The 288,358-nt window shown below is 39.9% G+C and overlaps 2 protein-coding genes across 3 annotated transcripts; one reads left to right on the plus strand and one right to left on the minus strand.

Annotated features, from left to right (window-relative positions):
* Positions 1 to 8,119: 8,119 nt before the first annotated feature.
* Positions 8,120 to 229,859, plus strand: TMEM131 (transmembrane protein 131). Of its 2 annotated transcripts, none has more exons than XM_058534507.1 (41): positions 8,120 to 8,765; positions 61,389 to 61,450; positions 82,039 to 82,079; positions 108,078 to 108,146; positions 130,066 to 130,189; positions 147,066 to 147,182; positions 148,585 to 148,707; positions 154,625 to 154,705; positions 156,949 to 157,099; positions 157,201 to 157,257; positions 158,190 to 158,251; positions 166,030 to 166,138; positions 170,045 to 170,153; positions 170,991 to 171,144; positions 171,237 to 171,407; positions 172,464 to 172,574; positions 172,665 to 172,799; positions 175,338 to 175,442; positions 178,336 to 178,422; positions 181,338 to 181,490; positions 181,591 to 181,666; positions 181,849 to 181,966; positions 183,898 to 184,036; positions 184,147 to 184,256; positions 184,723 to 184,789; positions 189,702 to 189,853; positions 190,252 to 190,394; positions 190,836 to 191,022; positions 192,044 to 192,229; positions 193,048 to 193,206; positions 193,610 to 194,193; positions 208,221 to 208,396; positions 211,298 to 211,425; positions 219,049 to 219,173; positions 219,644 to 219,793; positions 223,754 to 223,919; positions 225,191 to 225,312; positions 225,417 to 225,513; positions 226,621 to 226,718; positions 227,497 to 227,657; positions 228,772 to 229,859. In XM_058534507.1, exons 1-41 carry the CDS (start codon positions 8,585 to 8,587, stop codon positions 229,054 to 229,056), a joined length of 5,631 nt encoding a protein of 1,876 aa, XP_058390490.1. In that variant the 5' UTR covers positions 8,120 to 8,584; the 3' UTR covers positions 229,057 to 229,859. The 2 variants fall into 2 exon arrangements, with proteins under 2 accessions (XP_058390490.1, XP_058390491.1); XM_058534508.1 differs by having other exon boundaries at positions 227,500 to 227,657.
* A 34,777-nt stretch (positions 229,860 to 264,636) lies between these two features.
* Positions 264,637 to 284,440, minus strand: LOC131399891 (tyrosine-protein kinase ZAP-70). Its single transcript, XM_058534509.1, has 15 exons — positions 284,171 to 284,440; positions 283,616 to 283,712; positions 283,298 to 283,377; positions 276,096 to 276,546; positions 275,251 to 275,411; positions 271,594 to 271,732; positions 271,407 to 271,494; positions 271,279 to 271,325; positions 271,037 to 271,088; positions 269,810 to 270,002; positions 269,029 to 269,235; positions 266,885 to 267,077; positions 266,653 to 266,793; positions 266,450 to 266,562; positions 264,637 to 265,156 (listed from the first exon to the last, which is right to left on the minus strand). The coding sequence occupies exons 1-15, from the start codon at positions 284,182 to 284,184 to the stop codon at positions 265,033 to 265,035; spliced, it is 2,100 nt and encodes a 699-aa protein (XP_058390492.1). The 5' UTR covers positions 284,185 to 284,440; the 3' UTR covers positions 264,637 to 265,032.
* Between the last annotated feature and the right edge of the window lie 3,918 nt (positions 284,441 to 288,358).

Below are 288,358 nucleotides of genomic sequence, written 5' to 3' on the forward strand. Positions count from 1 at the left end.
GGGGCTTGATGATTTGATCTCTCAGACCAGCCCCCACTGGCATCAGTGATGGTCCAGGAACCCTTGTTAGCCATATCTATAGAAGCTAGATCTGGGGCTGAAGCAGTTAAAGGCTGTTATTGCTTTTTTTTTTTTAATTTTTATTATGGAAAATTCCAAGCATACCTAAAAGTAGAGACTGGCGTAATGAACCCCCATGCATTGATCACTCAGCTTCAACAATGGTCAATTCATGGCTCATCTTCTTTCATCTATAATCCTACCCACTGCCCCCACTTACCCTGTAGATTATTTTGAAGCAAATCCCACCATATCATTTCATAAATATTTCAGTAGGTATTTCTAAAAGAAAGTCTCTTTTAAAAAATCCATAATAACCATTATCACACCTAAGATAATTAACAATTCCTCATCAAAAATCCAGCCAGTATTCAAATATTCTCTGTTACTGCTTTTTTAATGTACAAATTTTAAAAGTTAAAAGTTGAATTCCCCACAACCACTTTTAAAACCTTTCATATTTCATTGGTGACTATATTCATAGTCAAAATATATTAAACCAACCAATAAAAAAAGTATAAATGACAAAAACTTAGAGTTCTCTACAACTTGAGAATTCATGAGAAACTGAAACTAGTTTTCATGATCTTTTCTCAGGCTGCTGTTTCTTATTTTCCCAGAAGAAAAGAAAGTGAATTAAAGCCTGTAGTAGTCAAGGTTATTCAATAGTCTCGCCCTCTCCTTCCAGCCACAGAAGGATTCCACTTCCCCAGACCCTTGAAGCGAGGAGTGGCCACATGACTTGTTCTGACCAGAGTTGTGAACGGAAGTGATGAAATATCAGTTCCCATCAGATAATTTGTCATTATGGGGCCCTCCAAAGCATTCTTTTCCCTCTGCTACAGTGACCTGGGTTACTCCATCAGCCAGGGGCCTGGATGAACACGTAGTGGAAAAGGTAAACAAATCTGTTATTTTAAGCCATTAAGATTTTGAAGCTGTTTGTCATCACAGCCCAACCTGGCCTACCTCGACTCGTATCAAGTGCTTAGCCTTGAGCAGGTGATTTCAGGGAAGTTCAAGCTTTGGCTAATAACTTTTTAGTGACAGCCTTCTTGAGGAATCATTCGATTCACCTCTTATGATATTACTGAATTGATCTGTGCTATCATTTAAGTGGAGCAGTAGAATTTTAATTCTTTAGCCTTGACATTATTATAAGATTGATACAATAATTATAAGAGCACTCTGCCAAATAAAATACTGTAGACATATAAAATATTAAATTAAATGGACCTACAGATGAAACAAAAGATGAAACCCTGGCCTGGAGAGTTGTGTCTCTGCCCTGCCATTATCTTGGACAGGTCCCTTCATTTCTGGGCCTCTGTTTCCTTTTCTGTAATGATAATCATTATTACGACAGTGACATTGTTGAGCATCTGACATGTGCTAGATAGTTCCATGGAACTTAGTTTATTCAATCCTTACAACAAGCCTTCAGTAGTTATTTTTACCTTTTATTTTGTGTGTGTGTGAGGAAGACCAGCCCTGAGCTAACATCTGATGCCAATCCTCCTCTTTTTTGCTGAGGAAGACTGGCCCTGGGCTAACATTCATGTCCATCTTCCTCCACTTTATATGGGACGCCGCCACAGCATGGCTTAACAAGCAGTGCGTCAGTGCGCGCCCGGAATCTGAAATGGTGAACCCCGGGCCGCCGCAGCAGAGCGAGCGCGCTTAACCGCTTGTGCCACCGGGCTGGCCCCCATTTTTCAAAACATGAAATTGTGAAACTGAGATTTAGAGAGGCTGAGTGATTTGCCCAACAATAGCTGGAAGTGGAGGGGATACTTCCAGAGACAGCCTCCACTAAATATTTAAGGGTCATTTCTTGTTCTAAAATCCTACGGATTTTTTGGAGGTTACTACAATGAGTAAAAATACACTGTCAAAAAGAAAATAATATTTTCTCCAACAAAAGAATAGTTTTTATTTGCAATAATGTTTTCCATTGTGTGACAGAACACATATTTTATGAAGATCAAGGACTCTACTATTAATATTCCCTGGCCTGTGTACTATCAAAGGGATTCAAAGCATCACACCTTCATGATAGAATACAGGTGCTAACCATAATGCAGACTAACTCTGAAACACAAATATTCCCCCTGAGAACTTGCACAGACTATTTCTTTGCAGACATTTTTCTTTTCAGAATAATTCAAAGACTTGTTAATTCGTGGTCATAAAGACATTTTACCAGCCATGTTATGTGGTTTTAAAACATCAAATTTAAAATACCAAATTTAACTTGCGGTTAAAATACCAGAAATTAAAGTAGTGATGTTAGAGAAAGTAGAATTCCCTTTATGGAAAACTCTGCCCAGGCGTGCGTGTGTTACAGCCATGATACGTGCTCTCAGACTGCCATTAGAGGCTCCACACAAAAGGGCCAATTCTTGATTCCTCATTTAGGGAACTCACACCAGACTTGGCGGAGAGAACTGTGTCTCGCCTACCGCATCTTCATCTCTGCAGATGTCCTTATTTTACTATCGTACATTATTAATGTTTTAATTCTGCTTTTCATTGTTTCTGGTCTCCATCTGAGCATCTGAATATGTTGGTCCTCGCCCTTTACTGAAATTTCCTGGAATCCTTACGGTTACAACCAGTTAAATAATAGGGAGAGGTAGGAACACAAAGGTCCCTCAACACATTGTTTAATGTCTTTTTTCCCCTTGAACAGCTTTCTAAGGCTGCTAATTACCAACAAACCATGACATTTTAAGTACAATTGAATGATGGTTGAAGTAGGTTCCTTTAATAATGGTGTTTAGGAAAGTTCAGAAACTCAGGGCAGCCTAACATTCAATTTCAAAGTACTTAGTGAGTACTAGAGAGAACAATGGTAGGGGAGGTGGGAGGAACAAGAAAAATCCTAGAAGTATCCTCTGTCCTCAAGAATATTATTTCCCTCCTTTTAATGGAAACCACATGAAACATCTCAAAGAATCATAAGTTAATAATAAGTCTTCCAGAAAAGAAAAAGTTAGACAGGTACTAAAGCCTGTTGTGGAGAATTTGAAATGGCAGGCTGAAATTTTGGTTTATTCAAACTAGGATGTTTGCCATGAATATATTTCTTAAGAATGCTAGAAAGATTAATATAGGCTTATAAAATGTGTCAGTCATCTTGGAAAGGAAAATATTGAACAAAACCATAGTTAATTCTAGCATCTAAATGCCTCATGCTTATTAGTAGAGGTGTATTTGTGATAGCAGTTATGGTCATTGATGAGGCCTTGGTTCATGTGAATTTGGAAACTTCAAAGGAATCTAGTTTTCTTGAGGATTATATGGGTAAAGAGCTTCAAATAGGATGGAATCCACATAGATGGTGAGCTCAGCCCACCACCTCACAAGCTACTATCCTCATCCTACAGCATGAACCTGTCTGAGGTTTATTTGCCCTGTCCTAACTACAGCAGTTTACCTAGTAAGTTGAACAGACTTGAACCTTGGGCTTTGTGAGTTCATTTTTCTTCTTTTTAAGAATAACACCAAAGAAAACCTACCAAGGAATAAGGCCCACAGCAGACAAAATGAGCAGATTGCTCTGTATCTTGAAGACTGTCAATAGCCTACATTTCTTCTTATTCACTTGATTGCTGTGGGCTTTATTCATACTCTGAACTAGATGAAAGAGACCTAGAACTTAAAACAAAAATTAGTTGAAGAAGTTGAAAAGGCTGGCTAGATAAAGAAATTGGTAGATCACAGAGTTGTCTTCCTTTAATACTCCCTCTCCTCTTTTCTCCTTTGGTTCACTCCCTCCTATTATACTTTGTACATGTGTTCTCATCCACTGGATTTCATGTTCCCTGGAGGAGGACAGCTATGTCTTACTGATTTTTATCTTTTGGTTCTATTCATCCATCCATCCATCCATACTTTCATTCTGTAGGTGTTAGTGAGTACCTAATATATTCTAGAAGCTTGGGATACACCAGTGAACAAAACAGATGGGGTGACAATATATTTGTCACCCCATGACAGATGTCATGACAGATGATGACAATATATTTAATGACCAAGTAAATTATTAGTATTATAGAAAAAGGTAAATTTTATGGAAAAATGAGCACAGGGTAAGGAGGATTGGGATTTGGGGGTGAGTATATTAAACCACAGTATTAAGAGTGGTGATCAGAGTATGCTTCACGGAGAAAGTGATAACTGAGCCAAGACTGAAAGGAGGTGAGAAAGTGAGCCAAGCAGAGAACTTGGGGAGGAGAAAGCACTTCAGAAGAGGAAAGAGCTGAGCATAGGCCCTGGAGCAGAGGCATCCTTGGTACGTTTGAGGAACAAAATGGTGGTGAGTTCAGCTGAAACTGACTGAGCCTGGAGGAGGGCAGTAGAAATGGAAGTCAGAGATCATGGGAAGCCACATCTGCAGAGCCATGTGGGCCATCATAAGAGCTTCGGCTTTTACCCTGAGCTGGGAGCCACTGCAGGAGGGATGTGAGATGTCTTATATTTTAAATGGGTCATTCTGGCTGCTGTGTTGACAGGAAACTATAAACGTGCAAATTTATGTCAAAATGTAAAGCAAAGACCACCAGAACTAAAAAAAAAAAAAAAAAATCAAAGCTGAGTTTATATCATTGCCAGGCAAGTGAAAAAATTCACTGAGTAATTCATGAGTTGGGAGAAGTTAGGGTTTTTTAAATGCTAGAAAGAGGGAAGAGGGTTCGTGGTGGCTATGCCAATCAAGGATTGAAAACCAGCACTCTGGGTAGGAAAGAACAGTGTTGGATATAAAACCAATCCTTTGTTCACTGGACAGGAATGAGTCTTCAGGGTCTAATAAGGGTCTGGCCTAGAGGTCACTCAGAGTTCACAGTTCTTTATCAGCTTTGGTTAGTTTGAACCAGTTGAGGTATAACATAGCATTCCATTGTGATAACTCCTAGTTAAGTGCTGTAAGTGGAAAATTTTCCTTTTATAGTTGGAAACAGGGAAATCTGTTAGGAAGCTCTTGTAGAAATCCAGGCAGAAGATGATGGGGCTCATACCAGCATGGACCACGGAGGTGGTGAGAAGTGGTTAGATTCTGGATATATCTGGAGATGAGTAAAGACTGAATCCTAGGTTTTTGGCCTGTGCAACTGTATGGTTGGAGTTGCCCTGGAGATAGGAAAAACTGTGGGTGGAGCAGGTTTGGGGAGAAAATTAGGAGTTCATGTGAGTTTAAGATGTCTATTAGATGCCTGAGTGGGAACAGCAATAGAGACAGTGAGGTCTGGCTGGTGATATAAAGTTGGGACTTGGAAGAGTATAGATAGTTGAATACCAGGAGACCACGTGCATTCATCTAGGGAGCCAGTGAGATACAGCCCTGGGGAATCCAACAGGATTTTCCCCTCCTGGTCCCAAATTTTAATTCATATATATTTTTATTATAATGAAAGTATTCTTGTAAGCCTCCTCAAATATTTTGTGGAATGAAGTGGGAGTATAAATCAATCAATGATCTTTGAAATTCTCACTGTGCCTAATATGGTGTTTTGAAAAAAGTAGGTACTCAATAACAGATACCTTTTACAATCTCCTACTATGTGCCAGACACTATTCTGTATGTTTACAAACATACATTGCTTAATCTCCCCAAATTTATTAGATATTTTACAGGTAAGGAAACAGGCCAGAAAAGTTGAGTAATTTGCCTAGCATCATACAGCTAATAAAGGCAGGGCTAGGATTTAAGCCCAAATTCACCTGAGTCCCTTTTAACTCTGCTTCCAATGGTAGTTTACTAATCTGAGTAGAGAGCAAGTGAGTAGACGATGAGGAGGGTGTCCCAACAGCTTGTAGTTCCTGGCATATATCAATGTAGTACAACAGTATTCAAACTTGAGCGCGTGTCAGAAACACCCAAGGAGCTTGTTAACACACAGATTGTTGGACCTCAACCCAGGGTTTCTGATTCCACAGGTCTAGGATGTGGCCTGCTAATTTGCATTTCTAACAAGTTCTCAGGTGATGCTGATGGTGCTGGTCTGAGGATGGCACTTTGAGAACTGCTGGTTTTAGTGGGTTTTCCCTGATTCTGCCAGCTAAATAGCCTGCCTCCACCCAGGTCTCTCTAATTCTCAGAAAGGGAGCTAATCAGAACATCAGCAGGGTGCTTGGTGATAGTTCCTTCAGTTTTAACTCATAGCTGTCTTTTTCCCAAGGCCCATGGGTGTTGCAGGGGAAGAGGTGATGGGATGATGATGGCTCAGCTCCAGGTGTTCTCCAACACACAGTTCACCAAGCTGTCTAGTAAGAGCCCTTCTTCTGTTATCATTATTCTCCCAGCAGTCTTACTGTTCTTTCCTGGGAATGAACTTCCATCACCACCCCTCCAGCTTCCAATGTCCATCAGGCACAGGGGAGGTTCAGGTATGGTGGGGCCCTAAAAGCTTACACAACTATTGGGGGGACCCCTTTCAGAACAAGAATACAAGCTTATAAATACACATTTAGGTGCAGGGCCTTGGAAGGAATTTATGCAAGAGACAGGCCCTAAAGCTTAAGCTTCATTAGCTTCATAGGAAATCTGCCTCCAATCAAACATGTCTATATACATCTAAGCTCCAATTATAGGCATAGGCAAGTTATTTCCCATGGGGCTCTTGAGCCTCAGGCTAATCAGAGGAAGTGGTTGATTGCTGTGTAAGAGAACCTGAGCATTTCATGGTTGGAGACGCTTGTCTGCTCTGAAACCTGGTAATGGGGGAAGGGTTACCGACTCCTTGTGCTGCACATTGGAAGGTAAGCTTTGACCCAGCTAAGGCACTCAGGTTACTTATCCTTGGGCTTGAATTCTTCAGCGAGTTAAAAGCCTTCCAGAAATCCCTTGCCTTAAGCATATACAAATACGGAAAAGCTCACTTAGAGATAATAACAATTCCTATTTCATTATATCAAGAACAAAATTTGATTACTCAATTTTAACACTAATATTCAGAAAAATAAAACTGCTTTTCAAAATCCTTAGGGTAAGGTCATTTAAAAACATAATTTACAAATAAACTTCAGTACTTGCTTGACAGAGAAGACTACTGCATACGGTAGCACTTTGAATTCCTTTTGTAAGTCTTTCTGAAATCTTATTTTCCTATGCAGTTTCCTCTTAGACATATTAGGGGTGGACTCGGCCTTAAAAATACATTGATTCACTCAACAAATACTTCTAAGCATAAGTAAATGGCTCTGGAGTCAAGGGAAGTTACTAAGATAGTTATTAAATTAGGAGTTAGGGGAAGTTACTAAGATGAGTAAAGAGGGACTCTCTCAAGGAGCTTAAATTAAGTTTTGTAGAGAACAGCCACGCACACCAACAACCTCAACGTAAGATGGAAAGAGCATCTAAGAGGCATGAGATGGCTTCATGAAGGAGACTAAAGGAGACGGCATTTGATTTGGGTCTTGAAGGAAATATGTGAATAAAACGTCTTAAGAATCATTCCAAGACGGAGAAAGCCAGCACGGTCCCTGGACACTTTTCTAAAGAACAGTATGCCCTCTCCCTCCAGGGTCACTGCTGCTTAATACACACACAGCAGAGGGTTTTCCCGCAGCAAAGTGGACACAATCCACAGGCAAGAGGATTCCATTAAGCGCTGCAGGGTACTGTGTCTTCAAGGATACAAAGATGAATAGAGCAGGTCACCGTCCTCAAGGAAGCGGCACTAGGAACTGAATCAGGCCCGCGGTATTCTCGAAACAGCTGAGAGGCGGAGGTGCCACCAGGAGTCACTGGAATGGATTTTCAGCGCGGGGCCTCGAGGTCCGGATGCACACTCAGCCCTCCAGAAGGCTCAATCAGTGCAGCGCCCCAGATGCGGAGCTTCTCTCCGCACCGGTGCAGCGGCCGAGCCTCCCCAACGCCCCGCAGCGGCCCCCCCAGCCCCGCCCACCCACCAGAGCGGCTGCGCAGCGAGGCCGCCTCGTTTCCACGTGATCGCCGTCACTGCCTCCGCGAAGCGTGAGCCGCCATCATAAGTCCTGGCGGCCGGGCCCGAGCCCGCCTCCTTCCTCCTCCCCCGCGGGGCAGCGGTGACGGGTTGGTGTTGTGTTGCCCCTGTCGCGCCTGGCCAGTGAAGCCGTGGGGCTCCAAGAGCGGGGCGAGGAGCTCGGTCCCACGGACTCCGGCGCGGACAGACTGACCTGCGGGCCGCCCAGGTGACGGCACGGCGGGGGCGGTGCCCAGGGCTGCGCCCCGCCCCTCGCAGGCCAGCGCCCAGAGCCCACGGCTCGTGCCCGTTTCCAGTATGGCCGCCCGCCGTGCTTGACCCGCGGCCTTTCCGCTTCGACTCCTCGTAGGCGATGCCGAGGCCGAGGCCGTGACTGACACTCTCGCTCACACGCACGCAGGGACCCGGACCCACGCCCGGAGCCCGAGCCCTGGGCCTGGAACCGCTCTCGCCCCCGGCGCCGCAGCCAGAGCCCGGACCACGGCTCCCGCGCCGCCGCCGCCTAGCCCAGAAGGGCCGCGCCGGACGTCGAGCGCGGCGGCCCCCGGCCGGCAGAGATGGGGAAGCGGGCGGGAGGAGGAGCGGCAGGCGCCGCTGCCGCCTCCACGTCCGCCGGGGCCGGTCTGGAGCCCGCGGCCGGCCGCGGCGGGGGCCCGCGGAGCGCGGCCGCCGGCCTCCTGGGAGCGCTGCACCTGGTGCTGACCCTCGTCGTGGCCGCGGCGCGGGCCGAGAAGGAAGGTGGGTGCCAGCCGGCCGGCTTCTTCCAGGCCCGGCCCCGCGGCTGTCACCGCGCCCCCGCGGAGGCCGCTGCCGGGCTGCGACCGGGGACGAGGGCCGCGGCGCGGGGCTCCGGCCGGCGCCAAGTTGCTCGGTCGAGTCCCGTCCCGCGCCGGGAACTTGCAGTTCGGTTGCCAACTCGCGGCGCTGGTCGCACGGAGTTGCTCTTGTTCCCCGTGATTCCTTCCCCTTGTCTGCCCTCTTGTCTCCTGTCACTGCCATTTCAAAACTTCCTGAGTTCTCGTATATTCTTGCCACTTGGCCCACTCTGCAGGGGGGGCCATATTTTTAGACTCGATTGCTGTTAATAGGCAAATTTTAGGACTTTTTCTTTGCTTGGTTGCGGTTTTAATAACGGCATGCAAATAGAGCTCACTTTAAAACGTCGTAGTAAGAATAGCGAGACTGGTGGAAAGGCTTTAAAACACAGCTTACAAAATTTTACTTTGAATTTGTGCAAACATTTCTTGGAGAGGAATCGTCTTTCTTCAGCTTCTCTCTCCAGTATCGCTTTGCAATACTGATGATTTTTTAGCTACCAATTTTTTCTGTCTATGTATGTATAGAGAGAGAGAGAGAGAAAATACAATTCTGTTTGGCTCTATAGGAAGCTTTTGAAAGTCTGTTTACATTTTTTTACTTAAGACAGGTAATTGAGTGTCATTATCATTAAAGTGAAAGACTTTAAAAACAAATGTCAAGTTTCTGGTTTGCAAACCTTGATCTATAACTTAGAGCTAAGGGCTGGCCTCTATTTAACAATGCCCGTTAGTATTGTATGAGTGTAAAACCGGTACTTTTACAGGGTTAAAAATTATTTTGTAACTTAGAAGACCAAATCTGTAATTTTGTTGGCACTACCTGTTTTTGAGCTTCGGGAAATGAGTGGTCACAGAACCTTCATGAAGAAATCACTAAAAGTGAATGGTTTTTAAAAAGCTAAGCAAAACTTGTTGGTTTAGCTTCTGTTTCACACTAAGCTGCCACCACGAGAAAATCATTTCTTGCCACAGTAACTGTAGGGTTGATGTTCTGTTTGACGGCTAAAGTCACTTGCTTTTTATTGTTATTGAATGCAACAGCAAATGCAAACCAAATTAATGTTAAAGTGCAAATGTACTTTAGTTTACTGTTTCTTTATTTTTGTCCAAGACATTACATTCCCTCATTTAGCTTTCTAAGCAACCTTAGTCTGGGTTAGCATAGGTGGAAATTGTTCAAAGAACTGCCATCTGTAGAAAGGATTAATTGACAGAGGCAAGATTATTTCCAGAATATAATATTGCTGCCTTAGGACCAGTCAGGCCTGGGGTTGTCTTGGTTCATCATAGGTTACAGATCTGCAGTTAGTTGATTGTTCTTGTGTGTGTCCATGGTGCCCAGCACAGTCTGGCATGTAGTTGGTGTCCAGTAAACCTAAAATAGTACAATAATTTAATGTGCATGTCTCCTCGAGTTAAAATAGTTCTTGGCAGGTATTGTGTCCTTCTTTTCTGTTCCTTTGCTTACCTTGCACAGTACCAGGCATACAGTAAGTGTTTAACATTTGTTTGAGTCAATGAGTATCTTCATGGGCCATCAGCACAGGGAAATAAAATAATAGTTGAGTCTGATAAAACATTGTTTGTATTATCCTTGTACTTATTTTTCCAACAGCCATCTTATATGCTAATTCTGTCTATAGTTAAGTAAACAAATCTCTTGTTTGAGGAATGTCAGCTTAAATTATGTTTGCTACATTCCCATTTATATAGTTAATAAGTTTTAGTGCACCTCTCTAATACCAGTAAATGTAAGGGTCAGGTGAGGAGTATACATGCCAGAGTGTAAAGTATGAAAAGATGTGGCTGAATCAGCCAGTGGTCCTGGCAGAATCAGACATCTTTTGTGGCCCATGTCGTGTCTGTATGAACAATTTGAATGTACAAACTAGCTATTCAAGATATCGATGGTAGTTATACTAATACAGAACATAGGCCTGTGCCTATCATAAATGGATCTGGTTCTAATCAAATATAGCCTGTGCTTTCAGCCTTTTTGCTGATCAAATTCTAGTATTGTTTTTGTTTGACTGAGTAGGAGAAATGAGATTGATTTTCTTACGCGATTGTGATACCATGAGTTTGGCATCTGATGGGCACAAATACAACATTTGCCCCAAAAGGGTGCTGTTGAGTTTTTTCAGTCTGGGCAGATTTCTGAAGGTAGCTGAATTCATTTTGTCCATTTACACCCTGAGGATTTTTTTTGTTTATTTTATAGTATAAACTAGTTTAATTTTTCAGAGTTAAGATTTACCTGCAATTGTGGTAATGTATGATGGTTCTCTGAGTATTCTGTGTATTTTTCCTCCATTGCAGCAGAATTTCACTAGAAAATCTTCAAAACAAAATAAAACTCATTGTCTCCTGAAGAAAAGTAGCGGAAATAGCAAGATTACCTAATTCAGTTTTTCATGCTTGGACTAGATGTTGTTAATTTTCTTAAGTCAGAAGCATGAGCTATGCCTTGTCTTAACCTTCCTGTATCTTAACATCCATCTTGACTGATCTTTGGGTGTGTGTTCTCACTAGTTCAGAGAAAAGGGACCTGTGAGAATGTTTTGGCTGAGCTCTACGGTTTGTAAGGACTTGGAAAGAGTTGCCAAAGGTAGAAGGTACTAGAATTACTATCAATAACTCACTTATTTTGGACTAGTGTCAAGATTTTTCCTGAAGCTAAGACCCAGATATTGAGAATAGTGAAAATAGGTGTGTGTGTAGTGAAAATATATTAAAATACATATTGAAAATATATATGTGTATATATTAAACATATACTTCTTAGTAGTATTTTGATGTATAAATCAGCCCAGTATGACCAGCAAATAAGAGCTTTTTAAAAAAGCATCATATATCATGTAATATAGTTTTATTGTGAAATGGTTTTTTGGAATGCCTGGTTGTCTTTTAATTTATTATAAATAAAAAGCTGCATTTTGTGTATCTAGTAAATATAAACTTAGATAAATTTTCAGGAATATGATTTAGTCCATGACAATTTAAATTTGTGTCACATGTATTATCATTAATTGGCTATTAACAGCAGGGCGAAGTTTGACAGTCTTTATTAGGACTTTTAAATTTGTTTGCCAGATACTTTAGTTTCATGCACAAATTTTTGTTTTAAGCTGTATTTGTGACAGAAGTGCAGCACGAGTGTACATAAGTGTTTTATCCACAAAGCATATGAACAAAGTGCTTAGGAATAAAGGCCAGAAAAAAAGAGATAAAAACCTAATTTGGTCAGGTGATTTGTCTTAGGATGGTAGAATGGATTTTTTCTATTTTACATTATAAAGATGTATGTAAAATATTTTAAAAAGTGATTTTCTTAAGAGTGAGATGTTTTAATCCTTCGTATGGGGGTAGAGTGTGGCTACTCTTTAGGGCCTACTAAGTAGAATATTACTTAGTTAATATTGCTTCACTAATGAACTCTTGTTGCCTGCTTTTAAGCTGTTCGATACTGCCAGGAGCATTGGAATCCTGTAGCTGCAAAAAGTGTGTCCTCTCTTTCTCTTGCTAATGACTATTTTCCTCCTCTTTATAATCCTTGCAGCAGATCCTCATTAGACACCTGCCAAAAAGATCAGCTTTTGGGAGTAGATGTAAAATCATCTAATTTGTTATCATCCGGAGTAGTAATAAGCCAAACGACTCTTGGGGAAAAATTAAATCATTGCTGGGTGCTTGACAGTATTTTAGAAATTCCCCTTCATCTGCATGTGGCTTGAGCTGTCTGATTGGCCTTGCGTGACTGAGAGGCCTCTTTTCTGTGGCTGAATTTTTCCTCACTATCTGTGGTAAGCAGCATCAGGCACTGTTGATAACCGCTTCTTGGAACTTTTCTCCCTGCGTTTCTGTGACTTTGTACTTCTTGGTTATCATCCTGCCTTCGTTGTCAGTTGTCAGTCACTGCTGTCTAGCTGCCCATTGGATATCTTCCTTTGTATGCATGTCTAGCCACCAGCACACACTGCACATGTCCAGGGCAGAATTCTCTCTTATGCCACATCCAGTTTCTCAGTTTTTGTTAATGCCATGATTATTCTCTCTGCCACATTGGTCTCATTTTTGACCCTTTACCAAGTAGTGTCAGTGCCTGTTAACTCTCTTGGTCAGCTTTCCCACAGCCTCCAGCCTGAGGAATGCAGTAGCCTCTCACCTCCCAACTTTCTCCATTTCTGTTCAGTCTTCTGATCCCAATCTCCTCTCTGAATTTGCATTGTCTTTGTTACTTATCTGTCATTCATTTTGACACGTAATTGTGTACTGCCTTGTTTAACTACTTAAGTTATTTTATGGGTGTCATTCTTCACCCGAGATTGGAATTTTTGCAGGGCAGAACCTCTGTCAACATCTGCAGTGTGTACTTAGGAGGCATTCAGTTTTAAATGAAGGTTTGCATAAAATGACCTTATCTTCCCCTTCTCATACCCAAGACCTGGGTTGAGAGTCAAAAGTACAGGTAAAATTCTAAACTCAGATGTTGGTGTCATTAGGAATTCTGCTATAATAGGATATAGGGTGACACCACTTTTTTCTTCCCTACATGTTGCTTCCCTTGTAACTAAAATGAGTAATATACACTTATTGAAGCCATCATTTTTGTAACTTTTGGATTTTAAGATTTCACATCCTCAAAACCCCCCAATTTATAGATCATGAAACAGGTAGAGAGAAGTTAAGTAATATTCCCAAGGTAACAGAGCTGGTAGATAGTTGAGCCAGGATTCTATCCCAAGCCATCTGTCCCTAGAGCCAAGCTATGTAATCCTGAATGAGTAGTTAAGGTAGTAGATTTTGTTGTATTGGATACCACCTGGAGAAGGAGTAGACCTGCCTGCCAGTTCATGGAAAACCAGTGTATTAAGTATTCAAGCGAAGTGCAGTTGTTTTTTTTTAACAGCCACAAACAGCCCTGTCATTTTCTATCAACTTGTTAACCATTAAAATGATCACAGGCTGTTCTGGATCATGCACAGTCTTAAAAAAAAAACGCATGAATGGATAATCCAGGAAACAGGTATTTGGTATTGGAAGCTACTGACTCTTTGCTGTTGATGATTGAGGTACCTGGTGGTATGTTGCTTAGGTTAAGATTAAGTTATGTTGCATTCTGTGAATACTCTTTAGTTCTAGATTGGTGTGACGAGTTAGTCTGACATGTGGAATATTCTCGGAAACTGGCCCTGGATTAAAAGGAACTGGAGATAATCCAGAGGCTGGTGGTGGCATCAGCTTTTGACAGTGGGGAAATCTCTTTCAGACTTCTGTTAGAGCTTCAAGAGCTCCAGAAGAAGTTCATTTCTGCTGTTTTGTTCTTTCTTACATGGGTGTTTTGGGATTAGGTGGTCATTAGTTTTGTCTGTGGTCCTAGATTAGTTTTTCTTTCATTCCTGTGTGATTGCTTTAGAAGGATTTTTAGAAAGCCCTAACTCTTTGCTTGATTCATTTTGTTGCGTACAGCACTTAGGGCAAAGGTCTGAAACACGCCTAAGGTCTAAGAGGATCCTTGACATGGTCTGTCATGATAGAATGTCAAACGTGCTTTATTTGTTCATTTATTTCTATATAATTGTGGTAAAAAACACATAACATAAAATTTAGTTTTAACCATTTTTAAGTGTACAGTTCAGTAGTGTTAAGTATATTCACGCCATTGTGCAACAGATCTCCAGAACTTTTTCATCTGTGTAACTGAAACTCTGTACCCATTAAACAGCAACTCTTCATGTCTCTCTCCCCCCCAGCCCCTGGCAACCACCATTCTACTTTGTTTTTATGAATTTGACTGCTTGATTTACCTCACATAAGTGGAATCATGTAGGATTTGTCTTTTTGTGACTGGCTTATTTCACTTAGCATAATGTCCTTAAGGTTTATGTCCTTAAGGTGTTCTAGCATGTGACAAGATTTCTTTCCTTTTTAAGGCTGAGTAATATTCTCTTGTATGTGTATATACCATTCTTCCATTTTGTTTATCCATCAGTGGACATTTAGATTGCTTCCACTTCTTGGCTATTGTGAATAATACTGCTGTGAACATGAGTATGCAAATGGCTCTTCAAGATCCTACTTTTAATTCTTTTGGGTATATACCCAGAAGTGGGATTGCTGGATCATATGGTAGTTCTATTTTTAATTTTTTGAGCAGCTGCCACACTGTTTTCCATAGCAGCTGCACCATTTTACAGTTCTACCAACAGTGCACAAAGGTTCAGTTTCTCCACATTCTCGCCAGCACTTGTTATTTTCTTTCTTTTTTTTTTAGTGGCCTTCCTAATGGATGTGCGGTGATATCTCATTGTGGTTTTGATTTGCATTTGTGTAGTAATTAGTGATATTGAGCATCTTTTCATATACTTGTTGGCTATTTGTATATCTTTTTTAGAGAACTATCTGTTTATTGCCTGGTTTTTCATTGGTTATTTTTGTTGTTGATTTGTAGGAGTTCTTTATATATTCAGGATATTAACCCCTCATCAGATACATGATTTGCAAATATTTTCTCCCTTTCCATAGGTTGCCTTTTTACTCTGTTGCTTGTGTCCTGTGATGCACAGAAGTTTTTAAGTCTGATGTAGTCCCATTTGTCTATTTTTGCTTTTGTTGCCTGTGCTTTTGATTTCATATTCAGGAAAACATTGCCAAATCCAGTGTCATGGAGCTTTTCCCCTATGTTTTCTTCTAGGAGTTTTACAGTTTGGGGTCTTACATTTTGTTCTTCAATCCATTTTGAGTTAATTTTTGTATATGATGTAAGATAAGGGTCCAGATTCGTTCTTTTGCTTGTGAATATCCAGTTTTCCCAGCACCATTTGTTGAAGAGACGGTGCTTTCCCCATTGAATGGTCTTGGAACCCTTGTATGAAGATCATGTAACCATATATATGAGAGTTTATTTCTGGGTTCTGTATTCCATTCTATTGGTCCATTTGTCTCTCTTTATGCCAGTACCACACTGTTTGGATTACTATAGCTTTGTTATATGTTTTGAAATCAGAACATGTGAGACCTCAAACTTTGTTCTTCTCTTTCAAAATTCATGTGGCTATTTGGGGTCCCTTGAGATTCTGTATGGCTTTTAGGATGGATTTTTCTATTTATGCAAAAAATGCTGTTGTGGTTTTGATAGGGATTGCATTGAACCTGTAGATTTCTTTGGTAGTATTGACATCTTAACAGTGTTAAATCTTCCAGTCCTGAACATGGAATGTCTTTCCATTTACGTAGTATGTCTTCTTTAATTTCTTTTAACAACATTTTGTAGTTTTCAGTGTATGGGTCTTTAACCTCCTTGCTTATTAGATTTATTCCTGGATATTTTATTCTTTTTGGTGGTGTTGTAAACCAAACCTGCATTTTTGAACAAATGATTTCAATCATTGTATGACTGAGAGTTGTGAACATGTAGTTTTTGATAAAAGAAACATATTCTATTTGAAACAAAAAATTCTACATGCTTAAAGTATTTCCTTAGGTTATTTGCCTGTAAAATGAAATGTATTTTAAGCCCTCTTAAGTTCTAACAATTTGTGACTATTTTCTAAATCAGTTATGACTGCAAACTGATATGACAGTTCAACTTTGGTTCTTAAAACTAATTTTTTTCTATATAGTTATAGTATTACATTTGGATCAAAGCATGTGCTAGTGAAAAACTGTCTCAACAGTAAAGGTTGAGAAATAGCCTAAGCCACTTGTACTGATACAAATTAATTAGCAGTTTGTATTCATGGTATGGCAAGGGCCCTACTTGGATTTTCTTTTTTGGGAATGATTAAATCGGAAGCAGAAGATTTTCTAGGGAATTATCTGTGATACAAAGGTGCTCTCTAAAACTTAACTGTGTTTATAAAGAGCTTTGAGATATGGTTTAAGTTTGTCGTCTCAAAAATTATTTGGTAGAACAGTATATAAGAGAGGGCAGTGGGCTCTTCAAACTGGACCACTTTAAAAAATGCTTCTGTGAGTTGGTGACATTGGCTCATCTGAAGTATTGCTTCTTGATTTGCAAATGGGGAATGAAGTAGTGGTTAGAAATTACCAGGATGTAATTTCTCTTTTCAGAGCCAGTGCAGCAGTAGTTATGTTTCACATGTAGGGGAGTTACTTCATATTTGGAGGTTTACCTCACTGCACTGGGGGATTCTCCTGGGTTATGGCTGGGTGTGAAAATAGGTTACTGAGAATCGTGTTGAAGGAAGATGTAAGAAAGAAGAAGATGTTTAGATCTTATTTTATTGGAATCCTAGAGACTTTTGTAAATAGAAAATAATTTCTGAATATTGTCTGTTCCTTCCTGACTGCATCTGGGTTTATTTATACTTATATAGGATCATGCTTCTGGAGGTTAAGGGCCAGGTCATGCTCTTTCTGGACCTAGCATTTTAGGGAGTTCAATACATTGAGTTCTCTTTTGGTAGGAGAAACAGTAAACCATAACCAATTAAAGATGAACCAGAATGAAGAAAAAGTATATGAAATGATAATATTTATACAAGTTTTATTTTTTACCATTTCAGGAATATATTATGTAAGCAGTTATTGCCTATAATTGGTAATGCCTATAATTACTTGATGATGGCTAATGTTTATCAAATACTTTTATCTCAAGCACTGCGCTAATTGTTGCATGGCTTATCTCAATTCCTCCATGGCTGTCAGTACCCCTGGGGGGTGCTTGTTTGTGATAGTGTAATACATGACTTTAATCTCCAGTAAAATGGGACAGTATAATATATAATAATTCTGCATACAATTTAGAGGTTGGTTTGGGAAAAATTTTTTAATTTCAGAAGAAATTCTTGTTGATTGTAAAAATGAAACAAATTATAAAATACAGATGAGTAAATGGAGAAAAATTTCTGTCATCTATCAAGTAGAAAGAACCAACATCAGCCATCAGTGTTCTAGTTTCTATTTCCTTCTCCTCTCTCTTCCTTTTCCCCCTGCTCCCCACTTAAAAGATAGATATTGCCAAATTGCCTTTGAAGAAAACTATCTATTCACATTTCAACAATACCGTGTGAAGGTGCCCACTTTCCCACACTGGCCATTACCCTTCTTTTAAATCCTTGCCAGGGGCCGGCCCCATGGCGTAGCGGTTAAGTGCGCGCACTCGGCTGCTTGCGGCACGGGTTCAGATCCCGGGCACGCACCGATGCTCTGCTTGTCAGGCCATGCTGTGGCGGCGTCCCACATAAAGTGGAGGAAGATGGGCACGGATGTTAGCTCAGGGCCAGTCTTCCTCAGCAAAAAAATAAAAAGAGGAGGATTGGCATGGATGTTAGCTCAGGGCTGATCTCCCTCACCAAAAAAAAAAAAAAAAAAAAAAAAATCCTTGCCCATCTGGCAAGAAAAGTTATCACATTGTTTTAATTGATTTTAAAAAATTACTAGTGTTTCTTAACCTTGGTTTCATACCATGTTTGAGTAATGGAGTTAGGTGTGAAATGTCTCAAGTTCAGAGAGAGAAGGAGGGGTAGAGCTCCAGCTGGTGCACTGAGATTCACATAACCTCGAGAAACTCTGGGTGACCCTAGGCAGTATTGTACATATCGACCTGAGTCAAAATGTGTGTCCATGAGGAAAGGATTCTGGGAGTCATCATTCTGCTGTGCATGGTAAGGAGTTGGTGTAGGAAGAACATACCAAAACTGAGTTATCTAAGTTAATGAGAGAGAATTCATGGCCTTGCCTGGGACTCCAAGAGCTAATAAGTTGGGAATTAGAAAAGTGATTCAGAGTGTGGCTCTGGGCTCTGGCTATCCTCTGCTTTCTGACTGGGTGACATTAGGTTAAGTGTGATTGACCACTTCCTGTCTCAGTTTCACTATCCATACAGTTGGGATAAAAATAGCACCTCTCTCATTGAGTTATTGCAAAGATTTACTGAGGTAGTGAGTGTAAAACTCTTAGTACAATGCCAGACGCCAAAAACAAATTGCTAGTAAGACTGAACACTTTTATACATTTGCTGGCCATTGGTATTTCTTTCGTATTGTTTGATCATATCTTTTTTCAATTTTTCCATTGGTGTTTGAATTTTTCTTTTTGACTTGAATGCTTAATTAAGGATTTCATATTTTTCTGCTTCCTTTTGCATTTACATTTTTTATGTTTTAATTTTCTATTTATTATTATTATTTTAAAACTTATTAGCCAAATCTGTCATTCTTTTTCCTTATGGTTTTTGCCTTTTTTGTTATGCCTGAAAAGCCCTGTGTGTTAAGTTTATATATTCACCAATATTATCTTCCTGCTTCTGTTTTTAAATGCAAATCTCTAGTTCTTAAGAGTCTCTTGGTATCAGGTAGGGAATCTGTTTTTCTCAAATGGTTAGTTACCTTAACACCACTTACTGAATTATGTACAATGTTTCCTTTTCATGCAAATTCTGTTATATACTTGGGTCTGTTTCTTGATTTTTTTCCCTCGCAAATGTATATTTCTGTTTTAAATTTATTTTAAGTACTACATCTTTGTCCATTTTATTAGCTGGCTTGGCAAGTCATCCCCTCCCCCTAAGTTATTATTCTTTCAAAAGCATTTTTTGTCTATCTTGTTTTTATTTCCTATGAACCCTAAAATCATTTTTGAGGAAAACTTAAAATTTCTACTTTTTTTTTTTTGTGAGGAAGATCAGCCCTGAGCTAACATCTGATGCCAGTCCTCCTCTTTTTGCTGAGGAAGACTGGCGCTGAGCTAACATCCGTGCCCATCTTCCTCTACTTTATATGGGACGCCGCCACAGCATGGCTTGACAAGCGGTGTGTCGGTGCGCGCCCGGGATCCGAACCGGCGAACCCCGGGCCGGCGCAGCGGAGCGCGCGCACCTAACAGCTTGCGCCACCAGGCCGGCCCCTTTCCTGTTGACTTTTTGATGAGAATTGTATTAAAATGTTAGACAAATTTGGAACTTGTCGACATCTTTATAATGTTTCTATTTGTTTTCCTTTCGTATATGTGTACATACACACAAACACATGTATTAAGCTGAACTGTATGAAATTGCCATTTTTGTGGGTCCAAAGTGATTGAATAACAACTTAGTTATTCAACATAATAGTAATATGTATGTTTGTATGTATTATGGCATTGGCTAGAGCTGTAGAACAATGTTAAAGCAGAGTGGAGAAAAAGCAGATGTCCTTATCTTTTTCTGGTCTTTTTAAGGAAATACCTTAAGTGTTTCATTATGAAGTATGATTGTGGTAGTTGGTTGAACTCAGATGTTCTCAATAATAGGAAATTTCTTGTATTTTTAAGAATTTTAATTTTAAGAGTTATTAGGGATAGATGTTACGCTTTATCAGATGAAATTGTCTTATGCTTTTTTGCTTTAAGCTATTGATTTTGGCTATTTGCATTACAGCAGCAATTATCTTAACTCAGCTGCACTGAACTCGCTTGGTGAATGTAGTCCATGTCTCTGTTTCCCTAGGAAACTTATCCATTGATGCCCACTGGACTTGGGCTGCTTGCAACAAACAGGCCACTCGCACACAATTTCACACACTTGCTTCCTCTAGTTGTGTGTATTTTTATATATTGTGTGTGTGTGTTTTTAATGAAAACACTTGTAAAGTTCTTTGAAGTAAGTTCAGACATTGCAAAAAGCTATCAATAATAATAACAACAACAACAAATAGTTTTAAGAATAAACTTAAGAAACGTGCAGAGTCTGAGGAAAACTTGAAACATTCTTGAAGGCAGAGAAGTAGATTTGAAATAGTAGAAAGACATTCCTTGTGCTTGAATAGGAGGGCACAACATCATGAAGATGTCAGTTCTTGTCAAGTTAACATTAGTTTAACACAAATGCAATTTAAAAATACCAATAAAACTTTTATAGAGTTAAAAAAGTTGATGTTAAAGTTCATATGGAAAAATAAACATGTAGGAATGCTAGGAAAATGCTGAAAAAGAAAAGTTATGAGGTGTGACTAGCACAAGCATTAATAAAACATACTCTTAAGCCATTATATAATTGGAAAAAGTAAGGTATTGGTATATAAATAGACAAGTGGAATAGAATAGAAATTCCATATATAGACTTAAGTACATGTGATTTATGCTAAACTCCTGCTTTCCTTCTGGAATGTGCTAGGCAGAGGATGCCCATGTGACGAGCCCCCAATTAAAACCTCGGATCCTGTATTAGTATCCTATTGCTGCTGTAGCACATTACCACTTGACCAACTTTAGTGGCTTAAAACAACAAAAATTTATTCTCCCGTAGTTCTGAAGGGCAGAATTCTAAAATCAAGGTGATGGCAGGTCTGTGTTCCTTCTAGAGGCTTCAGGGGAGAATCTGTTTCCTTGCCTTTGTGGGCTTCTAGAGGCTTCCTGTGTTCCTTGGCTCACGGCCCCTTCCTCACATTACTCCACTGACTTGCTTCTTTCCGACTTCCTTCTTTCGTGGTCAGATTGCCTTCTGCCCTTCGAATCTCCTACTTCCCTCTTATAAAGACCACTGTGATTACATTGGACCCTTCCAGATAATCCAGGATAATCCTATATCTCAAAATCTTTAATTTAATCACATCTGTAAAATCCCTTTCGCCATATAAGGTAGCATTCAGAGATTCTGGGGATTAAGACGTGGACATCTTGGGGAGCCATTATTCAGCCTACCATAGACATTGAGTTTGTACTTGAGCTTCCCTGGTAGATAAGACACCAGAAGCACAAGCAACAAAAGAGAAAATAGATACATTGGACGTCATCAAAATGAAAAAGTTTTGTACTTCAAAGGACACTATCAAAAAAGTGAAAAGACAGCTCACAGAATGGGAGAAAATGTTTGCAAATCACATATCTGATAAGGGACTTGTATCTAGAATATATAAGGAACTCTTACAACTCAATAGAAAAAGACAATCCAATTAAAAAATGAACAAGGGATCTGAATTTTTCTGAAGAAGGTATACAGTAAGCATATGAAAAGATGTTCAGTATCATTAGTTATCAGAGAAATACAGGTCAAAACCAAAATGAGATACCACTTCACACTCACTAGTATGGTTCTAATAAAAAAGGTAATGACACGTGTTGGCGAGGATGTGGAGAAATTGGAATGTTGTATGTTGCTATTGGGAATATAAGATGGTGCAACTGCTTTGGAAAACAGTCTGGCAGTTTCTCAAAATGCTGAATATAAAGTTACTTTATGATCCAGCAATATGGGTATATGATCTCCTGGGTATATACGCAAAAGAAATGAAAACATACGTGCACACAAAAGCTTGTGCGGGAATGTTCATGGAAGTATTTTTCAAAACAGCTGCAAAGTAGAAACAACTCAAATGTCCCGTCAACTGGTGAATGGCTAAATAAAATGGAATCTTGTTTAGCCATAAAAGGGAATAAAGTACTGATGCATGCTACAAACATAGATGAACCTTGAAAACATTCTAAGCAGATGAAGCCAGTCACAAAAAACCATGTATGACCACAAAAATCATTTAAATGAAATGTCCAGAATAGGCAAATCCATAGAGGTGGAAAGTAGATTAGTGGTTACCTAGGGCTGGGGGAGGGAGCAATGGGGAGTGACTGCTAATAAGTATGGGGTTTCTTTTTGGGGTGATGAAAATGTTCTGGAATTAGATAGTGGTGATGATTGAACAACTCTGTGAATATACTAAAAACTGCATTATGTCTTTTAAATGGGCAGATTATATGGTATGTGAATTATATCTCAATAAAGCTGTTATTTAAAAAGTTTATTTAAAAATTGACATATCCTTTTTGTCTAAGAAAAAAAATAAGATACCATTTCTCACTTACCAATTGGCACAAGTTTAAAAGCTTGATAACACCTCTGGTGAGGCTGTGGGAAAGTACACATTCTCACACCTTGCTGGTGGGAATGCAAAAAACCTTAAGGGAAAGAAATTTGGCACAATATCTGATACAACTACATACACGTTTACAGTTTTCACCTAGGAATCCCAGTCCTAGGAATTGACCCTGAAGATACACTTTTGACATGTGAATACAAGGTTATTCATAGCATGATTATTGCTATGAATTGAAAAATTCCAATAATTGAAAAATATTGGAAACTGCCTAAAAGTCCATATGTAGTTGAATAAATTATTTACATCCACGTAATGGATTATTATTATGCATTTGTAAAAAGGAATGGGAAAGATCTCTAGGATCTGATATTCAGTGATTACCTGATGACCTTGCAAAATGAAAGCAGCGGGGTACAACGGAGAGAGGGAGGGAGGGATTGTGTGTGTGTGTAGAGTATGCTATCTTAAATTTTTTTTATGGCTTTTTGTGATGTGTACTTTTAATACATGTATAGATTTGTGTAACCACCACCACCACAATCAGGATACAGAACAGTCGCATTACCCCCTAAAACTCCCTTATGCTTTGCCATTATAGTCACACCCTCTGTCCACACTTCTAACTCCTGGCAACCAATGATCTGTTCTCGATCACTATAGTTTTCTCTTTTTGAGAATGTCATATAAACGAAATCATACAGTGTATATAGTTTTGGAACTGTATGATTTTGATACTAGTTTCTTTTACTCACCACAATGCCTTTGAGATTCATCTAATATCTTGTGTGTATTAATCGTTTATTCCTTTTCATTGCTGAGTAGTATTCCTGTGTATAAATATACCATGATTTGTTTCCCCATTCATATGTTGTTGAAAATGTGGGCTGTTTCCAGTTTTTGGCTATAAATAAAGCTTCTATGAACATTCATGTACACAATTCTATGAACATTCGTATACATTTATAGTATACATCTTTATCACAATCAACCTTTAAGTGATATACTTTGTATGCAAATATATTTCATTTTCTTTTGGGTAAATACCTAGGAGTGGAGTGCCTGGATCATATGGTAGGTGTATGTTTAACTTGAAGAAACTGCTAACCTGTTTTCCAAAGTGGTTGTTCCATTTTATATCCCACCAGCAGTGCATGAGAGTCCCAGTCCCACTTCCTTGTTGCACTTGGTATGATCAGTCTTTTTGATTTTAGCCATTTTAACAAGTGTGTGGTGATATCTCATAATCTTAATTCGTATTTCCCCAGTGAATAATGATGTTGAGCATCTTTTCATGTGCTTATTTGCCATCCATATATCTTCTTTGGTGAAGTGGCTCTTCAAAATCTTTTGCCCATGTTTATATTGCATTTTTTTCCCTTACTGAGATTTGAATTCCTTATATATTCTGGCTATAAGTTCTCTGGAGATATGTGTTTGCAAAGATTTCCTCCAAGTCTGTGGCTTGTATTTTCATTCTCTTAACAATATCTTTTGAAGAGCAGACATTTTTAATTGATTAAGTCCAATTTATCAGGTTGTTCTTTTATAGATCATGTTTTTGGTATTATATCTAAACCTTTGCCTTACTCAAGATATCAGAGATTTTCTCCTTTGCTTTCTTCTAAGAGTTTTATAGTTTTGGGTCTTCCATTTAGTTCTGTGATCCATTTTGAGTTAATTTTTACATATAGCACAAGGTATGGATCCAAGTTCATTTTTTTGCGTATGGATATCCAGTTGTTTTAGTGCTGTTTATTAAAAAGGCTATTCTTTTCCTACTGCATTGTCATTGCACTTGTTGAAAATCAGTTGCCTGTACATGGGTGGTTTTATGTCTGGTGTCTCCTGTTAACTTATTTGTCTATCTGGATGCCAGTACCACACTCTTTTGACTACTGTAGCTTTATAATAATTATTGAAACAGATAGTGTTAGTCCTGTAACTTTGTTCTTTTCCAGACTTGATTTGCCTGTTCTAGGCCCTTCACATTTCCTTATGAATTTTAGAGTCAGGTTGTCACTTTCTGCAACAAAGACTGCTGGAATATTGATTGGGATTGTGTTAAATGCGTAAATCAATTGGGAGAGAATTGACACCTTAATATTTAGGCTTCTGAACATGGATTTTTCTTCATTTATTTAGGTCTTCTTTAAGTTCTCTTAGCTATATTTTGTAGTTTTCAGTGTAATGGTCTTTTATATCTTTTGTCAGATTTATCTCCAAGTATTTCGTATTTCTGATACTATTCTAAATGGAATTGTTCTTTTAAATTTCAAGTTTCTGATTGTTCATTGTTAGTACATAGAAATAAATCAGTTTTTGAGTATTAATCTTATAATTGCTAATCTTAAACTGACTTATTAATTCTAATAGCTTTTCTGTAGATTGAATTGTATTTTCTACATAGATGATTATCTGCAAATAAAGACAGTTTTCCTTCCTCTTTTCTAATCTGAATACCTTTTTTTTTTCCTACCTGGTTGGACTGGTTAGAACCTCCAGTACAGTGTTTAATGGAAATAGTAAGAGTGGACATCCATGTATTGTTCATAATCTTAGAGGGAAAGCATTTAGTCTTTCACCATTAAGTATAATGTTAGCTGTAGATTTTTCATAGATACCTTTTTTCAGGTTGAGGAAGTTTTCTTTTATGCCTGGTTTGATTAGGGTTTTTAACAGGACTGGATATTGAGTTTATCAAATGCTTTTCATCTGGTTATTGAGATTCTTTTTTTAGGTTGTTAATATGGTGAATTATCTACCTGAGTTTCTTACTTGATCATGATGTATTTTTCTAATATATTACTGGATTTTTTTTGGCTAAAATTTTGTTTCGAATTTTTATGTCTGTGGTCATGAGGGATAATGTTCTGTTTTCTGGTAATGTCTTTGCTTTTGGTATTAGGGTAAAGCTGGCCTCAGAGAATTAGTTGAGAGGTGTTTTTTTCCTTTTTAATTTTTTGAAAGAGTGTGTATAGAATTGGTGTTATTTTTCCCATATTGCATGATAAGAATTATCACTGAAGCCACCGGAGCCTGGAATTTCTTTGTGGAGAGGTTTTTAACTACAATTTCAATTTTTAAGATACAGGGCTATTCAGGTTATCTCTTTCTGAGTGAGCTTTGGTAATTAAAATCTTTCCAAGTGTTTGTCCATTTCCTGTAAGTTGACAGATTTATCAACAAAGCTGTTCATAATGTTTTCCTGTTATCTTTTGAATATTTCTAGACTCTGTGGTAGTGACACCGCTCCCATTTTTGATATCTATAATTTGTGTTGTCTTTCTTTCTTGATCAGTCTGGCTAGAAGCTTATCAATTTTAATATTCTTCTCAAAAAATTTCCTTTCTTCTACTTACTTAGATCTTAATTTGCTCTTCTTTTTCTAGTTTCCCAAGGGGAAACGAGATCTTTGATTTTGAGGCCTTTGGGGATTTACCAAGGATCTTTTTGTTACTGAGTTCTAATGTAATTCCATCCTGGTCAGAGACTATACTTGGTATGATTTGAATCCTTTTGAATTTAAGACTTGGTTTATGGCTTAGACCGTGGGCTTATCTTGGTAATATCTGTGTGCATTGGAGAAGAATGTAGGTTCTGCTGTTGTGGGACTGTTCCATAAATGTCACTCAGGTCAGGTTGGTCATTGGTCATGTTCAGGTTTATCGTTTCTTTGCTGATTTTCTGCCTACTTGTTCTATCAATTATTGAGAGAGGAGTAGTAAAATCTCTGACCATAACTGTGTATTTGTCTATTTCTCCTTGCAGTTTTATCAGTTTTTGCTTCATGTATTTTGAGGCTCTGTTTTTAGGTGTATGATGTTTACAATTGTTTTGTCCTCTTGATGAATTAACCCGTTTATCATTATGAAATGACCTTCTTTATCCCTGATAATATTCTTTGCTCTGAAATGACATTAATTTAGCCACTCTAACTTTCTTTTGACTAGTGTTAGTATAGTATCTATTGTTTCATCTGTTTACTTTTAACCTATTTGTGTCTTTATATTTAAAAAGCGTTTCTTGTAGAGTTGAGTTCTGCTATTACCCAGTATGATAATCTCTGCTTTCTAATTGCGGTGAGTAGACTAGTTACATTTAATGTGATTTTTGATATGATTAGGGTTGAGTCTGTTGTCTTGCTCTTTATCTATTTGTTGCATCTGTTCTCTGTTCCCTTTTCCTTTTTTCCTGTCTTCTTTTAGATTATTTTTTATTACATTTTATCTCATTTTGGCTTATTAGCTATAACTCTCTGTTTCATTATTTAATGGTTGCTTTAGGATTTATAATATACATCTTTATTAGAATCAACCTTTAAGTGATATTATACCACTTATAATAGTTTACTTACATTTCTTCTCTTTGAGCCTTCATGCTATTGTCTTATCTTTTATTTTATATGTTTTATGCCTCACAATACATTGTTATTATTTTTCTTTAAACTATCACTGCTTTTTAAAAAGATTTTAAAGAGATTTACCTATATATGTGTGTATATATGTTTACACTTAGTTTATATAATTAACATGTAGTTACCATTTCCAGTGATTTTCATTCTTTTGTATATCCATATTTCCACCTGGTATCATTTCCTTCTGCTTGAAGGATTTCCTTTAACATTTCTTATAGTGTGTATCTTCCAATAATGAATTTTTTCAGCTTTTATATGCCTGAAAATGTCTTTATTTTGCCTTTGTTTTTAGAAGATATTTTTACTGGTTATAGAATTCTAGGTTGACATGTTTTTTATTTCTTTTAGTACTTAGAGATGTTATCTTCACTGTCTTCTCTCTTGCATTGTGTCCCATGAGAAATTTGATGTCATCTTTATCTTTGTTCTACTGTATGTAACGTTTCTCTTGGTGCTTTTAAGCTTTTCTCTGTCACTTGTTTTGAGCAATTGGATTTGATGTCCCTTGGTATAGTTTTTCCATGTTTCTTGTGCTTAGGGTTTGTTGAATTTCTTGGATCTATGGATTTATAGTTTTCATTAAGTTTGGGAAATTTTCAGCTATTATTTCTTTAAATATTTTTCCTGTTCTCCTCTCCCCAGCCACAATTTGGTGACTCCAATTAGCCATGTATTAGGCAGCTTGAAGTTGATCCCATGTGTTTCATTTCAGATGGGTTCTATTGCTATGCCTTCAAGTTCATTAATCTTTTCTTTTGCAATGTCTAATCTATGATTAATCCCATTCAGTGTATTTTTCATCTCACACATTATGGTTTTCATCCCTAGAAGTATGATTTCAGTCTTTTTTGTTTCTCTACTTAACTTTTGACCATATGGAACACATTTATAATACCTTGTTTATTGTCTTGTCAGCTGATTTTAACGTCTGTGCTAGTTTTAGGCTAGTTTCAATTGATTATTCTTCTCATATTGGTTCATGTTTTCTTACCTCTTCGTATGCTCAGTAATCTTTAATTGGATGTCAGATGTTGTGAATTTTACTTTCTTGGGTGCTATATTTTTGTATTCCTAGAAATATCCTTGAGCTTCCTTCTGAGATGCATGTAAGTTACTTGGAAACAGGTTGATCTTTTTTGGGTCTTTTAAGATTTGTTACGTGGGTCTGGAGCAGTGCTCAGTCTAGGACTGAGGCAGGACGTTCCTGAGTGCTCTATCTAATATCCCATGAATTATGGGTTTTTCCAGTTTGACTGGTGGCAGCAGGCACTATAACTGGCTCTGGGTGAGTGCCAGGCACTGTACCCTCCAATCCTTCTAGATGGTTCTCTCCTAGCCTTAGGTAGTTACCTCACACACGTGTGCTAGTCAGTACTCTACTGAGTACTTCATGGAGACTCTCTGTAGTTTTCCAGGGTTCTCTCTGCAGCTCTCTCCTTCCTGCTATTTTGTCCTATGAGCTCTCACTGCCGTGGTTTCCTTGAACTCTCAGCTCTGTCTCGTCAACTCAGAGATCTGCCAGGCTCTATCACAGTTTTCCCTCCCTGCACTGTGGCCTAGTAACTCTCTCAAGGCATTAAGTTGGGGCAATCATAGGACTCACCTTGTTTGTTTCCCATCTCTTAGGGATTGTTGTCCTTTGTTGACTGATATTTAGGGTCTGAAAACTATCACTTCATTTGTTTTGTCTGAGTGTTTGGTTGTTTCAGGGCACATATGGTCCCTTTTATTCCATCATGCCCAAAAGCAGAAGTCTGGACGTCTATATCAGTTACTGTTCTCCAGGATAGCCAACATTATCTTCATGTGTTATTCCTGAACCTCTTGCTACGGAAAAAATTTGGTAATTAATTTCAGATGGGATGGTGTATGAGTTTCTTTTTGCTGCTGTAACAGATAACCACAAGCTTAGTGGCTTAAAACAAAAATAAGTTATCTTACAGTTTTGGAGATCAGAAGTCTGAAATGGATATCACAGGCTAAAATCAAGATGTTGGTAGTGCTTTCTGGAGGCTCTGGGGGAGAATCTGTTTGCTTGACTTTTCAAGCTTCTAGAGGCCACCCACATTCCTTGGCTTGTGGCCCCTTCCTCCATCTGCAGAGCCAGCAACATCTGGCCAAGTCCTTCTTATGCTGCCATCTTCCACTTTTAAGGATATTGGGCCCACCCAGATAATCCAGAATAATCATGTTATTTTAAAGTCAGCGGATTACAACCTTCATTCCATCTGCAACCTTAATTCCCTTTTGCCTTGTGACCTAACATATTCACAGGATCCTGAGATTAGTACATGGACATCTAGGGGGTAGGGGAACATTATTCTCTCTGCTGTAGATAGATGGCTTTCAGCATCCTTTTCATCTGCCTCAGATGTTTTCTTTGTTTTTGCAGTGAAGAAAAATGATCTATTGGGATTTCCTTCTTAACCTACACACATTAAAAAATATTGTTAGAAACAATGAAACTCTGTAAACCTACACTTTTTTTAAATGTATTGTGTATAGCTTGTCTATCATATATAATATTTAGAGGTAATATTTAGTTTATTTTAATTTTAGATACTATTCAGATATTAATTTTTATGGATTACTTCACAAAGTTATCTGAGAATTTTTGAGCCCATTGTATCTGGCAGTCTATAGAAACTTCTCCAGCTTGTGAGGTTGGTGTATTGCCACAAATGTAATTTTAGGCAGGTGTCAACCTACCTTATATTTCAAATTTTTTTTTCTTTTAAAATCATACAATAGTATCTCCCCCTCCTCCCCATCAAAGTTAACTTCTTGTGTTGTTTATTGCTTTTTATCAGGTGGAGCAGCTGGTCACTCCTGTGGTGTGTTCTTTTGCTATGAGGCCTTTAGCAGTGTCATCTCCCATATGTCAACAATTTCAGTGCTCTTTGACAAATATCAGGGTTGTAGACCCATGATTTTCTCCCTGACCTTTACCCGTGACTCTTTGGGCAAGGTTATGTGTACTTAATATTGACAGAATAATTTAAGTACAGCAGCTCTGAGTCATTGTTTCACTTTTGCTTCCACAGCTGTCTTTGTATTGTGACTCCCATCTTCTTCGTTATATCTAAATAATTGTTGATGGAATTCTAAAGTAGTTGTTTAATACAATATTTCTTATTACTATTTAAGCCCAAAGTCAGTACACAACATGAATAATAATAATACAGAATGATAATGCAGATTTTAAGCATTCTTTGTTACTCCTCCCTCTTGTTTTGCAAAAACAAAACAAACCAGGCTTTTATATGTCCAAGCACAGTTGAAGGTGGATAGGGCCAGTTTTTAGACAGCACAGTCAAGCCAGTGACTTTTGTTTATGAAGTCTTCTGCTCTTTCTTTCTTCTGCTTTGCTGCCACTGGCACACTGCTAGGTGAAAGTGATTTAGATGTGCCCACCATGGCAGACCAGTAGGAAATTGGCCAAAGCACAGCACTTTGTCCTGGTTGCAGGAAAAGGCCTGAGTTGTCATCTTCCTCTGGCCACAGTTCTGGGACCTGGACCCCAGTTGGCTAAGCATCTTTTTTTCCACCTGGCTGGTTTTTGTCGGGGGTCTGGTGCCTGGTAAATAGACAAGGTCAAGGCTTTGCAGACGGATAACTTTTCTGCGTATATTAGTTTATCATTTACTAGCTGCGTGTGTCCTTGGGACAAATTATTTAAATTGTGGACTTTTCTCAGCTATAAAATAGGCATACATGTACTTAATAGAGTTGTTGGGCACTTTATATAGGTACTCAAATATTAGTTTTTGATATCTGTATAGAGAAGATTTCCTACCTTTTAAAAAATTTTTTCTTCTTTTTCTATACTATTTCCTTTGGCCTGTGTCTCTGTTTACATCTTCTGACCCCTTTCACCCAAGGACAGAAACAGCATGGAACTTTTGTCTCTTGGATCAGCCCTTAATACCTCATTCTCCCTACTAAGCTATTTCTTGGAGGGCAAGGGAAGCCTAAGGACATAGCCCAAAGAGGTAGCCATTTCTTTAAGGTATTGTGTTTTGTTTTAATAATGTATGCACATTTTGCATTTCATTCCATGCTGATTTCAACAGAAAAACAATCTTTCCCCAGTTGATACTCCTAGAAGGTGTCTCTTGTTTCCTACTTCTAGTTCACAGCAGCACATCCTGAAAGTATTTGTATACTGGCTATAGCAGCACTATTATAGTAATTCTCAGTCAACAGAGAGGTTGGAATGGAATGTTGCCAGGGTTTTGGTTTGCACGGGTAGACTAACCCGGACCTTCCCAGGTCCCTGCACAACTCAGCCTCAGAGTGTTGTGAAAGACATTGAGTAAAAGTTAGAGAAGTGGACGATTTTGCATCACTTACGGTAACACCAGGTAGTCCAGTGTTATATGACACACTACTTTGGATGTGAAAGTACGTTGTGGCTACCAGCTACTTGTAGGAGAAAGTGTTTGGCTTTCAGCTTCATGGTTCGATTTTTGTAGATTCTTACTGCATCCGCTTTTTTTATTTGAGCAGGTTGTATAGTGATGTATGGATAATCTTCACCAGAAGGATGTGTGAATATGTTTATGAATCATTGCAGAATGAGTGCTCCAAGACTTTGGAATAACAGCCCGGGTAGAGGAATATCAGTACAGAGATATGTATTCGAAGATATCAGAGAAGGCCTGAAAGTGTCATTAATTAGATTCTGAAAAAGAAATGCTTTAGAAAACACACGATAGGCATTTGGGTGTCTGTAGACAAGAGTTAGGGGAGGAAAGAGGTAACAGCCTAGCAGAGGCAAGTCTGCAGGGAAAGACCTAAGCAAGGTGAGCACACTGCTGCGCTCTGGGAATATGTTTATGAGTAAGACAGTCATTAATTTCCAAGAATTTCTTTTTAGAGAGAAAGGCATAAACAAATAATAACAACGCGGAGTTAAAGATACCAAGGCTGTGTGTGCCGCAGGAGGGACTTCGGTTGATTGTATAAATAAACCTTTGTATTGGTCAGCTTATATAATGGAGAGAGCAATGCTAGTGAGGCTGTTAGGTCTGGATCCACATAACCCAGTTTTACAGTGAGTTAGAACACTGCTCTATAGTTCATTCGACACATTCGACTCACCCCTGCCACCCACCTAATAAGTGTGCGCTTTTTTTGTTGTCTCAAATAGTGGGCAGGTGTGGCTGAATTCAGACCTGTGAACACTCCTGGAAAAACTTTGGTCAGAACAAGCTCCCGTCTTCCTGATAAGTGATCAGTCTTGTCATCTTGTATGAGGAGCCTGGCTGCCTATCTCTGGGTAGGGACTAGACGTATAGCTGACTTTGAATACTGCCTTGACTATGACCTTGAGCAGGGTGTCTGGCCCTCATGCCTCAGGTTCCTGATACGTTTTAGTGGGGATAGTAGGAGTACCTACCTTCTGGGCTTGGTGTGAGGACTGAATTAGATCATCTGCAGTGCTTGGCATGTAGTAAGTGCTAGTTTAATGCTAGCTCTTGTTGTGTTTACACCTTCATATTATGTTTCAGTCCTGACTACTCGTGTAATACCAGGCTAGCCAGCTTGCAGTTATGTTCAGTTGGACCAGACTGACTCCTTGGTCTGAAGGTATTCCATGTATTCAGCTCAGCAAACACTTATTGAGGGCCAAGGGGTGTGTCAGACACTGGGTTGGTCATTGAGGCCTCAGAGATGAATAAAGGGTGATTCCTGTCCTCAAGTAGTTTATGCTTTTTAATTGTTTTGTACTCTTTGCTTTGCCAAAGTATCCTTTAAGATGAGGACACTCAAAGAATTAGATTTGAAAAGTGGAAGAAATAAGAAAATTAGAAAAGTATTTTCTCTTTCAAAGTAAAATATCAGGTAGTTTAAGTAAAATTGCCCCCTCCAGACCTTATTTACCAACCACCCCAGAAAGACTTCATCTGAGTTTGATTGTGGACACTGGGCGGGTTTAACACCTGCTGCATTAGGTTGCAGTGAGCAGAGAACAAGTCCACTTACTCTGCAAGGTTTACATGTTCAGTGTGTGCATCCTGTCAGCCCTAGTAATCAGACAGTTTAACATGTCAGATATCGGCGATAGAAACTTGTTTCAGGACAAGGGGAAAAAATATAGATTCCCTTGTCAAATTAATGATGACAATTTAAATTAAAAATTAAATTTGATAATCTCACATGTAAAATTTTTCTTTAATTTCTAATCATGTTTTTGATTAATTTTTTTCTTGAGATTCTGCTCCCTCTTTCTTTTACTGAATTGTCCTTCTGTTACTGTTCTTTCTCTACTCATTTAAATTTTTAGATACAGTTGAAAGAGCCACACTAGGAAACTCGGCTAATGCCATCATTTCTACCTTTATGTGAATTTCAGAATTTTATTTAGATGGTTTCTCATGGGCAGACTAAAGAAAGGTAGAAGCTAGCTTTCGAAGTTAGCCTGTTTAGGGGAAGGCCAGCTTACACAATCTAAATTCGCGGGAGAATTTCTTCAGATTTCTACATGCAGTAATTTTCATTACACTAGGGAATCATTAAACAGCCTGCTGTTTGTGAGTTCAGATGAGTTGGTGCCCAGTCATAATGCTTGTCACACCACACAGATTCATCATTCTTGGTTTCCACTAGGTGCTTAACTGAGTAGCCCCATAAATGGCCCTAATAGTAGGTGCTTAGTAAGTGGTGGTGGTGATGTGCCGATACTCCACGGTAGTGCCTGTTTCAACAAGAAATGTGTGCATATTTTATAGATGAGGGGACTGCGGTTTAAAGACCACAAGTCAGTGTTTTCCCAAGTTTTCTTGGTAGTAGTTAATAGTTTATATTTAATCATTTTACCATTTGATAATGTCTCTCTATTTTAGAGATTAATATCTTCCTTCCCATGGTTTGTTGGGATTAAATAAGAATAGTGCATGCAAATTGCCTAACTCAGTGCTCGGTATGTAGAAGGCATTCAATAGATGTTAGACATTTTACTCTGGTTATTTTTATTTTGAAGTATTTTTCTGTCTGGAAGTGAAGGTGTAGTATAAGGAGAAACAGTCTTGATTGTAGTAGGATTGATTAGTCAGGGATGTTATATCTTAAGTGTATTTAACAAGCTCCATTCTTAGTTATATGTGATTTTTACTTTCCTCAGCAACATTTATTTGATTCTTTTAAGGAAATTATGGAAAGTATTGACTTCTTCCCTAACTGTATTCCCCTGTGATTTGTTTGCAGTGGGACTGAATTTACTCTAAAAGGGAGGTGTGTGACTTGCATACCAGTTTCACTAATAGGAAGTGACATGAGCAAAGTTGCAAGGAAATAGAGGTCCAAGATCAGCCTTGAATAAACCCAGTATAAAAGTAGAGTACCATAACAATTCTCCCAGTTCTGTTAATTTAAGAGCAGTATTTTTCAACTTGTAGATTATGGTCTCCTTTATTTTCTTTTGTCTGAGGCCGTAGTTCTTATTGAGAAAGAAAAAGAGACCTTTCACTGCAGCTGTGTGTGGGAATGGGCATGTAGGGATTGCTACCATCCTATGCGTAGGGCATTCAGGAATGCGGACGCTTGGTTTGCCAGTTTTCTTGAAAGTAGGTTGAAGTATTGTAGAACATTACTGTACCTGTGCCACTTTTATGTAAGCCTGTAGGTCATAAAACTGGTTTGAGGAAAATGTTTATATTTGATAAGATAACATATCATTCTTTCAAAAATTAGTTAATTCCATATCCAATTATTTGGAACTTTTAATAGAAATTTACCGCAATACATTTGCATAGAAGAATTCTTTTCAGTATGTGATGTAGTACAAACATTGTCTGGTTTTTAAAGTGAAAATCAAATTGTTGTAGTAATCTTAAAATTTTTTTAAACTGACTACTTCCTGGGACCTTAAAAAAAACACCCATTGAGAAGCAATGTAACTTCTTTTCTCTCTCTTAACACGTAGGAGATTAATAAAAGACAAAAACTGTGTGACAGCTGTATGCCTTAGGTGTATTTAAAACATATATGGCTGTAGTAACATGCACCTAAAACAGCCCTGTAAAGTAAGTGAAATTTATTCAACTTGTGCCAGCTTTCTTTTTTTCATGTTTTAACCAGCTTTACTGAAGTGTAATTTGCATACAATAAAATTCACCAGTTTTAAGTGTACACTTTGGTTAGTTTCACAAAGATACTCCCTTATGAAACCACCACTGTCATAATATAAGACATTTTCATCATCTCAAAAAGTTCCCTTGTGCCTCTTTGCAGGCAATGCCCTCCCCTCATACTGGCCGCAGGCAACGACCGATCTGCTTTCTTTATAGTTTTGCCTTTTCTAGAATTTAAAATAGATGGAATCATACTGGGTGCAGTATTTTGTGCTTGACTTGTTTCTTTGCCTAATGCTTTTGAGATTGATTCATGTTGCGTGTATAGAAGTTTGTTTCTTTTTATTACTGAATAGTGATCCATTATATGGATATGCTACAGTTTTTTTATTCCCCTGTTGATGGACATTTGGGTTGTTTCAAGTTTTGGTCTATTATGATTAAAGCTTTTATGAACATTCACGTAAAAGTCTTTTTGTGAACAAACATTTTCGTTTCTTATAAGTAAATACCTAGGAGTGGGATTGATGAGTGTTTGGTAAGATGTTTACCTTTGTAAGAAACTGCCAAACCATCATCAGCAGTGTATGCGAGTTCCACCTGTTCTTGCTGCATATCCTTGCCTGCTTGGTGTTGTCAGTCATTTTAGTGGGTGTGTGGTGGTATTTCGTTAGGATTTTAATTTGCTTTTGCCTAATGGCTAATGATAATAGGCATTTTTTCATGTGGTTCTAGGCTATCTATAGATCTCCTTTTGTAACATTTCTAGTTAAATCTTTTGACTAATTTTTATTGAGTGGTTAGTTAAGTTAGTTAAGTTAGTTAAGACTAACTTTTGTAAGTTCTTTAATACTCTGCATGTGATTCTTATCAGATATATATATATAGAGAGAGAGAGAGAGAGAGAGCTAATGTTTTTTTCCAAGTGTATGGTTTGCCTTTTCATTTTTTTAACAGTGTTTTTTGATAGCAAATATTTTAAATTTTAATGAAGTCTAATTTTTCAACTTTTTCCTTTATGGTTCTGTGCTTTTTGAGTCCTTTAAGAATTTTTACCTACCACAAAGTCACAAAGATTTACTCCTGTGTGTTTCTCTAGACTGTTCTAGCTTTAGCTGTTATATTTAGGTCTATAATCCATTCTGAGGTAATTTTTGTGTATGGTATGAGATAGGAGTAAATATTCATTACTTGCATATGGATATTCAGCTGTTCCAGCACCATTTATGAAAAGACTTCTTTTTCTCCAGTTTAATTACTCTGCATCTTACTGAAAATCAGTTAACCATATGATATATATCTGTTTTTGGATTCCCAATTCTATTCCATTGATTTATATATCTTATCATTTTGTCAGTACCACAGTCTTGATTACTGCAACTTTTTAGTAAGTCTTTAAAAGAAGTAAAGTTCTCCAACTTTGTTCTTTTTAAAAATTGCTTAGCTGTTTTAATTTATTTGCATTTCTGTATAAATTTCACCCTTAAGTTATCAATTCATTCCTGCCCCCCCAAAAAAAAGACTCTTGAAATTTTGAATCTTTGAATCTGTAGATCAGTTTGGAGAGAACTGACATCATAACAACAATAAGTCTTCAGTCCTTGAATATGGTGGTGCCTCTCTGTTTATTTAGGTCTTTAATTTCTGTAAGTGGTATTTTGTATTTTTGAGTATACAAGTGTTGATCATATTGTGTTAAACTTATCCCTCTTTTTTGTTTTTGAATGCTCTTGTAAATGGAATTGTATTTCTATTTCATTTTTCATTTGTTCATTGCTAGTACATAGAAACAATTGATTTTTGTATGTTGACTTTGTATCCTGCAGCCTTAATTAATTTACTTGTTAATTCTATTAATGCTTTTTTTTGGGTAGATTTGTTAGGATTTTCTACATATATGATCATGTCTGTGAATAAAAACAGTTTTACACCTTCCTTTCCAATTTGTGTGCCTTTTGCTTCTTTTTCTTGCCTCAGTGCAATGGCTGTCTTCCAGAACAATGTGAAATAGAAGTGGCAAGAATGGACATCCTTGCCTTGTTCTCAATTTTAGAGGGAAAGCATTCAATCTTTCACCATTAAGTGTGATATTAGTTGTAGATTTTTCATAGATGCTCATAGTCAGGTTGAAGAAATTCCTTTCTATTCTTAGTTCACTGATAGTTTTTATCACAAATTGGTGAATTTGTCAAATGCTTTTTCCTTATCTGTTGAGATAGTTATATATAGTCTTTCTTTTTTTAGTAGGTTAGTGTAGTGTGATACATTTTTTCTTAAATGTTAAACCAACCTTGCATTCTTGGTATTATCCTCATTTGGTCATTATGTTATTTGTTTTTTATATGTTGCTGGACTCAATTTGGTAAAAGATTGTTAAGCATTTTTGTATCTGTGTTAATGAGGCGTATTAGGCTTTGGTTTTCTTAAATATTTTTTGTTTCCTGTGCCAGGATAGTGTTGGCCTCATAAAATGAACTGGGAGGTATGTTCTTCTATAATGTTGAAATGTTTACATAGAATTGGTCTTATTTCTTTTAAGTTGTGTTAGGAAACCACCTAGAGCTCAGACAGGAAAACTACAAGGTGATCCAGGAACATTTTATTGTGCCAGAAAGAAAAGTTCTCTACATGTCAGAAGGACACAAGAGCTGGCTTGAAGGGACTCCAGTTGGCCAAATTTGGGACATTTTGAGCACCAAAAAAGAATAATAACAGTAATCAATTATATGGGGAGAAAAATCCATGAGTCCATAGCGATACTCAAAAATGAAAAGAGTGGAAGGAAATGAAAGTGGCATTACCAAAAAATGTCAAGTAGTAAATGTACAAGGAATGATTGAATTAGAAAATCATTTTATAACCACCAGTGTAATAATTGATTCAAGCAGAAATCATCCATGAATGCTAAAATTATTGGTAAAAGGTTGTTGGATAGACGCACACTATCTCAGTGTTCTCCCTACAGATTACATATTAATTACAAAGGGAAAAAGACATCTTTAGGATGGAAAGATCTAGGGTACACTGTGTTAACCAGGTGATCCAACGTGGCATCACCAGTAATGTCAGACAAATTGACGTATCTGCTGCCCAATGTCATCTATCTATTATTCTTTCCAAAAATGTTTAATCTGAGTCTAATCATGAGTAAAGAGTAAAGCAAATCGGTATTGTGGGACGTTCTATAGAACCCTAGGTCTTGATTCTTCAAAAATATGTCATGAAAGATAAAAACATCTGAAGAGACTATTCTAATTTAAAGAAGACTAAAGAAACATTACAACCAATTGTAATGCATGATTCTTGATTGGATTTTGGACTGCAAAAAAACTGGACGCTTTTGGGTGGACAATTGAGGAAACTTAATTAGGGACTACATGTTTTTTAATATTATTGTATCAACATGAAACTACTTGTATGTCATAATGTCTTGTGTCACAATGTCTTGTGACACAAGACATTGATATGTCACACAAGACATGTCACAATGACTTGTGATTATGTCGAAGAATGTCCTTATTCTTAGAGGATACATGCTGAAGTATTTACTGGGAAATATTGTGATATCTGTAGCCTACTTTCAAACGCTTTGGCAAAAAAAAAAAAGTGAATATATGTAGAGAGAGAGAAAAAGAGGGTGGGAGAATGTGCTAAAACCAATCTGACAATATATGATTCTTTCAATTTTTCTGTAGGTTAAAGTTTTCTACAGTAAAAGATTTGGCAGAAAATGTTTCCTCGTTTGAGAGTCAAGGCCACAGCCTTTACCATGTTGCTGAAGCAGTTGGTTCTACAAGCTTGCCCCTCTGTCCCCTACCCCTTTTCAAAGCTCAGACACAGATGACCTTGAGCCTTAGCTTATTGAAGATAGACCCTCCAGCATCGGCTCCTTCTGTTACCTCTGCCTTCTCTTAACCTCAGTTTGTGTTTCTTCACTCACGTTTCTTTACTTCACTCTTTAGAAAAAGCATTTCCCAGGCTAACCCTTCCCCTTTCTTGTAACCTTTTGAGGTCACTGTATAGTCTGACTTCTGCTCTGCCACTCAGAAACCTGTCTCAGTACTTACCAGTGGCGTCCACTTGGCCAAATCTGGTGGCTTATTTAAAGTCTTTGCCTCCCCTTCTCGCCTTCTTCTCTGTATGATAGCCTTTGACACTGTTGAACCCTCATCTTGGCTTTCATGACACATGCTCTGCTTTTCTGTTCCTCCTACTCGGATACCATTACTGTCACTAGCTCCACTGCTGCCTCAGGGAGGTTATACCCTGTGTTAAACTGTAGACCTGAGCTTTCTATCATTTCTTCCTCGGGGACTTTTTAAAGCCTAGAGCTTCAGTTTTCATCTATCTATGGGTATCTTCAATTGTGACCTCTTTGCCCAAGTTCAAATACTGTCCTGGGACCGCCTACATCAGCATTTTTACTTGCATATTCCATTGTTATCTCAAATCCTGTATGTCTGAAGTTGAATTAAGCCTTTTCCTTTCTTCATACTTCCCTCCAAATCTGGTCATCCATACCTGGCTTCAGTTGAAAAGCCATTTAAATCACCAATCTCCAGAGCTTGTGTATATCGCTATAAAATGCAAAACCCTGGGCTCAATCCCAGAGAATTTGATTCAGTAGGTTTAGAAGTAGGCCCAGAATCTCCCTTTACTAAGTACCGAGGTGATTTGATGCAGGGATCCAAGGACCCCACTTTGAGAACTGCTGTTTTAATGATCAGTTTCAGGGTTAGTTATTGTACTAGTTCACCATGGGATTCCTCTACCTTCAGGAAGCCCATCTTGTTGAGAGACCCCCCTGTGTGGTATAGAAGATTGCTGAGAGGCAACCCTGAGCTTGAACTTTGTAGAAAAACAGACCTGAGCTCTCATCTTGACCCTGCCGTTTGCCTGCTTTTTGACCTTGGACAAGTTACTAAAAAAATGGGGAAAATAGCACATAACTTCCAGGGCTTAGCTTGAGGTATGCCTCATCCTCTGCTTTCCTCTCCAGCCTCTTCTCTAATTCCTGCCAGTGCTCCTTAAATTTCAGACCTACTAAATGACTGTTATTTTCTGAGAGAACCATAATTTCTCATACCTCTAATTCCTTTGCCCTGTTGTGCTTTCTGGTAGGAATGCACATCTATCTGACTCGCACTTGTCTTTTACATTCACCACTAACTACTTGGAGGCATCTGCAGACTCCTGTGGTTGAATTTGGTGGTGCCTATGCACTTGGAGCCCCTAGTGCCTGATTTACTCCTCTGTGCCCATCTTGGTCTATGAGCTCCTTGAGGGCAGGCAGTGTCCAGCCCTAGCCTCCAGCACAGTGCCTATGTACAGTAGCTTCCTGTTAAAAGTTTTCTTGTTTGTTGTTTAAAAATAAATTACCAGAGTACCTACTATGACATCAGCTAATTGTATTTTGGAGGCCTAGTTTTGAAATTTTCTTCCTGACCTGTTTGTCAACATACTTGGCAGCCATACCAACAGGCGGGAAACTTGCCAGCACATTTTCAAAACAGGAAATGTATGTCCTTTTGGAATAGCAGTTTTAGCACTTCAACACATGTTTTTCTAATGTCTGAAGAGGTAACTTGTTTCTTTTTTTAAGTTGAGTTTTGTAATTGACTCACTCCACAATGAGATCATAAAGTAAACTTGCCCTTCCCTATCCTATGCTTCTGTTTATAGCCAGTGGTTAGCACCAAAAATGGTATCCCTATGAGGTTTCCCCAGAAGCAAGCCAGGACAGACTATAGGTAAATTAAGATTTGTGTCTAGTTGCTGGAGAGGAAAAATATGTATAATAACATTTTTATATTCATGTAATCAAATAACATGAAAAATATAAATAAATTTAAAAGTAAGTAATAAATCAAAATTCATAGTAATGCTAAAATTTATGTGTAAATAAAACATTAAGTACTTGGGCACAGTAGGATTTTTGGTTTTTGTTGATTTGGAACCTGCCAAATTGGTGTCTTTTAATTTTTTTTTTCTTTGTAAAAAGTCTCACATTGGTTCAAACATCTAATTTCATTTTTAAATTAATGCTGTTAGACAGTTTTTTTAACTTAAAATTTATATCAGAGGTGGGAAATAAACTATTAAAGACTGTGAGTGAATAAAATTATTGAACCATGCGTTTATAAAAGTCTTGTTTAATAGTAAAAATAAAAATTCTAGTTTACACTACTTACTGAAGAAAGGTGATAGTCTTTAATTCTTTACTTCTAATTATAACACATTTTCAATTAGACATCATTTATCTGTTTTCACCCCAAATACTACGATGCCCAAGAAAATTTCCTAACTTTTCCAAAAGTCTTATTTTCTTTTACTACTTATGGAATATGACTTAACTGTTATTTGTAAGAGTTCCTTGAAAGAAACTTGAAATTTTAATTTGCACCTGGAGATCAGTAGGAGATCAATACCACGTGAGTTAAAAGCATAGAATGGAATTTTAAAAAAGTGTTATCCATGTAATCAACAAATTATCTGATGGGACGTTGTAATTATTTCACATTTGTACTTACAACAAGCAAAATAAATTGGTTCTAAGATATTAAAATATTTGGCATTATGTTGCTTATCAGTGTCCAGTTACTCGAGCACCTTGGTTGAAAAGGCTAGCCTTCTTCCCATGAATTGCTTCTGCACCTTTGTCAGATCAGGCATTTGTGTGAGTCTGTTTCTGGGTTCTGGGTTCTATCCCGTTGATCTATGTGTATATCCTTCCGCCAGTACCACACTGCCTTGAGTACTCTAGCTATATAGTAAGCCTTACTATTGGATAGAGTAATTCCTTCCATTTTATTCTTATTTCTCAAGATTCTTTTAGCTATTTTAGGGAGTGTGTCTTGCTGTGTAAATTTTAGAATAAGCTTATATCTATAAAATACCTTGCTGAAATATTGATAGGAATTACATTAAATCTGTATATTAATTTGGGGGAGAATTGACATTTATATACTATGTTGAGTGCTCCAGTCCACAAATATGTGTGTTCATTTATTTAGGTTTTTTTTTAAATCAGCATTTTGTAATTTCTAGCATATAGATCCTGTACATATTTTGTTAAGTATATACATAAATATTTTACTTTTTTAGATTGATTATAAATGGTGTTTTGTTTTTAATTTTGGTTTCCACATGTTCTTTCTAAGTATATAGAAATTTTGTTGATTCTTGTGTGTTGGTCTTACATCCTGCTGCCTTGCTGAACTCACTTTTCTAGGAGTTTTGGTGTTTTTCATAGATTCATTTGGGTTTTCTACATAATGTCATCTGCAAATAGGCAGTTTTGTTCTTCTTTCCTGGTTTGAATACATTTTATTTTTCTTACTGCGATGGCTAGAATTTCTAATACTATGCTGAATAAGAGTTGTGAAAGCAATATCCTCACATTTTTCCCAGTCTTAGAGGGAAACCATTCATTCTTTCACTATTGTATGTTAGCAATAGGTTTTTGCAGATGCTCTTCATCCAGTGGAGGAAGTTCCCTTCCGTTCTTAGTTGCTGAGAACTTATATCATGGATGGATGTTGGATTTTGTCAAAAGCTTTTTCTGCATCAATTATTTTGATCGTATGATTTTCTTATTTAACTGTTGGTATGGTGGATTCTGTTGATTGATTTTCAAATGTTGGGTCAGTCTTGCATGTGAGGAGTAAATTCCCATCAGTCATGGTATATAGTCCTTTTTACACATTGCTAGATTTCAGTTGTTTTCTTTTTTTTTTTTTAAGAAAGATTGGCCCTGAGCTGACATCTGTTGCCAGTCTTCCTTATTTTTTCTTTTTTTCTCCCCAAAGTCCCAGCACATAGTTGTATATCCCAGTTGTAGGTCCTTCTAGTTGTTCTATGTGGGACGCCACCTCAGCATGGCTTGATGAGCGGTGAGTAGGTCTGTGCCTGGGGTTCGAACCCGTGAACCCTGGGCTTCCAAAGCAGAATGTGCCAACTTAACCGCTATGCCACTGGGCTGGCCCATAGATTCAGTTTAATAGTTATTTGTTGAGGGTTTTTGTATTGAAGTTAATGAAGGATATTGGCCTGTAGTTTTTTAAAAAATTTTTTGTCATGTTTTTGTCGGGCTTTGATCTCAAGGTAATACTAGCCTTATAAAGTGAGTTGGGAAGTAGTCCATCTTCTATTTTCTGGAATAGATTATGTAAAATTGGTGCTAATTATTCTTTAAGTATTTGATAAAATTCTCTAGTAAAGTCATTTGTGCCTGAGGATTTCTTTTTTGGGGGATCTTTCTGTTGACAAATTCAGTGTTTTTAATGGCTCTAGGTGTATGCTGGCCATCTATTTCATCTTGGTTGAGCTTTGGTATTTTGTGGTTTTTGATAAATTGGTCCATTTTTTAATAAGTTGTCAAATTTATGAGCATGAAGTTCATAATATTCTCTTATTAGTCTTTTAATGGCTGCAGCAATTATAGTGCTAACCCCTGCTTCATTCCTGGTATTGGTGATTTGCGTCTTCTCTCTTTTTTGTGTATCAGTCTTGCTAGAGCCTGGTCACTTATGTGGATTGTTTTTGAAAGAACCAGCTTTTGGTTTCATTTTCCTGTTATTTTCTCGTTTTTAATTTCATTAATTTCTGCTCTTATTTTTGTTATAGCCTTCCTTCTACTTGCTCTGGGTTTATTTTGCTCTTCTTTTTTAAAGGATCTTGTTTTATTTATATTGTTTTTGAGTATATTGCTTTTGTATATTTTTCTTAGTGGTTGTGCTACACATAATATATGTATGTAACTTATTGCAGCATACTGATATCAGCGTTTTACCACTTTGCAGTATTAAAACCTTGCTTTCATTAAGATTCCATTGCCCTCCCCACTTTTTAAAATCTAATTTTCTGAGGTATTTCCTCTCCATACATTGAACACAACAGATGCCATTATAATTTTGTTTCAACCATCAAGTATGATTTTAAGAAACTCATGAGAGACCCCAAGTCTTCTTTTATCATTTCCTTTCTTTTGGGGGAGCTTCCTTTAGCCATTCTTTACAGGTGAGCATGGTAGTGACAAAGTTTTTAGTTTCCTTTTGTCTGATAATGTCTTTATTTCTCTTCCTTTCCTGAAGGATGGTTTTGCTGGATATAGAATTCACAATTGACAGTTGTTGTATTTCAGCACTTAAAAAATGTTGTGCCTCTTCCTTCAGGCCTTCGTGATTCCAGATATGAAATCCACTGCCGTTGGAATTGGTGTTCTGCTAGAGGCAATGGGTCATTTCTCTTAGGTTGCTTTTAAGACGTTTTGTCTTTAGTTTTTGGAAATTTAATTGTGATGTGTCTTGGCATAGACTTCTTTGGTTTATCCTCTCCAGGATTTGCTCTGTAGGTTTATATCTTTCACCAAATTTGGGAAATTTTTGTTCATATAGAATTTCATGTTCATTTCTATAATCTTCAATTCTATCATTTCCATTTGGTTTTTGTTATTTGTTATACCTTCTGTTTCTTTGCTCAGGTTTTGTATTTTTTCATTTTTCTCAAGGGAATTTGTAACTGCTTATTGAAACAGTGTTATGGTGGCAGCTTTAAAACCTCTTTAGTTCCATCATTGGATTCATCTTGTTTTTGACTTCAGTTGATTGTCTTTTCTCATTCAAGTTGTGTGTTCTTGGTATAATGAGTGATTTTCTATTGTATTCGGACATGTTGGCTTTTATGTTAGGAGACTTGGGGTCAATTTAGATCTTTTATTTTAGCAAGCATTTACGTTTTTAGGTTTAGTGGGTTAAGATGGCTTATTTTCCCTGCTCCTCCCCTCTAAGTACAACTGAATACCTTGGAAACAATTTAACAGACAATCATTAAAAGATTCTGAAGGGTGGAAAGAAGGTGGACTGGTGAGGGATTTCAGAATGATACCATGATGGATTCCCCGTGTTTTCTTTTTATGTCTCATGTATCCCAGACTGGAGGGGCCTGCAACTTGGAATCACCAACAGACATAGATAAAAAAACAAACAGGAAAAACCCTGCCCTTTCTGGCCAAAAGACCAGGAAAGGGGAAGCCCAGCAGAGACTTAGCCATGAGGCATTTACCCAGTAGCATTGACAGGCCAGGTCTGCCCGTAGCAGTAGCCCCAGCAGAGGGAGAGTGGGAAGCTTTCCATTGGGGTGGCCAGAGAGCAGGCCAGGGTAAATGCTGTCCACCCAACGGTCTGGCATTTCCTCCACCCGGTCACCTAATCATACCATGTGGCCTAAGCAGGTGCCTTCCACCCCTTCATGCTGCACCAGAAGGTATCCAGTGGGAGCTCAGGCAGAGCCAGAAGAACGAAGCAAACAAGTATAGCATCACAAAGGCTTGTTACAAAACTAAGTTGTCTTTGAAACTACAGACCACCAAAGTAGACCAGAACCTACACGCTAAACTCGAATGAGGCCATGTTTTTCTAACCGCTTTAGGTCGCTAATTTCACCTCATGAGAGGGATTTTTGCTGTTTGAAATATGTGTGGTTGTGCTTAATGTGAGTCTTCACCATCAGTTGAGTTGGTTGATTCCAGTCTCTGGTTTCGTTCTTCTTGGTCAGTCATTTTAACTAACATTTGTGACTGGTAAATCCTAAAACTACAGTGCGTGTGTTCTCTAGGAAATGAGTTTATCTTGGTTTGTTGGCTGTATCCATCTTCACTGTACTCCCTGTACTGCAAATTTGGGCTGTTATGAGGACATTTCTGCCTCAAAAAAAGAAAAACAAAAACAAAGCCTAATTCCCCTCTTTGAATCTATTGGCTAAAATTTTAGTCATCTTAGATTACAAGTTGACAACTGAGCAGTTTTTAATTTGATGGTGTAAAAAACTAGATTGGAATCTTGAGCTAATAAATCAGGATGTAGTAAATACTGGGCTCTAGGAATCAACAAACTCATGTCCTAGTTCTGGCTCTGAGCTCATTCAACTTCTGCGTGATTTCTGAGGTACCCTTAACCTTTCAAAAAGAGTAGTCAAAACAGTATTTCTCCTAGGTCACTGAGGTTAACCACATCCCCAGTTTGTTTCCACCTGGTGGAGAATATCCTATAAAGAGACCTTTCCCTGATGCTCTTTGCTGGAATGTGGAGGGGATGTTGGGAGAGAAGGAAGTTTAGAGGCATGAGGATCACAGCATACAGGAGAGAGGGCAGGGGTTACAAAGCCACAGAGACATGTCTGGGAGAAGTCAGAGGGAGGAGGGTAGGAATGTCCCTGAAATAGATAGTACTGGTACCCTTAAACTTTGAGTAATTTTTTTTTATTGAAGCATAACTTATATTCAGTCAAGTGCACACATCTTAAGTACATGGCTTTTTAAATTTTTACGTATGTATATACTTGTCTAACTATCATCCAGATGAAAATGTAGAATATAAAGCTTTGCCAGTGTTCTTCATTGAGAAATCCTTTTTCCCGTTCACTGCTTTAATGCAGTGGTTAAATATTGGCTTGATAGCCATTTATTTGTCCGTCTGTCTTGTGCTGAAATTGTGGATAGTTTACAAGAAAGACACTGTTTAGCTAAGTGAGATTGATAGCCATCATCATCACATAACATAGTTATGTATTTCTGAGGAGGAATATTTCAATATAGTAAGCCTGTTGGGTATGTAGGTGCAAGGAATAAGACATGGTTGTAGTTTTGGAGAAAAGCCTTCATGTAGTTAATGCGAGGTAGTGATTTGGAATCCTTCAAAAGCTATTGTATAAAAATAACCAAAGAAACAAGCCATGTGTAGAGTATAGAAAGGAATATTGACTTTTTAAAATAAGATTTATTGAGGTAAAATTGACAGATAATAAACTGTACACATTTAAAGCATATAATTTGAATTTTGACCCATGTATACACTTGTGAAACTATCACCACAGTGAAGATAATGAACATATGCACCCTCCTAAAGTTTCTTTATGACCCTTTGTCATCTACTCCCGCTCAACTCCAGGCAACCACTCTTCTGCTTTCTGTCACTACATCATTTGCATATTCTGAACTTTTATATGAACAGAATCATGTAGTATGTACTCTTTTATTATCTGCCTTCTTTCATTCAGCATAATTATTTGAGATTCATCCATGATGTTGCATGTTTTGGTAGTTTCTTTTTAATGCTGAGTAGTATTCCATTGTATGAATATACCATAAGTTGTTTATCCATTCACTGATTGAAGGGAATTTTGGTTGTTTCCTCTTTTGAGCTATTACAAATGAAGCTGCTTATAATACACGTGTACAAATCTTTGCTCATATGTTTCATTTTTCTCTTGGGTGAATACCTAGGAATGGAATTCTGGATCATGTGGTAGGTATATGTTTAACTTTTTCAGTAACCGCTAACCTGTTTTCCAAAGTGGTTGCGCCATTTTATATTCCCGTCAGCCTTGTGTTAGAGTTCCAGTCTCTTGATGTCCTTGCCAACACTTGGTGTGGTAAGAATTTTTTATTTCAGTGAGTATGTATTGATGTCTCACTGTGTTTTTAATTTTCATTTCCTTAATGACTAGGGATCTTGAGCATCTTTTCATGTGCTTTTTGTCATGTGCCATTCATATTGTCTTTGCTTAAATGTTTGTACAAATCTTTTGTACCTTTAAAAAATTACATTGTTTCTTCTTCTTAGTTGCAAGAGTTCCTTACATATTCTGAATACAAATCCTTTGTCAGATAAATATTTTGCAATTATTTGTTTCTAGTCTATGGCTTGTATTTTTACTTCTGTTAACAGTGTCTTCTGAAGGGTAAAAGTTTTTAAAAATTTTAATCAAGTCCAATTTATCTTCTTTTTTTTATAATTCATAATTTTTTGTATCCTGCTTAAGAAATCTTTGCCAGACCTAAGGTCGCTAAAAATCTCCTATATTGATGTCTAGGAGTTTTAGAGCTTAGCTCTTGCATTAAGTTGTATCATTCATTTCAAGTTGATTTTTGTAAGTGTTGAGATTCTTTTTTTTTTCTTTCCCAGATGACTGTCCAATTGTACCAACATATTTTATTGAGAAGATTCTTTTTCCCCTGATTGAATTGCCTTGGTACGTTTATCAGAAATCAAGGGGGGTCTGTTTCTGGAGTCTCTGTTCTGTTCCATTTATCTGCTGTCTTTGTCAATATTACACTGACTTGATTGGCTTTAAGTCTTAAAATCAGGCAGTGTTAAGTCTTCTAATATTTACCTTATTTTCCAAAATTACTTTTAATATTTTGGATCCTTTGCTTTTTCAGATGTTTTAGAATCATCTTGTAAATTTCTACAAAAAAATCTGAGATTTTGATTAGGATTGCATTGAATATCTAGATCAATGTGGGGAGAATTGGTGTCTTAACAATATTGAGTCTTTTGATTTAAGAACTTGCTATATCTTTCCATTTATTTAGTTATTCTTGAATTTCTCCCAGCCATGTTTTGTCAAATATATCCCTTACTATTTAATATATTTTGATGCTATTCTAAGTGGTTTTTAATTTTAGTTTCCAGTTGTTCCTTGCTAGTATTAGAACTATAATTAATTTTTGTATGTTGTCCTTGTGTCTTGCCACTTGGCTAAGTCTTGCTTATTCTGGTAGAATTTTTGTAGATTTCTTAGGATTTTCTACATTGAAGATGATAATGTCTGTGCATAAAAGACAATTTTATTTTCTCTTTTCTAAAATACATGCTTTTATTTCTTTTTTTTTGCCTTCTTGCATTAACTAAGACTTTCAGTATGATGTTGAATAGGAGTGGTTAGAGGGAACATCCTTACCTTTGTTCTGATCTTCAGAGGGAAAATATTTTGTCTTTCACCTTTTAGTATGATGTTAGCCGTGTCTTTTGTCCATGGCTTTTATCAACTTAAGGCGGTTCCTTTTGTTCCTACTTTGCCAAGATCTGTTTATTATGGAAGGATGATGAATTTTGTCAAATGCTTTTCCTGTATCTTTTGAGATGATTATTTGTTTTTTTAGTCTTACAGGTTGGATTACATTATTTTTGGGGGGACTCTTAAACCCATATTGCATTCCTGGGATAAACCCTTCTTGGTTATGATGTATTTATCCTTTTTATACATAATGGATTATACTTGGTGAAATTTTAATGAGAATTTTTACATCTATAATAATGAAGGATATTGGTCTGTGGTTTTTCTTTTCTTTTAATGTCTTTGTTTTTGGTCTGAGAATAACGCTGGCTTCATAAAATGAGTTGGAAAGTTTCTCCTCTTCTGTATTCTGGGGGAGTTTGTGTTGAATTGGTGTTTTTTTTCTTCCTTAAATACTTGGGAAAATTCATCAGTTTATCCATCTGGGCCTAGAGTTTTCTTCATGAGAAGATTTTTAACTATAAAATAATTTCATTTCAATGAAAGTAGACCATTATCTTTCACCATACACAAAAATTAACTCAAAATAGATTAAAGACTTGAAGGTAAGATGTGAAACCATAAAACTCCTGGTTATATTTTCTTAACCAGGAGTTAAGAAGAAATATAGGCGTTACACTCTTTGACATCAGTCTTAGAAGGATCTTTTCAAATACCATGTCTACTCTGGCAAGGGAAACAAAAGAAAAAATAAACAAATGGGATTTCATCAGATTAAAGAGCTTCTGTAAGGCAAAGGAAACCAGGAACAAAATGAAAAGAAAACCCACCAACTGGGAGAAAATATTTGCAAATCATATATCCGACAAGGGGTTGATCTCCAAAATATGTAAAGAACTCATACAACTCAACAACAAAAAAACAAACAACCCAGTCAAAAAATGGGCAGAGGATATGAACAGACATTTTTCCAAAGAAGATATATAGATGGCCGACAGGCACATGAAAAGATGTTTGACATCACTAATCCTTAGGAAAATGGAAATCAAAACTACAATGAGATATTACCTTACACCTGTTAGAATGGCTATAATTAACAAGGTAAAAAACAACAAATGTTGGAGAGGATGTGGAGAAAAGGGAACCCTGTGGAGTGCAAACTGGTGCAGCCACTATAGAAAACAGTATGGAGATTTCTCAAAAAATTAAAAATAGAAATACCATACAACCCAGCTATCCCACTATTCGGTATTTATCCAAAGAACTTGAAGTCAGCAATTCAAAGAGACTTATGCACCCCTAAGTTCATTGCAGCATTATTCAGTATAGCCAAGATGTGAAAGCAAGCCAAGTGCCCATCGACTGATGAATGGGTAAAGAAGATGTGGTATACATATACAATGGAATACTACTCAGCCATAAAAAAAGACAAAATCGTGCCATTTGCAACAACATAGATGGAGCTTGAGGGTATTATGTTAGGCAAAACAAGCCAGACAGAGAAAGACAAACACCATGTGATTTCACTCATATGTAGAAGATAAGCAAACACATGGACAAAGAGAACAAATTAGTGGTTACCAGAAGGGAAGAGGGTTGGGGAGTGAACATATGGGGTAAAGGGACACGTTTATATGGTGACTAACAAATAATAATGTACAACTGAAATTTCACAATGTTATAAACTATTATGACCTCAATAAAATAAAAAAGTAATAATAATTTCTTTTATACATATAGGGCTATTCAGGTTAACTTGTTTCTTGAGTGATCTTTGGCATTTTGAGTCCCTGAAGGAATTTGTCCATATCATAATCTGAATTGTTGACTATGTTGGCAAAGTTGTTAATAATATTCCCTTATGAACCCTCTTATATCTATAGCAAGTGTAGTCATGTTCAGTCTCTCATTTCTTTTATTTTTTATTTTATTTATTTTTGTGTGTGTGTGAGGCAGATCAGCCCTGAGCTAACATCCATGCTAATCCTCCTCTTTTTGCTGAGGAAGACCGGCCCTAAGCTAACATCTATTGCCAATCCTCCTTTTTTTTTTTCCTTTTTCTCCCCAAAGCCCCATTAGATAGTTGTATGTCATAGTTGCACATCCTTCTAGTTGCTGTATGTGGGACGCCGGCTCAGCATGGCTGGACAAGCGGGGCGTCGGTGCGCACCTGGGATCCAAACCCGGGCCGCCAGTGGTGGAGCGTGCGCACTTAACCGCTAAGCCACGGGGCCGGCCCAGTCTCTCATTTCTTATGCCTCTAACATATGACTTTTCTTTACTGAAATTTCTTTACTGACAGTCTGTCTAGAGGTTTTAGCCATCTTCTCAAACAAAAAGCTTTTGATTTCTTTGATTTTTCTCTGTTTTCTGCTGTCTATTTTATTGGTTTATATTCTTCATTATTTTTCTTCTATTTTAGATTTAATTTGCTCTTCATTTCTAGTTTCTTATATTAGTCACTTCTTTGGGCATGTGAGATAAAAACTATATTGATAAGATATGGATGATTACTTACCTAATATTTAGAATGTGAGGTGTTTTATATGTATCCAATATAGATATTACATATATACACTATATATCATAATGTATAATTGCATATTAGAAACATGCACATGATAAGATCCCTGCACAATAGCTGACTTGGCGTATTATTTTTTTTCGGTGAGGCAATTGGCCCTAAGCTAACATCCGTTGCCCATCTTCCTCTATTTTGTGTACGGGTTGCCACCACAGCATGCTTTGATGAGCGGTGCATAGGTCCGTCCCCGGGATCCGAACCTGCAAACCCCGGGCTGCCGAAGTGGAGCGTGCAAACTTAACCACTATGCCACCAGGCCAGCCCCGAATTGGTGTATCGTTTTCACTGACAGTTTTAAAATGGCTATAATACCACTGTAGTCACAGACACTTCCATTTATTATTCTTGTCACAGTTAATCTGTGGCAGCAATAAGAATACCAGACATCTCTGTAACTAATTTCCAACTTAGCATAATTACCTAAGGAGATTTACTGTAGCTTGATATAAGGCTTTTTAAAAGAATGAGTGTTTTTAAACATTCAAATTTTTATAAATCTTGCATAAATGATTTTCTTTTCTGTAAACTTTTTATTTTTTACTTTTTTGGAATATATGTATTTTTTATTTTTGGAATATATATGTATTTTTTTATTTGGAATATATTCAAACTTTCAGAAAATTTCGAAGAATCATAATAAAAACAGTCACATATCTTTACCCAGATTCACGTATTGTTTATAATCTGCCCCATTTGCTTCATCATTTGCTGTTTGTTCTCCCCTTTCATACACACATGTGCACACTAAAAAATGAATTTCTATACATGAAAGAACTATAAAGCTTAAAACTCTTCTGGAGTATAGATTACATTTTGTCCTATAGTTATACAGTATTTAAAATGCCATTCAGGCAGCCTTTTAAGAAAAGATTTAGGGAATAGAACACAAAACTATGCCCTTTTCTTTTTTGTTGATTTTTAAAATACTGAGATATAATTCCCATATCATAAATTTGCTTTTTTAAAGTGTACAGTTGAGTGGGTTTTTTCTTTTTTAGTATATTCACAGAACTGTACAACCATCACCACTTTCTAATTTCAAGCCCCTAGAAGAATCCTTTGTATTTATTAGCAGTCACACCCCATTTCCTCCCAGCCCCTAGCAACTGTTAATTTACCTTTGTTTCTATGGACTTTTTGCTATTCTAGACATTTCATATAAATGGAATCATAAAATATGTGGCCTTTTGTGTCTGATGTCTTTCACTTAGTGTTGTTTTCAAGGTTCATCTGTGTTGTAGCATGTATCAGTACTTCATGCTTTTTTGTGGCTGAGAAATATTCCATCATATGGATTCACCACATTCACCACATTTTGTTTATCATTCATCAGCCAGTGAACATTTGCGTTGTTTCTACTTTTTGGCTGTTATGCATAATTCTGCTGTGAACATTTGTGTGTAAGTTTTTGTATGCACGTTTTCAGTTATGTATATATGTAAGGGTGGAATTGCTGTGTCTGTGGTAACTCTATACAATAGTCCCCCCTTATCCACGGGTGATTCATTCCAAGACCCGCAGTGGATGCCTGAAACCGCAGATAGTACCGAACCCTATATATACTATGTTTTTTTAATACATATATACATACTTATGATAAAGTTTAATTTATAAATTAAGCACAAGGGATTAATAAGAATAATTAATAATAAAATAGAACAATCATAACAATATACTGTAATAAAAGCTATGTGAATGTGGTCTCTCTCTCTCTCAAAATATCTTATCGTATTAAATGGAATTTTCCATTTAATAGTCTCAGACTGTGGGTAACTGAAACTGTGGAAAGTGAAACCATGGATGGGGGGGGGGAGCCTACTGTATTTACCTTTTTGCATAACTGCCAAACTCTCTTTCAAAGTGACTGCTCCATTTTTTACTCCCACTAGTAACTTATGGGTTACCAGTTTGTCCACATCCTCACTAGTATTTGTTATTCTCTTTTTGATTATAGCCATCCTGGTATGGGTGAAGTGGTATCTTGTTTTGGATTTGATTTGCATTTCTCTGAGGACTGATCTTGAGCATTTTTTTGTGTGTTTATTGGCTGTTTGGAGAAATGTTTATTCAGATCCCTTGTCCATTTTTTTATTGGGCTATTTGTCTTTTTTTATTGAGTTGTAAGAGTTCTCTATATTCTATGTACGTATCCCTTAGCAGATGTATCATTTACAAAAATCTTCTCTCATTCTGTGGGTTGTCTTTTCACTTTCTTGATAGTGCCTTTTAAAGCACAAAGGTTTTAATTCTGATGAACTCCAATTTATCTATGTTTTTCTTTGATTGCTTAGCTATCCTAGCTAAGAAACATTGCCTAATCCAACATTACAAAGATTTACCTATGTTATGTTTTATAGCTTTAGCTCTTACACCAAGGTCTTCGATCCGTTTTGAGTTAGTTTTTGCATATGGTGTGAGGTAGGGCCCAGCTTCATTCATTTGTATGCATATATCCAGTCGTCCCAACACTGTTTGTTAAAAAAAGACTATCCTTTCCTCCTTGAGTTATCTTAGCATTCCTGCGAAAAATCAGTTGACCATAAATGTGCAAGTTTCTTTCTGGACTCTCAATACTATTCTGTTGATCTATACATCTACCTTTATTCCAGTACCACACTGTCTTGATTAGTGTAGCTTCGTGTAGTAAGTTTTGAAATCTGGAAGTGTGAGTCCTCCACTATGTTCTTCTCTTTCAAGATTGTTTTGGTTGTTATAGGTCCTTTGCATTTTCTTAAGAATTTTAGGATCGGGGCTGGCACAGTGGCATAGTGGTTAAGTTCACACGCTCCACTTCGGCGGCCTGGGGTTTGCAGGTTCAACTCCCAGGTGCAGACATACGCACCACTCATCAAGCCATGCGTGGCGGCTTCCCAAATATAAAAAATAGAGGAAGATGGGCACAGATGTTAGCTCAGGGCTAATCTTCCTCAAAAAAAAAAAAAAAGAATTTTAGGATCAATTTGTCAATTTGGAAGAAAAGCAAAGTGGGATTTTGATAAGGATTGCATTAAATCTGAAAGCAGTTTGAGAAGTATTGCAATCTTAACATTATTAAATATTCCAGCCTATGAACATCAGATGTCTTTCCATTTATTTAGGTCTTCTTTAATTTCAGCGATGCTTTGTAGTTTAAAATGTACTGGTTTTACACTTGGTCATGGTGTATCATCCTCTACAAACGTTGCTGGATGTGGTTTGCTTGTATTTTGTTTGGGACTTAATATCCATAGTCATAAGGGATATTGGTCTGTAGTTTCCTTTTCTTTTCTTTTCTTTTTTTGCTGGGGAAGATTAGCACTGGGCTAACATCTGTTGCCAGTCTTCCTCGTTTTTTTTCTTGAGGAAGATTAGCCCTGAGATAACATGTGTGCCAGTCTTCTACTTTCTATGTGAGTCGCGGCCACAGCATGGCTGATGGGTGGTATAGGTCCACGCCTGGGATCCGAACCCGCGAACTGGGGCTACCGAAGCAGAACACGCCAAACTTAACCTCTAGGCCACAGGGCCAGCCCCTGTAGTTGCCTTTTCTTGTGATAACTTTATCTGATTTGGTATCAGAGTATTAAGGCCTCATAGAATATGTTGGGAAGTGTTTCCTCCTCTGTTATTTTTTGGAAGAATTTGTGAAGCGCTAATGTTAATTCTTCTTTAACCATTTGGTAGAATTTACCAATGAAGCCATCTGTCCCTAGGCTTTTCTCTGTGGGAAGATCTTTGATTACTAATTCAATCTCTTTTCATATTCAATCTCTTTTCATAGGTCTGTTCAGATTTTCTGTTTATCTTGAGTTGATTTCAGCAGTTTGTATCTTTCTGGTTATTTGTCCATTTCATCTAGGCTATGTAATTTGTTTGTGTACAGTTGCTCCTAGTGATTCTCTTATAATCCCTTTTACGTCTGTAAGGTTGGTAGGTCCCTTGTATTTCTGTAAGTTCAGTAGTAATGTTCCCTGTTTCATTCATGAATTTTTTCTTAGCCTGACTAAAGATTTGTCAATTTTGTTGATCTGTTCAAAGAACCAAATTTTTGTTTCATTAATTTTCTCTGTTGTTTTTCTGTTCTCAGTTTTATTTATTTTCACTCTAACTTGTATTATTTCCTTCTTTCTACTTGCTTTAGGTTTAGTTTGCTCTTCTTTCTCTAGTTTCTTAAAATGATAGGTTAGGTTATTAATTTGAGATGTTTGTTTTTTTTAAATACAGGCATGTACAGCTATAAATTTTTTTCTAAGCACTGCTTTCACTGCATCTCATAAGTATATGGTCTTTTATGGTTTTGTTCTTAGTTATTTCAAAATATTTTTTAATTTTTCTTCTGATTTTTTATTTGACACATTGGTTATTTAGGATTGTGTTTTTTAATTCCACGTATTTTTTGAGTTTCCCAAATTTCCCTCAGTTATTGATTTCTAGTTTTATTCCATTGTGGTTGGAGAACACACTTGGTATGACTTCAGTCCCTTTAAAGTTACTGGAAATTGTTTTATGGCCTAACATATGGTTTCTTTTGGAGAATGTTCCATGTGCACTTGAGAAAAATGTGTATTCTGTTGTTGGAGTGTTCTAATGATGTCTGTTAGGTCTAATTGGTTTCTAGTGTTGTTCAGGTTTCATTGTTATTTCCTTGTTATCTTTTGTCTAGTTTTTCTACTCATTTTTTAAAGTGGGGTGTTGAATTCTGCAAGTATTTTTGTTGAATTTCTTATTTCTCCTTTCATTTCTGTTCCTTTTTGCCTCATGTATTTTGGAGCTCACTTGTTAGGTGCATGTATATTTATAATTGTTTATCTTGATAGATTGATCCCTTTATCATTATAAAATGTCTTTTTTTCTCTAGTAACAATTTTGTTTGTCTTTTTTTTAAATGATTGCCCTGAGAGTTACAGTTAATGACTGAATTTATAACAGTCTGGTTCAGATCATTATATTATTATAATGTTAATATTAATACCACCTGTTCTTCGGATGTTCTCCCGGCTGCTTTTGCTCTCTCTTCTCCTGGGACAACAGTTGTGCGTATGTTGGGACTCTTGATGCTGTCTCATGGGTCACTGAGGCTTTGTTCATGTTTCTTCCTTCTTCTTTCTTTCTGTTCTTCTGACCAGATAATCTCAACCTACTTTCAAGTTCACTGATTCTTTCTTCCACTTGTTGATATATGCTATTGAGTCCCTCTGATGAATTTTTTATTTCATTTATTGTACTTTTTATGTCCAGATGTCTGTTTGTTTTTCTAATTTCTTTCTCTTTATTGATATTTTCTATTTGGTGAGACATCATTCTCATACTTTAGTTTATCGCACATGGTTTCCTTTACTTCTAATATACTTAAAGTAGCTTATTTAATGTTTTTCCTAGTAAGTCTTATGTCTGGACTTCCTCAGGGACAGTTTCTATTCATTACATTTTTTTCCTGTGTATAGGCCATATTTTATTTCTTTACATTTCTTATAATACTTCATTAAAAACTGGAGAATTGCAATTATTGTACTTTATTTGGTTCTTTTTATAAATTCCTTTGCACTTTTAATGTGGGAAGAAAATAAGTTAGGTGTATATTATATCTTTCAGATAAGAAAATTAGTGAGGGAAGAAACGACGTTTCAGTCATAAAACATCTTTACAGGTAGAAGGGATCCATACAAACCTAATCCAGAACGTTTGAAAATTTTTGTTACTGAGCCTTTTGCTGAAACAATCTTGAGCAAGTATAACTATAAAAGAGATATTAATATCATTAACAATGATTAATTCTAAAATAATACTATTATTTTAACCAATATTTATCTTTCAGTTTTCAGACTTTGTGCTAGGCATAGATGACAAACAAGCAAACCAGAAACTAGTTACAGATTGTGATAAGAGTTAAAGTCGGGGCTATGATAGAGGATACAGAGAGCTGCTTGGAGCAGTCATAGAAGGCCACTCTGAGGGTGGCGTTTAGGCTATTAGACTAATTTAGGCATTAGACTATTTTTCTAGGCATATAATTTAAAGTTATTGTAATTGATCATTTAAAGCAAAATATCCTGATTTGTTGCATGCCAGAGTTGAATCCTATTCATTTCTGTGTCTTTTTAGGAAAGGTAATGATGTGTGTGTAACGTAATATTTTCCTTTTAGGACTTTATAAATCAGCTGCTGCTATCAATTTTTTTCACCTAACGTAATTCATGTTTTTTAAAAAGCTCTTAATTAAAAATATAATACACCCAAATTATATTACTGCCTGTAGTAAGTTCTCATCAGTTAGATAAAGGTCTGATCCAGCTTGATGATGAGAACTTATGTGTTGGTCGTTATGTCATATCTCTAATAGCAGCCACCAGATTTAGCATGTTTCCACTATTTTCTTATTGGTTTCTTGTGCTAACTAGATGGAAAGCTTCTAAGTAGGAGCTCCTTTTTGTCGCTCACGTTGTGAGCATCTGCTATTCAATTACTTCTTGTTAGTTCATCGTGTCCTTACATCAATAAATCTGTCTTTAACAGGAGTATAACAAAAAGAGATTTTCTGGATCATCTGAAATTTCAGTTTATGCCAGAAGCTGGGGGAAGGGATGAGAAGTGGGAAGGGGTAGCTGGGCAGAGCCTTTTACATTCACATTCCTTTCTTCTGAATGGTTTATTTTCTTTAGAGGCATTCTTGTGCACTCCACATGTACTCTATGTCAGTAATGCTGTTGGAGCCATTAGCTCTGATCTCAGTTTTGAAATTCAACTACAAGCTAGGACTAGAAATAACAACCAGAAAGAGGTTTTTTGCATCAATGAGTGCAAATACCAGTACTTACACCTCAGCAAAAAGATGGGATTTCATTCATGCACTCAATATTTATTAAATATTCTGTATATACTAAGAACTGGTGGGGAATGAGCAGGAGTAGAACAGAATGGCACTGTGGTTGAAGAGAAACACAAGAAACAGAGGACAGGGGTTCCCCAAAATAAAATCAAGATGTGATTACTAGAATAAGGGGAAGGCGATGCTCGACAGGCAGGAAAACAGCATCTAATTAGGTGGTCTTATTATCCAGTATCTCACTCTGCTGCTTGGCGTGGCTTTAGCCATACTAGAAAAGCCAGGTACATGGAATTAGACAGTCAGCTTCTTCCCTGAATACCCAAAGACCAACAAAGAGGAGTCAGTGAATGCCATATTAAGCCAAATGAAATACCATTGTTCCATGGTTTTAGAAAATAAACTTTTATTTTAGAATAATTTTAGATTTATATAAAAAATTCCAAAGGTAGTACAGAGTTCTCATATACTCTCCGCAGTTTCTTGTATTATTAACATCTTACATTAATATGGTACTTTTTTTTTTTTTTTTACAATTAATGAACCAGTATTAATAGATTATTGTTAACTTACGTCCATATTTTATTCAGATTTCCTTAGCTTTTACCTAATTTCCTTTTCTTTTTCTCAGATCCCATCCAGGACACCACATTACATTTAGTGGTCATGTCTCCTTAGGATTCTCTGGTCTATGACAGTCTCAGACTTGCCTTGTTTTTTATGGCCTTGTCAGTTTTCAGGGGTATTGGTCAGGTATTTTGTAGAATGTCCCTCAATTGAGATTTGTCTGATGTTGCTCTCGTGATGAGACTGAGATTAAGTGATTTGGGGAAGAAGACCACAGAGATAAAGTGCCATTTTTAGTATATCATATCAAAGGTATATACTATCAACATGACTTTTCACTGTGGACATTGACCTTGATCATCTGACTGAGGTAATGTTTGTCACGTTTCTCCATTGTAAAGTTACTCTTTTTTTTCTCCTTCTCATACTGATTTCTTTGGAAGGAAGTCACTATGTGCATCTCATGTTTAAGGAATGGGGAGTTACACTCCACCTTCTAGATAGAAGAGTTTTTACATAAATTATTTAAAATTTTCTGCCGGGGAGTTTTGTCTCTTCTCCCCCACTTATTTGTTTATTCAGTCATTTGTTTATGTTAGAGTGGGCTCATGGATATTTATTTTATACTTGCAGTTGTAATCCGGTGCTACTGTATTTATTTTATTGCTCAAGTTGTTCCAGCTTTGGTGAATTGGAAACTCTTTCTGTTAACTCTTACAGCCCTTTGACATGGTCCCATCAATTTAGGTTTTTTTGGGTTTTGTTTTTTAGCACTTTCTTACTTTGTGGCGTGACAGGATTCCCCTGTTACATCTTGTGTATTTCCCGCCCCAGTCCTAGATTCAGCCATTTCTCCAAAAAGCCCTGATTCCTTTTATTGGAGGGTGGTATTAGAACCAAGATCTGGGTACTAGGGTGTGCTCTTTGCTACTGGAGTGTAATTACTTCTAGTCCCTCTCAACTTGAAGAGCAAGGAAATATATGTGAGTGTACTAACCTGTGTTTATACACATCTGTGAATATTTCTATATGTAATCATCTGTATCTATATTAAGCCAAACTTGAGTTCATACTGATGTTGCCAACTCTAATCCTTTACTACATGGATCATTCTAGCCTCCTTCCCTTGTTTTTGTGTCAACTCTTATTTCAACAGTGAGAAATCTGACTCCCACAATCCACCATCCATGTACTGTGTTGTTCACTTCTGATGACTGTGTAGCATCATCAGAATTATTAACCCAGACCCTGTGGGAAATAACTTTATCAGCTAGAGTACAGTGCTCATGTACAGTTTCTTTTGCCTTTAGTCTTACAGATTCCACCCATTTCCAAATTAAAGTCAGCACTTTTCCCCACCCCGCTCCCCCATCAGTGAGTTGTTTTCCTACATTTGTAACCTAGTTAAATTGTTTTGTCACATTCTGCATTCCATCCGGGGATCCCCTGATCTCCTAAATGATTTTTTTAATTGCATACATTAGATTCACTTTTTGTACTGTAAAGGTCTGTTTTGAGAAATGCTCAGTGTCGTGTATCTACTATTATAGTGTCATACAGAATAGTTTCACTCCTCTGAAAAATTCCTTGTGCTTCACTTATTCAACCCTTCGTTTCTCTCCCCAAACCCCTAGAAACTGCTGATTTTTTTACCATCTTTGTAGTATTGCCTTTTCCAGAATGTCATATATTTGGAATCATATAGTATGTAGCCTTTTACTTTGTATCACTGAATAATATTCCATTGTATGGGTGTATAACAGTTTGTCTCTCTAGTCACCTATTGAAGGACATCATAATTGTGTCCAGTCTTTGGTGATTATGAATAAAGCTGCTATAAAGAATTGCATGCAGATTTTTATGTGGACATAAGTTTTCAAATCACTTGGGTAAATACCTAGGAGCTTAATTGCTGGATTGTCCAGTAATAGAATGTTCGCTTTTTAAATATCTTGTCTTTGCATTATACTCAGTTTCTTGAAGCAGAATAATTTCTTTGTGCTGTTTTCCTACCAGTCCCCCTCCAAATCTCTTTTTACTATTGATCTCATGTTATATTATCACTACAAAAAAGCAGATGATATAAGATTTCAGCTTACAATTTTTGGGGGGAAATATAATCCTCTAGTGATCTTTTCTATGTGTTTATGATATTTTTCAATTAATCTATCAGTGAAAATAATCAGCTGCATCTAGTTGAATTTGACTATTTTGTGCTTTCTGTCAGTATAGCAGGAGTGGATATTTTGCATGTGGTTTACACACCTGTAGGTTGTTAAAACTACTTTCTAATCGGGTTGTGTTGTTTTATTTTAAAGCATTTCATTGTGGCTAAAATCCTGAAGTATTAGTCATGTTTTTCTCCTTAACCATCACCATCAAGCGGTATGTTTTTAAATAGAAAATTATATTAATTAACTTTAAGGTAAAAGATTTTATTTAAATCAAATTTATGTTCCTATTAAGTGATACTATGTTTTGTTTCCTTCACAGCTTTTATTCAGTCGGAGAGCATAATAGAAGTACTGCGTTTTGATGATGGAGGGCTACTACAGGTAATTTTATTTTAGGTGAATCATCTCAGTGTCAAGCCTTGAATAATATCTGATTATTACTTTTCTTTAAAAAAATGTAAATGGTGTCTATGAAATATATTTTCTGAGCTTTATGTGCAGATAAGTCAGTAGAGTTATTGGTAATAATAAAAAAACCTCCTTAGCTATATGAATTATCTTTTAAATTAAATACTTCTGGGGAGTCTTAGAAGGTTAGGTGGAGAGAGTCAGATCGGGGCAGTGAAATCAGTGGTGAGCTCTAGGGATATGGAGCCAGTGAGTGAAACACTGAATTCAGATGCTGGACCTCAAAATATTTATCTGGAAAAGAAATTCTCTAGAGAGTATAGATTTACATGTACTACATCTGTAGATTTAAATCTATATCGTCCTTCCACTTACCATCCTAAGCCACATCTTTAAATATATTATACATAAAATTAGAAAGTGTAATCTGATAAAAAAAACTCTGTCCTTCCTTTCAGACCTAGCTCAGATATCACCATGAAGCCTATTTTAGTTTTCCCGGTTAAAAATCAGTTCTAGAATTTCAGAGCTGAAAGAGAGACAGTAAAAGCCATCTTAATCAACTGTCTGGTTTTTATGGCTGAGGTGTTTTATCCTTTCTTCCAGATTTTGTCATGTTCTGTGCTTGTCTTATAGTACTTGCCACTTTTCTAATGATAACATCTGTTTGTCAGATACCATGCTATTTGGTAGCATGGCTGATAACTTTTTATTTATTTTACATTCAAGGGAAACCAAGTTTTAGGTTAAGAAAGTTGCCCAAGATCCCATGATTTTGTGGTAATGGGACTGGTGTTGGAATTCTGGTCTTCTCACTCCAGGAGTGATTGTTAGTCTCTCTGTTACATAATGCTGACTATGATGTATTTATTTATTTATGACTAAATACAGGACTTGAATAGTTTTGAAAAAATATTTCCTATAGCTTATAATAAAGGCGAGAAAGTAAAAATGAAAGTTACATCAAAGCAATAGAGAAATAATTTTGCTAGGAACCTGGAATAAGATTTCTATTTGCATTTTAGCTTAAATTTAGATTTCAGGCACTAAGCCAAACAAAGAGAACAAAAAAACAAGTGATGGGTTTTAAGGTTCTTTTTCTCTGACAATGAAGCAAATAAGTGTTCTGGACAACAACTTTTTTCCTGCTTCTAAATTTTTGAATAAACTTGTCATTCATATTTTTACATGAAAGATATTGAGAACATAGCAGGCAGAGACTAATGGTACCTGCAGAAAGTCTTTGTATGGCTTTTTATATTTTAAAACTGAATAAAAACTGAAGATAGTATAATCTCTAATTTTGTAAAGGACCGTACTGGAAAATGGTCTTAGTCTCTTTTTTCTAGTTCTTTACTCTGTTGCAGGTGAGAATTTGGAGAACCTCTAGAAATGACTGTTTTAAATATCTCCCTTTAGGTGGTTTGCAGGATCTGCATAGCAGGCAAATCAGGACTGAATTCCCAGAAAAGTCTCCAAGCGTAATTATTCTTTATTGGTTAAAGAAGGATCCATGTTCTTTAGGAACTGGACATCCAGGTTGCAAGTTGATAATCCATTTTGAAAATTCTGGAATTTGATTCGTATTATTGCCAGAGGAGGCTGTCAGTCCATATCTAAATGGCCTTGGCTGTGGAAGAGTTTGTGGACTGGGATGTGATTGCTCACACTCTGGGTCTGCTGAAATGCTTGGACAAGAGCTTGGTTGAGACCTCAGAGTTCTATGGCAAAAGTAATTTTGAAAGGGAAAGACGTTGAGGGCAGGTAGTACCAATGGGTTGCCTCTGCCACAATGAAACCTCACTAAGGCTCCTGCAGAATGTCTAATGTTGAGATGCTGTATATATAGTGTATTATATATCCCCAAGTAGCAAAATATAAGATCCTTTTGAATAGAGACATATAAATTGTTCATTTTAATGTTGAAGGATGTTTCCTCGGAACAACAATTTTAATTTTTATATAATGTCGTTCTTTGTGACAAGAATTTGCCAATAGGTTCACCTATTTCTTAAACAACTCCCAATTTCTTATGGTATGATTAGAATAGAAGTATGTACATGTAGCATTTCTGTGGTGGAATATAGATCAAGTTTCTCCAAATTAAAGCTAAAGCAGGGAGAGAATCAAAGCAACAGCCTTGTTTTACATTATTTAAAATGAGATTTTTGCCTGAGAGCATTCCTTCCCAGGTCCTGGAATTTATGTTATGTTCATGTGGCTTGGCCTTTAATAATTTTTTTTTTTGCTGAGGAAGATTTGCCCTGAGCTAACATCCGTGCCAGTCTTCCTCTACTTTTTAGTATGTGGGCCACGAGCACAGCATGGCCACTAGCAGAGCAGTATAGGTCCACGCCCGGGAACCGAACCCAGGCTGCTAAGGTGGAACACGCTGAACTTAACCACTTGACTACCTGGTCAAATTTTTTATTTTTTATTTTTTGGTGAGGAAAATTAGCCCTGAGGTAACATCTGCTGTCAGTCCTCCTCTTTTTGCTGAGGAAGGTTGGCCCCGAGCTAAGAGCTGTGCCCATCTTCCTCCATTTTATATGTGGGACGCCTGCCACAGAATGGCCTGATAAGCAGTGCTTAAGTCCACGACCAGAATCCGAACCCTCGGGAACCCCAGGCCGCCAAAGCGGAGTGCGTGAACCTAACCACTACACCACCAGGCTGGCCCCCCATAGTAATTTTTTAATCCTAAAAATTAATTGATAATAACTCAGTAAAAATTACCAAAACTCATAAAACAATTACTAGAAAGATTGGATTTGCTTTCCTTGTTTTTCAAGGATAAGGGAAATGAAGCTTATAGAAGTTAAATAATTTTCTCAGTATTCAATTGTTAGAGCAGAAGTCCAACATCCAGTAAGTACCCAGACTGTCTGGTTTCAGAGCTCATTCTGCAGCATGATGCATGTGCCGTTCTTTCCAGTGATTCCATGGGTTACCAGTGGTAGTATTAGGTAATGATTAGAAATTGTAATAATCCTCTTAGCCCACGTTTTCTGTAGTTGGTGCTTTGGCCATTGTCATTCCTGCTTGGCAAGGCTACTAAGATTTGGTATATAGAATATAGAAAGATGCAACAATTCCTAAAATGAACATAGACTCTGAGGATTCTGCAGTTCAGCAAAAGAAATATGCATTGACTCATCACCCTAGGAGGTCCTGATCAAGTATCTCAAACCATCATTCCATTCCTAACTGATAAGAATGGTTGGCTCTTCTAACCTGTTCCTTTGATAGATTATAAGATTGAATAACAAAAGATATTCTTTCATTTATAAGCATTAATATATTTTCTAATCTAACTTTCTTATAAACAAGTGAAGATAAAGCCCAACGAAAAGGCTAGCTCTCTGTTTTTTTCACTATACTGCCAGAATAATAGAATTTTAAGTTGGAAGGCAAGCTCTATAATGAGGTTCAGAGCACATGCAGAGGTCTGTCTTTTAAAGCTTATAACTGGGAATCCATAATTTTGTTTTCTAACCTTGGTCAAGAAACAGTGGTAATAAATATTCTTTTCTGAGTGCTCATTGGGTGCTCATTGGTTGTTCTAATAACATATAGGCATCTGTGATCTCTACTCACTACCTGGCTTTCAGTTGCCCAAGACAGGAAACCTTCACAAGAAGGTGGGGATAGCTGGAACTAGCATTTTTTGAGCACTTACTGGATTCTCAGCTAGTTCATTAATCGGCCCAAATTTCAGTGCTAATAAGGGGTGCAGGAGGAATAAGTAGCAAGTTTGATTCCAAAGCTGTTAAGACTTCACTTTCCGTTGCGCTGCTGCCTGAGGGTTAAGTAACAGGGTTGCCTTTTAGAAAAGAGAGAAATTCCTAATTGGCGTGCTTTAGAAGGTAGTGCAGGTCAAAGAGGTCTTTTTATACACACACAATAGATAACAGATTTCTCTTCTATTGTGCCCTCAATTTTCAACTCCAACACTATTGTTAGTCAGCCAGAGAGTGTTTTATTCATATTGTAAAAATAATTCTTTGCCCAGTCTTCTCAGAGGAAGGTTGGGGAAAAGATTTTGGAGAGTTTGCCTCCTATTCTGTATTAGGGTCGCCTACAAGGGACTCTGGAGGCCTTCCTTGATTGTAGACAATACTCTGCAACCCACCAAAAAACTCAGTTGAATGAATGAGCATAGTTTGGTTGCCTGGTAGTACTCTTGTTCTTAGATGAGCTTACACTTAAAAGATACTAATTTTTAAAGACAGCCGTAGTAAAACTTAGCAGGAGTTAAAGAGGCTATTGGGGATAACTTTAACCCCTAGACAACTTTTCTTAGTTTATATAACTAAAAGGAGTTGGAGTTGGAGCCATTGGAACCTCTGCCTTATAGAAGATGAATCAGACTCATTCTAGAGGTAGGCTAGTATAAATGAATTCTAACCATTTAATTAGGGACCCTATTTTGAGTCTTCTTCCAAAGGGTGTAAAACAGGTCTAAGAATGTGATTAATTTATTTTTTTCTTTGAAGTGTCTCTTGTGAGATATAATTCATACATAGATGCATAAAATGTGGAGGTTTTTTTTGCAAAACAAATGCCTAAATATAAGCACCATCAAAGTTAAAAACTAAAAAGATGCCAACACTCACATAATTTCCCCCTGAAGCTCTCTGCCCGTCACTATCTCCAAGAGTTAAGCATTGTCCTCAAGTTTATGATAATTTCCTTTCCTTATAGTTTTACCATCTGAGCATGTCTCTCTAAACACTATAGTTTAGTTTCATCTGTATTTTGAAGTTCATACAGTTCGTATTCTTTTTTTCCGGCTTCTTTTCTCAGCATTATGTTTCTAAAATTCTCTGTGTTGTTGAGTGTGACTGTAGTCATTCATTTTCATTGTTGAATAGTATTGAACATACCCCAATTTATATATCATTTCTGCTGTTGATGGACATTTTGCTTGTTTCCAATTTTTGACTACCGTGAATAATGCTGTCTTTTGGTGACCATAAGAAATGGTGACCATTTCTGGTTGAGTAGAGTGCAGCAGCTGGGTTGTAGAGTATGTGAATCTTCAATTTTAATAGATAATGCCTTATGGATTTCCAAAGTTGTTGTTCCAATTTACGATCCCATCCTCGGGAATTCCTTTGCAATACTTAACGTGTTTTTTTAAGCATTCTGAAGGGTGGGTAATAGTATCTTACTGTGGTTTTAATTTGCGTTTCCCTGATTCCTAATAAAGTGGAGCAACTTTTCATGTTTATTTGACCATTTGGATATCCTCTTTTGTGAAGTCTCTGTTAAATCTTTTGCCTTATTTAAGTGTTGTGTTGTATGTCTTTTTTTCCTCTTGTTTTATAGGAGTTCTTTATAAACTCTGGATACAATTCTGGTTATACGTATTAGAAATATCTTTTTCTACTTGGTGGATTACCCTTTCCACACATAATGGTGACTTCTGATGAACATAAGTTCGTAACTTTAGTGTAGTTTTAATTTTAATGTAGTTCAGTCTATCAATATTTTCCATTATAGTTTATACTTTTTGTGTCCTGTTAAATCTTTTCCTGTCCAAGGTCATGAAGATATTCTCCTATGTTATCTTCTAAAATCTAGAAATTTATTGTTTTGCTTTTCACAATTGTAGCTACAATTTTAACTGGAATTGATTTTTGTTATTGAAAGTTTTTTTTTTTTTTTTTTTTTTTAATTTTTTCCCCCAAAGCCCCAGTAGATAGTTGTATGTCATAGCTGCACATCCTTCTAGTTGATGTATGTGGGACGCGGCCTCAGCATGGCCGGAGAAGCGGTGCGTCGGTGCCCGCCCGGGATCCGAACCCGGGTCGCCAGCAGTGGAGCGCGCGCACTTAACCGCTAAGCCACGGGGGCTGGCCCATGATTTTTGTTATTGGTGTGAGGTTAAGGTTTTATTTTTCCCATATAGAAATACACTTGACCCGGCACCCTTTATTGACTGTGCTCCAGTATTTTTCTTTCCCCAGTATTCTTCAGTGACAAGTTATTCATAAATCAAGTATCCATATATGTGTGAGTCTGTCTGGGCTCTGTTGCCTTTTCTGGTCTATAAAAGTGGTAATTCATGTGGCTCAAGATAAAATGTAGAAATGCAGTTGTTTTTTATATATCGACTTTTATCCAGCAAGCTTGCTAAATTGCTTATTGGTTCTAATGACTTATCTCTATATGTTTTGGCTTACCTCCATAAACTGTCATAATCTGAGATTAATAACATTTTATTTCTTTCCAATCATTTTAGTTTTTAATTCTTTTGTTTGCCTTTACTACAACCAGCATGATGTTGAATATAAGTGATATTTAGTGGGCATCTTTGACTCATTCTTCATCTCAGAGATAAACCTTTCAGTATTTTACTGTTAAGTATGTTGTTTACTGTAGTTTTTCTCTACATCCCCCACCCCCCATAGATATCCTTTATCATATGTGTCAGTTGGGGTTTTCAGCAAGATCCTGAGACAAAGTTAAGAGTGCCAAAGATTTATTAGAGGGTTACTGCCTGTGAAAAATAAGGGGATGAAAACAAGATTGGTCAGGAAGAGCCTCAAATAGAGATGCAGAGTCTTGGCCAACCCAGTGGGGAGCTGTGGACCATAGATTGCCTGCTGGAAGCATCCCACATTGGGCAGAGGTCACCAGGCCCTAGTCCACCTGCTGTGCTCATTCATTGACTGGGAGTTGCTCAGAAAGAACTTGGCCTTACCCCAAACACTTCAGTTGATTCCAAAGGTCCTACACTCAGAGGCTGATAGCCAACAGCATTTTTCATAGCTGAATGGCAAGTTCTTATAGGGAGATCTGAGTGGTACACAGTAAAACTACTGAAAATCAAGGCAAAGAGATAAATTCTAAAAGCAACCCGAGAAACAAGTGTGAAGACCTTTGTGTGTGTGTGTGTGTGTGTGTGTGTGTGTGTGAGGAAGATCAGCCCTGAGCTCACATTCGATGCCAATCCTCCTCTTTTTGCTGAGAAAGAGTGGCCCTGGGCTAACATCTGTGCCCATCTTCCTCTACTTTATATGGGACGCCGCCACAGCATGGCTTGCCAAGCGGTGCATCGGTGCACGCCTGGCATCCCAACCGGCGAACCCCGGGCCGCTGCAGCGGAGCATGCGCACTTAACCGCTGCACCACCAGGCCGGCCCCAAGAAGACTTTTAAAGAAGCTAGAATTAGCCTGAGAGCTGACTTATAAACTGAAACAATGGAGGCAAAAATAATAAAATTTACTTAAAATAAAGTTACCAAACTAGCAATCTACATCCAATGAAAATATCCTTCAAATATAGAGGAGAAATAAAGACATTTTCAAACAGACAATAATGTAGAGAATTTGTCACCAAAGGAAATAATAGAAGATATTCTTCAGGCTGAAGGTAAATGATCTCAGATAGAAGCTCAAAATGCAAAGGAATAAAGAGCAATAAAAATATAAATATATGGATAACTAGATGAATATATACTTTGTGAGACAATAGTAGTAGTATCTTGATGAATACTGTGTGGCAGAACACTGGGAATACTAAGGCTAGGTCATAGGAAGCTTGGCTGCTTCTATGTGGGTCTCTTGGACATCTAGGAATTGGGATATTTCTTTTGGGAACCCAGTTGCCATGATATGAGAAACCTAAGCCACATGGAGAAACCACATGTAGTCCTGTGGTCAGCGGTCCCAGCTGAGCACCTAGCTACCAGCCATTTATAGCTATAAATGCTTACATTAAAAAACAAAGAAATGGGGCCAGCCTGGTGGTGCAAGCAGTTAAGTGTGCGTGCCCTGCTGCGGCAGCCCGGGGTTCGCCGGTTCGGATCCCGGGCGCGCACCGACGCACCGCTTGGCAAGCCATGCTGTGGCGGCGTCCCATGTAAAGTGGAGGAAGATGGGCATGGATGTTAGCCCAGGGCCAGTCTTCCTCAGCAAAAAGAGGAGGATTGGCAGATGTTAGCTCAGGGCAGATCTTCCTCACACACACACACACAAAAAAAAACAAAGAAGGCTCTCAGATCAATAACCTAACTTTACAACTTAAGGAACTAGAAAAATAAGAACAAGCTAAACCCAAAGCTAGCAGAAAGAAGGACATAATAAAGATTAGAACAAAGATAAATGAAATAGAGAGTAGGAAAAATAGAGAAAAGCAATGAAACCAAAAGTTGGTTCTTTGAAAAGATCAAAATTGACAGCCCTTACCTACATGGACTAAGAAGGAACGAAGGCTCAGGTTATTCAATTCAGAAATGAAAGTGGCAGCATCACTACTCATTCTACAGAAATAAAAAGGATTAAAAGAGAGTACTATGAACAATTGTACACCAACAAATTGCATAATCTCAATTAAATGGACAAATTTCAAGATACACAAAACCTACTGAGATTAAATCAGAAACAGAAAATCTGAACAGACCTACAACTAGTAAGGAGATTGAATCAGTAATAAAAAAATCTCCCAACAAAGAATACTCTGGACCTGATGAGTTCACTGGTAAATTCTGCCAAACATTTGAAGAACTGCCAGTCTTTCTCAAACTTTTCCAAAAAATTGAAGAGGAGGGAGAACTTCCTCACATTCTGTGACATCAGCATTACCCTGATACCAAAGGCAAAGATACTACAAGAAAGAAAAACTACAGACCAATATCCCTTATGAACATTGATGCAAAAATCCTTAATAAAATACTAGCAAACAGAATTCAGCAACATATTAAAAGGATTATACACCATGACCAAGTGGGATTTATTCCTGTAATGTAAGGACAGTTCAGTGTACATACATGGATCAGTGTGATACACCATATTAACAGAATGAAGGACGAAATACCACATGATTCTCTTAGTTGTTACAGAAAAAGCATTTGACAGAATTCAGCACTCTTTGAAGGTGAAAACACTCAACAACCAGGAACAGAAGGAAACTACCTTAATGTAATAAAAGCCATATTTGAAAAACCCCCAGCAAACATCATACTCTATGGTGAAAGACTGAAAGCTTTTCCTTTAAGACCAGGAACAAGTCAAGGATGCCCACTTTTACCACTTCTATTCAACATAATACTGGAAATTCTAACTAGAGAAGTTGGACAAGAAAAAGAAATAAAAAGGCCTACAAATTGGAACAAAAGAAGTGAAGTTATCTCTGTTCACAGATGATGTGATCTTATATATAGAAAACCCTAAAGATTCTGCAGAAAACTGTTAGAACTATAAATGGATTCATCAAAGTAGTAGGATACAAAATCAACACACAAAAATAAATTGCATTTCTATATACTAACAATGAACAATCCACAAAAGGACTCGGGAAAACAATTGTATTTACAATAGCACCAAAAAGAATAAAATACTTAGAAATTAACTCAGGAGGTGAAAGACTTGTACAATGAAATCTATAAAACACTGCCGAAAGAAACTAAAAACATAAATAAATGGAAACACGGCCCATATTCATGGATTAGAAGACTTAATATTATTAAGATGTCAGTAATACCCAAAGCAATTCACAGATTCAATGCATTCTCTATCAAAATCCCAGTGATGTTTCTTTGCAGACATAGAAAAACTTGTCCTAAAATTCACATAGATTCTCAAAGTACCTTTAATAGCCAAAATATTCTTGAAAAAGAAGACCAAAGCTGAAGACTTCACATGTCCTGATTTCAAAACTCACGACAAAGCCATAGTAATCAAAACGATGTGCTACTGGCGTAAAGACAGACGTAGACCAATGGAATAGTATATAGAGCCCAGAAATAAACTCTCACATATATGGTCAAATAATTTTTGACAACGATGCAAAGACCATTTAATGGGCATGTATAGTGTTTTCAACAAATGATGCTGGGAAGAAACTGGATATCCATATGCAATAGAGTGAAATTGAACCATTACCTAACACCGTATGCAAAAATGAACTCAAAATGGATCAAAGTCCTAAAGGTAAAACCTAAAACCGTAAAATTCTTAAAAGAAAACAGGGCAAAAGCTTCCTGATATTGGATTTGGCAGTGATTTCTTGGATATGACATCAAAGACAGAGGAAACAAAAGAAAAAAGAGACAAATTGGACTTCATGGAAATTTAAAAATTTTGTGCATCAAAAGAAAATATTAGCAGAGTAAAAAGGCAACCCACAGAGTGGGAGAAAATATTTGCAAATCATATATCTGATAAGGGACTCATATGCAAAATAGAGAACTCCTAAAACTCAACAACAACAAAAAACGAACAACCTGATTAAAAAAATAAACAAAGGACTTGAATAGACATCTCCCCAAAGAAGATATACAAATGGCCAGTAGGCACATGAAAAGATGCTCGGCATCACTAATTATTAGGGAAATGCAAATCACAGCTACAGTGAGGTACCACCTCACTCCCATCAGCATAGCTACTACCAAAACAACAGAAAATAGCAAGTGTTGGTAAGCTTGTAAGAAACTGGAACCCTTGTGCACTGCTAGTGGGAATGTAAAATGGTGCAGCTGCTGTGGAAAACGGTATGGCAGTTCCTCAAAAAATTAAACATAGAATGATCATATGATCCAGCAGTTCCTCTTCTGGGTATATGAGACCCAGATTTTTTGAGACCAGAAATCGTGGTCTCAAATAGGTATTGGGACGTCCAAGTTCATAGCAACATTATTCACAGCCAGCGAAGCATGGAAGCAACCCGAGTGTCTATCAACAGATACATGGACAAACAAAATGTGGTTTATAAATAAGTACAATAGAACATTATTCAGCCTTAAAAAGGTAGGAGATTCTGGCATATGCTACAACATAGATGAACCTAGAGGACGTACACCAAGTGAAATGTCAGTCACAAAAAGACAAATACCGTATGGTTCCGCTTTTATGAAGCATTAGAGTAGTCACGTTCATAGAGACGGAAGGTAGGGTGGAGGTTGCCAGGGGCTGGATGGAGGAGGGCATAGGGAGTTGTTGTATTGGGTGTAGAGTTTCACCTTTCTAAGATAGAAAGGAGGTCTAGAGATTTATGGTGGTAATGGTTGCACAACATTGTGAATGTACATGATACTACAGAACTGTACATTTAAAAATAGTTAAGATGGTAAGTTTTACCTTATGTGTATTTTCCATAGTAATGAAAGGGAAAAACACAAAAAACTGATGATAGGCTAGAACTGACTTACAGACTGTTGATTACCACCGTCTGTTCTAAATTATCTTGGGAATGGGCTTACTGTTCTCAAGGTAAAGGGCGAGCGAGCTGTGATTTTGGTGTACTATATACAGAATTGTAAAAGCACTTACCTTAAAAAAAAATCTATTACAAAAGAAATACATGCTTGTAGAAAATATGGAAAATTTGGAAAAATAATAAATAACTATAAGTAATGTTTGGTATTGCCAAGTGCCAGGCATTCTTTAAATTCTTAAATACATGAGATAGGTATTAATTTTGTGATCATTTTACAGAGGAGCATATTAAAGTACAGAGAGTTTAAGTAACTTCAGTAAGTGACTAGTAAATGGTAAAGCTAGAATTCAAAACCAAGCTGTTTGACTCTAAAGGCTAAGTTCTTAACCATTATGCTCTGGAGTCGGGGGTTGGAGGCTATATTACAATACCCAAGTGTAAAACAAGTTAACACTTTGATTTATTTCCTTTCAGTGATTTTCTCTCTGCAAACATAGCTTTGTTTTCTCATTCTACGTAGTCACTTTTACAATATAACAATTAATTTTATTCGTAAAGCAGCCATTCCTCATCATGTCAAGTTGATTACCTGTGGCTGGAATTGGGGAAATGTCTGGGACGCTGGAAGGCCCTCATCAGAGGTGAACATCTGTGCAGCTCTTGCGGTTGACAGAATGCCTCCTCATGTATTTCCCAAGGTTACTTGGCTAGTGAGGGCAGAGCTGTTATTTGAACATAGGTTCTTTGTTTTTGTTTTTGTTTTTTACTTCATTGTGAGTCTTCTCAGAACTATCTGCTCTCCGTCTCATCCGCATTTTGACTCTCTACTCCCTTCACACTGCCATTTCCTGCCCTCTGTTTTAAAAATAAGTGGTACAAGGAAGATTAAATAGCTGGCTTAAAAATAGCCTTAAAAACTAGGAACAAAAAATACTGAAAGATATTAAAATGGTACTAACATGTACTGACAACTCTCATATCTTATATAAAAGTTAACTCAAAATTGATCATGGACTTAAATATAAAACTATAAAACTTGTAGAAAAAGACATGAGCGAAAAGGATATAGGGCTAGGCAGAGTTCTTGACACCAAAACTTTATACCAAAAGTACAATCCGTAAGAAAAAATTGGTGAATTAAAAACTTGATCTGCAAAAGACCATGTAAAGAAGATAAGAAGTCAAAATATAGACTAGGAGAAAATATTTGCAAACCATATATCTGACAAAGGACCTAGTTGTTTAGAACATATAAGGAACTCTCAAAATTCAGTAATTAAAAAAATAATCCAATTAGTAATTGGCAACTGACATTTTACTGAAAAGCATATACGGATGGCAAAAAGGACATGGAAAGCTGTTCAACCACATTATCCGTCAGGAAAATGTAGATTAAAACCACATGCAAACAAAATAGTGACAACACCAAATGCCGGCAAGGATGTGGAGAAACTGGATCACTCATACGTTGGTAGGGGGTATGTAAGTGATACAGCCGCTCTGGAAAAATAGTTTGGCAGTTTCTTATGAAACTTAAACATGCTCTTATCATATAACCCAGCAGTTAAGACTCTTGTGCATTCTCTCAGAGAAATGGAAATTTATGTTCACACTAAAACCTGTTCATAGCAGCTTTATTTGTAATAGCTAAAAGCTGAAAACAACCCAGATGTCAGATGTCCTTCAATGGGTGAATGGCTAAACAGATTGTGGTACATCCACACCATGGAATATTACTCAGCAATGAAAGGTAAACTATTGACTGTACACACAACAACCTGAATGAATTTCCAGAGAATTATGCTGAGTGAACAAAGCCAATCCCAAAAGATTTGATTTCCTCTATAGACAGTTTTGGAATGAGAAAATTTTAGACGTGCATAATAGAGTAGGCTTTGCCAGGGCTTGGGGGCAGGGGAGGCAGAAGGTGGATGTGGTTATAGAAGAGCAACACACAAGATCCTTGTAGTGACAGAACTGTTCTGTATCCTGACTGTAGTGGTGGATACGTGAACCTACACACAAATGGGTGCAAATAAAACTGGGGAATCTGAACAAGACATGTGGATTGTATGAATGTCAATATGCTGGTTGTAGTATTATACCATAGATTTTGAAGAACGTTACATTGGGGGAAATGGAGTAAAATGTACCTCTCTGTGTTATTTTATTTCTTACAACTGCATGTGAATCTACAATTATTTCACTAAAAATTTACATTAAAAATACAAACACATGGGCAAGCACATGAAGCAAAACATTTAAAAAGTCAGAAAAGACACATTTTGTGAGTTAAAAATTCTTAAAACTGCCTCACAGATACCTTGTCCATTTTCAATGTTGAGATTATTTGCAGAGAACTTTTAGGGTAGTGAGGAGGGCAGTTGATGAGAGAGAAGTTCATGTGTTTAGGTTTTCTTAATCAAAAGCAAACCTCATTCTCTACCCCCACCCCAATCCTTAAGGAAGAATGTAATTTTGTATCTGAAAGTGACAAAGAAGTCTGATCACCTGCAAGGAAACTTGGCTCCTCTTCTCAAGCATAGCCCTGGCAAAAGTTGCACAGTCTGTGACACTCATATGCTGCCCGGTGTGGCTCCTAGTTACCACCAGCCTGTGTACATGCCCTGCCTGTACCATCGAGAATCTTAAATTCTGGGCTGGTGCAGACCTTGTCTTATTTCTAAGCACCCACTGCCTTGAACACAATTAGCATTGTATACCTAATTCTGTAGTAAATTTCATTTATTTGTTGAGTTTTTTCTAAGAAAATTAAATATTCTGTTCAACAATTATACAGTATAAAATGGTGGTTACGTTAGAAATTGTTAGCAATAATATGGCCAACTTGAGCTCATATAAGCTAAAAGAAGTCGGTTTCAGGCATATACAGTCTTGTCGCAGATATGTCATACTAAGTATGTAATAATAGACCAGATCACAGGATTTGAATTCTGACTCATACCATTTGATCCTGGACCAGTGATTTGAATCATTCAGAGGCTTATTTTCCTTATTTGTAAAATATAATCCTATATTTGAATGTCTCCGGTATGTTAACAACTGCAAGGACCATTAGAGAGAGAGAGACAGTTGTTGTGACGTTCATGCGCTTTGAATTATAATGCAAGGAGATGTTACTACGAATGAAAGTCTAAATTATTATCTCCTTATAAAATTTAAGTTACTGGGCTGGCCCCGTGGCTTAGCAGTTGAGTGCGCGTGCTCCGCTGCTAGCGGCCCGGGTTCGGATCCCGGGCGCGCACAGACGCACCGCTTCTCCGGCCATGCTGAGGCCGCGTCCCACACACAGCAACTAGAAGGATGTGCAGCTATGACATACAACTGTCTACTGGGGCTTTGGGGAGAAAAAGGAGGAGGATTGGCAATAGATGTTAGCTCAGAGCCGGTCTTCCTCAGCAAAAAGAGGAGGATTAGCATGGATGTTAGCTCAGGGCTGATCTTCCTCACACAAATAAATAAATAAATAAAATAAAATAAAGCATCACATTCTTTTAAAAAAAAAAAATTCAAGTTACAGTCAGGTTTTCAGTCTTGGCGGCAGTATTTACACTTTGGACCAGATAATTCCTTGCTGGGGATTGGGGGTAGAAGACTGTCCTGTGCATTGTAGGGTATTTTTCAGCATCCCTGGACTCTGCCCTCTAGATGCTAGTGGCCCCTTCAGTTGTGACCATCAAAAATGCCTCTAGACATTGCCAAATGCCCCTGGAGGACAAAATTGCCCCCAGTTGAGAACTACTTGGTTATAGGGATAATGTGTTATTTTTGTGGTAAGAGAAATATTTGAGAATATCATATGTGTTTTTGCAGTTTGGTCCATTCAATTGGCAGAATAGTCCGTTTTCCTCCTGTTTTCATACCCTATTTGGGGTTGGAGGTGCTCTCTGAGAGAGACTGCCGAAACTGGTCTGGAATCTGGAGCCTAGCGGTGAGCTAGGCTGAGGCTGGATGCAGCAGAAGTCTGGAGTCTGAATTGTGGGTGGGAACGAGTCTATGCTTGTCTTTGTTGATAGACACAGTGAAAAGATCATTTGCAATAAGTCAAGAATTACCAACTTTAAGTTTCTGTCATTTAGAAAAGTTTACTTTGAAATATTGTACGTATGTCTTATATTTGATACAAGATCCAAAAATACACGGCACAGGCATTTTCTAGGGCCCTGAGTACTCCTGATAGACCGTTATCTCCGGGCATAAATTTATAAAGTTCAAAGGTTCCTGCTAGTCAGATGGTGCAATATGAAATCTCAGCATCTTCTAGGGATTGCTTCACTATTTAGTGAGATGGTAATCTTTTTCATATGATTATTGGTCATTTATTTTTCTTTAGTGAATTGCCTCTTCTTGCCCTTGACTTATATTTCAGTCATGGTATTCTTTTTCCTATAGTCTTTATTTTTCTTTCTTTTTGCTGTTGATTTAATAAATTTTTTACATACAATATCAAATCTTTTCACTGTAAGGTTATTAAAGTTGTAATCCTTATTTGCTTGCTTTGTCTCTTCTCTTTTTTTGACATTTACCCTATTTTTGCTCGTTCTTTGACTTGCAACATTTCTGCATCATTTTGTGTTGGGTATTTATAGTTGGGCTTTGGTTTTTTGACACCAAAAACACCTTTTGTCTCTTTTAAATAGATGAGTTTATCTTATTTAATCATGCTGTATATATGTTCAATCTCTTTCATCTAATTTTTATGCTTTCCTTTTTGTTGTTTTCTGTCTCTTGATTTAGAGGCTTAATTTTCAGATATGCATTTAAGATATGTTTAAACTTTTATTTCTCAAATTGCTTCAGAAACAAGGTAATGTCTATTGTGATGATCTTTTACTTTCTCTCAATACTTAGAGTATACTGTTGGCATGTACTGAGATTTTTATTCTTGTTTGTTAAAGTTAAATGATTATTCTTCTATTTTGTGGCTTATACTTCAAAACCATTTACTTTCTGCTTTTCTAACCTTATTTCCACAGTTCCTTTACCTGGAGTGTCTGCTTATCTTTCACAGGGCAGTTTCCTCATTTGCAATTCTTCATGAGTAATCTTGTTGACCAGATTGTCTTCATGAATATGTTTTTTCCCCTCAAGCAAGTGTACATGGGTGATACACTTCCTGAGCCCTCTTTCTATCAACTTCACATGAGAACCACAGTTTCACATGTCCTCAAACGCTTAGGTTACACTCTTTATTGAAGTATAAGTGACATACAATAAACTGTACATGTTTAAAGTGTACAATTTGAAAAGTTTGATGTATTTATATACCTGTGAAACCATCACTACATCAAGATAATGAACATAACCATCACCCCCCAAAATTTACTTATGACCCTTGGGAATCCCTCCACCTTCACTCTCCATCCCTAGGCAACCACTGATCTGCTTTCTGTCACTATCAGTTAGTTTATATTTTAAGCCGTTTTATATAAATGGAATCATACAGAATGTACTTTTTGGAGGAATCTGATTCAGCATAATTATTTTGAGATTCATCCATGTTTGCATGTATCAATAGTTTATTCTTTTTTTTCACTCAAAAGTTATTTTTTATTCTTTTAAAAGTCGCACATATTTATTATAAAGCAATAAAGAAATGTTTAAAGGGAAAAAACAAAGGTTTCCAGTCTTTGGATTTATTCTTTTTTATTGCTAAGTTGAATTCCCTTGTAGATATATCCCAGTTCATGTACCCATTCACCTGTTGATGAAAATGTGTGTTGTTCCTGTATTGACCTATTACAGATAAAGCTGCTATAAACATTCATGTACAAGTCTTTGTATGGACATATGCCTTTGTTTCTCTCGGGCAGATATCTAGGAGTGTAATGGCTAGGTCATATGGTAGATGTATGTTTAACTTTATAAGAAATTGCAAAGCTTCTTCTAAAGTGGTGGTTCTATTTTGCATTCCCGCTGGCAATGTATGAAAGTTCTAGTTGCTCCGTGTCCTCGCCAACCCTTGATATGGTCAGTCTTTTCAATTTTGGACGTTGTAAATAAGTGTGTAGTAAATATATCATTGTAGTTTAGATTTGCTTTTCTTTAATAACTGATACCGAGCATCTTTTCATGTGCTTAGCTGGCATTTGTATAGTTGCCCATTTTTAAAAATTGGGTAGTTTTCTTATTATTCAGACTCACAAGTTCTTTATATGTTCAGGATACAAGTCCTTCATCAAATATGTGATTTGCAAGTATTTTCTCTCAGTAAGTGGTTTGCCTTTTCATTTTCATAACAATTTCTTTTGGTGAGCATATTTTTAAAATTTTGAAGAAGTCCAGTATATCAATTTTTTTCTTTTATAGCTAGTGTTTTTTTTGTCCTGTTCATGAAATATTTGTCTATTTCAAGGTTGCAAAGATAATCTCCTATGTTTTCTTGGTGAAGCTTTATAATTTTAGTTTTTATGCTTAGAACTATGATTTATCTAAAATTAATTTGCATGCATGGTGTGACATAAGGATAAAGGTTTATTTTTCCTCTATATAGGTTCGTCCAGTTGTTCCAACACCATTTCTTGAAAAGATATATGTTTCCCTATTGAATTGCATTGATACCTTTGTTGAAAATCAAATGACCATAAATGTGTGAGTCCATTTCTGGACTTCCTCCAGTTCCATTGATCTGTTTGTCTGTCTTTATGCCAGTACCACACCATCTTGATTACTATAGCTCTTTTTTTACTGTGGTAAGTTGTACATAACATTAAAATTACAATTTTAGCCATTTTTATGTGTACAGTTTAGTGGCATTAAGTACATTCATATTTATTTTTCCATCATCATCATCCAGCTCCAGAACTTTTTCATCGTCCCAAACTGAAACTCTGTACCTATCAAACAATAGCTCCCCATTCCCCCTATCCCAGCTCCTGGCGGCCACCACTCTACTTTCTGTCTTGATGATTTTGACAAGGATAGGTACCTCAGATAAGTGGCATCATATAGTATTTGTCATTTTGTGACTGGCTTATTTTACTTAGCATAAGCGTAGACCTAGTCTTCAAAGTTCGTGTACATTGTAGCATATGGCAGAAATTCCTTGCTTTGGAAGGCTGAACAATGTCCTCTTGTATGTATAAGCCATGCTCTGTGTGTCCCTTCATCCGGCGACAGGCACGTGGACTGCTTCCGTGCTTTGGCTGTTGTGATTAATGCTGCTGTGACCGTGCATGCCCACGTGTCTGTTTGAGTCTCTGCTTGCTGCTTCCAGTTCTTTGGGCTATATACCCAAAGTACATACCCAGAAGTAGCCTTGCTGGGTCGTATGATAATTCTTTGTTTAATAGTGTGAGGAACTGCCATACTGTCTTCCACAGCAGCTGCACCATTTTATATCCCCACTGGCAGTGCACAAGGGCTCCAGTTTCTCACGTGCTTACCAATACTTTCTATTTTCTGTTGTTTTGGTAGTAGCTATGCTGATGGGAGTGCGGTGGTATCTCATTGTAGTTGTGATTTGCATTTCCCTAATAATTAGCGATGTTGAGCATCTTTTCGTGTGCCTACTGGCCATTTGTGTATCTTCTTTGGAGAAATGTCTATTCAAGTCCTCTGCCCGTTTTTTAATCAAGTTGTTTGTTTTTCGCTGTTGAGTTGTAGGAGTTCTTTATATATTGTATATTAACCCTTTGTCAGATATATGATTTGCAAATATTTTGTCCCGTAATAAAAAATTTTTCATAAAAAAGTTAAAGAAATTCTTTAAGTGCAGAAAATAGAAGAGTTCAGTGAATCCCCATTCACCTACTACTCAGATAAACCCAACTATTATTAACATTTTGCTGTCTTTGCTTTATATACACGCATACTTGTACACACAACAAATTATTTTGCTAAAACATTTTAAAGAAAATTACAGACATCCTGACACTTCACTTGAGCATTCACTTTCAAACAATAAGGATATTTTCCCACATCTGCCATATTTCTCCCATATACATTCTCCAAAATACCATTTCAAAATAATGCATTTTTTTTTAACAAATTTACTTTTAAACTCCTTACAGACTCTGTACAATGTTACTAGAGTTTGTGTTTTTTTTGTTTTTTGGGGTTTTTTTGAGGAAGATTGGCCCTGAGCTAACATCTGTTGCCAATCTTCTTCCTTTTTTCCTTTTTTCTCCCCAAAGCCCCGGTAGATAGTTGCATGTCCAAGTGATACATCCTTCTAGTTGCTCTGTGTGGAACGCCACCTCAGCATGGCTTGATGAGCAATGCGTAGGTCCACGCCCAGGATCCGAACCGGTGAACCCCAGGCCGCCGAAGCAGAACGCGTGAACTTAACCGCTACGCCACCGGGCTGGCCCCTCAAATAATACATATTCATGGGAAAAAATAATGCCACAGTTCTACTTTTTCTAATTATAACGTAGAAGCTAACCTTTTGGGATAAGTTCACTGATGGTATTTCTTAGAGTTTTGGCGTTTTCTCACACATCGTTATTAAGAACTTCTTTTCCTTCCTCAGTTGCCTCCCAACTTCTTGTATTCTCTCTTGTCTTCCTCTAATCCATCTTTACACTACAGCCAGAATCATGTCTTTACAACTTAGACCATGTCTGTCTGTCTCTCTTACTCCCTCAGACCCCTTGTGTGGCATTTAGAGTACAACGCAATCCAGACTTCTTACTAGGGCACTACGTAATCTGGCCCCTGCCTGGCCCTCCAACCTCATGTTCTCCTTCTCTCCCCGTTCTGTCTCAGCTCCAGCCAAATGTACCTGCTGTCCTTGAACATCCAGGCTCTTTCCTGTGCGAGGACCTTTGCACGTGCTGTTTTCTGCACCACCACACAATCCCACTTCCACACACGGCTCTTTTTTATCCTTTAGATTTCAGTGTAAATGTTCTCTTCACACAGGCCTTCCTTCATGACGTAGTTAAGCATATCATCTATTTATTCTCTTTCACAGCACTTTTCCAATATTTTGATAATCGTTTACTCCATGTGTAAACACATACTTGTTTAGTTTTAAAATTACTGCCCCCCCACCTTGCACTCTATAATGGCAGGAACCATTAGACACCAGCACGTGACTCACAGTTGGTATGCAGCGAACAGTGAGAGGCACACGTAGCCTCACAAAGCACTTGTGAAGGAGGCTCTTCTCGTGGAATGTATTAGTTTGGCAGACTTTTCACATTACTTTGTTTTATTTCCATGTATGTTTAAAATTTAATCCAAATTATTCTACCATTTGAATTAGTGTGACAAATCATTTCGTATGATTTGGGGATCAGGTTTAACCTAAAAATCCAAGTAAGTGTAAGATCGAAGTTGAAACTAAAGTAAAATATTTTGAATGTTCTGTATGTCTGTAGTATAAAGATTTGGTTTCAGTGTTTTCACCAGTTGTTTCTTCCTTTCACAGACTGAGACAACACTTGGACTCAGTTCATATCAGCAGAAAAGGTAAGGAAGGAATATATATATGTGTTACAATATATGAAATTTTATGTATTTAGTAAGATGCTAACATACTTTCAGTTCCTTCTGGGGGATTCCTGCAGTGCTTTCCTTCTCTTTCTTCATACTTTTTTGGTGAAGAGGGAAATGCAAATTATAAATCCCATTATATCATGTATTTCAAGTATTGTGTACGGAAAACCAGGCTTAAATCTGAGTTCGCAGGTGATGCATTGTGTAGTGTATGTCCCTCTATCATATACAAAGGGGTTTTACTCATAGCTGAAAGGCCCCCTGCTTTGTAAGAGGACCAGCCAACTCCCTAGTGACTTCCTTTGTGGCTATCCCTGCCTCTTATGGACTGACCACTGCTGCCCTCAGCCATCACCAGGAGTCTACCTGCAGGCACCTGGAGGAGGAACTCAGAGCAGTGATAGCCCAGTCTTGTGACTAAGAGAGACCCCTTTTAAACACAGATTCTCGGTGATAACAGGGGAGCTGTTGTACTCTCAGGTATTATGAAAATATATACACGCATGTGAATTTGAAGATGCCTTCCCCACCTCCAAATTCTTTGGGTTTTTGGTAGCTTCTCACGTCTATTAGAGAGACAATAAAAAAAAAGATTCTGGCCTGATTCGCTTTCCATATCCAGTGAGGGCCTGCGTATCTAAAGGGGAATGAGAGCTATCTGTGAATTAGATATCCTTGATGCTTAAAGTACACCCAATAATGTTCTCGGACTAGTGAAATACAGACTGCAGCAACAAAGAATTTTATTTTGAAGACGAAGTAGCAAATATTCAGATTGAGTAGGACAGTTAAAACTTTACTTCATAAATATAATAATGAAACTCCTTCAATTTTCACTGTTTTTGCTCTTTTCGCTGTTCATATCTGCAGTAACATGGCCCTCTTCCTTATTGATCTGTCCTTCTCCCTAATGTTATATGCCCTATTGGGATCTGTTCTGCCTGTGAACCCTGCCCAAGGGACGCACCCGCTGCCTACAGTAAGGCATAGACCTCTCTGCTGCTGTGATTATAAAGTATGCCACTGCTCCATCCCTCCACCCCTCTCCAGATATTTTTGGCATTGAGGTGGATTGTTTTCAGACCACTGTGAGTCTATCCTGATGCCACCTTGGCTGGACCATCTAAGAAACCTAGAACTCTGCCCATCTGGAGCCAAATTAATGGGGAAAAAAAGCACACTTGTTATCTTGTGTTTCTTCCTTGATCCTTTATTTTAGCAGTTAGGAAATTAGCTATGGAATTATATTTGGCTACATTTATGAAAATGATGTTATTATCCACGATGAAGATTTGGGCTTTAAGTTATTTTCCTAGTATAATGAAAAATTTGCATCAATACATAATTATATTCTGATCTCATGTTCCACTTATCATCTACATCTGTCTAACAGACTACCCCAAAACTTACTGGCATAAAACAATCATTTTATTATGCTGTCAGACTCTGTAAGTCAGGAATTTAGGCAGGGCACAGCCGAGACAGCTTGTCTCTGCTCCATGATGACTGAGGCCTCAGCTGGAGAGATGCCAGAGCTGGGAATGACTCAGTGGCTGGGAGCTGGAGGCATGTTCACTCCGATGTTGATGTAGTTACCTGGGACATCGGCTAGGCTGTCATCTAGAATGCCTATATGTGGGCCCCTCTCTGTGGTCTTTTCACAGAGGCTTGTGGGCTTCCTCAGAGCATGATGGCTAGATTCCAAGAGTGAACATCCCAGAGAGAACCGGTGGAAGCTGTGTCACCTTTTATGACCTACCCTCTGAAGTCATATAGTGTTATTTCTGTCATCTGCTGTTGGTCAACCAGTCACTTAAGTTGGCCTGGATCATGGCATTGGAGGGTGGGGCAAAGACCCCCACCTATTGATGGCAGGAATATCAGAAGATTTGCAGATAAGTTTTAAAGCCATCACACTTCACTTCTTTTTTTTCTGACAAAGACCATGAGTTAGATAAACACTGGGTTCAAATTGGAATGCAATAAAAATACCCTATGGGTCTGAAACTGGATTAGGCATTAAATATGTGTTTTAGTCAGCTCGGGCTGCTATAACAAAACACCACATAGACTGGGTGGCTTACACAACGGGTGTGTATTTCTCACAGTTCTGGAGGCTGGGAATTCCAAAATCAAGATGCCAGCAGATTTGGTTCCCCAGTGGGGGCTGTCTTCTTGGCCTGCAGGTGGCTGCCTTCCCCCTTTTCTTCTCACGTGGCAGAGGAGCAGAAGCAAGCTTTTCTTCATCTCTGTTTCTAAAGGCACTAATCCTATCATGAAAGCCTCGCTTCCGTGACCTCATCTAAACCTAATTACCTCCCAGAGGCCCTATCTCCAAATGCCATCTCATTGGGGGTTGGGGCTTCAGCATATATGGACAGTTCAGTCCATAACAACATAAAAAGTCTGAATTTAGATTTTGGACCCTCATATCAACCAACTAAAAACTAAACTAAAGCGCTGTGAGTTTCCCTTAATAAGCCATTTTAAAACGTGCATAACTCGGAAAAGCAAATATGGTCTCCATATTTACCTAGCATGTGATAATCAGAACATAGCTTCCACACTGGAAGAATTTAGCCAGTTCTTTTTATATGAGGCTCAGTGCTGTGCAGTCAAATTAGACACTGTAAGACTTCTCATTTAAATAAGAATAACTGTAATAAAAATGTGAAATGAAAATATAAAATGTGCAGTTGTATAGCAACGGAAATTATAAGTAAAATGTTTCGTATAACAACAGAAATTGTAATCCTTTTTTTTTTTTTTTCAGTTCAAAAACAAATTAGTCTATAAAAGTATCAGAGTTTGGGTTTGGTTTTGAAAATTTGACTAAGACAGAAGTTTTCTTATGATCAGAGATGATTCTAATACAAGAGACCCCGATAGATTATCTTATTGAGCCCTCATGTTTGACAAGCTGACACCCTTAGGACCAAGGGATGTGCTCAATGTTAGACTGGCAGTTTCAGTTAGAATTCATTGTCTTCTGATTGCCAGCCCACTGTTGTGTTCTCTTTGACTATTTGCATATCAAATATAGAATCCTTAAATATTCACTATATTTTCTCTTTTAGCCAGTATTCCTGGAAGAGGAATATAAGAGTTAGTAAGAATTAGAGTGGGAAAGGCTGTGAAAGAGGAGTAGGGAAGCCAGTTGAAGCATGTGGAGGGAAAGCTGTCATGACTGAGAATACATGGTAGGGAAGAGTGTTGAAGAGAGGTGAGAGATACACAGTCTGCTCTCTGTTTTTCAGAGTATCTGCCCTGGGCTGGGGCTGTAGATATGCTCTCTGCCTTCAGGGATCTTGAAGGATAGTGGAGACACCACTTCTGATGAGGTCATAAAGCATATGTGTTGGTGAAGTGACAAAACAGAATCTACTTTGTGAAAGAAAGCAGCCCATTGGGGAAGGATATTATAATCAGAAGATGTAAGCTTCGGGGCTTAGTTGTAGGGGATCAAGGTACTAAGACGTGTTGTGCTTCACATGGTATCTCACTCTCGTCATCACAACAGGCCACAAGGCCAAGTCACAGCTGAGGGGAAGGCTGGCTTCTGACTCCAGAACCTGGTCTCCACCTCTGGAGTGCGCTGCCTCTGCCAGTCTCTCCTTAGGGCACCCCCAGTGTCCACTGAGCATTAGAGATTGCTGAGATGGACACTTTTGTCTTTGACCTTCTGTAGTCATTTCTGCATCAGTTTCTCACTTCATATATTCCCCAATTGTATAGTGCAAAGGCTGTTCTCTGGTTTTTCTAGTAAACCAGTAAATTCAGCCCCATCCTTTCTCATATTGCCTATATGATCTCCTGAGTCAGAACTCATTCTGTACATGAAACTTAACCTGCTCCAGGTATCATGAAAAGATTAGTTCACAAAATGATTCTCTAGCTAGTGGCTTGTATGGCAGTGCAATGCTAGATACTAGCCTCTGGCTACCATGTGGTCCCCTCCCGCCTTCTCTCCTACCTGCCTGTCACCTCCCCGCTGCCTTCCCCCCCCAACACACACCATTATCATCTGCTTCAGCTTTGAGGGCAGGCTTGGCTCCAAGGGCTTCCAGGACATTCTGCAAAGGGAAGAGCTGCTTCTTTCATGACCTCAGGATTGTGGGAAGTAAAACTGTTGAAGACAGAATTTTCCAGGGTACTCTTTTTTGTATTTCTCTCCTACCTTCTGGCTTACCCTTTCTGATTTGTTTTAATGGGGCTATCAATTACATGATAATATTTTGTTTGAAAAGGTGCTGGCTGCATGGTATAATGGTGGAGGATGTGCATGTAGTGTTCCGTTAGTGTTTGAGTTGAACACCAAAATATTATAATGAGTACCAGTAATGGTTTAACATTGTGTGACATGAGGCCACCTTTTATGGATGTCTTTTCTTAGGATTTTGTAGCCCTATGAAGGGAGATTAGGAATCAAGATCCCTGAGTTCTGTGTTCACCAGCTGTGTGGTCTTGAAAAAAACCACTAAACTGCTCTGAGCATGAGTTTCAGTTGCAAACTGGAGAAGATCATTTCTCTGCCTGACATGATATAAGGTTATGCATTATATAAGGTTGTTGTGAGGATCAAATGAGAAGATTTATTTGAGTAACAGTAGTTTACAAACTTTAAAATATTATATGAATATAAGCAGTAAGTGTTTGCTAATTTATTTGTTCAGTCATTCAGCAAATATTTGCTGGGATCTTTATGTACACCAGGCATTGTTCTAAGAATTGGTAATTCAGTAATTGTATTTGTTACCTATTGCTGTGTAATAAATTACCCTGCACCTAGCAGCTTAAAACAGCAAACATTTCTTATCTTTCTGTTTCTGTGAGTGAGGAATTTGGGAGCAACTTAGCTAAGTAGTTGTGGCTCAGGATCTCTCATGAGATCGCAGTCAAGATATCAGTAGAAGCTGTACTATTCTGGAGGCCTGGGCCTGGTAGGTCCTCTTCAAGATGGCTCACTCATGTAACTCTTGGCAAAAGGCCTCAGTTTTTGCTGCCTTTTGGCAGGAAGCCTTAGTTCTTCATCATGTAGGTGAAGGACTGCTTGAGGGTTCCCACGTTATAGCAGCTGGCGACCCCAGAGCTGGTGATCCAAGAGAGGAGGAGGCTACAATGTCTTCAGTAATTAAGTCTTGGAAGTCACACACCATCACTTCTGCCATAGTCTATTCATAAGAAGCCACCCCAAGGAGAGGGAAATTAAGCTCCATCTCTTGAAGAGAGGAGTATCAGATTTGTGAATGTATTTTAGAACTACTACTGTGCCGGATGAGCAAGATAGTCAAGACTTCTGCCCTGGTGGAGCATGTGTTCTAATGGAGAAGACAGACAATAAGCTACCAAATAAATAAACAAAATATCAGCTAGAGAGAAGTCTGGGACAGACACGACTCCCTGGTTTCTTTAGATTGGATGTTAAGGAAGGCCTCTCTGAAATGATGTTTAAGCTTACCTGGTGAAAGTCTTAGGGAAGAGCATTTCAGACAGAGGAACAGCTAGTGCAAAGGTCTTATGTTGGGAGCAGTGCTACTATTATTACATTACTGTTGTTATGAGAGCTGGAAATGTTAGTGTCTACAGCTAGGTAAGAAGGGTATATGTGTGTATCTCTGTACTCAGTGTCTGCAAGAAAAGCCAGATTCTTCTGATCGTTTACGTTTCCTGGGGTCTCTGGGAAATAAGCCAAAAATATTGGGTTGGGGAATACTTTTCAAATGAAGGTGGCTGGGGTTCTTTAATTGACTGCGTAATTTGCTTATTATTAAGTACAATTGTTTTGGTTGCCTACAATTAACCATAAGTTAGATCCAAAATTGGTGGTATCTTAATGGCAGATAAAATCTGCCAACAGTTGCAGTTTGACTAATATCTGTTTTAAATTTTGTGAAAAAGCTAAAGGGAATGTCCTTAAGTTGTTTTTAAGGACTTCATTTGGTTTGTACTTTGGTTTATTTTCTAGCTCTGGAGCTTTTAGCTGCACATGAAGTGACATGTGCAAAAGAATAGTACTACTTTGCATTAATCTTAAAGACTGTAGTAAATTGATGATAGACAAGGCAACTTATCAAAAGTGTGTTTAAGTAAAGACATGGTTTATTTTGCATTAAACCCCAGCAGTGGTTGTTGATAAGCTCCATTGAGTAAACCAGTTTTACCTCACTTATTTTTTAAACGCAACAAATTACTTTCACCTTAAATTCGAATGTGACAGAATTGAGATTTCTGGAATGGTGGTGTGAGGATCTTGGGGACTTCTCCCCATAAGAGGATTTGCTGAGCTGATCAAAATTAGCAAAGACAGTCAGTCAGACTGAGTACTTGGAGATTGATCAAAGGACTTAGAATGAATTGAGAAATATTTATTCAACAAAATCTATATAAACTTGGTAAGAACAGTGGGAAGCCATAACATTCAGGCTAGAGATTGCACCCATCACTCCACAGCTCTGCTTTGCAGAAGAACTGTTTCAGGTGAGATCAGCAGCCAGATGGACGTTCCCATCTGCCCCAGCTCACTGGGGTGGAAAAGCTATTCCAGGTGCATTTGGTAGCCAGAGGACATTGGCAGATCTCATTTTCCACAGGCTCCATGCTGCAGAGGCTTATCTTGAGTGGCTGGTGGCAGTCGGGTGATGCTTGTTCCCCCACACTCAGTTCCCACCATCTAGGGATGATCAGAGTGGGCAGCTGGTGAAAAGAACAGTCCCTCTTTCCTGCACAGCTCTATGCTGTAGGAGAGCTTCTTTAGTGTGCCCGGCAGCTGAGTGGCAGGCCCCATATGTCCCAGCTTCCTTGGGCAAAGACCTATTCTGGGTAGATTTGACAGTCAGTGAACCTAGGGATAAGTCTGACCAAAGATGTGCGAGACTTGTACACTGAAGTCTCCAAACATTACTGAGAGTACTTAACGAAAACCTAAGTAAGTGTAGAGATAAGAAGAATCAATATCATTAAGGTGTCAGTTATCCCCAAATTGATCTATATATTTCAATGCAGTCCCAATCACAGTTGCAGCAGGCTTTTTTGGTAGAAATTGCCTGTAATCTAGCTAATTCTAAAATTGATATGGAAATGCAAATTACTTAAAATAGTCAAAGTAATAATGTAATAGATAGTATTCAGCATTTTATCAAAGATTATTTAACATGAAAGAAAATGACCCATAATCAAGGAAGAAAATAGAAATAGTTCTAGAAATGACAGAGACCATGGAAGTAGCAGACAGGGTATTTAGTATGTCTATTATATACGTTTAGCAATTTAAAGGAAAACATCAACATGAAGGAGAAGTGGACAGTATAAAAAAACAAAATGGAACCTCTGGAGCTGAAAAATAGTTTCTGAAATGAAAATTTCACTGGGTAGGATTAATAACAATGTAGACATTACAAAAGAAAAGCTCAATGAACTGGAAGACAGTGACAGAAGTAACCCAAACTGAAGCACAGTAAGGAAAGATGACTAGAAAAAGAATGAACAAACCCTTGGTGCCCTGTGGTACAACAGCAAGCAATCTGACACACGTGTGATTGAGTTCCCAGGAATTGGGGGCGTCGGGGGGGGGTGGCAGCTGTCAAACCAGTCAAACACAAAGAAAACCACATCAAGCCACACAATATTCAAGTTGCTGAAAACCAGTGATGAGTAGAAAAGCAGCCAGGGAAAACAAATTGCATATAGAGGCATGAGAAAGATAAGAATGACTGCGGGCTCTTCATCAAAGACAATGCAAACCAAAAATCAACAAATTGAAGTACCAAAAGAAAAAATTGTCAACCTAGAATATTATATCCAAGATAAATATCCTTCACAAATAAAGTCATTTCAAGACAAAAGCTAAGAACATGTGGGGCCAGCAGACTGTCGCTATAAAAAACGTTAAGGAAGTTCCTTTAAATTCTGAAGGCAGTAACCAATCCAGACGAAAACACAAATCTAAAAAGAATGAAGACCACCAAAAAGGTGAAAATATATGGATAAATATAAAAGACATTTTTTTCTCATTAAAAAAATTTTAAGATAGTTAACTTTTAAGGACAAATAATTTCAGTGTTTTATGAAATTTCTAACTTGTGTATGTTACATGTATGATGACAGCACAAACGACAGGAGGGGTGAATGGAAAAATTGAGTTGTGAGGTTCTTACATTACATGTGAAATGATATAGTATTATTTGTAGTTAGACCGTGATAAGATGAAACAAACCCTAGAGGAAACATTAAAATCATTTAAAAACCCAAAGAGATATAGTTAATAAAGCAATGACGGAGATAAAATGGAATACCAAAAGATTTACTCAGTTGACTGAAAAGAAGGAAAAAGGAATAAAAAGCAGATGGGAAATAAAACAAATATGCAAGGTGGTAGACTTAAACCCAATTATATCAAAAATTATAATAAATATGAACAGTTTTAACACCAGTTCTCAGACTATATTAAAAAAGAAAGATCCAAGCATATGCTGTCTATAAGAAATGTACTTTATTTTTCAATTCATATTTAGGTTTTTTTTTTTTTTTTTTGATGAGGAAGATTCATTCTGAGCTAACATCTATTGCCAATCTTCCTCTTTTTTTGCTTGAGGAAGATTAGCCCTCAGCTAACATCTCTGCCAGTCTTCCTGTGTTTTGTGTGTGGGTTGCCGCCACAGCATGGCTTGACAAGTGGTGTAGGTCCGCGCCCAGGATCCGAACCCACAAACCCAGGCCACTGGAGTGGAGCACTGGACTTAACCACTTCGCCAGGGGGCTGGCCCCCATGTTTAGTTTTTTAACCTTTTGTTTTAAAATAATTTTAGTTTAGAGAAAAGATGCAAAGATAGTCCAAAGACTTCCCACGTGCCCTTGACCTTTATTCCCCATTTGTTAACATTTTGCATTTGCTTTCATGTATAATCTCCATTTTCACCTCTTCTTCCCTTCCTCCGCCCTCCCTCCCTTTTCCTGTCTATCTTTGTATATCTACATATATATGTAATTTTTTCCTGAATTTTTTGAGAATCAACTGTAGACATGCTGCTATTTTACTCCTGAAAACCTCAGTGTATATTTTTTATAAATATGGGCATTATTTTACAAAACCACAGTATACTTATCAAAATCAGGAAATTAACACTAGCATACTATTATTTCATCTATAGACCCTATTTGAATCTTGTCAGTCATCCCATTAATGACTTTTATTTTAGAAAGAAAAGAAATTTTTGTTCCAAGCCTCAAATCAGGATCACTTATATTTAATTTTCATGTCTCTTTAGTTTCTACTTTAATGTAGAACAATTGATTTATCTTTTTTATCTTTTGTGACCTTGACGTTTTTGAAAAATAGAAGCCGTTTATTTTGTAGAATATCCTAGTTTGGGTTTTCTGGTGTTGTCCTCATGATTCAATTCAGATTATGCATTTTGGGCAGGAGTATCGCTTAAGTTTGTGTCCTGCTAGTTCATCTGATTGTCAGGAAGCACATGATGTCTGTTTTTTCTGTTTTTCTTTTGTAATTCATCAATGTCTTGCAGAGAAGTGCCTTGAGACCGTGTAAATATACTGTTTGGCATCAAACCCTCACCAGTTTTAGCATTTATTGATGATTCTTGCCTAAAACAGTTATTACTCTGATGGTAAATATCCTATTTTGCATCCTGCTCTGACTAGTTTTACCGTCCACTGGTGATTCTTACCTGGAACAGTTGTTGCTCTGGTGATTTTTTTTTTTTTGATTCTATTATTCCTTCTGGGTTTATTAGTTGATGTTCTGATGGAAATAAGATGTGAGGTAAAGGTCAAAGTTCATATTTATCCATATTGATATCCAGTTATTTTGCCACCATTTGTTGCAAAGACCATCTTTTTCCCCTTAGTTACCTTAGCACAGTCGTCAAAATTGACCACATGTGCTTGGGTCTATTCTGTGTTGTTTTGACGTGTCCCTATCATTTATTGAGCACTTCCTTACTTTCTGACACATTCAGATGTTCCAGGCTTGTCATTTTCATGCCCCAGCCCTGGAACATCCCTTTTCTTCAAAGACTTATGTTTCATTTTAGTGGAGGTTGGTATTTAGAAACTAAGATCTTTGTGCCATGTGTACTTATTGCTGCTGGGGTGTCATTGCCACTGTGGTGTCATTGTCTCTAGTCCTTTAGGAAGAAATGTTTATGTGTATGTGTGTGTGCATACACACACATATCTATTTCTTCATCTATGTGTATTAAAAGCCATGAGTTGTTACTGATACCTCCAGTTTTAATACACCACCACAGTGTTCCTTCTATCCTTCCCCTGTCTGTTCCTGCTTATTCTCCAACAAGGAGAAATCTGGCTCCAACGGTCTACAATATGTATACTGATTGCTCCTAGAATACAAATAAATTCATTTCAAAATTGTTAACTCATATTACCATGAAAAACAAACCTACTAATTAGAGTAAAATGTTTGTTTAGAATTCATTATTTTCTTTTGTCTGAATGTGTATGGTCAAAATATTATATTCAAAATTTAGATATGTTATAATGTGCTTCATCATTCTCCCCCTCCTTCCCCCCTGCACCATCTTCACCGTGAGTTATGTTCATTCAAAATAAAGTTTGGTTCATTTGTTTCTGTCTTTATTCCATTTGGGATTTTTACTTCCGTTTTAAAAATTCACTTATTTTAAGTATGTGAAACAGTAGAATTAAAAAAATCAGGACTATGCAAAATGGTAAAATACATGGATGTTTTCTTATATCTCTCCTTGCTTACACAAAAGGAAGCACACTGTGGGTTCTCTTTTATGTTTTGTTTTATCCACTTAAAAATATATCCTGAAACCTCTCTGTATCCTGAAACCTATCTTTCTGTATATCAGTTCATAGAGACCTTTCTCATTAATTTTATACAGCTGCAACATACTGTATTATGTGGATGTGCCATCATTTATTCACATTTATTCACTCATCATTTATATGAGAAGTTTGTTTCCAATATTTTGCAGTTGCAAATAGTGCTTAAAAGACGAACCTGCGTATATGTATTTTCATATTTTCTGACATTATCTTCAGTATAAATTCCTACAGTTAGGATTGCTGAGTCAAAAGATTAAATGCATATGTAATTTGTATTGTTGAAAGTGTGTGTTTAGGGTAAATTCCAAGAAGCAGGATTGGTGAGTCAAAAGGTAAATGCAGGGGCCGGCCCGGTGGCGCAAGCGGTTAAGTGAGGGCGCTCCACTGTGGCGGCCTGGGGTTTGCCGCTTCGGATCCTGGGTGTGCACCGATGCCCTGCTTGTTAAGCCATGCTGTGGCGGCGTCCCATATAAAGTAGAGGAAGATGGGCACAGATGTTAGCCCAGGGCCAGGCTTCCTCAGCAAAAAAGAGGAGGATTGGCATCGGATGTTAGCTCAGGGCTAGTCTTCCTCACAAAAAAAAAGAAAAAATGGTAAATGCATATGTAGTTTTGTTAGGTATTGACAAATTCTCCGTGAAGAGTTGTGCCAATTTGCATACCCTTCATCAGTGAATAAGAGTGCCTATTTTCCTGTAGCCTTTCTAACACAATATATTACAATACCTTTTAATTTTTGTCAGTCTGATAGATCAGATTCTGTCAAATTCTATAGCCATGTCATTTTAGTTTGTCTTTCTGTAATTATGAGTGAGGTTGTTTATCTTTCTGTATATCTGAGAGCTGTGCTTATATTTATCTTTTGATATTGTCTGTTCATGTTTGTTCTATTCATTTTTCTATAGGACTTTTGACCTTTATTTCTTCCATTTTAAACAGTTCTTTCTTTATTAGAGATATTAGTCCTGTATTGCAAATATTATCTCCCTGTTGGTCAGTAGTATTGATTTTGAAGAAATGCACTTTAGGTATAAAAACATAAGTAGGTTAAAAGTAATAAGATGGGGGTGGGGAGTAACACTAATCTTAAAAATACTGGAGTGGTTATATTACTATCAGACAAATTAGACTTTAGGACAAGGAATATTATCAAAGGTAGAGACATTTTGTGATTATAAAAAAGACAGTTCACTATGAGGATATAACAATCCTGTCTGAATAAGCCTAATATCAGAGCTACAGAATACATGAAGAAAAAATAAACAGAAATACAGGGAAAAATAGACAAATCCACAATTATAGTTGGAGATTTCAACAATCATCTGTCAATAACTGATAAAGTAGACAGAAAATCAGTAAGGTTGTAGAAGACTCGAACAACACTATCAACCAAGTTAACCTAGTAGATATTTATTAAACACTACACCCAACAATAGCAGATTATACAGATAAATGTTCTCGGACACAGCAGAGTTAAATTAGAAATCACTAACAAAAGTGTGGAAAGTTTTTAAATTGGAAATTAAAGCATGTGACAAAATTCAACATCTTTATTTCATATTCCTGATTAAAAACACTCAGCAAACTAGGAATAGAAAAGAATTTCCTCAGCGTGATAAAGAACATCTGTGGAAAAACAAAAGCTAACATGACACTTGATGGTGAAAGATTGAATGCTTTCTAGTGAAAACACACAGGCAAGGATGTCCACTTTGATCACTTCTATTCAGTATTGTACTGGATGTGCTATTCATTACATTAAGGCAAAAAATAGAAATAAGAGGCATCATTTGGAGAGGAAGAAGAAAAAAAGTGTTTGTCTGCAAACAACATGATTGTATACACAGAAAATCCTAGGGAACATACCCAAAAAGCTATGAGAAGAAGTGAGTTTAGCAAGATTGAAAGATATATATAGTCAATATCAGAAATTCTATTCTTTATAACAAGTACAAAAGTAAGATAGTATAGAAAAATACCATTTACAATAGCCTCTAAAACATTACATACTTCGGGATAAATTTAACAAAAAATTTTTGAAACCCATACACTAAGTCCTGTAATAAGAGATATTCTGTGTTCATAGTTTGAAGAACTGCTAAGATGTTAATTCTTCCCAGCTGGATTTTAGATTAAGTGCATTCCAATTAAAATCGCAACAGACAGTTTTGTAGATATTGACAAACTGATTTTCAAACTTATATGAAAGCATTAAGCTCTAGAGTAGCCCAAACACGTTTTGAAAAGGACCAGATTGGAGGATTTCAACTACCAGTTTTGAACACTTAGTTTAAAAGCTTTTTGATGCTTTGTGCCATATCTACATGGAAACAAAAAAATGAACTTTAAATTAAATTACCTCACACCAGAAACCAGAATTAACTTTATTAGGACAATAGGCCTATATGTAAAACCTGAAAATATAAAACTTTTAGAATAAACATAGAAATCTTCGCATCCTGGGAAAATTATTATTAGGACACCAAAAATACATACCATAAAAGAAAAAATGATGAATTGGATTTCATCAAAATTAAAAATTTCTGCTCTTCAAAGACTGTTTTTCCCCAGTTTTAAGATACAATTGACTTGTAACAATGTAACATTGTATAAATTTAAGGTATTTACTAGTAATTTGATATATGTATATATTGTGAAGTGATTACCACAATAAGTTTTGTTAACCTTCGTCACCTCACGTAGTTACAAATTTCTTTTTCTGTAGTGAGAACTTGTAAGATCTGCTCTCTTAGCAACTTTCAAATATACAATACAGTATTGTTAACTTTATTCACCATGCTGTACATTACATCCACAGAACTTATTTTATAACTGGAAGTTTATAATTTTGACAATTGTCACCCATTTGCTTACCTCCCACCCTTCATCTCTGGCAACCACCAATCTATTCTGTTTCTATGAGTTCGTTTTTTTAGATTCCACATAACTGAGATCATACAGTATTTGTCTGATTTATTTCACTTACCATAATGCCTTCAAAGTCCATCCATGTTGTTGCAAATGGCATGATTTCCGTCTTTTATTTGACTGGATAATAGTCCATTGCATATATACCACAGTTTCTTTATCCATTCATTTATCAATGGACACTTAGATTATTTCCATGTCTTGGCTATTGTGAATAATGCTGCAATGAACATGGAAGTGCAGGTATCTTTTTGAGTTAGTGTTTTCATTTCCTTCAGATAAATACCCAGAAGTGGAATTACTGGATCATGTAGTAGTTCTATTTTTAATGTTTTGAGAAACCTCTATACTATTTTCCATAGTGGCTGCACCAATTTACACTCCCACCAACAGTGTACAAGGGTTCCCTTTTCTCTACATCCTCTCTAACATTTGTTATTTCTTGTCTTTTTGATAATAGCCATTCTGACAGGTGTAACGTAATATCTCATTGTGGTTTCGGTTTGCATTTCCCTGATGATTAGTGATGTTGAGGATCTTGTCATGTGCCTGTTGGCCATTTGAATATCTAATGTCTGCTGAGGTCCTTTGCTCATTTTAAAGTTTGGATTATTTGATTTTTTGCTATTGAGTTGTATGAGTTCCTCATATATTTTAGATATTAATCCCTTATCAGATGTGTGATTTGCAAATATGTCCTCCCATTCCCTAGACTGCCTTTTCGTTTTGTTGATTGTTTCTTTTGGTGTGCAGAGCTTTTTAGTTTGATATAGTCTCACTTGTCTAGTTTTGATTTTGTTGCTTGTACTTTAGATGTTATATCCAAAAACTTGTTGCCAGGACCCATGTCAATGAGCTTTTTTTCCTATATTTTCTTATAGAAGTCTTATGGTTTCAGGTCTTACATTTAAGTCTTTAATACATTTCAAATTCTTTTTTGTTAGTGGTGTGAGATAGGGATCTAGTTTCATTCTTTTGCATGTGAATGTCCATTTTCCCACTACCTTTTATTGAAGAGACTGTCTTTTCTTCGTTGAGTGACCTTGACTCCCTTGTCAAATAGTTGACCGTATAGGCATGGGTGTATTTCTGAACTCTTAATTCTGTTTCATTGGTCTATGTGTCTATTTTCATGCCAGCAGCATACTGATTTGATTGCTGTAGCTTTGTAATATAGTTTGAAATCAGGAAGTGTGATTCATCTAGCTTTGTTCTTCTTTCTTAGGATTGCTTTGGCTGTTCACGGTCTTTGTGGTTCCAAACAAATTTTAGGACTCTCTTTCTATTTCTGTAAAACATGCTATTGGAATTGATAGGATTGCATGGGATCTATAGATGCCTTTAGGTATAATGGACATTTAAAAAATATTCTTCTAGTCCATGAACATGGGATATCTTTACATTTATTTGTGTCGTCTTCAATTTTTTTCATTAGTGTCTTATAATAGTTTTCAGTGTAGAGATCTTTCACCTCCTTGGTTAAATTTATTCCTAAGTATTTTATTATTTTTTGGTTCAATTGTGAATGGGATTTTCTTCTTTATGCTTTTTCAGATAATTCATTGTTATTATAAAGAAACAGTTCTGATTTTTTTAATGTTGCTTTTGTATCCTGTAACTTTACTGAATTTTTGTATTAGAATGAACAGTTTTTTGGTGGAGTTTTAGGATTTTCTATGTATAAAATCATATCATCTGCAAATAGATACAATTTTACTTCTTCCTTTCTGATTCTCATGCCTTTTATTTCTTTTTCTTTTTTTGTGTGTGTGCCTGATTGCTCTAGTTGGGACTTACAGTACTATGTTGAATAGGAGTGTTAAGAGTAGGCACCCTTGTCTTGTTCCTGACCTTAGAAGATTTCAGCCTTTCACCATTGTGATGTTAGCTATGGGCTTGTCATTCATTTGGGGCCTTTATGATGTCAAGGTACATTCTTTCTATACCCAATTTTTTGAGAGTTTTTATCGTGACTGGATGTTGAATTTTGTCAAATGTTTTTTCTGCATCTATTGAGATGGTCATATGATTCTTATCTTTTATTCATTAATATTAAAGTGATCTACCACATTTGTTGATTTGCATATGTTAAATCATCCTTGCATTGCAGGGATTAATTCCACTGGATCATAGTTTATGGTCTTTTTTTTGTGTGTGTGAGAAAGATCGGCCCTGAGCTGACATCTGCCAGTCCTCCTCTTTTTGCTGAGGAAGACTGGCCCTGGGCTAACATCCCTGCCCATCTTCCTCCACTTTATATGGGATGCTGCCACAGCATGGCTTGACAAGTGGTGCGTTAGTGTGCGCCCGGGATCTGAACCGGGGAATCCTGGGCCGCTGCAGTGGAGCGCATGCACTTCACCGCTTGTGCCACTGGGCCGGCCCTAGTGTATGGTCCTTTTAATGTGCTGTTGAATTTGGTTTACTAGTATTTTGTTGAGAATTTTTGCATCTATATTCATCATGGATATTGGCCTGTAGTTTTCTTTCCTTGTAGTGTCCCTATCTGGCCTTGGTATCAGGGTAATGCTGGCCTCATAAAATGAGTTTGGAAGAGTTCCCTCCTGTTCAGTTTTTTGGAAGAGTTTGAGAAAGATTGGCATTAATTCTTCTTTAAATGTTTGGTAAATCACCAGTGAAATCATCTGGTCCTGGGCTTTTCTTTGTTTGGGGTATTTTGATTACTGATTCCTTACTTGTTATTGGTCTGTTCAGATTTTCTGTTTCTTCGTGATTCAGTCTTGGTAGGTTGTATTTTTCTAGGAATTTATCCATTTCTTCCAGGTTGTCCCATTTGTTGGCATATAGTTGTTCATAGTAGTCTCTTATGATCCTTTGTATTTCTGTGGTATCAGTTGTAATCTCCCATTTATAATTTTATTTATATGAGTCCTCTCTTTTTTCTTGGTTAATCTAGCTAAAGGTTTGTCAATTTTGTTTATCTTTTCTAAGAACCAACTGTTAGTGTTGTTAATCTTTTCTGTTGTTTTCCTGTTCTTTTTCATTTATTTTTGCTCTAATCTTTATTCTTTCCTTCCTTCTGCTAACTTTTGTCTTAGTTTGGTTTTTTTCTAGTTCCTCGAGGTAAAAAGTTAGTTTATTTATGATCTTTCTTTTTTCTTTTTGCATGCATTTATAACTATAAACTCTCCTCTTGGAACTGCTTTTGCTGCTTATGTTTCCGTTTTCCTTTGTCTCAGGATACTTTTTTATTTCCATTTTGATTTCTTCTTTGATCCATTGGTTGTTTAGGAGTTTGTTGTTTAATGTCCATGTATTTGTGAATTTTCCAGTTTTCTTCCTGTTGTTCATACCATTTTAATAAGAAAAAATACTTGGTATGATTTCAGTCTTCTTGAATTTGCTAAGACTTGTTTTGTGGCCTAAATTTGATCTATCCTAGAAAATGTTCAGTGTTTGCTTGAGAAGAATATATATTCTGCTGTTGTTGGATAGAATGTTCTATATGTGTCTGTCAGGTCCACTTGGTCTATAATGTTTTTCAATTCCATGGTTTCCTTATTGATTCTCTGTCTGGATGATCTTTCCATTGTTGAGAGTGGAATATTAAAATTCACAACTATTATCGTATTGCTGTTTATTTCTTCTTTTAGTTCTGTTAGTATTTGCTTTATATATTTAGGTATTCTGCTGTTAGGTTCATAAATATTTATAATTTTTGTGTCTTCTGGTTGCATTGACCCCTTTATCATTATATAATGACCTTCTTTGTCTCTTTTGACCATTTTTAGCTTAAAGTCTATTTTGTCTGATTATAAGTATATCTACTCCTGAGATCTTATGGTTATCATTTGGTTAGAATATCTTTTTCTGTCCTTTCCTTCTCAATCTATGTCTGTCTTTAAAGCTAAAGTTAGTCTCTTATAGGCAGCATATCATTGGATCTTGTTTTTTTAATCCATTCAGCCATTCTAAATCTTTTAATTGGAGAACTTAATTCTTTTATGTTTAAAGTAATTATTAATAGTAAGGACTTACCATTGCCATTTTGTTAATTTTTTCTGTCTTATAAATTCTTTGTTTCTTGCTCCTTATCTTGCTGTCTTCTTTTATGATTTGATCACCTTTTGTGGCAGTATGCTTTGACTCCTTTATTGTAATCTTTTGTATAATTACTATAGGTTTTTTCTTATGTAGTTACCGTGAGGCTTACCTAAAATATCGTATTTTTAACATCCTATTTTAAGCTGATAACTTCGATAGCATACATAAACTTTATAGTTTTACTTCTTCCCCCTCTCACATTTTAGTTTGTTAAAAATCATATGAATATTCATATTTCACAATAAAATATGTTTTATATTGTGTATGAAATAATAAATTATTGTAGCTTTAGTTATTTTTAATACATTTGTTTTTTAACTATTAAACTAGAGTTGTAAGTGACATACCACCATCACAATATTAGAGAATCTTTTTTTTTTAAATTTTTTATTGCAGTAACATTGGTTTATAACATTGTAAAAATTTCAGATGTACATCATTATACTTCTATTTCTGCATAGATTACACCCAAATACTAATTACAACCCATCACCACACACATGTGCCGAATTATCCCTTTCGCCCTCCTCCTCCCTGCTTCCCCTCTGGTAACCACCAATCCAATCTCTGTCCCTATGTGTTTGTTTATTGTTGTTGTTATCTACTACTTGATGAAGGAAATCATACAGTATTTGACCTTCTCCCTCTGACTTATTTCACTTTGCATTATACCCTTAATGTCCATCCATGTTGTCACAAATGCCTGGATTTCGTCGTTTCTTATGGCTGAGTAGAGAATCTGACTTTGACTATAACTTTACCATTAACAGTGAGTTTTACACATACATTCATATGTTTTTTGATGTTCATTAGCATCCTTTTATTTCCACTTGAATAACATTCTTTAACATTTCTTGTAAGGCAGGTCTAGTGTGATGAACTCCCTCGGCTTTTATTTGTTTGAGAAAGTCTTGCTCTCTCTTTCATTTCTCTATGACAGCTGTCCTAGGTATAGTATTATTGGTTGACAGTTATTTTCCATAAATATTTTGAAAATATAATTCTGTTCTCTGCTGGCCTGCAAAGTTCCTGTTGAGAAATCTGCCTGTAGTCTTATGTGGGTTCCCTTGTATGTGATGTGTCACTTTTCTCTTGTTGCTTTTAAAATTCTCTTTGTCTTTGACTTTCGACAATTTGGTTCTAAAGTGTTTTGGTGTAACCCTTTTCAGGTTTAACCTATTGGGTTTTTTGGGCCTCATGAATCTGAATGTCTATTTCCTTCCCCACATTTGGGAAGTTTTCATTCATTACTGCTTTAAATATACTTTCTGTTCTCCTTCTGTGATTGCCATAATGCATATATTGTTTTATTTGAAGGTGTCCCGTAAATCTGGCATGCTTTCTTCACTTTTTCATTCTTTTATTTTTTTTTTTTTTGGTTCCTCTGACTGAATAATTTCAGATGACCTATCTTTCAGTGTGTTGATTCTTTCTTCTGCTTGGTCAAGTCTATCACTGAAGCTCTGTACTGAATTCTTCAGTGCAGTCATTGTATTCTTCAGCTCTAGGATTTCTGTTCAGTGGGTTGGTTGGTTGGTTGTTTTTCAGGGAAAGATTTGCCCTGAGCTAACATCTGTTGCCAATCTTCCTCTTTTTTTTCCCCCTCCCCAAAGCCCCATTGCATGGTTGTATATCCTAGTTGTAAGTCCTTCTAGTTTTTCTATGTGAGCCACTGCCACAGTATGGCAACTGACAGATGAGTGGTGTGGTTCCACAACCGGGAACTGAACCCCGGGCCGCCAAAGCGGTGAGAGCACCAAACTTTAACCGCTAGGCCATCAGGGCTGGTTCTGTTTGTTTGTTTTTTGATGGTTTCTATTTCTTTGTTGAACTTCTTGTTTTGTTCATGCATTGTTTTTCCAATTTCATTTAGTTGTTTATGTAGTTGACTTAACTTCTTTAAGAGGATTCTTCTGAATTCTTTCTCAGGATTATTCTGAATTCTTTCTCAGACAGTTCATAGATCTGCATTTCTTTAGGGTGAGTTATTGGAGTGTTGTTAGTTTCCTTTGGTGTTGTCATATTTGCCTGATTGTGATCTTTGATTCCTTGTGTTGGCATCTGCTCGTTTGTGGTAAGTAAGTGATCTCCTCTTCCAGACTTTACCAGTTCACTTTGGCAGAGACAATTCTTCACCAGTCTGCTCAACTTGGGGTTCTAGACAGGTCAGCTGGTAGCATCCTTGGGCGAGTGGGGCTTGCTATTTGGGTCTGTATTTGGCCAAGGCCACTTCCTGAGCTCAAGAGGTCAGGAGAGTTGCTGCTGGCTGAGGTCAGTTGGATAGGACTGCTTACTTGGTTCCCTGTCCGTGTGCAGCTGTAGGATGGGCTCCACAGTGCCCAGATTCTCTGGTCAGGCTTCTTAGTTGTATAGGCTGGGTACTATACTCAGTAGTTGGGTGGGGCTGTGAATTTGCTTCCCTGCCCAGGCAGAGCTGTAAAACGTGCTCCACAGCCATTATGACTTGATAACTAGGGACCCTAATCTGCCAAAGCTGCCCACCAAGCTTGCTGGCCAGAAACGGCAACTAACTTGGCTCTGCAGATGGGCTGAGCCACTGACTGGTTCTCTGCTAGAGTGCCATTGTAAGTGGGACTGTAGGTTGGGCTATGCAGCTTCCCAGGTGTTCTGGTTAGGCATCCTGGTTGAGTGGGATGCCTGGAAGCTGTATTCAGCCCTAAGCAGGTCTTTGAATTTGTTTCTCAGCCCAGGTGGGGCCATAGAACAGCCTCCATGGCTGGTATGGCTCGTTGGGTGGGGACCCAAATCACACAGAATTGTCCACCGAGCTCCGTGGCCAGATAGGGCCACTAGCTTGGCTCTGCAGATGGGCAGAACTGCTGGCTAGGATCCCTACTTGCATGTTGTCACAAGGAGGAACGTGGTCTACCAAGATCCATGCACTGGTTGCTGTACATCCCACCCACCCCCATCCCAATCTGACCTCCAGTGGTCAAGCCCCACAGATACCCCCTGCAGTCCCCTTGAGGCAAGACTCAAGTGAGTTTTCTAGGAAGTGACCCACAACCCTGGGGGAGCTGGATGTCCACCTTGGGCTCTTGCTTTCCCACTGGAGAGACTACAGGCCCCAGATGGCCCTCTCAGTGTGGTGCTGTGCTGGCCTGGTAGAGAGGTGGTGGGATCAGAATGTAGCCATTCCTCTTACCTTTCTAATGCGGTGCTTTTGGTCTCTTAAACTTCACTCTCATGTTCTGGGATTTTCACGGCAGTGTCTTGTCTATGGATAGTTCTTAGTTGGTCTTGTGAGGGGGACCGAAGTCAGGAATGACCTTTGTCACCATTTTGACAACGTCACCCCCAAATGACACCATTAATAATATGAAAAGGAGGAACAGGTAGAAAATATTCACAGTACATATATTTGACAAAGGATGTATCTAGGATATATAAAGAACTCTTAGAACTTAATAAGACGAACATCCAAGTTAAAAAACTTTGAATAGATACTTTTCAAAAGAAGATATCTATCTAATTGGACAATAAATAAATGAAAAGATGTTCAGCAACATTTGTCCTTAGGGAAATGCAAATTTAATCTAAAATGTATTTGTGTGTATATATATGTATATATATAAAAATATACATATTATATAGGCATAATCTATATCATTTCTTTTAAATCACTTTTTTTAGCTGTTTCTAATAAAAATCTTACTTGGAACCAGTTTAAACTGTTGGTGACTTGGAAACTTTTACTTGTTAAGGTACATTTTTCCCCTCTTATTTCTGCTTGCAATGCTTAGTGTGGATCAAGATGCAAAAGAGTAGTTCCCAAATGTGACAGTGTGCATAAAATCACCAGTTTCTGGGCTCCATACTAGATGTAAGGAATCAGATTCTGGAGGTGGGGTCCTAGGATCTGCATTTCTTCAAGAATTCCAGATGATTAAGTTGTAGGTAGACCACAAACCAGTTTTTAAGAAATACTGGCCAAAGAGTACCTTTCATTTAGGTAGTAATTGTTCCTAGGAAAACATTTTAAATTTCCTGGTTTAAACAAACTCCCAAAGCTCCGAGAAGGCCCTGTATGCTTCATTTGGGAGCTACTAGCTTAACTTTGACTTGACAGTTCACAATGGAACATAGACTATGTCCCACAAGATTCCTTGAATCTCTCTGGTTGTTCCCTCCTTGAAGTCAGAAAATAGTCCTTATTCATCTCCATATCCTCAAATAAATAGTTAATATTTTAGTGAAAATAAAAAGATTGTATTGAGACTTACAAAACAAATAGAATTGCTGCAGAAAGCATAAAATCATGCATTATCCTGTTAAAATATCTCAGATTCTGTTTCTTTGAAATGGGTACCATTTTTCACATTCTTCTTCCCCAGTTTATTTTTCAACATTATAGATTTGCAAACATTTGCTTTCTGTTAATAAAGCGCTAAATGATGTCATGCCCTTTCTAAATAAACATAGTAGCAGCCATGTCAGTTAGCTGTGGATACATGACGGTAATGTCATTGAATTTTTGGTTCTGTAAAATAAGATTATACCTATGGCAACTTGTACCCGCTCAAATATTAAAACTGTTTCTTAGATACAGATCTGCTATTGTTTTGAAAATATGCATTTATTTATGAGGGAATCATCTTTTATGTATTGCCTACTCGATCTCATATTGTGTGAGCATTCTGTGACTATCACAATAACAATTGCTGGACGCCACTTCTCTGGAGCATTTTATGGGAGGTCTTAGCCAACACAAGACATAGAAAAGGAAAACCAAGTCTAAGAATTTAAAAGGAGGAAATAGAATTTTTGTTACTTGCAGATGGTTTGTCTACAGAGATAATTCAGATAGTGATCATTTTGGCAGCATATACAGTGACAGGAGAAAAATCTAAGAGGCTCCATAGACAGACTATTAGAATTAACTCACCAAAGTGGCTGGATATAAGATCAGTACACAAAAATCAGGAACTTGTTTATATGAAGCAATAACCACGCATATCCAGCTGCCTGCTTGACATCTTCGTTTAGATAAGACATCTCAAGTTTAAATGTCTAAAACAATACTTCTGAATATCTACCCATCACTCTTCTCCACTTTCAACCTGCTCCTCCCATGTCGTGACTATGCGTCTGATTTCTCAGGCCACTATCAGGATTAAGTCATCCTTGATACTTCTTTCTCTGGTACTCCAAAATTAATCCCCCAGCATGACCTGTTGTCTCTAGCGTCCACATAAATTCGGGAAGAGCCACTTCTCACCACTCTTCCTTGCAGTCCCCATAGACCACGGCTGCCATCCTCTCTTGTCTGGACTGCTGCGGGACTTCCCTGCTTCCACCTTGGGGCCCCTGCAGTCTGTTCTTCACACAGCAGCCAAAATTAACCTTTTGAAGGGTGTCGGGTCATGTTACTTCCTTGTTCAAAAACCGTAGAGGCTTGGGCCAGCCCCAATGGCCTAGGGGTTGGGTTCGGTGCACTCCACTTCGACAGCCTGGGTTTGGTTCCCGGGTGCAGACCTGCACCACTTGTCTGTCAGTGGCCGTGCTGTGGCGGCAGCTCACATACAAAAAGAGGAAGATTGGCGGGGGATGTTAGCTCAGGGTGACTCTTCCTCAGCAAAAAAAAAGACCATGGAGGCTTTTTGTTACACTTAGAATAAAATTCAGAACTCCCACAAGGAGACCTGGCCTTTGTACCTCTCTGATCTCAGCTCCTACCTCCTCCTCCTCCTTCCCTGAAGCCTCTTTGTTCCTCAACATGCCAAGTACCTCCCTACTTTCTTCCCCCAGATCTCCACTATTCAGATCTCGGCTCCAGTGTTCCTCCTCAGAGAGGCATTCTCTGTTCCTACTGTGTTTGATTTGTCTTTATATATCACACGTCATCACCTGATATATTCTACTTTTGTCTCCCCTACTGGGGTGTTAGTGCCAGAGAGCAGGCTCTTAGCTTTGTTCCCATAGCCCCAGCCACTAGCATTCAGTATATTTATGTTGAATGAATGGAATGTGTACTTTTATTTACCTTGCCTAGCCACTTTAGACATTTCCATTTGCAACTTTGGGAGTAGACTCTCAGTTCTGTGAGAGAAAAACACCATCTTACTCTCTTTTGTATCTCTAGCATCTAACATAGTCATTGTTTATATATATGAATTAATGAGTTATGCACATTTACTTGATGCATTATACTTTTTTTTTCCTTGATTGGACTAATATTTTATGTAAGTTTGGATTTCACACCATTAAAACTGATGAGCTGGGGCCGGCCCCGTGGCGTAGCGGTTAAGTTCGTGTGCTCTGCTTCAGGAGCCCGGGATTCACAGGTTTGGATCCCGGGGGTAGACTGACGCACCACTTGTCAAGCCATGCTGTGGCGGCACCCCACATACAAAATAGAGGAAAATGGGCACGGCTGTTAGCCCAGGGCCAGTCTTCCTAAGCAAAAAGAGGGGGATTGGCAAGGGATGTTAGCTCAGGGCTAATCTTCCTCACAAAAACAAAAACTGATGAGCTGATTGGTATCTCTAGTTTTAAAGACACCAGCAAGTGTCTTTGTTATGTCACACCTAAGAAAGGAGGAAATCAGGAGGAGGTAGATTCTGTGCTTCTTGGTGCATGTGGCACCTGTCTTGTGAGGAATCATGCGTTCTTTGTCCTAGTGTCTTTAGTTTTGTGCTTTAGTAAAGTGTAATCTTACATTTGGTGTTATCCTTCTTGTTTGTGTTTGTCATCTTTTCTGTTCAACATATATAGAGGGATTATCAGGCAGCACAGAAATACTCTTAATCGGTAGAGCTAAAAACACCCTTAGACTTGATTACTTTGAGATCACTTATTCCGCTGCTCAGACTATTTAATCTTTTTTTAAATTTTCTTTTCTCTTTATTTCTCCATGTGTCATACTTAGATTTTACTGTTATTTTATATTTCTAATACTTGTTACTCATCTTTTATCCACTATTCAACTCTGGCTCTTTTTTTAAATATAGTATCTTTGATTTCATTTTTTATTTTATTTTTTTAGTGATTCGACATTTACATTACAAAATGATCACCCTGATAAGACTAGATACCGTCTGTCATCATACAAAGTTATTACAATATTGTTGACTATATTTCCTATGCTGTACATTACATCCCCATGACTTATTTATTTTATGACTGGAAGTTTGTACCTTTTATCCCCTTCACCTATTTCAGACTATTTAATCTTTATAGAATTGAGTTAAAGCTAAATTTCCTACATATTCTGGATGTCCTTGTCTATTTCTAATGTATTTCCTGAATGAACTTACTGTATAATTTGAAGCTTGTATTCTTATGAATTACAGTGGTGATGGAAATAAAGTGTCACAAATTGACTTTTGCTCTAACATCATTTCTTAAAATACAACAGAAAAGTAAGCATCTACTGTTTAGAAACTTTAGTGGCTAACTAAATTTCTGACTTTCTCAGTATATAAACAAAACAGATGACTTTAGGTATGTGGACTCCCCCCGCCCACAAGGTCATTTATAGTTTGCGTCAGTGTTAGGTTGTGGTGATGTCTAAGAGGTTTGCTATTCAGAAATCTGTTTTAGTGAGAAGTTCTAGTATCAAGTGGGATAATTAAAAATGACGCTCAAATATTTAAGACAAGACATCATAGATCAGTGTGTTCCAAACTCTTAGATTAAAAAGATATTTCAGTTCTTGGAAATTTCTATCCCCAAATTCATTTTTGTTTAGTTCCTTTGCCACTGTAGTTCCTTTGCCCCTCTAGTTACAAGGTCTTTGTCTCTATATATTTTCTGCCAAGTATGTGTGGTTGTATTAGCTGTTTATGGTTCATTGTACACATATCAACAAATCCAAGTGAACATATTAAGGTATATTGTTATCAACTATATCAACTGAATAAATTTCAACATTCAGTCTACCTGAGCATATTTTGTTTTTGCATAGCTTTGAATAGGAAATATACTCCTGTTTTTTTCTTTTCATTTTTTAAAACAACATTTATTGACTTCCTCTAATAAAAAAAGTGATGCACATAGCTAATAGAACATTAAACTCCACTTTTCTTAAAGCTACTTTCTTGGGACAAAACTCAAGTGTCTGACTTCAGTTTGGGGAATTGTATATTTTGAAGAATTGCTTCTCATGCTGTTTTGTTTTTACTTACAGTATATCTCTGTACCGGGGTAATTGCAGACCTATACGATTTGAGCCACCAATGCTGGATTTCCATGAACAGTAAGTTTAAAATTTTCAGACCATAGTTTCCCATTAAACTACCACATGTATTTTATGCATGCATTTGACTTGCCTTTTGCCTGTGTTATCTATATGAGAAAGCTACATTTTCAGGTCATCAGGAAAACAAATGATGTTGAATGCAGTTTGAAAATGGGAAGCAAGTATCTATTATGAGTCTAACATGTAATTATACAAGTTTTGAAGTTTGAAAAATACCCAAATAATGGAGTCTCTGGTTCGGAGGATCTTATCTTCAGAAGCAACATAAAACTTATAGGTTACCTTTTCTATTTAGCACTTTATTTCCGTTTTTATTATTTAAATTTTTCCTTGTGGATGTAGAAGGGCATATTATTTATTTGTTTGATGCATATGCTTTTTTATTTAATTTTTTTATTTTTGTGAGGAAGATCAGCCCTGAGCTAACATCCAAGCCAATCCTCCTCTTTTTTGCTGAGGAAGACTGGCCCTGAGGTAACATCTGTGCCCCTCTTCCTCCACTTTTTATGGGATGCCACCACAGCATGGCCTGACAAGCGGTGCATCGGTGCGCGCCCGGGATCCGAAGCAGGGCCGCCAGCAGCGGAGCGCACGCTCTTAACTGCTACGCCATGGGGCCGGCCCCCGCATATGCTTTTAAAGTACAAATTTTTATACATCACCTGGTAAATAATATTATCACCAACCTAAAAGGACAAACAAAAGCAAATCCTACAGAAAGACATGGTTCAACCACAGATTTGCTTTCTCAAGCCATATTCTGGCTTACCTTCTACCTCTGGATCTCAGGTTTTGCACGTCACATACACTAAGGGGAAAACAAGTCTTCACCTGTATTTGGTTCCAACCCAATTTTGCAGGTGGATAAAAAGAACATAATAAATGATATAATTACTAGAGCAATGCCACTCTGATAAGTTAGCAGAAGAAAAGAATTTAAAAGGTAAGTGATGGGGAAGCTGTATGTAGATCTGTTCTGGTTCAATAAATGAAAATTGTAATTTTCTTTAATGTTATCAAAGTTGTAGTTAGCCAATTTTTTACTGTAGTAAACACATTAAGTTTAATAATTTATTTGCAATCTCAAACCTAGAATAATCAGATATATCAGTTGTACGGAACCATGGTAGAGTAGTTAGCATAGGAAGTAAGAGATATGTGATAGCAGCTCCATTTTACGAGATTTTATTCTTATAGAGATCATGGATTTGAGGGGTGGGAGCGCAGAGAGAAGTTTCCATGCTTCTTTGTGCACTTCTAGATGGAATCACTATCTGGGAATAGTCATTATAGAAGCAAAATTAAGTTGTGAGTGTTAGATTAAAAGACTATAATGCTTGGATAGGAAATACATCACTGTTATTTCTGTTCTGAAAATAGGTTTAGGTACAATGTTGAGATTGCAAGGAATATAGAGTTCTTAATCCAGTCACAATAATCTATCACTCATAGTCTCCTTCCATCACATGCAGATATTTAATGAAACATGGCATGTATTTTGATCTTTAGCAAGAGAGTTCATTATTTTTAAAGAGATTTCTCTCTCCAGTAAAATTCTCTTGAGTATGTTCTTTCATTCTAGAGTGGATCAGAACAGAGAGTGATGAACTCCATTCTAAGACTATGGCATGAGTGATATTTATGATGACACCTTGAGGGTGGGGCAGAGGAGATGATCAATGTACCAAAACTTTTAGTCTAAAACAGAAGTATTCTTACTTTGAAAAGCATGGCAGTAACCATTCTAGAGAGATTGTTTCAAAAGTTGTATCCGACTGTTTTTCTCTTCATTATTTGTTTTTGAGGGAGTTTTACAAATTTCATGCATCCCTTGAGATAAAGAAATTTTTCAGGTATACAAAATACCTGAATTGGAATTGGGAATTCTTGTTCCAAATTATTTGTCCCTCAACCCCTTAAATAATGCCCCACCTCCAAAATAGAGAAATTGAGATAAGGTCAAGCAAGATTCTGGACTGGTGGTTTTAACCTTTTTTGGGTCATGATCTCTTTAGGAATAAATGAAAGCTATGGAACCTTTTCCTTCCTCTCCCCAAATGCAGACACACAAGTTGCGCCTATAAACAATATTTGCATACAGGTTCAAAAGTTTTATAGACATCCCCTCTAAGTCCATATCTGGATCCTTAAGGGCTACTGAAGAATTCTTGTTCTAGACCACAGGTTATTAAATCACCATTGCAAAACTTACTGGGGTTTTGCTTATTATACTAACAGTACATGTCCACCGTAGTAAACTTAGAAAACATTTATCAGAAGAAAGTTAAAAATTACCAACAATCCAACAACTCAGAAACGTTAACATTGAGCTTTTGTCTTTCAAGTCCTTTTCCTATGCATCTATATTTACTTATTTACAAAAACATAACTATATTTTCTGAGCATAAACTATTTTATAATTTGCTTTCTGAACATGATGTATTGTGCGTTCTTTTTCTTTATTCCATTGAATTTTGTTACATTATTTTATGATATCAAAGAACATCAAATTGTATGGATATATTATATTTGTTAAATTCATTTATTGCTTTAAATTATTTTAAACTTTTTTTTTCATATAATCAGTGCTGAAACTAATGATTTAAACATAACCATGACTATTTCCTCAGGAGAAAGTCCTTAATGGAATTGTGAGATGAAAGGATATGCAGAATATAAAGGTTTTTAGTTAATTTAGGCTAGAGAATAATTTGGTATCATTCACAAGGAGAACTGATAGGAATAAATGAATTAATCTGTGACTAGAGAGGAAATAAATGGGATTTCTTTAAGAGACTGGAGCTGGTCTTAGAGAAACTGAGATCTCATGCGCTGAGAGAAACTGTGGAAGATCTGTTGAAGATGTGTGAATGGACAGATGAACTCCAGTACAAACAGGGGCCAGGTAATACAGTGAAGAAAATTATTTGAAGTATAGCGTGAGCTCTAAGTTACAGCACAGGAAAGAAATATAATAATTACATTGGACTATTCCCTAAAGCAGCAAATTTATATGCTGCTCCAAAATAGTGGAAACAAAAGAAAAAGAAAACCATTCTACCGTTATTTTAAACTTTTCTGTGTCCAGTCTGAGAGCACTGAATAGGGTTGGTTTTATCTCACAAAGGTAAAATTGGATCTGTAGAAGTAGGAGTTGGGGGCAGATATGAACACATGTATATTAGGGCTCAATCAGAAACAGAAGCAGTTGGAGATTTATGTATGTGTATGAGTATATGTATGTGTATGTATATATGTGTGAAGTTTTTATGAGGAATTGGGTTAGACAGTTGTGGGAGCCGGTTAAGCAAGCCTGAAATGTACATGGCAGGCAGTCAGGAAGGGAAGGTCATGAGTAGGCTGGAACCCCAGGGGCACAGGCTGAAGCTTGATGTCCACAGGCAGGCACTCGGGGAAGATCTCGAGGAAGCAGAGCAATTGCAGATCCTGCTTTTTGGAGTCTCTTAGCTCAGGCAAGGACTAAGCTCTCTTTGAAAAGGTTTGCAGCTGATTAAGACAGCCCCCCCTAGAATAATCTCCCTTTTAGTTAACATCAAGTCAAGTGATTTAAGGACTCTGTGTCTGCCAAATCCCTTTTCAGCAGCACCTATATTAGTATTGGAATAACTGGGAGAAGGTATGTATGTGCCACAGAATGGCTGCTGCCTCCTTTCTATCTTTCAGCTCTCAGGAGAGAATATCACTTGTAACCCACCTAAGCAGAATTCTGGGGGCTATAGTTCTGCCCAACCAAGATGATACATCACAAAGCCACCACATAGATGTAAGCAAAGAGATTCCTAAATTTAGAACTTTTGACTCTAGAAAATTGGAGGGGATGTGATGGAAAGAATTTGCATAGCGATTTTAGAGCCAAGGTACTTTTTATGAAACCTGAAAGTAGTTTTAGGACAAAGAAAATGAAGTTGTACATTTTCACTGTAGAAAGTAAATTATCAATGGGTCAGGAAGTAACTGATTGCTAAAGGAAATCAGATGTTTTAGGATATATCCTCTTTTAAAGTTATTGTATGTTTATTTTTTTCACTCTTAGAAGCATAAAACTTAGTTGATTATGGTTTTCCAATCTGTGTTGCGCCCCCCACCCTCATCACTCACCTGTGTCTCCAGTAACACCTTAAACTCAGTGTGTCCTGCTCTTGCTTCTGTATTTCCAATATTTGTGAATGGTACCAACCAGTCATCAAAGCTAGAATCCTGAGGCTTCTTGGATTCCTTCCTTTCCCTCAAAGCACCTCATCCCTTCCCCCACTAAATCCATTACCTGATGCTGTCAGTTTTCATGTCTGTTCTTCTCTAACCTTCATTGCTCATCCTTCTCTTAATTCAGGCCCTCATCGTTTCTTATCTGACTATTACCACGTGCCTGCCGTTTTCCAATTTGTGATCTATACTGTCAACAGAGAAATCTTTTTACTATTAAAATCTGATCGTGTCATTTCCCACACTCCTCCCCCCGCAGAATTCCTTTAATGGTTTCCTAATGTCTTCAGGATAAATGCCAAATTTCTTAACATACTTTTCTTGTACGCCACCCCACCTAAACCACACCAGTGGAGAACTACTTACCATTTCCTGAAATAACTGATCTTTCTAAGCTCTAGGCATGTTATACATATTTTGAGTTTCCCTTCTATAAAGAATTTTTTAAAGCTTTCATACAGTCAGAAAAGTAGAAAGAACAGATAGTGTACTCTTAACCTAAATTCAATAATTAACATTTTTGCCATGTTTACTTCATATTTTTGTTTTGAATCATTTGAAAGTAGCAGACCTAATGACATTTCATTCCTGTGTTCTTCAGCGCATGTTTACATAACTACAGTACCATTGTATTGTAAGTATTTTAAGAAAATAAACAGTAATTACAGAGTGCCTTTAACCCCTCTGTTTTGGTCAGTGCTGCAGTTGTTTGGTTCTAAGTGATGGAAATCTATCTGAAACTAGTTGAGGCAAAGATAAGCATATATTGGAAGGAATGCTGGGGACCGTGATATATCTGCAGAAAGGTCAGAGATACAGCTGGGACCTGGGGACGACAGGATCCACGTTATCCAACACTACCAGGACTCTTCTCTGTCTCTTATCTCTGCCTCACTCTGTGTTGGCTTATTCTCTCCCACTGCCAATATCTATTTCCTACAATGATGAGAACAAATCCACTGACTGCTCTTCAGACTCACATCCTATAGCTTCCCTCCATCGGGGAATAATAGCTTCTTTTTCTTTAGTTTGAAAAATCTCAGAGTAGTGTGATGATCACCCTGGCTTAGATCAGGTATCTCCCCCAGCAGTCAAACAAGGAGGGCATTTGGTGGTGGACATGTCTTCCAGGTATTGTCCCTGTGTTTATCAGGGTTTCACCAGAGAAGAGAAATCATACAGTGGGCAGCTACTCTGGTTGAAGTCCCTGCAGCCCATTACAACCTCCCTGGCCTGTTGAATCCCTAATGACCTTCAGTACTCTAGAGTATAGCCTTCCTCTATAAAGCAAGCCTTCCCCAGTCTGCCTAGCAGAGGTAGAAACTGCCTTCTCTCTGCTTCCATGGTGTTATGTTTACCCCATAGGGGTGGGATGGATCCCCACCCAAAATTTGGTTCAGATGCCAAGACTGATGACATCGCATGCACACACACCAAGAGGGTAAGAAAAGGTTTATTATAATGAAGCTTTCTGGGGAGAGCAGGGTGGGCTCCCAGTCAAGTCTGAAAAATGGCTTGAGAGAGCAGAGAAAGGAGACTGGCTTGACTTTTATTGTGGTTAGGGGATGAGGCTGGGGTGGGCTTGCATAGTTTGAACTTTTCACTAGATGAGAGCGTGTGCAGATTTGCTTATTGGCTTGCCTGGGTGTGGGGCATAAGATGAAGGGACATTGTGGGGCTTGAAAACTGTCAGTAATCAACATTAAAAATGAAGTTAGATTCTTGATTACTCATGACATCTTCTACTAACTTCTATCAGTGCGGTGGTTGTTGCTCTAATTGTTTTGATGTCTGCGCCCCTACCAGACCAGGCTATCAAGATAAATACACACTATTTATCCTTGTATCTCTGACAGTCATTTAACACTTATATACAGTACATTAAGTCCAACAAGATTGCCCGCTGATTTCTTCTGCTGCTTCTGATATAACTGCTTCAGTTTTACATTTTCAAGTGTTTTTGCTGGACTGCATTAAACATTTGCTACACCTTTTCTTCTTCATCTAGCAGTGTACTGATTTAATGCCCATCTGTAAATGTTTCATTGGCTTGATATGTATAGCAGTAATTTTAGACCTTGAGAAGAAACATCCTTAGCAGAATACTTTATAGTATTTTTTCTGGAAATCTTGAGTTATCATCGCTCACTACCTTGACTTGCGCACTGAAGTTTTGCCTTATGTTTTCTGTGAACTATTCACTGCTCGTGGTCATTTTTGCTAAACCAGAAGTCACTCTTAATTTTAAAACACTCTTTGCGGTATCTGGAAGAACTTTAAGTTGGGTGGAATTTACCACTCCAGGTTGCATCCGATTGCCAAAGGGCCTGCAAGAGGGTTTCAGGCCTTTTAGCAAGGATGCCGCTCTAGTTCCCCAGCCGCTTTCTAGACCCTCGTGTACTGACTCCTGTCACTACTTTCGTCATCGCTGCTGCCCTCCAGAACTTCTTTCACAGTAAATTAAATTAACTTTCTTCAAAAATAGGCATTCTTTGGGGCTGGTCTGTGTTGTAGTGGTTAAGTTCGCACGCTCCACTTCAGGGTTCACTGATTCAGATCTAAGGGGTGGACCCACGCACTGCTTATCGAGCCATGCTGTGGCAGGCGTCCCACATATGAAGTAGAGGAAGGTGAGCATGGATCTTAGCCCAGGGCCAATCTTCCTTAGCAAGAATAGGAGGATTGGCAACGGATGTTAGCTCAGGGCCAATCTTCTTCACACACACACAAAAAAACAGACTTTCTTTGTTTTCATCCATTTTGTTTAAATTTATTCTTTAATTCTATCCCTTTTCCTCTTTCTCCTCCCTCCCCTTTCCTTCCTCCTCCTCTTCTCTGGCCCCCGCCCCCCCATAACAATTGGCTGGGGCAATCTGGGCCTGACCACCTACCCCCTCCTTCTGCCCCCTCCTCAGTTATGTATACCAATGCTGTTAAATATTTTTCTGTTTCTGTAACAACTCCTTTTTTTAAACATTTGTTACAGACTGTAAAAGATGCTTTGGGTGGAAACTTGGTTTACTGAGTTCTTTGGTTTACATAATTATTAAGTCCAGAAAAGCTTGATTTCAAATCTGAAACTTAAAATGGAGACCTAATGACTTAAAAAAATGGAAATTGAATAGACTCGCTAAAAATGGAGGTCTCTATTGTCAAGTTACATTCAGTTCATGAAAAGCGTTTCTCCCTAATCACTTTTTGTTGTTCCTCTTTTCTAAAAGAATGTTTGGTGCCTTTGAGCTTTTCAATTTCCAACTGTTCCACCAACCCCCCCAGCTCAGCCCTCAATGTAAAATGTGTTTGAGAAAATGGTTGGATTTTTTTGTGGTAATTGAGTGGTACAAAGAACTGCATATTGATTTGGCCCAACTTCCTGCCAAATGTTGTGTTTAATAGAGTGCTGTGTCACTGTCATTCATAAGGTTTGTCTAAGGGCAGTTGCTCAGCCATTTCTTCAGCTGCTTCCTGGCATTGCATTGTCATCTTTCTGTGGTATAGGAAACTTGCCATTGACCACAAAATTGCAGCTTACTTTCCAAGCTAGTCTCTAATTTATAGCTGCTGCTTCCTAATTCTTTTGAGCCTCAGATTCTTCTAGAATATGGACAGTTAGTTAGTAACTCTGCTGTAACAGCACAGAGAACAGCCATATATTTGATTCAGCTTGGTTTATCTATAAATAATTCACACTGTCGCCTTTGGCCCTGCTTCTTTGGAGCAGCTGATAATGGGAACAAACAAGACCAGCACTGGCAAGCATTTGAAAATCTTTGTTTCATTTTTAAATCTTACCTGTCTAGCCAAGCAGTCACACGTGCTGCTTATGACAGTCAGAATTCTAAGATGGGCCCCAAAATTCCTGGCCTCTGAGATGCACACACACCTTCTCACAATTCTATTCAGTCAAACACTAATTGAGATGTTGCTATAAAGGATTTTGAAAATGTCATTAAGGTCCCAAGTCAGTTGACCTTTAAGAAAGGGAGATAATCTGGGGGCCTGACCTGATCATATGAGCCCTCTAAATCTGGCTGTAGCAGTTTTCATAGACAGAAATGTCAGAGGTTTGAAGCGTGAGAGGTATTGGATGCCAGGGAGTTTCTTTGTGCTGGTTTTGGAAATGGAAGGGTCCATATGGCAAGAGACTGAGAGCAACCCAAATTTTGCCAACAACCTGATTGAGCTTAGAAGAGGACTTGGAGCTTTGATGAGTAAGACCCTGAGCAGATAAACCAGTCATACTGTGCCTGGACTTCTGACTTAGAGAATTATAAGATAATAAATCATTGTTGCTTTAAACCTCTAAGTATGTGGTAGTTTTGTTATGTAGCAGAAAACCAATGCACTGCTTATTTATTTATAAGTAAGCATGTATCAGTACTTGACCAAAGTTTTCCATGGTTTAATGTGACATCTGTCTTCAGTCTCTCACGTCATCATGGATTCAGCTCACGTCACCAAGGGGACTGAAGAGAGGGAGGGGCAGGGAAAGCTGTTCATGTGAGGTCTGTAAGCAGGTCTGTCCAAGGAATGCTCCCTCTGCTTCCTGTGGTATGGACTGCCCAGAACTACAGAAGCCTGTTCTGTCAGAGCATGCGTGACTAGAATAGCCTGCTGACACCCTTCCTGAGATGATCCCTCTGTTCTTGTTACTCCAGACTTCTCTTAACAACACAAGTAGGTGACCCTTCTCCTCTGAGCAAGGGTTCATTTCTGTAGGGCGTGGCCCAGGGACTTTTCACTTTGGTCCCTAGAAGAAGGGGCAAGGCCAGCCTCAGCAGCGTTGCACATCAAGCATTCTGAACCACTCCCCGCTTCCAGGCCCCTAGAGTCTCCAAGCTTATTTCCCTACCCCAAAGTCCTCCCCTGCAGCAGACCATCTTCAGTCCTGTCTTCTAGAAGGATCCCCTAGATTACCTCTCCCTCTTATACCCTGTCTTCTTTATCTTAACTGAGATTGATTGCACTGAGGTCACGGGAGGAAAAACATTAAGAAGAATTCATAGGGAGGTGAAATGACTGGATGCCAGTTAGCCTACAGGACATTTGAGTTGTAAAAGAGCATATTTGTTGAAGAAAGCACATAATCGGCAAACCTCCAGGATGTAAGGAGGACATTTTTATTTCTGTGTACTGTTATTCCTCTTGTATGTCCACATGAAGCTTGAGGAAGAAGAATTTTTGTTCCATGTTGTCTTTATACAGCTTCTCCCTGCAGCATCATGGCCAGAGTTCGAGGCCCCAACTGGCTCTGTACCTCCTTCCCTAATTGTTTCGTGGTCCTGTGACCCCACCTGGAAATAATGAGCCTATTGGTTAAGGGGTCTAGCTGTTGAGAGAGTCTTCAGAGGAATTCCACACACTGGGGGCTCCTGGGTTTGAGGAGCTTTAAGGGCACTCAGCTTCCTGCTTCCTAACCCTAAATGTGTTGTCACAAACCTGTCTCTGGATACCCCTCTTTCCCTTCCTTAGGACCCAAGCCCTGGCTCCACCTTTGAGTTTTTTCCTCATGGCTGGACTATTAAGCCACAGAAAGATTTTTGGACCTCATGATGGCTGGGTTGTAAACCACAGAATGATTTTGGACAGTTTTTGCTTTCCTGGGTAAAGCAGAGAAACTCTTCTGTGGGATCCTGCCTCTCAAGGGCAGTTTGTGGGCATAGCCTTCCTAGTGACTGCTAAGGCAGCCGAATCATCTGTTCTCAGCTGAGAAGCTTGACGGGAGTTCATCTTCTCCTCATCCTTCCCACTTTTGGCAAAAGGTGGTAACATCTGCAGTGATGAGCTCTGAGAAGGGGAATATGACTTGGTTTAGGCCTGAGAGGCACCAGAAAACATTTAAACTTAACAACAGTAAAACTTCATGTCAGCATTATCAGGAAATCCTCAAATGGTGTATAAAATAACAACAACGCAAGCCATTATCAAAACCTTGAAAATGTGTTAAATGTTTACAAAAGACAATGAAGAGGTTTTTTTTACATAATTTGTGGACCTTATGCATATGAACCTGACTTTTTTGGGCAATATGGAAAGAAGATATTGTTATTCCATTCTAGAAAAGGCAAAATATTTAAAATAATCCAAAATTCAACTGTATATGAAGCTGCAGATTAAATGCGTAAAGTAGTGGTGAATTAGATTTTGATGTTGATTTAGGTGATGCAGATTATGAAAATCAAGTGAAATAACATGACTATATAAAAGTCAGGTTGAGTACATGAAATTGTGGCCAACTTTTGACTTTGACAGTTTTCTCAAAAAAAAATTATGAAGTCCTAAGGAGGAAGTTAGACAAACTTGTAAAGAAACAGACTAAAATTTCTGCTGGGACAATAAAATGAGCTTTGAGTTTATTTATCATAATGTTTAATTATAATACTTCCATCCTGAGTTCTCTGATATTCTATTTTAGAAGCATTTGTTAATGTACTTTTCAAATTGAATTATTGAGGAATCATATCACAATATATGGGGCTCACCACCTGACTACACAGGATCAGGGTTGATGATCATATAAGAGCCAACTGTAAAAATGAGGCAGCATTATTATAACGTGGCTCAAATGTCGGTTCTCAGCAAAGAGCTTTCGATTCATTGACATCAGGTAAACGATTCACATAGCAAAGCCGTCTTGACTGATGTGGTCACTCTAAAGCAAAAAAAAAGAAAAAGAAAAATATTTCTGAATGCTTTATTCTACTTTTATGTGGTGATGCTTAACAGTTGTAATGTTGCTTTCCAGAGTGTTTTCATTACTTTACCATAACATTATTTTTACCTTTTGTGTGAGTGTGAGAAATATAATATACACACAGAAAAATGCATAGGGCATATATGTAGTTTTACATCTGCCACCCAGGTAGATATTATTATGTATTTTTAATTTATGGAATTATATTTTAATATATAAATAATATTGTGATATAGCTCATTCTGTTTTTTTCTAGCTTTATTGAGTTATAATTGACATATAACATTGTGTAAGTTTAAAGTGTACAGTGTCTTGATATGACATACTTATCTGTTAGAAAATGATTACCACCTTTGCATTCTTCCCTAACACCTGCATCATGTCACATAATTGCTGTTTCTTTTTGTCGTGAGAACATCTATGATCTTAGAAACTTTCAAGTATATAATATAGTATTAACTGTAATCACTATGCTGTGCATTAGATCCCCAGAACTTATTCATCTTCTAACTGGAAGTTTGTACTCTGACCAACATCTCCCCTTTTCCCCCCACCTGCTGATAACCACCATTCTAGTCTCTGTTTCTATGAGTTTGGCTTTTTTAGATTCCACACAAAAGTGAGATGGATGCAGTATTTGTCTTTCTCTGTCTGACTTACTTTATTTAGCGTAATGCCCTCAAAGTCTATCCATGTTGTCACAAATGGCAGGATGTCCTTTCTCATGGCTGAATAATATTCTATTGTATATATACATACCACATCTTTTTTATCCATTCATCCATTGACAGACACTTAGATTCTGTCTATATCTTGGCTATTGTGAATAATGCTGCTGTGAACATGGCAGTGCAGATATCTCTTTGAGATCCTGTCTTCATTTCATTTGGATATGGGAAGAAGTGGGATTGCTGGATCATATGGTAGTTCTATTTTTAATTTTTTGAGGAACCTCCATACTGTTTTCCATAGTGGCTGCATAGCTTATTCTATTTCTTACCTCTTTTTTTTTTTTGGTGAGGAAGATCAGCCCTGAGCTAACATCCGTTGCCAGTCCTCCTCTATTTTTGTATATAAGATGCTGCCACAGCATGGCTTGATGAGCAGTGTGTAGGTCCATCCCCGGGATCCGAACCTGTGAACCCTGGGCCACCAAAGCAGAGCACACGAACTTAACCACTACGCCACTGGGCCAGCCCATATTTCTTACCTTTTTAAAGGTCCGTTTTTCTTAGATGTCCATCTGTTCTCTTATTTCTAATGAAAAATATTAAGAGGGGCTGGCCCGGTGGCCTAGTGGTTAAGTGGACACGCTCCGCCGCAGCGGCCCGGGGTTCGGATCCTGGGCATGCACGGACACACTGCTTGTCAAGCCGTGCTGTGGCGGCATCCCGTATAAAGTGGAGGAAGATGGGCACGGATGTTAGCCCAGGGCCAGTCTTCCTCAGCAAAAGAGAGGAGGATTGGCGACAGATGTTAGCTCAGGGCTAATCTTCCTCATAAAAAAGAAAAAATATATATATTAGATACAGCAGAGTATCCACTATTTTACCCATTTGCTCCCTCTTTGGTGGCTACACCTATTGCCTCTAATACCCTACCACCACAAACAACCCTGCAATGAAATCCTCTTACAGGTTCACTTATGGACTCGCATGAGAATTTCTTTGGAATGTAAGTCCAGGAATGGAACACATAGGTCATAGAGTGTGTGTACACTTCACATGTCTAGATATTGCCTGATTCCTCTTGTGAATGGCTGTGCTACTGTATACTCCGAAGAGCAGTGCATGAGCATTCCTGTATTTCCACATCCCCTATTTTCACACTAACATTAGCCGTCTTTCTAATTTTGCTAGTTAAATAGGGATAATGTGATACCTCCTTGTTAATTTAGTATTTCTCTGATCGCTAGTAAGTTTGGGTATCCATCTCTTTATATGCTTATTGGCCTGTTGGGTTGCCTCTTCTGTAAATTGCTTATTCATATCCTTTGACCTTTTTTCTTTTGAGGTTCTTACTAATTTGTTAGAAATTCCTTTTGTAGTCTAGAAATAACCTTAAAGTCAAAAAAGATATTTAGACATTGCAAATATTTTTTCCCAGCTTGTCACCTGGTTGTTAACTTTTCCCATCCTGTACTTTGTTGAACCAAGTTTTAATATTTTGCCCAACTTTTGAAAAATTTAAAAGTACAGGAAAGTTGAAAGAATAATATGGTGACCATCTACATAACCAGTATCTAGAGTCACCATGAGTTAGTCTTTTACCACTTTTGCCTTCTCTCTGTCTCTCTTCTACCCAGCCCCCCACACCACTTTTTTCCCTGAAAGTGAATGTAGACATCATGATACTTCATTCCTAAGTTCTTCAGTATGTACGTCCTAAAGGACTGCTCCTGCATAACCACAATTCCATTATCACACTCAAAGAATCTATTATTGATACAATAAACATTATCTAATGTATAGTTTATATTCAGATTTCCCTAATTGCCAAAAACATGTCCATTGAAGTCTGCCATCGCCCAACCAGGATCAAATCAAGGATAACACATTGCGTTTGGTTGATAGATGTCTAATCGAGAACAGTTTCCTACCTTTTTTCCTTTTTTTCGTTCATAAGCTTGAAATTTTTGTGGTCTGGTTTAGTTGACTTATAGAATAGCCCACAAATTTGATTGGCCTGATTATATCCTCGTGATTAGACTCAGGCTAAACATTTTTGTCAAGAATATGGCATAGATAATGTTGTCTGTTTCCCATTATATCACATCAGGGGGCCTTTAATGTCTGTATTTCTAATTATTGTCGATATAAGTTTGAACACTCACTAATGTACTATCTTCCAGATTCTATAACTTGTGAAGGTACCTTTTCCTCTTTATAATTAATAAATAATCTATGGGGTTAATACCCTGTTCTCCAACAACCTTTCAGCTAGTAATTTTACTTACTCATCACCCATTCATTGCCTCTTGCCTTAATCAGTTATTATGTTGATCGTTGCAAAATAGTGATTCTTCTTTTTTGCTTCAGATTCTATCATTGTTTTTTAATTTAGGAACCGAGATTCTTCTGTAAAGAAGTACTCCTCTTTCTTTTTTCCTTGATCATCACTATAGACCAAGGGTCAGTAAATTATGGCCCTTGTCACCTGTTTTTGTAAATAAAGTTTTATTGGAACATAACCATACCCATTCATGTACATTTTGTCTATGGCTGCTTTTGCACAACACTGGCAGTGTTAAGTAGTTGTGACAGAGATTGCATAGTCTGTACGTCCTAAAATATTTACTGTCTGGTCCTTTATGGAAAAAGACTGTTGATCCTTGTTGTAGACTCACGGGTTCTCATTTTTTATTCAGCGTGCTGTAACCCTTTACTTTCACGATTCTTTTTGTTCCAGATTTTACAAATTTTGCCAGTGAAAGCCTCTTAAAGCTGATTCCTATATCTTTTTTTTGATACGTCCCATTATGAACACTTCTTTGCTTTCTGATACAACAAAACACTCTAGACTTCTGTTTTTCTTGTCCTAGACCTGGAATTAGCTAAAACTACAAAAAGTCCTGTTTTGGTTTTTAAATGGGGAATGACATTTAGAAACCCAGATCTGGGCAGTAAGTGTGCTCATGGTTCCTGAGTGTCATTGCTCATTGCCTCTGGATGTCATTGCTTCAAGATTCATGTGGACAGATCTATGGAGGTATATATACATGTATATATACATATAAATCATGGCTTATACTGATAATTCCAATTCAGATTTTCCCAATTCAAATCCAGCCTCACAGAGTTCTTCTCCATCTTTCCCCATTTTGTATCTGCATCTCCCTTTTCCCCAAAATATTTGGTAGAATATTCTCTTTAAATATTTGGTAGAATTTGCCAGTAAAATCCTCCTGGGCTGGAATTTTCTTCATGGGAAGGTTTTAAATGATGGGTTTAATTTCTTTAGTAGTTTTATTTTCTGTAATGCTTGTATATGTTTTCTTAATTTGTCAGTTTTCGTAAGCTGTGTCTTAAGTTTAGCAATTTCAGGATAATTTTCAAATTACTAGCATAAAGTTGTTAGTATCATTTTATGATTGTTTTAACATTTATAGCATCTCTAGTGACGTTTCTTTTATCACTATGATGCTGGTATTTTGTGCCTTCTTTTCTTCTTTATCAATTTTCCCAGGTAGTTATCAACTTACTAGTTTTTCCTCCTCAAAAATGGGAACTTTTTGACTTTGTAGATTATCTCTATTTTATGTGTTTACTTCATTTATTTCCACTCTTATTTCTTTTTTTTTTTTTTGAGGAAGATTGGCCTTGCGCTAACATTTGTTGCCAATCTTCCTCTTTCTTTTCTTTTTTCTCCCCAAAGCCCCAGTAAATAGTTGTGTACCGTAGTTGTAGAGTTGTAGCTCCTCTATGTGGGACGCCGCCCCAGCATGGCTTGATGAGCGGTGAGTATGTCCGTGCCCAGGCTCCGGACCGGCAGACCCCAGGCTGCCGAAGCAGAACATGCAAACTTATCCGCTATGCCACCAGGCCAGCCCTTCTGTTATTTCTTTCTTTGTAATTTCTTTGGGTTTAATTTGCTATTCTTTTTCTAATGACATGGATGCTTTGCTCATTAATTTTCAGGCTTTCTTCTTTTCCAATATGTACATTTAAATTTATGAATTTTCCTTTAAGTACAGCTTGCCCTGTATTCCACAAGTTTTTAATGAGTTAATTTTTTCATTTTTGTTCAGTTCCAGATAGTTCTTAATTTTTATTCAGATTTTGTCTTTGATCCATGAGTTATTTGCACATGCGTTCATCTATTTACATATTTATAGGGAATCTAGTTATCTGTTTGTTACTGATTTCTAGTTTAATTGGGCTAAGACTAGAAAATTCTGCATATTAAAGAGTTATGAACAAAGAAGAGATAGAACAAATAGAAAATAACTAGCAAGATGGTAGACTTTAACCACATCAGTAATTACATTAAATATAAATAGTCTAAACACAGCAATTAAGACACCAAGTTTGTCACATTCAAAAAGCAGGACACAGCTAACAGCAGAAACTCAAAATATAGGAAACAAAACTGACAGAACTGAAGGGAGAAATAGACAATTCAACAGTAACAGTTGGAGACTTCAATACCCCATTTTCGATAATGGATAGACTAAGCAGGAGATAACAAAGGAAATAGAAGACTTGAAAGCAGTACAAATCAACTAGACTTAATAGACATCTATAGAACATTCCATTCAACAACAACAAAGACTTCCTCTGCTCAGACACACATAGAACGTCCTCCAGGCTAGACCATATGCTAGACCATAATATAAGCCCCAATAAATTTAAAAGGATTGAAATCATACAAAGTATGTTCTCTGATGACTTCATTCTCTAGTGAAATAAATTGGAAAGCAATACAGAAAAAAAGAATCTTGGAATATTAAACAACATATTCCTTAATAATCAGTGAATCAAAGTAGAAGTCAAAAGGGGAATTTGAAAGTGCTTTGAGATAAATGAAATGAAAACACAACATACCAAAAGTTATGAGATGCAGCTAAAGCGTTGCTCAGAAAAAGACTTATAGCTGTAAATATCTTAATCAGCAAAGAAAAAAGATCTCAAATCAGAAACCAAACCTTCCACTTTAAGAAACTGAAAAAAGAAAAGCAAAGTAAACTCAAGTAAGCAGAAAGAAGGAAATAATAAAGACTAGAGTGGAAATAAATGACATACAGAATAAAAATAGAGAAAATCCACAAAATAAAAAGTTGATTCTTTGAAAAGAGCAACAAAATTGAGAAACCCTTAACTAGACCAAGCAATGAAGAGAAAAGACTCAAATTACTAAAATCAGGAATGAAAGAGGTACATTACTATCAACCTTACAGAAATAAAAAGGATTATAAGGGAACATTATGAACAACTGTATACTAACAAATTCATTAATTCAGTTGAAATGGACAAATTCCTGAAAAGACACAAATTTCCAAAACTAAATTAAGAAGAAATGGAAAATATAAATAGATTTATAACAAGAGTTTGAATTAGTAATCAAAAAACTTCCCAGAAAGAAAGCTCTGACCCACAGAAAGCTTTATTGATGAATTCTAGCAAACATTCAAAGAATTAATATCAGTCCTTCACAAACTCTTCCAAACAATAGAAGGGGGAACACTTGCCAATTCAGTCTTTTAGGCCTGTATTACCCTGATGCCAAAACCAGACAGAGAACTACAAGAAAAAAAAACTATAGACCAAAATCCCTTATGAAGATAGATGTAAAAATTCTCCACAAAATACTAACAAACAAAATTAGCAACACATAAAAAGGATAATACACCATGACCAAGTGGCATTTATCCCAAGAATGTAAGGTTAGTTTGACATCTGAAAATCAGTTAATGTAATATACCATGTTAATATAGAATAAAGGGGAAAAACACATGTGATCATGTCAGTAAACACAAAAAAAGCCTTTGAAAAAAATACAGCATTCTTTCATGAAAGTAACACTCAGCAAACTAGAAATAGAAGAGAATTTCCTCAACCTAATGAAGAGCATCCATGAAAGTCCCACAGCTAACATCATAGTTAATAGTGAAAGACTGAAAGACTTCCACCTACGTCAAGAACAAGAAAAGGCTATCTGCTGTTGCCACTATTCAACATTATACTGCAGGTCTGACCAGGGCAATTAGACAAGAAAAAGAAACAAAAGGCATCCAGATTGGAAAGGAAGAAGTAAAACCATCTCTCTTTTCAGATGTTATACTTTTGTATAAAGAAAATCCTAAGCAATCCTCTTAAATAATAATTAGAACTAATAAGTGCATTCATTGAGGTTATAGGATATAAGATCAGTATACAAAAATAACATATTTCTATACACTAGCAATAAACAAACTTAAAATTAAGAAAACAATTCCATTTACAATAGCATCAAAAAGAATAAAATACTTAGATATAAATTTAACAAAAGTAGTGTAAGACCTGTATACTAAAGACAGCAAAGAACTATCAAAAGAAATTAAAGAAGTAAATAAATAGAAGCCATCCCATATTCATAAATCAGAAGATACAAATGAGGATGGTAATACTCCCTAAATTGAGGTGTGGATTCAACACAATCCCCATCAAAATCCCAACTGACTTTTTTGCAGAGATGGACAAGCTGATCATAAAATTCCCATGGAAATGAGAGAGATCCAGAATAGCCAAATAATGTTTTAAAAGGTGACCAGTGTTGGAAGACTCAAAGTTCCCAATATCAGAAAGCTTCTACAAAGGTTTAGTAGTGACAAAACTGTGATGCTGCCATAAGGATAGACATACAGATAAATGGAAAAGAGTTTAGATTCCAGAAATAGGACTTTATACTTATTGCCAATTGATTTTGACTAGGGTACCAGGACAATTAAATGGAGAAAGAGTAGTCTTGGCAACAAATGGTGTCAGGACAACTAGATATCCACATGCAAAATAATTAAGTTGGGGGGCTGGCCCGGTGGCATAGTGGTTGGGTTCACACACACTGCTTCGGCGGCCTGGGGTTCACAGGTTTGGATCCCAGGTGCAGACCTACACACCGCTCATCGAGCCGTGCTGTGGTGGTGTCCCGTATACAAAGTGGAGGAAGATTGGCACAGATGTTAATTCAGTGACAGTTTTCCTCAAGCAAAACAGAGGAAGATTGGCAACGGATGTTAGCTCAGGACCAATCTTCCTCACCAAAAAAAAAAAAAAAAGTTAAGTTGGATGCTACCTCACACCCTACACAAAAATTAATTCAAAGTGTATCATAGAGCTGAATGTAAATGTAATAAAGCTAAACTGTAAAACCTTTAGAAGAAAACATTGGAATATATCTCCCTTAAGCAGTGGTTTCTAAGATATGACTTCAGAAGCACAAACAACAAAAGACAAAATATACAAATTGGGTTACATAAAAGTTAAAAACTTGTGCTGCAAATGATACCATCAAGAAGGTGAAAAGACAACCCATATAATATGAGAAAATATTTGCAAACATCTCATAAGAGATTTATATCTACAATATATAAAGAACTCTGGCAACTCCTTAAATTTTACTGTGTAAGTAGGGGGTTTCTTTCTCTCTCTTTGTCGACACTTCATAAACCCTTTCAATCAATAATTATTTCATCTTTTTTTTTTTATTTTGGATTTTGCCCATTATTTTTGTCCATGTTCTTCAAGTATTCCTACACTCCATTTTCCAAAATATCACCACTTCTAGTTATGCCCTACATATCTGTTTTTCTTTTGTTTTTTTAACTCTATCTCTAAAAATATTCTAGATATGTATTCTTTCTCACTGAATTCTGAACTAAATTGTCAGTTGATCTTCCAACTCTCGAATAGATTTTTATCTGCTATCCCGTCTATTACCTATATACTTTATATTTTAATAGTGATATTTGCTCGTTTTCTGTATGATTTCTTGCTTCATATTACTAATATCTTGCCATACCTCCTTAAGTATATTACGTTATACTTTATTTTTAAATTTTTGGTTCAACTTTTCCAGCTTCGGGTGTGTGTTCACCCTTTATTAGGTTATGCCATGACCACAACCAACCCCAAAAATCTCAGTAGGATTTAGACTGAAAGAGCACTCCTGTCTGCGAAAGGCCATTTTCTTGGCAGAGGAAAGAGTATAAGAAGGCTCTTAAAACTTAATGATTTATGTCACTTTTGCTCACATTTCATTGGCCAAAGTAAGTCATATAGCCAAACCTAAAGTTAATGAAATGGAGAAGTATAATCTTTTCACAGCTTCCGTCAGCAAATTGGGAACAACATTACAGTTTATCACATTGTATATGTTTTCTAATTCATTGCACTCCTCACAGATTACGTTGTTTTGATGTGTGAATTTATAAGCTCCTGTCTTGTAATGCATATTGAGGAAGAGCAGAAGGCCAAGCCTTGGTCTTGGTGTCTTGTGAATTTAAGAAGGGAGATGATCCCCAAAGTGCAGAGCTCCAGTTCCACACACAAACACACACAAAAAAACTGTTGATTGTCCTGTGTTTGCCACCACTCTATCTGACAATGCTTAGGCAGAACCATCTGAACAGAGGTGTCTTCCTAAATTGTAATCTACTAGCTCTAGGGCTTTGAGAACCAGAGAGGAGTTAGAGGCGGACATGCTCAAGGGCAGCCGATCATCACCTTGCTACTCCTGTGAGCCTTCTGCTGTTCTAGGTTGAAGGGGCAGGCTCTGATTGTCCTAAGGCAAATAGGGAAGGAAATGGACAAGAGTAGAGTTTGAAGGTTTCCTCTACCCCAGCCTCTTATTGTCAGCTGAGGCTGTTCTTTGTCCCTCACTTTTCCTACCTGCCAGTTCAGGCAGCCTTATGTTCCTGCAAGGGTTTCGTACTGTTTTTTGGTTACTCCTTGAAATCAGTGCCTCCCTGTAACCTCTGAATTTTTCCATCGTTGTTCTTTGTGTGTATGTCGGGGGGAGTGGGTGGTCAGGGAGAGCCAGCAGCATGCAGTAACTAGTTCACCATCTTTAAAGGAACCCAAAGCCCCTGATTCTTTTTTTTAAGCTGTTCACTGTTTTATCAACTTTCCCAAGTCATAAATTAGAGGCAATCATCTGAATTAAAGAAAAGGTGGGGTCAAAATTCCTGAAGGACAAAGCGTGGTGGACAGTTGAACCAAATGTGAAACACACTTCTGGCTCCGCATCTTCACCTACTTAGGATGTGGTCTTTATAAAGATGAAATAAAATTTCAGAAAACACGCACCAGAATGGTTGCATGAAGAGAGGACCTTGTGAAAGAGGTGGTATTTGAATTGGAAAATGAGGGTTTGGATTGGCATAGAGGATAGGGAGGAAAAGACAGAGCAAAGCGATTGGTAAAGGCGTGGGGGCCATCACATGGAACATCCTGACTCCAGTGCAAAGTTGAGATTGTGAAAGCACGAGGAGTTAACTTGTTGAGGTTGAATGATGTCGGATTAGGGAGGACCTTAATAACCACTGAGGTAGGGTGGGGCAAGGTTGCCCGTGCATGCTCATACCACGTGCCTGGGCTGTGCTAGATAATATGGGGATACACACTGCATTTATAATGTAGCGTTTGTCCCCAAGGTGCTGATAATCTTGTTGAGGAAGTAAGACTGGTGCCAGTTAAATGACTAGAGAGCACTATGAAAAAAACGTAATTTGTATGCAGAATTCTCTGATGCTGTAGGGGTTAGGAAGCCTGTACAAATAAGATTAGCTACATAAATACTTAATGGACTACATACTGAGGAGATTTCAGTCTTAAGACAAACTATAACATGAATGCCAAAGGGAATATTAAAACGGATCTATGGATGTTAGCCATTGAGTGTGTTTTACATTGTTTCTTTGAGAGAAGGCAGTTTAGTACAGTGGATTAGAGCATGGACTAGAGCCAGATGGCCTGGATTAGGTTCCAAGTATGATTTAGGGCAAGTTAATTAACTTTTCTGGCCCTCGGTGTCCTCATCTATAAAATGAGGATATTCCTAACTCATAAGGCAGATCTACTCACGTAACTTTGCCACTCAATTTCTGCTCCTAAATTGAAGAGCATGTATCAGTGGAATTTGGGGAGAAGAGGATATAATTCAGAACTAGTAGGGAGGCGGGGTGGTGTTACAGAAAGAATAAAAGGATCTGACCATTGTGTTCCCTGCCTGCTTCCTCACTAGACTGTAAACTTGTTCTGGGTGGAGACTTGCTTCATTATATCCCAGCAGCTGGCTCAGTGTGTGACATATAATTGGTACTCAAGAAATATTTGTTGAATGGCTAAATGCATTTCTGTATGTAATTTTAAATATAAACCAATTTAATAAGTAGTTTTATTTTTTGGAGATGTATTTGTCTAATAATTTTGATGTTTAATTTTTTTTAACAACTAGAAATTAACTCAACAGCTAGAAATTATCTTTGAAGTATTTGTGACAATTTTCTTTTTGTTTTTACAGGCCAGTTGGAATGCCAAAAATGGAAAAAGTTTACTTACATAATCCTAGTTCTGAAGAAACTATTACTTTAGTATCAATATCTGCTACAACATCACATTTTCATGCATCGTTTTTTCAAAATAGGGTAAGTTTCTCTGCTATTAGGAGAGAATAGCAGAAATCATCATTTGATTAAATGATTTCTCTTCAGTTTGAAATTGAAACGTTCAGATTTTTTTTGATGTATAATTTTATTTAGCTGTATTTAAAATCTGGTTTGAATATTTCATATTTGTTCTGGATTTCAGTTTGCCCCATTTCCTAAGAATTACCACTTCTACTCTTAAACAAGTATTGTTTTTCTCAGCATGAAACAGCTTAACAAATCAACTTTGAACCTTAAACACTCTGAAAAATGTAGCATTCATATATTCAGTTGATTTTTCTTTTCCTTCCTAATAATGAGTAATTTCTCAGCATTGTGTTTGTTTTCTATTGCTGCATAATAAATTGCCACACACGTGATAACTTAAAACAACACCCACTTATTAGCACATAGTTCTGTAAGTCATAAGTCCAGTGAGTTCTTCGCTCAGGATATCATAAGGCTGTAATTAAGATGTCGGCTGGCCTGAGTCCTTAACTGGAGACTCAGGGGAAATCCACTTCCAAATTCATACAAGTTGTTGGTAGGGTTCAGTCACTTATGGTTCTAGAACTGAGGCCCCCATTTCATTGCTGGTTGTCAGCCGGGGACCTCTCTCAGTTCCTTAAGGCACCCACATTCCTTGTCACCATCTTCAAGCCAGCAGTGGTGCATCATATCTCCCTCATACTTCAGATCTCTTGGGCTTCCTCTTCTGCCACCAGTGGAGAAAATTCTGCTTTAATCACGTCATTGGGTCAGGACCACCTGGATAGTCTGCTTTTTGATCAACTCCGAGTTAGCTAACTCATACCCTCAATTAAATCTGCAAGATCCTTTTTATCATGTAATGTAAATGATCACAGGTGTGGTATCTTCTCATAGTCACAGGCTCAGAGATTAAGGCAGGAAATTTGGAGGGCTGTTTTAGGGTTCTACCTACCACAAGTATCCTCTAAAATTTTACTTATAATCATTTTTGTGGATGGTATGCAAACTTGTTATTAAAAAAAGTTTTATCTAACCAAAAAACTGGCTCTTAATAAATTTTGAATTTGAGAGAATACGTTAAGCTTTAATATATAGGCTTCCAAAATAATTAGCTAAATAGCAAATATCAGAGGGAAGCAAATGAATAGAACCTAATTTCATCTTCCCAGGGTTTTGACTGACTCTTTTGAAGACATGACGAAGTAAAGAGCTTTTTTTTAAGTATATAAGATTTATCAATTATTTAGATTTTTACTTTCCTCCTTTCTAAAATCCTGCTTCATTATATGTTCTCGTTAGCTGGCAACTTCTAGAGTAAAGAAAAAGACATGTAATTTTGGCTTTTTTTAATTTATAAGTATTTTATAAATGAGAAATTGGTAAGTTAGCATATTACTTTTTTTTTTTTTTTTTTTTTTGTGAGGAGATCAGCCCTGTGCTAACATCCGCCAATCCTCCTCTTTTTTTTTTTTTTTTTTGCTGAGGAAGACGGCCCTGGGCTAACATCTGTGCCCATCTTCCTCCACTTTATATGGGACGCCGCCACAGCATGGCTTGCCAAGCAGTGCGTTGGTGCGCGCCCGGGATCCGAACCAGCGAACCCCGGGCCGCCGCAGCAGAGCGCGCGCACTTAACCGCTTGCGCCACCGGGCCGGCCCCAAGTTAGCATATTACTTTTGATAATAAAAATTTTAATTTTTTTGTGATGCTCATGAAAAACATCCCTTTTCTAAAATATTTCTTTCTTTTTTTTGTGTGTGTGGGGAATATCGGCCCTGAGCTAACATCTGATGTCAGTCCTCCTCTTTTTTTTTTTTTGCTGAGGAAGATTGGCCCTGGGCTAACATCCGTGCCCATCTTCCTCTACTTTATATGGGACACGCCACAGCATGGCTTGACAGGCCATGTGTCGGTGCGCGCCCAGGATCCTAACCTGCGAACCCCGAGCCACCCCAGTGGAGTGCATGCACTTACCCACTGTGCCACCAGGCCAGCCCCTAAAATATTTCTTAAAATAAGTTGCCCTTGAGTTATTCTTTGTTGTTACCTAAAATGTTTTCACGATTTTTATAATTACATAAAATATTTCTTTAAGTGATAGTTCTCTCAAGTTATTTTTTATATCATTACCTAAAAGATATTTTCACAATTTTTATAAATGTGCAGATGTTCTCAAATAATAGAATCCCGATGCTCGGAGCGATTCCTGTGTATTCATTCATCTAGTCCAAGTACCCTCATTATACGAATTAAGAGCTGAACCCCAGAGGAGTTTGCCCCTGGTCATTAGCGATTAGTGACAAGAGCTAAGATGAGGGTCTAGGTGTTCTCTGGGCCTACCCAGTGATTTGTATCGCATTAAGCTACAGTGTGCAGCATATACGTTACAGCCTATATATAGAGATGCATTTATGTGTAGAAGGAACCACCCAGCTTTCAGACATTGCCGATGTGCAGAGATATGTTGGGTTAAAGGGCAAAATAGTGAAGTGAAAATGAAAACATTGTGAAAATAGTTCACAACTGCACTACAGGTTTCATTTTTAACATGTTACCTTTCTTTGCTCATTCAAGCAATGTTTTGTTGTTTCTAAACATTCAAGCTTCACCCTTGTTAAAGGCCCGAGTTTTCACTTTTTTCATTTTATCATCACAATACGGAGACTAGACCAAGAGTTATAAACACAGATTCTTAGAAGGGCTAGGTGGACAATGTAAATGAGGGAAGCATGCCAAATGGAAAAAGGGGTGAACTGGAAAGAATCAGCTCCTGTCGGCTCCAGCCAGTGGTTGCCATGTGGGAGTGTTAGCCCATGCCCAGTTCTTCTGATTTCCCAAGAGTCAGAAATAGAAATTTTTGTGTGTGTGAGGAAGATCAGCCCTGAGCTAACATCTGCCAATCTTCCTCTTTTTGCTGAGGGAGACTGGCCCTGGGCTAACATCTGTGCCCATCTTCCTCCACTTTATATGGGACACGCCATAGCATGGCCTGACAAGCGGTGCGTCAGTGCGCACCTGGGATCTGAACCTAGGCCGCCAGCAGCGGAGCACGAGCACTTAACCACTATGCCACAGGGCCGGCCCAGAAATAGAAATTTTTACATGATTTCTCCCAATTTTTACATGTTGAAAATAAATTCAGTTTTAGTAATACATATAGTGTGGACCAAACAAAATTTGACATTTTTTAACTCTCCCAGGGATTTATGTCTACACATGAACCTTATGCAAAGAGAATAGTTTTTCAGAAAGTTCTTCAAAAGATAAACTAAATGTGTGTGTAGTCAAAGAACGAGTAAAAAACCAATATGTATTTTCCATTGTCAGGAGATGGAATTAAACAATAAAAATAGTCTATACCTATCAAAATCTACATTTAGGAAATCTAGGTTTAGCTTCAAAGAAAATATCTGAAATCTGTGCTATCTTCTCTTACTTTTTTTTTCTTCTTCTTGTTGCTTTCCATCTTTTTTCCCTACAGTAAGGTAAGCTCAAGAAGGGGAAAGGAGAGGTGAAATGAAGTCTTGGGGGAAGAAATAACCTTATTTCCCCTCCACTTAAATTTTATGCCTATGATAAGAGCCTTTGGGAAAAAATGAGAAGAGTTTCTCATGTCCAGAAGAGCAAAACCTTTCTGTATTTTTATTCTAACTCTAATTGCCTTTGCCACCTTCAGAATTCCTGGTCAGATCTTATTTCTTTGAAAATAAAACATTTTCTGTAACTCACTTAAGTTTTTGATCATTAACCAATATCATCTCTACATTGACTAACCAGTAAGAATACAGAAAAAAATAATTATTGTTTAAAAGGCCAAGTTTTACATAACCATATTTTAACATGCACACACAAATAATCTAAGACCACCTGGAAATCAAGAAAAATAAGAGTAATAAGGAATGTGGTTGTGTGACAATTTATTTTTCTGTATATAACGTCTAATAATTATCTGTATTTATAATTATCTAACTAATTGTCTTACTAATTATAATTTAAAACTACTTAATATTAAGACTGCAATTTAGGCCTATTCATCTTTCATGGCTGTATTGTATATTGACCATAAAATATGTAATATATACTCTGTGTCAAAGAATACAGATTTTTTTTAATACTCTATAATCGTCAAATTTTGATTACCATAAGAATTGTGGAAATGGGGTGTCTTACAGACGTTGGTAAGCAAACAAAAATTATTTTTTCCTTGATTGTCTAGAACCTTTTTTTGTTGATTAAATTTACAAATAAACTGAAGATTAACTAGGATAAACATTGTTGCAATCTGTGATTAAAATTAAAATGTTTTAGCCCGTTTATTTTAATATGCTTAATATAATAGATAATCTCTTCTAATGGGTTGAAGGTCATTAATGAATATTTATGGTTATTTTTATTTAGATGTAGAAGCCTGGACATTATTTATTCTCTTTCAGGTTAAACTGTGATATCCATACATGTTATTGGGAATTGAACAAAATGTGATAAGAGCAGTAGTATGGAATATTATTGTGCAGATAATAAAAAGAATGAATTAGATCTGTATCTGTTGGTATGGAATAATATGTTATGTTATGATATATGTTAATATGTAAGAAAAGCACATTGTAGAGTAGAATATGATGCCATTTTTATAAAAAGTAGAAAATCTGTATATATTTGGTTATATTAATAAAAGCCAAAGTAAAGTACAGATAGATATACCTGGTTAACTGGGTAAGCTGAAAAGGATGAGAATGGAGGAGAGTTGGTGGTATAAACTTTTTCTTCATACATCTTTACACTGTATCACTAAGTAAAGTAAGCACTTGTTACTTTTGCAATTTAAAACATATAAGAAAATTTAAATTAAAATTTTAATTTTTTCCACCTGTGTGGAAATAAGAAATTAATTAATTTAACAAATATTTATTGAGTAACTGCTATGTGTCAGGCACTTTGGATTTACCAGTGAACAACAGATCTTCTTCACTTATACTACTTACCTCTGGGGGGTTTGGGTGACATCGGCAGCAGAAGGGAAGCATGAGTAATAATTAAATAAATGTTATAAAATATTAGATGATGATAGGAGCTGAGAAAAAGAAGAGTAGGATAGAGTGCGGTGGGAGGTGTGGTCCAATTTTTCTCTTTTTTTTTTGGTGATATAACTGACATATACTATTGTGTAAGTTTAAGGTGTACAATTGACAATATAACATTGTGTAAGTTTAAGGTGTACAACGTGTTGATTTGAAACATTTATCTATTGCAATATGATTACCCCTGTAGGGTTAGCTAACACCTCTATCATGTCACATAATTATCATTTCTTTTTTGTGGTGAGAACAGTTAAGATCTAGTCTCTTAGGAACTTTGAAGTTTATAATACAGTATTAAGGTCACTATGCTGTGCATTAGATCTCCAGAACTTACTCATCTACTAGTTACACGTTTATACCCTTCAACAACCTAGCCCCAATTCCCCCACCCTCCGTCCATGGTAACCACCATTCTGCTCTCTCTTTTTACAAGTTCAGCTTTTTTAGATTCCACAGATAAGTGATATCATAAAGTTTTTGTCTTTCTCTGTCTGACTTCTCTCAACATAGTGCCCTCAAGGTCCATCCATGTTTGTTGTAAATGGCAGGATTTTCTTTTGTCTCATGGCTGAATAATATTCCATTGTGTGTGTGTGTGTGTGTGTGTGTGTGTGTATCTCACATTTTCTTTATTCATTCATCCGTTGACAGACACTTAGGTTGTTTCCATATCAGGTTGTTTCCATATCTTGGCTATTGTGAATAATGCTGCAATAAAGATGGGAGTGCAGATAGCTTTTTGATATCCTGTTTTCATTTCCTTTGGATATATACCGAGAAGTGGGATTGCTGGATCATATGTAGTTCTATTTTTAGTTTTTTAAGGAATCTCTATACTGTTTTCCATAGTGGCTGAACCAGTTTACATTCTCACCAACATTGTACAGGATTCCCTTATCTCCATATCCACATCAACGCTTATCTCTTCTCTTCTTAATGATAGATAGCCATTCTAACAGGTGTGAGGTGATCTCACTGTGGTTTTGATTTGCATTTCCCTGGTGATTAGAATTGTTGAGTATCTTTTCATATAGTTGTTGTACATTTGGATGTCTTCTTTGGAAAAATATCTGTTTAGTTCCTCTGCCTATTTTTTAATCAGATTGTTTGGTTTTTTTGTTATTGAGTTACATGAGTTCTTTATATATTTTAGATATTAACCCCTTATCCAGTATACAATTTGCAAATATTTTCTCCCATTCCGTGGGTTGCCTTTTCATTGTGTTGTTTCTTTTGTTATGCAGAAGCTTTTTGGTTTGATGTGGTCCCACTTGTTGATTTTCGCTTTTGTTGCTTGTGCTTTTGGTGTGATATCCAAAAAATCATTGCCCAGACCAATGTCAGAGAGCTTCTTATCTGTGTTTTCTTTAAGGAGTTTTATGTTATAGGTCTTCTGTTTATGTCTTTAATCCATTTCAAGTTCATTTTTGTGAATGGTGTAAGATACGGGTCCAATTTCATTTTTCTGAATGTGATTATCCACTTTTCCTAACACCATTTGTTGAACAGACTACCTTTCTGCATTGAGTGTTCTTGGCTCCCTTGTCAAATATTGGTTGACCACATATGCAGGGGTTTATTTCTGGGATCCTTATTCTCTTATTGGTCTATATGTCTATTTTGTGTGTGTGTGTGTGTGTGAGGAAGATTAGCCCTGAGCTAACATCTGTTGCCAATCTTCCTCTTTTTGCTGAAGAAGATTGGCCCTGGGCTAACATCCGTGCCCATCTTCTCTATTTTATATGGGACGCTGCCACAGCATGGCTTGACAGGCGGCGTGTCGGTGTGTGCCTGGGATCTGAACCTGCGAACCCTGGGCTGCCAAAGCGGAACGCGCACACTTCGCTACACCACCAGGCTGGCCCCTATATGTCTATTTTTATGTCAGTACCATATTGTTTTAATTACTATAGCTTTGTAGTATAGTTTGAAAGCAGGAAGAGTGATACCTCTGGCTTTGTTCTTCTTTCTCATGATTACTTTGGCTATTCAGGGTCTTTTGTGATTCCATACAAATTTTAGAGTTGTTTTATCTATTTCTGTGAAAAAATGCCATTGGTATATTGGTAGGGATTGTGTTGAATCTGTAGGTGGCTCTGGGTAGTGTGGATGTTTTAACAATAGTAATTCTTCGGATCTCTGAACATGGGATTTCTTTCCATTTGTTTGTGTCTTCTTCAATTTCTTTCATCAAGGTTTTGTAGTTTTCGTTATACAGGTCTTGGTTAAATTTATTCCTAAGTATTTTTTTTTTGATGTTATTATGAATGGTATAGTTTTCTTTATTCCTTTTCAGATGTCTTGTTGTTAGTGGATAGCAACAGTATGTATAACACAATAGTGTATAGATTTTTGTTTTTTGCTACCGTGTGGTTTACATACAGCATCTCATAGATGAAATAGTCCGTTTTAAGCTGATAGCAGCTTAACTTCAATTGCCTGCGGAAGCTTCACCTTTTGCTCCCCCCGCCTTTTATATGTTTGATGTCCTTACTTACCTCTTTTTTACGTTGTGTATTCAGTAACAAATTATAGTAGCTATAATTATTTCTAATACTCTTCTCCTTTAATACTATAGTTAAGTGGTTAACACACCATGCTATTACAGAATTAGAATTTTCTATGTCTGTATATTTACCTTTACCAGTGTGTTGTATGCTTTCGTATGTTTTCATGTCATTGTTTAGCATCTTTTCATTTCAGCTTGAAGAACTCCTTTTAGCATTTCTTGCAAGGCAGATCTAGTGGTGATGAACTCCTTCAGCTTTTGTCTGTCTGGGAAAGTCCATTTCTCCTTCTTATCTGAAGGATAGCTTTGCCAGATGGAGTATTCTTGGCTGGTAATTTTTTCCCCCAACACTTTGAATATGTCATTCTACTCTCTCTAGATCTACAGGGTTTCTGCTGCTGAGAAATCGCCAATAGCCTAATGGAGTTCCTTTGTAGGTTACAGTCTTTTTTTTTCCCTCACTGCTTTTAGGATTCTTTTATCTTTGATTTTTGACAGTCATTATAATATGTCTTGGTGAAAGTCTTTTTGCATTGAGGTGACAGGTCTGTTAGCTTTATGAACTTGGATGTCCCAGTCTTTCTCCAGGTTTGGAAAGTTCTCAGCTATTATTTCTTTAAATAAACTTTCTGCCTCCTTCTCCCTCGCTTCTCCTCTAGAACTCCAATTATTCTAATATTCTTTCTTTGATGGAATCTCATAGATCATGTAGGCTTTCTTCATTCTCTTTATTCTTTTTTCTTTGTTCTGCTCTAATTGGGATATTTCATAATTCCTGTCCTCTAGCTCACTTATTCTGTCTTCCATTTGCTCTCCTCTGATGCATATGCTTTCTGTTGCATTTTTTTTTTTCATTTTATTCATTGAAATATTTGGCTCCAGAATTTCTGTTTGGTTCTTTTTTGTGATTTCTTCTTTTTGGTAAATATTTCATTTTGTTCGTGTATTTTTTTTCTAATTTCATTGACTTGTCTTTCTGAGTTTTCTTGTAGCTTATTGTGTTTCTTCAAAATAGCTATTTTGAATCCCTTATCAGCTAGATTGCAAGATTCTGTGCTTTTGAGCTCAGTTGTTGGAAAATTATTGTTCTTTTGGTGATGGCACATTTTCTTCATTTTTCACGTTTCTTGTAGTTTTGCATTGCTGCTTTTGCATTTGAAGTAGCAGACACCTCCTTAAATCTTTTCTAGTTGCCTTCAGATGGAGTATATTGTTTGTTGGTACTCTTATATCTGAGGTTTTCTTCACCTTTTGGTTTTTCTGGAAGGTAGTACTATAGCTCAGGTTTGTAGTTTCTCCTTTGCCCACAGACCCTGTTCTGTTTTTCTAGTAGCAGTCTATTTACCATTTACCATTACTCTCACCACTTCACTTGGTAGTGCGCACAAGGAGCCAGCTGCAGAGTGAGGGGAGGGGTGGGTTTAGCACTCGGGGCTTGAGGGGTGCCCATAGACCTGGTGGGGAGATCCTCAGGTGAGGTACTCCCAGACACTCATGAGCAGACTTCCTGCTGAAGTCCTAAGCACAGTCAGCAGGAACTGTGTACCTTTAATGCCCTCTGATATTCTTATCAGCCTCTTCCCTCCCCAGTTGAGGAGGTCCTGCCTCAGTACTCTGGGTGCTGCTGGAGAGAAATGGGTTTCCCTACCCACATGCTGCACATCTAGGGTAGCGAGATACTCACTCACTGCTTTCCTTTTCCCAGTCGGGAGAGGTCACAGCTGTTGGATAATTCAGTCCTGTGCAGTGTTGCCTTGGCCAGGCAGGGAGGAAGAGAGATGATGCTGGGAAAATTCCTCTTATGGTCTCCACTGAGACCAAACTCATGTATTTTTTTCCTCTAATGGCATGATGGAATCTCTCCTCAGCAAGGCTGGACATCTGCAAAATCTCTCTCATCCATGGATATCTGCCCAAGTCAGCACTCTCCCAGTTTTGTCCCAACTGCGGCAAGAGGGGTTGGGGCAGGTTCACTGGTTCCGCAGCCTGTATCAAAGTCTATCCGCATATTACTGGGTGAGACAACTCCCAGTTCCCCTGGCATATGGTGCTGGATCCCACAACTTCCACAAAGACACTTCTGTTCGTGGGTGGATTTCTAATCATTTTTTAAAAAGGGGGACAAAAAAGGAAAAATGTCTTACACTGCCATGATGCTGACATCACTCCTCCAATTTTTAAATAGGATGGTCAGGGTAGGCTTCATTCAGGAGGTGACATTTGAACAGACTTGAAGGAGGTAAGAAAGAGAAGTATATGGAGGGAAGTAGAATATATGGAGGAACATTCCAGACAGAGGGTACAGGCAGTACAAAGGCTCCAGTGTGAAAGCATGCCTGATGTGCAGAGAGGACAGTGTGGCTAGACCAGAATGAGCACGAGTAAACGGAGAAGTGGACGTGGCTGGGAGGGGACAGAGTGGGAAGGGTCTTAAAAACTGTGGTGAGGACTTTGGCTTTTATCCTGATTGAAATGGGAAGCCATCACAGGGTTTTGAGCAGAGGAATGAAATGATAGCTTATTTTTTTATAAGGATCACTGTTTATCAAAAACTAGACTGAAGAAGGGCAAGGGGAGAAGGAGGGACAGCAGCTACCCTGGCTGTTGCAGCACTCCAGGACAAGGAGATAACTACTCTGCCCAGAGGAGAGAAGAAGTGGAGAAGGCTGTTGGATCTGGGATGTATCTTGAAGATATAGCCAACAGGATTTTCTGATGTGGAATTGAGAGAAAGAGAAGAGTCAAGATTGGCTCCATAGTTTAGTTGTGGACGTGTTAGATTTGAGACGTCTGCTAGACATCCGGGGGGAGGTGCCAAGTCGGCAGTTGGTATTTGAGTTTGGCGTGTGAGAGAGAGGACTGGACTTGAAATAGAAGTGTAGGCGTCACTGGTGAAGATAGGAAACCATGGGCCTGGATGAGCTCACCAAGGGAGCAAAAGGCCAGGGGCTGAGCTATGTACAAAGATGAGCTGCTTAGCTGCAGAGAATGTTAGACTAAAGCTAGCACACCTTGTGTCTTCATTACTTTCTCTACTGATTTCTAATTTTTCTTTTTTGATTGCTTGGAAAGATTCTCTGCGAGCTAACATCTGTTGCCAATCTTCCTCTCTTTTTTTTTTTTCTCCCCTAAGCCCCAGTACATAGTTGTATATTCTACTTGTAGGTCCTTCTAGTTCTTCTGTGTGAGCCACCGCCACAGCATGGCTACTAACAGATGCATGTTGTGGGTCAGTGCCCGGGAACCAAACCCAGGCCGCTGAAGTGGAGCGTGCGGAACTTTAATCACTAGGCCGTCAGAGCTGGCTCTAATTTTTTTTTTTATCACACTAAATTCATTCACTGTAGAAAGTGTGTAGCAAAGGGAACAAAAGACTGAATTGTAGCAAATCTAATGAATTCTTCTGGGGAGATTACATGCCTTAGCCTGAGTTTGCTGTTCTGTTTCATCATCATTTTTGTTATGCCCTTAAGTGTCACTTAGAACTAGATTTTCCCTGTTATAAAAAAAGAGAAATATTTATTCTATCTGTCTCTCTCAGCATCTTCTTAAAGTATTAAAATAATAGTAGAGTCAAGTCTTGATTAGATATTGGGAACTATCAAAGAGAACTTGTATTCTCATGTCTAGGCCCCCTTCTTTCCCCCCAGGATATAAACGATATCACGAAGCAAAGCCTGATCTTCCAGGTATTAAGCAGTGAAATTGGTCATGCTTTTGGTTTCTTCAATAATGAAGATCTTAGAGATCATCTAATATGGCTCATTGTGAAATTAGGAGAAATTAAGAACTACAGAAGTTGAATGACTTGCCAAAATCTCATTTACTTATTGGCAGATTAGAAACTCAGGTCTCCTGTGCATCAGCTACTTACCCAAGACTAGGTATCCAGTTCTGGTGGTAGCAGAAGGTTATACCAAGAATTAAGCATCCCATGATAATTTCCCAAACTTTTTGGAATTTAGATGGGCTTTAAAAAGCTATTATTTAAATATATACATTTTTTTAAATAAAATAAGGTCCCATAAAAATTTTAAAGGAAACCAGTTTTTTCTCTGGCTGGATAAATTTCTCTGTAATAAACACAGGCCTTACGAATATCTCCATTGACACTAAAACTATTATCAGACAGGAATACCATACTCATTGAGTCTGAAACAGTTTTTTTTAAATCATTTTTATATCTCTGAAACTGGGGCGCGTCTGACAGTCAGGGCCATCTTATAATCGCTGTGAGCCTGCACTGAAGTTGAGTTTTTCCACAGAGAATGGCCAGCACCAGTGGTCTCAGCACCACCAACTAAACAGTACATATTCTGCTTGAGGAATTTTTGGGCACCAGTCTGTAATCAGATTATACACCTTCATGAGTGCTGAATTCTGATTCAAATTCTAAGAGTAAATTAGTTTTCCTCCCTCAATGCAGTGCCCAGAATGAGCTATCCAAGTTTCTTTACTGCCCCTTTCTGTGAGGTTTTTGTTATCCTCACGCTTTGCTTTTTGTGGAAATTTCTGATTAGCTCTACATTTTTTGGTGAGTTTTTTTTTCCTTTTTTTTCTGTGTGTGGTACAGAAATTAAACATCTGTATTATAAGCACTGGCATCTTAGATGGGAAAATGGTATTCTTTTCTCAGACTGCCTTGAGGTTCTTCTCTGTCCCTAGGTGTCAGGACTGGATCTTTAAGCTATCAGGGGAGTAATAAAGGTGATAAATGGATGCCCAGTGATATGACTCTGTGGGGTGAAATTCACAACAGTGAGAAGTGTGGATGGACTGCCTGAACTCAATGATATTGTCCACTTTGTTTAGAGACGTTATCTTAATTAAAGTGGATTTGAGGGTTTTTTTGCCTACCAAGAATTAAATCTAAACATTCAATTACAGGTCCTTGCTCCAGGGAACCTGCAGACTGAGACACTTGTGAGAAAAGATCCAGGCTAAAATACTGTGTTGAGTGAATCTGCAAATATATATAGATTTTTTTTTATTATAGTATACTTTCAGTAAAATTCACCCATTTTAGTTTATAGTTCTGAGTTTTGACAGACTCATAAAGTCATGTAATCAATTCAGTCAACTCAAGCCTCTGAGTGTAGCCTGTTCTAGAAGGTTACATAAATGGAACAATGCAGTATATAACTTTCTGAGTCTGGCTTCTTTCGTTTAGCACAATGCATTTCACATTGATCCATGTAGTTGGACGTATCAGTTGTTTGTACCACTTTATTACTGAGTTCATTGGATGAGAGGATTACAGTTTATCCATTCACCAGTTAAAGACATTTGGGTTGTTTCCAGTTTGGAGTTATTATAAATAAAATCACTATAAACATTTACGTATAGATTTTTATGTGAACATAAATTTTCATTTCCCTTACATAAATACTTAGGAATGGAATTGCTGGGTCTTATGCTAAGTATATATTTAACAGTTTTTCATAGTGACCATACCATTTTGCATTCACACCAGAAATGTAGGAGAGTTCCAGTTGTTCAGCGTCCTTCTTGGCACTCAGTATTGTTAGGTTTCAGTTTGTTTGTTTGTTTTGTTTTTAATTTTAGTCACTCAAATAGGAATATAGTGTTAGTTCATTTTTATTTTAATTTACATTCCTCAATGACCAACGATTTTGAGTATCTTTTCATTTGCTTATTGCCATCCATGTATTTTCTTTGGTAAAATGTCTGCTCAAGTCTTTTGCCTATTTTTTAATTGTGTTTGTTTTCTTCTTAACTGAGTTTTTGAGAGTTCTTTATATATTCTGAATACAAGTCGATTATCACAAATGTGATTTGCAAACCTTTTCTCCCAATCTGCAGCATGCCTGTTTATTCTTTTTATAGAATCTTTCAAAGAACAGAAGTTTTTAATTTCCATGAAGTCTAGTTTATCAAATTTTTCTTTTATGGGTCATGCTTTTGGAGTCGTAGCTAAGAACTCTTTGCCTAAACCAAAGTCACAAAGATTTTCTCCAGTTTTTCTTTCAGAAGCCTAATGGTTTTAGATTTTACATTTAGGTTTGTGATCTGTTTTGAGTTAATGTTTGTTTATGGTGTGAGATATGGATCAAGAGTTATTTTGTTTTGTTTTGCACATGGATATACAGTTGTCCCTGCACTATTGATTGAAAAGAGTATCCTTTCTCATTGAAATCCCTCTGCATTTTTGTCAAAAGTTAATTGACCTTGTATGTGTGGATATGTTTTTTGGACTCTCCACTATATTCTAATATATATCTAGTAGATATACTGACTCTGATATGTCTGCCCTTTCACCAATACCACACTGTCTTTGATTATTGTAGCTTTTTAGTAATTCCTAGAATCAGATATTGTGAGTCCTCCAGTTTTGTTTTTCTTTTTCAAAATTGTTCTGCTCTTCTTATTTTCTTGTCTTGCCATTTAAGTTTTAGAATCAGCTTGTCAATTTCTTTTTTAAAAATCTTGCTGAGATTTTTTGTAATGTTATTTTGAATTAATCTTAAATGTATAGAAACATAAGTACAGATAGTCTCCGTGTATCCCTCACCCCGTTTCTCCTAATGCTGACATCTTATATAATCATAGTACAGTTATCAAAACCAGGAAATTAATGTGTATGCCTTTTATTTCTTTTTCTTGCCTGATTGCACTGGCTAGTACTTCACTACAATGTTGAGTAGCTTTCATGAGAGTGGACATCCATGCCTTGTTCCAAATTTGGGGGGAATGCATTCAATCATTCACCATAATATATGGTAGCTCTAGGTTTTTTGTAGATGCTCTTTATCAAGTTGAAGAAGTTCTCTCTCATTAACTTAGTTCACTGAGATTTTAAACCATTAGTGGATATTAAATTTTGTCAAATTGTTTTATGCCCCCATTGAAATGACCGTATGGTTTTTCTTCTTTAGTTAAAGCTGGTAATATTAATTATTCTGATTTGATTTTTGAATGTTGAACTAGAATTGCATTGCCAAGGTAAAAATCACATGGTCGTGATGTATTGTCCTTCTTTATGTATTGGCTGGACTCAGTTTGCCAGTACTTTGTAGATGATAGTATATCTACGTTCATGAGGGATGTAGCCTTGTAATTTTCTTTTCTTGTCAAGTCTTTGTCTGGTCTTGGTATCGAGGTAATGCTGGACTCATAAAATGAGATGGGGAATGTTCTCTTCTTTTCTGTATGCTGGAAAGTTTATGTAAGATAGATATTAATTTTTTCTTAAACGGTTGGTAGAGAATTCTATTAGTGAAAGCATCTGGGCTTGGGCTTTTCTTTGTGGGCAGTTTTTAACTACAAATTAAATTTCTCGAATGAATATAGGACTGTTCTGGTTATCTGTTTTGTTTTGAGCGAGCTTTGGCAGATTGTGTTTTTCAAAGACTGTGTCCGTTTCTTCTAGTTATTAAATTATGGGCATGGAATTGTTTGTAATGTTCCTTTATCATCCTTTTTATGTGTAAAGGGTATAAATGCTGTCCACGTTTCAGTTTCTTATATTTTTGTCTGTCTTTTTTTTTTTTTTTTTTTATGAGGAAGGTTAGCCCTGAGCTAACATCTGATGCCAATGCTCCTCTTTTTGCTGAGGAAGACTGGCCCTGGTCTAACATCCGTACCCATCTTCCTCCACTTTATATGGGACGCCGCCACAGCATCGCTTGCCAAGCGGTGTGGCGGTGCACACCCAGGATCTGAACCCCGGGCCACCACAGTGGAGCGTGTGCACTTAACCGCTGTGCCACCAGGCCGGCCCCTTTTTGTCTTTCTTTTTATTCTTGTTCATTCTCTCCAGGGTTTTATCAGTTTTATGGCCTTCTTAAAGTTTTAGCTTTTGGTTTTATTGATTTTTCACTATTTTTCTGTTTTCTGTTTCATTCATTTCTGCTCCTGTGTATTATTTTCTTCTTTTTGTATATATTGGGTTTAATTTACTGCTGTTCTCGTTTCTTAAGGTGGAAACATAGATTATTGGTTGACACATTTCTTCTCAAAATAAGCATATAATACTGTAAATTCCCCTCCAAGCATTGCTTTAGCTGCAGCCAACAAATTTTGATATGTTGTGTTTTAATTTCCAATTGATTCAAAATATCTTATGATTTCCCTTGTGACTATTTCTTTGACCAATAGGTTATTTAGAAGTGGGTTGTTTAATTTCAAACTATTTAGGGATTTACCAGATATCTTATTATTGATTTTGGCTCAGGTGTGACCTCCATCTAGTATCTACTCTTCCAGGGGTGCTGTACTCTCATTTTAGCCCACACTTAGCTTTTAGGAGCATGTAAAAATTTTAGCTGAATTCATTTTACAAACCTCTTGTTTGGTAGCTTCAACTTGCCGTTCTCTGCCATGGGTGAGCCAGTACTCACATTCTATCACTCCTTGAGGTGCTTGTCTGTGCTTAAATTGGGGGCTAGTTGATACACAAACTCTGTGATGGGTTCGAGAAAAGTTATGATTTTGTAGATTATTCTTTTTGCTATTGATAATGAAGGAGGAATGCTCTTTTCAGCTTTCTACTCCTAAAGTGAAGCCAGAAATTTCAATGCCATGTATTTTAAGCTATAATTTGGAAAGCATTTTAGAGTTCTAGCCATACAGGCAGAATGAGAGAGGTTGATAACTTTACATATTAAAATGCATTTTAAGGCTTTATTGCAGACAAAACTGCACTTGCAGTCTCTTGAGCCTCATGGAGCAGCCCTATTGTTTTGTTGTGATAAAATTTTATTTTGTTAACTACAATGACTTTCTCAATCTGCACAAAATAACAGGAGTGAGTTCCTGCACATACTGTCACCCCTGCCTTCTTTCTTAAGTTGCTGGCACCCTTGTGTGAATGGCTGACAGAGGTCAAGGGGCTGAGGCCTGGGCTTATTTCTTCTGTGGAATAGTACGGGTTGTTGCTTAGTAGTAGAGTAGTGCATCTGTATAAGAAGCTCAGGTTCAGCTCAACTCCTTCTTGACTGTGTGATGATGGAACAGCCTATAATTAGGCTCTTCATTCCAGCCTAGTGATTGTTGAATGAACAGAATTCAAGGAACCATCTGTTGTACAGGGTTTTAGACTGGTAATTGACAAAGATGTGTGACTGTAGACATCCAGTATGAACACATATTTTTTTTTTATTTTCCACTGCAAAATAGTTTGGCTAAGTTAAAGCTTAAACCTTTATAGGGAAAAAGCTAGTTTATGGAAATGATTCTAAGACATTTGTTTTAGAGAACTTTAGCTGTCTAACTGTGGTCAGCATGATCTCATTTTTTGGTTACTGATTTAACTTTATTTATTGCTGTTCTTTTTCAGAAAATTCTTCCAGGAGGAAATACATCATTTGATGTAGTTTTTCTTGCAAGAGTAGTGGGAAATGTAGAAAATACTTTATTTATTAACACATCTAATCATGGGGTATTTACTTACCAGGTAAGAAACAGAATTAAAACTTTTGCTTAATTTAATAAATATAGTCATCATCTCTGACCTATCATATGATAGCCTTTTAAGAACTGTCTTCAAAACCTCAGGAATAATAGAAAATGTGGAGTTTACTCTTAGAGCATTTATATTTACCGCTCTGTGTGTGAATATCGCTATTCAAATCAGGCTGTGGACAAACGATCTTAAAACTACAGCTAAGTGTTAATGTAAGATTGGTTGGCAAAAGAATAGTAAAAAATATTTTCACACTGACTCAAAATATTTCTAATTTTTACATTTTGTACACTTGTGAAGCATACTTGTTAATAGTTTCAAGATTAAAACATACTTTTTGACAAACATTTATTATGTATAATCACTGTTTAGATTATTAAAAATAGTTAATATTTTGTGAATTAAGATTTTTATCTATCAAGGTTATCAAAATTATTAAGAATAATTGCTTATATGACACTGTATACTACATACTTTACATGCACTTCTGCCTGCACTGCAGATACTGTTATTCTCATTTTTTTAAATAAGGGAGGTGAAGTTTAGAAAAGTTAAATAATTCGCCCAAATTATACTACTAGTAGGTTGTTGAGCAGGGTTTCGAACCCATGTCTTTGTAGCTACAAAAACCATCCTCTTAACCACTGTGCTATACTTCCCATGGAACTCAATTGTTTAAGTCCTTACTTAGTTAATGTCTTACTTGACATTTTTTATGCTTTTGTTTTTGAACATTTCTTCTCCAGTGCCCAGAGCATTTCATATATTTTGAAAATTAGTGTCGGAGTAAACATTCCATTTAGTCAGGAACTTTTGCTTATTTATGGTGAATAAGTCTTTAATGGTTATTTAGTAGGCAGTCAGTAAACTTCTGAATGCCTTATAGATGAATAACTTTGAAGTGCTATATAGATGACACTCATTTAACATACACTTGTTGAGTCAGTGACTCACCCTGTTTAGTGAACCCAGGGCCTTCCCATGTGGGAATGACCTGGGGCTGGGCTTGGTATTTGAGAGATTTTCTAGGCCCTAGATCCATCTTCTGGTGGTTGGAGTAGGGAAATCTTTTGAGTCCTTATTTTCTTCTTTTGTCTATCCCATGACCTCATGAAGGACTGCTGTTATTTTAATTTCCAGTATATTATAGAAATAATTCCAAATGCACATATATATACATATATATATATATATATATATATATAGTAAATCAGATATATAGCCAAATCAAGCATAGAAACTACGTGTGTTCTTTTTAAAGGGAGTTGTTAAGATATTTCCATATTTCCATCTAAATTAGCCTCACCAGTTTTCCCTAGATCAGTCAGTTATAACGATAAAAATGTTAGTTATGAAAGTAACTCACATTGCATGTTTTCCTCTTTTGAAACAGGTATTTGGTGTTGGAGTTCCAAATCCATACCGACTAAGGCCGTTTCTTGGGGCCAGAGTCCCTGTGAATGGCAGTTTCTCACCTATAATAAACATGCACAACCCTCACAGTGAGCCTTTACAGGTGCGTTTATGCTGGTGACTTTGAATGAGTTTCGTTTGGCTGGAAATTAATGCTTAGCGTGAAGTCGCACTTTGTTATACTCTCAAGACTATTTAAAATAATGGGGTTTCATAGATGTATTGAAGAGGGATATTCTTTTAATGCAGCTTGCTGTAGTCTGAATTTTGGATTACAGCAGTCCAGATACTGAGTTTTTGGAACCATTTTTAAAACGACTGTGGCTTCTCTCGTGTTACAGTTTAGGCAGCTCTTCATTTAATTTAAGAAGAGTTTTCAGCTACACCAGGATGCTACTTTTCTTGCCTGTAAGTTCCTTCTGGCCCAATATAAATTTTGAAGAACATGGTTCATACTTGTTTCTTGTAAGAAATTTTTTGGTGATGGCAGCCTGGAAATTAAGATCCAAGGGAAGGGTAATATAGAATCATGGTTAAAAGCAAACATTTTTTAATTTAAAAAACCCAACTCCTTATCTTACCCAATCTTTTAGAACTAATTGTCTTCAAATTTGAAATTTCTCCTCTAGTTCCGTGTCCCTTCCAGAGTAGGAGTGGCTGGTGTCACTCCCTCAGATATTTCCTAAAATCTCCACTGCCCATCCACAGTGACTTGCAGGTATATGACACATGCTGCCACTGTGGCTTCTAGTTGTGTTGTCTGTGTTGGAAGGAGATGTGGGTACTTTCCAGAGTAGTCCATAATATCCACACCCAGGTAGGACCAACACTGCAGGACATAACTGTAGCTTGAAAATGAGAGGTGGAGGGAAAATACTATAAATTGTGGCAAGCTGCAGAGCTTTGACAACCAAAATGGGTTTTGTCATCCTAGAACCCACTGGTAGAAATGTTGGTAAACAATGAAATGAGGAAGAACAAGATGAGATATTCAGAGCCTGAATTGTGAAATGCTTAAGAATTATATGCTAAAGTAACAAGAAAGAGATTTCTCCCCAACACTTGGCTGACATTGGGTGAGGATAGATGCTAATAAAAATACTCTGCCCAAATTTGATTATTTTTAGCTAGATATCTTCATCACAAAAGACGAAAATGCTCCTGTGTCCTGCTTTTACAAGTGAAGAGTGTTTCCTCTTCATCAGCACTGTCATTTATATCCTTTTGCTGCTTTCAGTAATGGTATATTTTCCCTGTTCTGGCTAACTTTTATTACAAATCTATACAGAAACCTCATAAATTCTTGCTCCTTTCTTTCCTTGACTGTTTTCAGTCAAAGAAATAAAAACTTATCCTTTCATTGTATCAGACCCTGCTGCATGAGTTGCCACACGCTGCTATAGCAGCAGTATTACAGAGCACCCCAGGGGTGCTCTCTCTATGTGGGGCTGCCAGACCACAGACCAAGGACCTTGCTTCCTCCTTGGAAGGACAGAGGTTACAGGGCTCAGCAGATATTGGCCAACCTACCATTGTTTAGGTAGCCTTATAGTCTATGCCTTTTCTCCTCAGCCTTTAGAGTCATCAAGCTATCATCTAGAACAGTTATCTCTTTGAATTCAATACTGATCTTTGTTATTGTTGTTGTTCATCTAGTCTTTTTCCAGTTATAACATTTGAATTCAAGAAGATTTACTACAATGGACTTTTCACCATCATATAGGAGAGCAAATGGAAAAGCAAAGTTGCCCTCTTAGAACCAATATAGATTGTTTATCTGGAAGGTACTCTTAACCTGATAGTCCTATAATATGTTAGCCTGTCATTAGTCTTGTCCTTAAATTTAAGAAAATATTGTAGAGCAAGAAATCTCATCTGATTGGTTCATTATACAACACAAACCACGAGTATGTTCTCACTGAAAAAAAATGTTAGCAATTCAAACGTGTGAAGCAGAAGTCCCCTTTAACTTCCTACCTTCCAATCCAGTGCTGTCCGCTAGAGCCTTCTGCAATGATGGAAAAGTTCTGTATCTGCTCTGTCCAGTACAGCAGCCACTAGCCACATGTGGCTATTGAGCACTTGAATGTGTGGCTGGGGTGTCTGAAGAACATTTAATTTTATTCCAATCCCAAACCCTTCGTCATAGACGCTACTTGGATGATCTTGGTGTGTGTCATGTCAGACCTTTTTCTGTGCATTTGCAAGCATATATGTGGAAACACAAAATAAACATTCTGTGTGGGAATTTTTTTTTTACATAAATTATATTCTATATATATTGTTGGCTTCCTTTTTTTTCCTAAACTTTTTACAATTAGGATAAATAGGATTGGACTAAAAATCAGGAATGTGTCACGTTCCTTGTTTTAATGTAATCTTTCCTTTGTTTTTGTAATGTAGCCTTTTTCTGTCCCCATTTCTTTATTCTTCTTCCTATCATCAGTAGTATACCTTTTAATATTCTGTTTCCAAACATCGTTATGCTTCTTTCCTTAATACTTGGAGGATTCAATGAAATAATATGTGATATTTTCTGACTTTTCAGAAAAAATTCTACCGTCACCCCACTAGTTAAGGTGCTATTACTGTTAATACAATCAGTACCATAGGGAAACACTATAATAAATCGGAAGGCAAGAAATAATACCTGGAGAAAGTCTCAGCTCATTAGTCTTTGCTAAATGCCTTACTTTAACAACAACACGCACCAAAAACCTTTAAGTACTTTACTACAATATTGCTGTTTTTCCTGCTTTGTCCCTTTTTATGGACTCGTGGAGGACTTTTGTGATAAAACAAGTGATGGAAGATTTTTCCATCCATTCTCTTACTTCACCCCAAATTTTCATTTAATTAAATATATTCTTTCTTTTTAAGTGATAGGGTTACCTACCTTTAAAGGAAGGCCTCGTGCCATGTGACCCATTCTATCCCTAGGTGTTTGCCCGAGAGAAAGGAAAGCAGATGTCCACACAAAGTCTTAGCGATGCAAGGTTCATAGCACCTTTATCTGTAATGACCCAAAACTGGAAACAACCCAAATGTCTATCAGTACAAAATTTGTGGCATATCCATAAAATTGAAAAGAAATGAACTATTAATACATACAACAACATGATGGATCTCAAAATAGTTACACTGAGTAAAAGCAGCCAGACACACGAGTACATACTGTGTGATTCCATTTATGTAAAATACTGGAAAACACGAACTAATCTAGAGTGGCAGAGAGCAGCTCATTGGTTGCCTGGGGATGGGAGGGGGCAGAGAGGGACACGTGGATTGCAAAGGCCCTGAGGAAACATTTTGGCAGTAGTGGGTGTATTTAATATCTTAATTGCAGTGGTAGCTTCACATCTGTAAACGTATGTCAGAATTTATCAAGTTGTGCGCTTTAAATATGTCTAGTTTATTGTACGTAAATTGTACCTCAGCAAAACAGTTTAAAACAATCATGAGTGAAGGTACATGCCACAGAGGTGTTATTAACAGTACCTGTGATTTTTGCCATTAGTAGAAACCAAACATTTTCATACTGCATTAAAATTGTGGCATATATCTCAGAATAATATGTTATTCACTGTTTTACAATCATACTGGTTATTGGATCTGCTGCTAGATCTTGTTATAAACGCGTGGATGAAGAAGCACTTGTGTTACCACAGTCACGCGTTGCTTAACAACAGGAATGTATTCTGAGAAGCGCATCATTAGGCGAGTTTTGTCGTGCGAATGTCGTAGAAGGTACTGAAGGGGAACAAAATTTGCTGCCCTACAATATGTCTCTTTAACGTGAGGATTATTTTAGGCTGATTATTTTTAAGAAACAAAAGACTCAGAAGGTTTTTCTTGTTACCTCCCCCTTAACTCCCTAAAAGAGTTCAGATTAAAAAAAACCTGTCTCAGGAAGCAAGCATAACCTTAGCGTAACATGAACTAGGCGATAGACAGGGAGGAACCCAGAAAAGCCTGTGGTTGGGCTCCCCTCTGTGTTCTTCTGTTTCTGTGTGGCCAAACACTTGTTTTCCAAACCTTTGCTCCTTTTCACCAACCTGTGAATTGCCTTTCTTCCCTTTGAAGTCCCTGACTCTCCCCACCCCCAGCACCTTCTTCTATCTTTAGCTGAGGTTGGTATTTAAGGTGAGGGCTTTGCCTATTTTGGTGAGTTACTCAGTCTTCCTGGGTTTCTCCCATGTTTATACACGTTATTAAACTTTTGTTTGTTCTTCTCCTGTTAATCTGTCTCCTGTCAATTTAATTCTTAGACCAGCTCGAAGAACCTAGAAGGGTAGAGGAGAATTTCTTCCTCCTCTACAATACTTACACAAATCTAGATGGTTTAGCCTACTACACACCTAGGCTGTATGGTACTAATCTTACAGGACCACCATCGTATATGTGGTCTGTCATTGACTGAAACGTTATGCGGTTCATGACTATAAGAAATACAAAATTTGTATTTCTAAAATTTGATAAACTGTTTCCTTTGGAAAAAATAAAAATAAGTATCCTATGGATGGATTTTTTTTTATTATGGTAACATTGGTTTATAACATTGTATAAATTTCCAGTGTACATCATTATACTTCTATTTCTACGTAGATTACATCATGTTCACCACCCAAATACTAATTACAGTCCATCACTACACACATGTGCCTAATCATCCCTTTCGCCTTCCTCCCTCCCCCCTTCCCCTCTGGTAACCACCAGTCCAATCTCTGTCTCTATGTGTTTGTTGTTGTTTTTATCTTCTACTTATGAGGGAGATCATATGGTATTTGACCTTCTCCCTCTGACTTATTTTACTTAGCATAATACCCCCAAGGTCCATCCATGTTGTCACAAATGGCTGGATTTCATCATTTCTTATGGCTGAGTAGTATTCCATTGTGCATATACCACATCTTCTTTATCCATTCGTTCCTCGATGGGCACTTAGGTTGCTTCCAAGTCTTGGCTACTGTGAATAATGCTGCAGTGAACACAGGGGTGTGTGTTTCTTTATGCATTGGTGTTTTCGTGTTCTTTGGATAAATACCCAGCGGTGGAATAGCTGGATCATATGGTAGTTCTATCCTTGATTTTTTGAGAAATCTCCACACTGTTTTCCATAGTGGCTGCATGAGTTTGCACTCCCACCAGCAGTGTATGAGAGTTCCCTTCTCTCCACATCCTCTCCAACGCTTGTTTCCTGTGTTGTTAATTATAGTCATTCTGATGGGCGTGAGGTGATATCTCATTGTAGGTTTGATTTGCATTTCCCTGATAGTTAATGATTTTGAACATCTTTTCATGTGCCTGTTGGCCATCTGTATATCTTCTTTGGAGAAATATATGTTCAGATCTTTTGCCCATTTTTGAAGTGGGTTGCAAACCATATATCTGATAAGGGGTTAATCTCCAAAATATACAAAGAACTCATACATCTCAACAACAAAAAAAGTAACAGCCCAATTAAAAAATGGGCAAAAAAAAATGGATGGATTTTTGAAAATTCAGTGTCTGAAAGTACTACACTGTTTCTAAGTATAATGTTTCAAAGTTACCTTGTTTTAAACCACCATTGCTTACACATATGAGATGCTGACTCTAGTGATGTGACAATGATACTTATCCTATTTTTATATCTGTACATGGTTTTCTTTTGTGAGGAAGATCAGCCCTGAGCTAACATCCATGCCAATCCTCCTCTTTTTTGCTGAGGAAGACTGGCCCTGGGCTAACATCTGTGCCTGTCTTCCTCCACTTTATATGGGACGAGGCCACAGCATGGCCTGACAAGTGGTGCATCGGTGCGTGCCCAGGATCCAAACCCCGGGCCGCCAGCAGCGGAGCACGAACACTTAACCTCTGCACCACCGGGCTGGCCCCTGTTTATGTTTTTATAGAATTTTTCTGATAAACAATTAGGGTGTCAAACAATTAGGGTGTCAAACTCATTTCTGTAGAACAGCAAATCATTTGCATTGAGAATATGATTTTGAACTTAACCGTCGTGTGTTCTTTTGTCACAGGTTGTAGAAATGTACTCTAGTGGAGGAGATCTTCACCTAGAACTTCCAACAGGTCAACAAGGGGGTACCAGAAAACTGTGGGTGAGTGCTAACATATTTTTTTCTCACATACGGTCACATGAAATCAATTATTTTCTTAAATACACCAGAAAATACTTAGCTCTTTATCACCTGAAGAAATATGAGTGACTTTTCCTTAATTATTGTCTTAATATTAAATTTATATCAAATATATTTTAAAATTGGGTGAGAGAGTGAGAAAAGTATAAGTAGTAATTTTTGGAAAGAGCATTGAACAAAATCAGTGAGAGCTTTAACCTGTTATATGGAAAAGAAGAGATTTCAACTGTTCTTTCTCAGAATATGGGTAAAGTTGTCTCTGAATCTAATCTTTATAATGTGTGCTTTACACTAAGATTAAAAAAAAAAAAACCTGTAGGAAGGATCCATTATATTTTTTAAGGTAGAGAATTGAACGTTCAGACTTACTGTTGACAGAGATGGCATTTTCGGGGGGAATGTGGTCAAGCCCTTGTGGTGACTTCGAAAATTTTAAATTCTTAAGTAATCTACATCCACCTTTAATATTGTTGAATATTTAACAATATTTTGTGTCAGTGCTTTAGAAAACTATGTTTTCTTGGAGAATACTAGCAAGTATTAACCAAATTAATGAATATGTAGCAGCGACTTCATTTGTAAATGTTCCTGCCATAGGAGAGTTGGTTTCTTTTTAAATGTTGTCTGCCATGCTTTAATCAAAGAAAGGAAAGACGTGGTAAATGTAGTGCTTAGAGCAAGGTCACTCAAATCACTGCTTATCCATAATTGAAGGGATGCTGACTTTCCCATTATGAGTAAGTTCTGAAGAGCCAAGTTTTCTTTATCAGTTGCTCTGTTAAACACACTTAGCCCCTTGATTCTGTCTTCTGACCAGTCTCAACCATGGAAGGGATGTGGAGCGGACATTTTTAGGATGTTGACTTGAACATTTAGAAACAAATTTGTCGGTGATTTGGTTAACTCCTAAGGTATAGAAACACACTAGCAGGTAGAAATATGTAATGGACAGTCCATTTATATCCTTTCACAAAAATGTTTTACCTTGAAATTATGTTACTGTTTGAAAAGCCTTTGGGAGAAATAGTGTATCAAACAGTACTTCAGAGAATTAACTATAAGCTATTAAATTTGTATTATAATTCTAGATAGAACTAGAATTTACTATAAAATATAATTGGTATCTAATAAACATAAGAGAATTCAGATTTCTAGTTAGTAAAGAACTATAAAGAATGGTAGCAGAGATAGCATAATGTTTTAATACTCCCAGTGGGTACAAGAAAAGATAGTGGTTCTTATTCCTACAAACCCTAGAATAAGAAAAAACTCAATTGGCCTTGACCTCACCCTCAGCCCATTTCAGTGTACGTAAGAAAACCCCAGAGACCAAGTCAGCCCCCTAGAGATGGGGAAATGAATGGTGCATCTCTAGTGCCCAGGAGGGTTCCAATCACTTCTTTCCTACTTTAAAACTAAAAAATTAAGAGTAGAGGTAAGTGAAGACCAATAAATTATAAAACACAAGAACTTCCTAAAATATACCAAAAGGTGTGTGCAGAGAAATTATAGTGGTTCCAAGGAAGCCAGATTATTCTAAAACCAGGGAAAGAATTACATCTCAAAAAAAATTTTTTTTTTCAATGAGTCTTCTTTCTAGTGTATCTGTGAGTGTTCCCTCGTTTACAGGCCTGAAATTTTTGCTATGTTACATGCTAAGAGCCTTACCAAACTCAGTTGGTAAACTGTAGATTGGCTTGGGAAGCTTTGTTTTGTTAGGTTTTAAATGAAAGGAAATACAGAGTCTAAGCTCCCTTGGTTACCATTTAAAGAGATTCCTGTAGATGTCGGGAAAATCACTTCCCTCTGATAGTGACATTTCTGTTGGTTAGAGAATTTCAGGACTGAATTATATACCCAAGTACCACATTAAAGAATAACTGATTTTATAGATTAATTCTGCCTTTTAACGGAGATTTTGCAACTGACAGTTCGTTTTCAGATAATTTTATGTCTTTCACTTCGCTCAACTTCACATACCATACTTTATCAATTCTAAGATGCACATTTTTTCACATCCTCCAAAATTGGAGTGTGTGTTACAGTCAGTAGAATATATTTGTTTAATTGGCAATGTACTTTTTTTCTTATTAGGTGTATAAAATGATAATGCATCTTTCAGTCAGTGTCATCTCATTTAATAAACTATGGTGGTTTGCACCTTTACAAAAGCTGTGCTTCATTATGGTCTGTTAACTTGTCAGGAAATTCCTCCTTATGAAACCAAGGGAGTGATGAGAGCCAGTTTTTCATCTAGAGAAGCAGATAATCACACAGCCTTCATAAGGATAAAGACTAATGCTTCAGACAGCACAGAGTTTATCATTCTTCCTGTCGAGGTTGAAGTCACAACAGGTTAGTGGAAAACTGAAGGAACTGCACGTGTTTGTTTTGTTTTCAATACGTCTTTGTCTCTGGCAAAGTGAAATTAATCATTTACTTTTCTTTTTTCCAAGCTCCTGGAATTTATTCCTCAACCGAAATGTTAGATTTTGGTACGCTACGAACACAAGGTAAAAAAAAAAACAGAGAGACAGTGTCTTTGTAGGTTTAAAAAAAAAAAATCCCTATATTCAGTGCTGAATGACTCTTAACTCCTTTGTAATTCAGCTTTGAAAGTTATTTCTCAGTGGGCTACATGATTTTGTGGAAATCTACTTCTGGGAACTCAGAGTCCTCATAGGTTTACACCCCCTCTGGGGGATACCATTGCTTACCAGGTGGGGAAGCAAGGTCATGGGATAACTTACGTAAGGCTTCTAAAATGGAAGATTGAGGCAGAAAGTAGTTTCTGAGTTATTTAATCCAATTCCTTGCCATTTCAATTATGCTAAATCTTTTTTTAAGTAGTAGAATAAAGGAAATAAAACTTTTTACTTCTGGGCTTTTGTTTAGATATGGATTATTCAATTTCATTATAATGACATCATGTTAAAAATTTGTCCCAGATGGTCAAAGAAAGAATTAAAATTCTAAAATTGAAAACAACCCAGTAGAGGATTTATTAAGGAAAAAGTAGGAGTACTTGTAATTTGGGATTTCTGTGGGCCATATGTAATTAAAATTTGGTTGTTTAGGATTGAAGACCCATTTTTGAAAATTAGATTTGGTCTTAATATGATAATTTCACATTGCACCTTATTAATTTGCTTCATTATGCTTTGCTGGAAACTAAAAGCTTAGTAATAACGTCTAATTTCACTAAAAAATTTTGTTTTTTGATCTAGTTGTTTAGGAGAGGGTAGTTCTTGTAATACACAATGTCTTTATTAGTAAGGTGATTCCTACCTATGAGTTGAGTCAGATCACATTCTTTTTATTAATGTGATTGTCATTCTTTTTCGCATTCTAGAAGAGATTCAGTCTGATATCTAATAAGGTAAAGATTCTAACTGGCTATAAAGCACACCTTTTTAAGAAATATTTCTTTTCCTCGATTTAACAGATCTACCAAAAGTTTTAAATCTTCATTTATTAAATTCAGGAACAAAAGATGTACCAATAACAGTAAGTTTTTACTTATTTTCTCCTAACTTATATATTCTTTGTTTTTAAGCTTATGATAAAGTTATAAATAATTAAACTCTTGCTCTAAAGGAATTCCATTTTGTGGTGACCTGGTGAAACTTTGATTCTAAGTGTGATGTGAGAAACCTGTTCTGCTGTTCCGCCTCTCACCAGCAGATTTTAAGGATGAGAAGGAAAGTAGGCATTCTTCTCCAAGCTAAGTTTGAACCAAGGTTTCTGTTTAGAGAGAATCATGTAAGAGGCCTGTGGATTCTGATAAATCCTAGGATCTGTGTGCCATGTACAGAAAAACAGGTTATAAGGACTGCATCAGATTTGTTTGTTAGACTTAAAGTATGGGTAAGTAAAAAGAGAGAGAAAAAAGATTCAGATAGTTGGGAAGAGAAATAACGATGGTAGGTAATGGCAGAATGCTGTTAATGTTTGTCGTAGATACCACTTCTAACTCACAGCTATTGTAGTTACCCTAGACAGCACCTAGACAAGTGACTTTTATGCCTTATAGTGAAATTGGGGAGCCATTACATGATTTTAGGCCAAAAAAAAAAAAAAGACAGGGATATCCAAATTTTGCTTTGACCCACAACCTCACCTCCTGGTGAGGTCCCCAAGATACATTCATAGGGAATAATGGAAAAGGAAAGCAGTACGTTTTTATTATAGCCTGTGCTGATATCAGAAACCTAAATTCAGGGAACTCTGATAAAATGAGGTAGATCAAACAGGCTTGAGCCTTAAGGGACCTTTGTCCATCTATGGCCAGACCCAGAGTTTACCACTAGCTGGTGGAGTAGACACCAAAGAGAGGAGAGTACACAAACCCTAAATGAGGAAGTGAGAGATGGTCATCCCAGGTTACCACATTTTAATGCTCAGTGACCTTCCTCACTAGTAGGACCATAGTCCAGGCAGTGTCTGGTATCTGATAGGATTTCTTCCTGCTGAGTAGACGAACTGGGGTGGGTTAGGGGGATGGCGTCTGGTAGAGAGCTTCCAGACGGTGGGGCTGAAACTACCCCACTTGGAGTTCCTGCCACTCTGGTATTAGGCAGGCTAAGAGAGAGACCTGTGATGCGGTTGCCTGAGTCGGCTGTGATTCAGACCATGCTCCTCAGGGGCGTCTTTAAGGGCCCAGGACCCTTCCACACATGACAAGGAACAGCTCCTTTGACTTAGCCATCCTAATACCATTGAAACAAAACACCAAAGCAACGGACAGCAGCGTTAAGTCTCTTGTTTTTGTTATTTTTCTTGTTAAATAGCAACCTTAGTGTATATATTTTTATATGCTTGCTTTCAAAAATATATTAATTTTTTGATTCAGTGACTTAATTCTTTTTTATTTAATTCAATTTTTTGACTGATTGTCATCAAAGTCTCTATGGAATGAAACTATCAGCATATCTTCCAGTAGTGACCTTTTACATAAGGAAATCTTACAGTGAATATTTGTGTTTTACAGTTTATTTCTATTTATAGAAATAATTATATTTTTCTTAAAAAATGTACAATGCTGATTGTTACTACTATATTGAGGGGTTAGTGATTGGTTTTGGCTTTTTAATCTGTATTGAAATTTTCACAAGTCTACAGAAAAATGAGCAAAATAAGAACAATATAAATGTCATAAAAATATGTGTGTGTATGTTAATATAAAGTTATAAACACCCTTTCTAGAGAAGGACTATTCTGCAATAACGTACTTGTTTCTTTGTTTGACGTTAAAATATCTGTTATTTTATGAATAAAGGTACTGGATAGTTGTTTTTTTTAATAGAATGAGTTGGGAAGTGTTCCCTCATCTTCTGTTTTTTGGGAAGAGTTTGTGAAGGATTGGTTTTAATTCTTCTTTAAATGTTTGGTAGAATTCACCAGTGAAGTCATCTGGGCCTGGGCTTCTCTTTGTGAGAAGTTTTAAAATTAGTAATTCAGTGTCTTTACTTGCTATCAGTCTATTCAGACTTTCTGTTTCTTCTTGAATCAGTTTCAGTAGCTTATGTCTTTTTAGGAATTTTTTCAGTTCAGCTAACTTTCTAATTTGCTGGCATACCGTTATTCATAGTATTCCCTTATGAAATTTTTTTTTTCCTGTGAGGTAGATAGTAACATCCCATCTTTCATTCTTGATTTTAGTAATTTGGGTCTTTTCTATATTTTAAAAAATGTTTTGGTCAGTCTAGCTAAAGATTTGTCAATTTTATTGACTCTTTCAAAGAACTAACTTTTGGTTTTGTTAATTTTCTCTATTCTTCTTCTCTTTTGACATTAAAATATCCTTTATTTTATGAATAAAGGTAGGCGATAATAGGAGATTCTCCTCCTTCCCCCACCACCAACATTCTCACATTTGCAGAATAAAAAGTTAGGAAATGTCTGTTAGACTTTCCTCCACAACCAGAAATACCCACACACATTTTAGATTTTACCAGTGAAATGCAAAGGCCCAAGAATCACTGCTCTATGTTAACATTTTAAAATCTTACTTTATACCCAGAATTGTGATTCTTTTTGTTCAAAATTTTCTAGGTTAGTATATCAGAGTTTCCTCTGTAGTAGAGTGTGATTCCTTCTGCTAGATTTGTCCAGGTTGCTTTGGCTATAGCCTACTTATCTTCTTTGAACTTCTTGACGCTGGATTCTTCTTTAGCCCAGTTGGCTACATGGAGCACATTTACTGTGTACGTGGTAATGTGTGCACGCCTCCTCTCTTCTCAGCCCTTTCCCTCTCATATGTTCAGGTCACTGCCCTTCGCAGAGGAAGCATCTGGAAGCACAGCTTCCCAGCAGTGTCTGGAGATTCCATGTTAGCTGTGACATTTGCCTGTAGGGCAGACACTGGCTGTTGGTGGATCCCCCTGCCTTTGCCTCAGTTTGAGATGTCACATCATTTTTATTTTGTGTGTTCTGCATGTTGTTTGTCTGTTACTGGTTTCAGGTCTGTGGGGTGCCATTGCACAGAGCCAGGCCAAGGTGGGAACTTTCGCAGTTGTTGGGCAGACTTCAGTCCTGCAGTCACTGCTCCAAATGTGAAGGTTTAGAGGTTTGATGGGAAAGTGCCTTTACTTAGCCCAAGTCATCTGGTCTCACTTTTTACATACCATGAATGGACCAAAACAAGTGTCTTTATCAATAGACATTTTCTAAAAACATGAAATTAGCAATTAATCCTAAGAATGCAAATGAAAAAAAAGTAGTATTCATTTATGACAGAGCATTAAATAGGCTCATCTTCCTTCTTTTCTCTTTTATTAAGGAATTTGAGGATACATTATAAGTGAACATTTTTGCTCTTAACTGTGGGTCAGGCACTATGCTAGGATCTTTACATGGATGACCTTATTTAATACAGCAATGCCGTAATATACACAGGGCCTGGTTTTCCAAATAGGGGAAAAGAGGCAGAGCTTTTTTTCTTTTTAAATGACTTATTCAACCATAAAAACTCAAAAGTTACGTGAAAATAAATTAGGTATATAATGACACTAATCAAGTCTTCATGAATATATCATTTTAACTCTATATTCAATATTTCTATTAAAAACCTATTGATCTAGGTGTATGTCTATATACCTACTTCTGTATCTACCTATATATGTATTTTTTCTAGCATCCAAAGGCTACACTCTACCAGTGTTTTGGTAGTTTTGTGTTATTTCCTCATTCATTCATCCCTTCATTCATCCCTTCAATAAATATTTGATGAGCCTCAACTATACGCCAGCTTCTGTGCTGAGTACTGAGAATACAGAGTGAATCAGACAACCACAGTTCCTGCCGCTATTGAGCTCCCTTTTCAGCTGAGAAATGGGCAGCAAACAAGAATACAATGAAATTGTGAATTGAACCAAGTTATGTGAAAGAAAGAGACAGAATGACGTGGAAGCTGGAGAGGGAGATGGTTGAGATAGGGTTGTCTCTGAGGAGCTGACATTCGAGGTAGTAACTGGAGAGTGAGAAGTAGGCGCCCGTAAGAAAAGCTGGCAGACAAGTGTTCCCGGCAGAGGGAACAGCAAGAGCGAAGGCCCGAGGCAGGAACAGCTTTGGGTGTCATGGGGAACACAGAGAGGTTGAGTGTAGAAAGTGAAAGCTGAAAAGTCGAGTGGGGCTTCCTGGGCTCTGAGAGGTGTTTAGATTTTATCATAAGCGCAATGGGAAATCCTAGAATTGTAAGCAAGAGGGTAACGTCATCTGATTTGTGTGTTGTGAAAGGTCACTGTGGCTACTTTGTGGAGCATGAACAGAAGCTTAGAAATCTGTTGGAGTGGTCCACCTGAGACATGATGGTAGCTCAGACTTCTCACCTTATCAGCCAGCGAGAAGCCCATCTGCCGTGGAAACTGAGTTTTAAAAGAGCTTCCTAAGGTTTTTCCTGTATTTTTCTGCATAATATGCCAGACTTAGAGACTGATGCATTTTTAGAAGGGTCCCTGCCTCCCTCTGTTTTTGACAAACATATAGAATTTTTAGGATGGGCTAGGCAGTGCTAGAAGCTGGAGGTTTTCTTAAAATTCCACTTTAGGGAATTCAGAGTCTTTTCCTCTTTGTAGATATAGGACTACTAAGGCGAGTAACTCCAAATATAAGTTGCTCACCTGTTAATGCACAAAATGACCAGCTTCAAGCCTTCCTGACATCGACTGTCTGTAATGCAACTTTGAGAATATGGTTTCCCTCAACATTTCCAAAACATTAATGCTATATAAATGATGGAATAAGTTTGCCTGAGATGTCTAAAGAGGAACATTTGCATGAAGTTTCCTTGCTAATTGAATAAGAATCACAGATACTTATTAATTTTACCAATGTCAACTTGATAGGAGCTTTAGTGAATTTGTGCACCTATTGTTAAAAACACAGTTGTTATATACTGAAAGCTTATTTTCCTTGTTTGCTTAAATGTTTTTGTAAATAGTTGCAGAAATGTCCTGGGCCCTTGAGTCTCGCTTGAGCGTTACTGAGCGTTAGCTGGGTATGAATGTCATGAGAAAAGGCTGGAACTATATTTAGAACATATGCAAGCTGCCTTTCCTGGGAATCTTGCCATATTTTTTCCACTTCTTGATTATCTTTAAGTATCAACAGTTAGTGACTGATACTAAACAGATTGTTAGTATAAATATGCTTATTACAAGTTAAAGATTACATTTTATTTTTCATTTAAAGCCACCAGAATGAGCCAACTATTTAAGTGTTTTGTTCTGTTTGTTTTGCTTTGTTTTTGTTTCCTTGGAAAAAAATGGATTTTAACTGATTTAGGGGTCTTTTTTAATGATAAGTGAACAATTCAGAACATTTGTATAAAACGTGAGTCAGTTGAATAGTTGTTTACTATTAGTGCAGCATGTTTTAAGAAAATAATACTGAATATAAAATTTTCCTCTGGTAAGGAAAATCTTAAAGTGGTGTGTTTCGGATAAGAAAAACATTTTTTTTCAACAACTGTTCTAAGCTCTTACTACTTACAGTGACTATATTTTAATAATTGCCACTGCTTAGCTGTTTCTGGCATGATCTGCAGGCTGATAACACTCAGAAAGCGTTGTGGTTGTTACTGATGAACTGGCGCTTACCATCTTTAAGCTTGCTTTACCATTTCCATTGCTGCTTTGTCATACTCAGTAGAGCAAGTGAAAGAATTGGGAACTATATTTGTGAAAGTTCTCTGCAAACTACAAGGCTTTATGTGATCATCTCTCTAACAAATCTTGACCTCGGGATAACTGGCTAATTTGAAAACACATGAAAATTAATAGAATCACTAAATTTTGTAGATAGATGGAGTCTTAGAAAATATCTAATCCAATTCCCTAGTGTTTTACAGGCGGGAAAATTAGGCCCAGACTAGATGGGCCACTTACTTAAGCTCACATTCTAGTTTAATAGTTAATATACTTTTGTTGCATAAACTGGTCACTATGGGGTTAGCACGTATACTACTGTACTGCTTTCCTTTCCTTTGGAAAAAATATTACTATAGTAGTATTGTATAATGAAACCAAATTAAACTTTCTCCAGTTTGTAGTTTATCTTACAGTTCAAACTGCTTTGTTTTAATGTTCAAAAGTAATACACACACGTACATACATACATACCTTCAAGGAATGAAGAGATTTGTACTTTAAATGATTGCTAATAACAGCAAGCTTATTCATAATAAATATATCAATATGAACAAATCAACTCAGCAGCCCCAGTTAGAGATTCGAAAGCAAATGAGAAGGAATTTTTAAAGAAGAAAAGGGAAGAAAGGGATAAAAAGAGTTAAAATGCTGAGAGAGCCTGAGGCCAAGAGCTAAGGCTGTTAAGATTTCCAGCACAGAAAACTGCAGAACCATCCTTAGGGCCATCATTCCACACCCAGGACAGCCTTGCTAAGAGCTGAGGACTAACCAGCAGTGGGAAGGGAGATGCTCTGCTGACTGGTAGTAAAAAGCAGTACCTGTGATCGTTATGTATACAGCCAGCTTTGTTCCTCATGGTCACAGACACAATGCAAAAGGGACAGTTTTCTTCACACTCTTCTCAGGTGCTTCTTGTGTTCAAGAGACTGCCTTTCATTCAGTTTAGGCAGATTCCACCTTTATAAATGAGCTGAAAGGGTGAGTGGAGAGCCAGAGGGAAGAACCTGGTAACTTGCAGGGATCTAATTGCACCCATGTTAGCTGGCGTGCCTGAGAAGTCTCACGGAACAGAACTGTTCTTTTCTTCAGGAAGCATCAGTCTTTGACAACAAGTTTGTAAAGCCCCTGAAAATTCAACAAAAATTCCAGAAGGGTTTTGAGACAAAGTAAGATTCTAATTGAATTCTAAAGGAAGATTTTTGACCAAGATTTGTGTACAATACCACAATTTCATTAATACATGTTTGGGCAATAGGATGCCAGGTGAAGGGCCCTGGACCAAGTCAGGACACCTGGTTTCCAGTACTGCCTCTTGATACCTAGCTATTGAGACATCACTCAATTTTGCACGTTCTCTTCATCTGTAAAACAGGCAAGGAGGTTGGGATCTTTAAAGTCCCTTCCTAAAATGTATTTATTTTTTAAGCTTGCTCCAAAAGTGCAAGCTTTTAGTGTCTTTTTGTTATTTTGGGTTTAGTTATTTGAATAGAAAGATCTTATTTTTTAAGTTTAAAGCATTCTGACCTCTTCCAAGTTACACGTCTCTGCAGTCCACCTCACTGCTCAGTCTCACAGCTAGGAGTGCAGCCCTGCCTCTTGACAGCAGCGTGCCTCGCTTGCACAGCCGCGCCTAGAGAGGTAGAGAAAATACTGTTAGAAATGGGATCTGCAAAGCTACCTTGGCAAAGGGGCACCAGCTCCCAAATTCATGTTCATTCTTCATCTTCATATACTCAAGATGTTACATTTAGTGTTGTGGATTTCTTTGAGAGGGACCTTATCATAAATCTTTATGTCTTCTTCTCTCATACTATCTGAATTAGGCATTTGTTTAGAAAATAAATACCTTTTTTTCCCTATGTTTTGTATTCATACCCAGTGTACTAGTTTGTCTTTAGATTTTTACACTCATTTATCTGTCAAACATTTTTCCTCTGGTCATGAGTTTATTTCATAAAGATATTCTAATGAAATTTATTTGAAGTTTTACCGGTTTGGTCTACTCCATTTAAAAGGAACACCTAAAGTTATACTTCTCAAATTTTGATTCTACTTTACTTTTCCCTTACACTTAGCAGTATAATGTAACTGAACCATTAGACTAAAATAATGCTATGTACATTTTTCTTTTTTCAGAGTGTTCGACCTACACCACAAAATGATGCTGTAACAGTACACTTTAAACCAATTACATTAAAAGCTTCCGAAAGTAAATATACCAAGGTTGCAAGTATTAGTTTTGACGGTAAGAATTCAGCTTTTTCTCTCTAATAGACTTTTGATAAACTAGAAGACATCTGTGTTGACATCTTTATATAGAAATCCAGACCATTTCACACTCAGATTTTATATTACTGTTTGTAACCTATCACAAACTCTTATTTGATTGTTTCATGAAAGAAAATATCATTTCATAAACCTAAATTAGTATTAGCAAATATACTAGGATGGGAATTACATTTTTGTAATCTGGGCTCTTTCACATATATACCTATTAAACGTTGCCTTAATTATGAAGTCCTTAATTTTTATAATTGAGCAATAGTATATTTGAATTTCAGAAGCATGTTTTAATTTGAAAACAGAAATAAATTATTTTCTATAACGTTTTCATATATTGGCTTTTATAAACAAGGCAGATAGTCTTACCTAAACTAAAATAATAACCTTTATGATAGAATTGTCAAATTAGATAACTACTATTTCAAACATTTATATTGTATATTTTGACATTTGAAATGTCAACCCAGACTTAACATATTTTAATAGCATGTTTTTACTGAGTTTTGCCCGCTTTAGTAGAACGTTTACTGAGTTTGCTATCACAAAATTTTTAAAATAGTGACTTAATGGCTGTATAACTATGTAAGGAATTAAATGTAATGAGAAGTGAAACTTCGAACAGGGCTTTTCTCTCCCCATGCGAATGAGGAGCCCTGAAGCTTACACTTGGGCTTTCTGATTGAATCACCTCTGCTCACAGTCCACGCTTTACAGCTCAACTCATCAGAAGAGAGTCGTCACTGAGCAACCTATTGAGTATAGCAGAATACCAGAACACTCCACACAGTGTTGGTGAGAGCATCTGTGCTCACTCCTCGCACACGGAGGGTTCTGAGAAGGATCTGGAGCCACTGCGCAGGCTAGGTGCCAGCCTCAGTGTCGTCCTGTGAGCTCAGAGAAAACTGCCGAAGAAATCAAGATTAAATATGTGGCATACTTTCATAATCCAGCTGTCAAGAAATAGTCAGTATTGTGGCCGGCCCCGTGGCATAGCGGTTAAGTACATACACTCTGCTGCTGGCGGCCCGGGTTCGGATCCTGGGCGCACACCGACACACTGCTCATCCGGCCATGCTGAGGCCGCGTCCCACATACAGCAACTAGAAGGATGTGCAACTATGACATACAACTATCTGCTGGGGCTTTAGGGAGAAAAAGGGGAAAAAAGGAGGAGGATCGGCAATAGATGTTAGCTCAGGGCCGGTCTTCCTCAGCAAAAAGAGGAGGATTGGCATGGATGTCAGCTCAGGGCTGATCTTCCTCACAAAAAAAAAAAAAAAGAAATAGTCAGTATTATAGAAAGTTTTGATGCCACAATTATTTCCAAATCTCTGATAAATTGTCTTCTATGTTGCTAAGATACTACAGTCGTGACCACCAGTATCACTATCAGCGTCAGCAGGTACATTCTCTTCACTGAGAAAGAGAGCAGCCAGTAGTAATTCTTGACCCCAAGAACAGTTAGGACCCATCCTTCTGATAAATCCGAGGAATTGGGGGAGTTCACACTGGGGACAGTCGTGCTATATAGTTCTCCCACACTCTTCTCCAGTTTCTGTATTGACAACCCAGTGAATGTTTCCGTTCTTGAGATAAATGAATGTCAGTAATGTTGGTGCTTCAGAGCTCATAGACTCTAAAATAAGTGTTTCTTAAAGAAATTATGTAAAATTAAATATAAAGACGAAGGGAAAGCATCTTTTAAAACAAGTGCTACGTTTCTTGAACATGGTTTTTATTATCATGGAAAAATCCCTCCACCTTCCACTTCCCACCTCCCCCCCCCACCCCAGATGCCAAAACAAAATACCACTGAGATTGTTGTGAAAATCAATCAGGAAATGTGTGTTTTACTTAACTTTTATTATTTTCAGAATGTACCAAATATATTAACTCTGGTGTTCACTTTCCAAGCAAAAATCTTTCTCATCAAGTCACAATTCTTTATGATTTTTCACTGAATTTTCTTGAGGTTTTTGACCACTTCATTTGCTAAAATAGAACTTGATAAGTTACTAGTAAATGCCTAAATTCTGGCCCTTGTGATCAGCCTTACATCAGAATAAACAGCCAAAAATTAAAAGCATCCGGAAATGGCTATATAGTAGTCCCTCCTTATCCACAGTTTCAGTTACCCATGGTCACCCTTGGTCTGAAAATATTAAATGGAAAATTCCGGAAATAAACAATTCATAAGTTTTAAATTGTGCACTGTTCTGAGTAGCCTGATGAAATCTTGCACCATCCTGCCCAAGATGTGACTCATCCCTTTGTCCAGCGTGTGCACGCCGTATACACTAACCTACCCATTAGTCACTAGTAGCCGTCTGGGTTATCAGATCGACTGTCAAGGTATGGCAGTGCTTGTGTTCAAGTCACCCTTATTTAACTTAATAATGGCCCCAAAGCATAACGGTAGTGATGCTGGCAATTCAGATGTGCCAAAGAGAAGTTGTTTAATCTCTTACTGTGCCTAATTTATAAATTAAACTTTATCATAGGTATGTATATATAGAAAAATATATATATAGGGTTCAGTACTATCCCTGATTTCAGCCATCCACTGGGGGTCTTGGAACATATCCCCCGTGGATAAGGGGGACCACTGTACAGCAAGCAGAAAGAAATGAGGCTTAGCGGGAATTTTAAAAATCTGAGGGGCCGGCCTCGTGGCATAGCAGTTAAGTGCGCGCGCTCCGCTGCTGGTGGCCTGGGTTCAGATCCGGGTGCGCACTGACACACCGCTTGTCAGACCATTCTGCGGCAGTGTCCTATATAAAGCGGAGGAAGATGGGCAGTCTTCCTCAGCTAAAAGAGGAGGATTGGCATGGATGTTAGCTCAGGGCTGATCTTACTCAAAAAAAAAAAAAAAATCTGAAGTCACCGTCTGAACACAGCCACGTACTAGATGTCATACCATTTTTTTGTTCTTTTTCGTGCTAAAGTTGGATAACGTATTTGCAGAACTCACATATAAATTCTTCTCATAAGTGGAAGTATTCCTGAAGTACTTTAAAGGGGATAAAGATAAACAGCTTCTTTATTTGCTTTGAAAGGAACATCTAATGGGTACCTAGATTGGATCCAACTGAATCTATTTCTGTAATTCCAGAGGGAATTATTCAGAACTGCTACAAAATTTGAAGGTTTACTTCATCTGTGAGGAGAATGTGGTGGCAGAGAGGGTGTGTCTCCTCTTACACTGTGAGTCAGGGCAGGCTGATACAAGAAGTCCGAGCTCAGCTCTTGCCGTTGCTTGCAGCATGCTGCTTTATCAGTATTTATAGCAAGACTCTGGCCATACAAGGAATGTTATTTCTTAATACAGCTGTAAACCAGCAGTCTTAAATGGGGGGCAATTTTGTCTCCCAGGGGACATTTGGCAACCTCTACAGACATTTTTGGTTGTCACAGCTGGGGGTTGCTACTCATATCTTAGCAAGTAGAGGCCTGGGGTGCCGCTTAATATCCTACAATGTACCGGACAGCACCCCACCCCTAGCAAAGAATTAATCTGGCCTAAGATGTTACTAATGCCAAGGTTCAGAAACCCTGCTGTAAGTAAAGCCAAAGCTTATGGCTATAGAGAAGTAGCTCACGTACAGCATTTTTCCTCCCGAATTGTGTTCACTTGCTAATTCCTTATCTGTTTATCCCATTACCTAGGAAAATTAAAATGTTTCTCTTTTTTTGTATGAAAACTGTGATATTTGATTTAAAATGTTGTAAAAGTATTCTGTGCTAATTTGAAAGCTCAGCTTTCTTTTTAAGATTTTGTCAGTTCACATAAAGTCACTCTCATACTCCTCTGTGTAAACTCTTTAGTGGCAAAAGGTGACAGAGATTGTTTTTTTATGCTTCCTTTCAGCCTCAAAAGCCAAAAAACCATCTCAGTTTTCTGGGAAAATAACTGTTAAAGCAAAGGAAAAAAGTTATTCTAAACTAGAAATACCATATCAAGCAGAAGTTTTAGATGGGTGAGTTTCTCTTTAGAATAAACTTTATAACTTTTTACTAATCAGTAAATTCTGTTTACTAATTGACCTTAGCAAAAGTAATAGCCAACTTCACATAAACTCCATGGAATTATTCTTGAAAAGAACAACTTCAACTACGAAGGAGAAAAATCTCCTGTATTTTGTTTATTTTTTAGTTTTTAGAAGAAAAAGGTAAATGAGATGATATGATTTGGGCTTAAATGAAGTCTTAATGATTTTACTAATACAATAGAAAAATGAATCTTTGATTTTTAAATGATATTTAAATCATTTGAGCCATTTCCTTTCTGTAATTTCTTTTGTAACATGCAGGTGGTTGTGGCTTGCTGTTAAAGTATATTTTCACTTGAAACAAAATCATTTATATCCCTTTATAAACTCTTAAACATTATTCTAGAATTGCAACTTTTTATAAATGGGAAATAACGTATGTAGTTCATTTTCTACTTACACTTTAACCAATAATAGTTTATTATCCAGCCTAGTAGGGACTCATTTTAACAAAGCTTGTTATGATGAACATGATTTTTTTTTTCAGTAGCTTAGAACTTTTTCTCTTAATACGGTCTTGATTTTAATTGTTTGATTACGTATAATTCAGTAGAGAATAGTTCTTTATATTTCAATATTTTGCAAGCTAAATTTTGTTTTAAATCATGTGGTCAAACACTAAAATATCTATAGTTCTAATTCTCTAGTGACAGTCCTTAATGCTAAACGTAAATTATCACTCACAAGAAAAGAACTTGGATTTTAAATTAACATATGAAAATAAAAATGATTTATTTTGTTTGTGTTTTTGTTTTTTTCAAATAGTTATTTGGGATTTGATCACGCTGCAACATTATTTCACATCCGAGATAGTCCTGCAGATGCTGTGGAAAGGCCAATTTACCTTACTAACACTTTCAGTTTTGCAATCCTCATTCATGATGTGTTGCTACCAGAAGAAGCCAAAACAATGTTTAAAGTATGTCTGGGAACCCTCATACTTTTAGTTTTACTACTCTACCAAATAGATGATGCTGACACATTTTTTTTTTCTCTCCCATCATTTCCTAGGTTCACAACTTCAGCAAACCAGTCTTAATTCTTCCAAATGAATCAGAATACATTTTTACTCTGTTTTTTATGCCATCCACATCATCCTTGCACATAGATAACAATATTTTACTTATTACCAATGCTTCTAAATTTCATTTACCTGTGCGGGTATATACTGGCTTTTTAGATGTAAGTATGTTATCTACCTTTAAAATTTATAACTCTCCACCCATCTTTTGTGTTTTCAGGTATTATTAGGCAATCATGTTGCACGCTTAAATTTTGCCATTTACTTTGCTCTGCAAGTTGGTCTAATTCCCACCTAGTCAGTAGTTTCAAGATAACTGGTTTTCACCCCTCCCAGCAACCGTCTCTCCTCCTGATACAGACGAGTCCTCTAGTTAATAGTCTCCACCTCAGTCTTTTCCACATTCTGCTCTCTCTTGGTTTGCTTTTAAATTGTTATATTCATGGGGAAGCTAAAAAGGAACTAACTGGAAGAAAAATAATCAGCAGAAAGAAAATAAGGCAGCGAGGGTGAAGAGGGAACTGTGTAGGGAAAAGAGGACCAAAGTCAGGAAATAACAGGATGAAGAAAAGAACCAGATAGTGAAGAAGAAAGTAAGGTGGGAAAGCCGCACAGTTGGAATAGTAATCTAAATATGGCACAGAAGGAAAGAATAAAGGTCTTTCTAGTACAGAAAATAAGCCAGAAAAAAAAATCCAAACAAAACTGTCCCTAGAGTAGTCAATGAAAGAAGTTTAGATAAGAAATAAAACTGATAGGAAAGATAAGAAAATTAGAACATGTAGAAATGTAGTTCTCCACAAAGCCAATATCAGTAAGAATTTTGGAGCTGGAGGGATCTTCAGGATTATCCTGCTCCTCCTTTTGCCTAAATGATTACTTATTTGTAGCTGCTTCCGTGAATGCATGACGTTGACTGAGACCCAGGACTTTTTGCCTTATCCTCTAGGGCTCCACTCAACCCCTCCTGGTGCCTTAGTTTCCTGTTGCTTTCATGTGCCTTCAGAGGAGAGGCCATGAGTGGTTTCATTTCTGATTATTCAGAATATTTTCATTGTACAGGGTTCTCAATTATATTTTATATGTGTAAGTGTAAGTGTATATTTACATAAAATACAGGAACCTTGGTATATCTTAATTTAGTTACTGTATCTTGATAACATCCTTTTACATAAGTATAATTTTATGTTTAATCTAGTTCTTTTATATCTTTCCAGTACTTTGTATTACCCCCAAAAATAGAGGAACGTTTCATAGATTTTGGCATACTGAGTGCTACAGAAGCAAGTAATATTTTATTTGCAATTATAAACAGCAATCCAATTGAGGTAAAAAAAATCTGTTTTTATTCTAAATCACATCTAAGGATTTTATTCTAGTGCTTCAGTAATCACTTTCATATCTTTCTCTTTTCTAAGTTGGCTATAAAAAGTTGGCATATCATAGGAGACGGTTTATCAATAGAACTCGTAGCTACTGAAAGAGGCAATAGAACTACAATAATTTCAAGCCTTCCAGAGTTAGAAAAATCCTCTTTATCAGACCAATCATCAGTAAGTAAACTTTCTTATTGTTTCCTTAAACTTAGATGTGTGTCTAAACCCCAAAAAAAGACTGTTCCTATGTCGCATACCTCAACTAATATTTTTATGAGATTCGTAATAGCATTGGTTATTTGATATTGAAAGAAGCTTATAGGTAATTTACTTCAACCACCTCCTTTTATAATAAAGGCACTTGAAAGGCAAAGGAGTTAAGTTCTACCTTGTCATAAAATGTTCTATAACAAACAATTTAAATTATGTTTTTGTAACACAAGTGTTATTACGGGAGAAATTTCCATAGTTCAGTACTAAACTAACCCTGTGTTCACTGAATTTACTGGGCAAAAGAGATAGCCCTGCCAATTGGTGGAAGAAGTTTTCAATTATACAGTAATATTTCTGGCCCACGTTCTATACTGATTAGAAGAGAGTATCAATGTGGTAAACGTTGTTTGAGCCCTGCGCACGTACTTTCACTCTGTCGTATTAGTACATACAGTGGTCATAAAAGAGCACGAAACAAGAGAAAATAATGTATCAGTCTAAGCCCTCACCACTACTGAAAAGGGAACTTGAAGTTTACTCAGAATTAGTGGAATCACATCGTGTGGGGAGGAGCATGATGTATCTCATCTGTGGGTTAGGACAGAACTTCTGCAGCAGTTTTACAAAAGGAAAAGCAAGTGTCTTCAGACACACAGATTGTTGACAGATACGCTTCCATGGAGTGCCATAGGTTGTAAAAGTTGATTTAAACATTTTGTACTGGAAGGATCCTCCAAAATGGTTTTTTTTGGAGGGCAATTTGGCAGTATACACCAATCCTGGGAATTCTTTCCATGGAAGTAATTTAAAGGGCCAACAGCTGTGAGAATGAAGATGTTTGTAATAGGCATTATTAATAATTCCAAATAACTGGAAACAGCCAAATGCACAAAGTAAATCATGATTTTATGATTGAATATTGAAGCAAATAAAAAATTATAAGTATGATTGTGTGTAGAAACTTGGAAAAGGATTTATGAAAAAGTGGGAAACAGTACTAAATAATGTATATTCTAATTGCAACTATCTAGCGTTCAAGCTACGTAATCAGATGTTTGTGAATAGTGGTAGATTTATGGGTGGTTACACTTTAATAATTTATAATGTTTAAAATTTGATTCAGAAATAAAAACTCATTTTAAAACAAAAAAGGAAATGCCCATGAGAAGTAATATTTGTCACTCCAGCTGAGATTTTATTTTTAATGCAAATACAATGCTGAAAAAGGATAGTAATTAGACCAGCCATTAATGTGTTCCTTTTCAACAATGAAGTTAAAGTCGTATATATGTCTAATTCCAGATGGTTGAATTATACTGTTTGCTAATAAGACATTATAAATTAATAATTTTAGAAATCTGGATCATTTCCTAGCAGTAAATAGCATGTGTTAACACACACTATTTAAATTTGAGAGATCCATTTAACAACATAAAGCCTGTTTGACAATTTAGATTTTAGAATTAGCTTTTAAATGAAGCTATAAATATTAAAACAAGGGACAGAAAGGTGAGATCATTGTTGTGAACGCTTACTTAAAATAAGACGTTGTAGTGAGTTGCCAACTTCAAAATAGCAAAATGATTTTTTTGAGTATGTAATGCCTAATAACCTTTCAACTGTTTTCCAAAAAGCCGAACGTATGAACTAAATTAGCATCCTGTTCCTTATGAAACACACATTGCCAACAACTCTCTGTGCTCTTTAGACTCAGGTTCTGATTTGGGTAGTTAGAGTCATGATGAGAACGCTAGAATTGCGCAAAACCAAGACAGAAATGCTTTGAAAAGGGGGAAAGTGAATATGTTTGGTGTGCAAACATTTATTTTGCGGTAAATGTGAGTTCTAGATAAAGTATAACTACTAATAACTAAAGTACAGCTTCACAAAATGAATTTCATGTTTTTTGGATATTTCATGATTGAAGAGAGTAAATGCCAGAAACATCAGCAGATAACTTGAGAAAACAAATAAGATCCCCATTCTTCTTTCAAATTTTTATTGCTCAACTCTTCCTTCTTTCTATGATTTTTGATGTTTTCACATGACCCGATCTCTATTACTCTGAAGATATGATTATTAACATGACAGAGTTAAATTCAGAACTTGAAGCAGAACCAACTCTGTGTGTACGTGTGCCCTGATGTGGCTGAGGGGTTAGTGGAAGGCTGTGTCCCTCTGCTCCAGCCCTCACCCCGCTTTGGCTGTGCAGGTACATGGGTCGTGCCTGAGGACCATCCCCTTCCCTACCTTGGCAGCTGGAAACTTGACTCTTCCTCAGGGAGCCAGTTCTCTCGGTGGCCCATGGAATGAATGTAACAGATAAACATCCAGGGATGGGCATTATTTGAGATATTTGTACATGACGATATGGTACTTCAGTGTCATACTGGTATATGTTAGGATTTGCAAGTCAGTTTATCACTATAGCCTTCTTTTTCATTTTAATAAGAAACTTCAACTAGCAAGGCTCATGAATGATGTCATTTCTATTACATACAGGTAATATTAGCTTCAGGCTATTTTGCAGTGTTCAGAGTCAAACTTACTGCAAAACAGTTGGAAGGGATTCATGATGGAGCCATACAGATCACAACAGACTATGAGGTAAAGACTTGGTGGGGATTCATGTCAATGGGCTTCTTCTGAATAATTCAGTCCTTTTTTTTTGTAGAAGCAGAGAACTAAGTTTACTCATACAGTTCCAGGTTACCAATTTTGTGCCTTAAAAACTGAGCTTTTGAGAATAGTTTACAGAATATTGGTGTTCATTAGCTCATAGTTTTCTGATAAAACCCAACCTCTTAACTGAAAACAACTTGAGAAAAATGCCTTTGGCACATTTAGAATTGCTCTGTTAGAATCCTGCTTACAGATGGTTACAATAGCGTTGCTCAGACTCTGATTAAAATTCCTGAATTAGATATCTCTGATTCTTTCTGCAATCATAAATATCCTCCTGTGTAACATTTCCGAAAAGGAAGATAGAATCAGGAAATAACATCTTACTTTGAGTTCTCACAGTTGTATTTACATGGGTCCTTCTAAATCAAGGGACAAAATGAAGATCATTGAGCTGTGTGTTTGTGTGTGTGTGTGTGTGTGTGTGTGTGGTAAAAACATGTAACATGAGATCTGCAACCTCTTCACAAATTGTTAAGTGTACAGTACAGTATTGCTGACTCTAGGCACAATGTTGTGCAATAGATCTCTAGAACTTATTCATCTCGGGTATCTGAAACTTCAGCGTATCTGAAACTTCATACCTGTTAAATAACGGCTCCCCATTTACCCCTTCTCCCAGCCCCTGGCAACCACTATTTTAGATTCATCATATAAGTGGAATCGTGGAGTATTTGTCCTTCTGTGACTGGCTTATTTCACTTAGCATAATGTCCTCAAGGTTCATCCATGTTGTCACATATGGCAGGATATCCTTCATTTTTAAGGCTAATATGCCATTGTGTGTATATAACACATTTTCTGTATCCATTCATCCATTGATGGACATTTAGGTTGTTCTCTTATCTTGACTGTTGTGAATAATAATACTGCAGTGTATATGGGAGTGCAAATATCTCTTTGAGTTCCTTATTTCAGGAAGTTTTAAAGAAATATTTTGCCTAGAGTTTATGGGTGTTATCTGTAGAAGGGTTGATCCAAATGTTGCCATTATCAGAACATTCTATTTCATAGAATATGAACATTTTGTTTCATATTTTATTTATTGTTTCCACACTATGTTATAAGTGAAATAAACCAAAAAGCTATATTTTCTTTTACTATCTTTATCTAGTTATGAAATAAAAATAAAAGGATTGGGCAGGTTTCACTCTGGTTTTTGCCAGATAACTTAAATAAGATGAGAACTATCTGTTCCTTGACAGTTTGGTAAACTCATATGTAGAAGTGGCCCCAGGAACTGCTAAATTTCAACTAGAAGTTGTTGAAAATAAAGATGTAATTTTTTCCCATCTAAGTTACCAGTTTGAATTTTATTCATAGATGTCCTTTGGAGTTAAGAAACACTGCTAGAGAATATACATAGGAGAGGAATTTCTGTATCATAGTCTATACATATATTCATTGTTTTTTGTAATTTTTATTTTTTGTTTATTTTAAAACTTTTGTTTCTTTTACTTTGATTTGGGGGTCTATATTCATCTTTACTAATTTTCCAAATTTGTACCCTATTAGAAGTGTATGAGGGCTCTTTTTACACCATATTCTGATCAATACTTAGTATTGATCAATTTTTTAATTATTACCAATGTAGTCTGGTTAGTTTGAAGAAGCATTCTTTAAGCCTCATGTAACAATAGATAGCGTTTGAAGGGTGGTGGAAATTATATGGGGTGGACATAGGAGGAAGCATTCTGCTGAAAGATGTTTCTACTGGGTTTTGTCACAAGGTTAGGTTCATGCAAATCTGCAGAAGGAAGCAGGGTAGGTGGAGCTAAGTGCTGGCCCACTGGGGTAGTGAGGGCAGTAAGTGCACTCTAAATGAGTGAACTCTACATGTTTATCAGTCGTTGGTGCGTGTCTGCACAGGTACTGTCAGGAGTCCTTTGTAAACACTTCTGAAGGAATCATATTTTCTGTTATATTCTGAGGCTGATCATTGAGCTTTCTAAAGACTCTGTGGGGTTTGACGTGTTGCATTCAATGAGATTTTGAATGGATATATTTCTGCCAAATGTAAATAATTTAATATTTAAAAGCTCTTTAGGACGTTGAGCACTGCTAAATTCAACAAGTTGCTACCCTTGTTCTCCTACCTGTTTTCAGCACATACAACCCCCATGTGAAAGAAAACTAATTCAGAATAAAGAGAATTGGTAGTTTAATAATAAATGATTTTTTGGGAGTATATCAAATTAATTATATCCAAAAGTGAGGGATTCATGTTTATCACTCATGGTAGAAATAAGTACATTTTGTGGCTAAGACAAGTTTTTGTTAGTATGGATGAAAATAAGAATTAGGGAAAAATATCTTAGAGAAGTATCTTTGTGAGTTACAAATAGAGTGTGAGTAGAAATTCAAAATTTAGAATGTTCAACTCATTTTTTAAAATTAGATTGATGTTAATTTATTGCTATATACAAAAATAGAGAGCTATATAATTCTAGAAAATGCTCAATTTTTCATACATTGTTTTAAGAGTACTGTTTAACTTTCCCTTTCAAATTAATAATCTGCACAATATCCTGTATTATGGAAAATCTATTCTTCATTCCTTCCCTATTGCTTGATCTTGTTTACCGTGTTTTCAATGAATTAATGAGAAATGCATGGAAATTTATTGTATTTCAGTGCATTTTATGGAATACAGATTAAACAATATCCATGGATGATTTTAGTATTGCTTGTGAGTTGGTTATTGCTAATATAAGTCCCAAGATGAATTTTTTTAATCCCCAAAAATAATGCATTAACTGTCAAGATCAATCTCAGATTTAAACACTTATTTCTTATGGTCTGCTTCTCTGCTCCACAGATCCTAACGATTCCTGTGAAGGCTGTGATCGCAGTGGGCTCGCTGACTTGCTTCCCAAAGCATATGCTTCTCCCGCCTTCCTTTCCAGTAAGACAGTTAATTTTCAGACTTTTTCCTGCTACTTGTTTTTTTTGTGTTTACCTCTGTGTTCCTAGAACTCAACAGTAAAGTCAGTTAGTCTTTGTTAATCATTTATCGTAAGCTAGAACATTGTAGCAGGTTCTTTAGGAGCTAGCAAGAGGAATAAGAAGTAGTCCCTTCTCTCAAAAAGTTTTATATCTAGAAGGGGAAATGGGCCCATGATTCACAGATGTAAAGCAGGATGGAGAAATCGCCCTAAGAGGTGTAAAAATCCAGTGCTGTGAGGCAAATAAATTCTCATCTAATTGATGGAGGTGTCATGTGAGCTGGCCTAGAATGTCTTCTGGCAGGGATAGATAAGCAGTGCAGAACTTGCATTCAGGGTCCGGAAACAACCCAAATAAGGCCACGGGGGCAGTAAAGTCTGAGATGGCTCTAGGCAGTAGTGAATTGCCCCATTTGGCAAGAATGGACGGAAGTTTCAAGAGAGCAGGTGGAAATAACATGAAAATAATTAAATGCACTTAAGTCCAAGAAAATCTAAAGTTTTTGAGCAGAGGCTTGACATTGTCAGAGCTGAGCTTTAAAGATCGGCTCTCTGGCAGAAGTAAATATAGAACACATATGGAAGTAGCAATAGAGTGAGTGCCTGGAGGCCAACCTGGAGACTCTGGCCAGAGTCCACATGAAAAGTGTCAAGGAGGGGTTGAGCTTAGAGCGTTGGCAGAGGCAATAAATCCCTTTCATACCTCCAAGCCTTTGCTGTCAGTCTGCCTGGAATGCCTTTCCTCCTCTCCTACCTTCAGAGAACTCCTACACGTCTTTCAAGATTAAATTCCCTTGTCATCTCCTCTCTGAAGATTTCTTGACTCTAGATGGTACTGATTGTTTCATGTGTAATCTTGGAACAATTCGAAATTACCTCTCTTGCAGCAAGCTTCACATTGTGCCGTAAAGAATGTCTTATGTGTTGGTCTCCCCGACAACTTTGAGATCCTCTAGGAAAGGGATGAGGGATCTTTTCTCCTCAGTAGCAGGCACGTAGTAGATGATGGATGGATGGAGGAGCAAAATGATAGAGAAGAGAACATAGACAAGAGACATTTCAGATAAATCATTTGAACTGTTCTTGGATATCTTGAGGAGTTACTAATTGAAGCAGGTATTGATAGGCGGGTAGATAGAGGAGTCAAAAATAGGACTTAGAGTATGAACCTGGAGAACCAGGAGAAAAGAAATGGGGAAACCAGGAGATGGTGCTGCCTTTTGCAGGAAAATGATGTGGTCAGTTCAGGGCATGTTGGAGCCAATGCAGAAGTGTCTCTCATCCTGTGGTAGGAGATGTGGTGGGTTGAGAGAAGCAATACATTGCAAAATTGTAATGCTGTATACAATAAAACTTAAATTCAAAATTTAGCTCCTTAAAAGTATGAATTTTGAATTAATAGATTCAGCACATTTAACTTTGGGTCTTAATTAAGTCTTTGACTTCTTGTCATTCCACTTTGCACTGACTATACAGAACTCTTGACTTCATTATTTATCCAAAGGGACCTTGTTCCTTCCTTTAGTTGCCTTTTCAATTAGTGATCTCCTTAATTACTGCATAAATCGTGGAAGGGAATAATTCAGTAGATGACAGTGAAAGGCCTGTGGATGGAGTAAATGAGAAAGCATCTGTATTAAAACAAGGTGTTGGTTTTGAACTACTTCAGATTAAGCTTTCAAGTATCTTCAGATGGCTTACACGACCAGATATTTGCTTGGAATTACAAATTAACTTGATATTACTGTCTTAGTTGGGCTGCTATAACAAATCACTGTAGATTGGGTGGCTTAAACAGCAAACATTTATTTCTCATAGTTCTGGAGGCTGAGAAGTCCAAGATCAAGGCACTGGCAGATCTGGTGTGTGGTGAGGGTACTTGTCCTGGTTTTGCAGACAACTGTCTTCTCATTGTGTCCTCACATAGCCAAAAGAGCAGAGGGAGGGTGAGCTCTTGTGTCTCTTCTTTTAAGGGCACTAATCCCATTCATAAGGGCTCTACCCTCATGACGTGATCACCTCCCAAAGGCCCCACCTCCAAATACCATCACATTGAGGGTTAGAATTTCAACATATAAATTTAGGGGGACACAAACATTCAGTCCATAACAATTACCAACTTCTGTAAAATCTCTTATCACGTGGAGATTACTAGAGCTAAGTGAGAGAAATAATACTTCAGAATAAACATTTCAAATAACTCATAGTTTAATTCTTAATATTTGATTACCATTGTAAAATGAACTTTTATATCTCTTACCTCGTTTGATCCCCACCACACCCCTGAGAGACAGGACGTGGCCACGCGGACACGAGAGAAGTGGTTATTACAGGTACATGAAGACCAGGTAGCCGCCAGGAAGACACAGCTGGTTAAAGCCCTATGCCAAGTCCCGGCTTTCTTCTAAGGAAAATAAATCTGATTTTTTTTTTGGTCTTTTTTGACTTTGGATTTTAGAATTCAGTTATTTCATCCTGAATTTGGCTACTTTTAGGGCAACTTGGCCTTTGTATAAACAAACATTGCTTAATAAACTAACAGTGACCGTTTCCTTTATTCAGAGCTATCTCTGTTTGTACCTTTGTTAGCATCCTCAATATTTTAACATGAAATGTGAACATTTTTACTTTAGTTCATTTCCACAAGATTGCAGAGGTTTGTTCTGCTGATTTTTCTATACCAGGCCATAAAAACAACGTGTGTGTGTGTATTTATTTATATATTTGGTGGGGCTCTGATTACACATTGAGATTATTAACTGATGAAAATCTTTGGGGCTTTGGTCTCCTAGAAATATGTCTGTCAGCTCTAAAGTGAGTGTTCTTAAGAAAATCCAGCCACATACAAATGAGTTTGTTTCTTTTCTTCCTTCAGGGGAAAATAGTTCATCAAAGTTTAAATATTATGAATTCCTTCTCACAGAAGGTAAAGATACAACAAATACGATCTTTGTCAGAAGATGTGCGATTTTACTACAAACGATTACGGGGCAATAAGGAAGACTTAGAGCCAGGAAAAAAATCAAAGGTTTGAAAATGTTACATTTGAGAATTCCCAACCATTAGTATTTTGTTATTGTGACCTTCTGTAGATTTAGGATTCATGGTTCTCCTGTGCCTCTTTATAGATTGCAAACATTTATTTTGATCCTGGACTACAGTGTGGGGATCATTGCTATGTTGGCTTGCCTTTTTTATCCAAATGTAAGTTATCTCACTGTTGTCTCTCATGCCCTTCACTCCCCCCAAAATATTCTTTAATGAAATGCTGCCACTTTTAAAGTCCATCCCTATGTCTTGGTACTATAGAATCATTTGAAGGAAAATTGACAAGTGGATATAGATATAGAGCTGAGTATGTCATAACATATGTTTCCTTGTTTTAGCTGAACCCAAAGTGCAACCTGGTGTAGCCATGCAGGAAGACACATGGGATGCTGACTGGGATTTGCATCAAAGCTTGTTCAAAGGATGGATGGGAATAAAGGAAAATTCAGGTCATAGGTGAGTGGTTTTGCTTTATTTAAGTATTTTAGTTATTTTTACAAGTTCAAAATATCTCAGTTAATGTTATTATCACTTATTAATTATTCTAAATGTTATTCTTATATTAGGTTATTTTACTTCTTCTAAGAAAATATGCCTCATCTTCAGAAAATTATTCATGAAGCATCTTGAATCACCATTTTAGTTGTGTTTTGCTCAGAAATATACACACTACCACTTGCCTCTTTTCTCCAGTGCTCTGGATACTTCCCTAAAATCAAAACTATTTGAAGCTGTCTTTATGCAGGATGACTGCAGCATTCACCTTAGACATACCGTTTGCATAAGAAAGAAAGCTTTTACCTACCACTGACCTCTGTTAAGGGCAAAGAAAACATTTTCTAGGTTTGATCTCACAGTGGAGGCCAAGTGTCTATTTGCTCATTGTGAAAAGAACGGCCTCCTTCCTTTCCAAGTGCTGAGCCATTAGGGGTGCACAGAGCCCAGTCCTCACAGGCTCAGCGATGTGTCTTTGGCAGGTAGAAAATGTGCTAATGACAGATCAGTACTGTACCTGCATTCAAAAGCAAAGACACTTATTTGGCACTACAGAAATTTGAGCTCCTCTTGGACTTCCGAAGAGAATTTTGCTTGAATAATGATAATGTGACAACTGATAAAAACTGCTCTTCTCAATTGGCTACTTTGAAATGTTTTTGTCAGTATCATCATGATATTCTAATTTATAGTACTATAAAATTTTTAAACCATTAACAGTTAAATCTGAGGATTTCTGTTTATCTGAACTATCTGCTGTGAAAGTTTTCTTAAGGCAAAAGAGTTAAATTTTTACTTTAAAATGGTTAAAATGAGTACAAAGAGACTTCTTCTAATGAACTCACTAAGAGAACACTCATTAAAATACTCCTTAGTCCCCTACATTTCCACAGTGGACATTATAATATACAGGCAATGTCCAATCTTAACACCCAATTAGGAATAAATAACTTGTAGTGCCGCCCTAGGCTCAGCTGCCAGGGAACCTCTTCACCTCCCACCCACCAAAACTCCTGCCTTCTTCTCTGTGTCCCCAGCAGTCCACTGCCAAGACCCAGGCTCCGTGTCTCCCTGCCACCATGTCTCAGTTGCTCAGTGAATGTGGCATTCTCCCTGCTGCTGCCTTTGTGTTACCTGGTCAATGTGCATGTTAGAGAGAATTTCTGTTACTAGTCTTATAAAACCTATGCTCTTACCAATATTAGAGTATCATAATTTCAGTGGTGTTTTGGGTTAAAATAGCTTTCAATGTTTGAGCCCAGAGACCTTAGCCCCATTTATAATATTGTTTCCTTAGGAAATGTGTTCTGAGTTCTAAACAGCTGGCGTATAAACACTTATAAGTAGGGAACTATTCAAATGAGGTCCTGGATATTGCTAATAACTATAGATACCTGCACAAACCCTCGTATGTATTACCTTTTCAACTGACGTCTTCATTGCATATCAGGATTTTGCTTTGTTTTTTATCTCAAGGGGAAAAAAAGCAATAAGCCAAGCAAAGCGCTGCCTTCTCATTAGTTCTACTGAAAATATTCTTAGCACCATGCGAGTGGTGTCTAGATATTTCCACTAGGCATGCAAGGTCCTTTAGGATCCCCATAATGTCATATGTTATCTGCATATGCCTGCCTTTTCCTTTACATATTCAATACAAAAACAGTACAGGTGATCAGTGATAGCTATTTTAGCAGCTCTTTGTACCAAAGTAGAGGCATCTTCATACGTGTCTCTATTAAAAGCATAGTAAAATGTTTAGAGCAAATAAACCTGTAGTTTATTTGGGACCAGAGTAAAATTTCTCAAGTACACAGGCCTAATAGAATTTCTTGTATTCAGAAAACTCAAATATTTCATTTTGATACAGTGACTTACAAATTGTTTTTTTCTAGATTGAGCGCTATATTTGAAGTAAATACAGACCTTCAAAAAAATATACTATCAAAAATTACCGCTGAGCTCTCCTGGCCTTCCATACTTAGCTCACCCCGGCACTTGAAATTTCCACTTACTAATACAAACTGCTCTTCAGTAAGTGTTCAAAGTGACATCGGTTTTTGAAAATACATAATAGGATTTTAAAGTATGTACTCTTTTAACTGCGGAAATCTTTCATTTACGGTTTCATTACTTTGTTTAAGGAAGAAGAGATTACTTTAGAAAATCCCTCAGATGTTCCCATCTATATTCAATTTATTCCTCTGGCTTTATATTCCAACCCTTCAGTCTTTGTAGATAAGTTAATATCAAGGTAAGCATTGCTTTAGATAATCAAAATGTTGTTTCTGTATTAGCTTTGAATTATTATTTTACACATTTAAAATTTTATTGCAGTTCATATGGTAGTAGATTTGGTTTAGAGAAATTCTCGATCTTTAATTAAAGCTGAGAGAACGTTCTGGGGAGAGATTGATATTATGTTAAGCATCTAGAAAAGCTTTCAGTTTTAGACACAAAAAAGTAATGTTGAACTCCTTCCTAAAAAATTATAGAGAGAAAGCAAATGGAACCTTTCAAAGATGTTAGTTTTAAAAAGTAAACAAAATATTAACTATAAGTTGTAGCCTTTAATTTTTGAAAGCTATTAATCTGGTAATATTGATCTCAAAGTCTGCCAAAAGATAATTTGCAAACAAAGCAGAAGGTTGATAATCACTCTATAACCCCTTTAATTATGATGCTGTTTATAAGAAATATATGTACATTTTTTATTTTAGGTTTAACTTGAGTAAGGTGGCAAAGATAGATTTAAGAACACTAGAATTCCAAGTCTTCAGAAACAGTGTAAGTATTCAAACTTCATACTATTACTGAGAAATAATTCCAGGATATGGTCAATGCAAATGTGAAAGAAAACTATTGACTGCCCTTAAATCTGACTGAAGGGCAAGTTATTGGAGAAGTCAGAGCAGCCCAATAATTATTTTAGAGGCAAAAAACCCGGGGGGAATGAGTGGGATTTAGATTGACATGAGGCACACTGGGTAGAAAGTTACTATTTATAGGCGTTAAACATTAAGCCCATGAAGGTTTATAATAATGGCTGCCAGAAACTCAGAATGTGTAAATGAGGTATATATTAACACATAATTTGTTTTTATTAAGCCTCAAAATACTGAGCTTGGTCATTAAAATTTTTATTTTGGATACTTTCTAATAAAATTGTAAGTTCCATGAATGCCAGACCTGTGATGTACCTGGCTGTATTCATACTTAGCGCTGTAGAATGCATAGTTTTTACTCAATAGATATTCTTTACATGAACTGGTTTGTTCTAGGAACGTATAGTCTATCATACAGGCCAGGCTAAGCAGCCACTAACCAGTCATTATTATATAAGGCCTTAATGTTTAGGGTATGTATCAGTCAGGAAAGTAGCACTTGGAACTAAAGCCACCTGCCAATTGGCCCAAGTCTGTTGGCCTCCATGCCCTTTCTTCTGCCCAGCCACATCTCATCCATCCTTAAACCTCCTGTTTATGCCAGCCCTGCTTGGCTTGTCTGATTATGCTGTCTTGATTCTCCCTGACTCTTCATTGACACCCATGTTAGTTTTGGTTTTTGTTTTCTTTTTGATGTGTGATACTTTGTTTCCCAAATCTGGGTATAACGTCTTTGAGGGCTTGTCTTCTATATATCTTATTTCCTTCCCATATCAATAATATGAAAGATGTTTAATGAATAAGAGTAGGCATCTAGTTAATCCTCCATCATCATCTAAATTACTTTGAGTGAAAACACTAAATGGTCACCTCCTTCCTCTCCTTGTTGTGGGCTCTTTTGCTGAGCATAGGTCACAGTCATCACACTGCAGCAGGATGCCTTCCTGCCATGCTGTAGCTTTGCTGTTTCTCCTTGGAACAAGGTTGACTTCTAGTATAATCATGTCTTTGTACCTACTAGCTTTGTCACCTTGACCAAGTAAATAAACCCTTCTGAACTTCAACTTCCTCACTTGTAATGTGAAGTTAATAATGTATATTTTACAAAGTTGTTGAACAGATTAAACAAACTCACTTTAATGTGTTAGTTTTAAAAAGTGAACAAAATATTAACTATAAGTTGTAGCCTTTAATATTTTGAAGGCTATTAATCTGGTAACATTGATCTCAAAATCTGCCAAAAGATAATTTGCAAACAAAGCAGAAGGTTGATAATTACTCTGTAACCCTTTTAATTATGTTGCTTTATGAAGAAATATGTGTACTTCTATTGGAAGCTCTGCAGCTGATTCTTTGGTACATAGCAAGCCCTCGGGGAATGTTGACTGGATAAATCAATCTGTGGCTATCTAGGCCGGCAAAGAAAGGCAGTGGAGAAATTTTCGGTATTTCGGGGCTGTAATGAAGAACCTTGCCAGTGTTTCATGAGCACTTAGTATGTGTCAGCATTATGACAGGTACATTCACATTTATAATTTCATGTAATCATTACAGCAGCCAGGCTGAGCAATTACCTACCACCCTAAGAGGTAAATAGTTCCCTTGTTCTCTTGGTCAGAAAAACAGAGGTCAGGAAGAGGGAGTAACTTGCCCAAGTTCATAGCTGTCGTAACTGGCATGGCCAGAGTCAAGTCTAGTTCTCTCAGATTCCAGAGCCCTTGCCCACACCGTCATGCCACATGGTCATTGCTGGTTAGGAATCACTAGTTAGCCTGTCCAACCTCATGTTTAATAGTTCTTGAAATATTTGTGTTCTTTCCCATAGCTTTATGTTTTAATCTATAAGGCATACATTAGCCAAACCTTTGTAGAATAGTTAGTTTTTATAAGTCTTGTCTTTAAGTCAATCTTGTATAAGAAAGTAATTTTCAATGTTGTTTTTTTTTTTGCTGCCAAATAATGGATAGAACACTAGGCTGAAATTTAGATACTCATATATTCTACTCTCATGCCCTCCTCTTGGAATCTTTTTGTACTTTGCTTTTTCCATCCATAAAATGCCAACATAATAAGCCCAAGGTTATCTGGACTCCACATAGCTAGAAAGCTCATAACCAGAAATTCCTTTCACTTTGCTGTTATAAGGGAGGAAATACACGTAGGAAGTAAATGAGCTAATGTTTAACTTTTTTATCTTATGGAATACAAGTACTTTAGTGGTATTTACAAGATGTAAAACACTACTGAAGTAGGCACTGTGAGAGATAGGAAGATGAATAAGAATACTCTAGACCTCAGAAATTTATTCTAAATAAGGAATTCTGGAAGAGCTCTTAGGATAAATTCTATCACAGTTCTCTACAGTGCTGTAGACCTGGTTCTCAAAATATTTGGTCTCGGGAGTCTTTATAGTCTTAAAAATTATTAAGGACTCCAAAGAGGTGTTTTTGTTTATGTGGGTTATATCTATCAAGATTTACCATATTAGATATTAAAACAGAGATCTTTAAAATGTTGATTTAATTCATTTAAAATAGTAATAAATCCATTCCATTTAACATACATAACATAAAAAAGAACAATAGCTATATTTAAAAAAAAAACATTTTGCAAGAAGAGTGGGTGGTTTTACATTTTCACAAATCTCTTTGGTGGCTCTCTGACTTAATACACAGATAAATTCTTATATCTGCTTCTGCGTTCAGTCTCTCGTGATATATTGTTTTGGTTGAAGTATATGATAAATATGTGACCTGACCTGACATAGACATGTAGTTGCAAAAAGGACTATCTTAGTGCCTTTTTAATTAATTATAACACCACACATCAGCTGTTTGGAAAGTATTGGTTCACCAAGATATGCAGAGCTTCCAAATGTTGACGCAATTCACTCTACAATATCAAAAAATCATATTCATTAATAGAACCACCAATCTCTTCAGGGAATTCTTTAACTCTTTGGGAAGCTGTCAAGCTCGCAGGGGTGGTTCTCCAGAAGTCTAATAAATTTTGCTCAGACACTGGAATTTTGTCATTAGCAACAAATACTTCAATTTCCCTTAAAGGGACAGATGCATTTCATTTTCATGAAAATGTCTACCAAATACCCCAGTCTGAATAACCATAGATTGATTGTCAATCATTCTTTCAAATACAAATGATATTCCGTGAGAACAGCAGCTACATGGTCCTTCAGTATGCAGCAGGAGTACTTTCTGCATACTTCCCATTCTATCACACAGAATGTGAAAAAGGCTTGTGCTCAAGGGTTGAGATTTAATGAGATTAATATCTATTGCTGTTTAATCAGTAATAATTTTTTTTAACTATAAGTGCGTGGCAGTGAAGAAGACAATGGCTACTAGGGAAGTTTGATACCACTGTCGTGCTTCGTGCCAAAGGGTCGGCAGTTTTAGCCATCATTGCTTTTGCTGACCGTCAGTGCAAACGTCAGCACAGTGAAAAAGGCAAATAGCGTCTGTCAGTGTTTTGAAAATTGTTTTGACACCATGGATATCATGGACACCATGAAAAGATGGCTGAGATCCCCAGGGGTCCATGGGTCACTGTTTGAGAACCACCACTATAAAATTACTGAGGATTGTTGAAGCCCTTAATGATATCCCTGGGGCATCACGACATCCTAGAGTGTTTCCCAAGTCATCAGAGTGTAAATTAGCCAGTGTTTGCTGGGAACACATGTACGGTATATAATGTGTCCATCAGTTACTCAGAATAGTTTATTTAAAAGGGAACTTATTTACCAACCGTTTTGGAGCAATCAGAATATTCTGTTGTCCTAGTAGACATTGACAGAGAAGAACATTAGATGCAGAAAAAAATTTGCCTCAGAAGCGAGACTTAAAAAGTAGTGTGCTTCATTAAGTCTATTGACTGTAAGTTATATTTGTGGAATCATGCTAAATGTGAGTAGACAGATCTGTGTTATTAAACCTAACTATGCCGAGTGGAGTAGAAAATTGCACAAAGTTCACTTTCTCCTTCCCCATGTTAGCAGAGAGCAATGAAGAGCCGTGGACGTTTACAGCCAAGTGTTGCCAGCCCTTCCCCCAAGAAAAGCTTAAGCTTAACGTTGCGTAAAAATCAGAACAGTATATCCTTATGTGTGAACTATGATTTTTTTTTAATAAAAAACGAGTATTTTTTAATCTTGTCTGTAACTGGAAGGAAGTCATATTTTGGTTATTAAACTAAGCTGTTCTTTAAACTTTGAGTCATCAAGTGTTTATGAAACATAATTTTGTGCTTAGATTCCAAAATTAAATTCAAAGACATCAGTATGAATTAGAAATATTTTTACAAACAAAAAATATGGTGCAACCTTAAGACCCTTCAGCTGACACCCTTTAGAGAGGAAAAGCAGGAGAGCAGTGATGCAAATGGGGATAGCATCAGCAGGACTTCGGGGTGCTGAGTGTTGATTACACAGCTGTTTGCTCTGTGCTAAAACATTGAGCTATTCATCTTAGGTTTGTGTCCTTTTCTATATGTGTGTTATATTTCAAAGTTTAAAAAGTTAAAAAAATCTGTATACAAATGCCTAGTACAAGCATGAAGACTTTGGTAACCTAGGGAACAAAGCCCCTTTTGGGACTTAATATAGAATATGAAGTGTCATCACTGGTTGCCCAGCTCTTCTTGCCAGCTAACCAGTGTCTAAATCATGAGAGATAAAATTGTTTACATATTTAATTAATTCAAGAAACTATACTGGATTGTAGATGGCGTAAATGAAAGAACATTTTTCCAGAGAATGTATTAATGACTCCTGTTTGTTTACCCAATGATTCAAGGCTCATCCACTGCAAAGTTCAACAGGATTTACAGAGGGCCTCTCTCGACATTTAATTTTAAACCTAATTTTAAAACCCGGAGAAAAGAAATCTGTCAAAGTAAAGTTTACTCCAGTTCACAACAGAACTGTTTCTTCACTAATCATAATCAGGTATGTTCTGTGATTTAAATGTGGGTTGATTTTTAGTACTTATGTCAAAGTCCTTACTTGACTTGTTTCAATGTGAATTTGCATACCTAATTTGTGAAATAGGTTATTCACTTTGTCCAAAACACGCACACACACACCACGCCTGATGAAATATACCTTTGTGATTACATTTATACCTAAAGAACCTGAATGGTGTCTTACTATACTATGTGTGACTCTTAAAATTGAAAAGCTCTTGCTCTTCTGTATGTAAATATTTTTAAATTCCAAACTTTTCACTCTTAAATTTAGTGTATTAATTTCTACATGGTGGTTTATAAAATAAGAGCAGAAATTATAGATCAAAATATTGTGCAAATTTAATGGAAGAATAACCTGTAATTCTTGTTCTTGCATAGAAATAACCTGACCGTGATGGATGCAGTGATGGTCCAAGGACAGGGGACAACCGAGAACTTGAGGATGGCAGGCAAGCTTCCCGGTCCAGGGAGTTCCTTACGCTTTAAAATCACAGAAGCATTATTAAAAGATTGTACAGACAGTGAGTATTCCTAACAGTTCCAAGGGCACAAATTTCAGCATTTGTTTTCAACAGAGAATAATTCCAAAAACAAGAACAGTATTTCTGTAGGTGTACATGTCTATATTAGTTATGAATACTTAAGAGTTTAAAGAAACACTCTGACTTGCTTTCAAGGTTGTTTGATTTGGATCTTAAGAGATTTAAAGTATCAATATTCATTGCATGCCTTAGGTGATTTACTCTGAGTGTGAAAAGTAAAGCATAATTAAATTTTTGCTATCTAAAATGACGTAGCAACGTGGAGTACTTCCTGATGAAATCTGAGTAGTATCTGATGTCTTTGGCCTGAGGAGGTGGTTCATAGTCTCTGGCATATAGTAGTTCGTGAAGAATGTGTTCATTGTTTGGACCTGGAGCGCATGATGGCAAAATTTATACTCCTGATTTTTTTTCCTTTAGGTTTGAAACTAAGAGAACCAAATTTCACGTTGAAAAGAACGTTTAAAGTAGAGAACACAGGACAACTTCAAATTCACATAGAAACCATTGAAGTCAGTGGGTACTCGTGTGAGGGATATGGCTTTAAAGTTGTTAATTGTCAAGAGTTTGCATTAGGTGCCAACACTTCCAAAGACATAATCATATTGTAAGTACTTTCTTGTGGGGCCTAAGGACTCACTGGCTTCTCATTAGCTTCTCATACTAGAGTTGTTCAAACTCTGTGCAAAGATACTTTTCCGTACTTAGAAAAATAAGGTCTTTACCCACAAATGTAGTCATTTGATTTTTTTTCACTTAATCTTTAGTTATTCTTTATATCTTTGTCTTCAAAATTGTGACACTTCTTCTATCTCCAGAGTGATCAGATAATCTGAGAAACCAGTTTCAAAATTATTTTCAGGATTGTGTTAAAGCAGACGGTGTTGGTAGGAAATTGACTGTAAATTCACAGTCTGAGCAACAGAGCAGACACTTGCATGGTGCAGTGTTTCCATGTTGTGCAGTGGAAGAATGTGTAATATTTTGGTCAGAAGACAACTTTAATGACAATATCAGTAATAGTTGCAGCATATGTAATAAAATGTAACCTCTGTCCCCTTAACTGAATGATGATTTCATGATCTTCAATGGATATTTGCTTAGTAAGTAACTACATTACTCCATGTAAGGCATAATGCTTGGCACCCAAAGGTACAGTGAGGAAGAAGATACCTTTTCTCAGGTGCAGATCATCTGGTTGGGAAAAAATAAAAGAATTAGGGCAGAAAGCAATACTGCAGAGGATAAAGAAAAGATCACTAGGGCTAGGATGGTTTAAAAAAAAAGGCATTATTGGGATTGTGTTCTGGGAGAAGAGTGTGGATTTAGATAAAGGAGAAAGGAAAGGGGGTGGGAAAGAAGCTCAGAGATCACTTTCTGAATTAATAATCATAGGAAGCTAATTATTGTTCTTTTTTTATGTAATTTCTCCAGTTATCCACAAAATATAGTTGTTTTGTTATTAATCTCATGAGACAATGCTTTCTCCATCTTAAAATGAGAAATTTGAATATAAGTATCAAACTAAAATTCTGCATTGTTTCAAAGGCATGTGAAATTGGTGTTGTATTTAAACTGCTTGGTGTATATTTTTAAAACTCAGTCTTACTGCCATCATTCTGTTGTAGGTTTACTCCTGATTTCACAGCTTCTAGAGTTATTCGTGAACTGAAGTTTGTAACAACCAGTGGCTCTGAATTTGTGTTTGTATTGAATGCATCCCTTCCGTACCATATGTTAGCAACCTGTGCAGAAGCCCTACCCAGACCTAACTGGGAGCTGGCTCTGTACATCATCATCTCAGGAATAATGAGGTACTTGTGTCTTCTTTTGAGGTTGGTATTCAGGTATCACTTGACACTGTTCCTCGAGAGCCCACTGTGTGCCGGTCACTGTTCTGAGTGCTGGGCATCCACCAACAAACAAAACAGACAGACCTCTGCCTTAGTCAAGCTTATATATACTGTGGGAGCAGTCAGAACTGAACCCTTCTTGGGTGGCATATACGATAAGCAGAAGTCTTTTCTACATTTGCAATTTGTTATACACATTAAGTACGTGTTAATTTCTTACGGGAAAAAAACACTCATAATTTACCAGGTAAAGTTACTTGATTTGGGCATATGTAATTTACTCAACGTAATAGTATATTTTTCTCGAATCATACCTACACAACCTGAAACTGATGAGAAATATTTGTTAAATCCTCAACATCGTTATCTCTTTTCAGTATATTCCTTATGTGTTTTGAGAATCAGATGTACTCATCTCTGAATTAATTTATATTGTTACCCCACACATCCTTTAAAGGAAAAGAGTTGGCCTAAAGAGTTAAAACGAAAAAGATAAAAGCTTCTTCTTGGTAAAAGGACAAGTATCCTCCAGTGTCTATTGTGGTACAAATAATTATTTCCTCCATATAAGCCTGTGTGTTAAGTTGGCATTCTGTAAAAATTGATGTCCAAACTTCTATCCATAATGCTTTTTGTCTTGTCTGTTAAAAATTGTCCCAGGGATCTTTCTATTTTATATCATATTGTAGTTTACCAAGAAACTCTGCCTTGAATATCAGAGTTTGTTCTTCTTGCACTGACAAATGCACCCTGGCTCTCCCCCTTCTGCACCCCTGCAGTGCACTGTTTCTTTTGGTAATTGGAACGGCCTACTTAGAAGCTCAAGGAATTTGGGAGCCATTTCGAAGGCGACTATCTTTTGAGGCCTCAAACCCGCCCTTTGATGTGGGAAGACCTTTTGATCTCAGGAGAATCGTTGGTATTTCGTCTGAAGGAAAGTATGTTCACAGGCTGAAAATAAATGCTCTAGTATACGTAGATTTGGCTGATGTAATTAAAAGAAAAAATAAGTTTCTTCTTTTTTCTCAGAGAGGAAAAATCTTAATTCTAGTTACTTAATAATACCCTGTGTATAGCCCTCAGTTACTAAGAGCTCATAGCAAATATCATGTTTTTATTATGTTGGTGACGGTTAAAATACTCTTGGTTACATCTCTGACTCAATTCCTAAATTTTCAGATGGAACAGACCCTGTAGAGTTCTGAAAAGTATCCCTGTTTCTTGCTGTTTTTTCCTTAGAGTAGTTTATATTTGTGCTGGCTATACTGATGAAATAAAAATTTTTTAATCTTAGATTTTGTAGGTTGCTATTTACTGATCTGCAGTTGGTCCTTTTTTCAGCTTGAACACACTCAGCTGTGACCCCAGTCACAGTAGGGGGTTCTGTGGAGCAGGCGGCTCGTCATCCCGACCCAGTGCAGGGAGTCATAAGCAATGTGGCCCATCAGTCCACCCACACAGCAGTCACAGCAATAGAAACTCAGCTGACGTGGAAAACGTCAGAGCCAAAAACAGCTCCAGTACCTCTAGCAGGACTAATGCACAGTCGACTAGCAAAGCAAGCCCCCTTGTCTTAGATTCAAATGCAGTGGCCCAGAGTCACGCAGCAGGCAGAAAGTCCAGAGGGGCAAAACAGAGCCAGCACAGCAGCCAGCAGCATGTCCACAGCCCACTGGAGCAGCACTCTCCACCTCCACCACCACCACCAGTGCCTCAGCACCAGGAGCCACAGCCAGAAAGGCTGTCACCCGCCCTCCTTGCGCACCCTTCCCACCCAGAACGTGCCAGCAGCACAAGGCACAGCTCAGAGGACTCAGACATCACGAGTCTCATAGAAGCCATGGACAAAGACTTCGACCACCACGACTCCCCACCCCTAGAAGTGTTTACAGAGCAGCCGCCATCGCCATTGTCAAAAAGCAAAGGTAATCATCTGTTCTCACTGTCAGAAAAGCATGACGTGTGAGGGGAAGGCTAGTGCATCTTTAAGGAGCTGTTGTGATCGTAGTTGTGATAAACAACTAAGTTAGTAGGTGGTGTGGCTCAAATTTATCTTGAGTGTTGGACTTTTCCATATCAGAATGCAGGTAGAAGTATCCATTTGTCATAAAAGCTGTTTGTGTTTCTTAGATTACTTACCACATTCAGAAATTTATTGGACATCTGTTGTGCTTTTCAGCTGCCTGTGATTATTGTGTTATTGTGATAGGTTGAGCTTGTTTTTAATTGTTAAAATAATTTTTAACACAGTGGTAAAATGGACATCATCAGCCTTTTAATTCAAAAATAGGATTTCTGCACAACCTATGCTTTAGAGCAGGGGTTGGCAAACTACAGCCAGTGGGGCAGATCGCCACCTGTTTTTGTAAATGAAGTTTTGTTGGAACACAGCAGTGCTCGTGCATATACGTATTCTCTGGCTGTTTTCACGCTGCAACAGCGGAGTTCAGTAGTTGTGACGTGCAATGTCCACAGACCTGAAGATATTTACTGTCTAGCCCTTTACAGGAGTTTGCTGACCCCTACTTTAGAGTTCTGCGTACTGTATTAGTTGTCTGTTTTCTCGGTAACAAATTACCCCAGAACCTAGTGGCTTAAAACACCACCATTTACTATCTCACAGTTTCTTTGGGTCAGGCATCTGGGTGCAGCTTAGCTGGGTTCTCTGGCTCGCACAAGATTACAGTCAGGGTGTTGGCCAGGCTGAAGTCACCTTAAGGTTCACCTGAAGGTGGATCTGCTTCCGAGCCCACTCACATGGTTGATGGCAGGATTCAGTTCTTCACAGCCTAGTGGGCTGAGGGTCTCAACTCTGTGCTGGCTGACGCCAGCAGCCTGTCCTCTCCATAGGGCAGCTCAAAGCAAGTGGCTTCACCACAGCGAGCAGGCAAGAAGGCGAGAGAGAGAACCAGCTAGCAAAATGAAAGTCACAGTCTTTTATGACCTAATCCTGGAAGTGACATCCATCACTTCTACAGTATTCTGCTCATTAGAAGTGTGGTCCAGCCCATGCTCCAGGAGAGAGAATTCCACAAGAGCATAAATACAGTACCAAGAGGTGAGGCTCATTGGAGGCATCTTAGAAGTCCACGTACCACACATACATAGGTAGGCTTGTGGGAAACTTCCAAATCAAAATGTAAAAACCAGTAAATGGTCTCTAGCCTACTTCAGTTTAATCCCTTTACAGCCTGAACTTTTTTGCATCTTCCTTTCTCTCCAGTGGCAGCCGTGCTAATACAAGTTATTCCAAGTGTATTTTAAGTACCTGCCTCACTGATGTACCAAGGAGTTTTTGTGTGTGGTTTACACAGGGAACAGCGAACTTGGCAGCCCTAAGAGGCCAGAAGAAACCTGATGTCCCAGAATCCAGGGTTTTCCTTTAGAGAATTTCTTAGTCCCACTGATATGAAGACTAGTTATGTAGAGTCCTCTTAGAATTACCTGCATTTGGATTTGTAAAACAGTAAAATGTCTTGAATGTTATTTAACTTCTTCCACAGAAATCTTTTTTGTTGTTAACTCATTATTAATAGAGCTTACATATTGTAGAGTAATTTTTATAGTAGTATTAAATGAATGCTTCAAGTTCTTGTTTTTATTAGATCAAGTTACATAATGTATTTTTCCCATATTGAGGGTATGAGTAAAATAAACATATATTATCCTTTCTTACGAAAAGAGAGTTTGGCAGTCAAATGGAACACTCACTGCCTTCTAAGTTAGTCCTCTGACATCAGTGTGATAGGTCCATTTTTATTTTCAGGATCATTCCTCTAGAACGTAAATTTTACAATTGAAAAATGTTTTTTAATTTTCACAGTCGTCCTAGAGTCGACCTACTAAAAGATATTTAATGATGGAGCATGGGTACCACATTACTAGTGATTCTTGAGCCCACAAGGAGACAGTGATTACAAGCTTCACATGAGCGGCTGTTCTGCTTGTTATCCTTCCCACCGCTGCTGTTTGGAAAGAAGGAAGGAGCCAGAACCTTTATTTTTTTCTTCAATAAGTGTTTTTATTGAAGTATAATATACATGTAGAAAACCAGTCTTTTAAATGAACTTTAAAAGGTGGACATGATCTCGGGGTTGCAAAATAGTGGTATGTCATGAAACTATAGGCTGTTTAGCCGGGCAGAACCTTTATAATCTCCCTGAAGCTTACCCCAACCCCCTGCAGATAGTCGTGTTTACATTAAATATGAACCTTCTCTTTTCAGAAGCACCCTGTTTTCCTCCCTGCCCCAATATCTCAAACAAAAAAGTCTTCCTTATGATGAGCTTATGTCATTTCTAGCTTTGGAGAGTGTTCAGAATGGCTTCTCGTCACATGACTGTGACCTCCCTAGATCCTGCCCTCTCTGGGTTGGATGGCTCGCAGGCCAGCCAGCCATTTCTCTGGTTATCCCTCCAGTCACTGATTCTCGTGAAGATGGCACCCAGAAATGCCCTCTGTTCTTGGCTGGCCTAAACAGGGCCTCGTACAGTCGGACATTGATTAGATTCTCCCCCTATAACACATAAGCCCTAGGGACTGGACAGAGGCCATTGCTAGATTGAGGGTTAAAACCTGAGAAAGCTCTGAACCTGGTGCAGTCAGTTCTCAGTATCTGCGTTGACTGAACAACGCAGCCATCCTCATTTCTGCCTTTGGCATCCGAGGGGCGGCTTTATGTGGGGTCAGGAAAAGCAGACTGGTGTGGGGTCCCGAGGCTGGGCGCTACCATCAGGCAGGCCCAGATCAAGTCCTGGCTCTGCCACTTACTAACTGTGTGACTTTGGAGAAAATTACTTCTCTGAGTCTCCATTTGTTCTCTTTAAAATGGAGAGGATGGCCACTACTTACATCATAAGGCGTAGCTACCACCGTGATGGTTCTTAGGGCAGGAAATGGTACACACCGTCTTTAGCCTGCTGAGTGGAAGGTGGCTCTGGAACATCCCAGCAGAAGTGTCTGCTTGGAACTTGGTCTTGAGGGTGACAAATGGGAAAGGCAGAGGGCTAAAGACAGAATCCTGAAGGCAAGGCCAGCAAGAAGAAGGCCGGTAGACAGCAGGACAGAAAGCAAGTGGAAGGTGTGGTTAGCGTATCCCAGCAAGCCAGAGGAAGCAAAGGAGAACAGAGCTCCACAGAGCCTGGCCATCAGGACGTCATTGGACCTTGGTAAGAATAGTGTCTGTGACGTGATAGGACTAGAAACCAGGCTGCTGTGGCTGGAGCGTACCTTTCACATCAGACTGTTAACAGTGGCCACTGCTTGGTGCCCCTGTTGAGGGCAAGTGAGTGAAAGGGAGCATTTACCCTTTAATCTGTAGTTTCTGTGTTCTTTAATTCTTAACTAAAATAAGGGATGAGTATATTGTCTTGTAATATTTTTAATGACAAAAAAAATGAGGATCAAGGTGCTTGAAAACATCTATGGGCCGAGGACAGAAAGCCAGTAGAGCTGAGGGCGATGGTGGTGGTCAGCACTCACTAGTGTTCCGGACGGGACTGTGCGTGCCTCTGCCCTTGGTGATCGGCGTTGCTGTGTCCCTGTGTCTGCAGTGAGGAAACCCAGTCTAAGAAAGGTTACATCAGGCAGGTATGGGACCTAAGCCCAGGCCTGCTTCTAACCCCGCGGATGGTAACTGCACTACACTGCCGCCTCCAAAAAGAAGAGACGCAAGTGAGATAACTGGTGAAACCAAATGCCCAAGGAGGTGGGGTGGGATGAGACCCAGTTCAGTAGATTATAAAGGAAGGGACACTTATTCCACAGTGTTGATGCAGACAAACTGGTAGAGATGAAAAGGCGGCACAGGGAGTTAGGGGAGCTTTTATTTGAACCAAAATAATAGTCAGCTGCTGAGACTGAAGGGAGAAGTGGTAGGGTAGAAACAGAAAAGTAGGGAAAGTTCAGAACAGTCAAATTCCGGAGAACTGAAAGTTCTGTCGACTGGGAGTCTATGGGACTTGAGAGTTGGATTTGCGGAGCAGCTGCTCGGGCAACACTGCGGAGCGTGCTGAGGGTCAGTGTGGCACTGCCTCACACTTGTGTCTTCTCTCCCTTGCGCTCTGCAGCCCGCAGGTGCAGAGTGAAAGCTGGGTAGTTGGATTAAGACAGTATTGGAGTTCCGCAGGACAGGGACACAGAAAGCCACGGGTGGGAATGTCACAGAGATGCTGGCAGGAGAGGGGAGGATGGGCTGGACTGTGTGGAATTAGCAGGATAGGGAAGGACCTTAATCCAGAAGGAAGCTCACAGACAGGGAGAACTGGACAAGTCAAGGCATGGGAGATCCAACAAGTCAAATTTCAGGGATGGTGGAAGCAAGGGAATGATAGGAGACCGAGGTATGAAAACGAGGAGGGAGATTTAGGGTTCAGAGAAAAAGCAGTTCTGGGCAATAACAAGTTCTTAGGTGCAGCCTTGGAAATGGGATGTGGAAGTATAACGGAAGTAAAGCCCGTTAGCAACAGCGAGGCCACAGGGCTAGAAGTCCACAGTCCCTTACACGACACTCTGGGAGTCACGTGTGTTTGGGAATTGAGATTTTTGGAAAGGTATACAGTGCGTGTACCATATGATTCATTAGACTGTCAAAGTAGCCTCACATTAGTTCAGCTTAGGTTGTACCACTAGAAGAGTTCAGTCATCAAGTTTTGTTTCTAAATGAGTTAAGGAGAAAAAGCTTTGAGAGCTTTTTGGATTTCAGAGTCACTGATAAGAGATTGTCGGGGGCTGGCCCCGTGGCCTAGCGGTTAAGTGCGCGCACTCCACTGCTGGCGGCCCGGGTTCGGATCCCGGGTGCGCACCGATGCATTGCTTGTCAGGCCATGCTGTGGCGGCGTCCCATATAAAGTAGAGGACGATGGGCACGGATGTTAGCCCAGGGCCAGTCCTCCTCAGCAAAAAGAGGAGGATTGGCATTGGATTTTAGATCAGGGCTGATCTTCCTCACAAAAAAAAAAGAGAGAGAGATTGTCAACCTGACCTGTACAAGGCCTGGGGCCCCGGGTGATGGGAGGTTGAGGATCAGAGGAAGTCCCTGAGTCTGGTGCCAGGCTCCTCAGTGAGGACTGGGGAGATCTGCAGGCTCCAGTGGAGAGGCCGGCAGAGTGTGTAGGGATGCAGTGTGTATGTAATTGTCCTAAATGTAGAGGGTTCTAGGTGCACCCATCTGATCGGTCACCCCTCCTGCCTTCCAGGCTGCCTGCCAAGTGAGTGGACAGACTAGATTCAGAGCTAAGTTACAAAATCCACCCTAAACTCTCCTCCCTCTGAAAGCAGGGCGTCTGATAAGCGTGGGTGAAGCCTGAGCCTAGGTGGATAGGCTTTCCACTCCCTTCTCTACTACTGTGTATAGTTCCACAGGCAAAGATAACTAGTCCTTAGAGTAAATGTACCCTGATTTGCCCCACACAGGCAGAGAGGCTGGACAAGAGTGAGCAGAGAGAAGGGCTAGTATTGGCCCAGGGAAGCTGGCCCTCTGAGGTCAGCTTGCCACTTGGGACGGGAGGTGCAGTCCTGAGCCACATAGAGGAGCCCTCCTCTGGAAGAGAGGGTATGGGATAAGTCTGTTAAGGCCGTGCTACCCAAATTTGCAGTCCGAGGACCAGCAATAGTAACATCACCTGGGAGCTTTTAGAAATGTAGAATCCTGGGCCCCAACCCAGACTGCTGGGTTGAATCAGAATCTGTCTTTAACAGGATCCACAGGTGATTAAGATAACCTGCGTTTAGCCACTATAACCGCACCCACTAGTGGAAAGTAACTGGTGACGGTCCTTGGGAAGTGGGCACTGGTCCCATCTAGTGGTTTTTTGGGCAGGCAAGGAGTTGCCTTTAAAGGGACTGGCAGGAAATGCCTGAACAGAAGCTGTCCTCTCCCAACATAAAATTGTAGTAAGTTTGCTTATGAATATCCGTGATATTATTTCTAGAATAAACAAATCCAAAATCTAATTGAACATCTTAATTTTATGAAAACCCTAAATAATTGTACTCTGTACACCATAAAGTCTGGGCTGTGCGACTTTTTTTTCTTCGTCTTGTGCACCTTATTGGGTCTGCTGAGTGCTGCAAATGGTGTCTAGAGAAAAGAAAGACGAGAATAGAGTGTGAGTCTCATTAATTCCTGCCCTGTGATAGAAGTAAAATGTTTGCACTTAATAGGAATTCTTTTCTACCTTCTATTGGGCTGAAAAAGCATCTGAGCATCTGTGCTGTCTAAGCACAGAGCCTAACAAGACAAAATAATGATGATTGCTATAAAATTTTGAAAACAATATTTACTTTAGTTAAAGAGCGTCTGAAGAGTTCAAGAGTTTCACAAAATGCACTTTTTGGTTGTTTCAGTTTATCATACTCATTTAAAGGTATTATTTCAGGACAAAAAGGAGAAAATAAATTTACATGTTCAGTACTAACCCAAGTAAATGGTGTGTTGGTCTGTATTATTTATTGGCCTCATTTTAGACCTTTTAAACAGCCAAAAGATGAGGAGGAAGAGAAATTCCTGCCGGAATTGGTGATTCTGTAGAGTTTCCAGAATCTCCCGTCAGGTGTTGTAACTGACATCACCTGACCTGACCTGGGTCCACAGCTGCCGGGGACTACATGCGTGCAGAGAGGCCATTTGCTAGTAATTAAAACTTTGCTGAAGCAATTCTTTTGGGTGGAAGTTAAATGAAATGCTTTAAAGAGAGAGAGAGACAACCAAAGCAACTTGCCAAACTAGTGATTACAAATTTATACGCTACTTAGTGAAGACAAAGAAGTCGTCAGTGAGTAGGACATATTCTTTAAATTTATAGTTCATACTTTGCCTACTTTTAATTGCAGGTGGTTAAAATTATTGAAGCACATTTATAAAACAGTGAGTAAAAGTCAAAACGTAGTTTTTTTGGTTTTTTATGTTTGTTTTTAATTATGGTGCTATCTCAACAGAAACCTAGAATACAGTTTGTTGTTACCATTAAGTATTAAATTGAGCTGCAAATGTCCTGGCAGCTAAGGCCAAAGGAAAACATCATTATATCATCCTCATGCAGGAAAAGGAAGTATGACAGTTCATCTGAAAAAATAGACTTTGTTGGCATTGCGTTCCTGCTTGAATCTGAGGACACTGAATACCAGAATGGGCATTGTGTCTTTGCTAAGGAGAATATGGGAATGTTCTACACACAGATGCTTTATGTTGGCCTTATAACATTAAATTATGACTCCTCATCTGCATCCTGCCTCTTAGATGTACAGTTAGCCTCACCCACATGCACAGCATTTATGCCAACTATGGTATGTATATAGTCAGTTGGATTGTCTGATAAAGGGTGAGACCTTCACTGCTGGGTAAAGATGTGAGACCCATAAGCAGTGGATGGCACTCAGTCACAAATATTCAGCAGCCTGCCCTGCATTCTTGTACACACGTTAGCCCAAGGTGCCCTGCAGGTAGAGACAAATGGTTTTTGTCAATAAAGAGTTTTTCATCCACTCAATTATTAGGAAAAATATACTTAATTAGGCTTTAAAGCAGTGGAGAAACCGTTTCATTCTGACCATTTTTGAGAGCAGGCAGAGGAGCTACCAACTGAACATCGGGTTTTGAGCAGAGCTGCAGCCTATCGTCTCGTCAGATGAGGTTGCTGCAGAGAGTCTCCCATCTCCAGGTTGGATGGGGGTGTTCAGTACTCACCATGTGAGTCTTGACAAATGAGTGTCAGGTGTTAGTAGCGGTGTGAGGTGGGTTTGGGACCTGGTTTCTCCCATGCACCCCTTTCTTCTCTCAGGTCTTCTGCCACGGAAGCATACACACAAGGAGCCATGAGGTGCCCCTTGTCTCAATCACCAGTCAGATACCACTTAATCTCCCTGCCGCCTCCCTGCCCGTGACAGAATGTAGGTGGGGAAAGAAGCTCCTGCTAAGAGTCCACATGAGGCTTCTTGCTTCCCTTCTAGGTCTGAAACTTCTTATTAGAACTTGTGTATTTGGGGATGGCAGGAGAGAGCATGAGATAGAATGTTGCGGCTTCAGAAGGCACCCACATTTGCTTTTCCAACTAGCCCTGTGAATGGATGAGAACGGCCAAACTTTTTTTAGGGGGAGGGACGCACAGGGGCACTAGGCCTCTTCTTACTGCCTGGAGTCAGGACATGAAGACAAGGGCAAGAGAGCTTGTCACATAAGAGCACTGGCCAACCAGACGTCAGAGTCTGTGTTAGCTCATTATAACAGTCGTGTCGTTAGCAGGCTTGTCTTCTAATTTGCTGTGGTAGATGGGCTTATACCCAAATCATTTTGTCAAATGACTATTCTCACTTTCTTTAATTCAGGCACACAAATTACATACTTCTAAAAATATCACTAGCCTAGGACCCATGGATTATATATAGAAAATAATTTTCAGTGGTAGTTATGTTAAAAAGAAGTTTGTATATTCATGGATTACAGAAAGCAGCAAGTTTTGTGAAGTATGTCAAAAGCCATAAAAATAAAATAATGCACACACATCCTTTGAACCAATAAGCTCATATCGGGAAATTTAACATCAGGGAATAATCTTATATACACCATGTTTTATAATAGTGAAAAATGGAAACTGCCTAAATGTCTAAGAACAGGGATTTGTAATTACAGTATGTTAACTCAATGCAGTGTGTTATTTAAGATAATTATGCCTAGAGTATCCATCTGTGATAATAAGGCTTTGAGAGAAGATCATTGTCCACTTCCATAAACTGTGTTCCTTCTGTTTTCTCAGTGAGTGAAATGGGGTATAGAGGGTCAATTGTGATGTAGACTTTTGTAAATCTTACATTTTTTTGGACAAGATATGAGAAGGAGAGATCCAGTCCTTGGCATGTTGAAAAGAAAGCTGGAATAGGGTTTGGAAGGGTGGCTTTCAGGCCTAATGGACCCATTATTTGCATGAGAAAAAAGCATGTGTTTAGCTTTTTAAAAGTAGAGTAAACAACACTTGGTTCATTCTGAAGAATTAACGTACTTGGCAAGGATTAGTACTCACCCCATGAACATGCCCCGACTTGGTCACACGTGAGCTCTTGGGGACTTTTTGCTTTTAAATTTAAATGAGATGCACTTTTTTTTTTTAACTTTTTATCTTGAGATAATTGTAGATTCATATGCAGTTGTAAATAATAATGCAGAGAGATCTCTGTACCTTTTACCCCATTTCCCCCAATAACATGTTGCAAAAATATAGTACAATATCACAACCAGGATATTGCTGTTGTTACAGTCAAGATACAGAACATTTCCATCACCACAAGGATCCCTTATGTGCCCTTTTCTAGCCTATCCACTTCCCTCCCACTCTCACCCCCTCCCTTACCCCTGGCAACCATTAATCTCTTCTCCGTTCCTTTAATTTTGTCATCTCAAGACTGTTATATAAATGGAATCATACAGTTTGGTATGAAGAGTGACTTGATTGAAACCTGGATAGGTTACTCATAAAGGATTGAGAGGGATAAGCTTTTGGTCTTGGGGTAGCAGGTCACACTGTTGGTATATTTCACTGTTCAGAAAGGCACAAAATCAACTTGCGCAGCTCGGCAGGCACTGGCTGTGTGGTTGCCATGTGCTGGGTGCCATTCAAGATGATAAGGCCTGATCTCTGCCGTTCAGGTGCTTAGACTGTATGAAGAGTAGAGCCAAGGAGGCAAGTGTTGACCACAGTAGATCAGCTAGCATCCTCGATCAGGAGTCTGGTGATGGTGGGAGTAGGCAGACAAGGGGTGCGTGGCCTCAGGGACAGTTCATCCAGACAGTGGTGTGAAGCCTGAGGAACCTGTCACTCATGGTGAATTATTTCTCCTTTGGTCAGTGCTGAAAATACACTGAGTTTTCTGTAGCTGCCTCACCCTTCAGCTTATACCATCTTTATTTGGATGGGTTAATTTTTATTACTAATTATTCTCGTAAAGCTAGGAGATATCCTGTCTCCTCCACTGTGTATTGAGTTAATTTATCTTTGAGAGGACAGTCTCCCTCTGAATTCTGATTCCCACTTCCTAGTCCCCTACTCTCTCTTCTGTGTCCTGGCAACAGCATGGGAGTGTGAACTGGTAGTTTGAAAACTGAGTGCTCCACAATGGGCCAAGGGAAGAGCATAAGGAAGGATAGGGACAAGGCTGGAACAGACACTAGAAAGATAGATGGGTCCAGATTGTAAAGGAGTTTGAACTTTATCCTATAGAAGACAGACAGGATAGGGGCCAGCCCTGTGGCATAGCAGTTAAGTGCGCGCACTCCGCTTCGGCGGCCAGGGGTTTGCAGGTTCTGATCCCGGGCATGCACCAACGCACCGCATGTAGAAGTTATAGGAAGACTGGGCCATTGCAGTAGGCCAGGCAACAGATGAAGAAGTCCTGAGCTGGGGAAGTGACAGTGGGAGTGGGGTAAGAAAGGAATTAGAGATTTTAGAAGTAGAATCCGTTTGACTGGTTAATTGATGGTGATATTGGGTTGTTTAGATAATTTCATCCAGGTAACTCAGAATTCCCCAAATTCTACTCTGAACTTCAGGTATCTTCTGAGATGCCTGTGGGATATATACACACAGAGGTCTTGAGAAATAGGAAATGAGGCATTGCATTATTACTAGCAGATCTTGTGCCTGTAGTGCCCAGCCGAAGATGCTCTCATAAATCTAGGTGGAATTTATAGCCTAAACCAGGGAATCTCAACTTGACTGTACATTACGGTCACCTAGAGGGCTTGTTGAAACAGATTGCTGGGCCACCCCAGAGTTTCTGGTTCAGTATGTCTAGAGTGGGGCTGTAGAATTTTCATTTCTAACAAGTTCCCAAGTGATGCTGATTCTGCTGGTCTGTGAAAAACACTTGGAGAACCGCTGACCTAACACAAGGTTTTAGAGGAGAGATTCTTTCCCTAAAGCCCAGTCTTTCTACAGGAAACCAGCCCCTGAGGAAGAGAAGAGACCCTTGAGAACAAGCTCGCCTGAGAAGTCAGCTTCTTCCCTCACTCCACCAAGTGGCACAAGGGAGGCAGAGTCACCCGCATGTGTGCAGCCTGCAGGGCGCAGTGACTCTGCCTGTGGGTGCACGTGGGTCTATCATCCATCTAATGCAGTCAGGTTTTGGTCCTTTCTCTGGGGAAAGCACGCGCTGTCCGTCCCACCAACATTTGAGTTTGGGACTAGAAGCAGCAGAAGAAATCACACATGACGGTGAGGCAGCTGCTGGCCGGGTGATGGGTCAGTGCTGATGCTGCAGACGAGTGATCCTCAGCCTGGTGGCACAGCAGAATCTCACTAGAGGAGCTTTGTGAAAATATACCCACATCCAGGTCCCACCCAGAACTGCTTAATCAGGTTCTCTCAAGGTGGAGTCCATACAGCAGTGTTTGTTAAAAGCTCCCTCTGTTATTCTCAAGTGCAGCAGATTAAGAACCGTTATTATAGACTGAGAAGCCAAAAGATGTTTTTAGGATATTTAACTCAGTTGGGGACATTCTAAATTTGAACTGTTTATGTCGAATTAGTTAAAGTGAGCCCCGGGGAGGATATAAAAGGAAAAGAGAAGTTCCCAGGGCAGGTCTCTAGGAAAGACCAGCAAAGATAAAGCCAGCAGAAGCGTTGTCAGAAGAATCACAGTACCAGAAGAGGAGGAGGATGTTGGGGTCCGGCAGGGGTGGGCAGGGAGATGGTCCACAGTGTCCAGTAGAACAGAAAGGGCTTGTAGAATGAGGAGTGCTGGAGGTCATTGGTGTTGACAGTTAAGGGGTTATTGTTCACCTTTTCAAAATCACTTTCATTAAGGTGCTGGGGACAGAAGTCGAAGGGCAACATATTAAGAAGTTAATAAGAGATGGGGATTTGGAGGTAAAAAATGTAAACTTTTTCATGAAATAAGCTTTTTTTTTATAAATGTGTAAATCAACTTTTTTTTTTTTTGAGGAAGATTGGCCCTGAGCTAACATCTATTGCCAATCTTCCTCTTTTTCTTTTTTCTCCCCATAGCCTCAGTACATAGTTGTATATCCTAGTGTGGGTCCTTCTAGTTCTTCTGTGTGGGACGCTGCCTCAGCATGGCTTGATGAGCAGTGAGTAGGTCCTCACCCAGGATCCAAACCTGTGAACCCCGGGCCACTGAAGGAGAATGCACGAACTTAACCACTACGCCACTGGGCCGGCCCCTGAAATAAGCTTTTTTTACCCAAGTTTTCAACTTAACTATTAGTTTAAGTATTTCTTTTTCTCCTTTATTTGTGTATCCATGGCTTCAGGAAAACAAACACTTCCAGCCCTTTTCTATTTATAAGGAAATTTCAGGTTATTTTAAACACAGATTATGTATACAGATAGTGCCTCTGACCCAGTGAACCCAAGCATGATAAAATTGTAGAATTGCAGGTGAGGAGTTCACTGCATGGGGACTGATCTTGGTCCTGTAGGAAGGTTTCAAGTGCTCTCAGCATGAATTATTGAACTCCCAGAATCGGAGAAGTCCTGGGACTCCTGGGGCCAGAGCAGGACAGCTCCGTCCCTTCCACCCAGGAGGAGAGGGGCTCTGGCCACTCCTGCTGGGCCAGGGGCTCTTAAACCACTGGCCAACCTTCTGCTGAAACAAAGGTTTCTCAATTTTTGAGACTTAATATCCCAGTTATGGTTTCAATTCTTATACCTTCTGGAATCAGTGGGAAAGTAAATCATGAAATGACATTTCCTAAAAATCAGTCAGAACTTTACTTATTCTTTTCCTAGATCGGGCTCGGCAAACTCTCTCTGTAAAAGGCCAGATAGTAAATATTTGAGGCTCGGTGTGTCACAAACTCTCTCCATTACATATTCTTTGTTTCTTGTTTTCAACCACTTAAAAATCTTTCTCAGCTCACAAACCACACAAAACAGGCCACCAGCCAGATTTGGCCCCTGGGCCGTAGTTAGCTAACCCCTGTTCTCATTGCCAAAGTTTGAGTCTCTGGCACCCATTAACAGAGGCCATAAAACGTCAGGGTTTAAATAAGTTGCGTGAAGTCACCATTATCAAAAGGACGTATTTTAAAGTGACAGAGAATAGGCTAAACTGGCTTGCGTGGCTTCTGCAGCCTTACCCAGCCTGCCTGCCCGGGTGTTTTTGCAGGTGCAGTCTGAGGGCCTGGAGTCGGGGATTTCTCTGCCGCTGGCTAGTCCAGCTGGAGTGTAAGCCCTCTGAGGGCGAGGATTGTGCTGTTGGTGTTCACTGCTGTATTCCCAGGACATGGAACCCTGCCTGGGAAATAGTGGGCACTCAGATACGTTGTCTCATTTGTCTTGGGAGCATCCACATCTTGTAGAATAATAGGCTTTCTGTTTCATTCTCTGTCCATGTGTAACATATGCCAGGCACTGTTCTAAGGGCTTTATGTGATTCCTCATTACAACACTATGAGGTCTTGTCTCCCTCAGCTTACGGATGAGAGGCCAAGATGACGCAGCTGGTTAGGAGACAGCCAGGATTTGGACCTGGCCATCATGGCTTTGCTGCCAGGGGTCTTAGCACCCCTCAGGTGACACACATGGGCAGCTCGTTGTGTGTCACCATCAGGCTTCCATCTCCAGATTTGAAAGGATCTCTGGTGGTTTTCACTTCCATGACTTTTTAAAGCTGTGTCACCCTCTGGGGTATGAAAAAGTATTCTAAGACATATGTACAGATTTGTCAAGACTATGGAGTTTGCCAAAACTCATTGACCTGTACACTTAAAATGGGCATATCTTATTGTACATAAATTATACTTCAATAAAGTTGATTTTTAAAAGTATTCCAGTCAGAAAATCAGATGTGATTTGGAAAGTTTTAATTAGAGAAGAAATGAAGTAAAGAAATCTTTATGAATCAGAAAAAGAGTCCAGCCTCTTCAGAAAAAGTTTTAATGGCTGTGTTTTCTGAGCTATTTAAAAATCAAGAGTTATTTTACTTTGATTTTCGTCCCCAGGGAAAGGAAAACCTCTTCAGCGCAAGGTTAAACCAGCTAAGAAGCAAGAGGAAAAGGAGAAGAAGGGAAAGGGGAAAGCCCAGGAGGATGAACTGAAAGACTCCTTGGCTGATGACGACAGCTCCTCCACCACCACGGAGACCTCCAACCCAGACACAGAACCTCTCCTCAAGGAGGTAGGGCGGGGGCTTACAAACGAGGGAGAGGAGGAAGTGTCTCCTGCAGCGCACAAGGCACTGTCCCATAAATCGGGTTTTTAACGCAGAATGAATGTTTTATATTTAACATTTGCACGTGTTCTGAGGATTAGTTCTCCCTGAGCCCAGACATGCCCAAATAGTCGCTCAGATAGTCACTCTCAATCCCCAGTCACAGCTCTGGGGGTGAAAGTCTTCGTTTCCCTCAGGGAAGAACATTTGGAAGCATGTTCATAAAGTAAAATACTTAGAAATTGGAAACACTGCTTGAAAGTTAGGGGCCGTCTGGAGTAGTAACTCCTCTGGCTCATGAAATTTGTTTCAAATTTTAAGTATCGAAAGAGGATGAGAAGGAATTACACCATTTTAATTACACTGGACTTCTCCTCTCCTATCACTGCTGGCGCAGTGGTCTTCGGTGCCAGCTCACCCCCACACGGGGAGAGCAGTGACTGTGCTGGAGAGGAATGTGGCCCCAGGAAAGATCCCAGGTTTCACAGTCACATCAGCACATCAAGAAAGCTGCCTCACTCCTCAGAGTCCTCAGCTCTCAGGGTGGTCCTTAGCATCAGGAATAATATTGCAAGATGCCTGGTCCACAGTGGGCGTTAGGGTAAATGGAGTATAGTGTTCCTGTTGTGAATATGTCGGAGAGTGTGAGGTATAAGTGGTATGCAGAAAAGTGAGGGCATAACTCTTTTATGGCATTTTTAATTTTAGATAACTATATTTCAAATTTAAAATGATCCCAATATAGCCTTTAATATTGTAGACCAGAATTTCTTTTTCAGTTTGAATCTAGTGACCTAAGGAATCATTTCTTACAGAGATCCAGCAGTGTCATCTGCATATATTAATTTTTAAAACAAAATTCATAGGTAACTTATTTTTCTTGTCAGCTACCTTGCCCTTGGCATCCTCACATTGGATATGGTGCGCTGTCCATCCTCAGACAATTCATAGGCAGTTCTCATTAGAGTTCTCCTCTTCATATGCCTTTTAACAGATTACTTCAGAGAAGCAGAGTGCCACCTGCTGATCTTTGAGTGGAGCCCAGCAGTCACGATGATGTGCATAGGCGCTTGGAAAGCATTTTCAGCACAGGCTTTCTTCACAACGTTTCTTCACTCCTTTTCTGCCTTTCCAGCTTTTTTCCTAACCCTTCCTCAATGGCGCCCTCTCCAGCTGACCCCACCTGCAGCGTTCTCTGTGCACCCATGGGGCCTCCACGCCTGTTAGCCTTCTCCCCTCTGATCAGTTTTTATTCCTCCTCCTCGGCACTCTAGCATAGAGTTCGTGTGCTTTTATTTTTTTGCAACAGATCTGTTTGCCAGGTATGTGTGTTTTCTTCCCAACCAGATTACGAACTTGACAGGTCATTTTCTCTTGTGTGGCTTTTCCAACCCTGTTCTGCCCCTTCGTTCAGCAAACGTACGGATAGTGCCTGGCCTGTGCTGGGTGCTTGTGAACGACAGCGGACGAAAAGACCCGGTTCTTGTCCTCAGAGAGCTCGCAGTCTGCAAAGTTCTTGATGAGTCAAGTGTTCAGGAAATACTTCTTGCATAACTCAGAATAGTCTCAAAAGGTGTATGGGCAGGAGGGAGTTTTAGCCCTTTCTCTGGTTACTTACTCTTGACGGTGAGATAGATTGACCTAGTGTGACCTATTAAAATCCAGGCTGCCTTAATGACCGTAAGCCATGAAACTCCCGCACACATACAGCTGTTCCCTTTTGCTAAGTATGTCCTTCCCCTCTGTCCCCTGGTTAGCCTCAGTGTATGCTCGAACACAGTGCTGCTCAGACTATCTGTGATGAAGTACCAGGTCTTTTTTTATTTCCTTTCTGTCGTATATGTTGTCCTACTGCACGTGAGGAGTACACACCCACTCCACATGCAACTCCCCAAGCAAGTTCAACAATACGTGAATGGATATATGCCCTGTTGGGGAGACACATCCACTTATCTCATGCTTGGATGCCACAGCAGTGTCAAATTACTATAAAAAAGCATAAGTGCAGTTTCTGCACCTACCCAGTGATGTACCAGAAACAGTGGCTGGACCAGTTGAGTAGCACAGCTTTAAGATGCAGCTTGGATGTGGCCTTCTTGGTCCAGGCACCACACTCGAGCCAGACAAGACAGCTCCTCTGTGCTCCCATCATGGCCAGTGAGCATTTCTATACGAAGGTGCACGGTGGTGGATCTCTAACTGTCATGTGTGTCTCCCTCCCGCTAGACTTCACGGTCCTTGGGGGCAGGGACTAGGCCCTCTTAGTAACGCCATTGCCCGGCACCACGTGGGTGACCGGTACATGTTTGTGGAATAAGTGAACGAATAACTAAGCCCCCTCCCACTGATGTGAGTAGTTGTTAGCGTTAAACCCGCCATAACACTGTTGATAGTCACAGTGTCACTTGTGAACACTTAGTGAGTGGATGTGAACACTTAGAGCTGCATGCACTGTTTTCTTGCCCCAGATTTTCTTTGTGCTCAAGATTAGAAACATTGCCAGCATGTTTAACTTTACATTTTAGTTCTGGCTGAACTTTTCTTGTAAATAAAAGCAAAGTTTGGCTCCCCAATACTTAAAATTAAGAAGCTACCAATTTCCACTGCCACCAGTCAGGATCTGAGTATAAATTAAAATGACATTCTTTGTAACTCATACTCACAAAAACATAATTATAATAAATTAAAGGCTGAACAACTGACAGAGCCGCAATAGTTAAAGATAGATTTGAGGAAAGGAGTTTATCGTTTTTATACATATGGTCTGTGTATCTGCTACATCTGTGGTTTTGTGTCTCTGCCTTCAAATAGGACTATATCAGTCATTTTTTTTATCCTTCTCAGCAATTAAATGTACATTTTTTACAGGATACAGAAAAGCAAAAGGGAAAACAAGCCATGCCCGAAAAACATGAAAATGAAATGTCTCAAGTGAAGCAAAAAAGCAAAAAACTGTTAAATGTTAAGAAAGAAATCCCAACAGATGTGAAACCCAGGTGAGAAAAACAGTTCAGAGAAATAAGGTATGTAAAAGAAGTTACTGGTGAAAACTAGGTAAGGTTTTTGTTTGGTTGGTTCTTCTTGAGGGAGTTTTTTGCAACAAAAGCCATGTACTGCATCACATTCCTCTTGATTTTTTTCTAATGCCTAAGGTTCCCTGTCATTGATGAGGGACAGCCACATGCTTCTGATGTCAGATATGTCAAAGGTAGAATTAACAACTTGTTGCAAAAATTTAAGAGGAAGATTTAGGGGGTAATTCATTCCCAGGCAGAGAGCCATTTCCCTTCTGTGCAGAGATAACCTTGATGGTTTAGTCACAGGTACAAGCTTAACTCTTTTCAAGAAGAACTCTGAATCAGCTGTGAACCCAGAGCTGCAGTTGGGATCTAGAATTCTGTGCGATAAAACTTGTAAGAGTTTGTTGTTACTTAAAAAATGCTCAGGGCAGATATTACCTATCAGACAATTCTACAATGGAATAACTCCATTCCAGTCCCCATGGGATGGGATTCTGATGGGCCCTACAGGGAATGCTTGCTGCAGAATGTTTCCCCAAGTAAATGAATGAGTTGAACTATTGGGTTATTAACTAAGGTTACTTCGTACTTTCATTAAACCTTTGCTCTGTCTAATAAACTAATTTTAGTTTTAGCATTGTTAATAATACCCTTCCTAGTTCATCATATAAAATGGAAATCAGCATGAAAACCAGTGCCTTCTTGTGTGATATGTGGGCATCAACCAGGAAGTTGAAGGAATTAGGTATAAATTAATAAAGGAAGACATTGTTTGTTATCATTAGAATTGGCCTTAGATTTGTGGATGATCTATTCTGACTTACTCTGGTTCTGAGAACAATATTTGAGCTTTGCAAAAACACCAACACCACCAATAACCTAGACTCTATCCCTAGATTATACAGCTAAACTGAGGAGGAGCGGTCTGTTCTGTAGAATCAAAAGCTAATAAGAAATTAGTGATTACTGCAGTAAAATTTAACCTTGTCCCTCAACTTATGAAATAACGCTGCATATGGCAGTGATTAGTAATGGAGTCTTTATACCTAAAATTTACTCTTTCATGCATATGGTTAGTTTGAGTAACCCAATCCTTCAATTTGTTGATAACAGTCTGACCCAGTTAGAAGGAATATCAAGTGGAGTAATAGTTGACACACTTGGGTCCCTCTTGAGAAAAATCAGCCTGAGGCACTAATTGGTGCTAATATTCTGGCACCCCAGGACAGGGATCATACCCATCTAGTGGCTAGGGATTCCTCTTCTAAGCCTTTTTCAGGCTTAGGTGATTGATCAGATATTTTAAAGTAAATGAGGCTAAAAAATCCAGATTACGAAAAACCCTAGTTTTTGCATATGTGGAGATCTTGTAAGACTAGACGATCGTGCTATAATCCTTATGATCTTACATTTTAAAACCAAACTTCTAAGAATTATTTAGCGGAACCGTTCCGTAAGTGACTCACCATATCTGCATTGTTTATTAGCCTTGATGCCGAGCTCAGTACCTGAAATATAACATTTTTAAACAGGTACTACATGTCAACTCTAACCCTCATCCCTCTTCCACCGACTTCTGTTGTATTCTGGTCTTTTCATGAAATAAGTTGATGATTAGCAGATTTGATTTTGAAAAGTTTGTAAAAGACTTCGCTTGACTGCCACTAATCTGCAAGGATGTTGAGTTCTCTGCTAAACCAAAAGCTGGAGTGACCAGTTCTCCACCACCTGGGCAAGGGACAAGTACAGCGATAACTCGTGTTCTCTTGATATGTGGTTAAGAGAAATCATTACCAGAAGACAATTTAGGCAGTGTGCACACTAAATTAGAGCACACTGCCTAAATTGTCTTTTTAAATTATCTTCTATAACTGGAGAAATCCATATGCAATCCATATCCTTAGTCTTCTGACCTTCTTTATCTAATCATTTTAAACTCAACTGATCTTGTTTTGTGTTTTTCTGGACTCAAGCATAAAAGTATTGAGAGTCAGGGGCCAGCCCTTGGTGTAGTGGTTAAGTTCAGCATGCTCTGCTTGGCAGCCTGGGTTCACGGGTTCAGATCCTGGGCACAGACCTACACCACTTGTCAACCATGCTGAGGCAGCGACCCACATACAAACATAGAGGAAGATTGGCACAGATGTTAGCTCAAGGCTAATCTTCCTCATTAAAAAGAAAAAAAAAAGAGGAAGATTGACAAGAGGTGTTACCTCAGGGCAAATCTTCCTCACCAAAAAAAAAAAAAAAAAGGTATTGAGAGTCAAAATTCATTAGTATATCAATCACATACAGAGTTCAACAAATAAAGACTATTTTTGGTTTTTGTTTTGCTGAGGAAGATTCGCCCTAAGCTGACATCTGTTGCCAGTCTTCCTCATTCTTTGCTTGAGGAAGATTAGCCCTGAGCTAACATCTGTGCCAATCTTTCTCTACTTTTTGTATGTGGGTTGCTGCCACAGTGTGGCCGACAAGCAGTGTAGGTCCACACCTGGGATCCGAACCCTCACACCTGGGCCACCAAAGCAGAACACACCAAACTTAACCACTACACCACAGGGCCAGCCTCAAGACTGGTTTTTTTTTTTTTTTTGTTTTTTTGTTTTTTTTTTTTTGTGAGGAGATCAGCCCTGAGCTAACATCCGCCAATCCTCCTCTTTTTTTTTTTTTGCTGAGGAAGACAGCCCTGGGCTAACATCGGTGCCCATCTTCCTCCACTTTATATGGGACGCCGCCACAGCATGGCTTACCAAGCAGTGCGTCGGTGCGCGCCCGGGATCCGAACCAGCGACCCCCGGGCCGCCGCAGCGGAGCGCGCGCACTTAACCGCTTGCGCCACCGGGCCGGCCCCAAGAGTGGTTTTTTTAATAACCAGAAAGGTGGGCTCTGAATAGAGCGATTCCCTGTCTATGCTGAGTTATGATAGGTATGTTATGACATATGATAGTATGTTATGATGTAGGATAGTATGTTATGACGTAGGATAGATGACATATGACTATGATAGATAGTTATGACACTGAGTTATGATAGTAAATGCCTTGTGCTGTTGTTCAGGGAAAGTCACTGGTAGACCTAGCATTAGTGGTACATGAAATTCCTGTCACCTAATAAGAAGTGTTTTCATACTACAAAGCAATAGTAATCAAAACAGCATGGTACTGGTACAAAAACAGACACACAGATCAATGGAACAGAATTGAAAGCCCAGAAATAAAACCACACATATACGGACAGCTAATTTTCGACAAAGGTGCTAAGAACATGCAATGGAGAAAGGAAAGTCTCTTCAATAAATGGTGTTGGGAAAACTGGACAGCCACATGCAAAAGAATGAAAGTGGACCATGTGCTATCGCCATTCACAAAAATTAACTCAAAATGGATCAAAGACCTGAAGATGAGACCTGAAACTATAAAACTCATAGAAGAAAATATAGGCAACACACTATTTGACATTGGTTTTAAAGGAATCTTTTCGGATGACATGCCTACCCAGACTAGGGAAACTAAAGAAAAAATAAACAAGTGGGACTTTATCATATTAAAGAGCTTTTATAAGACAAATGAAACCAGAATCAAGATGAACAACCAACCAACCAGCTGGGAGAGAATATTTGCAAAACATACATCTGACAAGGGGTTGATCTCCATAATATATAAAGAACTCACACAATTGAACAACAAAAAAACAAACAACCCGATCAAAAAATGGGCAGAGGAAATGAACAGACACTTCTCCAAGGAAGATATACAGATGGCCAATAGGCACATGAAAAGATGCTCAACATCACTAATCATCAGGGAAATGCAAATCAAAACAACACTAAGATACCACCTCACGCCCATTAGAATGGCTATAATCACCAAGACAAAAAACAACAAATGTTGGAGAGGATGTGGAGAAACAGGAACCCTCATACACAGCTGGTGGGAATGCAAATTGGTGCAGCCTCTATGGAAAACGGTATGGAGATTCCTCAAAGAATTAAAAATAGAGATGCCCTATGATCCAGCCATCCCACTACTGGGAATCTATCCAACGCACCTGAAATCAACAATCCAAAGAGGCTTATGCACCCCTATGTTCATTGCAGCATTATTCACCATAGCCAAGAAGTGGAAGCAACCTAAGTGTCCCTCGACTGACGATTGGATTAAGAAAATGTGGTATATATATACAATGGAATACTACTCAGCCATAAAAAAAGACAAAATCGTCCCATTTGCAACAACATGGATGGGCCTGGAGCATATTATGTTAAGTGAAATAAGCCAGAAAGAGAAAGACAAACACTGTATGATCTCACTCATATGTGGAATATAAACCAACACATGGACAGAGAAAACTGGACTGTGGTTATCCGGGCAGTGGGGGTGGGGGGTGGGCACAAGGGGTGAAGGGAGTCATATATGGGGTGATGGACAAACAAAAATGTACAACCCAAAATTTCACAATGTTAGAAACCATTAAAACATCAATAAAAAAAAAAAAAAAAGTGCTTTCAGTGTGTTGCTATGGGATTTCACATATCTGAAGGAAGTATATGCACAGTTTTTAAAAAGAGATATCATTAATAAGGCATATATTGTCACTTTCTTTTGGAGGCTTTATCTGATTGGCAGAAAATATTTTTCTTATATATCAGTTAGCCAAAAAACTGATCTTGTACTGTTAATAATATCTGTGGGCTTAGGTTACATTTGCTTTATCAAAAATTGGTCTTTAAATATTATCCTTATTGTAATATGTTATGTCATTTATAGACCAGAAGACCCAAATCCGTAAATGTTGAAGAATTCATTTTCCTGTAAATAAGTGGTGATAAAGCCAGAGGAATGCCTCAGACACGGTCTCTGCCTGTGCAGCCCCTTCCTACCGTCGTCCGAAGAGATGACTTCAAAAAAATCATTTCCTAGAAGTGTGGAGCGTGGGGTTGCAATGGCAGAGATCTGGTCTGTCCATTTTTCCCAGCTTCCACACCATAGAAGTGAGCCTTGTAGACCTGCAGAAGAGTGTATTTTAGGTCAGACGTGCCAGGGAATGAGTTAGATCTCAGACACTGAAAGGACTTCTGCAGAACCTGCTGGTTTAGGACACCAGCTCTCCATTGATCCTTTTGTTTTCTGTTTATTTTAATCAACATTTTACATGTTTGCATAACTTAAATGTAATCATCTAAAATAAGCAAAAAACGTTTGCTAGAGTAATTGTATTCTCTAATAATCTGCTCGAATAGCACACTCAGCTCAGGGCCGTGGGCACCATGTTCCACACACTGGCCTCTAGGCCTGTCAGCCCTGGGATGGCCCTGACCTTGCCCTCAGCTCTCTGCCAACCCGCTCCCCCAGACAGGGGCATGTCCCGTGTATTCCATGAGCAAAAATCAAGCCTGGCATCTGAACCACCTTTCTGTTTTTCCCTTTTAGGGAATCACTTAAATTAAGTTGGCTCTTATCCATGTTATTCGAAGCCTTAAAAAAGATTTCTTGATAGAGATCATCTGGCTTAATTTAGGAAAGTATGAATCAGCAAAAATAAAATACACGGTTGTCTGGCACCCTTTTTCTTAGAAACGAACTAATTTTACAGTGGCACAGTTAAGCTTTGTGTAAACAGACAGCTCCCACCCCCCACACTTACTTTAAATAACTCACACCCACCCACCTGCACCACCGCAACCAGAAGGCTAGGCGTCTGTGTCATGGGAGCCTTTGCTTTTTTAAAAGATGGAGTTTTTAAATAACCCTATCAGTCAGAAGTAGAAGGATGGAAGATTTATAAAACTGTAGCATAAATAGTGTTTCCCATAAACAGTGGATTTTTTCACGTCAATTTGTTATCCTGCCTAAAATTCTACTTACCTGGGTTAACCAAGACCTTTTGGATTTTTGGTAGCTCTTACTAATTCCAAATATAATACCTATTGGTTATAGAAAATTTGTGAAATATAAAGAAACAAAAGAAAATGACCTTTGGCCTACTACCTTAGAAAATGTTTGTAAATAGCCTCCATTAAAGTTTATTTATTTATTTATGAGATCACATTTTACGTATTTTTGTATCATCTGCTTACCTTTTCTTGGGGGGAGGGCTGCCTATGAGGGGGTTGCTAGGTGCTGTGGTGCCATTGGATCTAGAAAGTTTGAACCATTCTGACCTTTGAAAATCTGATGTGAATTAGTACAGTGGACTCAGCAGAAATTGGCTGCCTTCTAGGAGTGAGAACTTGAAGTGACAACAGAAGGAGGATGATGTGGTGCATAGAGAACCTGAAGGATGGGGCTAAGGGAGGCCTGAGTGGTGTGTTGGAGTCACACACCTGAGGGTTGGCGACAGGAAGTGCACTAAGGTAGAAAATGCCAGAGACATATCCATTTTAGAGTATCTACGTTAGCCAGTAAACTTTGTAAGATTTTTAATGAAAATCAAGCTATCAGCTCAGCCTTGAACTATAGCTTTCCAGCCATCACCAGGAGGATGGTGGAGATCACTGATGATTTTTGGAAGAATTCTCAGAGGGGGCCACTGGGTTCTCTCAACTGTGTCTCAACCTTCACCGGAAAATGCCCTTCTTGACCACGTGGGCTTAGGTCCTGTCAGAAGCTTTCCGAAGCCTGCGACTTGATCTTGGTGGGCATTACAGAAGCGGCTTTGTAAAGAATGTCTTTGTGGCCCACATAGTTACATTGCTCACAGTGCTACCTTTTACCTAGCACTGGGCGTCTCCCCAGTCCATTTCTCCTAGAGATTACTGCTGTCCCAGCAAATTGTAATGTTTTCTTCATCAGGCTATAGAAACTTAAAATAGCCCATCATGCCTCCCACTTTGCCTTGGCTGACAGGAAGTTCAGAGCCAATTGTCCTATTTATACATGTTTATTATCATAAACTTACCTCTAAATCTTTAGAAAGCATGTGCAGTCTAAATAAATCAATAAAAAGAATATTTAAATTTTTGCCTAAGATTCACCCTGAGTTCAAGAATAAAGAAGAAAATTCATCTCAACCCACTCACCCTAGACCTTAGGCAAATAGTACAGGCCTGCTGCTCTGCAGCGGGCTCAGTGGATTTTTGTAGGAAACCCAGGAATTTAGCCCTGGTTCATTTCATAGTTTCTATGAGAAAAATGTGTTCAAAGTTTGAGTAGCAGAATGTTTGACATTTGGAAGGCTGAGACCTCTCAGAATCTCTGTATTCAGGAATCCCACCAGTGGTCTAAATGCTGGATGAGACTCACTCACAAGAAAAATGACTTCGCACTTAGCAGCCGCAAAATGGCAAGTTTGTGCTAAAGGCTTTATACACATTATCTGAGGTAGATGCCCTAACCCCTACGTATTACTAAATAATAGAGCTCAATTCACTGTCAGCACTCAAGAGCAAAGAATCAATCTGCCAGTGCTGTATGTCTCCTAGACAGTCTTAGAAATGTTTGGAATGCAGCCAATCCTAAGTTAGGACCATGGGTGGATAATGCCTCAGGAAGCCAAATTAGTAAAACATGCGCTTGAAATTATGCAGTAATCAATGAGTTCTAGTCTCTGCTCCAAAACAAAGGGATAAATTTGAATTTTCCATCCCTGATTGTCTTGCAGTTCTTTAGAGCTACCATATACTCCCTCATTGGAAAGTAAACAACGTAGAACTCTCCCCACCAAGATTCCTCTTCCAACTGCATTGACAGGCGGATCCAAATCACGAAATTCCCAAAAAACAAAAGGTATTTTCGTGTTGGTCATACAGATATTTTTGTGGTTTAATAGTTAATAGTTGTGGGCCAGCCCTGTGGCGTAGCGGTTAAGTTCGTGCATTCTGCTTTGGCGGCCAGGGTTCGCTGGTTTGGATCCTGGTCATGGACCTACTCACTGCTCATCAAGCCATACTGAGGCAACGTCCCATGTAGAAGAGCTACAGCTCTACAACTATGATACACAACTATGTACTGGGGCTTTGGGGAGAAAAAAAGAAAAAGAGGAAGATTGGCAACAGATGTTAGTGCAGGGCCAATCTTCCTCAAGAAAAAAAAATAGTTAATAGTTGTGAGTTGTGAGTTACCAGTAACCAATTAGTAGTTCTTAGTCATAAAAGGCTAAGGTTGTGTTCTCATCCTCATTAGAAGGTTCATTGAAATAAACCTGAAAGAAAAGAATTATCCTCCGTTAACAACTTTCTTTTCTCATTTTTGTGCAGGTACAAATAAGTTAGTGGATAACAGGCCACCTGCCCTAGCAAAATTCCTCCCAAATAGTCAAGAACTAGGCAACACCAGTAGCTCAGAAGGTGAAAAAGACTCTCCACCCCCGGAGTGGGATTCCGTGCCAGTTCATAAACCCGGCAGCTGTAAGTATGGTCATTTGAAACCACAGTGCTCCACTCACCACAGCCTCCCTCACTCTGGGCATGAAAACCCTGCAGGGGCGTGTTGCTTTAAAAGGAGACCCACTGTCTGTGGTCTGCTGCAGCCAGCCTGTACCAGCCAGCAGTAGTTAAACTGTTGTTGCTGAATTGGCGTGGTAGGGGTATTTACACCAGAGAAATCAGCAGACAGTTCACATCAGGGCTCTTTTTGCCAGAGAGCTGCTGTACCAGCACACCAGTGCCTGGGGTGCAAAATGGAAAGATCTGTTTGAGTGGGGAATCATCCAAAGAAGTGTCGCTTTATGAAAGCATTAGCCGTCTACCTAACTCCTCATACGTTTACGGTTAATCGTTTTTGTAAAAATGCAGTTACTCTCTGCTTTACCCACGTCTCTTATGTAGACAGCCTGTGTGAAGCTTCCATTCTCTTCCTTGCTGGCTTTTTGACCTTGTTGCTCAGAACGGCCTGCAGTGCCCGTGGCAGTAGCACTGTCCACGGAAACGCGGTGGAGGGCCTGGCCCTCTAGATGCCTAGGACAATTGAAATAGATAATTTCAAGACAATTGAAGTAGAAGATAATCAGGATAATTGAAGTAGAAGACAGCAGAGAGAAGCACAGAGAGGGGCCTAATGGCAGGGATTTGGGATCAAGAGAGGTCCTAGTCTTAGGCTTGACTTGTCTGCACTCACCGCAGTGTTAGAGTGAACTCACATTTGGCCTGTTTGTACCAAAGGGAAAATCAGGTTGAGCAACAAGATTATTTGAGGTGAAGGAGGATTTAAATAAAGAGTGAGTGATTGAAGCCTCGGTAGGTTGAATGAGGGCAGAGAACTTGGAGATTCAGGTGAGGATTACGGTAAACATGCCTCCTTTTACATTTTCTCCTGTGGAAAAACATACTGGAAAAACATACTGTGAAAAGCTGGAGCCCCTATTTGCCGTGAGACTTTCTGGTGTGTTTTAGTAGTAGTCTTTGCCTGGGATGAGATACAATCATAAATCCCTGGTCATTCAAGAAATCTTGAACGAGTCTCCAAGCGGTCCCTGTGTCCAGGCTGAATGCTTTTGGTTCCTTAGATCCCATCTGAGGTCTCAGCTGCTCGTTGGTTCTTGGCTTATACTTTGTTATTTGGGCGATTCCCCACTAAGCAGGTGCCACTTCCACCACAAAAGCTGTGTTTCACCTTCCCAGGGAGCCAGCTTCATAGGGCTGTCTGTGGCCCAATGAAGTGAACATAAGCCCTGCCAGTGTAAGTACCAGCAAAGCACGTGGTATTGTGCAGGGAAGAGGGAACGTCAACCAGACACAGCCTTCAGGACAAGATAGCTGGCTGTGGCAGTGTTGCCACCAAGTGGCATCTGAGGCACATGTTGGCATCACTCGTTGGGGTGAAGGAAGAAAGGGTGACAGGGTCCAACCCCGTAGGAGTTGGGAGGGAGGAATGTGAGAAATGGCAGGCAGGCAGTCTGGAGAACGACGTGTGTGGAAAGCACGGTGCTGTGGGCCTGTTTCCCCCCAAGGCTCGTCCACGAAGACCAGCTGATGCTCCAAGAGCTCCGTGCCTCGCAGCTGAGCTCGTGTCACACGGCTAGAGGGCTTTGCCACTGGAAAAAGTGTGTTACTCTGTCCAGGGCTCACATCTGCAAAATTCTTTTGTGTTTTTCTAGCCAAGAAATTCCTTACACTGGTCCCAAGCCGTGTCACCTCTCTGCTCGCACCACCAGCCTTACTAGAAAGTTCTAGCCGGGCTGCACTATATACACAACATGGCTACATGAAACCAGTCAGCATCAGTCCAGTATAAACTCTCTCACCTGTACCTTTCTGTCCCCTGCCCCACCCTCTCCTCCACCTCCCTCTCCACGCTTTGCTGTTTCATCCTGCATAGAGTGCTGTCGCAGTGCTTAGCTTCCTGGTGCTCCCGAAGGTGAAAGCATTTCCCACTCAGGGTGGTGCAGGCCTGGGCATAGCTGTGATCACGGGGGGGTGGGGTTTGCTGCCTGTGTGTAAAGATCTCTCTGGCCCAGGTAGCATGGTGCCCCAAACCATATGAGGCACTGAGAAGATTCCCCTGGAATAATTTCATGATTTAAAAAGACAAAGAAATGTAAGGGGTTATTAAAAGAAAAGGCAAATAGAAAGCCACAGAGAAGAAAGTTGTTGATATTTAAATCAAAAAGTTCTCTAGTTGCACGTGCCCTATGCTATTTTTGGCCTCCTCCTTCCCTCCCCCGTCTTCTCTTTCTACTCAAGCATTATTCTATAAAGTCTCTTTCTAACTTTTCTGAACTCGCCCTGTTTCATTCCATCGATATTTATGCAATGCTTCTGGAGCACTGGGTCCGATGAAGCACGTCCCGGTAAGGGAGAGCTGCCCCAGGGCTGCACACCACCCCCAGGACAGGCCCCTAGGGCGCGCGAGCACGCACAAGGCGCGGCGTGGGCGACAGGTCACTTATGCTGGTGGTGAGGGAGGTCAGAGAAGGTGTCCTACAAGAGGTGGCTAGGGAAGGGTCAGGACAGTCACACATTAATGACCTTACAGTGCCCATGTGGTATCAGATAGGCACGCTGTGCTGTGGGGGCTTCTGGAGGGCAAGAGCGTGGAGAGGTTTGATCAGGGCTCATCCAGGAGGTGGCCCCTGAAATGGGCCCTGAGTGTGGGCGTCAGGTCCACAAACAACAGAGCAGAGGAGGAAGGGTGCAGCCACATAATCAAGGGTGACGATGCGGTGGGGTAGAGACAAGGACGATGACTAAGGTGCGAGCACCATTGAGGAAGGTCAGAGAGAATTCCTGGGGTAGGCACAAGGTGGCACTAGAGATGGGGAATGGATAGCTTGGGTGTCAAAGAGAAGGATGCTTTGCTTGGACGTGCCATAACTGGAGCCTTGACACAGCCAAGGAACGTGTAGCCTCATCCAGGCCCGGGGACTTGGGGACTTGGGGAGAGAGTTACAAGAGAAGTGGGGCCACCATGCGAGCAGGCTTCAGTTCTAGAAGTGAGGTGGAACAGACTCTCACAGAAAAGGGAGCAGAGCAGACTGTCCGCATTGTAGACAGGACTTGCACGGGGCGTGAAAGGCCAGCCAGCAGGGGAATGAGGGAAATGCACCAAGCTAGCCGAGCTGTGCTGGGCAGGGATGAGAAACCAGGAGGGCAGTGGGGCTGGGCGGTTGTGCCAGGATAACTGTGGGTAAGTGGGAAGCCTCGCAGACTGGGGCCCACCGAGACTGAAGGTGCAGACGCCAGAGCCTTTTCCTCACGTCTCTTGGAGCAGCACCAAGGCACCCACAATAGATTTGCAAGATGTTCTGTCTTTCTGATAAAAGTTATGCGTGTGTTTCCATTTAGTGAGTGCAGGATAAACACAATTTCATGACACTAGAATTTTTTCTGTTTTAAAATTTTAAAACAGCTGTGCAGACGTTACCCTAAAGGGCAGCAGGAATATATTAGCAGTTTGTATCCTTGTAAAATGGGGACCAGGAGCGGCCCTGCACCAGGCGTGCCCGCAGAGGGCGGGGTGTCGTCATCATAGAACTCGGAACACCTGGCCCGGGGCCCAGCACCTGCCACAGGTGTGAACCTGTGTGGAAGCACGGAGGCTCTTTCAGGTCCCAAGCAGTGGCTTCACCTGCCCCTCCCCGAAAGCCGTGGGAGAAGGGAAAAGGACCAGACCCGTCCAAGAGGTCCTGCACAACGCAGGAGAGATGGATCCAGGTGGTGCTTCTGGGAAGGCCTCATAGTGCTGAGAGAGACACGACTTCCCTTTTTGTCTTTAAAACCTTTAAACGGAACACATATAAAAGCTTTAATGTGGTTTTTCTTTGTAGAAGCACTTGAGTTCTGCATAGTATCAGCACACCAGAAGTAATTGATTTTGAAGAGTAAAAATCAAAATATCACATTAATGAGACTTTTTATTTTTAATTTCAGCTACCGATAGTCTTTATAAACTTTCTCTGCAAACCCTCAACGCAGACATTTTCTTAAAACAACGCCAGACCTCACCAACACCGGCCTCTCCATCCCCCCCTGCCGCACCCTGCCCCTTCACGTCCCGGGGTAGCTACAGCAGCATCGTCAACAGCAGCTCCAGCAGGTGGGCTCCCTGGTCCCTTCCTGTTCCTGAAATATCCAGAAATCTGGTGCTCACTCCCAGTAAAGGGAAACACTCAGTGGCCAAAGGCTGCTGTCCTGTCTCCCCTCTGCTGTTTGCAGCTGTCCTGCCCTTTTCCGGGGTCAGTTCTCTCTCCCTACAGCCACATGGGTGCCCGACTCCAGCAGTAACCCCTTCCATCCATTAGCTTCTGTCACCCATGGACTGAGAAATGCATCATTTAACTTATCAGTATTATGTTCTAATTCAAGAGTCAGCAAGCATACTAAGCATTAAATGAACATCTGCAGGAGGTGTCCTGTGAGTTGAGGAAATGGGTTCACGGGATGTTTATTTTGACCTTATGGCAGTTTAGTTTAGCGGTTAAAAGGGTAGGGTCTGAAACAAGGCGGCTGCCTCTGCATGAGGTGCTGCAGTGGGTGATGTGCACACAGGAGGTGGCCTCCTGACAGGCAGACTCGGGGACACCTCACCTGGGGCTCCTCGCTGGAGCACAGGGCCACGCGTGTGTTTGCCTGACCTCTGGTGGAACAGTAACCTCAGTGACAGTCATGGTCACATGTTGAGTTCTTACCGTGCGCCAGCACTGTTCTTGGCACCATAGAGGTGGCCCTGCATTTCCTCCTCCCGGCGAGCACAGGTCAGGTACTGTCACCATCCCTGCTTGCCACATGAGGAGACCCCAGCCGGACCCTGCAGCAAACCTGCCCAGTTTTTAACTCTTGCCAAAAGAGGCAGTAAGCACTGAGGCTGAGGGCGGCTGCCCTGCTTGGGCCCTCGCCACAGTGAGCCTCTTACCCAGTCCTGAGGGGGAAGGGGACGGTCCAGGACCTGGCTCCTGCCACTGTGTTCATGTTCTACTCCTTGTTCCATGGCTCAGGGGCTCCCTCTCTAGTGTTCTTCCCTAAAATGGGATTGCAGCCTTTTCCAGTCCCTAAGTTGTGATACCTTGCCCTTGTCTCTTTCACGGTGACCTTGTATTTTCTTCCCTTTCCCCCCAAATCCCTAATTTTCCGTCTGACTACACAGTCACAGGTCCCAGAGCGTTTACGTGAGGCTAGGCTGTGCTCTGTGAGCTGCCGTGGGCTGTTTCCAGGTCCCCATCTCAGAATCTGGGCCCGGCCACAGTGAAGGCACTGCGTGGGGCTCGGTCCTGCAGGAGCCACATCCCCTGGGACGGGTGCCCCTGACGGGCCTCCAGTGGGCAGTGCTGACCAGCAGTGAGTTATTCTCTCTTTGCTGCTTCCTTCAAGTGACCCTAAAACAAAGCAGCCCAATGGAAGCAAGCACAGATTGACAAAAGCAGCCTCGCTCCCTGGCAAGAATGGCAACCCCACTTTTGCTGCGGTCGCAGCCGGGTACGACAAGAGCCCAGGTGAGTAGCTTGGCATCCAAAGACCTGTCACAGCGGGGCCTCAGGTACGGTGGAATTACCTTTGGCTGGTTTGCCTTTGATTGATTCAGAGTCCCTTGTTACAGGTGGGAATGGCTTTGCTAAAGTTTCCTCAAACAAAACAGACTTTTCCAGCAGCCTTGGCATTTCACACACTCCTGTTGACAGCGATGGCTCAGACAGGTACAGTAGACCATTCTTAATCAATAGAAAGATAGAAAGGTTTCTCAAGTCAGGTTGGCGTATTCTATCCACACGTGTGTTTCGGGCATGTTTTTACCTAGATGACAAGTAGGCATTTGTGGTCACAAGTGCGAGGCACCTCTAGGAATCTTGATGTCGGATCGAAGCAGAAAGCCGGGTTGCTGTGCTTCCCCGACAGAGAGGAGGAGGTGCACACGTCACGTCTTCGCCCAGTGGAGAGGGAGATGGGTGTCCTGCATTCTCAATTTGTTCTCATCCTTCTCCATCATCATGGTCTGTTGTAAGAAAGGATGTGATCTGATAATTAGAAATAGAAGAACAAAAATGTATTTGAGAGGAAGGAAATTCGAGCAAATACTAGACAATTTAGAGTAAATTCTTGGATATGCCGCTTTCCTGACCCAGAGCAACCACGGCAGCCATGGTGGCACGCGGTGATTACCCGGGTTCATTTTCCCAGATAAATAACAACAACAATAATAATAAAGATTGTGTCAGTAAGTAGAGCCCCAATTTTATCTGCTTGGCACTAAAAGGAAATGAGTCCTAGATTTGAAATAGTTTTTTAATAAATTTTCCATTACCAAAAAGTAAACATAAGGAAGAAATGCCAGGGCCGGCCCCGTGGCTTAGTGGTTAAGTGCGCGCTCCGCTACTGGCGGCCCGAGTTTGGATCCCGGGTGCACACCGATGCACCGTTTGTCCGGCCACGCTGAGGCCATGTCCCACATACAGCAACTAGAAGGATGTGCAGCTATGACATACAACTGTCTACTGGGGCTTTGGGGGAAAAAATTAATTAATTAATTAATTAAATTAAAGAAAAAAAAAAAGGAAGAAATGCCTGTTTTCTCTGCCAAACTCTTGCTTTGCACACGCTCTCAGTTTGTGATGGGGTGTGGGAAGGTCTCTGTCCCTCAGTCCTTTGTGATATCGAAGCCATTCTTCAGTTCTCCCTTCGTCTTTCTTGTAAATATTTGAGTACCCCCGTTGAGGCAGTATCTCCTGTTTGTGAAGCTGTACGTAAGGATCCATTTCCACTAACATCACACGTTTTTGTGTTGCATTTTCCTCTCATAACACCAGCTCGGGTTTGTGGAGTCCCGTCAGCAGCCCCAGCAGCCCTGACTTCACACCCCTCAATTCGTTCTCGGCCTTTGGAAATTCTTTTAACCTAACTGGTGGTGAGTGTTTAACGCTAGCCCTGTTACTAATGAGCTGCGGACAAAGAAGGAAGGAAGATGAGGTCTAGTTCTACATGTGGAGACACACACTGAGAAAGAGAGGAGAGCGTGATTGTCATTTAGGACGTTTTTAAAAGACGTGTTTCCTTTGTATCTGTAGTCAGGCACCAGCAGACATAGACATATGTGGGCTGACCTCAGGAAAGTGGGTCTGTTCTTGCTCTTCTGGACACACCCTCAGGGGCCTGGCACAGCGTGCCACGTCGAAGGAGACCCAGCAGGAGGCTCCCGGAAGGGTCCCCCTCTCCCCCCACCACCAGCCCAAATGTGTGGTGAAACAGGCTCGATGCCATGTGAGCCCCAGTTGGTTTGTGTTCCACGGGAGTTATTTAAGAGCTTCGAGAAAGGATTCTGTATCTGAAATATGACTCCTGGCTGGGCTGAGGCTCCTTATTTTTCCTTGCTGTCCAGAATTAGAAGCGAGGATGTGAGTTTTGCATTAGCTGTGATCATAATATTCAAGCTGGGGGGTGTTTACCTGTGACGTCATCCAGCTATGGGGATGGGTGAAGTGTTCAAATCCTGTGCTGTGTGCTCGAGTCCTGGGGACCATCCCCTGCCCCCTGTTCCCCCTGGAGTGTGGTGGGAGCTGAGAAGTAAGTGTGACGGCCCCAAGTGAGCAGTGGGGGGATATGTGCCGCTGAGTGAAGCCCTGTCTCAGCCTGGGTGAGCATGGCAAAATCAAATATGGACTTGACAATTGCTTCGTTATTTTCAGAAGTTTTCAGCAAACTCGGGTTATCTCGGTCATGCAATCAGGCCTCCCAGAGGAGCTGGAATGAGTTTAGTAGTGGCCCTTCATACCTGTGGGACTCTCCAGCAACGGATCCCGGCCCTTCCTGGCCAGCCAGTTCCGGTTCCCCAACACACACAGCCACAGTGAGTACTCAGGCCTGGGCCTCACTGCTCACTCGTCATTACTGCCACGCCATCTCTTGGATGGCACCAACACAGTTATAAACAACAATTAGCAGTGTGGAAGGGGTGGGTTGGTATTTTTATTGTCTCCGTTGCTGTATCTTCATATTCTGCCAAAGTGACCCATCAATATTCTTCGGAGCCATTGTAGTCAAAAAATTGTGGGAAGAACAGCTGAGCAGCTGTGGGGTTGGTCTCTGAATTCTCTCCTCGTAGAGCACGGTCGTTTCAGCCTCTTCCTGACCTGTAAGTGAGACCACAAGGGCGGCTGTGGGCCCTTTCTGCCGTGTCTGAGGTCAGACAGTGACTGAGTGTGGCCCCCACTGTCTACATAAGGCAGCCCCGCGAGCCCCCCAGAAGCCCACTGCTGCGGGGTTGCATCTAGTTTTGTTTCTGAGAAGCACCTGTGTCTTCTCTTGAGCTTTTCTAGTGTGCATTTGTTTGCTTTTCAGCTAAATTTTTCTGCAAAGATCATGCTCCAAAAAAGTATTCTTACCAAGGAAAATAATTACTGGTTTAAGCTTTCACAAAATTGTGACAGAAAAATGTGATCCCACTGTGATTACTTCATTCTCAGGACAAGTAAATCAGACAAGCATGGTTTAACGGTAGATATTTTAACTTCATAGATTCCAAAGTTTGTCTTTACTTGTAATCCTTCTGGCTTTGGTTTTCAAAGTATCTTAACCGTTCTTTAAAACAGGGGTCAGGAAATATTTTAGGCTTCCCAGGTCCTACTATTTCTGTGGCGGCTCTTCAGCTCCACCCTAGTGGTGCAGCCGTCACCATGGACAGCAGGTGAACCAATGGGCGTGGCTGTGTCCCAGGGACACTTCCATTTGCAGAAGCAGGCAGGGCTGGATTTGGCCCACTGGCTGTAGTTTGCCAGCCCTTCTTTAGAGTAGCAGAACCATCTGCTCAGACTCTGGGATGGCTATATGTGTAAAACATTTGTTTTAAAATAAATAAAGTGAAAGACTTCTATGACCTTTTCCAGCCTAACCTTCACCACTTGACCGTGTGCCTGCCGGTCTCAACGCTAATGCTCCCTGCTGTACGTTTTCTGTTTTGTCAGTCAGTCCTTGGCAATGCCAGTGGCTTATGGTCCACCACTCCATTCAGCAACCCGATCTGGTCCAGCAGTCTCAGCAGCGCCCTTCCCTTCACCACTCCAGCAAACACGCTGACAAGCATTGGCCTCATGGGCACAGAGAGCTCCTCTGCTCCTCATGCTCCTTCCGCCTGCAGTCCAGCTGATGATGTGGGGCAGACCTACAACCCGTGGCGGATATGGAGCCCCACCATCGGAAGAAGAAGTTCCGACCCTTGGTCTAATTCGCACTTCCCTCATGAGAATTGAAATTAGGCATCAAAAAAAAAAAAAAAATAAGTGGGGGCCCCTCGTCTAGATCATGGTATGCCAGTTTTTGAGACATCTTTTTAAGGCTCTTACTGCGTAGCTTCCCACTCCCCACCCTCCTCATCTTTGCAGAACAGACTCCAGCAGGGCAGGCTTGTACCACTCGCTTCTTTCAGATCTTTCTTGCGATTATGATAATGAGATTTGCTGTTGTGCTTTTAGAGAAAAGTCTAGACTCAGCCACAAACTCTAATAAGACCTGTACGTCTGAAAACCTTAACTGTTACCAAGTTTCCACCAACTGTCTTCTTCCATTCTTTATTTATCTATATGAACAAATTTGACATTACAGCTGAGGAAATAATTTGAGTTGATTCAGAAGTCCTGGCATGTGACAATTTTATTAAATTACCAAGTTTGGTTTTTGATAATTTTGCAATATTACGCGCCAAGCTCTAATTTTAAAAATGTATGAGGACTTTGCGCTGGAAAATACAGAGTATTTTTTTAAAATAAGGCTGTCTTTTCAGTCTCATAAAATAAGGCTGTCTTGGTTTAAAAGCAGATTACAGAAATGTAAGTCAACTTTAAGAACAGTGAATGAATGTAAAAACATTCTGTTGAGACCATATGCATTTTCTGTGCTGTTTGTACTTGAGGTATGTAACATTTGTATACCTGAATTTATTTTAAAGATAAACTGAAATGCACATAGCCAAGTCTTGAACTACAAGATTGAATGTGTATTTCTTAAAAATACAACTTTGTGTTGTACTTTGAAATAAATGATGCTTTTTTCAAAAGCCTTGAGTGGTTGTTTGTCTTGTTTTTTTACATGCAAGATGCATTTATTTGGATTCTCTCACACCAGAGTAAAGCATTCTCTCATTGCCGCCTTCTGTAGAATTTGATTTATTATGCTGGAACCCCTTGTGGTCTGATTAAATCCTGTGTATCTCCATGGTAATTACTGAAGGTCCTTGAAAGAAAAAAGTCTACACACCTAAAATTTATTTTTCCTTTTAAGTAGAACTGTGTTGACCCTTTCCCAATTTTAAAACTCCCACAGCTCCTTCAAATGGTACGTGTAGAGACTACAGACAGCAGGCAAGTTCATGGTGCCACAGGGCATCAGTTTGGTTTAGTCTTTCAGGAAGTCTTGCCCACTCCAGCTGGCTCTTGTCACCCTTTTATTTCCAGTCTGTTTTAAAGCTAGCCTTTGGACACACAGCCTTTGCTGGGCAACCAGGAGATGCTAAACATGAATGTTCTTGTCAATTACATCATGAAGAATCCACCCATCCCCAAGCTAAGAGTGGTTTAGTTGAAACACTGTACAGAGTGATTTTTGAGTCTGACCTTCCTCTGCTTTACACCAAAACCAGCCGCATCGCTGTTCCCACTTCTGCTCTGCCCCTCAGGCACACCAGACTCCAGTGCAGTCAGAGCTCTGGGCGCGAGGCGGATGGCGGACCTGGACCTTGTGCAGTCTTACCAGCAGGGTCTCCTGTGTGTACTTGGAAATTCAGGACATGTTTAAGGCTTGAGATCCTCTTTCTACACCAAAGCAAATGATAAGGTGATACACAGCTATGAAAACAAGTGAGCTTCATATTAGCCCCCATTTACAAAAGAAAACATTTTGTTGGCAAACTTTACCTCAGTAAGGGTCTCTCAGGGTTCCTAAACTTGCTCCTTTAAAGAATTGCCTGAGACTCCCAGATGCCTGCCTTTGTTAAGTTCTAATTTCACCCCATGCTGCTCTCATCAGCAGGACTGAGCAACACCATATACGTGAAAAGGGGAAGAAGTAGAAACAAGGGTTTCTGCTGTTTCCTGGGTTTTCCAGATAACTCTCAGCGTGGGTAGTGGCAACATGCTCACTGCCAAACCCAAAGCTTTGATGGGATTCAGTCTAACAGTTTACAGTGAAAAACTTGTTAACACAATGGTTTGCTTCGTACTGGGCCAAGGTTAAGTGTAAAATTAAAAGTTTTGTGTGTATATATATATATAATTGTATAAAATAATGTCTTTAAACAGTTTAATTTTATAAAATTCTTAAAACACTACAATTCACGAAGACTTAATATAACACAATTTTAACATCCAGATTAGTAACTAACTTTAAAAACTTAGACCTAAATTAACTTATAAATAATAATCTTTAAATAGTTGTATAGTTTCTGAAAAGAAAAAACATACAAAAAGAATTAATTTTAATTTACCTTTATTCTTAAAATGTCAATAGATTAAGAAAATAATGCAAATACTTTTAGATGATAGTATATGTTTATGCCATTTCAAAATTATAAAGTAATATGAGATGAGTGCTTATAAAATAGTAACAGTTTTTATATTTCTGGAAGTCTTATGTCTGAAGAAAAAAGTACAAGTCAGTTACTGTTCTAGGTCATAATTAATGTACATGGTTATACTGGGTACAAGTCGTTGCAGATACATTCAGATGTATGCCCAGGACAGTAGACGATGTGCGTCTCTATTGATTTTTAAAAATTGTTACAATTCATCCTAATAAATTTAATATGATATGTAGTATTACTTAATATGCCAAAAGTTGATTATATTTTAAAACTATAGTTAAAAACTCTAAATCATTATGTCTTAGATGATACATATAAAAGAACAATAAAACGAATTATAATGCTCCTAACATAAACACTCAGTAAATTTAGTATTAATAAAAAAATTGTTTTTTATATCTTTATATGCCTAATTGCATACAAATAAAGGTATATTAATAGAGCCTTTTAAAATTTTTCTTACGTAAATAATATACCAAAGGAGTAAAATTAGAGTTTGGGTTTTTCATGTAAAATGATTTAAATTACACCAAATGAAAAAAAATTCCTTTTTGTCACCAAATTATTAACTCTCAATGCTTTTTTACATACCGTTTTTAATTTTGTTAGAGATTCTTTTGGTTTAGCACTGAGTTAATTTTATTTGTTCCTCTTTAAAAGTACTATCACAGAGTTAAATTCATCCTTAAAAAAATATAGACCAATTCCAGAAATTAAATCCTCTCAGTTCACAGATATTTTCTCATACCTGGGCAAATTGGCAAAAAAATAAGAGCAAATATTTATACTGATAGTCTAAATAAAATGTGTTTGGGGGCTAGGCCGCCTAATTTGAATGCTTTAAAAACAAAAAGGCTTCTAACCTTGACAAAAGCCTATGAAGGTTGAATAACCAAGACATTTTAGATGCTTTGATACTAAGACGACAGCTATAATAACAATAAAAGAACACTAAGACCCAGACCCCAATGGCAATGCTTGTGCTGACACCATGCTAAAGAAACCGGCTCAACCCAGAGAACTACTCCTGTAATCTCACTGGTGAGAAAAGGTGGAGACATTCAGAGAGGCTACTGGTAACTGTCAGAACGTGCCCCTGATTAGGAGAAAAGAAAATGAGAGACGTTAACGGCGCGCATTACTCCTGAGGCTAGCCTGCTTACATCACCAAGAAAATTTACAGTGGAGTCTAACAAAATTCTTGATATTACCCATAATTGCAGAGATAAATTGGCAATGTTAGAAATATTGCTAAAGATGTCTCTAACATATGTCCACCCTGTGAACGAAACGATCCTGACAAATTATAAAGGTGGACATGGGCGGGAGCCAGAGCCTTGAAGGCCCTTCAGACTCGTCCAAGGGGCCTTGATACAAATGCCTCCTGCCAGGGATTATAAATATGTTCTGGTTATTGTTTATTTTCACTATGGATTGAACACTTCCTTGCTAGAGAATGAGAGACCTAACTAATGCAAAAACAAAGTGCTTTAATTTGTTTTCCAACATGGAAAATCCCCACCTAGCTCTCTAATGACAGAGATACTCATTTTCCTAGTACTGTTATTAAGAAACACTATAAAGTTCTCTCTTTAATCCAGAAACCTCACTGTCTTTATCTTCCACAATCCTCTAGAAAAGCAGAACTAATGAAATTTTAAAAGTAAAACTGGAATACTTATCAGAAACCTTTGAAATTCTATGACTTAAAAGATTACCATTAGCATAGTGTTCATAAGATCAACCACCTCCAGGGACCACATGTTACTTCCTTATAAATTAATAACATGCCACCTCATACACTTAGAAATTTCACCCCAATCTTAGACACTACGTGATTACAAACATTTCATTTCCAGCTTTATCTCAACAGATACAAACTATATATCCAAAACATCCACTTCTACATGATCTATAGCTTCCATACCAAAGGCACACAAAGAGGAAATTTACCCCTATTATACTAAATAATACTTATCTCCCCATACAATCTGTTCTTCAGTGGGTCACTGCTTGTATCTGTCTGCCACACACTCACCCTGTGTGTTCAGGGTCACTATTGGATGTTCCCAGATATTTACAAATACCCTCCCTCCAGTAATCCATTCTTAAAATGAATACCCAATAATCCAAAATGAAATTATCATAGGCTATTCAAAAAACTTCCAAAAGGGATCATTGATTTGCACTTCATGCATACTCTGTAACTATAATTCCTACCAAGGGAACAAAACAACTAGAGATGATGGTTCAAAATGAATCAGTAATCTTTGCTGAAGTCATAAATGAAGCCCTTTCTGCTCTGAAAGCCCAACAAACTAAGTTCATTCTGTAGAGTTATGAAGGACAATCATACAGCCCTTATTTTCCTCTTAGCTAGCAAAAGGCCAGGTTATGCTACAGCAAATACTTCTTTTTTACACTTATGTAAACACTACATGGAAAATAGTAGCAGAAAATATTCAGCAGAAAATTTGCAGGCCAGAAGGGCGTGGCATGATATATTCAGAGTGCTGAAAGAAAAAACTGCTAACCAAGAATACCCTACCCAGCAAAGTCGTCCTTCAGAATTGAAGAAGAAATAAGAGTTTTCCAGACAAGAGAAAGCTAAAAGAGTTCATCACCACTAGATGGGCCCTTACAAGAAATATTAAAGGGACTTCTTTAAGAAGAAATGAAGGGGCACTAATTAGTAACAGGAAAACATATGAAAGTACAAATCTCACTAGTAAATGTAAATGTATAGTGAAATTCAGAATAATCAAATGTTGTAAAGGTGGTGGGTTAATCACTTACAAAGCTAGCATGGAAGTTAAAAGACAAAAGTAGTAAAAATAATTATAAAATAATTTGTTAATGGATACACAATATAAAAAGATGTAAATTGTGACATCAAAAACACAAAATGTGGGGAGGGGAATAAGAATGTAGAGCTTTAGACTGTGTTCAAACTTAAGTTATTATCAACTTAAAATAGACTGTTATAAATATAAGTTTTTATGTAAGCCTCATAGTCATGCAAAAGATAAAGGAATCTAAGCATATCACTATAGGAAATCATCAAAACAAAAAGAAGAGAGCAAGAGAAGAAGAAAGGAACAAAGGAATCACAAAACAGCCAGAAAACACTAAAATGACAATTAAGTAAGTACATACCTATCAATAATTACTTTAATTACTTTAAATGTAAATGAACTAAATTCTCCAATCAAAAGACAGAGTGGCTAAATGGATCTAAAACAAAACAAAAAAAAAGACCCATGTATATGCTGCCTACAATAGACTCACTTCAGATGTAAGGACACACACAGACTGAAAGTGAAGAGATGGAAAAAGATATTCCATGCAAATGGAAACAAAAAGAAAACTAAGATAGCTATACTTACATCAGACAAAATAGACTTTAAGACAAAGACTATAATAAGAGACAAAAAAGGTCATTATATAATGATAAAGGGGTCAATCCAATGAGATTGGAGATAATGAGAGAATATAATATTTGTAAACATGCACCCAACATAGGAGCACCTAAATATGTAAAGCAAATACAAACAGACCTAAAGGAAGAAATAGACAGCAATAAAATAATAGTAGGGGACTTTAATACTCTACTTTTGTCAATGAATAGATCATCCAGACAGAAAATCAATAAGGAAACATTGGCCTTAAATGACACCACGTGGACCAGATGGACTTAACAGACATATGCAGAAAATTCTATCAAAAAGCAACAGAACACACATTCTGCTCAAGTGTACATGGAACATCTTCCAGGATAGATCCCATGTTAGGCCACAAAACAAGTCTTAATAAATTTAAGAAGACAAATTATATGAAGCATCTTTTCTGACTACAATGGTATGAAACTAGAAATCAATTACAAGAAGAAAACTGGAAAATTCACAATATGTGAAGATTAAACAACATGCTACTGAACAACCAATGGGTCAAAGAAGAAATTAAAAGAGAAATCAAAAAATACCTTGAGACAAATGAAAATGGAAATACAGCATACCAAACTTATGGAATGCAGCAAAAGCAGTTCTAAGAGGGAAGTTTACGTGATATATGCCTACACCAAGAAACAAGAAAGATCACAAATAAACAACCTAACTTTACAGCTCAAGGAACTAGAAAATGAAGAACAAATGAAGCTCAAAGTTAGTAGAGGGGAAGAAATAACAAAGATCAGGGCAGAAATAAATGAAACAGAGACTAAAAAGACAATACAAAAGATCAATGAAACTAGGAGATGGTTTTTTGAAAAGATAAACAAAATTGATAAAATTTTATCTAGACTCACCAAGAAAAAAAGAGAAGATTCAAATAAATAAAATGAAATGAAATGAAATGAAATGAAATGAAATGAAATGAAATGAAAAGGAAATGAAAGAGGAGACATTACAACTGATACCACAGAAATATAAAGGATAAGAGACTACTATCAACAATTATATGCCAATAAATTGGACAACTTAGAAGAAATGGATAAATTCCTACAAACATACAACCTACCAAGACTGAATAATGAAGAAATAGAAAATCTGAACAGACAATTACTAGTAAGGAGATTGAATCAGTCATCAAAAACCTCCCAACAAACAAAAGTCCAGGGCCAGGTGGCTTCACTGGTGAATTATACCAAACATTAAAAAAAGAATTAATACCAATACTTCTCAAATTCTTCCAAAAAATAGAAGAGGAGGAAACACTTCCAAACGCATTATATGAGGCCTGCATTACCCTAATACCAAAACCATACAAGGACACTACAAGAAAAGAAAACTACAGGCCAACATCCCTAATGAACATAAATGCAAAAATCCTCAACAAACTATTAGTAAACTGAACTGTATTGTGTTCAACAATACATTAAAAGGATCATACACCATGATCAAGTAGGATTTATTCCAAGGATGCAAGGATGGTTCAATATCCACAGATCAATGGACGTGATACACCACATGAACAAAAGGAAGGATAAAAATCATATGATCATTTCAATAGATGCCAAAAAAGTATTTGACAAAATTTAATATCCATTTATGATAAAAACTCTCAACAAAGTGGTTATAGAGGGAACATACCTCAACATAATAAAGGCTATATACATTAGCCCACAGCTAACATCATACTCATTGGTGAACAGCTGAAAGCTTTGCCTCTATGATCAGGAAAAAGACAAGGATTCCCACTCTCACCACTTTAATTCAACATAGTATTGGAAGTCCTAGCCAGAGTAGTTAGGCAAGAGAAAGAGATAAAAGACATCCTAATTGGAAAGGAAAAAGTAAAACTGTCACTATTTGCAGATGACATGATATATACAGAAAACCCTAAAGACTCCACACAAGAAAAACTTAGAGCTAATAAACAAATTCAGTAAAGTCGCAGGATACAAAATCAATATACAAAAATCAGTCACATCTCTATATACTAATAACAAACTATCAGAAAGAGAAATTAAGAAAATCCCATTTACAATTGCATCAAAAAGAATAAAATACATAGGAATAAATTTAACCAAGGAGACAAAATACCTGTACATTGAAAACTGTAAGACACTGATGAAAGAAATTGAAGAAGACATAAAGAAATGAAAAGATATCCCATGTTCATGGATTGAAAGATTTAATGTTGTTAAAATGTTCATACTACCCAAAGTTTTTACAGATTCAATGTAATCTCTATCAAAATTTCAATGGTATTTTTCACAGAAATAGAACAAACAATCCTAAAATTTGTATAGAACCACAAAAGACCCTGAGCAGCCAAAGCAATCTTGAGAAAGAAGAACAAAGCTGGAAGCATCATGCAATTTCAAACTATATCACAAAGCCATAGTAATTAAAACAGTATGGTATTGGCGTAAAAAGAGATGCATAAATCAATGAAACAGAATAGAGAATCTACAAATAAACCCATGAATATATGGTCAATTAATCTATGACAAAGGAGCCAAGAATATGCAATGAGGAAAGGACAGTCTCTTCAATAAATGGTATTGATAAAACTGGGCAGCTACATGCAAAAGAAGGACACTGGACCACTATCTTACATCACACACAAAAATTCACTCAAAATAGATTAAAGACTTGAATATAAGACCTGAAACCATAAAACTCCTAGAAGAAAAATATTGGCAGTAAGTTCCTTGACATCAGTCTCAGTGATAGTTTTTTCGATTTGACACCAAAAAGCAAAGGCAACAGAAGCAAAAATAAATGAGTGGGAGTATATCAAACTAAAAAGCTTCAGCACAGCAAAGGAAACCATCAACAATGTGAAAAGGAAACCCACAAAATAAGAGAAAATATATGCAAATCATATATCGGATAAGGGGTTAACATCCAAAATATATAAAGAACTCACACAGCTCAATAGCAAAAAACTAAACAATCTGATTTAAAAATGAGCAGAGAATCTCAATAGACATTTTCCCAAAGAAGACATACAAATGGCCAACACGTAGATGAAAACATGCTCGACATCACCAACCATCAGGGAAATGCAAATCAACCACAATGAGATATCACCTCACACCTGTCAGAATGGCTATCATCAAAAAGACAAGACATAACAAGCATTGGCAAGGATGTGGAGAAAAGGGAACTCTTGTGCACTGTTGGTGAGAATGTAAATTGGTGCAGCCACTATGGAAAACAGTATGGAGCTTCCTCAAAAAATTAAAAATAGAGCTACCATATGATCCAGCAATCCCACTTCCAGGTATTTATCCAAAGGAAATGAAAACACTAACTCGAAAAGATATCTGTACCTTCATGTTCATTGCAGCATTATTTACAATAGCCAAGACATGGAAGCAACATGTGTCCATTAGTGGATGAATGGATAAAGAAAATATGGTATGTATGCACATGTATATGTGTATACCCACACACACACACACACACATACATACAGAATATTATTCAGCTATAAAAAAGAATGAAATCTTGCCATTTGTGACAACATGGCTGGACCTTGAGGGCATTATGTTAAGCGAAATAAGTCAAACAGAAAAAGACAAATACTGTATAATTTCACTTATATGTGGAATCTAAAAAAAAAAAAAAAAAACCTCATTGATACAGAGAACAGATTGGTGGTTGCCAGAGTGGGAGGTGGGAGAGCAAAAGGTACAAACTTCCAATTACAAAATAAATAAGTAACAGAGTGTAATGTACAGCATGGTGACCATAGTTAATAATACTATATTGTGTATTTGAAAGTTGTTGAGAGTAAATCTTAAAAGTTCTCACAGGGAAAAAAAATTGTAACTATGCACGGTGATGGATGTTAACTAGACTTATTGTGGTGATCATTTCACCATATATACAAATATTGGACCTTTATGTTGTACATCTGAAATGAATATAATGTTATATGTCAATTATATCTCAATAAAAAATTTTTTAAATAACTAATAGCAATTTCTATTTTCATTGGTCACTGTGGTAAGTTATTCCAAGGCATTTCAAAACCTGCTTTAAACTTGACAAAAACTAGCAGTTTCTGATGGTTCGTTACAAATACTATACCAATACACCAAGTATAAGGGACTGGTCCCCCACCATGACTGAGTTAGGATTAACCCCATCCTCAGCCTCATGAATAAATATTCCTCACATAGCCGTTGCCTGTACTAATAAGCGATCAAAAGGTAAGACATGCGGGCCCACAGTAGATTATCGCACACCACGTAGAAGTGTAGTGTCAAGCAGAATCCACATAACTATTGCTTTATCAGCCTCTCCCTATGGATCAATAACAGGCCACCCATTAATTTGGAAATCTCTCCCTCAGTATTTTCCATACCTGGGTTTTAAATCTAGGCCCTTGGCTTCAAGACCATTGCAAGGACTAATAGTCATTTTGTTCCTGACAGTTGTCTGCGTTACAATTGGCAGATATGACCCATTCAGGGTCTTAAATGCTATGGCGCAGACTGTCACAACCACCGATGGTTCAAGTCATCCAACAGCGGAAGGGAAAAAAAGGAACCTGACTGCCAGTACAGACTGTGTTCAGTAGACACTCCACTAACTGCACTTTTTTTTTTTTTTGAGATAGAATTCACATAAAATGAAATTCACCACTTTCACCATTTTAACCCACACCCATTAGCAGTCACTACATCACTCTCCTTTCCCCACAGCCCCTGGCAACCACTCATCTACTTTCTGTCGCTGTGGATTTGCCTATAACTGACATTTCATATAATGGAATCTTATGATATGTGGCCTTTGTGTTTGGCTTCTTTCGCACAGAACAATGTTTTCAAGATTAATGGATGTTGTAACATGTATCAGTGCCTCATTCCTTCTAACAGCTGAATAATATTCCATTGTGTGAATAGATCACATTTTATGTATCCATTCCTCAGTGGATGGACATTTGGGTTGTTTCCAATTTTTGGCTATTACGAATAATGCTGTGTATATAATGCAGTCATGTAAAAGTTTTTATGTGAACATATGTTTTCAATTCTTTTGGGTATTACCTACGAGTGGAATTGCTGGGTCTTATGGTAAATCTATTTAACTTTTTAAGGAACTGCCAAACTGTTTTCCAAAGCAGATGCACCATTTAACATTCCCACCAGCAAAATATGAGGGTTCCAATTTCTTCATACTTGTTATTGTTCATTTTTTTGAAGTGTTATCTCATTGTGGTTTTGATTTGCATTTCCCTAATGATTAATGATGTCGAGCATCTTTTCGTGTGCTTGTTAGCTATTTGTGTATCTTTAAATAAATGCCTATTCAAATCCGTTGCCCGTTTTTAATTGGGTTATCTTTTTATTGTCGAGTTGTTAGAGTTCTTTATATATTTTGGATATTAGGCCCTTATTAGATATAAGATTTGCAAATACTCACTCCCATTCTATGGGTTGTCTTTTCACTTTTGACACACTTTCTTGCACAAAGTTTTTAAGTTTGATCAAGTCCAACTTCTCCATTTTTTCTTTTATTGCTTGTGCTCTTGGCATCATATCTAAGAAACCATTGTCTAGTCCAAGGTCACAAAGAGTTACACTTATGTTTCCTTCTAAGAGTTTATAGCTTTAGCTCTTAAATTTAGGTCTTTGGTCCATTTTGAGTTAATTTTTGTATATTGTGTGAGGTAGGGGTCCAATTTCATTCTTTCACATGTGGATACCCAATTATTCCAGCATTATTTGTTGAAAACACTGTTCATTCCCCATGATGGTTTGTTACCCTTATAAAAAATCAATTGACCACAGATGTATGGATTTATTCTTGGACTCTCAATTCTATTCCATTGATCTATATGTCTATCCTTATGCTATTACAATGCTGTTTTAATAATGGTAGCCTTGTAGTAAGTTTTGGAATCAAGAAGTGTGAGTCCTTCATTTTTGTTCTTTTCCAAAATTATTATGGCTATTTGGGGTCCCTTGCATTCCAGATGAATTTTAGGATCAGCTTGGCTATTTACACACACACTCACATGCACACACACACACAAAGGCAGCAGGAATTTTGATAGGGATCACATTGAAACTATAGATCAATTCGGGTACTATTGACACCTTAACAATATTAAGTCTTCCAATCTGTGGACACAGGATGTCTTTCCACATATTTAGGTCTTCCTTAATCTCTTTCAACGATGTTTTATAGTTTTTGGTGTACAAGTCTCTCACATCCGTGGCTAAATTTATTCCTAAGTTTTTTTTTTTTTTTTTTTTGTGAGGAGGACTAGCCCTGAGCTAACATCTGATGCCAATCCTCCCCTTTTTTGAGGAAGATTGGCCCTGAGCTAACGTCAGTGCTCATCTTCCTCTACTTTATATGGGACGCTGCCACAGCATGGCTTAACAAGCGGTGCATCAGTGCGTGCCCAGGATCCGAACCTGCGAACCCCGGGCCACTGAAGCAGAGCGCGCACACTTAACTGCTTGCACCACTGGGCCGGCCCCTCCTAAGTATTTTTTTTACACTATGGTTAATGAAACTGTTTTCTCAATTTCCTTTTCAGATTGTTCATTGTTAGTGTGTAGAAATACAACAAATTTTTGCGTGTTAATTTGTATCCTGCAAGTTTGAACTCATTTATTAGCTCTCATAGGAATGTGTGTGTGTGTGTTCTTTAGGGTTTTCTATATAAAATATCATGTCATGTGTGAGTAGATATGGTTTTACTTTTTCCTTTCCAATTTGGATAACTTTTATTTCTTTTTCTTACCTAATGGCTCTGGCTAGAAATTCCAGTCCAATGTTGAATAACGGTGGCAAGAGCAGATATCATTGTCTTGTTATTGATCTTGGGGGAAAACATTCAGTCTCACACCATTAAGTATGATGTTAACTGTGGATTTTTCATAGATACCGTTTGTCAGATAGAGTAAGTTCCCTTCTCCTAGTTTGTTGAATGTTTCTATGATAAAAGGGTGTTGGACTTTTTGTCAAATCTTTGTGTATATTGAGATAATCATGTGGGTTTTTTCCTTCATTCTGTTGATGTGGTGTATCACATTGATTGATTTGTTTTCAATCAATCTTGTATTCCTGGAATAAATCTCACTTAGTCATGATGTATAATCCTTTTAATATATTGCTGGATTGGTTTCCTAGTATTTTGTTGAGGATTTTCACACCTATATTCACAAGGGATATTGGTCTGTAGTTTTCTTGTGATGTCTTTGTCGGGCTTTGATTTCAGGGTGATAGCCTCATGGAATGAGTTAGGAAATATTCTCTACTATTCTCTTTTTTGGAAGAGTTTGAGGAAAAGTTAATTTTTCTTTAAATATTTAGTAGAATCATCAGTGAAGTTATTTGAACCTAGGCTTTTCTCTGTTGAGAGTTTTTTTATTACTCACTCAGTCTTTTTGCTTTTTAGAGGTCTAGTCAGAATTTCTGTTTGTTCTTGAGTCAGTTTGGTAGCTTGTGTGTTTAGGAATTTGTCCATTTCATCTGGGTTATATAATTTGTTGACATACAAATGCTCATAGTATTCTCTTATAATCCTTTTTATTTCTGTAAGGTCAGTAGTATTGTTCCCACTTTCACTCCTAATTTGACAGCCTTCTAACCCCATTGAATCTAGAGCAAACCTCCAAATCATAGACATATCCTCAAATGACCTAACCACAGGTCAAATCCTATAATAGGTTCTTTCTCATGTGCCATAACTGGCACACAGCAAGGTTCCTGATGGTCTGTATTCTCCCTCACTGCAACAAAGAATTTGCTCGAATTGTTCAACTACAGGTATGCTCCTGGTGGTTTTTGGCTGTAAGGCATTGAGAAGTGGAATATATAATGGGTACAGGGACTGTGGAGTGGTCTGGCCTAGATTTCAATCCCAGCTCTGCAAACTCTTGGCACACTCACTACTACACTCTTCTCCCAGTTTCCCAGCATGGATACAGGACTATCTTATCTCAGAGGAGGCTGGTGAAAAACAAAATGTGATGAGGCCAAATAAATAAGAAAATAGTGCCCAAAAAATATTTTAAAAAATTATATTTTTAATATAATTTGTATTTTAGAACAATTTTAGATTTACAAATATTGCCAAGATAGTACAGAGTTGCCATATACCTCACACCCAGTTTCTCCTATTATTTACATCTTACATTAGTATGGTACATTTGTTGCAATTAATGAACCGATATTGATACATGATTATTATTAACTAAAGTCCATATTTCATTCTGATTTCCTTAGTTTTTACCTAATGTCCTTTTTCTGTTCCAGAATACCATCCAGGAGACCATATTACATTTAGTCATCACGTGTCCTTAGGGTCCTCTCAGCTGTGATAGCTTCCCAAACTTTCCTTTTTTTTTAATGACCTTGACAATTTTGAGGACACTGGTGAAGCATTTTATAGAATGTCCTTCAATTGGGATTTTTCTGGTGTTTTTCTCATGGTTAGACTAGAGTTATATGTTCTTGTGGGGAAGACCACAGAGGTTAAGTGCCATTTTTGTCACATTATATAGGAGTGTATACTATCCACATGACCTATTGCTGTTGATGTTGACCCTCATCACCGGGTTGAAGTAGTGTTTGTCGGGTTTCTCCAATGAAATGTTACTGTTTTTTTCCTCCTTTCCATGCTGTGCTCTTTGGAATGAAGTCACCTTGAAGCTCAGACTTAAGAAGCGGGTGTTATGCTCTACCTCCTTGATGATGGAGTATCTACATAAATTATTTGGAATTCTTCTGCCTAGGAGTTTTGTCTCTGCTCTCCCATTTATTTATTTATTCAGTTATTTGTTTGTATCAGTCTGGGATCATGGATTTTTGTTTTATACTTTGGGTTATAATGCAATATTACTCTATTTATTTTATTGTTCAAATTGTCCCAGCTTTGGCCATTGGTAGCTTTTAGTTGTTCTGTGTTTCTTTGGCATGCCACCATTATTGCCGGGGTTTGTAGGGGGAGAGGGGGTCGTGAGCACTTCCTTATTCTATAGCACTATAAGAATCTTCAGTCTGATCTTGTATATTTTCTGCCCCAATCTTAGAATCAGCAATTTCTCCAAGATTCCCCAGTTCCTTTTATTGGAGGAGGGTTTTAGAAACCAAGATCTGATTGATAGGTATGCTTGTTGCTGCCAGAGTGCCATTGCTTCTAGGCCCTCTCAGCTGACAAAGTAATGAAATATGTGTGTGTGTACTAACTCAAGTATATATACATATCTATAAATTTTTTTATATGTAACCATCTGTATTTTAAGCTAAACATGAGCTCATACTAATATCTCTAACTCTAATTCATTACCATATGGATCATTCTAGCTTCCTCTCTTCACTTATGTGCAAACTCCCCCTCTAAGAATGAGAAAACTGGTTCCCACCATCTGCCACTCATTTACTTAATTGTTCAATTCCAACAAATAGTATCAGAATTGTTAACCCACACTCATGGGGGAAACAGATTTATCAACTAGAGTACAGTGTTTATGTGCAGTTTCTTTTGCCTTTGGTCTTACAGATTACACTCATTCCCAAGGTTATTTAGGTCAGCAACTCTTCCCCTATCCCCTTCGGTGAGGTTGTTTCATACATTTGTAATACAGCTAGATTGCTTTATCTCATTCTGCATTCCATCCTAGGATCCTCCTAAATGATATTTTACATTTGCATACAGTAAGCTTCATTTTTTGTTCTGTAAAGTTCTATAGGTTTGTCAGATACATAGTGTCATGTACCCATAATTATAATATCATACAGAATAGTCTCACCACCCTAAAAAGCCCTTTGTGCTTCGTCTATTCAACCCTCCAATTCTCACCCCAAACCCCTGCAAACCACTAATCTTTTAACCATCACTATAGTTTTGCCTTTTCCAAAATGTCATATAAGTCAAATCATATAGGATGTAGCCTTTTCACACTGGTTTCTTTCAGTTGCCAATATGCATTTAAGAGTAATCCATGTCTCTTCATGGCTTGATAGCTCATTTCTTTTTATCACTGAATAATATTCCATTGTCTGGATGTACCACAATGTGTTTATCCATTCACCTATTGGAGGACATCTTAGTTGCTCCCAGTTTGGGATGATTATGAATAAAGCTGTTATAAACAGTCATATACAGGTTTTTAGGGACAGTGGTCTTCAAATCAGTTGGGTAAATACCTAAGAGCAAACAATTGCTGGGTTGCATGGTGAGAACCAAATTGTCTTCCACAGTGGTGGTACCATTTTGCATTCCCACAGCAATTAATGCAAGTTCCTGTTATTCTGCACCCTTGCCACCAACTGATATTCAGTGTTATGGATTTTAGCTATTCTAATAGGTGTTAGTAGTATCTCAATATTGTTTTAATTTGCAATTCCCTAATGACCACTGATATTGAGCATCTTTTCAAGTGCTTATTTGACATCTATATATATGTATATTTTGGTGAAGTGTCTGAGCAGACATGTTGCCCATTTTTTAATTGGGTGTTTCCTTTTCTCATTGTTGATTTTTAAGAGTTCTTTATACATTTTGAATACCAGTCCTTTATTAGATACATGTTTTGCAAATATTTTCTCCTGAGTTGTGGCTTGTCTTTTGATTCCCTTAACAGTGTCTTTCTCAGAGAAATTTTTAATTTTTTTTTTTCTGGGGAAGATTCAACCTGAGCTAACATCTGCTGCCAATCTTCCTCTTTTTGTATGTGAGCTGCTGCCATAGCATGACCACTGACAGATAAGTGGTGTAGGTCGGTGCCTGGGAACCAAACCTGGGCTGCTGAAGCGGATCACACTGAACTTAACCACTAGGCCACTGGGGCTGGCCCAAGAAGTTTTTAATTTTAATGAAGTCCAGTTTATCAATTTTTTCTTTCATGGACTGTGCTTTTGGTGCTGTATCCAAAAACTCTTCACCAGGAGTGACGTCAGCAAGATGGCAGACTAGGGAGCTCCAGGCCACTGTTCCCCCATGGCAACATTAAATTAAAAACTACAGCTGACTAAAATAACTTTATAGGCACTCTGTAAACCAATCAAAGATCTGTAGCAACCAAGCAAATGCGCTCCCCACCCCCAAAAAAGCCACATTCAAAGTGGTAGGAATTTCATGGAATTTTTACTCACCCTGCCCCACTCCCACCCCAGTGGAGCACATTGCAGTCAGGAGGAAGTGGCCTGATTCCCAGCACCTTTCCTCAGGACAGAAGGAGCAGAGGAGAACTTGTACACAACATTCTGACCTGTCTGTGGGCTGCCACGGAGACTGGGTTTTGTATCACCCAACTTGGAGCTCAGAAAGGGAATGGTGGCACAATTTGGACCTCAGGCTGGCAGAGGCCATGGAAGGCAGTAGTGGGTGCCATGCTATGTGAAATCTACAGGAAAACTGCAGACTGATGAATTCCCTGGGGGCAAGAGATTACAGGTAGAGAAATAACCAAAACATCTAAGGCTCTGAGAAGAAGTTAGAGTGATACCCGTTGGGGAAATTAAGACATTTATAAGCAGCTGCATATATGAGGGAAATAAAACACCCACACACACACATACATAAGCCCAGACAGGATACATGCCTTGAAAAGATCTGAGGAGACCTTCAGCCTCTGCCTAGGGATGACCACAAAACTCAAGGGCCCGGAAATTAGTAAAAGTCTTCCACCTCAGTCTGCAAAGATTGGGAAGGCAGCTAGCTGTTTTTTCAAATGCCCAGTTTTCAATGATGACAAGGCGTGCAAAGAAACAGGGAAACGTTGCCCATTCAAAGAAACAAAATAAATCTCCAGAAACCATATCTGAAGAAATACAAGCATCCGACTTTAGACAAAGACTTTCAAATAACTGTCTTAAATATGCTAAAGAGCCAGTGGAAAACACGGACAAAGAACTAAAAGAAATCAGGAAAATGGTATATGAACAAATTGAGAATATCAAGAAAGATTTAAAAATTATTTTAAAAAAAAGTACCCAGGGGCCGGCCCGGGGTGTAGTGGTTAAGTTTGTGCACTCCACTTTGGCAGCTCGGGGTCCACCGGTTTGAATCCCAGGCGTCGATCTATGTGCCACTCATCAAGCCATGCTGTGGCGGCATCCCACATACAAAATAGAGGAAAATGTGCACAGATGTTAGCTCAGGGCCAATCTTCCTTACAAAAAAGAGGAAGATTAGCAATAGATGTTAGCTCTGGGCCAATCTTCCTCACCAGAAAAAAAAAAAAGAACCACAATGCAGTCTACACAGAAAGTGATATATAATAATGTACACTTGAAATTTACACAATGTTATAAGTCAATATGACCTCAATAGAATAATTTTTTAAGAAAACAATAAAAAAAGAACCAAACAGAAATTCTGGAGCTGAAAGGTACAATAATTAAATTGAAAAATTCACTAGAGGAGTTCAATAGCAGACTCAAACAGGCGGAAGAAAGAATCAGAAAATTTGAAGATAGATTATTTGAAATTATTGAATTCCAGAACAAAAAGATAAAAGAATCAAGAGAAGAGAACAGAGCCTAAGGAGCTTATGGGACATCATCACGCAGCCCAATGTATACGCATTATAGGAGTCCCAGAAGGAGAAGAGAGAGCAAAAGGGGCAAAGAGATTATTTTAAGAAATAACGGCTGAAAACTCCCCAAATTTGAGGAAAGAAGTAGATATACAAATCCAAAAAGCTCAATGAATTCCAAGTAGGATAAACCCAGAGATTCACACCAAGACAAATTATAATCAAACTGTCAAAAGACAAAGAGAAACAGAATCTTGAAAGCAGCATGAAAAAAGTGACTTATCACATACAAGTGGTCCCCAGTAAGATTATCAGCAGATCTCTCAGCAAACACCTTGGAGGCTAGAAGGCAATGGAATGATACATTTAAAATTCTGAAAGAAAAAAATGAGAATTCTATATCCAGCAAAACTGTCCTTCAAAAATGAGGGAGAAGTTAAGAGATTCCCAGACAAAAATGGAAGGAATTCTATACCACTAAACCTGCCCTCCAAGAAATACTAAACGGAGTCCTTCAAGTTGAAATGAGTGGACTCTAGACAGTAACTCAAAGCAATATGAAAATATAATTTTTTCCAGTAAAGGTAAAGACGTGAACAAATATAAAAAAAAATTATTCTAATTTTGTTTGTACCCCACTTTATATTTTCTATAATATTTAAAAGGTAACTGCACAAAAATAATTTTAAATCTATGTTAATGGGTGCACAATATATAAAGAAAGATGTAATTTGTGATATCAATAACATACAAAGGGAAGGATGCAGAGCTGTAAAAAAGTAGACTTTCTGTATGTGATTGAAGTTAAGTTGGCATCAATTTAAGAAAGATTACCATAACATTAGGGTGTTATATGTAATCTCCGTGGTAACCACAAGAAACTATCTATAGAATATACAAAAAAGGAAAAAAGAAGGGAATCAAAATGTGTCACTAAAAAAATCAACCAAGGGGCCAGCCCCATGGTGTAGCAGTTAAGTGCGCGCACTCCACTTCGGCAGCCTGGGGTTTGCAGGTTTGGATCCCAGGTGTGCACCGATGCACCACTTGTCAAGCCATGCTGTGGCGGCATCCCATATAAAATAAAGGAAGATGGGCACAGATGTTAGCCCAGGGCCAATCTTCCTCAGCAAAAAGAGAAGGATTGGCAGCGGATGTTAGCTCAGTGCTGATCTTCCTCACAAAAAAAAACCAAAATCAACCAAGCACAAAGGCAGGCAGTAATGAAGGAAATGAAGGACAAAAAAACCATAAAACATACATAAAGCAAATACCAAAATGGCATAAGTGTTTCCCTATCAGTAGTTACTTTAAATGTAAATGGATTAAATTCCCCAATCTTAAATTTGCAGAATGGATATTTAAAAAAAAAAATACAGGATACAACTACATGCTGTCTACAAGAGATTCACTTTAGATCTAAGGACACACGTAAGTTGAAAGTGAAAGGATGGAAAAGACATTCCATGCAAATAGTAACCAAACAACACTAGAGGTGGCTATGCTAATATTAGACAAATTAGACTTTAAGTAAAAAACTGTTACAAGAGACAAAGAAGGATATTATATAATGACAAAAGGGTCAATTCATCAAGAAGATATAACGAATATAAGTATATAAGCACCAAACATCAGAGCTCCTAAATATATGAAACAAACATTGACAGAATTGAAAGGAGAAAGAGGCAGCTTTATAATCATAGTAGGAGACTTCAATATCCCACTTTCAATAATACAGGATATTGATATTGATATTGATATTGATATATAGGACATAGAACAATATTGATAAGGAAGTAGAGGACTTGAATAATACCATAGACCAGTTGGACCTAACAGACATATACAAAACACTCCACCCAGCAATAGTAGAATACATTTCTCTCAGGTGCACATGGAGCAGTCTCTAGGATAGAGCATATGTAGACACAAAACAAATCTTAATAAATTTAAAAGATTTAAGTCATATAAAGTATCTGTTTTGATCACAATGGAATGAAGCTAGAAATCAAAAGCAGAAAGAAAACTGGAAAGTTCACAAATATGTGGGAATTAAACAACATACTCTTAATCAATGGATCCAAGAAGAAATCACAAGGGAAATTTAAAAAATCTTGAGATAAATGAAAATGAAAACACAACATACCAAAACGTATGGGATGCACTAAAAGCAATAGTAACAGGGAAATTTACAGCTGTAAATGCTTACATTAAAAAAGAAGAGGGCCGGCCCCGTGGCTTAGCGGTTAAGTGCGTGCGCTCCGCTACTGGCGGCCCGGGTTCGGATCCCGGGCGCGCCCAACACACGGCTTCTCCGGCCATGCTGAGGCCGCATCCCACATACAGCAACTAGAAGGATGTGCAACTATGACATACAACTATCTACTGGGGCTTTGGGGGAAAAAAAATAAATAAATAAAAATTAAAAAAAAAAAGAAAGTAATCTCTTAAAAAAAAAAAAAAAGAAGAAAGATCTAAAATCAACAACCTAAGTTTATACCTAAGGAAGTAGAAAATGAAGAACAAAATCAACCAAAATCTAGCAGAAGTAAGGAAATAATAAAGATTAGAACAGAGATAAATAAAATAGAAAATAGAAAAACAACAGAGAAAATTAATTAAACCAAGAGTTGTTTCCTTGAAAAGATAAACATAATTGACAAAACTTTAGATAGATTGACAAAAAAAGAGAGAGAGAGAGAAAAGAACCAAATAACTAAAATCAGAAATGAAAGAGGGGGGGCCAGCCTGGTGGCACAAGCGGTTAAGTGCACGCCCTCCGCCGCAGTGGCCCGGGGTTCGCCAGTTCAGATCCTGGGCGCACACCGACATACTGCTTGCCAAGCCATGCTGTGGTGGCGTCCCATATAAAGTGGAGGAAGATAGGCATGAATGTTAGCCCAGGGCCAGTCTTCCTCAGCAAAAAGAGGAGGATTGGCAGATGTTAGCTCAGGGCCGATCTTCCTCACAAAAAAAAAAGAAAAAAATGAAAGAGGGGACATTACTACCAACTTTACAGAAATAAAAAAGGATTATAAAAGAGTTCTATGAACAATTGTATGCCAACAAATTGGATAACCTAGATGAAATGGACACATTCCTAGAAACACAAAACCTACCAAGACAGAACCATAAGGAAACAGAAAATCTGAATAGATCTATAACTAGTCAGTAGATTAATCAGTAATCAAAAACTTCCCAAAAATAAAAGCCATGACCAGATGGCTTCACTGGTAAATACTATCAAACATTTAAAGAAGAATTAACACCAATCCTTTTCAGACTCTATCAAAAAATTGAAGAAGAGGGAACACTTTCTAACTCATTCTATGAGGCAAGCATTACCCTGATTCCAAAGTCAGACAAAGACATTATAAGAAAAGTACAGACACTACAGAAAACTGTATCCCTGATGGATATTGATGCAAAAATCCTCAACAAAATACTAGCAAACTGAATTCAAAAGCATTTTAAAAGGATTATCCACCATGATCAAGTGGTGTCTATTCCTGGAATGCAAAGATGGTTCAACATACAAAAATCAATCAACTTAATAGACCACATTCACAGAATGAAGGAAAAATATCATATGATTGTCTCAATTAATGCTGAAAAGGCATTTGACAAATTCAACCATCTTTCATGATAAAAACAGTCAACAAACTGGGAATAGAGGGAAACTACCTTAATATAATAAAAGCCATATCTGAAAAACCCACAGCAAATATCACATTCAATGGTGAAAGACTGAGAGCATTTCCTCTAAGATCAGGAAGAAGGCAAGGACACCTGATTTCACCTCTTCTATTTACCACAGTCCTGGAATTTCTAGCCAGAGCAATTAGGCAAGAAAAAGAAACAAAAGGCATCCAAATTGGAAAGAAAGAAGTAAAATTATCTCTGTTCATAGATGATACAATCTTATATGCAGAAAATACTCAAGATTCCACCAAAAACCTGTTAGACCTAATAAATGTATTCAGTAAAGTAGCAGGATACAAAGTCAATACACAAAAGTCAGTAGCACTTCTATACACTAACGATGAATGATCTGAAAAGGAAATTACAAAAACAATTCCATTTATTCAGGCATACCTCAGAGATATTGCAGGTTCAGTTCTAGACAACCACAATAAAGCAAATATTGCCATAAAGTGAATCACAAATTTTTTGGTTTCCCAGTGCATATAAAAGTTATATTTGCACTATATTGCAGTCTATTAAGTGTGCAATAGCATTATGTCTAGAAAAACAGTCTATACCTTAATTTAAAAATATTTTATTGCTAAAAAACGTTAACCATAATCCAAGCCTTCAGCGAGTCATAATCTTTTTCCTGGTTGAGAGTCTTGTAAAAAATTTAGTATCTGCCAAGTGCAGTAAAGCAAAGTGCAGGGCTGGCCCCATGGCTTAGCACTTAAGTGCGCGCGCTCCACTACTGGCGGCCTGGGTTCGGATCCCGGGCGCACACCAACGCACCGCTTCTCCGGCCATGCTGAGGCCGCGTCCCACATACAGCAACTAGAAGGATGTGCAACTATGATGTACAACTATCTACTGGGGCTTTGGGGGAAAAAATTTTTAAAAAAGCAAAGTGCAATAAAATGGGGTATGCCTGTAATAGCATCAAAAAGAATAAAATACTTAGGAATTAATTTACCCAAAGAGGTGAAAAATTTGCACAACAAAAACTACAAAATGTTGCTGAAAGGAATTAAACACACATATAAACGGAAACATATCCTGTGTTCATGGGTTGGAAAACTTGATATTGTTAAGATGTCAATAGTACCCAACGCAATCTACAGGATCAATGTAATCCCTATCAAAATCCTAATGAATTTACTGGACAGTGCCCACCTAAATGACCTGGACATCAGCTTTTCACACTGCACTGGACACTGCCAAGATACATGACCTGGATGTTACCGTTTCACACCACACAGGACGGTCCCTGGCTAAATGATGGACATCAGCTTTTCACACTGCACTGGAAAGTGCCCACCTAAGTGACCTGGATCTCTCCTCTTAACAATGCCCTGGACAGTGCCCAACTTAATGACCCTGATGTCACCTTTTCACACCACACTGCACAGTGCCCAGCTAAATGAACCGGACATCACCTTACCACACCATGCTGGACAATGCCAAGATAAATGACTGGATGTCACCTTTTCACACCACACTGGACACTGACAAGAGAAACGACCTGAATGTTACCATCTCACACCGCCTAGGACAGTGCCCAGATAAATGACCAGAAGTCACTTTTTCCTACCACAATGGGCAGTGCCAAGCTAAATGACCTGGACTTCACCTTTTCACACTGCTTTGGAAAAGTGAAGCTAAATGACCAGGACCTCACCTTTTCACACCACACTCTACAGTTCTGGCCTAATGACCCAGACCTCACCTTTTCACACCACACTGGACAGTGCCCAGCTAAATAACCTAGCTGTCACCTTTTCACACCGCACTGCACAGTGCCAAGCTGAATGAGCTGATGTCAAATTTTCGCACCCCATGGACAGGGCCCAGCTAAATGACCCAGACATCACCTTTTCACACTGCACTGGACAGTGCCCAGCTAGATGACCCAGATGTCGCCTTATACACTGCACTGGAGAGTGCCCAGGTAAATGACCAGGGTGTAACCTTTCCAGACCACACTGGACAGTGCCCAGATGAATGACTGAGAAGTCACTTCTTCACACTGCAATGGGCAGTGCCAAGCTAAATGACCCAGACTTCACCTTTTCACACTGCTTTGGAAAGGCGAAGCTAAGTGACCAGGACATCACCTTTTTACACTGCACTGGACAGTACCTGGATTAATGACCCGGACCCCACCTTTTACACCACACGGGACAGTGCCCAGCTAAATAACCCAGATGTCACCTTTTCACACCACACTGGAGAAAGCCCAGCTAAATGACCCAGATATCACCTTTTCACACCACCCAGAACTAGAAACTCCATCCTAAAATTCATATGAATTTCAAGGGACCCTGAATAGTCACAACAATCTTGAAAAAAAAGAACAAAATTGGAGGCCTCACACTTCATGATTTCAAAACATATTACAAAACTAGAGTAGTCAAAGCAGTGTGGTACTGGCATGAAGAAAGACATGTAGACCAATGGAGAAGAATAGATAGCCCTGAAATAAACCCTTATACGTATAGGTAAATGATCTTAGAGAAGGGTGCCAAGACCATTCAATGAGGAAACGACAGTCTCTTCACCAAGTGATGTTGGGAAAACTGCATATCCAGCACAAAAGAATAAAGCTGGGCCCTTACTTTACACTATATACAAAAAATTATTCAAAATGGATCAAAGACCTAAACATAAGTGTTAAAACTACAAAACTCTTAGAAGAAACGTAGGGGAAAAGCTTCATGACATTGGATTTAGTAATGATATTTGGAATATGATACCAAAAGCAAAAGCAACAAAAGGAAAGATAGATAAATTGGACTTCATCAAAAGTAAAACCTTTTATATATCAAAGGACACTAACAACAGAGTGAAAAGGCAACCCGTGGAGTGGGAGAATATATTTGCAAATCATGTCTCTGACAAGAGATTAACATCTGGAATATATAAAGAACTACTATAACTCAAAAACACACACACATACAACTTTAATTAAAAACGGGCAAACGATTTGAATAGATACATCTCTGAAGAAGATATGCAAATGGCCAATAAGCACATGAAAAGATGCTCAACATCATTAGTCATTAGGGAAATTCAAATCAAAACCACAAGGAGATACCACTTCACACCCATTAGGATGGCTATGATTTAAAAAAAAGAAAGAAATGGGGCTGACCTGGTGGCGCAAGCTAAGTGTGCATCCTCCAATTCGGCTGCCTGGGGTTCGCAGGTTGGGATCCCGGGCGCACCACTCATCACGCCATGCTGTGGCAGCGTCCCATATAAAGTAGAGGAAGATGGGCACAGATGTTAGCTCAGGGCCAATCTTCCTCAGCAAAAAAAGAGGAGGATCAGCATCGGATCTTAGCTCAGGGCTGATCTTCCTAACCAAAAAAAAAAAAAAAAAGAAAGAAAGAAAATAGCAAATGTTAGTGAAGATGTAAAGAAATTGAAACTCTTGTGCATTGCTGGTGGGAATGTAGAATTATGCAGCTTCTGTGGAAAAAAATTTGGCGGTTCCTCAAAAAATTAAACGTAAAATTACCATATGATCTAGCAATTCTACTTCTGGGTATATACACCTAAAAGAATTGAAAGAAGGGACTCAAAAAAAGATAATTTTGCACCCATGTTCATTGCAACATTAATCATAATAGCCAGGGGTGGAAGCAATCTAAGTGTACATCAACAGATGAATGGATAAACAAAACATGGTCTATACATGCAACGGAATATTATTCAGCTTTAAAAACAAGGAAATTCCAATATATGCTACAACACGGATAAAGCTTGAAGATATTATGCTAAGTGAAATAAGCCAAAAGGACAAATATTGTTTTATTCCACTTAAATGAAATATCTAGAATAGGCAAATTCCTAGAGACAGAAAGTAGAATGATGATTACCAGGGGCTAGGGGGAGGGTGTAATGGAAAGTTACTGTTTACTGGGTATAGAGTTTCAGTTTTGGAAGATTAAAAAGTTCTGGAGATGGATAGTGGTGATGGGTGCAGAACAATGTGAATGTGCTTCATACTACAGAATTGTACATTTAAAAATGGTAAATCTTATGTTCATTTTACCACAATAAAAAATTTTTTAACTCTTCATCAAATCCAAAGTCATCTAGGTTTTCTCCTATGTTTCCTTCTGGAAGTTTTATAGTTTTGTGTTTTACATTTAAGTCCATGATCCATTTTGAGTTAATTTTTGGGAAAGGTATAAATGTGTCTAGGTTCATTTTTTTGCATGTGGATGTCCAATTGTTCCAGCACCATTTGTTGAAAAAACCGTAATTACTCCATTAAATTGTTAGTCTGCTTCTTTGTGAAAGATCAGCTGACTACATTTGTGTGTATCTATTTCTGAACCCTCTATCCTGTTCCATTGATTTATGCATCTATTCTCTTGACAACACCATCCTATCTTGATTATTGTAGCTTTACGGTTAGTCTTGAAATCAGATGCTGTGAGTCCTCCAACTTTGTTCTTCTTATTCAGTATTGTATTGGCTATTCTAGGTCTTTTGCCTTTCCATATAGACTTTAGAATCAGTTTGAAGATATCTACACAACAGTTTATTGGGGTTTTGATTGAGATTGTGTTGAATATATAGATCAATTGGCATATATGACATCTTAACAATATTGCTTCTTCCAATCCATGAACATGGAATATCTATTTATTTAGATCTTCTTGGATTTGTTCCAACAGAGTTTGTAGTGTTCCCTATATAGATCTCATATATGTTTTATTAGATTACAATTTTTGTGTGCTATTGTAAATGGTGTTGTCTCTTAAATTTCAAATTACAAATGTTTATTGATGGTATTCAGGAAAGGAATTGACTTTTGCGTATTAACCTTGTATCCTGGAATCTTGCTATACCTGCTTATCAGCTCCAGGAGGGTTTTTTTTTGGGGGGGGAGTGGTAGTTGATTTGTTTTTTGGTTGATTCTTTAGGATTTCCTGCATAGACAATCATGTCATCTGTGAAGAAACAAAATTCTGTATATTTTTAAATTTCCTTTTCTTATCTTACTACACTAACTAGGACTTCCAGCATAACAAGAACATGTGTGGTGAGAGAGGACATCCTTGCCTTGCTCCCCACCTTAGGGGGAAAGCATCCAGTTTCTCACCATTAAGTTTGATGCTAGCTATAAAGCTTGGTTGTTTGTTTGTTTATTGAGACTTTTTTTACGCCTGCCACAGCATGGCTTGATAAGCAGCGCGTACGTCCGTGCCTGGGATCTGAACCCACGAGCTCCGGGCCACCGAAGCAGAGCACGCGAACTTAACCACTATGCCACCAGGCTGGCCCCAAGGCTTTATTTTTTTAGAGCAGTTTTAGATTTACCACAAAACTGAGGGGAAGGTATAGAGATTTCTCATATACGGTCTGCCCCCAAACATGCATAGCCTCCCCCATTATCAACATCGCCTACCAGAGTGGTACATTCGTTACAATTGATGAACCTACACTGACACATCGTAATCACTCAAAGTCTGTAGTTTACATTACAGTTCACTCTTGGTGTTGTACCTTCTATGGGTTTGGTCAAATGTATAATAACGTTATTATAATATCATAGAGTCTTTTCACTGCCTCCAAAATCTCCTGTGCTCCACCTATTCATTCCTCCCTAAGCCCTGGCAACCACTAAAATTTTTACTGTCTCCATAGTTTTGCCTTTTCCAGAATGTCATATAGTTGGAATCATACAGTATGTAGCCATTTCAGATTGGTTTCTTTCACTTAATAATATGCATTTAAGATTCCTCCCTGTCTTTTCATGACTTGATAGCTCATTTCATTTTAGCACTGAATAACATTTCATTGTCTGGATGTACCACAGTTTATTCATCCATTCACCTACTGAAGGACATCATGGTTGCTTACAAATTTTGGCAATTGTGAATAAACCTGCTATAAACGTCTATGTGTAGGTTTTTGTGTCAACATGAGTTTTCAACTCTTATGGGTAAATACCAAGGAGTGTGATCGCTGGGTGATATGGTAAGAGTATGTATAGCTTTGTAAGAAACCACCCAGCTGTATTCCAAAGTGGTTGTACCATTTTTCATTCTCACCAGCAGTGAGTGGGGGTTCCTGTTGCTCCACAGCCTCATCAGCATCTGATGTTGTCAGTGTTCCAGATTTTGGCCATTCTAATAGTCGTGTGGTGTTATCTCATTGTTGCTTTAATTTGCATTTCCCTGATGACATATGATGTGGAGCATCTTTTCATTTGTTTTTTTGCCATCTGTATACCTTCTTTGGTGAAGTATCTTTTAAGGTCTTTGGCCCATTTTTAAACCAGTTGTTTTCTTATTGTTGAGTTTTAAGAGTTCTTTGTATATTTTGGATAAGAGTCCTTTATTAGGCATGTCTTTTACAAATATTTTCTCCCAGTCTGTAGCTTGTCTTCTCATTCTCTTGACACTGTCTTGCACAGAGCAGAAGTGTTTAATTTTAATAAAGTTCAGTTTTTCAATTGTTTCTTTCATGGATTGTGCCTTTGGTGTTATATCTAAAAATTCATCACCATACCCAAGGTCATCTAAGTTTTCTCCTACGTTATCTTCTAGGAATTTTATAGTTTTGCGTTTTACATTTAGATCTGTGATCCATTTTGAGTCACTTTTTGTGAAGGGTGTAAGGTCTGTGTCTAGATTCTTTTTTTTTTTTTTTTTGCATGTGGATGTCCAGTTGTCTCAGCACTATTTCTTGAAAGGACTATCTTTGCTCCACTGTATTGCCTTTGCTCCTTGGTCAAAGGTCAGTTGACTATATTTATGTGGGTCTATTTGGGGCTCTCTATTCTGTTGCATTGATCTATTTGTCTATTATTTCTCCAATACCACACTGTCTTGATTACTGTAGCTTTATAGTAAGTCTTTTTTTTAATTTTTTTTTATTTTCCCCCCAAAGCCCCAGTAGATAGTTGTATGTCATAGCTGCACATCCTTCTAGTTGCTGCATGTGGGATGCGGCCTCAGCATGGCCGGAGAAGTGGTGCGTTGGTGCGTGCCCGGGATCCGAACCCGGGCCACCAGCAGCGGAGCGCGCGCACTTTACCGCTAAGCCACCGGGCCGGCCCAACTTTATAGTAAGTCTTGAAGTAGTGTCAATCCTCCAAATGTGTTCTTCTCTTTCAAATTGTGGTGGCTATTCTGGGTCTTTTGCCTCTCATGAGGGCCAGTTTGAGAACCAGTTTGTCGACACCCACAAAATAACTTGCTAGGATTTAGGTTGGGATTGCATTGAATCTACAGATTAACTTGGGAAGAACTGACATCTTGACAGTATTGAGTCTTCATATCCATGAATATGAAATATCTTTGCATTTATTTAGTTCTTTGATTTCATTTATCAGAGTTTTGTGGTTTTCTTCTTATAGATCTTGTAGGTATTTCTTTAGATTTATAGCTAAATGTTTCATTTTGGGGGAGTACTAATATAAACAGTATTGTGTTTTTTATTTCAAATTCCACTTGTTCATTTCTGGTATATCAGAAAGCAAGTGACTTTTCTATATTAACCTTGTATTCTGTAACATTACTATAATCATTTATTAGTTCCAGAAATTTTTTGGTTGATTCTTTGGGTTTTCTACACAGATGGTCATGTCACTCGTGAACAAAGACAGTTTTATTTCTTCTCTCCCAATCTGTATATCTTTTCTTTCCTTTATTTTGTCTTATTGCATTGGCTAGAACTTCCAGTATAACACCAAAAAGGAGTAATGAGGGGGATATCCTTGCATTGTACCTGATCTTAGAGGGAAAGCTTCAAGTTTCTCACTGTTAAGTATGATGTGAGCTGTAGGTTTTTGTAGATATTCTTTATCAAGTTGAGAAATTTTCCCTCTATTCCTAGTTTACCAAGAGTTTTTGTCATGAATGGGTGTTGGGCTGTAGGTTTTTTATGGATGTTCTTTACCAAATTGAGGAAACTCTCCTTTATCACCAGTTTGCTGAGTTTTTATAAGTGTTGGATCTTGTCAAATGCTTTTTCTGCTATCAATTGATATGATTATATGATTTTTATTCTTTAGTTGATTGTTGTGGTAATTACATTAATTAATTGTCAAATGGTGAATCAGCCTTGCATACCTGGAATAAATCCCACTTGGTTACAACCAAGTGTATAATTCATCGTTGAATTCAATTTGCACCTCTACTCATGGGAGATATTGCTCTATAGTTTTCCTTTCTTGTAATGTCTTTATCTAGTTTTGGTATTAGGGTAATGTTGGCCTCAAAAAATGAGTTTGGAAGTGTTTCCTCTGCTTCTATTTTCTGGCAGAGACTGTGGAGAATTAGTATCATTTCTTCCTTAAATGTGGTGGGAGTCACCAGTGAAACCATCTGGGTCTGGTGCTTTCATTCTTTTTGGGGGGGAATGAGGGGAGAAGTCATTAATTATTGATTCAATTTCTTTAATTATATAGGCCAACCCAGATTATCTATTTCTTCTAGGTGAGTTTTTGTAGTTTGTCTTTCAACATGTCCATTTCATCTAAGTTATCATATCTGTGGGCATAGAGGTATTGATAGTATTCCTTTGTTATCTTTTTAATCAATAGTGATGACCTCTCTTTCATTTCTGATATTAGAAATTTGTGTCTTCTCTCTTTTTTTCTTGCTTAGCCTGGATAGAGCTTTATCAATTTTATTGATATTTTCGCCAGCTTTTGGCTTTGGTGATTTTCTCTATTGTTTTCCTGTTTATGATTTTATTGATTTCTGCTCTAATTTCTATTATTTCTTTCCTATTTGCTTTAGGCTTAAACTGCTCTTCTTTTTCTAGTTTCCTAAGGTGGACAGTTAGATTATTGATTTTAGATCTTTCTTCTTTTCCAATATATTCATTTAATGCTATAAAATTCCCTCTAAATACTGCTTTTGCTGCATCCCCAAAATTGTGATGTTATATTTTCATTTTCACTTAGTTCAAAGTATTTCTTTCTCATTTTTTGTGATACTTCTTTGATCCATGAGTTATTGAGAAGTGCGGTGTTTAATTTCCAAATATTGGGGGATTTTCCTCTCTATCTTTCTGTTACTTTTAGAAATTAAAAATTGGCCTTACAGTGCTACAAAGCTGTACTTGTTATCAAATCAGAATGCGAAATTACTTCTAGAGTCGCATGGATCTTGGTGAGTTCATATTGGATAAGCTTTGCATTGAGAACTTTCTAAGAAAATGCCATTGAACTACTTTATACCAAACGACAGAGTGGAGGAAAAATTCCCATAAGACTACAGAACACCTTCCATATGCCACATACAACCCAGAGCGCTGTGGCCACAAAGAGGTGAGGCCAGTATAATCATTAATCTTAAAAGACCCTAACATTTCTGCTACATAGATGATAATACTCCTGCAGTTCAGCAGATCAGCCCTTGGCCAGGGTGTAGGCAGATCAGATTATTCATAGCTTGTTTTCTTGAGTGCATTTCACTTTCCTCCTTACCACAGGAAATTCCAAACAGTAAGAAAGAAATTCTCCCTCCTGGCTGTGTATACTTGAGCAAGTCAGGCCACCTCTCTGAGCTTCCATTTCCTTCCCTGTGAAACATTTACAGATGATAACATTGGACTTCTGTTTAAGATAGCAAACCAAGTACACACCAAAACCACCCATCCCACTCCAAATACTTAGCAATGACAGGAAAACACTAACACGAGCAAGAGATCGCAGTAGAGGGGCCCAGTGACAAGGGTTGAAGCCCCCACTCATGGGAAGCCAGAACCAGTCCAGGGCCCCCTACTATATGAGATCAACAGCACGTGCTCTCATAAGCCCTGACCTGATGTGGCTTAAGATGCTTATGACCATCTTATGATGCTCTCATAAGCCCTGAATTGATGATGCGTTCACAACCACTTCAGGAAGTTCCCACAAACTCCCTGGCTAGAAGAAACTACATCTGAGGAAACAGGGAATAATAGCATCTAAAAAGGGCTTAACAACAAATATATTAAATGACTCAAAGAGATAAAGGAGGGAACAATAGCCATAAAACAAGAACATAAGAATATGAAACAAAAACAGGCAAATAGGAAGGAGCTCAGATATAAAAAGGAGAGCTGCTAGAACAAAAGCTCCATAGATGGGGAAATGGAGACCCAGAGCTGGGAAGGAATTTAACAAGGTCACACTGGATTTTAGTGGCAGACCTGGAACTAGAACCAAGGCCAGACTCAGGAGTCAGGTTCTCCAAGGAGAATGGATGATCTGTGTTTTCCTCTCTCTCTCTTTCTTTCCCTGAAGAGTAAGGCTGGTGCTGAACTGCACTCCACAGCCTGTTCCCAGATGAGAGACAGGGCTTCTATTCCTTGACTGAGCAGGATGAGACCAGAGCTTTCTCTTCAAGATGGAGAGCTAGCAACCTCTCTCCTCTGGAACTTGCATTAAATTAAACAGAATCTAAATGTCTGAAGAGGAGTTGGTTAAGCCAAGCCTAGAAAAGGAGCCATTAGAATCGCCTTTTACATATTGGTCATTGGATGCTGGGTTTGTGTCTTAACCTCTCTGAGCCTCAGTTTCCTCACCTGTAAAATGGATTCAAGGGCCCCCACCCTAAGCAGATGTTCTGAGAATTACATGGGAAGCTGTGTGTATAAGACCTCCAGCACATCAGGGGTGTCATGCATGGAGCGCCTTCCTGGGGCTTCACAGCCCTGTCCTTGGAGCTCAGAAACACCCCAGACAAGGGCAAAGCTACAGGCACATGGGACCCCAGCCTCCAACGGGGAAGAGAGAAATTTAAAATGGCAAAGAGATATAAAGAAAAGGAAAAAAAGATAAAAAAAGGAGAGCCGGGGGACGGCCACATCCCTCCCCACCTGCAGGCCGGAGGCCAGGGTTTTTCCCTGGCTCCTGAGGTGATGCACGTTCTCTGCGGGCGTGAGGCCTCATAACACTCACAGGTGTATGTGGAAACGCTGTGCAACCACGCCACGGACAAGAGAAATGCGAATTTGTCTTCGTTTCCACAATGAGATATCATTTTTCCCATCTGAAGTTTGACAAGATTTTTTAAACGATAAAACCCAATGCCAGGAAAGATGCGGCCAAGTACTCGGAAGGGCGTCTGAGGCGCCAGGAGCTGGCTCAGGCTCAGGCTCAGGCTCAGGGGAGGTCAGCAGGATGTAAGCAGCCCACCAGGGACGGCACAGAGAGTGGGAAGTCTGGTCCAGCCACCAGGGACCCATCGAGGAGGCTTGGGCTGGCCAAAGCTAGAGCCGCCTACCCTGGAGGGCAGGAGGAAGGGCAGGCCTGTCTCTCTTTACATCCCAGGACACTCCCCTGCTCAAACACCCTCTGTGGCTCCCCATGGCCTTTCAGATTTTCTAATTCATTGTCCTGGATTTACCTTCTCTTTCCAGCCAACCCACCCAAAGAAACTGAGGCACAGAGAGATTACGTAACTTGCCCCCAGGGAAAATCAGAGCTGAATCTTTAATTAAAGTATGAGTTTTTCCTTGGGGACTTTAGTCAAATGGAAATGAAAAGAATTCCAGGCAGAGGGAACAGTAAATGCAAAAGCGCAGAGGTAAGAGGCGGCGTGGATATGTTTGGGGAACGCTGGAAGAGGTGGAGGGACTTAGAGCTGCTGGTAGGAAAGATCCTGCGAGTAGTTCTGGAGTGAATGGATTGCATGGGACAGGACTGGGGGCGTGGAGACCGGGGAGGAGCCCGGGGACCTGCTCCAGGATCCTCAAGTAGGGCGGGCAGCGAGGGCTAGATTTCAGGCACTGGGCGACCTTGGCTTGGGGAACAGCGGCATCTGGTGGTGTCTGTGTGGAACCGCACCCTCTTTCATTGGTTCATTCAACAGTTACTGGGAGCATCTTTAGCCTTCCCAGGGTATTTGACACCCAGAGCCGACCATTTTTAACACCTCCTTCCTATAACATAAAATTATTTTCAGCAATAATCATAAAATGAAACAAATAATAGTGACGACTATAGAAGAAAAGCCGACAATGAAAATTCATTTCCCTTCTGATCGATACTTTACGTAATAACGTAAATAATTGTCCAGTAACTAACAAGTGAATTTTAATAAAACTGAAATATCTACAAAGAGTACAATTTGGGAAGACGCAAAATTGTACCATTGATGTAATACTTTTTTCTTGATTCATTCATTGGTTTTAAAACAATCAATTTAAAAATGTTTTCATTGTAATGGTGTTATTCAAATCCAGTAACATAGTTCACGCATGAACTAAAGATGCACATTTGCCATCTAAAAGTATTATATCTCATGGTTTGCAAGCTTCACTGTTTTGAGTTTTAAACACAAAATCTTCAAGTGGTCACACAGAATGGCAAAATGGAAGTAATTCAAGTTCATGGCTTTATCTTTGCAGTCACTGAGCTCTCCTTGTCTGTTTTGAATCTAAACGCAGGAAGATATTGTCAGGGGGGCTTGGAGATCCTCAAACAATTCCAATCCATCACCAACTCACTCTCCAAACGAACACACAGCTGCAAGCCTCCGTGTGTCTGGAGTTGACTATATAACCGAGGTTCTCTGAGTTAACTTCCACGTAGAACAGAAAGTTCACAAAAGCAGATGCTAATACGGAGCTAACATACAAATTATTAAAATTCAACAGTAAAGGGTGAAATCAGAGTAAGGTCTGTACCTAAGTTAATAATCCCACTGTCAATTTCCGAGTTTTGACAATGTACTCTCATGTCAGCAAGGCTCAGGGGTCTCCTCTCCGGCGTCCCCCATGTGGGCGCTATGCTTCCACTCCGCACGACAGTTAAAGCCCCAGTCCTTCCCCCATGGTTCCGCAAAACAGCCACAGGCATTCTAGATCTTCACATATGAAAAGAAAGAAAATTGGCCTTCCCAGAGGCCACAGAAAATCTCCTTGCCTTTCCTTGGCTTTGAGTGTGTCCATGGCCGCCCTTGAGCCAATGGCTCTAGAGGCCAAGCCAAGAGAATGAGGCATTGGCTGGGACTGGGGGTGGGCCAATTGCTGCTGAGGAACGGGGCGCAAGCTTATGCAAGAAATGCAGGGACCTGGCTCCATTTCACCCGCCTGTTGCCTTCTGCGCTCCAGCACCCCAATTTTCCGAGTGGGGAGACTGAGGCAGCAAGAGCTTGGGGACGGGTCTTCTCCTGAGGGGAACTGAGCCAGCACTTGGGGCGCCAGGTGACGAAGATCCCAGCTGCAGCCGTCTGGGTCCAGGGAGGAAGGCAGGGCAGCGGAACAGGGCGCTGGGTGATACTCACCTGGAGAGACTTGAAATGCGCCAGTGTCGGGGCGGGGGGAGGGGTCGGCGTTTGTTAAAATCCCTCCAGGTGATGCTAACACACAGCCAGCGTGGAGAGCACCCATCTCATGCAATCCACAAAGGCAGGGAAGCTGAACCCAGCCCTGCATGCAGCCCTCGGCCCCCACACTCACCTGCCTCACTTTCTCCACTCTGCCATAGCCTGTCACTTGCAGGAAGATGTTCCCAGGGCAGAGAAGTGGGAAAACCAGTGCACCAGACCCTGGGGTCATGTCCAGTTGTTTTCAGGCACTTCCCATCGACCCCTTCCAATGACCCATCCCCCTTTCCTGGTCCCGCCCTCATCCCAGAAAAGAGGAGGGACCGCAAACGAGAGAGAAGCTGAGTTTATTCCAATGACTGAGGTCTTGCCACCTGAGGACTCCCCGAGTCTCCCCCTCCAGGGCCCAGAGGAAGGACGGTCCTTGTTGTAAGGAATGGCCCCTCAGCTCAGGGGCCCCCAGCAGAAACCAGCCCAGGACCAGGCTACAACCCCACCCTCCCAGGGTCTTCCCTCCTCCCCCAGGCAGAGAGGACAGGTGACCCGGTGGGGAACGCCAGACCAGTGTGGCCCTGAAGCCTCAGCTGCCCCCCTTACCAGAGCCCAGCTTGTGGGGGGAGAGGCCCCAGCTGGCCCCAGCCAGACTGGCAGTCCTGGGACGGGGCTGAGGGCACAGAGAAAAAGCTGGGGCGTTGGGGCCTGCAGGCCCTGGGCAGGCTGGAACTCAGGCAGAAGGGGCCTCAGCCCCCTTTTCGCCCCCGGGGGCCCCCTCGGCCTTGGTCGCCAAGCTGTAGTAGTAGGTCCGCATGCGCTGCTCCACGGTCACAAAGTCTGGACGGTCCTCCCACCTGCGAGGGTCGGGTAGATCTAGGCCACTGACCACACCCCCAGAACCCAACTTCAGCTAGAGGCTGGATGTGCACAGGCTCAGAAAATCAGTGGGGCCGTCGGGTGGTGGGGTACGGGGTAATGGAGAGGTCTCAGGTGTGAGAGTACTGGAACGCGGGTGTGGCCGGAGCACCTAACAGAAGAGCTACTGACACACGGGATGTTAGGGGAACCGTACGCTAACGGTTAACTGGTAAAGACTCAGGGAACTGAACTCACTGAGTGCTGGGGTCACAACTATTGACCATGGGGAGCTGGGATATTGAATGCTAAAGGACTGAGCATGTGCCGAGGGCCAGGGTACTTGGGTGCTGGGTGCTGGCCTATATGGGTGCAAGTACGCTGCCCGAAATCAAGCAGAGCATTGGAGTATTGAGGGAGGGTCGGCTAGTGGAGAGCTGGAGTAGTCATGGTACTGTGTGTGCAATACCCATGTATTGTGTTGGGGTGTTAGGTGCTAGCCTCCTTGGGTATTGGGGTGTTGGTGTACTGAGTGCTTCCTGAGGGAGGCGGGTTAATACATGTTGGATAGGGATGGACTTATCACTTATTATTTACTCATCACAAATAGGGTGTCTCTTTATTGGATTGTTTGGGTGTCACAGTCATAGGTGGAATAATGGATGTTGAGTAGGAGAGGCATCAAATGTTGGCATGCCCACGCGTTGCACGGTCAGCGTGGGGTAACAGCTTGTTTGGGTGAATGTTGCCTATTGTCTGATGGGAAGTTGAGATACTGATGGTGTTAGGAGCTGGGGTGTTCAAGTGTTGAGCTTCAACCAGACAGAGGTGGGCCTTTTGAATATACTGAGTATTCAGAGGCTTCAGGGTTGGCCTGTCTGGGTAATTAGGTGTTGAGTGTTGGCTGGTGGAGGACTGCGGAATTAGATACAGGAGTATTATCCCATGCCCTGAGTACTGTATCACATTTTGGGTAACAGAGTGCCGACTTGTTTGAGTATTGCAGGGTCAGTGTGTTGCGTGTTGGCTGGTGGGGGACTGAGGTTTTAGATGCTGGGGTACTGGGTGTCCACGGGTCGGTTGCTGGCCCACTGGAACACCGTAGGGTCAGTGTGTTGAAGAGTTGAGCAGAGACGCAGGGAGATTAAAGCCGCTGAGTGTTGGAAAGGCGAGAATGGGGTGAGAGTCTCTGGGTGGGAAGAGCTATGTTGGACCACTGGGCACCACGACCTCCTGCCCCAGGCCCAGGCGTGAGCTCAGCCAGGCCCCCCTCCCCGCCCACTGGCACTCACTTGTAGGTCCAGCAGTCGCTCATGAGTGTGTACATCTCGGGCGGACACTCTGGCGGGCACTCCATCCGCTTGCCCTGCTCGATGAAGGCCATGACCTCGGGGCCCTTCATCTTCTGCTCAAGCCAGAGCCAAGGGCACGTGTGAGTAACCAGGGCCCCTCACCCTGCCCACCCAGCCGTCCGCCCGCCTCTGCCCACGCTAACCTTGTAGGGCTTCTGGCCGTAGGAGAAGGCCTCCCACATGGTGACCCCGTAGCTCCAGACGTCACTGCGGCTGGAGAACTTGCGGAAGTTGATGCACTCGGGCGCGTACCACTTGAGCGGCCACTTCCCCGCCGAGCGGGCCTGCAGAGGAGGAGATGCGGCGAGGGCGGGGCTCGGGGCCCCTCCACCCCCCACCCTCCTCCACCTGGGCATCACGGGGGCGGGGGCTCACCGTGTAGTAGCTGTCGTCGGCACCCAGGGCCTTGGAGAGACCGAAGTCGCTGATCTTGGCGTAGTGCCGGTTGACCAGCAGGACGTTGCGGGCCGCCAGGTCACGGTGCACAAAGTTCTTCTCCTCCAGGTACTTCATGCCCATGGACACCTGGTGCAGCAGCTCCGCCACATTGCTGACGGGGATCTCCTCCCTGGGGGCAGGGGCGGGCAGGCTCAGCTGGGAGGGGACAGCCCAGGTTCCCAGGGGGCAAAGCCCACTTCTCTGACCCAGCTCAGCAGGTGTTCAACAGATGCTTCCTGAGCAGTGAGCAAAGCAGGCAAAACCTCTGCCCCCAGCCAGTCTCAAGGATTTAAATTACCATATACTACGATTCCCAACTTACACATTTGCCTGCATCTTCCACGTGCCCTCAGGGGCTCTCACGGGCATCTCAGAGGTAACACGGACAAAGCTAAGCTCCTGGTGTTCACACACACACACACACACACACACACACACACACACACCACGACCAGCTCCTCCCTCCCCCTGCCCCCTTTCTTCTCCAGCAGCCCCATCCATCCATCCTTTCGTTTACTCCAGCCAGAAGCCCGGCCTTGCCCTCAGCTCCTCTTTCCCACACCCCACATCCAATCTGTCAGCAAACCCTGGCAGCTCTGCCTTCAGAACCCTCCAGAACCCTCCTCCTTCTCCACCTCTGCTCCTGCACCCTGGCCCAGCCCCATCCTCACTAGCCTAGACCAGAACAGTCACCTCGGCCCTCACCCCACAGCCTGTCCTCCCCACTCCAGAGTCAGGCCCTGCCCCTCCTCTGCTCACAGTCCCCCAAGGCTCCCACCTCACTCAGGGTGAAAGCCCAAGTCCTCCCCACGGCCCACAAGGCCCTGCATGATCTGCCCTGTCACCTCCTACCCACATCGGCTCCCCTTTTCCCCTCCACTCACTCTGCTTCAGCCACGGGGCCCTCCTCACGGTTCCTCTACCACACCAGGCATGGGCACACCCCAGGGCCTTTGCACCGGCTGCGCCCTCCACCTGGACCACTCTTCCCCAGAGCTGCACTTGGCTGTCTCCTTCAGTTTGCACAGACCTCACCTTCTCACTTGTCACCTTCCACCCTGACACTCCCTCTTTTCCACAGTACTTATCTTCCAACATACTCTATACTTTATACACTGATTATACTTTATACTCTGATACGTATAGTTTATACATTATAATTATTATTTAAAGCCTCTCTTCTCCAACCAGAATACAAGGCAGAGATCTTTGTCTCTTTTGTTCGCTGACATATCCCAAGTGCTGGTAATAGTCTCTGTCACAGAGAAATGGCCCAGTAAACACTGTGGGATGACTGAATGCGTGAGCCGGGCACACCGTGACAGCGTGGGCACCAGCGAGAGCCTGGCTGACGGTCACACGCCTCAGGGAGTGGAAAAGATCCAGTCTGTGAGGGGAAGAGTTGGAGGCACGAGGGAACAGGAGAAATTACAATTTCTTTAGATCAGAGGTCGGCACATTTTTTCTGCGAAGGGACAGTAAAAGGATAGTAAATATTTTAGCCTTTGCAGGCCACATGTGGTCTCTGTCACATATTCTTATTTGTTCTCTTTCTTTTACAATCCTTGAAAAATGCAAAACCACACAGTACAAAGACAAGCCGTGGGCTGCAGTTCGTGGACCCCTGTCAAGGACAATCGACACTCAGCAACTTCACGTGGGTCATGAATTTGGTGAGAGAGTTGGGGTGGCAATAATGACAGAGCTTAGAAAGCTCTTACAGGCAGAGCCAGACACCGTTCTCAGCAGTCTATAAACACCTACTCATGTAATCCTCACAAATTCCCCTTCAGGTGGATACCATGATCACCGCTGTGGTACAAATGAGGAAACTGAGGCACAGATGAATTAAGAGACCTGCCTGGGGTCACAGTAGCTAGTGGCAGAGCTGAAACTCCAACCTGGAGGCCAGACTCTGCCCCCTGCACTGTTAACAGCTCTGCCTTGTGGGTGTGAGTGTGGATGTCAGGGTGAGCAGGGGGGTAGGTGTGAGCGTGTCATGGGTGACGCACACGCATGAGCGGATGGGATGAGCGTCCCAGCCCCCCAGCCCCAAACACCCAGCTGGCCCGGGAGCTCACTTCTTTCCGAGCAGGAACTTGTGCAGCGGCCCGCCGCTCGCCATCTCCATGACGAGCATGAGGGCCTCGGCCTGGCAGACGCCGATGAGCCGCACGATGTAGGGGTTGTCCAACTGGTGCATGATCTGTGCCTCGCGCATCATCTCATCCTTGTCCGCCTTCTCTGTGCTTTGTTTCAACACCTTGATGGCCACGTCGATCTGCTTCCTGCCACGATGCACGCCCATGCAGAGGTCACCCGTGAGCCGGCACGGGCCCTGTTCGGGCCCCCTCACTCCCACCCGACCTGCCTCTCTTCTCCCCGGACTTGTGTAGTGGACGCTGTGGCTTGCCACCCAGATCTCCCTTCTGGGCCACGGCGCACACTCCCTCCGCTGCCAGGAGCGTCCACTGGGGACAGCTCATAGCCGAGTCCCTCACTGGGACTGCCCCTCAGGGAAAAGAACCGCCTCAACGTTACACTCCCCCCAGGGGCAATGACCGGTCAATGCAGGGGTACAAGGGGGCCCCTCTGCAGCTCCCCTGGGATCAGCTGAGGCCTACGTTGCAACTGCAGCTCAGCCCATCCTCTCCCTGTCCCAGGCCTGCTTCTCTCACTCCCTCTTGGGTGCTGTCCCCAAGCTCACCTAGGTAATTCTCCAGCATGCGATTTCCTGTCCCAGGGTCTGTTTCCCAGGCAAATTGATATCACACCCAGGCTCCAACCCCCAAGGCCTGGTGAGGCCAGTCCCCTCCTCTGCCCCCCACGGTGGTTCCCCAAACCGCGGCAGGGCCGCCGTACTTGCGCATGCGGTAGACGCCCTGGCGCACGGAGCCAAAGTTGCCACAGCCAAGTTCAATGTCGGCTACGAGGAGGTTCTCACGCTTCAAGAAGAGCTTCTTGTCCTTGAGCTCCTCGGGGTCACTGTAGGGGCTCTCATACACGCTCGTGTCCATAGGCATCGGCCGCGGCTTCTCTGGGGACGCTAGGCGTGCTGGGCGCACACACACACGGGTGCTCCCAAGTCAGGAGCGGGGAGGGGGACGAGGAGGGCAGGGCAGCCTCGGCACCCACAAGGCACGTGCCCCAGACAGGGTGCACCAGCCAGAGCATGCACAGGCCATGGGCACATGTGTGTGCTCATTTGCGTGTGTGCACATGTGTGCACTTGTGTGTGCTCCTGGTCCCATCTGTGGGTGAACTGGGAAGCCACATCCAAGTGGACTCTAAAGGCACGGTCACCTACGTGCACACATAACCATGTGTACACCGGCTGGAGTGTGCACACGTGTGCCCCGTGTGTTCACGCATATGCACCCACGTACACTCTCACCCATGTCGCTCTGTGATGGGGGTCCAAAGGTATGTCTGCACGAGTAACCGTTAGTGTGCCAGCTGGAGCATGCACATCTATGCATGTGTGTGCACTGACGTGTGTGCACCTATGTCTGTGCCTGCCCATGTCTCCATGCAGCCACGTTTACAAGGGCTCCAAAGGTGGGCCTCTGTGTGCACGTGCAACCAAGTGTGTTCCCCGTGCATGCATGTGGACAGGCTTGCACCCACGCAGTAAACACAGGAGCATCTGTAGCAGGTCATTTTACGAACGTGGGTTCTGGAGCCCGCGCTCCCCTACTGCCCAGCTGTGGGACCTCAGAAAATTACTTGCCCTCCTTTCTCATCTGTAAAATGTGACTTCCTCCTACAGCATGTCGGGTAGACTCAACAAGCTCATACACACAGTGAGCATGGAGAGTGACTGGCACATAGTAGGTACTTAACAAACCCGTGTCCGTGCCCCAGGCGGCCTGGGTATGGCCAGGGTACTCCCGTGTGTCAGCATGCACCCATGTACACGCACACAGGCGGGTATCCGCAGGCACGGCGTGTGCACAGGACAAACCGAGCCAACAGCCACAGGCCGGGCCTGGCCCAGGTCCCTCCTCCGTCACAGCCCAGAGCCCAGCCAGGGAGCTGCTCTCGGCCTGGCACGAGCCCACACACACCCCACCAACTCTGCCAGCTCACCTGGTTCAGGGGTGTATCCATCAGAGTTGAGGGTGTCGATCCGTTTCTGAGGCTAAAGGTCATGGGTCAGCAAGGGTCAGCAGGACCCGTATCCTCTGAGGACTCCCAGGGACGGTGCTAGGGGGTCCCTCTTCAGTTCTACAGCAGCCCCACTCCCCATCCCAGCCTCACCCGGGGAACAGGACCATCGCCCGCCCAGCTCCACCCCTGAGGCCCCAACTCTGAGATGCGGGCTGACTCACGTGGGAGAAGGTGGATGGGTGGGCTGGGAGTGTGGGAGCAGCGGCCCCTGGGGGAGCAGAAGGGACAGTGAGGGGGCGGGACACGGGTTCTCCGGCTCCCCTGCGCGCCCGCCCGCTGCCCCGCTCACCTGCGCCGGCGCTGGCGTTGGTGTTGGGGCAGGCCTCCTTCAGGCAGTAGATGAGCCCGTCGGCCTTCAGCTTCAGGTACTCGACCAGCTGCAGGAAGGGGGCGTCAGGGCCGGGCTCCTCTCCTCCCCAGGAGCCTGGGCACCCCGCCACAGCGTCTCCCCCACAACAGAGTGGGTGGCGGCTTACCTGCCAGAGCGTGTCAAACTTGGTCCCCTCGGGAATGCAGTATTTGCCAGCCTTGTCCTGGCTGATGAGGTAGTGATACACTGTTTTCCCATAGATCAGGGACAGCGCGTACGTGCCCTGCTCCTTCCGGGGCCTCAGCCTAGTGGGGGCGAGGAGGGCATGTCACCCCTACAACCACCTGGGTCCCTCCTGTGTGTCCTCCTACTGGGCCCCAGTTCCCCCACATACATATACACCCTATGAACTCTGCCCCCCACAGCCTCACAGAGAAGGGGCAGGGACTGGGGAGCCGAGGTCAGGCCCCACTCAACCTCCAGACCTACTGGTAACAGGAGAACGGCGGTGTTCACAGGAGACACGGTCATCCAGGGCAGACATGTAGCCCTGCATGCCCTGTTAGTCACCTACAACTGGACATTTGGCCATCCAGGGGGGACACCTTGTCCTCCATGGCTGAATATTTGGCCACCCATGGCTGAACACTCGGCCATCCACAGGGGACACTCAGCTAACCAGGGGAGTATACCTGGCCACATACTTGGCCACCCGTGGAGAGAGATCTGGCCCTCTGTAGGAGACACAGAGCCACTCACAGCGGGACACACAGCCTTCAACAGGTAGACTTAAGATCATTTTCTTGGGGAGAGAAAGCCATTTCTGCATGAAGAGCAACAAAGGTAAGCATAGCTCTGGTGAGCTCTTGGGGCACCTTCGTACACGTCAGAATGAGTCACCAAAGCACCTGCAGCCGCCCAGAGCCAGTGGCCCTGGTTCTCCTGAGATTCCTCTCATCTCAACTCTAAGCTTGTCATAAACTCCGCAAAAAGTTTGCAAACTTTTCCCTTGGCCAGTGGAATTCTTTGTCAAACAACACCTTCCATGGAAGCTTCAGATATGAAACAAGTCAAAGCTGAGCTGGGATGGGGGCTCCAGACCCCCCTTACTCCACCCTCCACCCACTTCTCCCACCCCCTCCCCCAGAATCCTCTGAGAGTTTCAGGGGGCCTTAGGGAATCCGGGGGAAATTTTAACACCATTGGAATGGTGGCATCGTTATCGGTGTGTGTGTGTGTGTGTGAGAGTGTGCGGTAGGAAGGAGGAATGGAGGCGGGGAGGGCAGGGTTGAAGAAAGAAAAGAGAGGCCAAGACTGTGTGAGACTGTGTGCTGAAGCTGAGTTAGGGACTTGACACGAAACCAGAGAAGGAAACTTAGACTGTGAAAACAGAGCAAGATGAAGTGACGTGTGATGAGGGAGACAGCAGAGACGAGGAGGAAGAATTGGCTACACCAACAGGAGAGTCGTACCACCTCCCTGCGCTGTTCCGGCTTACAGAGGGCCCCGGACGCTCGGGCATCCGGGGAAACGTGCTTGAGCAACCGAGATATGACCATGTGTGAGATGTATGCCCAAATGTTGGCAAGGTCTCGGTGAGCATCACACTCGAGAGGAGGAGTGTGCAGCATCTGGACGAAGGTGGGGACCATCTGGACAACTGTCAGCCATCACTAGATACTAGAAGATGGAGCCCTCTAGAGGTACCAGAGCCAGGCTCCAGCCTCAAGTTTACAGTCCAAAAGGAAAGACAGATGGCCCCAAATGCCCGTGTTCGAGATGCCCATCCCCTTCATCATGACCTCCTTGTTCCAATCATATGACAGACTGTTTGCAGAACTGGCTGCTTAATCCTTCTCCCTTAGGCAGTCCCTTCCCCACAGTGACTCTGGTCTTGGCCACGTGCCTTGCTTCAGCCAATAGGACATCAGTAACATCACACAGCAGAGGTTTGAAAAGCACTTGTCATATTGTAACTAGCCCTCTCTGACTCTTCTTGGGAAGCCTGCAACCAGCACCGTGTGAACAAGCCCAGGCTAGCCTGCCAGACAATGACAGCACTGCAGCCAACCCATCCCCATCACCCAGGTGACAGTGAGCCAACAGCCAGACGTACGAATACGGCCACCTCAACCTACTCAGTCCCAGCCCCTCTGACCCAAACCAGAGGAACAGCTCAGTTAACTCACAGCATCATGAGAAGCAATAAACTGTTTGTTGTCTCCAGCCAGTAAGTCTTGGGGTGGTTTGTTACATAGCAAGAGCTAACTGATACAAACGCAAAGGTAAGTTTACCCTCTTAGAGAAAACAGCTTTGAACAGTTGTTCAAAAGCCATCCTTGCAGCTGAGCATTATCTGTAACATGCATTCAAGAGTTCCCTCAGAAGCCTTGGGAACTTCACTCCAATTTACAGCCTAAATCTCTTAGGCAGGGTGAAAAAAAACTATTTTATCAGCTGACAGCAGAATCTTGTGGAGGGACTTGCGTCTTGTGGGAGACCTGCAACGTGGTACACATGCACAGACCTCACCTGGGGGGGAGAAATTGAGGAAAGAGATCAGTGCCTCCAAGTGGGTGGGCCCCAGGAGAGGGAACAGCCCTAGAGGAGGTGGGTGAGAGCGAGGAGGCAGCCAGGCAGGGTCTCAGGCCCAGGAGCTGCATGAGAAAGGAGGCCCTGGAGAATTCACAGACAGCTCAGGGAGGCCGCTGGACTTCCTGAGGTCTTGCAAAGAGGCAGGCACCAAGTTTGTCTAGATCTCGAGGCCTCAGTGACCTCAGCTGACATCTGGGTAACATCTGGGTAAAAGGAACCTGTGTCCAGACCAGAAAGCCGCAGCCCCAGCAAGGCTTTCAAATACCCACTAGGGTTTTTTAAATAGCTTCAGAGAAATTCTTTCACAATAACAAACCCACACACAGCCACCTGGTTCAGCTGTGGCTCAGACACGTTCACCCACCTATAATAAGAGCTAACATTTAGTGCATTTTTAGCATATGCCAGATACTATACTATTGCTTCACATACATTAATTCGTGTAATCCTTATAACTGACCTTGGTAGGTACTACAGTCATCCACAGGACAGTGAGAGGGAGTTGTTTCGACACCCTCCCAGGCTCCCACCTCACTCAGGGGAAAAGCTGAAGTCACCTCCCTGCCCTCACCTCCTCCCCCTCCAGCCCTCACTTACTCAGCTCCAAGCACACTGGCATCCTTGCTGTTTCTCGAACATGCCAAGAACCTGCCTCCTGGTCTTTGCATTGGCCATTCCCATTTGCCAGGAACACCCTTCTGCCAGGGAGCTGCACAGCTCACTTCTTTACTCAAAAGCCAGCTCATCGGAGAGGACCTTTCTGACCACCTAATCTAAAATGGCAACCCCCTCCCCACCTACATACCCAGCACTTCCTCTACATTTTACTGATTGGTCTGTTTTTGATCTACATGCTCCACCAGGACTGGGATTTGTGCCTGTTTCATTCATTGCCATGTCCACAGGGCCTGAAACAGTGCCTGGCACAGAGCAGGTCTTCCGTAAATCTTTGTTGAATGAAAGAGAGGAATTCAAAGCATGCAGAAGTTCAGCTCCTTGCCCAGCGTCCCCAGCTGGTAAAGGGCAGACGCTGGGCTCCAACCCAGGCAGTCCAACTCTGGTGTCCTAACCACTGCTGCTGCTTTCCCATGTAACAGTCCCTTTGCACATGCAGAAACACACTACCCACTTGCACAGTAGGCACAGACACACCCCTCACGGCCCACCTGCACACTGAGGTCTGCCCCAGCCTCACCGCCCGCAAGCCCCAGGCCCCAAACCCACATACAGGAACTTGCCGTCGGTCTGCGAGCCCGCATAGAGTTTGCGCTCGGCCTCCTCGCGCGACAGGCTGTTGTGGTACCAGGGCATCCGCTCGTGAGCCGTCGTGGCAATGAGCTTCTCCACCTGGGGGGCTTGGCTGATGATGGCCTGCTCCAAGGCATCGCCCTAGGGAAGGAGGGTCAAGGAGACTTGTAAGTGTCACCAAGTGCGCGGCCACAGGAACCTCTTCCATCTCCTGGACCTTCCCAATTGCCTCCGTCTCTACGAGACCCAACCCCCATCCCAGCCAGGCGCAACTAGGGTGAGTCCTTCAGCCTGTTGAGGACAGCCGCCACCCCCCACATCTCCATGGTCCCGTCCCAATCCACCAGGCCCCGCCCATCCAGGGCCAGGCCTCAGGCCCTGCCCTCCAGCCGGCCCCAAGCTCATCTCTAGCTTGAAGATCTGACGCTGGAAAGATGCGCACCCTGGTGTAGTGCGGGCTGTCGAAGACCACAGCCCAGAGCCCCGCTGGCCACCCTACTCCAGGGCACCGCTCACATCATCCTCTCAGGCCCAGCCCCCAGTCCATGCGTCGCCCCCTCCAGGCCCAGCATGTACCTCCGCCTGCCCGTCTGGCATAGACATGCACTCTGGCACCGCTCAGGCGGTGGAAGGCGACAGCCACCATGCAGCCCGTGCCTCCGAGGCCTCCCTTAAGGTTCCCGCCCCCCACCAGGGCCCCATGCCTCCAGCTTCCAAACTGGGCGCAGCACAGCACCGCGCAGACTGGCGAACACGACCACTCTGCCGCAGTCCCCATTGCTCCCTTGGCCCCGGGGTGGGCACACCCAGGCCGCGCACTCTCACCTCCAGCTTCCACGTCTGGCGCACATAGTCGCGCACCATGGCATCACGCAGGGAGTCAAAGACCCCAGGCTGCGGCTCGAGCCCCGAGGGCCGGTTGCAAGGCTTGCGCAGGTTGCAGGGCAGCCCGTCGGGGTCGCGCGAGTAGAACTCGCAGAGCTCGGCGGGGCCGCAGTGCGCCTTACCGCCGGCGATGGCGTAGGTGCCGTTGAGCTGGCGCTCGATGGGGAAGTGGTGGAAGCGCACGTTGTGCACCAGCGAGAGTACGTAGCCGCCCAGCGAGCGCAGGCACTGGCGCAGCAGGAAGAGCCCGTCGGCCATGCCCGCCAGCTTCAGGTGCTCCTCGGCCTCGGCGCGCGAGATGCTGCCGTAGAAGAAGGGCAGGTGCGCCGCGGGGTCCGGCATCGCCGCCGCCGCCCCGCGCAGGCTGCGCGCCCCTGCGCCTCGCCAGACCCTGCGGGTTCAGAGCGAGATTGGGAACACGTCAGGGCCTCGGCTTCCCTTCCTCAACCCCGTCCACTCGGCCGGGAGATAGTGGGGGAGACGCCGCACTGAGGGGCGTCCGTGCGCAAAGCTGACGGTGCAGAGCCTGCTTTGTGCCAGAGTCAACGTGGAGAGGAGCCCCGGCCCGCTGGGCCCAGATCCGGGAGTCCAAACCACCTCTGACTTTTCCCAGACCTTGTGCGGGAGCGCCCAGACACCCCCACTGGCCCCCGCACACCAGCACCTGGAACCATTCATTCATTTCCCAAGCACGTGTTGAATTCTTAACTCTGTTTCAGTCTGGTGCTGGAGAGATGGGTGAATGAGATAGACATGGTCCCTGCCTTCCTGAAGATAACATTCTAAGGGGGGAGAGGATGCAATAAACAAGAAAAGAGACAAAAATAATAATTACAGATTGAGGACAGAGTTATAGAGGAAACAGTAGTATTAAGAGAGAGAAGTGAGCCGGTCCAGTGGCATAGTGGTTAGGTTAAGTTCCCGCGTTCTGCTTCGGCAGCCTGGGGTTCACTGGTTCCGATCCTGGGCGCGGACCTACTCACCGCTCATCAAGCCATGCTGAGGCAGCGTCCCATATAGAAGAGCTACAACCCTACAACTAGGATACACAGCTATGTACTGGGGCTTTGGGAAGAAAAAGAAAAAACAGGAAGATTGGCAACAGATGTTAGCACAGGGCCCATCTTCCTAAAAAAAAAAAAAGAGTCAGGAGGGCTCCTAGGTATTCACCCTAGAGAAATGGAAACTTACATTCACAGAAAAACCTGCACAGGAATGGTTATAGCAGCTGTATTCATAATTGCCAAATTTTGGAAAAAACAAATGTTTCTCAACAGATGAATAAACTGCTGTACATCCTTTCAATGGAATACTACTCAGCAATAAAATGGAATGAAACGCTAATACACGCAACAACATAGATGAACCTCTAAGGCATCATGCTGAGTTGAAAGAAGCCAGACTCAAAAGGCTACAAACTATGATTCCATTCAAAACGGTATCGAGGGAGAACACATCAGCGGTTGCCAGAGGCTGCGGGTCAGACGGACGGATGACTACAAAGGAGCATGAGGGAATTTGGGGGAATAGTCCATATCTCGATTGAGATGGTAGTTTCTCAGCTGTATGCATTTGTCAAATCTCACAAAATCCTTCATTAAAATGGGTGAATTTTACTGTATGTAAATTATACCTTAATTTTTTTAATTAAAAGAAGAAAAAGGAGCCAAAAAGATAGACACACCAGGCACTAAAAATAATAACTGAGATGGGAAAGAGACTCCCGCCCTCTCATCCACCCTCCCAATCTGCTCCCCACCCGGCTGCTCCAGCTGTGGGGAGCATTGAAATCACCACCCGGTGGGCACCAGGCAAGCACTTAGTGCCCTCCTCAATGCTGGGTCCCCTGAGTGAGGGATGCCAGTGACACCCACCTCCTGTCCGGGCATCATGGCCCTTTTGGGTCCTTCATGAACTCCCTGGGTGCCTCCTCCCTCGCTGATGGTTCCCGTGCTCTCTCCTTCTTCTTCTGTCCCCTACTTCGGCCACCCTGTCTCTGGCTACACATGCTACCATGCCCACCTGTCTAGTCCAGCTCTGTCTCCTGAGGTTGATTTGTGCTGGCATCACCTCCTTTGATCTCCACCAGCTGTTTCTATTAATAAAACCTGAGATCCAGATCTAACTCACACAGGTTCAGCCTGTGGTTGGCTGAACCCCACAGTCTGTTTCCCACAAGAGCTGAGCTCCGGGGTCTGCAAATTGCTTCTAGGCAATTCTTCCGCAAGGCCTCCCTTGCTCAAGAACCTACTGTGACTCCGTCCTGCCTACTTCATTGACTCTAACTGAACTCCTCAGACCTCCCTCTGCTCCAGCTGGGCTGTGCTATTGGCCTTCCTTCAAATTCACTTGCGTACATTTATCCATGACATGCCCTCCACTGGGTACACCCTCCCCGCTCCTCTCCACTTCCCAGATCCAGCCAGCCCTGCCTCACAGACTCATATAGCCACTCCCCCACAGCCTATCAGGACACAAGACCAGGCAGCAAGGTCGGGACTTGTCCAGGGACCCTGGGGAGGGGTAGGGTCCCAAAGCTGCTCTTCGGGGCAGGAAGCTGTGGTAGGAAACTGTCGGCAACACAGTTTGAGAAGCTCCTCCCCGCGGTGGCCACAGGTGCAGCCTGGGTAGCCAGAGGCGGGTTAGTGCAGAAGAGGGGGTGGGGAGAGGCTGGCCCCTGGGGCCCAGTGCAGGGCCATAAGCCAGGACTGGCCACCTCAGACCCGAGGCCAGGGTGTCCCAGAGACAGTAGCGTTCCCTGTGCATTACCTCAGCTTTGCCCCATCTTCCTTGTCTCACTGCCAACAGCAACAACAACAGTAAAAACAGCTTTCAGAGGAGCTGGGCCAGGCTACAGCCTCCTGGTGTGACCCTGGTATGACCCCGGCGAGAGGACCCGATGTTTGCGTCCTGAGCTGTGTCCCTGCAGACTCGATGGTTTTCCCAGGAGACGCGCCCACCGTGACTCCCCACCCTTGTCCTGCTTGGGCTGACCCCACCCAGCCTCCCCCCGGAGCCTGTGAGCTCCCTGTGAGTTCAGAGATCTGAACTTGGCCTTCTCAGCTCCGCCAGAGACCAGAGGACACCAGCCTTATTCTCACCACCCAGGCCCTGGGAGGAGGACGAGGAAACCTTCGATCCTTGGCCAGACATATCTGCCTGAAATTCCACCATTCAAGCGTCCTCCTTGGGTAAAGTCAGGGTTCAATTATACCTGTTCCTGAGAGACCTGATACTCCAAACATACATCAAAGGAAAAACGAGTCAAGTGATTGCATACATTTTTGAAAGCATCTTAGCATAGTAAAGGCTCTGAGAAGACCTGCACACAAGGACCCTTGTTAGCTTTGTCCAATCCCCACACGTACACAGCAGGGCCTTGAAGCTCTGCTGTTCCACAGAACATACTCTGAGCGTCAAAAGTCCCAATTAAATGTCCATCGTGAGAGCCCAAAGGGGAGGCTGCGGCAGTCAGGCTGCAGAGTGAATGAGCGGATCCAATGGGACTTGGCAGGAGGGGGCGGGAGTGGCACCAGCCAGGCCTGGGGGCTCCACATTCCACCCTCAGCCAGACATCGGAAGCATGTCTACCCAAGGCGCTGCTGAAATGGGGGCCCAACTCCTCACAGCCCATGCTCCTCTCACTGACCCCAGTCCTCTGCCCAAGATCTCGAGTCCCCCCTAAAACCACATTCACGCTCCTCAGTCCGCAGGCCACGGTGGGCCCCCTGTGCCCACCCACAGAGACAGCACGGGCATGAGTCAGCCGACAAAATGGTTACATTCTAAGTCGCAGCAGTTAGCATTGTGCCATGGATGGCGACAGGCCCCTTCGTATCTTTTTCCTGACACCGGGGCATCAGGTTTGAACTCTGGAACCCTGGATCTGCTGTGTAGTAGTGGTGTGGTCCTGGGCAGGCAGTAAGCTCGCCAGACCCCATCTGGAAAATGGGGCCTGGTGCAGAGGTGCCCGACACTGGGAGATTGCGGGATTCCATGAGATAAGTCTCGCCACGCACTGAGCACGGGGCCTGGCCTCACTTATACTATCGTGTCCTCTCTACTTGCAGCCCTCCAGCACTCCCACCTCACTCACGGTTAAAGCCCAGGTCCTTACAGCAGCCCCCAAGGCCTTGCACAATTGGCCCCATCACCTACTTGCCCTCACTCACTCCCACTGGCCACACAGGCCTCCTTATGTTACTTGTTCGGGTCACTTGAACAAATCAGGCATGATCCAACCTCAGGGCCTTTGCACTGTCTGTTCCCTCTGCCTGGACACTCTTCCTCCGATATCCCTCACTTCATTCAGGTCTCCACCTAAATGGCCTCCTCCAAGAGGCCTTCCCTGACCTCCCTCTCTAAAATTGCCTCCCCTCTCTCTCTATCCCTGGCCCAGCCTTATTTTTCTTCACCACCAAAAATGATATGTGTATCAAATTGTTGACATATGATCTTTGTCCCCTGCTAGAATATAAGCACCGTGAGAGTGGAGCCCCTGTCTTGTTCCTCTGCCTATACCAGCAAGGCACACAGTAGGTGCCCAATAAATGTTTGTGGTGTGCACAGGCCATCAATACTGGGTGCCTGAAAGGGTATGCAGCCCGCTGTGATGGGTGGAGACACCTCTCTGGGTCCTTGGAACCTGGCAGCCTGGCGAGACATGAGGGGCCCTGGGGGCTTCCTTAGGAGGGAGGGGGGAGCAGTGGACCTACAGGCTTCCTCACTAACTGACCGTGGGAGAGGAGAGGACCGACCTGGAGGAGCCTTTGCACGGGCCGTTCCCTCTGCCCAGAACGGCACCCGTGCCCTTCGCCTGGCCACATGATCCAGGTCCCCTCATTGTCCCCTCCACCCAGCAGTGTTCCATGATCCCCACCCCTCCAGCTCCAGGCGGAGTCAGGCGCCTCCTCTGTTCTCCCGGAGCCCCGTCCTCCCACGTCCCAGCCCTGATGGCCGCGTGTGATGGCTGGCTGTTTGCTCCTCTGTCTCTGGCCAGGCCGAGCCCCCAAGGCAGAGCTACAGCTCTTGTTTTCTCCTGTAGCCGCTGCTTCCTCCCAACAAATGTCTGTCAAACAGGCGACGAGAACCAGAGCCTCAGTGCCGCTTTATCCCTCTTAGGAGCATCATCCATCTAATCTAAACCTCACCTCAACTCCATTACACGGGAACTGTCATCCCCATCCCTCAGCTGAACAAACTGAGGCTCAGAGAGGTTAATGTCGTGTTCAGAGTCATGCAGCCTACAACTGGCAGTCGAGATTAGAACCCAGGTCTCTCTCACCCAGCAGCCGGCACTAACCACTCCAGGGAATGTGCATCGGGAGAGCAGAAGCCACGGCCCCGAGCTGGCACCCAGGGGCTCTCATGTCCCCACAGAGCCCAGGCTGACCCAGGTGTCGCTGCCCTTTGAGCTGCCTTTGACTGTCAGGGCCCAGACTGCTGGGCTGTTGGGGGGCAGGGGCAGGTCCCCACGTCCAGCAGACTCTCTCAGTGTCTGTGGATTGACTGAACAATGCTACAAGACCAGTCCCCCGCCCCAACCTCTGCTGCCTAGGTTCTAAGGGCTGTGTGACCTCAGCCAGGAACTTTCCCTCTCTGAGTGTCAAGCTCTGTGATTGTAAAAGGGAGATGGGGAAAGGCTTAGGGGATGGAAAAGGTGGGACGAGTCGGGGGACGGCGCCTGATAGAGAGGTGGGGACAGCACGGCGCTGTCCTGTGCATTGTAGTTGTTCGCCGCATTGCTGGCCTCTATCTGCTAGATGCCGTAACACCCTGAGTCATGACCAAAATGTCCCCAGACGTTATGGAATGTCCCTGGGGGAGCAGGGGAGGGAGGGAAAATTGGCTCCAGTGAGAACCGCTGCCTCAACCCTACACTTCGGGGTGGGGCAGGAGGGCCAGCAGGGCCAGCAGGCTGCAGCCCCAGGAGAGTCTCCAGGAGCCATCAAGTCCAGAGCCCAAGACCGCCCGGAGCTGGTAATGATAATGAGGATTATAGCGAGATGTTTATATAGTGCCTACTATGCACCAGATGCTCTAGAGGTAGTCACTCGCCCAATCCTCGAGAGAACCCTGTGAGTGGAGGACGTGTGGATTCGGGACCTGAAGCACACAGAGGTGGAGTGACCTGCCCGAGGTCACACAGCACACACAGTAGGTGGCAGAGCCAGGACTCGAATCTGGGCTGCCTGGCTCCAGAGGGTACACGGAAACACCATCCAGGCTGCCTGCCCGCCCTGTGTTCCTGCCAGGGTGCGGGCGTGGGGCTGGGGACGGGCGACAGAAGGAAGAGAAGCTCTGCAGCGGCGAAGGAGAGGAGCCTTCACATGTGGCCCCTAGGACCGTCCATCCCAGGAGTCCCTGACCCTAATCTCTCAGCAAAGCTTTATTAAGCACCTACTGTGTGCACGCTGCCCCGGCTGAGATGAGAGTCATGATGACACTTATCTTGAGTTGTTCCCACATGACCCCTGTTCCTTCCTGCCAAGACTCTTTCCTGCCTGGGATGCCTTCCCCGACCACTGGCCCAACAGCCAGGAGCCAATATTTGCATCTGCATTTAACAGATGTGCAAACTGAGGCTCAGAGAGGCCAAGCAACTTGCCAAGGACACACAGCGGTTGAGCAGGATTCAAGCTGTTTGCTCCTTCACCTCTCCGGGCCCCCCTTTAACCTGAGCTCCCCTACAGGTGGCTCGAGCCTGCCCTGGGCCCCCTCACGGCAATCATCGGCGTTTTGTCGTTCCAGTTCACCGCCCTGCCAAGCCACCCTCATATTCACGGGGCCGGGGGGAGGGGGGGCGGTGGGTGGGTGACAGACCACACGTTTGTTTTCTCTGGAGGTTTCTCTGCTTCCTGGAGCCACAGATGCCACCCTGATGGGGCCCAAGGAGGCCAAGGGCTGAGCAGACACCTCTGTGTCCCCTGGACAACACCGCTCTGCTGACGGTCTGGAGGGGAGCTGCTTCCCTCAGGGTGGCACAAACCATGTCTGCTTCCTTCTCCAGCTGGACACCACCCATCCCAGTGCTACAGCCCTCCTGGTCCTCCCCAGTGGCCTCATGACTCTGTCCTCCTCCAACAGACCCAGGCCACCCCTGGAGAAGGCAGCCAGCGGCCGCTCTATCCAGGATGACTTACCTGGAGATGTGCAGACGGGCGTCGAGCCAAACAGGCCACCTGCAAGGTCTGTGGTCCCCAACGCCGACAGACAGCAGGTTCTAGGTGAAGAATTGGGACCCAGAAAACCAACTTGCATTTCTCTGCAGCCTGAGCCCCCAGCCTGAGGCCCCCCGGTTCACCCCCATTCACACACGCAGGCAAGGTATAAGGAGGTCACACCCCACGAGGGTTTCTCGCTCAGCGGGAATTTTATTCACCCTCTGCCACTGCCCCAGAGTCCCCTGTGGTGGCCGTGGCTGCAGGACAGAGGCAGAGGGCCGGAGGATGGCCACTCACCTGGACGCAGCGGCAGAGCGCGGAGGCCCAGGCTGGGCAGGGAGCCGGGCCGGAAGGCCTGCTGTGCTCCTGGCGGCGGGTTTCTCTGAAACTCAACCTATTTCCGCGATGCGAAGACAGGAAAGGGGGCTGCGTTTGAAGTTTGCGTCAAAGTTACAAAGTGCTGCGTTCAAGGAAAATCGGGGCCACGTGCTCGGGGAGGGCAGAGGGCATTTCCGGGGCCAAGCAGGGCGAGCCCACGCTGGGGACCCGAGGCTGGCTGCAGGCAGGGACGATGCAGAAACGATTCCAACAGCATCCCCAGACCTGGGGAGGGGGAGGAGGGGAGCTGTGTGTGCTGGATTTGGGGGGGCACTGGAGGTGGGAGGAGGATCCCCAGGCCTCATTGGAAACTGGAATGCCCCCACTTTCCCCGCCCAAGGGGGCGTCGATCCGGGGCCTGCCCCTGGCTGAACTGCTCATAAGGGTGATTTATTTATTCCACAAACAGGTTAAAGCTGGAGAGAGGAGAAACCTACTAAATAATTCCATACCTCAAAGGTTCTGAGGACCTACCATGTGCCAGGCATCGGGACAGCAATGACAGCCCTGTCTCTGCCCTCAAAGTGCTCACAGGCTAGAGGAGGAGGCGGCTGAGGCAACAGGGAGACCAGGGCTGGGACGGCGGAAGCCTGGCCTCTGTGTGTACCCAGAGGAGCCCAGTGCAGCCTGGGGGTGCCAGGGAAGGATTCTGAGAGGAATCGGTCGTATTGTCAAGATCAGTGCCCATCCAATCCCAGCTCGGCCCTCTCGGACCTTCCCCACACGCTGGCCCTGGCTAAGCACCACCTTCTGCTCTGGCCACAGCCCCTTCCTCACGCTCCTTTCCTCCCTTCCCTCACACCCGCCCACCCCCGTGATGGCCCCCACGCCCCTCTGACCAGGTGGCCACGCCTCACACTTGTCCCTCAGTGGCCTACAGAGCGGCTCTGCTGCACAGCCAGTGCCCGTCTCCGACGTCCACTTCACCCCATCTCTTCCTCCCTCGCCCCAAGGCCTCTGGGCCTCTCTCACCCCCTCTTCCTTGCCCTCTGGGGCCTGGGGGGTTTTTTCAGCAGCTGGCCCCCCAGTGGAGCCCCAGGGACCTGTGTGGGGCTGTCCCAAGCCCACTGCTGAGACCCTAAGAACCTTTCCTCTCTGGTTCTGCCACCCCGGGGGACGTGGGCTCGGCTCCCCAGCCTGCCTGATGTCTTCTCTACGCTGCAGCCCAGGTCTCCTCTCCTGGGGACCCCCTCCGCAGTCTCTACTATCCCCCAGTTCCCTAACCCCCCTCTCCCCACTCAGGAAATCTTTTTTCTAAGCTCCAGGCTGGGGAACTTTTCTCCTACCTAGATTTCCTCCCAAACTGTTTTTGTTAAAAGGCTTCCCTTTCCCCACAGGCATCATGAAACTCAAGATGCAGAAAAAAAAACAGTCACTTTCCATACTGGAAACTCCTTTCTTGGGGTAATGAGAGAAGAATGATGCGGCAGAGTGAAGGGAGGAGAAACCAGAACACCAGAGCCACATAATCTACAACATAGTAGCACTACTGTGTGCCAGACAACAGCTGTAAACAGTTTACAATTGAATCCATGGAACCCACTTAACCCATTTTCCAGATTAGGTAAGTGAAGCCCGGAGAGGTTAAATAACAGATCCAAGGGGCCAGGCGGGACTGGAGCGAGCAGCCCTCAGCCCAGGCGCCGGTGGGCAGTGGAGGAAGGAACCTCGACTGCACAGCAGCTCCCGCGGCGCCTCCAGAGGGCCGGGAGGTGAGCGGGCTGCGTGTGGGGCTTCCAGTCTCCGGGGTCTTCAGGCCTGAGAAGACGACTCTCAGCCTCTGCGAGGCCCCGAACCCCCTTCCGGTCCCGGAGGCCGCGTCCTGAGACGCAGGCCCGGTGTGAGATCGGCCTGCGGATAAGACCGAGGCGCAGCCCAAGTGCAGGGAGGTGGACGGTCCTTGGATCGTGCGGAGGAAAGAGCGCGAGGACGAAACCGTGGGCCGGGGAAGTTGCGGCGCGCCTGCCCGGGGGTGGGCTTGGGTGAATGCTCCCTCAGAGCACGCAGGGCCTTGGAAGAAATTGATTGCTCACTCCCACGCCTCCGGGGCTTTGCCCACGCCGTGTCCCAGCCTGAACTCGCTGCCCCCACCTCAGCTGCCTGACTCCTCCTCCTCCTCCAGGGCAGTGAGCAAACGCGGCTTCCTCCAGGCAGCCTTCCCTCCCCAAACTGGGCGGGGTGGGGCTTTGAGTCCGTTTCACCTGACTTGTGAGCGGGCCAGATTTGGCCCCAGAGGCCCCAGACCTCTGGCAGGTGGGCTGGGGAGTGGAGAGCGCAATGAGCCCCAAAGCGGGGACAGCCGCTTCCCCGCAGGGCCCCTCCTGAGTTCCTTCCCACCTGGGCGTCCTAGCCATGCAGCTCACCTGCCTTTCCGTGGGGGGCGGGGGGCGCGGGGGGCGTGGTCAGGCAATGGTGACTTTTATCTCCTTATTATTCTTTTCTGGTTCTGCCACTTATAGCTGAAGGACCTTGAGCAAGTTACTTGATCTCTCTGTGCATTACTTTCCTCATTTAGGAAATAGGGATGAGAACGGTGCCTACCTCCTAGGGCTCTTGTGGAAACTAAAACAGACTTCAAAGCAAATGCTCCATTATTGCCATCATCATCATCATCATCACCACCACCACCATCTCTCTGGATTCTCCCACTTTTTATAATGTGCTGGTGACTGAATGTCCAGGGGCAGCAACGGGGTTGCCTTGCACCCTCCAGAGGCAGCTCTCCAATACTGCATCCTTCCCAGCGCAACTCAGGATCCCTAAGGTTGAAAGTGACACCACCCCTCTCAAAAAATAAATTTAATCCAACCTGGTTGAAATCAGAAGAGAATCGACTGGCTACAGCAGCCACATGCTGTGCCCTCCCCTGGGGGTCATCGAATGGCTGGCTCCTTAAACCTTCAAACCGCAAGGACAGTGTCACCTCTTCACATAGTCTGTTGGGAGCTCCCTATTTATTCAACACTGAGTACCTACCCTAGGCCAGATTCTGTTCTAGGCACTATGGATCTGTTGTGAACAATGCAGACAAAAATCTCTTCCCTCATGGAGCTGATATTTTAGTGGGGGAGATAGAGAAGTAACGTATAAGTATAGAGTGTATTAGGTGGTTTCAAGTGCGAGGAGTAAAATAAATCAGGAAAGGGTAGAAGAGGTGTGTGGGTGTGTGACTTCCAACAGAGGGGTCAGGGCCAGCCTCACTGAGGGGATAGTCTGTGAGGCAAGACTTGAAGGAAGTGCAGGAGGGAGCCATAGAGATGTCGGGGGAAGAGCATTCTAGGTAACAGGAACAGCAAGTGCAAAGGCCCTGGGGCAGGTCTGTGACCTCTGTGAGGTGGGAACTGCCTTGTTCCTGGCTGCATCCCCAGCGACAGGAGTGGCACTTGGCACATAATAGTGTTCAATAAATATGGCATGAAAAGCCCAGGTACGGGCTTTAGGAAAAGCTTGCTCAGGGCTCAAATGATGGCCCCAGAATTGTTACCTCCTCCACCTGTTGTCTTCATTCTCAGACAAGTTTCTCCTACGGTCCAAGACAGTTTCAAATCCCACTCAGGGAGCAAGAATCTATCTCTCAGCATTTCCAGCTAAAGTCCCAACACAGCTCACTGGCTGAGTGCATCACATGTCCGTCCCCCAACCAGTCGCTCAGGCCTGTGGAGGAGATGGGAGAACGGCTGAGGACCAGGTCACATGCCCTGCCCCACCACAGTGAGACGGAGGAGAAGAACCCCAAGAGAAGTCAGAGGCTATGGCTGGAAGGAGGGGAAAAGGATGCTGGGTAGGCAAAGGGCCAAAGTTTTGCAGAATAATCATAACAGCTGAGATTGGTTTATTCATTTATATTGACTACTGTGTGGTGGCGCCAGCTAAGGTGCGTCTAATGCTCACAACAGCCACATGAATAGGTTATAAAATAGGTTAGCCCTATTTTACAGTTACAGAAACTGAGGCCAAGAGGAAACTGAGGCTTGAGATTGCACAGCTAGTAAGTGGCAGAGCCTGGGATCGCCTGGCTCAAAGGGAGCCCAGAACTCCATTGGGCTCGACCCTGAAAACCCCCCCGTGCCGTCTGGCACCGCCTCTCACCAAGCCAGGGACAGGCTGGCTGGACCACCCGCTGAGCTGAAGGTGAAAGCCCTTAGCCTGAGAATGCAAAGGGGGCCACCTCTTTGATAGGGAAAGAGGGAAATGAAAGACAGTTCAGGGCAGGCTAGGTGGGCCGCAGGCAGTGGGGAGACTGCTGGCGGAGGCTGGAGGTGGCTGACCCTGATTTGTTCCTCAAATGGAAGCCTGAGGTAGGGGTGGGAGGCCAACAGGAGCGTGGGCTGCCTCTCAGGTCTGGGGTCGGTCCCGAGAGGTCAGGATGAGGGTGGGGATGCAACCTATCGGGAGCTCAAGGAAGAATCCAGTGTTCATGGTGCGCCTGCTGTATACCCAAGCCCTGGCAGCCACACCTCCTCCAAGCCCAGGAGGACGCCAGCAACCTGCTGTCAGGAAGGCTCCCCACGGTGACCCAGCGGCCAGCTCCGCACGGTGCCTGGCACACAGGAGGTGCTCGACAAATGTTGGCCGCTGAATGAGCCACCCAACGGCCCTGTAAAGGGGGTAAATTCCTGCTCCCATTGCCAAGATGAGGAAACTGAGGCTCAAAGAAGGTCA

The sequence above is a fragment of the Diceros bicornis genome, chromosome 40 (assembly GCF_020826845.1).
Source record: "Diceros bicornis minor isolate mBicDic1 chromosome 40, mDicBic1.mat.cur, whole genome shotgun sequence".
Classification (NCBI taxonomy): domain Eukaryota; kingdom Metazoa; phylum Chordata; class Mammalia; order Perissodactyla; family Rhinocerotidae; genus Diceros; species Diceros bicornis.

Excerpts from the sequence above, each read along its gene's own strand:
- TMEM131 (XM_058534507.1), top strand. The coding sequence starts at position 8,585 with ATGGGGAAGCGGGCGGGAGGAGGAGCGGCAGGCGCCGCTGCCGCCTCC. Across the intron at positions 171,408-172,463 it reads TATATACTGGCTTTTTAGAT|TACTTTGTATTACCCCCAAA; the intron begins GTAAGTATGTTA and ends ATATCTTTCCAG. Across the intron at positions 219,794-223,753 it reads AGTTCATAAACCCGGCAGCT|CTACCGATAGTCTTTATAAA; the intron begins GTAAGTATGGTC and ends TTTTAATTTCAG.
- LOC131399891 (XM_058534509.1), bottom strand. Across the intron at positions 271,495-271,593 it reads AGTTTGACACGCTCTGGCAG|CTGGTCGAGTACCTGAAGCT; the intron begins GTAAGCCGCCAC and ends CCCTTCCTGCAG. Across the intron at positions 266,794-266,884 it reads CCGACGACAGCTACTACACG|GCCCGCTCGGCGGGGAAGTG; the intron begins GTGAGCCCCCGC and ends CCTCCTCTGCAG.